The sequence below is a fragment of the Megalobrama amblycephala genome, linkage group LG10 (genome assembly GCF_018812025.1).
Source record: "Megalobrama amblycephala isolate DHTTF-2021 linkage group LG10, ASM1881202v1, whole genome shotgun sequence".
Lineage (NCBI taxonomy): Eukaryota > Metazoa > Chordata > Actinopteri > Cypriniformes > Xenocyprididae > Megalobrama > Megalobrama amblycephala.
This window is the reverse complement of record NC_063053.1, coordinates 14,878,586-15,166,943: the sequence shown is the minus strand read 5'-3', so window position 1 is coordinate 15,166,943 and position 288,358 is coordinate 14,878,586. Positions and strand designations below refer to the sequence as shown.

Below are 288,358 nucleotides of genomic sequence, written 5' to 3'. Positions count from 1 at the left end.
TCATTTCGCTAGATGAGACCCTTATTCCTCGGCTGGGATCTTGTAGAACCCTTTGAAGCTGTGCTAAAATTGCAATTTCCCGGTGAAGTCCACTATATGGAGAAAAATCCTGGGATCCTGGAATGTTTTCCTCAAAAACCTTAATTTCTTTTTGACTGAAGAAAGAAAGACATAAACATATTAGATGACAATGGGGTGGGTAAATTATCAGGAAGTTTTAATTCTGAAGTGAACTAATTCTTTAACATGAAACTAGTGCGGTAAAATCACTTACTTAACCTTTCCTTTGCAAAATTATATGCACCGGTAAACCCTTTTGCATGATATTTCCAATACCCTACAGGCTGCTGGAAGTGCATTACTGTAAATGCAGATTGTACAGACTGAGTTGAAAGCTTCTCACAGTTGCTGTTAAAAAGATCTTAAAGGTGAAGCGTGTAATTTCTTCACAATTACTGTCAGCAAATGGATTTATAAAAAGTTTAAATTATAAACTAGTCAGGATGCTCACAAACAGAGCAATGTTTCAACAGTTTTTCGGAATCTAGCTACTAATGTCTTGCATATAGTTATCTTTGCATGTTATACCGGGATAAGAGAAAATATTTTAACATAAAAAAATTACATTCTTTATGTCAAATTTCAACAGAACCCAGAACTTTCTGTTAAGCAAAGTATTAATCTATTTAGAATACTTAGAGTTTTTAATTGCAAAAAAGATGAAAAGGTGTAGTAGAATGCCTCTCTTAACACAGTTAAGGCTGCTCTATGACTGCTTAAAATTCTGTATAGACATAATGCAGACTAAATTATGCTGCTGTGAATCACCTCAGTTTCTAGTATCAAAGTATACAGCTGTAATTGCTGCGTAAATGCATTTATGCCACCTTTAAGCAGCAGTAATCATGTAAAGACACCTAAATGCCACTTCAAAAGCGCTTCTGTGACACCTTTGTAGTGTAAATTTTGCAGCATCTCAGTGTTCACTTATAAAATATCAACCAGTGCACCCATGTACCCTGTGAGCAGTGCTTCTACAGTTGCTTTGACCAATGCAAAGAAAATGTTTATGTTCATGTGAGTACTCAGCCCACAAGGGTGAGCTTTGAAAACCTACTCTCTTATTTCCCGAACATCTCAAGCAGTGATTCATCCTCTCTGCACTTCAGCCAATTCTCAACGTCAGGTTGCAACATGAAAATAGATTTGGAAGTAATTATTACAGATTCCCACCCACAGGTGTTGCGCCCATCAAGCCCACTTCTGCGAGGCCAAGCCCGGCATTTGACCCCGACACGGCTTACTTTCCTTGGGAATATAGCACATCGCGCGCACCGGCAAGCGCTTCGCTTATGTGCTTCACCATGTATAGCGTGTAAAACAACTTAACGCCGGCGATAAGACTAGAGTCATCTGTTTCAGCTGGACGTGTGTAATTTAATGAAGGCTACAAAGCTGTCTCACGCTACATCAACTCACCCCTCCTCCCCAAACCCATTCCCCGTAGCCAAAGGCGATAGCTGAAAGCCCCAGTGGACTGGGAGGTTCCACTTGATGGGCTCAGACTGGCTCAGTCAGCTCACTTTAATGGAGGTAATGGCTGTTTGTCATCCTCCAGCCTTCGCCGCTCTTCCTGCTGCGCACCACTGCAGAGAAGAAGGCTGCGAGAGCACCACAGGAAGTGAGGAGAGAGAGAGTGAGTGAGTGAGAGAGAGAGAGAGAGCAAGAGAGAGAGGGAGTCAAACAGATAGAGTGAGAAAGGAAACTGAAGACCATCTCACTGGAGCAGTCAGGTTTTTTTTTTTTTTTATAACCTTCCAGTCATGGAACATGCCTGTAAGTCCTCAACTTTTTGACACTTGTACAGCATGTGTGTGAAGTGTGTGTGTGTGTGTGTGTGTGTGCATGTGGATATATACAGTACTCTGCTTAAATGAGATTAGAAAGTTTCTAACATTTTTATTAGGCTTCATTCTTATTAGTTTATTAGGTTAAAATTCTAGATATTTTGGTCTAAAGAAGAGTTTTGTCATGTTGTTGAGAAGTCTCGTGTGATATCGATGATCTGTTGACACATGCACTCTTGTATGCTCTTTAACATGCCTCGCATTGTATTGATGTTTTCATTATCGGTTTATATTCTGGGAATCCAGCTAGCGCGGTGTTTAATCATTGAATAAACACACATAGGCTAAGCTCTGGTGCTGTGTATTACTGCCCTATTTTTGGTTATAGTGTCATATGATGTTCCATTGGATTTGCAATGCTTTTTGTGTGTCATTGCATGAAAATGCGGTCTCTCATTCTGTCATTTATTTTTGACAGTAAAGAGGAAATCTGAAGCAGAAATCATTTGCCTGTGACTCAATGTATAGTAAAGTGAAAACCTGACAGGAACTATGGTGTTACTTATTGTAACATCACAGGTGTCGTGTATCTCAAAACAGAGCAGAAGTTTTTTTCTGTTAATGGCATTGATATCCTGTTTTTCTGCCAAAAATACATTTCAAAGTCTATGTGCATGTGTTTGGCTTGCTGTGATAATGCCTTTGACACAAACTACAGAGGGGAACCTCCCTCTGGATATTTTGCAAAGGAAATTCATATTTGTTTGGGAGTGGTTTGCATAAGCTTTCAAGTTTGGGGTTTTTACGTGGCCACTTACATATTTACATACATCTGGGTTATTATTTCAAAGCAGGAATGGAGAGGAGGTCATTGATGCTTTGAAAAAGTTAGTCACAGAGTTCCTGAATGAATCTGCTGTATCAGTGGAAATGCACAGGAAATGTGGTATAACCTGTTGTTAAAATGAAAGAGGCATGTGACTTACTGTTTATGATCTGTTAGAGGTGAGATTCATGATACGTGTGGTGTATAGATTTTTAACTCCATAAAGCTACTGTATTTTTTGATGTGGAAATTCATATGGTCTCTAAATTATCAACACGACCAAAACTTTGCTGAAAAAGCTGTTTTACACAATCTACTACATTCCTTCTGATTGATAGTTTAATTATTTAGCAAGTAAAAGGCCTTTTAGTATTATTGTAAAACTGTCCACCTTCAGGTTGTTGAACACAAACATGTCTTTTTTTGCTGTGAAATCTTTACTGATTTTTATAAAGTTAACGCAAGGATAAATTATATATTGTTAGTACTAGTAGTATTTCAAGATGAATGCTTACTGGACTGAATCAACTTAGGTTCGCTTGATTATCTATATACATGTATACTTTAAGATGATACATTAGGCTTTTAAAGAAGAACATTTATCTCTCCATCATCACTGTGTTGCATTGCACTATATATTTTGCCCCCACAATAACAACTACAGAGGTTTGATCATAAAACTAAGCATTTAAAGCTTACTAAGACATATTATTGGGCGATATAGAGTGATAATACTATATTTATATGCATTTTATGTCTGCTGTACTGTTATAAAGAAAGATATCAATGATTTACATTATAAGCTATCATATTTTCCTCATACCTTTTGGCCATATAAATATCAGCAACTGCTCCAAATTGCATATTTTTGCTCAGTTTGGGCCTCTGAATAAAACTAAGGTGTTTTTGAACTCCAGAGATGCTGTGAAAATGGCTGTTAAAGTGCAGTTTTAAAATGTGCAGTGTGTATTTTTTATTTTTTTTCCTCATTAAAATGTTTTAAATCAAATTAAATGAATGGGTATTTTTGAAAAATACATTAAAATGATCACACTAAATATTAATAGTATAATAGAAGGTCTCTTATTTTACATGAAGAGGTCTCCTCATGGGGGCAGCCATATTGAGATCACATAAATACTACTCCCATTCCCTCAGTAATGCCTGTTATTGAATACTTTTACTCACATAAATTCATAAATGAGTCATGACTGACTTTATAGAGCCTTCCATGACATTGGTAGTTAAAATTTTTTTTGCATGATGCTACATTTCTTGTTGCTAGTTTTTAGTAAAAGCCCAAGATGACTGCTATATCAGCCTGCGAAAACAAAAATGCATCTTTTTCTCTACATTGTGATGCAGTAGTTAGTAGCTTTGAAAATGAACTTGCTTTCTATTCAAAATGCTAGTTGATAGTTTAAAGTGGGCATGAATCAGTTCACTTACCTCTGTATACCTGTATCCTGACACATAAATCTGAAGTAACTATGTGTTAAACTCAATTATATGGTATTACACCCCTTCATTAAACATAATGAGTGTTTGCTTATGTTTAGTGTCGTGGTAATGCCTCTTATCAATGTGCTTGTGAACAGTGTTGGTCCTCCCAATGTTGTGAGCATCATCAGCGTCTGTTTCCCTGATTAGTGAAACTTAATGCTCTCCACTCCCCCCCCGCGATGTACTATTATTAAATGTCCCAGATTTCCAAATAAGAGCCATCCGTGCTGGGGAAAAACACTTACAGGCAGGATGTCAAGTATTGATCGACAAGGTTTGCCATACCTTGTTGTGCTCCATCATTGGGTAAACGGCCCAACAGGAGCCAGTAGTCTACAGAAACATTTCCAGCAATACATCATCTGTTTATTTGTGCTGTTTGTATCCGAAATGTTTTATGTTTAGGTGACGCTTGGTTAACAAAACTGCTTATGTTTTATGCATCATACTGTAGTTATGAAAACATGCATGAGATAGTTATCTTTAGATCTTGGCAACTCTCTTAAATTTGCAGAGTTGATTCTGTGGTTTATAATATTTGCATACCATGATGAGGTGCAAGTATCTTGTTTTCTAGCACACTAGAACTTTTCTCTGGATTTAGAGTTAATAAATAAATCATCTGAGCAGAGGAAAGAACTAAATGGCATCACTTAAACAATAATTAGCTGCTATTTTGTGCTGAGATTGGCAGTTAATAATTGATGAGCTTTTCCTACATCTTTTCCAGTGATGCTGCATTTAAGTTTTGGTCCTTGCACCCTTTTAGTGGATTGTGGGTGAACTGCAAAGGCATGAAGTGATTAATTCGTTCGTCATTGTCAAAAATATCTTCTATGAGCATGAATTGCATCATACCAATGCCCATATTTAACAATACAAGGGGCAGAGCTAGCAGTAGATCATGAGCTGATGAACAGTGTATTAAAGACTAATGCATAGACATTGTATATACATTTGAGGGTTGTGTTTGTTTTGATGGGATGCAAAGAGATCCGCTTTAGCCTTATTAGCTGTATGCCATTATTGTCTTCCCATATGCACTTAGGCTGCACTTTAGAGCAAATGGACAGATTTTTTTTCTCCACAGTAAGTCCAGACATGTGTCTCTTGGGATATCTGACTACATTGGAAATCAGATTAAGGTGTTCTCAAAAGAGTCCAGAGCATCTGTATGGCATGCATGTGGACCAACAATTCACTTCATTTAATTAATTGAACCGATTTACTTATTACAATTTGTGATGAAAGTTCCTGAAATTCTGAGATATATCAAATAGCAACAAAATACATTCAATTGCAAACATATTCATAAGCCGTATACCAATCCTAAACAGTAAAAAGAAATGTATTTTTCAACCAAATGAGATATTTGCATGCAAAGTGCACGGATTTTGTCAATAGATGGCAGCATTCTCTGGAATACTGTCAGGATATGAGGAGGTGTGTTGTGATTTGGTGACTCACCATACGCCCCTTCTATTTTTAAACCTGGGCCAAGGCCATAATCGATGCATGTCAGGAACCAATTATAGAATACCGTGATTAAGTTCTTTTGTATGCATACTAATGTAGCTGTCTGTAATATTTTTCCTGAGATATTTTTTAGCATGGAGATATTCTTTTCACTATTATTCTTCCATGACTAAAAATAAACCGTTTGTTTGCCATGACCATCTGCAGAACACATGGAAAATCAAAGGTGATTTTAAAATGAATGTGCCCTTATAATATTGTTTTGGTTTAAGTGGATTCTTTGGAGTCTATGTGTGTCTGTCTTATGTGTTTAATGTGTGATGTGCATGAAAGCGGTTATCAGAGTACAGAAGGTTCCCTGTCAGTGTTAACTGAACAGATGCAGACAGACCGTGATATCAGACTGACATGCCACTCTGACCACTTACAAGCAATTCAGGGCATCTGCTAACCCCAGCAAAGGCCCTGCATTTGGTCAAATCGGTCAAATAATTTTTCAGAGGTATTCTTCTTTATTATATTATATTATATTATATATTAGTGCTGTCAAACAATTAATCACAATTAATCGCATCCAAAAAAAGTTTTACATAATATGTGTGTACTGTGTATATTTATGTATAGATAAATACATACAACATACATTTAAGAAATATTTACATGTATACTTATATATATATATATATATATATATATATATATATATATATATATATATAATTTATATTATATATAAATATTTTATATGTAGATATTATATATTTTTGTTAAATACAAATGCGACTTATATATGCATATTTATCGTGATTAATCGTTTGACAGCACAGTATTAATATATTAATAAAAGATATATCAATAAAAGATCACTGTTTGGATTAGAATAGGCAATGTAAGAGGTGAGCACTCTGTAAAGTCTCCTCCAGCACATCCCAAAGACTTTCATTGAATTTAAGGTCTGGACTCAGAGGTGCCAATTCATATGTGAAAATGATTCTTCATGCTCTCTGAACCATTCTTTCACAATTTGAGCCTGATGAATCTTGGCTTTGTCATCTTGGAATTTGGCCATGATACATCTTAATACATGGTTGTTTAAGAAATTAAAAGCTACACACTCTACCAATTAGGGTTAAAAGAACTGTTGCCAAACATAGAACATGATAGAAACATAATAATCACTGCAATAATGATCTAGTCATTGACTCTTAAGCATATGCCTATTTAAACCCAAACAGCAACCTTTTTTTTGGCCAGGCAGTGTACTTTTACATCATCCTGAGGCCCCCTAGTGGGCCCTGGCTCTCTGGTTGACAACCACTGCTTTAGATTAACTAGTTTTATGTGTCTAGCTGTACAGTGGTGACAGGGTTCACTCAAGTAGCTTTGCAGTTATTGGTATCCCCTATTTGTGCCCTTTTATACCAAACCTCTGAACTGCTATTTCACCCCTCTTGAATAAAAAAATTAATTTCAATAACAAAATTAAAATCAAATAATGCAAAGATTACAGCAACAAAGATTACATCAACAAATCACACTATTTACAGCTTCATGTACTCAGGGCCATGGTGTTATGATGGTAAGGAGGACCTTCAGGAAGGAGGGGAAGGGGTGGAGAGCTCATACTTGATGAGAACATTCAACTTAGCTGTGCGCAAAACAATAGCTCAGATCTTTAGAGTTGGCTTGTTTCCGTAAGACTTCCTGCTCTGAATCCCACACACCATTTCTGATTTGGGAGAGGGGGCTGTGGGAGGGAGTGGGGCTTTTGGCCTCTTTTGCAGAAGCAAAGCAATAGCCGCAAGCAAACTTAAAGATTATAGCAGTGTTAGCATTTGGCACAATAAAACCTATTGTTTTGTTATTAAAAAGTGCATATTTATTCTCATGGGACGTAAAAGAGAAATGGAAGTTGTCACAAGGTTGTATCTTAGTAACTATTAAATGGTTTCTCAAGCACTTGTTTTAGATGTTGGTTTCACACTTAAAATGGTCTATTGTGAACAATAAAACCACAATGACATTCACTCAAGAGTCATCTGTATGATGAAGGTACATTTTAGGAAGAAAAGTGTCTCAAGACGAGGGTATTTTTTATTTAAGTCAGGTTGAGGCAAGTTGTTAGTGGCTTTAAATGTTAGGAATGTATATAATTTGCTATTTGAAACACAATTGCCAGTGTTATTTTTGTATGTTACGGTTTACTTTTTGCTGCTTCATAAATGTTGTAATCTTTCTTATTTTTATAGTACAAATTTTGTTGAAAGCATTTGACAGTCTATTTAATGGTCAGTTCCAGTGTGACAACATGCCCTGCTATTTAAATTCAGTGTTAAGGTATGTTTCTGAAACTGAACTTGAAATAAAACATAGCCGGGCTCCTTTTTATATAAAACATTTTATAAACTTGAATTTAAATGATCAGGTCTTGAAACCATCAATAATGGATGATCTTTAGTATAAATATCTTATACAGATTTATAGTTAGATTTTCATTAATAAGTGGATGTAAAACTTTTACAGTCATTTCTTGACCAAAAAAGACAGATAAAACGTCTTTTTGAGTTAGCAAAATACATTATCGACAGAATAAACCATGTTTTTATACAGTAAAGAAGCTGTAGTCAAAAATAGCACGCGCATTACAGTATTTTCTAATGATGTCACTTTTGGCTAACACATGATATTACCAACATACATTTCCATGCTTTAAGCAGGGCTGAAGCAAGGAGGGGCTTGAAACTTCCTCCTTATGACCTCTGACTGCTTACAATCTGCAAAAAAGGAATGACAGGCATTTCAATCCGGAGACTCGGAGTTCGATTGCGTTTCTTGCGAGTTCACAAAGTATGGAAAAGCTCGTTTAAGAAGTGGATCTCAGAGTTGGAGTAGGGAAATGAGTGTCCTGTTATGTCGATCGAGTGGGCTTTGTTGCACAAGTTCTTGGGGCGTCGTATGATCATTGGTTAGCGGCCCATTGAAGATCGACATGGGCCAGACATCTGTGTCCAGCTTGTCTCAGAGAACGAGCGGTAAGTGTCTGAAGGGCTTGTTCAGTGACTCGCTGTTTACTCACCCACACCGCTATCTCAATAAACGCCCAAGGAGGGAAGACGTGACTTTTCAGTGTCCGCGGAAAACCATGTTCATTTTCAAATCAGTTGGCTTTGACCTAATCTGCTATCTACGCGACGCGACGAAACAAAACGCTCCCATTATAATATTCGAAGCAAGCGCGTGGATTTTGGTGTGTCGCGTGGCTCTTGTAGCGTGCAATGTATACGATCAACAAGTGGGACTTTGTCACGCGCATCTTTCGGCGAATTGAGGTGTTTGTGTTGTTGTATTAGTTAACCATAACATCCTCACTTGAAGATGACGAAGAAACATAAATTTACTTGCTCCTGCATTCAGGAAATGCTTTTGTCACTTTCTTCTTTTGCTCTCGTTTGTCGTCAATATGTGCTGTCAAAGCTTTGTGCTGTTGGAAAATGTACTTCCTAATTCGGGTCAAGTCAGGGTGCACTGTAAAAAATGTGGGTACTTTTAACGGGAAAAAAAGGTAAAATTATATTATTTAGCTGAATGTTACCTTACAGTGGAAAAAAACATTTGAAGACAACTATTTTAAGTATGTATTATCTTATAATTTATGATTGAATGATTTATATTAGAATAGGCAAAAAAAAAAAAAAATCTTATAACCACTGTATTTTTATAGTAATGTAAAAAGAAGCACAGTGTAATTTTGTTAGTCATTATCAAAACCCAAGTCTAAATTTTTTTTTTAATACAGGTGCATGTTCAGCTCCTCTGACTGTTGATTTTATATAGCAACATTTTCAAGCAAGTACTTAACAATGCACTGTGATTGTAATCTTAAGCTTCTTTCTGCACCAAATGTTGAATCACGGGATTTGCCACTACCTTCATTTCCCCATAATTTCCATTATTGCCAGAGTGATATAGCTTCTTTTGCTATTAATTTACCAGCTCTCAAAAGAATGGTGATCAGATGTTATTGTGTTTCCATGAACAGCATGCATATGATGCTTTAAATAAGACTGAATCATGCTTTAAATGGTTTTGATGGGGTCTGAAATGTATAGAAACTAATGGATGTGTAAGATCACAGAAATGAAAACGGAATGTAATTTTGATGAAGTGAAGATTTGGTTTTATGGCACTGAATGATCTGTACTTCTCTATTAATTAGATCCAGAAATCATCAGTGCCGTTTTTGTCTTTGGTCTAGTTCTTTTGAATAATTTTATAGGAAAGCCCATTGCAAACGTAGGCATTTCCTTTCTGTCAGTAGGGGAACAAAGTGTTGACTGAAATTGGCCTTTTGTTTTTTCTTTGGTATTATGAGGAACTAGGGCTGTGATGCATATACTGCTATCAAATTTTAATACAAAGCTAGATTTAGCATTCATTGATGCCTTAATGAACTTACATGTTGTCAAAAATAGGCTGTAACTTGAACTCTCTTATAACCGTCCTCTGCTCATTTGTTGACTAACATACCCTCTTCTGCATTATAGAGTTTGAGACTTTTTTAAAAAGCATTGAGACAATGAACTCATTTTCAGGCAGAGTGGCTTTTTTAGCCATCACTTACCCCCAGATCACTCTTTACAGCTGCTTTGTATTTATTTTTAGAAGCATAAGGCAAGTCAAATGTGTGATTGTTCTGTAAGAAATATGCTGTCAGGGATGTTGGTATGAGCTGCACTCAAATTTGACTCCCGTGAACTTTTTAACTGTTAAGTCTCACATGCCTCTTTTGGAAGCCTTAGAAGTTTAAAAGCTGATGTCTTTTGTTTTCAGGTCCTCATGATTATTTGTCAGGTTTGATGCATTTTCAGTGGCCTCACCATATAAAAGAGGAAGTGAGAAATTCAGTCAGCTGTACAAACTAAAATGTGAAACATAAAACAATATTTGCCACAAAATATATCTGAATAATATGGCTAAAATTTTCTCGGTAACACTTTACAATAAGGTTCATATACTTTATAATAAGGTTAACTAACGAACCTTATTGTAAAGTGTTACCAATTTCTCCATATTTTTCAGCATTTTGGTGATATTCAATAATAGGCTGTATCTTATATCATGTATTTGCTATGCAATGATCATTTCATTCAAACTACAAATTTGGCCAATACTCAAAATCAAGGCTTGTTTTAACCCCTTTTTTCAATAAATGAACACAAGAAAGAATATTTTGTCATTTTCAATTATATGCACCAATAAAAAAATACATATTAATGAACAGATATAATATTTTTGCTAAAACAAAATATATGTTGAATTGAAGTTTGAATTGATTCTTTTTTCTTTATTTTTTCCCCTCTTTTTTGGACAACTGATTCACAGACTGAATTAGAACTTAGAAATTTAAGTTTATATCAGAGACTACTAAAACATCTTAAAGGGTTAGTTCACCCAAAAGTGTTGTTCCAACAAAACATTGTTCCAAACCCATAAGACTTTTGTTTATCTTTGAACCACAAATGAAGATATTTTAATGGAATCTGAGAGCTTTTTGTCACTCCATTGATAGTCCACACAACTACCACTTTGACACCTCAAAAAGTTTACAAAGAAATCGTAAAACTAATCCACAGGAATTGACAATTTTGTCCAAATTTTCTGATGAGACTGGATCTCTTTATATGATGAACAGATTGAATTTAGGCTTTTATTTACATATAAACATTGATCAGTGAATAAAAAAAGACGCTTAACCGTGCTTGCTTGATGTGCAAGAACAAACCTCATTGGTTCTTGCAGAAGCTCGAACGTACTGCTAAACACACAAGAATGAACCTCATTGGTTCTCACACATCATGCAAGCAGGCTTGAGCTTCCGTTTACCATATCTGATGTGTGAGTTGATGAACATTTATGTGAATATAAACCTAACTTCAATCTGTTCATCATAGGGATCGTGTCTTTTCAGAAAATTTGGACTAAACCACTCAATTTATACGTATTAGTTTTCAGATCTCTTTAAGAACTTTTTGAGGTATCAAAGTGGTAGTTGTGTAGACTGTCAATGGAGGGACAGAAATCTCTCAAATTTCATTAAAATATCTTAATTTGTATTTCAAAGATGAACGAAAGTCAGGTTTGGAACGACATGAGGGTGAGTAAATTATGAAAGAATTTTGATTTTTGGTTGAACTAACCCATTTATTTAAAACAATCCATGCGACTATGACCTCATGTCAGTGCTATAGTATCAAACTAACATCATAAATGATTTCAACAGTGAACTGTAGCTCTACAATTGTTTACAGCATCCACACCCTTCAGATGAATTCTACTTGCTCAGTTGTGAACCAGTGTCATTGTTTTCAATGTGCTTGATCCTCTGAGGTTTGATCTCAGGGGCTGCGCTCATCACTGGGAGCTCTGGGAATAACACATTCTATTAATAATCCAATCAGAGGCCAACTGGCTGTTGACAGGCCAATGAAGTTTTGGGTCAGTGGCTCCTTAGGGAGAATTGATTAGTGAAGAGGCGCTTTGGCATCTTCATGATGGTGGTGAAAAGACCACAGACATGCTATCTAGCACATTCCTGTCGCATTTGTCTGCTAATGAAATCCCTCCATGCAGTGTGAAAAACAGGCTTCATGTTTGGGGCTCAACCATTTCTGTGTAAAAAAAAATATCCTGGTTGCTGGTCAATTTTTGGACTTTAGGATTGTATTCCTTTTTGTAAGTCTGTTTTTGCTATGGTACCCCTATTATGCTTTTTTTCGAATATTACCTTTGTAATACATCTATTTGTGTAATATAGTTGTTTGTGAATGTAAAACATTGGCAAAGATTCAAAGAGCAAAGTGTTAGGCTTGCTGCATGTTCGGCCACACACCGATTACATTACTTGGCCACCGCGGCACTGCCCCCACAGTCATTTGCTTTTCTATAGAAATATAAAAACCACTTAGTCCAGTTGGACAACAGACACTACAATATAAACTGAAAGCGTGTCTGCTGTCAGCACGATCTGCAGAGTTGTAGCGAAGTGCAGTAGGAATCAGATTTCACTTATTATGTGACGAGAGTAAGGAGAAGTGACTGACAGGACAAATAGATTTGGTGCGCAACAGATCCTGAGCATCATTGACAAATATCTTGTAAAATGTGTGGTCATTACCACCACTCCCTATACAAAGATTACGCGTGATGATTGCGAAAGTGAAAAGCGAGCGAGCATTCCAAAGTGATTTTAATGTTATCGGTAATACAGGTGTGAAAATTCCCTCACAGTGACATCCTTACAAAGTGCACGATAAATGGATTTAAAGGGTTAGTTCACCCAAAAATGAAATTTCATGTCATTAAGTACTCACCCTTGTGAGATTACTTTTTGTGCGCAAAAACAAAACCAAAATAATGACTTTATTTAACAATTCCTTCTCCTCCCTGTCATTCTCCTACGCTGTTTACATTCAGTGCCTCCAGGTTTTACGTCAGAACGCCAACTCGGTATGAGTATTTAATGACAGAAATTTCATTTTTGGGTAATCTAACTCTTTAATGTCTCCTAAAAGAATGAACTGATTCTAGAGAAGTCATCAGTAATTCCAGTCTTACTTCCTGCACCAAGCTACGTAGATTTGCATGATGTCAGCCTATGGTCTTCAGAACAATGTCTACTTTGACCCGTTCTCAAACACTGTAGTTATAGTTGAAGTCTGGAAGAGTTTGGTTTGTGTTGTCGACATGCCGAGAAGACACTGTTTTCTGCACTGCGACAGCAAATCTACTTGAAGAAACGTCAAGTACCAGTAAAACGTCTTGTAGTAAAAGGTCTTGAAAAGTATTGTCTTGTAAATAAAAACAAAGATTATTGGTGTATGTTTTACAACTACGAAAAGGTTATTTATTTATTTGTTTATTTTTACAGTGCTTTATGACTTTCTTCTGTGAAACACAAAAGATTTTGAGAAATATTGGGAGTCCAAACAACATTGGACACCACTGGCTTTCAATGTACAGTTTTTTTGTGAACTGTCCCTTGGAGGGTGACTGACTCCCTTGTCGTTTTATAGATTTCTTTAATACTCCAGGTCTCATAACAATGACACATACACTCATTGACCCAGGTCTCTGCTGTAATTCTGCAGAGAACAATGTAAATGTGTATGCATTTCTTGAAATGATAAATGGTGTCACTGCTTTGGAGCCTGACTCTTTGTTTATTGTTCTCAGTTCTTTGATCTCATTTAGCCATGTGGAAATGCTCTTGTGATCATTTTACACTTCATCTGGTGAGGTGTGCCTATGACTTTAGGTCCGCTGTTCTGTTGGATTTGATGAACGGGTTTAATATCTCTCGCGTTGGCCTTGTGGAAATAGATTCTCTGTCAGAATCTATTCTTTTTGCAAGCTAAGAAGAATTGATGTAGGGGTCAGGGTGGGGTGGAAGAGAGTTCAGTTTCTGGCTGAATCACAATCGCAAACCAAGTTACACTTCAAGTGAGCACCCGACCTAAAATAATCGATCTGTTCTGTGATTTAAGGGTCTTGGTTGACTTATTGGCATATAATTGTAGTAGGCACTTTCTACAAATACTTTTTCATGTTCCATGCCTCTTTTAAAGATTTAGAAGCACAAATCCCAAGTTTCTTAACTATTAAATAAATTTTACATTATGTAACATAAAACTAAGTTATTGTAAGAAAAAAAAGGATCGAAGAAATGTATGGGAAGTTTATGGGAAATAGATCTTTTTCAGTAACTACAAACCACCAAACTACTGAGTGACGGCTTAATTTAGGTCTTATTTACTGTTAATATATATTGCAACCCCTTTACCCATTCATCTAAAATTTTGGTAACAGTGTTGCAATATAAATACAGGATTTTTAAATGCATGTGCAGTACACTACCATTCAGAAGAAGATATTTTTGTCTCTTATGCTCACCAAGGCTGCATTTATTTGACGATAAAAAATGTAAAAGCATTAATATCGCAAAATACAGTTTAAACTATGGCATCTATTTCTAAATGTAATTTATTCCTGTGCTAAATTTTCAGTCACACGATCCTTCAGAAATCATTCTAATATGCTGATTTTGTGATCAGGAAACATTTCTTATAATTAATGTTGAAAACAGTTAGTGCTGCTAAATATATTTTGTGGAACCTGTGATACATTTTACAGGATACTTTAATGAATAGAAAGTTCAAATGAACAGCATTTATTTGAAATGGAAATGGAAACGTCACTTTTGAACAATTTAATGTGTTCTTGCTTGAATAAAAGAATTGATTTCTTTTAAAAAATTACCCCAACCTTTCAGGCTCTTGTATACCCTGCTTTTGTATGCTATTCATGGAAAGAGACAGCTAGTTGTTGCTGCTTAAGGGTGCCTTAATGTCTGTTGTTATGGTCAAAAACATTCATTCACACAAGTATTTCCTGTTGTAAAAACCTGTTGGATATTTTCCATTGTTTAAGGGTCAGCTGAGTTTTTATTATTCATTTCATTCAATGTTCTCATTCCTTCTTTCTTTGATTCACTTTTAGTGGATGGTCTGGAAAAATCTTCTCTGGCCAACTGCGATGTGGTGGTGGGAAGCTCGCAGTCTCCTCAGCTGAAAGGAAAGGGAGGAAAGCTCTCTTCTCTGGGCAAGATCTTTAAACCTTGGAAATGGAGAAAGAAGAGGACCAGTGATAAGTTTCAGGACCTCTCCAAAGGTAAAAATTCCTATTTATTAATTGTTGTGAATGTTTATGCTTGGGACAATACATCCAACTATGTATATTCAGGATGTACATTATCCAGCATGACATTCAAATGGTGATTATGTTGGATGGATACGGTAGACGTGGATCATAAAATTTATTACACACAACATTTTACAGCTGGCAGCTGCTTGAACTTTAACTGAACTCTGTGAACCATAGTAACCATAAAGGTGTCTTGATATAATGATATCTTAATATGTCATTCATCTTTATAGTTCTGGAGAGGAAAATATCCACCAGGCAAACTCGAGAAGAGCTTATAAGAAAAGGTGTCCTTATTCCAGACCAAGGTGAGATTTTAAATAAATGAAGCGAATGTGATGCTACTGAGCTGTTTTCTGTGATATTAAAGGGATGACTCATTAGAATTATTAGATTATTTATTGTCTAAATTGATTTGTAATACACTGTAAAGGCAGTTCCCTGCAGCAACCCATGTGTAAATGAGGTTAAATGGTGAAATGAGCACGTGTGAAGTGGTGCTGGTGGGTTATCGGATAATCTTAAACCACTATTGTACCACCACCTAGAGTAGGACAAAAATTCATTATCAAAGCCACAGTTACCATAAACCAATGAGAAGCACACGGGGCTTTAGCAATTAAAGATGATTAATTTGTTCTACCACCCAGGAATCTTTTCCATTAAATAGCTGTCATTGATATTATCCATCCTTATAATAAAAACTAAGAACTTCCTGGACTTGCTGTTCACACACATCCAAAATAATGAAATTGACTTCCTCTACATGTGAGAACAGCAGAATCCTTCCAAATCTTCAGGCTCAGAGTAAAGTCTTTCACAAATACTTTTATATGTAGTGCTTTTCAGAAAATCACAGTTTGATCTATTGAGCTCTCAGTCTTGCGTGGGGAACCCAAAGCACGTTTTGTAAAAACATCTGCAGAATGACTTGAATGTAAATTGTGTTTTTACTGAATAACAGGCATGACGTCTTGGTTCCGTGATAACTGAGCCATGTTTGCCTATCTTTAGATGATCCTTTGAACACAGAGACCTTGAATGGTCATGCAGTGCCCAGTGGAGTTACTGAAAAGGTCAAAGTGGACATTGAAACACCAGAACTGGTCCCTGAAGAAAAAGCTGACTTGGCTGCAGTGGCAGAGGACCCAGAAGGTACAGTTTTCTGTTTAATCCAGCAAAACTGGGCAAAATAAAGATGGTTGAATCTTCAACATGTCTAACTGTACCAATAATGTTTTTTTTATGTTTTAAGTTCAAGCCACTAAGGAGTAGTCTAACTGGAGGGTCCTTTCGTAGATTTTGCAGCATGCTTATATGTTGTTGTTTTGTGAAATTTCTTCACAGTATTTTGTTGCAGTTTAATTTCTGCACATCACACCATCCATATCATTTCATTTGTCATTGTGGCTGAACATTAGTGAAATCAACGCGTGTACAAAGAGCAACGTATCAAAATGGGTTGATAAAGACTGTCACAGTCTGTCGGTCATAATATAAAATGAACTGTGTTGTTTAGAGGAAGTGTGAGCAGCTTTGGAGCAACAGTTTTATCTTGTTCAGTGAAAATGCGGTCAAGTTATTTGTAGAACAAGGACATTTTCTGAGAAGGTTATTTATGTTTCTGTTGTAGTTTGTTCATCTAATATGTTTTTAATGAACATCTCTTGATTGTCTGAACTTCTTAGGAGGCGAGATGCCCACGAGTGTCTAATGTGCTGTATAGTTCAGCAGATTTGGTTTTGAAGCTATATTTAAAAACTTTTTTAATAATAACATGATGTGCTGTGTATTGAGAACATCCTTTAATGGGTAATATGCCATTTAGACTGACATCATTTTGGATTTTTTTTTTTTTATCATAAGCTGTGGGCAGAAGTTGTGGGTACAGTCATGAGATGTGCAAGAGAAACGTCAGCACTATTATATTTTTATAATTTCTGCCTTCTTTAATGTTCTACAATAATTCTGTAATTGTTTCCAAGACTTTTTCTCCCACCAATAGGTTAATTTTGGAGGGGCTGTGGGGAATAGATGCAGTAAAGCATTAAGCCACTTGAGGCGTTTCTGCTCTGTGGAAGAACACCCATTATAAAATGCTTTTTTAAAACTGCACCAACAGCATTAGACCAATGTTTAATAAATAGTTTAATAAATTAGTTAAATTATTGATTATAACACACACACTCACATACATTCTTATGCTCACCAAGACTGCATTTATTTTTAATTTAAAATAACTCTATTTTAATATATCTAAAATGTAATATATTCCTTTGATGGCAAAGCTGAATATTCAGCATCATTACTCCAGTCCTCAGTGTCACATGATCCTTCAGAAATCATTCTAATATTTTGATTTGGTGCTCAAGAAACATTTCTTATTATCAATGTTGAAAACAGTAGTACTGCTTAATATTTATATCAAAGTTCAAGTTCAAAAGAACAGCATTTATTTGAAAAAGAAAACTTTTGTAACAACGTAAAAGTCTTTACTGTCACTTTTGATCAATTTATTGCATCCTTGCTGAATAAAATTGTCATTATATATGACAGACAATATATATCATTTGTCAGCCAGTTAATATAGTTCATAAGCCTTACAGTAGGCTCTTCACTGTCACTACTTGATGCAATATTATAGAATGTGTGTGATTTAAAAATGGCTTAGAATGTAGCTTATCCTATTAGACCTTAAAGCTAAATGCTCTATTTCTTCTGTTTGACTATGTGCTGACATGATCTCATAGCTGTGTTATGAGGGCCCTCTGATTCAGTAACAGTTTAGGGTGCTCTGCTCCTCTGTGCTCCTGTAGAGGGGAATGACAGCAAGCGCAGCCCAAAGGCCAGTGAGTCAGCCGCTCCAAAAACCCCTACTAAAAAACACCAGACCACACTCCCAAAACCCTCTGGTGAGGCCACAAACTCAGGCGTGAAGAAAGGGGGCCAAGCAGGGGGTAAAAAGGTAACCAAGACCACCAATAAGCAGGTCTCCGCTCCTCCACCCAAACAAACCACCCGAACTGCCACTCGTGGCAATGGTGAGTACACGTGTCAGTGGTGTGAATAGAGCATCGTGATTGCATGTGTGGGGAACAAGCTCTGCATGGAGGGGTCCTGTTTGCATCTCTTTCCCCCTGACCAGTCACGCTGGGAACCAACTTGGTCTTCGCAAAAAAAAAAAAAAGTCAGCAAAATCTATCTGCATTTGTTTGAGAACGGGCAGTTTGCTAGTTACATGTTTTAATAACTAGTTTGGGTTTATGTGTTCCAGTACTGAGCAAAGTGGTATCCTGACTCATTTGTCACCCAGTATGGTTTTCTTGTATTATTCTGCTTGCATTACATGTCTACTGTCTCATCGTTAAACGCATTATAATATTTTATTGATGTTTGCCTTTGTGTCTGAATACAATGGTATAATAAATGTGCTGCATTTTGCATGCAACCTGGACTTTGTGCATGTACACCACACTTACGTAGTTGTGTATAAATATAGGGGCTCATTGTTCCACACTGTGCTGTTCCTTTATCCTTTTACCTGTCCATTGTGTCCCATCATTGACAGCTTCCTCTTTTAACTGAAGCACTTTTTTGATTTATTAGTTATTCATTCATAATATTATACGTGTATTCATTTTGTTTTGTTACTTTTGAAAACACAACTATATGTGAGAACCCCAGAGTATTTGTTTTATAGTTTTAATAGTGTTTTGAACTTCCTGGCTCTTGTGAATGTCAAACTAAACTCCTATATTTGGTCAGCAGTGACCTTTACATGAGAACCTGCATGTGAACTTAAACCATCTGATTTTATCTTTTAGTTCTGTCATTATGTCTTAGTACAAGTAATTAGTTTATGTTCTCAGAAAAAAAAACATTTAAAACACCACCATTGTTGTTGGTATAGCAATTAACTTATCGTTTCGTGATCTCTAATTTTTTAATTTCCCTGAATTTCTTCACAGCAAAAGCTACAAATCCTAAGAAAACTGCGGGCACATCTAAGAGTTCCACTCAGGCCTCAGGTCAATCATCTTCATCGACCTGCTCGAAGACCCCAAAGAACAACAACTCAGAACTAACAACAGCACAAGCCAAGTCTGCCAAGAAAACCGCACCCTCCAGGTCCCCGCGGCCCCCGTCCAAAACCCCGTCCGAGACTGTGGAAAGCTCCTCTAAAAAGGACCAAAGGAAAAAAGAATTAACTTCAAATGTTAACGAGAAGGCAGAGGAGAAATCTCAGGATGGGAAAGGTGCCGATCAACTTTCCGAATCCTCTGCCGAGATGGACAAAAGACAGCCTCATGTTAACCAAGCCACAGAGGAAACGTCTTTCACTGGATCCTCAAATGAACTTTCCTCAGACACTTTAAGTGAACCTGTGAGCACAGAGAGCGAAGAAGAGAAAAAGAGGCCAGACCAGACACAAAGGTCAGTTTTACATGCGTTGTCATTTTTAATGCATATGTTTAGTATCACTTTGTGAAATCTGTATTCTTCTTATGTTGTGCTTTTAATATTGATTCATATAGCACATGTGCATGTCAATATATTTCCCCTAAAGGTAAGTCATGCTGTGTCATCCTCCAATCAGATGTTTAATGAAATCGGGGTTAACTTACTATAATGCACACTACCATTTAAATGTTTTTTTTTTTTAATGCAATATTCCAAAATAGGTGGATGGAAATGTAGCTAATGTCACACGATCCTTTAAAAATCATTCTAATATGCTGATTTGTTGCTCAAGAAACATTTTATCCTATAATCAATATTGAAAACAGCTGTGCTGCTTAATATTTTTGTGGAAAGCATGATTTTTTTTTTTCCAGGATTTTTTGATAAATAGAAAGCATTTATTGGAAACGTGTTTTGTAACAATTTAAAGGCATTTGCAGTCTTTTTTGATCAAATTAATGGGTCTTTGCTGAATGATATTATTCATTTCTTTCAGAAAAAAAAAAAAAAACATACCGACTCCAAACTTTTTACTGGTAGGGCAACTGTTTCTGCAATGTAACTTCAGGCTAAAGCTTTGTTCTTCATTTTCAGTTGTGTTGTATTTTCGTGGTTTGCCAAAATGGATTTGTAACCAATATTTCATAAGACATCAAGTAGACTGATCTTGTAACTTACGTGATAGGAAATGTGGTTAGTGATAAAGTTTTAGTAATATTGTTTGGAACATTACCACATGATTATATGTGGGGCTGTTTCTGATTTTGTTTTTGGATCTCAAAATTTTTTTTTTTTTTTAGCCAGACCTACAGCAATACAGCTGCACTGAAGGTGTTATATCAAAATGAATCAACAGGACAGTTTGTCAACCTTGTGCTATTTAAAATGTATAGTAAAAAAAAAGCGTGATCTCTGAAGTGCAGCAATCAACTCTTGATCCTCTCAGATGTGTTGTGGCCGTTTCTTAAAGGCACAGCAGCCAAAATACACCACTTAGTTCAAACAGTCAGAGAGGGGAGAGAAAATGGTCATGGAAAACATTGACTCTCTTGGAACAAAATCTTTAATAACACTATAAATGGACCTCAGGTAAAATATTAAAAATGAATGATGTATGACCTCGATCTTGAATATGTTGTCCTCTTTCCCTTATTTGATTATGTAAACTGATTTTAATAACGGCTCATCCTAATGAATATTTTAGGTAGGCTAAATGAGTGTTTTGCTTGGCGTTTTTTAGGAGTGTTGGGACTGAAGAGGGAGGGAGACAACAAACAGTCAATGTGGAAAGCCCAGAGGTGACCGTCATTCCTGACTCCATTCGAGAAAACCAGACCAGCGACTCTGATTCAGATGGACCTATACTCTACAAGGACGAAGAAGAGGAGGATGAAGATGATGAGTATACCTCTAGTACGTGTTCAAGTCTAATTGTTTAAACCCCTTGTTTCTCTACACATTTCTCTACATCTGTCCAATATAAAAAATTGAGCCAAATTAGAATTATGTAACTGAAAAGCTTTAAATAATCCACTTTTCTGGATATGCTTGTAGAGTATTCTTATGTGTCATCAGCCTGATGTTTATGTATAACAAACACAGCACGTAGATCAAGTACAGGCAATGCATTTCTTGGAGGTTTCATTCTTGGCATCTGCATTTTAGAAGTTTCTCTTGTAACTTCAAAGAATTTTGGCAAAGCTGTGGTCCAAGCTTTTAGTTTGTCAAACTGGAAAAACATGCTGTCTCTAGTCAGCGTTACTTTCTGACATGCTGGTTACTCTGCAGACTTTGCTGCAAGTGCACAATGCACAGCACATTCCTGCAAAGTCTGACGCCTGTTTCTCATTTTCTGTTCTTTTCACATTGCAATCTGAAGATGCTTCACTGATGTCACAATGCAAATGTCTTAAGTTTGTTCTAGGGTTGCGCTGGTACTAAAGCTCTGTCTGATGCAGATGAGCCGATTAGAATGTTCATATCAGGGCTGATAACTGATAAATGGCCAGTATTGAAATTCTTTACCATTTTGTCTAAATAAATTCAAAATATATATTCAGTACTGTGCAAAAGTCTTAGGCCACCACCAGCTTTGTTTTAGCAATGTTTTAATGACCATCCATGTTTAGTTTTCACTCTCTTTATTAAGATACAAACAGAAAATATAGGAAATATGTACACAAAATAATTTAGAAAAAAATAGCTTCTTCAAGCAGTGACCTCCTGGACTTCATCTCATCAGATTTTGAAAGTTTTCTTGGCCTTCCAGTCCTTTTCCATCCCATTTAGGTTTAAAGGTGCTAAAGAGGATCTTTTCGTCGACTGAGAAACCAAAGACTGTTACTGAGTTTTTGAAATGAGCGCATGCGTAAGAACAACCCCCCTCCTTCGAAGGAACGCCTCCCAAAACACGTAAACACTCGTACTGGAACACGAGTGTTTACCACCGTCTCTCACAAGGAACGTCACGGCAGTGATTGACAAGCCAGAGGGCCAATCGTTTACGCGATTGGCTGATGTTAATATTATTCCTTTAAGTGCACCTAATAAATAGTCTTTTATCAGTTAGTAAAGACAGTTTCAAGTAATATTGCAAAAATGTATAAAACAAAACATCCTCTTTAGCACCTTTAATACTGCATACAAATTTCCTGTGTTTTATGGTTATATTCTAATAAAAAGACATATTCTAATAAAGGGTCATTACATCATTGCTAAAACAACATCTATTAGTGGCCTACGATTTTTGCACAGTACTGTATATTTTTAGTTGAAAAAATATATTTTAATTGAATTAGGATTCTCATTATAATGCACAATATGAAAAATTGTGATTTTGAGATTAGCTAAAGATTACATTGAACATTAATACTAAATTTTGTGTTTTTAAAGAAAAACGTTAAAGTCGGCATGAAATGGAAGTTGTGATAGTCTTTTCTTCCCTACTGTGTATTGCGACAAGATCATTTATAATGCTGCATTTTTCTATAAAAAAAATAAGAATGGTCAATTTTGATTTTATGGTGACTTACTTTTGGTGCGAACCTAGGTTCGATTGACGCCAGAGTTCGGTTTGTTTGGATGATGTGAACACTGTTTTCTGAACTTGGTGCACACTCATGAACCGTACCCGAGTCCACATAAAAAGGGTACGGTTAATGTGAACTCCAGTGTTGTTTGCTGCCAATATGAACACAGTCATACTAAATTGAACCGCTATTGATGATGTATGATTCGATAAAACTGTGTGTTTGTGCGTATTCTCACTCACTTTCCTGACAAGCAATCAAACTCTGGTTCAGACCAGGCAATCAAACCAAGTGTGAAAGCACCCTAAGTGTGTGTGTGTTAGATGACAGCAAAGGTAATCTAATTGTAAAACTTAAATTACAATCAAAGTCACAGTTGAATATCGAAATCAGTGGTTATATACAATATATATCCAATCAACCTATAATAATGCATTTAAAAACAACCTAATATCAGTCAATAAACAATATGCTACCAATATATCATGCCTAGTTAATTGTCAATTTTTCTTTTTATAGGCTCCCTTGCCAGCAAAATTCGACGCAGGGACACACTTGCTATCAAGCTTGGTAACAGGCCCAGCAAGAAGGAGTTAGAAGAGAAGAACATTCTCCCACGGACCTCAGAGACAGAACGACAGGAGCTATGGCAGCAGATCGGCTGTAAACTAGTGAGGTACATTAAACTATCCAGATCTGTACTGCTAATATACTGGATACTAGCATTGCCAGTTTATTATAATTAACGTACTATCAGTCAGAAGTTCGGACTGAATTTTTGTTAGTCATAATCTTGTTTTGTAGACGAGTATAAATTGGGCACCTATTCATTTCTTTACAAAACCCAAGCTAAAGATTCATCAATAGTCTCTGTGGTTCCTCTCAGACTGACTCTTGTTTTCTTCATCCCATAGACGGCTGAGTCAAAGGCCCACCACAGAAGAGCTCGAACAGCGAAATATTCTGAAGCGTATGTCTCCTGTCACTCTCTCATTTACATAGTTTGTAGACAGTTGCTTTGTTTGGGACGCCCTGGGCTCCGCTGTTTGTTCTTCCTTATTGCCGCCTCTGATGTTGGAGACACGTTCATTGAGTCACAGGCGTCCCTGTGTGTCTCTGTCCCTGTGTGATTTAATTGATGAAGACTAGGAATGCGATGGAGCTTAAACAAGCTGTAAGCTATATGCTGACTAACAGGGAGGTGTAAACAATTAATCAAAGAGTTGCCTAAAGCTCACTGCTTACCTGAGATATAATTCATCTTAGCTGCAAATATAAGGGCTTGAATGTATCAAATCTTGTAAGTTTGACTTGTAATGTATAAATGTCATTAGTATTGTTTACTGTAGTAAGCTACATTATTAAAAAAGATATTGATAACTGAAAATGCCATAAGAGTATAAATGTCACTTTGAATTGTTAGGTTAACTTGGTTAAAAATTGAAGAAGGTATTTAATTGTTTTGGAAATCATATGACGTTTGTCATCAACAACAACAGCAAGTTTCCGTACCATTTAAAGCAGTCGGTCAGCGTAGGATAGATAAGGAATCTTCAAGAAATTCTCATGGTCCCGTGGCATATTCAGTATTTGGCCAGTGTTACACAAACATTTTGGTTTCATTCTAGACCATTATTTGCTGTTATGCTAAGCCGGTTTTCACTGCCCTCTGATCACTTACTGACAAGAAGGGCTAAATATCAACATTGTCAGATACATGTCATTTAGTCTTAAATAACCTTGGTTGTGCTAAAATGGAAAGTTATATTCTTCATTTTGCAATAATTGTCAAATATTTAAACTTCAGAGTAAATATTGGATCATTGGATAGGATAAAAACTAACAAAATAATCTTTCTTATATCCCTTTAGAGAAAAATGAGGAAGAAGAACAAGAGGCCAAGCAGGAGATTAAAAGAAGACTGTCCCGAAAGGTACATCCTTCTGCAATCGACTAGTTTTGATTGAGACAGTCAAATTCTCATAATTTGTTCAATCTATCAGAAATATATGGAGAGCCATTTCCGCCACATAAGAAATAAAATCTTGTTTTGGTAAATCATAATTATGGGATAAGTTCTAAATTATGAGAAAAGATGTCATAACTATGACAATTTTCTGTCCTTTTTTCCTAACTAATAATTTCAGCTTTTTTAATAATATAGAATTGTGAATTAGTATGTCATAATTTCAATTGTAATTTACCAAAGCATGATTTTTTTTTTTTCTGATGTGGCTGAAATGAGCTTCCATTGAAATGTCAGATATTTAAATATATTACAGGTATACATTTAATTTATTGCTCTAATTACAAATAACACAACCTGTTACTTCAGCATAATGCTGCTTGAAGTTATGAATCATCATTAAATCATTTCCATGTAGTGGAAAATGGGGGATTGTGGGACATTGCGCCCTCTGATGGCCTTACATGGAAGTAAAATGAAAAAAAAAAATCACTTTTAAGAACAGGATATCAATTTGACTAATGACATTTTGGCAATGTACTTATGCTCGAATTTAATATTTTCAGATGTTCCTCTGCTATTGCGAAATGAGTTAATTTGATCATGTCTGCTAACTCTTAATTGCAATGTGTGAGGTGTTGTAGGGAGTAAGAAAGAGATTTATATTCCTGACGTGTTGTAGAAGTGGAGGCCAGAAGTGGCTGGAAGTCTGGCCATTTTAATTAGGGCCTTCTAATTTAGTATGCTTCTAATGCCCTATGTAATCGAGAGAATCAGGGCAGAGAATTTAAATGGGCTGATAGACCAGATCTATAAATTGGATCAATATTCATTTACAGAGATTTTCTCAAAATGGACCTGTTCTAGCTGAAACTGCAATAATGGACAGTGCTTTTTAGACAGATGACTGCAAGTATAGAAACCACTTCTAAATATTTTCACTTGCATAGTTAGTCACATCCACTGCTTCATTATCAAAGATGACATTTTGTATGATATTCATTGTTTCACGCACTTAAGGTATTCCTTAGGCTAGAAGGAATATGTTTAAATCCTATTGAAGGCGACTGCGCACATATTAAAAGGTGACTTGAGGAATTGTTCTGTCTGTAGCTCAGTGTCCGGCCCACAGTTGCAGAGCTGGTGGCACGTAGAATTTTGCGGTTCAATGAATATGTGGAGGTCACAGATGCAAAAGACTATGATCGGCGTGCTGACAAGCCCTGGACCAGGTTGACCCCTGCAGACAAAGTAAGCCATTCCTCTCTCTTTCTGCTGCTTTAAATTGTGCTGTGCTGCATAGAATTGTAAAGGCACATATGCACATGAACCATGGCAATTGTTGTAGCATAATTTTTCCCATTATATAAAAAAGAATTGTTCAGAGGATAAAAAAAAAAAACCTAGATAATGTTTTTTGTGGTAACAAAAAAAAAATGTAATTGCGCTAAAAAGCAACTAAATTAGTACTTTTTAAATTTAAATTTAACTTATAATCTATTTAATTTAACATATTTTAATGTTTCTTTTCTGAACAAATATTTGTATTCTTAAATTTTAAGACTATGGGAATCTTGAGCTAATACACACATGTATATTTAAAGATCTTTTGGTGATGCTTTATATTAAGGTCTCATTTGTTACTATTATTTAATGTATTAACTAACAATGAGCAATACATTTGTTCCAGTATTTATAAATCTTTGTTAATGTTAGTTAATTAAAATCGTAGTTCACAGTGCATTAACTAATGTTAACAAATACAACTTTTGATTTTAATAATGTATAGTAATGTTTAAATTAACATTAAGACTAATAAATGGCGTAGAAGTATAGTTAATTTTTAGTTCGTTATCTAAAGAAACCTTATTGATTTTTACAAATGCTTTGATAGTTCTCCCAAAATGGAAATAGTTTGATCTAAAAAAAAAAAAAGGAAAAATATGTAATAATTTACTCTCATTCTAAACCTGTTATCTGCTGTAATCGTTGTTGTTGTTGAACAGTTTTATGGATTTTTAGTGCTTTTATAGAACTTATTTTGTCTTTTTTGGAACTTTGACAGCCCCGATCTATGTTAACTGTTGTTTTATGGACAAAATCTACATGAAAATTTTGAAAAAATTATATTTTGTGTGCCAAAGTAAATAATCACACATTTTCATTCTATACAACTATTCCATTATGATTTATGAGCAATAAACATGTTAAACACATTTATTACCTGTCTATAATATTGTTAAATGCATAGTTTAAAATATATTGGAAGATCTATTGCCCTTTGTATGGTCACTGATGCCATCTACTGGCCATGTGACTGGTGCATTAAAATATGGTAATTAACAAATACTTATGTGGTCAATAGTTTATTATAATTAACAGTGCTGTTTTTTCAGTGAACATAAAACATTAAAGTAGCTTATTATATAATTATAATGTGAATATTGCAGTTTTTATGAATATACACAACCTAGCAAAAGTTTGAGGATAGAAGTTTGAAGGTTTTCTTTTTCTTTTTTTTTTTTTTTTTTTTTTTTTTTTAGAAAATATTTTTTAGCAAGGACATATTAAATTGATCAGAAGTCACAGTAAAAAACATTTATAATGTTTCAAAAGATTTCTATTTCAAATAAGAATCCTGAAAAAATGTATCACCGTTTCCACAAAAAATATTAAGGAGCACAACTATTTTAAACACTGATCACATCATCACTAATGGCTTTTTTTCTTGTCACAGGCTGCTATACGTAAAGAACTTAATGAATTTAAAAGCAAAGAAATGGAAGTCCATGAAGAAAGCAAACAGTTTACCAGGTATGTTTGTGTACTAGCAACCTGATCAGGAGGATGAAAGTCAACTGTCATTGATACAGATTTAAATTAAATTATACAAATGTATTTATTTAATGATAAATAATTGACATTAATTAAATAATCAGTAAATATGGGCATTTAAGATGTGGTGGGATGTGAAGCATAGAATAGTCATTACAGAAAGTCTCTTTAGAAGTCAGTATATTGTTTTATTTTCATAATAATTGAACATCAGCCTTTTCATTGACCTTCGGTCCACTGCTCAATCTGAGGTAGAGTGTGGCCATTCCCACAGGAAAAGGGTCATCTTAAACATGCAAAACATGTAAGATTTTTGGATTAAAATATCCAAAAACCACTACAACAGTGTTATATTTTGTTGACTTGTGTACTTATATTATCCCAAATGTTTTCAATAATGTTTAAATCCAGAGACATCAGCTATTTTAACCTAAGCTATTTTGAATTTAAGTGATCAAATGTAACTGTAACAAAGTTCAAGTTCAGGGAAGAAGGAGGTGGACTTTAAAAGTAAATCATAACATTAATCATAAAAAATGCATAAAGAACAAAATGAAAGGAGCAGCGGCAGCCGACTGCGAGATATATTAGCGTAATAAAAACGGCAACGTAAAATGTTCCAGGCTCTCAGCCCAGCCCCGCTTAATACCACAGTAACGTTAATAAAACTTTAATACATTAGCTCATCCATGAACACAAAGAGTCCCATCGGATTGCTTTCCATCGGCTGTGGAGATGAAGACAACTCACATGATTTCACGCTCATTGGCGTCATTAAAGGGTTAGTTCACCCAAAACTGAGATTTCTGTCATTAACTACTCACCCTCAGAACACAAATTAAGATATTTTTGATGAAATCCGAGAGTTTCTGAAGCACACGTAGGCATCAACATCATTGCACCTTTTGAGGTCCAGAAAGGTAGTAAAGGCATTGTTAGAATAGTCCATGTGACTACAGTCGTTAATGTTATGAAGCGACGAGAATACTTTTTGTGTGCAAAAACGAAACAAAAATAACTTTATTTAACAATTTGAACTGCTGTCTTACGCATTTGACGTAATGAACGCAGTGCAGGTTTCCGTGTTTGCGTCCGAACGCCGGTTCAGCATTGGCCGACGCTGTACATGTGAGCAGCACGACGCATACGTATGATGCTGACGCAGGAGCCGGCCAATAATGAGTCAGCGTTCAGACGCATAACCTGATTTTGCTGAGTTCAACATGTTCCTGGGTCAACATTTTTGTTGATCCTGGAACAACATTCAAATCAACCAATCAGATTTGAGGGACAATTTTACAGATTATGTCAAGTTTAGGCTTAAAATCATGAATTGGTGCTTCTACGTCAGTGTTATTCATCTATCATTTCCCTCTGATTTTTGGGATAACTTATGGGTAGGGTTAGGTTTAGGGGTAGGAATAGGGTTAAGACTAAATTTTCAAACTAGAATGTTGTTCCAGGATCAACATCAAACTCAGCAATATCAGGATGTGCCAGACGTAAACACAGAAGCCTGCACTGCATTCACTACGTTAACTGCGTAAGACAGTTCAGATTGTTGAATAAAGTCATTATTTTTCTTTTGTTTTTGCACACAAAAAGTATTCTCTTCGCTTCATGATATTAAAGTTGAACCATTGTAGTCACATGGACTATTTTAACAATGTCTTTACTACCTTTCTGGACCTCAAAATGCGCAATGACGTTGATGCCTATGTGTGGTTCAGAAAATCTCGGATTTCATCAAAAATATCTTAATTTGTGTTCCGAAGATGAACGAAGGTCTTGCAGGTTTGAGATGACATGAGGGTGAGTACTTAATGAGAGAAATGTAATTTTTGTGAGAACTAACCTTTTAAGCTATGCCATTGTAATTGTTTTGAAAAAGCGACCTCTAGTGGCGAAACTTGCATATTGCCTTCAAAGGGATAGTTTACCCCAAAAAATGAAAATTGTCAGCTTTTACTCGCTCTGATGTTGTTCCAAACCTGTATTTTTTTTTTTCTTCTTCTTCTTCTAATGAACACAGAAGAAGATATTTTGAAGAATGTTGATAACAAAACAGTTTCATTTTCCATTGACTTCCATTGTATTTTTTTTGTCCATTCAATAGAAGTCAATGGGAACTGAAACGCATTGATTACCAACATTCTTCAAAATATATTCTTTTGTGTTCAGCAAAAGCAAAAAGAAAGTCATGCAGGTTTTAAACAACATAAGGGTGAATAAATGATGACAGAGTTTCTCTTTAAGGTCCTAAAGTGTGGTGTGAGTATGATGGGGTAACCGTGAAGTTCAGCGAAAAGTCACATGATGGGAGGTGCTGCTTCCATAGCACTATGATTGGCTAATTATCCTGTGTCTATCATCACATTTGTTTTGCAAATCACCCTGAATGGGTTCAGACTTGTGGAAATGGATAGACTAAGCACAATTATCTGATGCATTAGACATCAGTCATGATCTATGTATCTGGCAGGACTCTTTATTCATCAAGTGCCGTGTTAATAGACTTGCTGCTAATAAAATGACCTTATCCGCTGCTCTTTCCACTGTAGATGCCTTGTTTCCTCTAAATATTGCTCAGATCTGTTCTGAGTCCTGTCTGCTGGCATGGCTGCTAAACTAGCGTCTGCTGTCTCTGTTTTGTGGCAGGTTTCATCGGCCCTGAGGCGGTGCCTGGTGGAGGGGGATGCTGGACGGCCGCTGATACGAGGCTCTCTCTTCCTGTCTCTTTGCCATGCTTCCTGCCGAGAGGCTAACAGACTGGCTCCCTGCAGCAGTCGGCTCTTCTCTGGCACTGGCTGCACTTTGGTTATCGCTTTCAGCCACTAGGGGGCTACAGCGCGGCTAAAGATGGGCCTGGAATGCAATTATAAACTGAAACGGAGAGAGAAAGAGAGGGACCTTCAAACAAGATAAAGCAATGCAATGGTTCTGACATGTTTTTTTTTTTTTTTTTTTTTTTTTTTTATATGTTTTTGCACACACTAAGGACAAGACTTGCACTCTTTTAATTTAAAGTGTCCCTGATATTCTCTCAAGGTCCAGCACAACAGTGTAAAACATTGAGCGCGTGCAGTGACTCATCGCATTGTTGCGTGCAGCCCTGAGGATTTTTTTTTTTTTGTTGTTGTTGTATATATTACATATTTCTTGCTGTATTCGTGCAGTAATATCTATGAATATCAATGCATGTGAAAAACATTTGATAAGACTCATGTATCTAGTTCAGTGTACATTACATGGACATTGAGGTCCATTGTGATGTCCAGGTTTATTACTGCCATTATTCGTCTGTATCGAGATTAATACCATCCTCAGTATAATAGAATGTAATCAGATATAATGTTGTGCCTTTACAGTGTTGTTTTGTTTTCCTCCAAAAAGTCTGATTACTTGATATACATGTGGTCATGTTGTAACATATCTTATATATAACTGCTGTTCAGGAATAGACTATCATCATAAGTTTATGACATAATCCATGTTTATTTTCCTTGCATTTTAGTTTCCTCCTAAACATTATCACAGTTTTCCCAAAATTTCAGGTAGTGTCTCATTGATTTGGCTTTTAGGTTGTACGTAAATGTGGTGGGTTTTATTGAGTACAGTGGTGCCGAACGTATATAAGATGTGGCAAGCAATATAATGTAGTGAAACAATAGTTTTAACTTCAAACTTGGAAAGGGCTTCTAGTCCATTATTTTAGTCCATTATAAAAATGTGTCAGTATTGCATTATTGCACATTTTGGTGCTCTATATAATATCTGATTGTATGTCAAATGCAGAATTTGCTGGATGTTCACTTACGTCCAGCTTTTATTTTTTTGTTTGTTTTTTTGTTTGTGTAGTTAGAAATTGGGGAAACTTTTAAATTATTTCAAATCAATTGTACAGTCTGTGTATGATATATGTGAATACATCCAGTATATTGCAGTATATTCGCTTGATTTCTTTCGCAGAGAAAACACATTAACTTGTATTAAAATTCTAAATGTTTTATTTAGTTGTGAATTAGATTTTGATTGAACAGAGAAATCGCCTCAATCACTACCAGACAATTTTAGATCACATTTATTTAGATTTCATCAATATTTAATCATGATAGAACCATTTAAGATATATTACTAAATTGATTAGTGGAGTATAGATTATTGTACACATTTGAAATCCTCACATCTGCATTTCATAGTGAGAAATATTCATATTTCAAGTTTGTCTGTATATCTTGTCTTATTGTGTAATGTTTTAAAGCAGTATCCAAAACAAGCAAAATCTTACAGTAAATCTAATAGGGTCATATTTTCATTTTTTTTAATTAAATGATTCCAACACTGAAGACAATTTTTTCAGAATTATGTGGCGGTTCTTTTACCACATACTACAAAATGTCCATTTAAATGTAATAGAGATAACTGATCTTTGATCTTCGATTTTTTTTTTTTTTTTTTTGGACACTTTATAGCTTTAAACCATGTATATGTTCATATATAACATGTAACAAATGTATTAGCCCATCATTATAAAGAGAAAACGCAAATATTTTAAGAAATGTCAAAAACTTGTTTAAAACTTCAAATTTTATTGTCATTTATTAGGAAAATAACAACCTGAAACAACTAAATAGTCTTTATTCACACATAATAACCCAAAAGAAAAAGGCATTTGGCCTTGATAACAGCTTGCATTATTGCTGGCATTGTTTTTATGTACTTTTTCACAGTCTCTGTTGTTATTGACTTCCAAATAATTTCTAGCTGTTCCCAAAGACTTGCTTTTGTGCGCTCTATCTTTGAATCCATTAAATTCCAACAATAATTATATTTTAGCATTAGAAACACTACTGTGACTAAAGAGCTTATGGTGGATTAACCATTACAGAAACATAAAAATGATTTTGGTAATCACCAATATTATTAGTTTAGGGCAGCTGAGGCACAAACCTTACATTGGTTGGTGGACTAATAAATTTAAGCACTACCTTTGCCAGGTAGGTTTCTTCAAGCTTCTTGGAGTTAGTCTGTCAGTTTTTTTTCTGTTTCTTCATGTAATTACAGACAGACTCAATGATTGTGAGATCAGAGCTCTGCATAGAGCATACCGGCTGTTGTCAGACTCCTTGTGCATACAAAAATCTCACTGGATTATTACAATTAATGGCAAAAGGAATGTTTGGAAATGTAAATGATATTTCCTGATACACTACAGCAAATTTTTTCAGTCTTTTTTCTTGGTCAAAATACTAAAGTGCCTAAGACTTTTGCACAGTATGAAAATGTAATATCTCTATTACATTTAAATGATCTCAGATCCCTATTGCCTTATTTTGTGCTTAATGAAAATAATAAGCTGAGAAACCTTTATGAGTGCATTTGTTTTACAAAATATTTGAGCAGTGAATGAAAGGAAATGGGACATCTGGCTGGTTTTATTTCATGCAGTATTCAACTGTAAAAGTGATTCATTCTAGTAAAACAAAACAAAACTAACAATATAAGCAGCTTGATCATAATCTTTTATTATTTATGTGTAGAGAGCATAAATATAATTTGTAGAGCTTTTGTACAATTTTATATTTATTATTGTATAATTTAGAAACAATTACTTATTACAAAAAAAAAAAAAAAAGTCGCTGTTTGGATTTAAATAGGCAAATAAGAGTGGATCATTATTGCAGTGATTATTATGTTTCTAGCATGTTATATGTTTGGCAACAGTTCTTCTAACCCTAATTGTTGGAGTGTTTAGCTTTTCATTTCTTAAAGGGATACTTCACTCAAAAATGAAAATTTGATGTTTAGTATTTATGTATTTATATCATTTTTTACCGCGATCAGACCTCACGAATCGAGTGATGAATGCCATTGGACATAGTGGTGTATTAGAGGTAAAAAATGATATAAATACTGTTTGGTTTCTCGCACAAACCGATCGTTTCGTGTCTTAAGACATCAATGTGTCGTCACGAGCCACAGGGTTTAATTTGGACTTGTCTGTCGTGTTTTATTTACTCTTATAGTCAAAGTTCCCGCTGACTTGCATTATACCACTGACAGATGGCAGCGGTTGCAGTTAAAAATCATCATTTGTGTTCTACTGAAGAAACAAAGTCACCTACATCCTGGATGCTCTGGGGGTAAGCAGATAAACATCAAATTTTCATTTTTGGGTGAACTATCCCTTTAAACAACCATGTATGAAGACATATCATGGCCCTATTCCAGAAAGACAAAGCCAAGATTCATCAGGCTCAAATTGTGAATGGTTGGGAGCATGAAGAATCATTTTTACACATGATTTCTTTGGGATGTGCTGGAGTAGGCTTTACAGCAGGCCTGGACTGGTAATCTGGCATACCGGGCAAATGCCCGGTGGGCCGACGCACTTGAGGGCGGGGCCGCTATATGATATGATTTTTTTTAATAAACATAAAAATTGGCCAACGACCGGCCCATAAAGCAGGGACAGCGGCCCATTGGTTCATTTTCCATACTGACACTGGGCTGGCCCAATCACATCTCTTAACAGACTCCAGCCCGTCCCCTCTGTTTCGCCAGAACATCTTTGGATTAGGAGGATGGAGAAACAAAAGCGCAAGTGCAAGGGGGGTGCGGAGAAGTTGCGGGCAAAAAAAATCAAAAAATTTAGAGGTTGATGCCTCAACGTGCAAAAATTACTGGCATGTTTAGTGCGGTTACTGTAGCTTCAGTTTCCAAACCTACAGTACCTGACGTGCAAAAACAGGTGAACATAGAAGAACATGGAGGAGACACCTGTAAGGCAGAGGAGCAGCAGGTGTCTGACAGTGAAGCCAATGAGGGACAGAGTAAGCATTAGAGTATAATAAAAGCGGTAAGCAGGGTAGTTACATGATTAACAGCGAGGGACTCATGATGCGACGACGACGACGATGATGCTTAAATGAATGAATATTATAAGACAACATAATCGCCGTCGTTATTATAAAGTCAGACTGTCACCTACTGCACTGGTCACTCAGTCAGCTAAAGTCAAATAGCACAGCAAAAGTTCTTTTGCACTGTTTTTTTGTAGTTAGCAGTGCCCTTGTAGCTATCAGAGTTCACTTATGCAGTAACGGCCTTTCTCATAGAAAAACCTGAAATGATGCAATTTGATTTTTCAAAAAAAAAAAAAAAAAATTCAGGTTATTATTATAATGTAATATTACTGACGATGTGTTTATTTCACAACGAGACTATAGGTGTCTATTTATAGCTGTTAGTCGTGATGATGGTCTACTAGATCTCACTTTTCAGCTATAAAAAGTTATGTTTTGTAGCTCTTGTACCCTATTACTCTGGTATGAACACTTGGTTGTTTATGGCAAGTGAATAACATGAATATCATTTTATTAGGACGTTTTTTGTGAGTAATTTGGTAGTATAGTTTTCTTTTTCATTGTTTTTAATGGGGAGTATCTAAACAATGAGAGGTAAATGTTTGACACTTAAACAGGGGTTTGTGCTCTTTAAAACAAAGTATATTTGTAATTGTAAATTATAGTTTTTCTGCTGTCTGTTTCATTGGAATTTGTTTTTTTTTTTAATTCTTTATAGAATTATCAGTATTCTACATCCACGTTCTAAGGGTTAACTAGCTTTTATATCATGGAGCACATTGTCTATCTAGAAATCCTACTCTTACTAAGTGTACTTTTAATAACTCTACCAATTAATTGTAATACTCTGGTGGGTGGTGTCCGACCGATTGTGGTGGGCCGGTCTGAGCAAAAATGCCAGGGCCATTTTTTTGTCCCAGTCCAGCCCTGCTTTACAGTGTGTTGTGATGTTATTTCCATCAAGAGGTGCATCAATTTTTGGTCAAGATCTTGTATTGACAATGCAAGAGGTGAGCACTCTGTAAAGTCTACTCCACCACATCCCAAACAGAAATAATCCCAAGCTAGAAACATAATAATCACTGCAATAGTGTACTTCTACCAGTTGAAAGGCTAACTAGGTAGAGTATGTGAAAGAATAAAACGTGAAGATGCACTGTAAAATAAGCTAATTTATTGTAGCTGCACTGGCATACAAATAAAGCCATTTTAATGCATCTTTACTGGTTAGATTCCTACAGTAGGAGACATTATCCTGCAGTGGCCAGATTGTCGATATTAAGTCAAAATGATTGTATTAACATGTCATTATTGTAAATGATCAATCAAACGCTTCCTATTATTGTAAATACTGGATGCTGTCCAGGAAATCTTTGTGCGTAAGAGGACTAAAGGAGTCAGCTGTGCTCTTGAACTGTTTTCCCAGTGACGCACTGCACAGTCGTGCATTGTGTATCATTGTACGTGTGTTTGCACACTAACTGTGGATCTGTAATGATCCCCCCCCCCCACAAATCATCCTTCTTTGAAGCATGTTAAAAGTACAGTAAATTACAAATACAATAGATAGTTCATATCTTGTAAGAAGAAATAAAACTGCCATACACATTCAGAGCAAATATTGTATATGTCGGCAAGTCACACCTTTCCCATCAAGCCCTTTTAGCTCTGTCGTCATTGGCGCCAAGTGCACTCCATTTGATTTCATGCTTCTTTTAACTTGTTTTTCTTCTCCAGTTGCTTGTGCCTCTAATCAGATGGTACTGGCATCTGTTCTTACATATTTAATTATAGATATGCTTATGTACTCATAGACACTGATTTAAATGCAAACCTTTATGATCTTATATTGAATTACAGCATGACAGACAGATTTTCAAATTAACTGTCCATAAATGATTCGCTGGAGCAAAATGACCTTTAATGTAAAAGCACATTTAGGCACTGGCGCACATAACAAGCTGACTTAAGACTTAGCTAGCATGTGACATCTCTTCCTCTGCTTATATAAATGGCTTTCAGATGAAAATTATGGCTGTTTGAGATTTTACCATTAGGGATTTAGGTGATGGCTTTATGGTTGTCTAAATGTAACAATAGCCACATCCTTAAACACATACTGTCAAGGTTAGCATCAACCACTGAATGACATTAAATGTTTGCTCAATGGCTTTTTTGTGTTGTCAGCCCAGGTGCTATTTTCTCAGAGCAACGATATGCTTGAAAGAAGAGTTTGTTAGTGTAGGAGGGCAATGTCTGACTGAAAGGGTTGTTTGTTACTGCCCTCAAAAAAAAAACCTGACCATCTGCTCAACTACAGCATTTTTATACATAATTCCTTCTGTGTAGCATCTTTCTAGGACTTTCTGGACTCAGCTTAATTCAGCATTATTCCTCATTTTAAAATAAAAATAGCTGGTCTTTTCTTCAGCACGAGCACAACCGGTGATCCGCTGTGCCGGTATGTTATTCCTGATCCTGACACTGCAGAAATGACTCTTGTAAGAATAACTCAAACTGTGGGGCCAGCTGGTGAGGATTTGCCCTGCTATGCTGGTGGCAACCGCTGACTGTCATGCTCAAAGACTGCAAATCTCTTATCAGTGAAGTCATGGAGATGCCAAATTTCCTCTGCGCTGATTCATCGGACAAACATTGGAAAAATCCACTCCTTATTCGCTTGATTTACTTGTAAATGGGCAATATACCAAAGCGAATCAAAGCAACTTTTCCATACGTTTTAGTCTCATAATTGCACTATGTAAATGGATCCGATTTCCCATTGAGAGTGAATTTAGACCAACCTTACAATGCACTTTCCTGCTATAGTAGGGGCTTTCATCATTTACAGACTTAAACTCCGCCACTCAGTTTTCCAGACCAACACAGAGACCCCAAAAATAAAGATAACTAAATTTTTTTGGCAATATAACTTTCATTAAGAATGTTAGCATTACTATATTATATAATACAGGTTAAAAATTCACACACGCACAAAAAAGAGGTTTAAAAACTTGTGCTCACCCGCATTTATTTGATTAAAAATATAGTAAAAACAGTAATATTGTGAAGTATCGTTATAATTTAAAATAATCTGTTTTAAAATATAATTTATTCCTGTGATGGTAAAGCTGAATTTTCAGCATCATTACCCCAGGCTTCAGTGTCACATGATCCTTCAGAAATCATTCTAATATGCTGATTTGCTGCTCCCGAATAATTTCTTATTGTTAGCAATGTTAAAAACAGTTGTGCTGGTTAATATTTTTTGTGAAAACTATGATACATTTGTTTAGGATTCTTTGAGGAAATTGAAAGTAAAAAAAACAAAACAAAAAAAACAACAGCATTCATTTGAAATAGACATCTTTTGTAAAATCACAATTGTGTTTACTGCCACTTTTGATCAATTTTATACATCCTTGTTAAATAAAAGTATTGATTTCTTAAACCTTTGTAATGATAATAAAAAAAAAATCTAATAATATTAAAAAAATTAAAATCAATGCATGTGTGTTAGGGTATCAACTTTATTTTCTTAAGACACACTTTCAGTTCAACAACCTATACAAAATATCACACACACAAAAAAAATCAGCATAAAAAAAGAAAAGAAAACATTGGCTGGTTCTCAAACAAGATGATTTAAAGAGCACCCACAACCCCCATATGTCCACGCTCTCTCTATATTCTCTCAGCGCATCTCTCAATGAACATATCAAAAGCAGAGCCTTATAAAACACCCAGTAGGGATTCAGTCACAATGGCCCTAAGCATCTTCAGGTTTGTCGGCTGGTGGACCACATGGCTGCAGCATCTTCTCCATCAGGTTAAAGCGGACACGAGCCTTGCTCTCGTTCTCAGCGATGGCGAAGTAATTGAGAAGATCGAAATGGCCCATGTAGGAGCAGTATGAGTCTCTGTGCTGGTTAACCAGCCATTCCCATTTGCTAGTGTCTGCGTGGCCCGTGCCGATGTACTTCGACTGCAGATGCTCCAGCTGACTGTGGATGTTGTAGCGGTCTGTCATCTTTAGAAAAGTCTGTGTTTCTGACACAAAGAAAGAAAATTAATATTAACTTAAACCCCCTCTGAGGTATAAAAACGATTGCTATTCCTCAACACACCAGAACTCAAATAATATATTTCATGGTTTTCTCAGAAATACGTATTTGTTTTCAACACATTGCCAATTTACTAAAGATGTGAGTTGATTTATTTTTCACATTAAAGTCAAGTTACGAAAAACATTCGTAATATTTTCCCTCAGAAATTAGGCTCTCTTATTCACTGTTGTACAAAAACAAGTGTGGTTGGGACTAATAACAACTGCAGATTGTGTGTTCGAGGAAGAGAAATTACATTAAGAAATAGTTTACATTATGAAGAGTTGCTCGGACAGTCGAAAAGCAAAAGTTATTCAGACTTGTCGTAAATCAAAACAGAAAAACAAATGGAACCCATCCGCTTGTACTACTTTGTGGACATTTAGTACATTTGCTGTTTAGTTGAACAGATCGCATTCATTCAAATCAAATGTCTCCTTAAATCACAATACTGTCGTTGGTTATTGTTTACAAATACTGTTATTGTACTTACCTGTGATAAAAAACCGGAGAAAGATGTGAGAAAAGTAAATGAATGGATCCTTTAACTGTACTCGTTTGTTAGCTCAGTTGCTGTGCGAGGAAACAGGCTGTAACAGGAGCGGAAAGAGTTACTCAGATATCTGTCGGTGTGGAAAATACTGCCGTAGACAAAAGTTCCGCTCGGATGAACCGCAGGAGTGGTAGGTCCTGATCACTCTGAAGAAGGGGTTTATTATTGTGATAACGACTGGCTGATTATTCTCCTTATTACACGGCTACATGGACATGAAATATTGATTTAAGTTTAAATTATACTGTATTAGTATCTTACTTGACTATCGTAAAGACTCCACTAGGATAAAATGGTCACTGGGTAGGAACAATCTAGCCTAGCAACAGGGTGAACATTTCAACAATAATAAAAAATTATCTTTCATTACTTTTTCTGTAGTATATTTATTTAGCATAAGTAGGTTACGATGTAACAAATCTTCTATTCTTTCCATCTAGTTTACATTTTCTTTCTTTAAAGTCCCCCTGAAATAAAAATGTACGTTTTTTAGCTTTTAGTATGAATATGTTAGCCTTAAGGTTATTAATAAGCTGGTGTGTTCCAAAACAATGACAAAATTCACATTTAGGAGATAAGCATTCAAATCTCTCACTTCCGCTAAAATGGATCACGGATTTTCATGACATCACATCGCACTTCAGTGTCTCGTCAAATCTTCGGTCCAATCAAATGTTCTCTAGAATCTGAAGTCCCGCCCCCTCGTACACTATCAACAGACGCTGAAGCCTCGGCTGAAAATCGGTCATCTGCTCACACATTTACTCGATTCTACATGGTGAATGGCATATAGTGCACTATATAGAGAATAGGGAACGATTCAGACAGTGTAAATATGCTTTCCTTTGACGCAAATGAAGTCCGTTTTCACGTTAGTGTCACATGAACCGCTGCAAGGCGAGCACAGTCTGCTCTGGCACAGGGACACGAGAGCACAGAGCGGATCGTATGTGCGAGTCGGCACAGACTACAAAAGGTATCTGACCCAATTGAATTCTGCACAGAATGCTGTATATAAGCGATATAAAGGACATTATGAGGAGAAACGGTTAGAGATTAGAAGGAAACAGAGGTTTTACTGAGTCTAACGGCCGAGCTGTATCATAAACAAAACGCTATTGGCTATTTAAAAAAGGGGCGGGGCTGTTCAATATATCGCCCTGTCTTCCTGTTTCAGTTGAAATTACGTCAACACATTTAATAATTTTGCGCGTTCCAACACTCCAGTTCCTGAGCTTCTAGCTATCTGACAAAGGTTGCATGTTCACCATATAGGCTACATTAAAATTAATACTGCCCAGCTGGCAATTTTTTATTATAATCAGTAGTTTTAGTAACCATTTTAAGTCAACTATTTTAACTTACCTTGATATGAAAAGACCTCAGAGTGATACAAGAAACATAAAAGTAGCACAGGTATGTTGCCATGGACAACAGCAAAATATCAATTTTAGGGTTCATCATCCACCTTATTTTTATTGTAAGAGCAGACACGGCCATTTGTAACTTGAATGTGCAAGGCTTCCGTTATTCGCTTCCAGTTATTTTACCGTTATGCTCCTTTATATTGCAAACTGGTATTTGTTATATTATTTCAATTTATTAACATAATCACACTGGTTTGTAGAGCAAATACTTTTACCGTTTACTGCACTTTGTTATTCTTTTAGTTATTTAGCAGTTATCTATAGCAGCTAATGAATCGGAAGTCCCGTAAGTCACATTCACAGAAAATAGCCTACTACGTATTGCAAAGTAAGGTGGTTAGTTACAGTCCAACAGTGTTTTTCAGAGGCCTTGGTTCAAAAAGCTTTTTCATTTCTTCCCACCGGTATTTTTTTTATTTTTATAAAAGGCTTTATTAAAGAGTTATAAGCCATGAACCAAACCAACCATGTACGAGGTGAATCACAGAACAATATTTAATTTGAAGCAAAAAAGTGTTGTTTTGATTGTGTGATGGGGGAGATTTTTTCAGAATTATGGATAATGACGTTTTTCACCAGGAATACCACTGTTAAACATGATGGCTTCAACAAAAGCACATACTAACAACCTTGTAGCACAAAGTACTGTCTTTAGAGTTTTATAAGTTTATAAAAATCGATTCACCTAGGAGAAAAGGAATGGGATTTAACCAAACTGGTGCGCTTTATAGACTATAAAACATTTGAACCTCTCAATGCTGTGACTGACCAGTCAGAATCAAATGTTCCAAACCATAATAAATGGTTATAATTGTTTTTTGAAGAAAATATGCTGATTTTCTTTGTAAAATGATGATAAAGAAACTGCAGATTTTGACTACATTAAAAAACAAAGGCTTTGTTATTTTCAGTGATCAAAAATGGAATCATCCACTTGAATGGGTTCTGTTTGGTCTCATTAATGTAATTTAGAGGAAATGACATAAATGATCTCACTTCTGCAACCAGATTTTTTCTTAACATCTACAATCTGTCACTAATGGAGTCTGCCATCTTCTACAATATCAGTGGTCAAACCCTTATCTTACTAGCAGCAGTGAAAGACAGCATGCAGCAGTTGCAAAATAGAACGTGTCTAGTGCAGTTTTCTGGGTTCATACAGCACATGTACATCTCCAAGATGTCTGTTAAAGAGCACTTCGGCTGGAAAGCATCTGTTGTGTGCAAACATCTGATAAACATCTTTTAAAAAGCCGTTTAAGTTTCTGTTGACCTCTGACAGAAAACATCTTTGGGACATATTGCAGATCAGCAAATGGTCTAAAAATACATTAGATGAAAACATTAACTAGACATCTCTGTGTGCTATCAGGGATATTTGTGTTCTCTCTTATTGTATATATAACGCGTCGTCTACTGTAAAACACTTAGTGATTCTGATATGATTGTCTCTATGAATCACCAAAATATTGTGTGATTTTTTTTTTTTAGAAAGGAGAGATAGGAGTGCAGGCTTGTAAGAGCACTTGTCTTTTAATAGTGCCAGGTGTCAGTGTATCTGTGGATATGTGATAGCTGAGAACTGCACATATAAAAATAGTAGCTGATGGCACAGAGTCAACAGTTTTTCAACATAATGACATATGGTAGAGGATGTGAAAATCACCAGTCTTTAGCTTTCTGACAGCCTCATTAATTTTAGCAGCACAGTACACCACAGAGGAAAAGAGGAAAAATAATTGAGAAAAATAGAAATGATCTGTGCTTTCCAAATGCAGTGCATTGCAAATGACTTACGCCAATGTGACTATCGCCCATTTCGGAGTGTCTATTTACACTAAGTGCAAATAGCGTCCTTTGTTAGCAAACGCTATTTCGGCCAGTCAAGTTTCAAGTCATCTTCAGTGGCGCAGCAGTAGCAAGTAAGGCTCCCACACCTGGCTTTTAAAGGTGATAGAGAGGATTTTTTCGTCGACTGAGAATCCAAAGACTGTTACTGAGTTTTTGAAATGAGCGCATGCGTAAGAACAGCCCCCCTCCTTCACAGCTCATTTCAAGAGAACGCCTCCCAAAACTCATGCACGAGTATTGGAACACGAGTGTTTATTCCATTCGCTGTGTCGTGTTTGTGGATTCATTATGTCGGACTCACCGCAGGTAACTCATAATCTGCAGTTGTTACTCCTGTGTCCTGACAAAAACATTGCATGCGGCGCCTGTGGAGTGTGGAAAGTTACTGGAGTGCGCAGCCGCGCTCGTCTCTCACAAGGAACGTCACAGCAGTGATTGACAAGCCAGAGGGCCAATCGTTTACGCGATTGGCTGATGTTTTTAAGGCCCTACCTCATGCACAGATGATGTATATTAATATTATTACTTTCAGTGCACCTAATAAATAGTATTTTATCAGTTAGTTAAGACAGTTTCAAGTAATATTGCAAAAATGTATAAAACAAAACATCCTCTTTAGCACCTTTAATGCGATCGACGTGGATTTGAATCCGCCTTTTGACGAGCTTGCATTTATTTTTAATAAAAATGAAAGTAATATCCTAAAAGTGGAAATAAACTGAGAACGAGCATTTAATAATATTAAAAGTGTTTATTGGGTAGGGTTAGGGGAAGGTGTAGGGAGGGTTTCAGGGAAGGCAGCATCCATTTAATAATTTTAATAAATATAATCATTTACACTCTATGATATTATTGCATCCTATTAATGTACAAAAATACTGAGGTGCAAATAGTATCTGCCAATATAAAGTATAGATGGCATCTAATTACTGTTTACTCTTATTGCAAAGAACTGATACTTTTACATGGTGTAAATAGAATCTATCACTATTTTCACCTAGTGTAAATAGCATATCACTAAGAAAATGCCGCTATTGTCACTAAGTGTAAATAGAATATATTTTCATTTAGTGTAAACAGCATCTACAGCTATTTGCACTTAGTGCAAATACCCGATGCCCATACATTTTGGCAAATTGGTGGCGAATTTGTATGAATTCATACATACCCCTAAACCTTAACCTCAGTGGGGAATTAGCAAAATGTACAAAACCGTAAGAAAACTGTATATTTGCCACTAATTCGCCAAAACGTCAAATAGTTACAAATTGCAATGAGATGGTTCTTCTGTTCACACACAAATGAAAATTCTGTCATCATTTACTTATCCTGTTGTTCCTGATGTTGTTTTTGACCCCACTGACTTTTAATATATAGGCAAAACAGATCAAATACAATATGAGGGTGATTAATGATGACAGAATTTTCATTTTTGGGTAAACTATCCCTCTTATGGTTGCCACGACTTTGTTATTGATTAAATTTTAAATTTGCAGGGGAAAGCACAATTTTATTGATTTTATTTTTTTCTAAATTAGCAACAAGTAATTAAATTATGCTGAAACCTGACTTGGAGGCAGTAAATCCTTTTGTTTTATATTAGGATTAACTGTATAAATACTCTATTTTTGAGACAATGGTCAGTCGTTTCAAATGTTTCTGAAAAGGCAAGTAAAGTGTGCTTCACATGGAGTCATTAAACAACAACGGGTTTAAGCTCTTTCACACAATGAGCCATTTTAGAATTAATAAGACCAGATTCAATGGAGTCAATTACTATAGCCACAATCTTTATTACCTCTTGGGTGCAATTTGTAGAAGTATTTAAGAGGTTTTCCTCTGCAGTCTACAGAATCCATGTCAAACGTTAATTATTTTATACTCATGAAAGCCAGCGGAAAGGATTAAAAGAGGCAGATGTAAAAAAAAAACTAAAACCATACATGAAGCAATCAACGCAAATGTTCATCCTTGGTTTCACATAATGGACTTCATCTTTTTCATTAGGTTTAATATTTGACATATTTGCCAAGGAAAAGAAACAATCTTGCATTGCTGTAAAAATCCTGGACCCTAAGGTCACAATGATGGCCCGAATGACTGCCACCCCCCTCTTGTCTGCTCTGCTGTTTCTCTCGCCTTAGGTTATGTGCTGAGCTGTCCTGAACATACTAGATCTCTGTTCCTTAATTTCCCCAGGGTGTTGCAGCAAGACTGCATGTGGGGGGAAACTCTGCTACAAAATGACTGAAATGGCAGCTCAAAGGCCATGATTATTTGATTTCAAAGTATTACAGAACCAAATTATTGGCTCCTTACAGCTGGCATGGGTCTCAAACTAGATAAGAGATTCTGGTAATAACTGAAAACAACTGCAGTAGACCTATTTCTTTTTAGGGAGGTCTGTCTTGTACTAAAAAGTGTTCTGTTAAGTGAAATATGTTCATCCAAATACAACTACTGTAATAGTGTAATTGAAAAGTTCAGTACCTTAAAAATGTGAGATGTTATTGTATATTAAGGCACAGTAATTTCGACAAAATTCTGCAGGCAACAAAGGTCCATTCTCAATAGTGTGATAATGTATGAAGCACAGCTCACATAGAAGTCCCTTTCAAACCATGTAGCTTCCTGTTGGTCAATGTGGTGAATACAAATTTTTACCCTTGCATGAAATTCTAGATTGTGTGGATTCCTGTTGAAATGACTGGATTTCACCAACGAAAATTCGCCAAACAACGGTAAATGTGACTGTACCTTTAGAAATATAAACAGTTGTTCACATTCAGTGTTATATGCCAGATCTTAAGGTCTGAATGGACCTTAAGGCATATAACTCGTCCATTATATAATGTTGATTCATTTTTCAGAGCCACAGCAAATAGTGACTGACACAAAACACATGTAGTATCACAAAATAGTCACATAACTTTCAAATGAAATCAAATTATTCAGTGCCATCTAACTAAAAACATTCTGTTGTGAATGATTTATTTATAATGCTGCATTTATAAAAAAGTTACAGAAACACCAGCACACAGATCTTCAAGGTATTTTAGAGCATAAAACATTTTCTTTTTTCAGACAGAATGTCTTAATGTGAGTGACAATCAGACAATTACATTGGACATTTACATTAGTACAAGAGATTTGCATCAGAGTACAAGCACAATACATTTGTCACCACCAAAGCATGAAAATTATCAACTGTTGCAAGAGGCGTTTTTTTTTTATTGTTTTCTGCTTTTATATGAAGTAAATCACAGAAACAGTGTGCACGTCACTTCCAGCAGTCATTTGATGATTCATTTCAGTCACTCCAAAGGAAAATAATTGAATAAGACAGCTTAACCAAATTGCTTTGTTGTCCATGAAAGCGTTTAAAATTGAAATACGATTTAAGGGAAAGACACTGAATGCTGAACATTTTGAAAAAACATCACTTTATGTTACATAATTTACATTTTCTGTGAGCATAAGAGAATACATACTTTTTCTTCTTTCTACAAATAAAGCGATGTTATCACTTATAAAATAATTATTCTTATAGAATTTTAAGTAACATTTAAATGTTAAAGGGGACTTAAGATGCAACTATAAGAGAATATATATATACAGTTCTTGAATGTTGTAACCTAACAGATACACCAGATGTATGACTGTGAACATCACAGATAGTGAAACAAGCTCAGCTTATTGGGATAATTTGGGGTCAATAATATAGTATATATCATATTTCACACTAAAATCAACTTTTAACAGTCTCCATACCAAAATTGTGAAACAGCTCTTTAGGGGAGGCCTAGCAAGATGCTTAAAGAGGTTCAACCTACCGCAACTCCTATAGATGATGGTGTTAGACACCTGTGGTGACCTGCGTGACCTCCGAACTCATGTCAACACTGGGTTGGCAGCGGGACTCCAGTGATGACATCTCCAGGACTAGTCATACCTGCTGATTTGTCCTGTCAACCGTGTTGCCGCTGGACTGGCCTTCACGCTGGAGGTTCCTGGTGCGAGTTGAGTTCTGCAGGTCCAGCACGGAGGGACTGGGAACGCAGAACTCCCGGAAACAGCGCTTGAAGTTCTCATCCAGGAAGGCGTAAAGCACCGGATTGAGGCAGCTGTTGGTGTAGCCGAGGGCGATGCAGAAATGCCAGGTGACGGTCTGCAGGAGTGAGCTGGGAATGGTCACCAGAGCCTTGATGATCACAAAGATGTGGATCGGCGTCCAGCAGACGATGAAAACCGCCACCACCACCAGGACCATACGGGTGATGCGTCGTAGGTTGCGGTCCTTCTCCTTAGAGCCAGACAACATGCGCACGCTCTTCAGGCGGAGGATCATCAAACCGTAACAGACGGTGATGATGAGGACGGGCATGATGAAGGCAAAGATGAAGACACAGATCTTCAGGAGGTTCTCCCAGTACCAGGGAGGGTGGGGAAAGAGCAAAGTGCAGTCAATGACTGCAAACGCTGTGAAAATAAGAATATACCTCAGTACAATAACATAGTGAGACATGTGAAAATCAATTAATTTGCAAAGATGACAGTTAAACCACCAGACATTATTTCCTCAAGGCATTGTTTAGGGAGCCTCGGAGACACAGGCTATTAAACCGTCTTTTGATTTTCTTCCCAAATGATTGGAAGTGACATCAATCCAAATTCACTCATTAAAAATTTTCTGCCTCAACACTTCTCTCGTGTCTGCAAAATCTGTATCACCACAGTAGCAAAACTGAACATTTCCAGTATTGAGAAAAATGTCTTACCCCCGATTTCACAGACGAGGCTTAAGCCAAGTCCCGGACTAAAATGCATGGTTGAGCTGTTTTTATCTGAAAGCAACTTGCAGTGACATATCTTAAAATATGTTAGTACCATTGTTTTGTCTCAAGATGCACACAAGTAATGTTTTTTTTCTAAGGCATGTTTATAAAAAGCTACTTAAATGTCCCAACTGAACTAAGGCCTAATCCTGGTTTAATCTAAGCCCTGTCTGTGAAACCAGGCCTTAAAGGGTTAGTTCAACCAAAAATGAAAATTCTGTCATTAATTACTCACCCTCATGTCGTTCCACACCCGTAAGACCTTCGTTCATCTTCGGAACACAAATTAAGATATTTTTGATAAAATCCGATGGCTCAGTGAGGCCTACACTGACAGCAAGATAATTAACACTTCCAGATGCCCAGAAAGGTACTAAAGACGTATTTAAAACAGTTCATGTGACTACAGTGGTTCAACCTTAATGTTATGAAGCGATGAGAATACTTTTTGTGCACCAAAAAAACAAAACAACTTTATTTAACAATATCTAGTGATGGGCGATTTCAAAACACTGCTTCATGAAGCTTCGAAGCTTTATGTTTTGTTTCAAATCAGTGGTTCAGAGCCTGTATCAAACTACCAAAGTCAACTATTGAAAATTCGAAACAAGTATGATGTAACGAAGCCTCGTACTGAAATCACATGACCTTGGCAGTTTGATACACGCTCCGAACCACTGATTCGAAACAAAAGTTTTGTAAAGTTTTGAAGCTTCATGAAGCAGTGTTTTGAAATCGCCCATCACTAGATATTGTTGAATAAAGTCATTATTTTGTTGTTTTTGGTGCACAAAAAGTATTCTCGTCGCTTAATAACATCAAGGTTGAACCAGTGTAGTCACATGAATTGTTTAAAATATGTCTTTAGTACCTTTCTGGGCATTTGAAAGTGTCAGTTATCTTTCTGGCAATGGAGGCCTCACTGAGCCATCAGATTTTATCAAAAATATCTTAATTTGTGTTCCAAAGATGAACGAAGGTCTTACTTGCAACAGGTCTTTATGGACAACATAGAAAAACCATGGTATTGTACAGTATGTTTTTTTTTTGTTTTTTTGTCCAATATGATTATGATTGTTTTATAAAATACCACTATTAATTCATACAACAAAACTAAACTGTCTAATGACGTTTTTGTGAATAGTCGGTAATGGTTCCTCGTTGATTTAGAAATGTCCATAACCAAATATTTACCCAACTGCCACCAGTGTTGACTAGATTTAAATTATTGACATAGATTCTTAGACAAAGTTTGGATCATTTTTGTTGTAGTCTGGAGCACTTAATTGTTCACATGAAAGTCTCTGTTTCTAATCAGACTATTGAAATTTTGTATTTTGGCACATCAGCATTTGTCACTTTGTGGAATCTCAAAAGTTCATTTTTAAAAACTATTAATTTCATTGAGAAATAAATACATAATAGCATAATTCATCACAAAATTTAAAAAAAAAAAAATGTATTTGTCTTTCTAAACCTGTGGAACACAAAAGAAGATATTTCTTATTTTTTGTGTGTTTCTGTGTTTCATTGACTTCCATTGTGTGGACAAAACAGTTATCTTCTGTGCTCCACAGAAAGAAAGTCATTCAGGTTTGGAACAACATGAGAGTGAGTAAATGATGACACACATTCATTTTCAGGAGAACTATCCCTTTAAATGCAGTAATATCTGAATTGTAAACATACAGCTGCTGTGGTACTCAGTAGTGGTGGAGGCCATGATCATGACAGGGAGGCCGATGGCAGATGAAAGGATCCAGTTACACACGTTGACAATCTTGGCGTTTCTGGGGGTTCTGAAGTCTAGGGCTTTAACCGGGTGGCAAACAGCGATGTAGCGGTCTACACTCATAGTGGTGAGGGTAAAGATACTGGTGAACATGTTGTAGTAATCAATGGACATCACAATCTTGCACAGCACGTCTCCAAAAGGCCAAGTACCCATCAGGTAGTTCACACTCTGGAAGGGAAGAGTGCTTGTTGCCAAGGCATCTGCTAAAGCAAGGTTGAAGATGTAGATGTTGGTCGCAGTTTTCATTTTGGTGTATCTGCAATAGATAAAAATAAATCAAGATCAACTGTGTTTATTAAATAACATGAGATGCAATGGGATAGATGGATGGATGTTTTGTTCCATCTGTAAGACAAACTCTGATTTAGATTTTATCTCAAAAAGAAATGTTAAACACTACTGTTCATAGATGTAATACCAAACCTTAACCTTCACAATACCATTGTTGGAGTAGCATGAAAGAATGGTTTCCACACATCACTAGCACAGCAAGCTAATTGCACAAGGCATTTTGCCTTAACTGAGTGGCACATGGTGTGATGAATTGGAAAGATATCTTTGGTGTGGAAAATGGAAGGTAATTTTTCATTCTATTGTCTGACAGAGAACCCCATGAATAATAGAGCAACGGGGGGATCTTTCAATCGCTGAAAAAATGTGATATTGATTTAAACAATTATTTGGTCTAGAATAATAATAACTGAGTGCAAAGTAGTTGCCTGCATCAATCTAAATACACAAGCTTTTCATGAAAGCTTTTTGTAAATAATGCATAATTCATGGAGACTTGACTCATTTCCATGAAATATACTGATATTTAACACCTCTTATCTGTCCCTTCCTTAATGGAGCATTCTAAGACTGTATATCAAACCACATCCTTCCTTTAGCAAGAAACTGTAGATCTATCTGGTTCATTCCTTAAAGGGGACCTATTATGCCCCATTTTACAAGATGTAAAATAAGTCTCTGATGTCTTCGGAGTGTGTATGTGAAGTTTTAGCTCAAAATACCCAACAGATAATTTTTTCAGTGAGTGTCCTTTAAATGCAAATGAGCTGCTGCGCTCGGCCTAAGAGGGCGGAGCTTTAAGAGCTGATTCTCCGGTGTCAGGAGTCAGTCAGGACGCACTATAATGTCAGAAACTAGAATATATGCTGCGTGGAGGAACAGGTATATTTTAGTTCAATTACAGTTATAACTTATATTGTCGTCTTCCATTATATTAGTACAAGCCTGTTGTACCGGACCCCGTCCGAATGATGGCCAAAACTTTACAGATGAGTTTTATGATGTTTATTGTACTTCACACAAAAGATGAATCATCGGTTTTTACTCTAGAAAATCACTGTAAGAGCTTAATAAAACACAGTGCATGTGTGCATTAAAATATTATCCATAAACTCCCTTGCATTATCATCAACATACACAGTGAAGTACACAGAAACACTCGTTACAATATAAATAAATATACAATATATAAAGACCTTATACCATTTCGGGTGGTGCTTAATTAACTGGTAAACTTTATATCCGTAAATCAACTCTGATGAACTGTAATAAAGTGCTCTCACCTTCATTACTGCCGTATCCAGTATCACTCTGGAGACTGTAAGCTGGATCATGTACAGTTTACTAATCTATCCTTGAGTAACAATTTTTTAGCACAACCTCTGTTTTGTATTGACCCTTTGTATTGACATTCGTTCACAAAGTCCGGTGTGAAATGATTCGTGCAGACATAAAGGAATTTCGGTAGAGTTGAGGAAGCATTTTCTTTGAAAACAAAATGAATCCACCTCGTCTTCAGCGGCTCAGATTTCGGAAGTAAATGGAGAGAGCTATGTGGATTAATCCATTCAGCTACAGAACACCTAAAACGTTTGGGAGACGTTCTTCTCAGTGCAATGATGGCAGACTGTGTACAAAGCACTGTGAACTCGCTCAGGGCGGTTCTATGTTAAAACGGCAGTGTCTGTTAACATTCGTGGGCAGGGCCTGTGGCTAATGTGACGTCACACTGCCAGGGATCTTGTTTTGAGACACTGCTTATGATTTATGGTATTAAAAATAAAGGAGTGGTTGTATGTTTATCATTATAGGGTGGTTGTGTACACACACTGCCAACACACATTTATAGCCAAACACCATGTAAAAGTGAATTTTGCATAATAGGTCCCTTTTAAACTTTGAAACTGCATTTGAGCATAATTTCTTGGGAATGCTGGGGACTTTTATTTAGATATGCCTAGATACAGCTGGTATTCTTTTGTAGTAAACACTACATCCAGATGAAAGAAATACCTACTTTCATTGCCGTTCTTCTAGGCAAGATCATAAACAAGATGACTCATGCGCTGATCTGGACTATGAAGATACACAATTTCTGATGTACTGCAATAGCAGCGGAGATGATAAATTAACAGTATTTACACTGTGTAAACTATCATCCCGGTAAAAACGATTATGGTTTGTCAGAGCTCCACTGTTTGACTTTCACAGAAATATACACAAGTCAGGACACAGTTTAGTCCATCCAAATATATACAGTCAGCTATAGAAATATAGCCAGTGTGTGGACAAAACGACATCTGCAAAAACACAGTACCTGCAGTTCTGCTAAGCTGACTGTCACAGGCCAAACTGAAGAAAACACTGAAAGTCACAAACATGAATATGGAGAGGCTAAGCGTGGTATTTCAAATAAATGCTGTTATTAGGGCCCGTGCACGGATGGTGTGAAGACCCTATTGTAATTGCTGTCTATTCTTCTTCTCCGAAATGAATCGCATTTTGAGGGCCTAAACATCCTCATGAAACTTTGCACACGCGTCAGAAGTGGTGAAAATTTACGTCTGATATGGGTTTCAGAATTAGGTGTGGCAAAATGCCTCCATAGCGCCACCTATGAAATTTCAATTAAGTTCCTTTCACGCTACGTTTCATGTACAGGTATGAAATTCGGTAGACACATGTAACAGCCCAATACCTACAAAAAAGTCTGTGGGTGCAAAATCTGAAAACCCAACATGAAGGGAGATATTTTTAATTTTCTCTGCAAAATGTTTGCAGTTTTTGCCATTTCCAGACATTGTACTTTAACAAACTCCTCAGAGATTTTATCAGATCAACATCATATTTGGTCAGTCTAATCTAAAGGCCTTGGTGACGTTAAACTGCGAAGAGTTTTCACTGAAGGGTATTATCTATTAGCTATTATCGTCATGAAACAGGAAGTTGTTGTAACTCAAGCGTACAATGTCCAATCTGCCTCAAACTTCATGTTTGATAAGTGCCCTGGTCTAAAGACATCTACATGACAAAATTTAGTTATAGTCATATCGCCACCAGCTGGCAGCAGGAACTGTGGCAAATACAAATGACTGACGTAGTCCTCCTATATTTATATACTTAAATGCATAGTGCCCACCGTTTTCCTAAAGCCACCGGGTGGCGGTGCACGGGTGTGAAGGCCCTTTCATCGCTGCTTGCAGCTTTAATTCTGAAATTTCTATTCGTCAAAGAATATTAAAAAAGTGTATCATGGTTAAAAAAAATCAGCACAATCATTGGTAATAATAAGAAATGTTTCTTGAGCAACAAATCTGCATATTCAAGTGATTTATAAAGGATTATGTGACTGAAGTGATAAATGGCTGCTGAAAAAAATACAGCTTTGCCATCACAAGCATAAATTACATTTTAAAATATTATAAATTAGAAGTCATTTATTTTAAATTGTAATAATATTTCACAATATTACTGTTTTAAACTATACTGTATTTGTATCAAATAAATTCAGTCTTGCTGAGCATAAGATACTTCTTTCAAAGACTTTAATTATCTTATAGACCCCAAACTTTTGAACAAGTGTATTTATTTAAAAAATGTTCACATTTTTATTTATCTAATTAATTTAAATGTTTTAACTTATTTCAATTGTTAAATATGGAGACAGGAAATGTTAAAAAAGGCCATCATGACCTGTGTTCGGTAAGTTACTCTAAAAAAGTTAAGTTAGAGGAAAGTTAGTAGCTAGATTACTAGCTACTAATTACTAGCTACTAATTACATCTTCAACAGTGTAATTATATTACTGTACTAATTAATCTCTCTGAAAAGTATTGCATTACTCTTTACTAATTAATTTCTAAACCCCATATCAACCTCAACTAGTTTAACAATATAGACATAAAACTTCTTTTTTAATTCTTTCAAATAAATAATATAAAATTGCATAAATTATTCTTGAACTGACTAAAGTATTTAAAAGGTTACATTAAAAACATACATTTTACCATTAAATGTTAAATTTGATGTTAAATCCACTATTGTTTTATATTAGTGCTGTCAAACTGAATAGTCACATTTAATCGCACCAAACATAAAAGTTTGTACGTGTGTGTGTTTGTGTGTATATATATATATATATATATATAATGTATGTATGTATATGTATACACATACATAAATACACACATATTATATATTTACAAACTTTTATATTAGATGCGATAAATCTGTATTAATTGATTTGACAGCACTATTTTATATAGATAGTAATACACTCTACAACCCAGCATTTTTTAGTGTACAGTAATGCAGTTTACATCAGATGTAACTGTAATTAAATTACAGAAAAATTATGAATAATCCCTCTTTACTTTTTCACAGTAATATTAAAAAAAAAAAAATTAATTACAGTAATGAATTACTTACTAATGCATTACCCAACACTGCTCATGACATTCTCTGTAACAGATAAAATGAAAACGAAATTTTAAAAAGCATCGAAAACATTTTCAAAATGTTTCAACAGCTGTAAAGCATTTGTTAAAATGCTTAGACACAACACTCTTCCCCATGGTGAAGTGGATTGATTCATTCATCACTAACTGGAAGTCTCATACAAGGGTTTAGGCTAGCAGCCATTATTAATGATTATCTTGTCATCCAAGGGCTCTCTGTACCAGAAAAATGGTCACACCGTTTATTTTCCCCAGAAGGCACTGACTAATTATGAGGGCGTCTCAGGGATGCACCGCTCCTGTGTACTCCACATTAAAGACTTCAGAGGTGAAATGCCAGACCTTTGAGTCTTTTTACTGAGTGGAGGAGCTCTTTGGTGTTGTGAACATCACTTACTGGAAACACATTAAAAATGTATTTATCTCCCTTGCTGAATCAACACTGATGGTTAGCAGCAAAACTGATGGTTGTGTTTTGGATGCTGGTAAGCAGTTCTTTGCAGCAAGATTACAGTATCCATGTTATCCCTGAAGCTATGTAAAGAAACCAAAGAAAGTTTACCAAGAGAATAAATAAATGCATTTCGGACAACATGCCTGGCAACCAAGACTTCTGATTAACCTACAGGAAGATGTGCAGTATTGCTTATGGAAAAAATTAGTAGTGTCATCCAACAGCTCAGAGCAGAGTCCATAAGTTCAGGAAGGACATCAACCTGCTAACTCTGAGATGAAGACAGACACGTCTTCACGATAAATGTTTTCTACAAAGAGCTGTGAAAAGTAACAATTATTCAAATGTTAAAACACAGGAATGTAATTCCTGTCATTTAGAAGGTGGTCTTTATTCATGCCAATTTGTTTGAGTGAAGTCGAACTGATTTAAAATTTCTGTCTTATAATTATTATCCCTCTGCCTCTGGCATGTAGAAAGCTAATGCTCATGATGAAACATTACAGGTGACACACTGTGAAAATAGGGTCTTTAAGCTGCTTGTGCACCTTCAGGCAATATTTGTGACAAGATGATACATTTTCTTCTGTTACTGTTGTATTCTCAATATTATTTCCATAAATTACAAATTAAATGCTTAACTTTTAAAGAATACTGTTTTAAAACTCTGAGGGTCATGTCTTTATGTTAAATAAAGAAACTGTTAAAACTGTATAAAGACACACCATAATCGATTAAAAACACAGCGCCATTTCACTTCAGTTCTTTTGAACTTTATATACATCAAATCCTGAAAAAAATGCATCACGGTTTCTAACAACATATTGTTACAATATTAAGCAGCACAACTGTTTTCAACACTGATAATAACAAGAAATGTTTGTTGTGCTGCAAATTAGCTATCAGAATGATTTCTGAAGGATCATGTGACACTCAAGTCTGGAGTAATGATGCTGAAAATTCAGCTTTGAATTACATTTAGAAATATCTTATAATCAAAATCATGTATTTTAAATTGTAATAATATTTCACAGTATTACTGTTTTTTTTTTACTGTATTTTTGATCAAATAAATGCAGCCTTGGTAAGCATAAGATACTTATTTCAAAAACATTAAATCTTACCAACCCCAAACTTTCAAACAGAAGTTTATTTTAATTAATGTTCACATATTTATTTGTTTAAATTGTTTTTCTGCATCTCTTACCTATTTTAATTGTTAAATAGGAGTATTCTCATTATTATTTCCATAAATTACAAATGAAAAGCTTAACTTTTAAAGGATATCATTTAAAACTCTGAGGGTCATGTCTTTAAATAAATAATATTACTGTTAAATTTGTATGACGACAAACCATAATAGATTAACATAGCGCTATTTCATAGACAATGCATTTGTAAATTACTTTTGGTGAAGAAACGGAAGAGTGTCGTAACCAGGCAAATCAGATTTTGATGTGAAAAAACCAAGGACTTGCTTGTTGCTAGGGAACACCAGAACATGTGCAGATTTCTCAAACCATCTACCTATGTGCAAACTGCACATAGATATGGACATATTGCTATGTTAAATTAGACTGTGAAAACACTTGGAACAAATGAACTTTATGGTGTTTGTAAATTAGATGCTGCACTAAAGAATTAACATAATTGCCATGACTAGGCAATGTGCATCAAAAAAAGGATGATGACTCAAAATATTCAAAGCTTTGAAATCACTGGTTATTTGATTTGATAGAATATATAGGATATATATATACATTTTTAAATGCCCAATTATCAGGCTTTATACACAGCTGTCAATTCAATTGACAAGCTTTAAAATGAGCATCAGCAAACTTTTTCATCTTTAATAAAAGCAAGAAAAGAAGAAAATGGGATAGAAACAGATGAATAACTCAAAAGCTTCTTTTCTCTTTTTTTTCATTATGTGCTTCTGATTTCAAAGCCTCCAGAATGGCAGAGGAAAATATGATAATGTAACCAAACTAATCTGGGTGAGTCATGCATGAATTGCCTATGCTGATTCAAAACTAATCAAAGGTGACGTTTACATTTAGAATGTCAGACACAGTCTACCTAAGGCACGGTTGCAAGGCTGGCATCCAGTCCTAGCAGCTGGAATCCCAACAACAACCAGTCAACTTGTCCTTATGTTTCCCTGCCAATCAGGTGGATGTCAAGTGCAGTCTTGTTATCTGTCAGGTTCATGAAAGTCTGTGCTGACAAATAGCACTTTTTAAGTCAGTCTGTGTCTCTGAGAGGCTGAAGTGTCTCAAGGAATCTGTTTATGCTTTCAACAAGATTTATTCTCATTTACTATATTCTCTGTTGCTACGGTCCACCTGCACTTGCTCTTTAGATGGCAAAACCAGTAATGCGAGCATTAAAAAGACAAAACAAAAACCCTGATAAAACATAACAAAAATGTCATCAAATTAGAAGTCGAAATAATAAAACAATATTTCGCTAACCATGCCATTATTATTCATTTCACCATATCAGCCAAAGCAAGCACTGCAGTTTTATCTGACACTGAATAATGTTTTTTCAATAATTCTGCAGAGCAGCTTGGCCTATCTCTTGCATCCCTACAAATATTCTCATTTAGTTCATTCACACAGCACAACAGTTTCATTCCAACGTCACACATGACTGGTCAACAGAGCTCTATATCCTCCTGTGAACATCCGTTCCACAGCTCTAAGTCTCTGTCTTTTGCGCACCCTGCACTTTGTAGATTATTCAACAGTGACACTAATAGAAACAACTAATAGCCAAACATAACACATAGGGCCAGTTTTACTAACAGCTTGCGCCAGTGCAAATCCTCTTTTGGCTTACAAAGCTAATGTCAGGATTTACTAAAAGACATGCAGTGAAAAATTAGCAATGAAAAGGTAGACAGATATTTTTTGTGGCTGACTTTATTGCATATGCATTTGTTGGAGTTTCTCTTTCAGGCACAATATACTGGAGGAAAATATCATACAATGTGATTTACTAGAATCATACATATAAAAGAATCATACAATCTCACACTAATTTGCTCTGTTTAGTAAATTTGGCCCATAGTGTTCAATAAAGGATACCGTTTTTCTTCAAATTTTTTATCTTACAAACTGTAAACATAAATATATTCATCTTTTCAATGTCTTCTGCCACTTTTAGAGGCACATATACAGACAAACCCAGAGAGGTAAAAAAGAAAAGAAAAATACTAATATGTGACCCTGGACCACAAAGTCACATGGGTATATTTGGAGCAATAGCTAACAACACATTATATGGGTCAAAAAAAATGTTATGCCAAAAATCATTAGGATATTAATTAAAGATCATGTTCCATGAAGATATTTTGTAAATTTCCTACTGTAAATATATCAAAAATTTATTTTTGTAAGTGACTATGCATTGCTAAGGACTTCATTTGGACAACTTTAAAGGCGATTTTCTCAATATTTTGATTTTTTTTTTTTTTTTTTTTTTTTTGCACCCTCCTAACAAACCATACATCAATGGAACGCTTATTTATTCAGCTTTCAGGGGCTGGTTGCATAAACTGCTAAGACTTTTCTTTAAGCCTTCATAACTAAGTTTTTTATTTTTTAGATTGGCCTAATTTGATACCAAAAAGTAAGATTAACTGCCCTTTGACTAACTGCTAGTGAGTCATACTAGATCTTAAGACACTGTCTAAACATAATAGCTATGTTTATGCAACTGGCCCCAGATGATGTATAAATCTCAATTTTAAAAAAATTGAACCTTATGACTGGTTTTGTGGTCCAGGGTTACATATATAGTTTTTGTTTTGTATTGCTTTTCTCCTTTGTACATACATACATACATACATACATACATACAGGGGTACACATTAGAGGTACGCAGGTACGCATGCGCGGTAAAAATAAACTATGCGTACCAGAAAACATGGAGGGAAGCGCTTTTAAATACAAACATTTTTGAGGACCGGTTCACAGGGACACGTTTACTTACTGGAGTAGGATTTTTCTCCATCTCTGGTAAGATAGCAATCATGATGATATGTGTGTTCTTTAATTATTAGGTGTGCAACGGATCGCAGTTAATACGTGATCCATATGGATAAGGTCCAACGGTTCGGCACGCAGATGATTCGCGGATTAACTGCTATATTTAACCATCATAGAGTGAAAGTTTGTCATTTGGACGTGTTTTGTCTCGCCAATTAACACATTCAAACGATTTTAAAAGCGGAAGAAGAGGCGAAAATTGGAACTCGCGAGCTGTTATCTGTGCGTACAGCCTCACACCCCCGAAACGCGCGCATGAAGAGAGTCAGACAGCGGTCGAACACCGAATTAATTCCTCTTTCGCGTTTACTTGCGCTTGAACGGAAACATACACACAAAATTATGTCAAAATATCTGTCACGGCAAGTATTCTCTCGGTTATGTCATAAGTGAAGTGTTGAGAAAGAAACCGGATGTGTGTCAGTTATTCGGTCCGTGCTTTCCTTCTTAAAGTGACAGCAGCCTTTACTGTCATTAATGTTATTAAAAAAAAAAAAATCATTATCATCATCTCCCATGTTCGAGAGAAAAGAAGATAGTGAGGAGAGCAGTCAGTAGGAAAATGATAAGGACAGCTTTTAGGATGTGTCACGTAAAGTGTGAGTACCAAGCAACATCTCCAGTTACTCCCTTGAGAACCAGATCAAAAAAGTTATGTGCACCCCTGTATATATATATATGGGGGAAATACAACCTCTCAAACAACATCCTTCCGGACAAGAGCCCTATTTACACATATTTTATAATGGATCATAAGAACCATTAGGCTTGCACAAGGATCAATAAACATTTGTGGCTACCGTACCTTTTGTTAGCTCTGTATACATCATTTAGCCTACCTGCGCATTCGGAAGCTGAGTTCAAAATGCTATAAAGTGAAAAGGGTGCAAAAAGCCAGCGCTGGATTGAGTATAGCTGTCTGAAACCTTAAGACATTAATCAGTCAGTTATCTAGAGCTCAGTATTGAATAACCCCTCTTTTGGTTGTCTCTGTAGTGCCGAATGTGATATGATTTTTACTTTTATCTTAATAATTGAATGTTTGAGGTTCATTTGGCACAAATCAAGAGGAAAATATGCAGAGATAAGGGAGGGATATCCGCAAGCTTTTGATAAATAAAACAAATGAGAGAAACTGTGGGCAGTATTGATTTTTTTTCTTTTTTTGCCTCATCTCTTGTGTACTTTTCTGTGGAAGAGTAGTAAAAACAAGAACAGCTTTTAACCTTTCCACATGATGTATATGAGAAACCAATCCAAAATTAATTGATATGTACAAATGTTTGCTCTAATTCAAGTATCCTTCTGCCTACAGAAATATAATTGACAAATGTTTTCCATTTATTTCTCATTTGCTATTAGCTGCAGGACACATGTAAAGGATTCAGTTATTGCCAGAGCTGAAATGTTGTAAACAATCGCATGAGCTTCTCCATCACTACAAGAAGCATATGTTATTTGAACTCACAGCATACCCTCTCTTAGCACTTAAAACTAATTTTCTGCACAGCTGTGACTGTTTCTCACTTGAAAGAATGCCTGAACAATGGACGCTCAACGGGTTCAAACAACGGGAATCCAAATGCAATGCATTAAAAAAGGATACTGGCCATTTACTTCTACGGTCCAATTTCCACATTGTCAAGAAATGGAGATGTGAGTTAAAATGTTACGCATTTTACAACCGTGGTTTTTATTTCTATCATTTTGACACCAAAAGAAAAACAAACAATGGCTTTGTATCAAGGCAATTCTGTATGAAACTATAAATTATAAATAAGGAAAAAAAGGTTTTCTTAAATGAGTGTTGTAGTATAAGGTGGTTGGTTTTGGTACAAGTGTGACACTAAATTTTCAGAGGCAAGACTTGCAGGAAGTGGCTTTGATCTTGACTTTTGATCTTTTTGTATGTAGTACATTCTGGTGTGTTTTAGACAGTGATCTGAAATAGAGATGTTTGAATTCTGCAATAACCACAGACTTATAAACAAAATAGAGTGCACATATTCACTATTTATTTATTATAGTGAATAGGTACACTAAGTATAAAAAAGTTAGATTCTATTTACATTGATGTTTGCACCAAGTATAAATAGCAAGAAGTAGCATCTTTACACTAAGTGCAAATAGAAGTAACATGCACTTTTTACTAAAGGTAAAACATCTGAGCACTGGTGGTTGGAGTGGGATATTTATATTGCCTCATATTTTTTGTATTTCATTTTGTTTAGAAGAACCACTTTTCATTCCAAATTTTTTTTCCCAATGACGTACCTCACAATAGGGAAGAAAAGACTATTATAACTTCAGTTTCATGCCGACTTTAAAGTCACCATGAAATCAAAATTGACAATTTTTGTTCTTTTATGGAATATTGCAGTATTTATTATACATGAGTAAGGCCTATCTGTGCACATCAATATTTTTTAAAATTCATATGCCCTTGTAATCTGTAATCTAAATATCTTCCCCTCCCTCTTGCAACAAAATCTTCTCTTCTCTTCTCTTCTCTTCTCTTCTCTTCTCTTCTCTTCTCTTCTCTTCTCTTCTCTTCTCTTCTCTTCTCTTCTCTTCTCTGACGATATTTACAAGCGCAAGGGTGGGACAACCTGTCACTCACATGAGATCACTGCAATACCAAACCACAATGATTCAACGATCCAATCAATTCTCAATGGACAAAATCAAGTCCGCCCTACATTTTTTCTTGTACAAGAAGTCATTTCACTAAGATATTAACATATTCTCACTTTCAACATGTCACATATTGATGCTTGGCATCACTTTTTAACTCACTGGGTACCTCTTTAGCATCATTTTTTCAGTACTCCATTGCTTTCAATAAGAAACCTTTGCCATCATACACAGTAAAAAACGTTTTTTTTTTTAACCCAACCGTTTGGTTACACATATTGGGTCACTCTGTTGAGTTATATACCAAAAAATTGGGTCATTTTTAACATCATTGGGTTATTTTTAACCCAACATTATTAAGAGAGTACACAGATGCCATGGACATGGAAATTTTATCGCCATGATGGAATTATATATTGGGGTATAATTTTGCCGTTATAACATTTATGTTGGGGTGTGATTTTCAATTTAATCAGTCAGCATAATTTTATTTACATTTATTTTACTTTTTTTATGTTCACTATTTAGTCATGTTTGAGTACATAACCCAATCCTTACCCCTAAACCTACCCATTTGTGTATTATATAATATGAAACAGGATATAATAGGCAGATACGACTAAGTCACAATTGAATCAAAATGTACAAATATTCCAAGTGTTCCAAACGATTGATTTGCGAGAGAAACGGACTCAAAAACGATCACCATCTCCATCCGCCTTCAAGCTTAGATCCTGTGCACACACATTTAAAAATTGCAGTCAGAAGAAGCATTACGCCAGCTTTGATTGTGAAATGCCATTGGATCTCATGTGTCTCGTGACCGATTGCGCCATGCTAATATTTGAGTGTATTTTCTGAATGAGATATGAGTGTGTGCATTTATTAGTGCTGCCTGTACTATTGGAAATTTCCTACTTCCCACTTCTGACGTTGTGATTATGAGCTCGTCACATTCAAGTGCTTTGTTGTCGAAAATGGAGGACATTTTAAAGTTAATGGCCTGCCCAACTCAGGAACTTGGGTATCAGAATTATCCCGAGCTTCCCAGTTGTAAATACGACTTGAGAGGGCATTCATGTCCAAATTTTTAACTAGGAAACTCGTATACGATAATTCCAATAAGTTCTACTCTGTTCTTCATATAAATATATCATATGGCTTCAGAAGACTTGGAATACAATATGGGTTGTTTGTAATACTTTTATACTTTTTTTTTTTTTTTTTTTTGGTCAGATTTTTAAATAAATACCTGTGATTACTTGTATTTGCCTTTTACATGTTTTATATTGTTGAGAAGTGGGTAGTTTTAGGGTAGGAGTGGAGATGAGTGTTCTAAAAATATGAAAATATAAATATCTATAAAATCATTTCCTGTTTTACAAACGCAAAGAATTAAATGCATCTTGATCTGATGCATAAGGCAAACAACTGAAAGCAATGGAGTACCCTGCATTGAAAATTATGCTAAAGGTGAACGCTGTGCATTAAAAAGTGATGCCAAGGGGTCCTGACCAAGCATCAATATATGACGAGTTTGGAATGACTTCTGTTTCATGCCAACTTAATGGGATAGTTCAGCCCAAAACAAAAAACCAAACCTGTATGACTTACAGGTATATATATGAACTTATATATATGAATTATATATTACTTTTTTTTCTTCCCAGGCAATGAAAGTTAGTTGGATCCTGTGTTGTTTTGGACTTGGGCAAAAACAGTTCTTCAGAATATCTTAAGAGATTTAGAACAGCATGAAAATGAGTACATTTCTTCATTTTTTGGTGAACTATCCCATTAAAGCAAAGTGAATTCCCAGCTAGATCTGTTCCTAAGCTCTTTAGATAACTGCGTGAGAGGAAACCTTGTTATGCACCTTTAAATCGACTTATGTCATTACTCCATATTTTTTATTTCTCCCAAGGCTGATTTTATTACCACATGATGGGGCTCGATAAACCAATCCCAGCCTGCAATCGGCTCATTAATCACAGAAGTAGATTGCACCTACTGGGCTATAGCTTTCTTTTGCTTCCCACTGTAGGAAGCTGCCTCTAAAACTCTGACTGGTTGCTCATAAACTCCCGGAAAGCACTGAGCCTTCACAAAGCAAAGAAAATCAGGTGACCTTACACAGGGGTCAATACTTTAGCAATTAAAAACAAATTGATCGATTCGCTCCATAAGCCTCATATCTGCTAATATCTGTTGACTAAATATTAAGCTGTTTAAGAAGGATATAAAAGTTGTATCCACTGTATTAAACACAGCATCTCTGAAGAGGTTAATGTGTACGTGATCTGAAATACAGTGCCACCTATTTAATCACAATTCTCTAAGACGAACAAGCCCTCACCCCATCATTGAAATTCATTCACTATCTGTTTAATTACTTTATTGATTGCATCCTTCCCTTATGCCCATTACTGTGATCCTAGGTTTATAGGATCAGGTTAGGTGTGTTTGCCATGTGTCTGATGAGGTAAGTCACAGAAACCGGTTCTGAATCATCTTAGCAGTTGACAGGTGTGAATTGTACGTGCATATAGGGGAAAACAGCATGGGCATGTGTACAAACACTCCATTGGTGAAGCCTAAGTCTGTCTGTCTATCTTTTTTCATATCCATCTCTTATGCCATTCACTTTCTGCTGCATTTCGCTATGGTTTATTCATGAAGCATCCGCCCAGTTTTGTTCCATTTGCTTGCTCTTCAGCATTAAAAAACGAACGTCAAAATGTTACTTAATACACGTGATAGAAAAGTATGCGTACTTCACCATATTGAGTGCCAAATCAATGTGAATGACACGTAATGTGTTGTTCTCCAGTACGCTGACAGGAACCTAATAGAAACGCGTATGCACTCATGATCTGTTTCATCAGTGGATATGAAATACATAGGCTAGTGCTGAGCTGAGAAGCATTTATATTTTACAAATGAGAACCACGCATATTTTATATAAAACATACAGGCTTATGAACTAGGCTGCAAGAGATTCTTTAATCATTTTAAGGCCGTTTTGTGACCGAATGATTAATCACAACATCACAACAGGGAGTTTCTGCACTGAACGTGCTGTTTACAACTCTAATGGCCGGAAAACACTATCAGCATCTCTTTCAACAGGTGAAACTAATAAGTAGCCTAGTTTTAAAAGAAACCATTTTTCCCTTAAATGTGCTATTCAGATGAAGCCAGATGTTTTTATGCATCGGCAACAGGTAAAGCAATTTACCTACATGTCATCACTTACCTTATAATAACATACATGACGAGGACGTTGCCCACGAGTCCCAACACACACACTATAGAATATAAGGCAGTGATGATGATCGCCACTATCACAGGAGTTGAGCTTTTGTCCAGCTCAGCAGTCCTGTCACATCTGGAGCTGTTCATGTTCACGAGACTGGAGCTGTTGCTGAAGTTTCGGCAGAATACGCTGCTGTTCGACATCGCTGGGTTAGAAAGCGCATAGAGAAAGTCCGAAATGTTGCCAGTGGTTTCCATGGCAAATGCTGTACGGGTGGGATTCGCCCAAGTTCTTTAAGCGCGTGCGGTTTATCAGTCACGTTCTTTGATATCGATAGCCTACCTGTCCGACTTCAAAACGCTCGGAGTCCCAACCGTTCTTCTGAGACAGTCTGCTGCTGCTGCTGCAAGTAGCCTATACCCAGGTTACAAGTCCCTTTTAATTATGACTCTATGATAAATCTATCCCCGCTGTTCTTACATTACCCTCGTGAAATTGTATCGAGCGTCGCTCATACCGCGTATTCGCATTTTATTCAACAAAATGACGTCACACATATATGCACATGACTAGAGGCTTTTCAGCAGTCGCTGACGGCTTTCCAATGATTCCAGCTCCCCACTTTCTCATCGGTGAAGCTGTATGAATTTGTACTCTTCTGCATCTCCAGCTGAGTTTATATCTTAGTGCAATATTTACAGCATGCGAATTGTAGTTTGAATTAGGCTTTAACTCTACAAAAGGAAGTGAAAACAAAAGGTTGGGGTCTTATAAGTAGGCTATATTGTTTTTGTTTTGTTTTTTTTGGGTCACTCAAATGTTAAACATTTCAGTAACCTCAAAAGTATAAAATAAAAGTTAATCAAACCGCATATTTTCGCCAAAAGATAAACACAAAAATCTGAGGTAACCATGGCAACAGTAGAGATTTTGTGTTTTGTTTGTTATCTTCAGCATGGAACATTGACAATACTTAAATATACCTGTATTGTCATTATTTATAACTTTATAACATTATAGATTTATCACTAATATATAACAACACTTGACTCCTCACATTAGTGTAGCACATAGATAAACCTGAATTAGCTACTGATTTGGCTTTGTCGTTTTTCAGGGGCAAAAATTAGGCAAATGTTTATTAGCTTTTTTTGATGCCAAGATTTGAGGCATTTACTTTCACAAGTAAACTGACCATGATAAATATGAATTTTCTGTAAGTCAAATATGGATTGTAATACCAACATTTGTAATAAATTTCTTTTTTTTTCAGTTAAGGATAAAATGAGTAATTAAGGCAGTTTATTATATTATATTATATTATATTATATTATTTAATATTTCATGGATATCAGTAAATAATCAGCTTTCTGATCATTTACAAGTGCTTTACAATTACAGAAACCGATACATTTTAAACATTGTAATAAATGTCACATTAGCTGTGCCTCTTTTGGTGTAAAATAAGTTGACTGATGTGTTTCTGTCTCTGTAATGAGTGCTGTCAGTAAGCTCTGTCTGTGATTGCTTGTGTCTTTCATCATTTCTTCTCATGTTCAGATGAGCGGAAGGAGTTAGGATTTAGTTCCTGTCCTATACACATCTAACAGTCATTTTTTCATTTCAAGGGTTCTGCTAAATAAATAATAATCGATAGTAAAAGTAATAATAATAATATTTTAATAAGACATAAAAAAACATTAATAGAATCGATATTTCAAGATCAATCCACCCATCCATCCTTACCAAAATATAATAATGCAGGGCCCTTGGATTTTGCATATAAAACAATGGTCTGTAGAACTGCCACTTGACTTTGCTTTGAACTTAACATTATAGCCGATTGATGTATTGAGCCTGAGAGACATACCAATTTTACTGATGGTCTCTAATGATTGTAATGATTTGCCACAGGCCACTGAATCTTTTGAATCCAATGAAAGGTACAAATGACAAATACAAATTAGTTTCCTTCCATCCAAAGAGAAGAAGGACTTCGAGTACTCCTTCATTTTAATGTTTTATGTTATCATGTAATTCTGTTATTAGTATCAGATGTCAGGTGTTAGCTGCAAAGTCACAACTAATCCAATAGTAATTGATTTTAATTATGCTAATGTAAATGTCTGTGACATCACTTTCCTTTGAAAATGTTAAATGCAAGAAATTATATTCTGAGGACATGTTCGGTGAGCATTACCCAGCATTACTTTAACATCATTTCAAGTATGATCCATCATGCAGAAACTAGTGTGCATAAAGGTGCAAAAGAGATGTGACATAATTTAAAGGAATCCAATTATCTTCTGGCTCCCGGGTTGCTGAAACAGCATATGCACAAATGATGTTTAACAGTAGTGCACACTGTTCACATCAAATCATTTTTGCATGCCTTTGAGGTGTGCCTGTCATTTGGTTTTACTGCCAACAGATCTTTTCCGTCATCACATCCCTAAAAGTTCAAAAAGCCCTATATACTTCAGACTTTTGCATATTGCATTTTGCAAATTGCTAAGTCTAAGGAGATTATACAGAACACTATGTTCTTAGAAATTACTCTTAGCTTTTTCAGTAGATCTATTGTCTGTGACCCATTTGACCCAAGCCCACAATGAACGGTCCTATATCTGTAATTAGAGTTGAACACTTTAAAGTAGCTACTGTAGTTTATAGGAGCTGACCCTGATCCTCACGCAAATGCTCATTTCTCACAGCAGGACTGTCTTTTTTACAGAACACAGGATTTAGTGGCACAACAGCTGCAGTGTTTTTTTTGTTTTTTTTCATCCACTCTTTATTGGATGAAAAAAACTCTCAGAAATTAAGGTGTTGGCTTGATCTGTCTCTGCAAGAAAGCTCTAACAAATAAAAGATACTGTAAATGATGATGTTAATGAGTCAAATAATTTACTGTCAATAATTTTTAAGGGTGATGCACTGGCGAAGGTTTATTATTACTTCACTAGAATACGGCTTTTTAAATAATATATTGAACTTGATGATTCCTGATCTTTTAGCCAATAATTCACAAGAAGTGGTGCTCTAAGACATTAAATATGCTCAACTCATTTGAGATCTTTCATGTAGGTTGGATCTGCCAGAGCAATTTGAACCTATTTAAAACTGACTTAGAAGCTTTGTATTGTTACAAATGTTACAGATAGTTACGTGTGTGTGTGTGTGTATATATATATATATATATATATATATATATATATATATGTATATATGTATATAGCAGTTCTGGGGGTGGGGTTTATCGCACCAAACAATTTTCTGAAACTGGGTGCAATGTGCAGTTTTTGCTGTGGCAGTAGTGATGAAAAGAGTCATTTATTGTACCTTGAAGATAAATGTTAAAGTGTGCCCCCTAAAAGCACAAGTGGCCCCTGCCTGGTATATATATATATATATAAGAGTGTTTATACACTCTTAGAATTCAGTTCACATTTATTTGTATAGCACTTTCCACAATACAGATCATTTCAAATCAGATTTACAGAAAATTCCATGTTTCTAAATTTCAAACGAAAGTAATCTGTTCATGTCAGAAATGTATACAATTGTAAGATAATACAAATCATGCAGTTAGCTGATATTATGTATTAATTTTAGGCAGAAACAATGAGCTTATTAAAGCAATTATTACAAGTTGTGATCATAATGATTACAATATTTAGAAAATCAACATGTATGTTGATTCAGAGTTGGCTTTATCTCTTCACAGGTGTTGGGTCATCTGAAATTAGAAGAAAATGATCAATGGGGTACTATATAGACCCCTAAGGTTCTTGACTCAATTTTAAAGAACACTTCATGCTAAAAATGTTCTATACTTTCATATTTAAAGAGTTATTTCAGGTTTTTTTCTAGTGATAAAGTATGTAGCATTTGTAACATTTAATTGAAATTAAAAATGAATGAAAAATCCATAAAATTAAATTATAACACTGGCCGGGAGATTAAATTTATAAAATAAACGTGTATGAACGCGTGAATATATTCCTGCTGATACTTTTGAAACCATTTCAATTTCATTGCTAAATAGACAAATGCTTGATCAGATCTAACAAATCACATGTAACTGGCACCATTTTGCAGATGTGGTGTGCAATGAAGAGTTTCTCTGAACATGAGCAGAAATGTTGTGCTGTCATGAGTGGCAGAGGAGTATCTCTGTTGCCATGGAGATGAGAACATCCAAGGTGCACCCAAGCAAAGCTTAAAATCCTGTCAATTAGAGATAATTTGTTAAAATGTCCATAAAACAAGGAAAAATACATTGCCCAGGCAAGCTTTCAAAGCCATTTCTCTGGCAATGATTTTTTAACTTTGACTATGAAAGACCTTATGAACAACATCATGAGGACCCCCTAAAATGTGTCATTTTTAGCCTTATGTTAATTTCAGCCACATACCAAAAAACAACAAATCACACATTTTCTTTTAAAAGCCACAAATCTCATTCTATAAATAAATGTCAGCTTATTCAAAAGAAGAAAAAAAAAATAGTACTTACAGGTCATTTGTTTTATTATTCTGTTGTTTTCTTGTTATGTTTACCATAATGTGATCAGATTTATTAGTAACTAAATAATGTTCATCCTGTAATCTTATTCATTCAGCTCTCAAATGAAGGATTAGGGTAAAGGAAATGATTCTTATTACTTCCTGAAATCAAATAAATTCAGTGACTGGGTTGTTTTAACCCAGTGGTTGGGTTAAATGTTTGCCCAACGTGCTGGGCGGTTTTATTAGCCCCTACCCAACAATTGTTTAAAAATTACTATATGGCTGGCTTAAAATGAACCCAAAATAGGTTGGAAATTAAAAATCAGACACATAATTACTAGAGGCAACAATAATAATCATAAGATGAACATTTATTAATAAGCAATGTAATGTTTATTGTTGAATTATTATTCATTAAACTTATTAATAAATGTTCATTAATTAAACATATTAATAAATGTTAATTTCCAGCATACTTTGGGTTCATTTTTAGCAAGCAATACAGTAATTTTTAAACAATAGTTGAGTTAAATAAAACTACCCAGTGGATTGGGCAAACATTTAACACAACCGCTAGGTTTGTCCATTTTCAACCCAACTTGGGTTGTTTTTAACCCAGCATTTTTTAGAGTGTACCATGCAGAAAGTTGTTGATCAAGCAAAGCCATGCTAATTCTACATAGGCTGTGTAAGACAAACTAATTCTACATGCCGAACATGCCCACATTAACTCTTTCCTTACCATTGATGAAATTTTTCCATTATTTATGACACAATGCGTCATTTATGACGCCATTGATGGATTTTCTGTCATTTATGACAAAAAGCATCACAAGTGAATGACTCTAAATACAGGTGTAAACGGAGTCTAAAACGTTACAAAAGATATGCATAAACTCCAGACTTAAAGGTGCAATATGTAATATTTTTGCAGTAAAATATCCAAAAACCACTAGGCCCGTGTTATATATTTTGTTCACTTGAGTACTTACGATATCCCAAATGTTTCCAACTATTTGTAAATCGTGAGAAAATTGCAATTTTAACCAAGACTCCGGGACGTGTGAGGAGTCGCCTGTCAATTGCATCATACCCGCATTACCCCTCGGTTTCCGGTTTTATTTTGTAGAAACCATGGAAACACCAAAGACGCTTTAAAATATTACACGTTTTAATAGACAAGGGAACGTCTGTTTTGATATATTTATAGACAGAAAACGAATTGTTGTTATATAGCTCAACACGTTTTGTCTTTTATTCGAATTACCATGCTTTACCATGCCTCAGAGAAAAACACTATTTTGTCAAATAGCTAACACTCCAGCGGCCTCGTTCAGCTCCCACAACACTTGGTCATGCTCTGCTTCATACTACAATAACATTAATAATCTCATCCATTAACATGAGTTCTTCCCGACTCCAATCCCTATTCTTTTGCACCGTCCGTTGAGGTGGAGGCCACATGTCCCAAGATTCCGCTCTAAAACTTGCCGTCATCAAGCTATGCCTTTGTTTTGAATAGGCTTCTAGCGACCTCTAGCGGACAAAATTATTACATATTGTACCTTTAATGTGTAAACATTAGGTGAAGTACCAACGCTATCTCACGACCAATTCGTACGTATTTTACGAGGTGGCTAATGGTACGAATTGGTCGTAAGATAGCGTTGGCACTTCCCATAATGTTTACACATTAAGTCCAGATTTCTCTAAACCACAGTGATGGGTAGGTTTAGGGGCGGGGTTAGGGGTAGGTCATTTGTACGAATTCATACGAATTTGGGAACTCGTATAATAAGTATGATTTAGCAAAAAACGTACGAGTGAGGTCATATGAATTTGTACGAATTAGCCACCTCGTAAAATACGTACGAATTGCCATGAGATCGGGTTGTAAGTGCACTAGCCAGACTTTAATTTAAACTTTGTTGGCTGAAGACCCAAGTTTGGTTTGAAGATGAAAAATGTACCAAGCACAATTTCCTTTCACCATTCCTGATTTCTAACATTCACTCACACAGTTCGACATTGTCTTGAGGCACTCAGAGCAGAAACAAAAGCTGATGCTCTTGTAACGTGTTCAAACCGCCCACTCTAAGCGGAACTCGAACCGGGGTCTGCTAGCATGGGAGTCAGGCACTCTAACAAGGAGGCTAAATACCACAGTCCCTAGCGTCAGTTGCTAGAGAGCCTCTTGAGGTCAGGAGAGTGAGATTTTACACACACAGCTCTTATCGGCCTACTTCCGTTACACTCACCCCCCTAAACCTCGCTCCCATCTGGGTCACTGCACCAATGTAACCCCTTCGGTCCTACTCGCCCCACTCTGAGCAGGATTCGAACCGTAGTCTCTGGCATGGGAGTTGGGCATGCTAACAAGGACACTAAATACTGTAGCTCCTAGCATCAGTCGCTAGAGCACCTCTTAAAATCAGAGGAGAGAGGTTTTACACGCACAGCTCTTACCAGCCTACGTCCATATACACTCTATGTTTTTTCTGCCATCTCCATGCACGTTCATATGTAGATGTAAAACGCATCTTAATACCAGGTGTAAACAGGGCCTGCTGTATGCTTTGATCACCATTCTAAATCCGATCCGGACGTAGTCTTTTGTGAAAATCTTTGCGATTTTGTCAGATTTTTGTTCAAAAAGTTGCTCATTTTCAAGTGTTGATTTTTTTAGAGGCTCTGTTCCTACTTTTGATATGTTGCATGTTAAGATATTCATAGAACAAAATATTCTGGGGGCCATGGAAAAATGATTAAAAATGCTGGTGCTGACTGACAACATTTAAAAAAAAAAAAAAAAAAAAAAAAAAACGCTGGCAGGGAAAAGGTTAATGTGAAACATAAAACTGGACTTTAATTAGTCCCTTCTCCATTATAAGGTAAATTGAGTCTGTTAGTCAATGTAGATTAAAATGAAGTAGGCTATAACACTTTACCTGCATAAATGAATGCCTGTAGCATTTTTGCCTCTGGCTCGGAGGGCAACTTTATAACACTGGCCGGGAGCTAATTTATCTTCTGTGTTATTAGACATTTGGGAATAAATTAAATATTAATGGAATGGATTTTTTAATAGTGAGAAAAACTATTTACCTCATATTTCAACAGTGAGACAATTTGAATGACTTAAATGCAGCACTGATGTGCTTTAATCATTATCCCACGGGTTGTTTCCATGGAGGCCTGTCTTATCAACTCTTCCAGCAAACAAGCTGTTGAACAGGAACAGGACTGTTGAAGAAGACACTGTAATCATCCACAATAAATCAAAACAATATACAGGCTTTCAGATATGTGGTTTTATAACAATTAAGCTGGGGAAAGATGCCCCCTGGGGCAAGACCATACATGGCACAAAATCTCATCTCAACACATATGAGATTTAGTCAGTCGAAACTGTTTTGATGTTAATTAATCTAATTTTGTGTCTCTGGAAAACAATGATCTTTGACTGTGACATATTATGTTGAATATCAAAGACTTCTGTGTAAGACTGAATAATCATTTAGAATTTTTTTACATTTTGTGCTAGACTCAATTACAACTCAATTAACAAATATTTTAATAAATAGAATTATTTTTAATAACACTTGACGCATTATCATCCTATACATGCAAAACTTGTATCCAAATATGTTTAAAAGTAAATGCACATTGGTGGGCATCTTTTCCCTTTGAGCAACTTTGCAATCTTCTGATCCATGATATGTGAAATGAAAGAGAAAACGTATCAAACAGACATGTTAAATAGACCACAAAATTTTCAACATGGCCAATTTGAATAAGCTTAGAATAAGCCTTGAAGCATTTACACTGACAATATAATTTAAGCCTCCCAAAGATCATATAGCGTGAATTTAGCTTGTGATTGAAAACTTAATAATCATCCCCTGCAACATAATTTTTTATGCTCATCTCCTCTATAGCGATTTAATACCTTCAAATGGTTCCTATGAAATTAGAGGGCAAGGGTATTGCATTACCTCCTGAATAATTGAACACATGCTTACAGAACATGGTTTTATCCCCCAACCCTAAACACTCATTTCGGATGCATCCATCTGACTTTTTCACCTTCTCATTTCAGTCTGTTTGAGAAAAGACAGACTTGCATGCCCGAGTTGCATGTTGACTGTGTGTTTACATGTGAGTCACTGCTCATGCTCGTCTTTTTGACATTTTTCTACACAAAAAAATTGTCCAGAATAAATATGTTATGAAAGCACTCAAGCATGGAATTTGAATATTTTTTATAACTAAAGTGCAGGTGTAAATTTAGGATTATTAATGATATGCAGCATGTGCACCATGATGCTTTAGTTTAGTTTAAAAATCCCCAAACAACACAATCACTAAATCCAACAATTACAACTGTGACAAGAGGTATAGCCTAATTATCAAATTTTTATACTGATGGAAACTTAAATGTCATTTTTGTTCTTTCTTGCTTTTTTTTATTTGTAATTTATTTTGAAGAGTGCTAATTTATCAGTTTCACATACTTGGGTGCCTGTGGTATCTTAACCTTGTTTTACTATTGTGCCCTCTTTTCAGAGAAAGATTTGAGATTATGCAACAGTGACCAGACTTGTAAAGGCAGGTCAATGAATAGTAAAAACAATTAAAGCTGCAAGCAACGATGAAAGGGCCCTCGCACCCAGACTCACCGCCACCCGATGGCCTTAGGAAAACAGTGAATAGTGGGCGACATGCATGTAAGCGAGTAAATACAGGAGAATTATGGCCAAGTAATTTCAAAGTGCCATACTTCCTGCTGCCAACAGGTGGTGCTTTGACCGTAACCGAATATTGCGATACAGATGTGTTCAGGCCAGAAATATTATCAAACATGTGAAGTTTGGGCTAGATTGTACATTGTATGCCTGAGTTACAACAACTTCTTGTTTCGTGGCGTTAATCGCATACATTAGCACTTAGCCAAGTGTTGCATGATTTAACGTGTTTCTAGTATGTTTGGTACTTTGTGGCATATTGAAATGTGTTTCTGGTAATTACAGTGTAAAGCATGTCATTTCCCGTTACCCACATGTAGATGTCTTCAGGCCAGGACTCTAATAAAACATATGAAGTTTGGGGCAGATCGGACATTGTATGTCTGAGTTACAACAACTTCGTATTTCATGGCGAAATATCGAACTTTGTCAGGCCGCCAAAAAAACACACTTCACCGAGAAGTCAAGATCTTCGCAATTTAACGTCACAAAGGTCTTTAGATATTAGACTGACCAAATATGACATTGATATGATTAAAGCTCTAGGAGGAGTTCGTTAAAAAGTATAACGTTTGGAAATGGCAAAAAATGGCAAGTTAATTCAAAATATCTGACTTCCTGTTCGGTTTCAGATTTTGCTCCAAGAGACTTTTTTGTAGGTATTGGGCTGTTAAACGTGTATACCAAATTTCAAAATCTACGTGAAATGTAGCTCGAGGGGCACTTCGTTAGGTGGCGCTATCAAACCATTTTGCCACGCCTAATTCTGCAACCCTCCAAAAAGCGATTCACTTTGGAGAAGAAGAAGAATGATAAACGGAGCAATTCCAATAGGGTGTATCCTCACACCATCGGTGCTCGGGCCCTAATAATCTAGACATTTCTATCACAACTTTGAGACCCCTGTGGAGACTCAATCTGAATTCCTTCAAGATTCACATAAACAAGAGGCTAACAGGCTTTCACTGTAAGTGTGATTTATCAAAGTCTGTGAAGAGCAACCACTTCGTCAAAGCCAATATCAGATCTCCTGAGATAGGCTGACATTATAGTAGAGAATGTCAAGGAAAAGTAGGAAGTCTGATGTTTTATTTACACTGCAGGATACTGTCTGCTGCTGCATTTATAAATGACTTTTATGGAGATTGTGAACAAAGGTATTTGTGCTTGTAATTATACATGTCAGTGAAACCTTTTGTGCACATGTTTGAATTAGCAAATGTGACCGTAAAAGGCCCTCCATGACACGCTCTTATCTTCTTCTTAAATGTCCATCAAATGGCACCCATCAGGTGAAAAGGTTCCACTTGATAGTCACAAGCTGGTCCGTGTCAGGATTTAATTGTTGCCAAAGACATTGATTACCATTGCTGTCGGTACTGCTCAGCGTCCTGAGGACAACTAATTACAAGAGACCATTAATTTCTTTTTGTGCAAAAATAGGTTTGATTCAAATGTTTATATGAAAGAAAAAAAAAAAAAAAAAAAAAAAAACAAGATTCTTAATCTTTGCATTGGTGGTTTGACTCCTTCTGTAGGTTCCATTGTTACAACATCATTATGAGTAGGTAATTCGATTTTGAACCGATTTGCTCAATAAGAATGATCTGTTCAGGAACAAAACAAGTGTTTTATCTTTACGAGTGAGTCGTTGAATCATTCACTCAACCGATTTGTTAAAATAAACACTAATTCATTCAGGAACAAAACGAATGTGTCATTGAATCATTCACTAGGGCTGTGACGGTAGGCATGACAACTGCGCCACCGCGGTCGTGGAGTGTCACCGGCAGTAGTGTGACATCATATATAATATATATTTATATATCTCAGAGATCGCGTTAACCGAAAATTTTCCGTCATTGATGGAATTTTTTTAGCAGTGACGGAAAAATCTGCAGCCCGTCCATCATTTTGACAGATTATGTAGTTTGTATGTAAGCTTGTTGTAATTCCCACCCCTGTCCAGTAGGTGGTGAGCGCGCTCCAGTGTGGCAGCAGAGCGCAAGTTCAGTCTCCAGAATAAAATAAAAACGATGTGCTTGATTACATACAGACAAGCACCTAGTTTAAGTAAATTGTATAATAATAAAGTTACTTATGCTTACTTACATAATTAAGTTTTGTTATTTTTCTTGCTGACTATGAGTTTATGGTCAACGAATGGCTTTTCTGAGGTATAACGTTCACGTGACATTGTTTGCAACACTGATGACTGACGTGATACAGATTTCGGTAAGCTACTGTATCTTTCAACATATTTTTTTTATTTTCATTCATGTTTATTTTGTTCTGTACAGTAGTAAAGAGGAAAGGATGATCGCATTCACTCACAATCCGTGACAAGTGTTCAAGATGAAAACTAAAAGTGGCGCAGCTAGTCTTTGATCAACTTTATTTTCATAGTATAAATAAATGCATAGCCTATGCCTATTTGCTTATCCTGTAAGTTCGTGAATAAAAATGAAAATGTGGACGGAATCAGAAGCTATTAAATGTCTTATTAAAATATAAAAGGGTAATTATTGATTATGATGGATTTTTTTTTTACGATCCATCAAAATGTCAGTGAAACGCAAGTCTAACGCAACCTGTAAAATAAATAAATATATAAAACCAACCCCCTTTGGACCCCGCCACCGCAACACCGGCGGTTGTTGGTGATTTACCACTGCGGTAGTAAAAATTTGCCACCATCACAGCCCTATCATTCACCTAACTGATTCGTTCAAAACACAGATCAATTCAGGAACAAAACAAAGAAGTCATTGAATCATTCACTCAACCGTTTTGTTCAAACACTGACTGTGTCCGAATAGGTGCTTATTTTGAATAAGTACTTACTTTGTGAGCACTAAAAAGTATGTTCTATATAGTATGAATATGTGTAGTATGAATGTAATCCGGACGTGCTACATTCGCCATGATGTCATTATCATGTGACCTACCAGCATCAGTGTGAAGTGAGTGAAGTGACATGTGGCCAAGTATGGTGACCCATACTCGGAATTTGTGCTCTGCGTTTAACCCATCCAGGTGCACACACCCAGCATTGAACACACACCCGGAGCAGTGGGCAGCCATTGCTGTGGCGCCTGGAGAGCAGTTGGGGGTACGGTGCCTTGCTCAAGGGTCTCACCTCAGTCGTGGTATTGAGGGTGGGGAGAGCGCTGGACATTCACTCCCCTTACCGACAATCCCTGCCGGACCTGAGACTCAAACCCATGACCTTTGGGTTATAAGTCCGACTCTCTATCCATTAGGCCACAACTGCCCCAACGCATCAGTTGCGTCACTTCATTGCAATTCACAAATCCTCTCCAGTGGTCTCATGGGATAGTAAAGTGTCCATAGTATGCACACTTCAGAATCCTGCCGGAAGTAGTAGGTCATTTAGGTACATTTTTGTCTATTGTCATTTCAGACATACTTCTATATAATGGTTTCAGCACCCTGCCTCCTATATGCAGAGCTGGGTAGTCAGTTATTGATTACAAATTACATGACATAATTTGTAATCAGTAATATAATCTCTTAGATTACACATTTTTGGTAACGACTACTTTTGGATTACATTTAGATTACTTTTGTGCTAACCCTTATTTGATGTCACATAAATTGTAGGATAATCTTGTACTATTTTGACAGATACAAAGAAAAAATATATTCCAAAAAATATATTCTGTTCACCAACAAGAGCCTCAACAGATTCTTTAAAGTGCAATGTATGGAGAGTTAATACTTCAAAATACTAACACTAATGTACCTGTTAATGTTTGCTGATAGTAACACTGAATAAAACAAAATCACATCTTATGATTTTAAAACATTTACTTAAAATTAAGTAAATTTAGAAAACAGCAACATTACAAAAACAAATATTGAAAAACGTGAAATTTACAGCAATATCACGCTACATCAAATATTTCATCTATATTTCATAAATTATTATTATTGTTGTTTCATATATATCATATGTATTTCATGTATATTTCATATATATTCATCTATATTTCATCTATATTCCCCCTCACCGTCGGAAAAACTCAAACACAAACGTATATTATGAACATATGTTTTTTTCCTATTCAAACTAAGCAGATGTTATCTGCACATTGTAAGTTTGCTGAAATAGTGTCAACTGTGCCTTTCAACAGTACCTTGACATTACATTCAGTCATTCAATGAATACTCTTTGACAAAAATCATTTCATTTGTTGAATAAGAAAACCTCTGTGACTCTTGGATGGATTCTTGGTAGATGATTATTTTATGTGTGCGCTCCTCACATTCTATCTGCTTTATAAAACCATGAATATCTATCAGCTGCACAGAGCTCTGGAAGTCATCATGTCATCATGATGTTGTGGATAGTATTGTTCAAGCCAATGCCAAAGCTTTATCCTGTTTGGATAATTACTTTAGCTGTGATTGCAGGCCTGTGTTGTGGATGATAATGGCATATAAAGTGATTTATTGATAATGTGGTTATTAGAGTATCTCCTGCAAAAACATATTTTGTTGGGTGTGCTGATCAAACAGTTCCATTTTATTTTTCTGAGATTGTTTTATTGTAAAATATACAAGTTAGGTTACAGGCGAGTACCAAATATATATATATATATATATATATATATATATATATATTTTTTTTTTTTTTTTTCTTTCTTTTTCCAAGCTTGCAATTAAGCTATACAATATTGCAATTTATTTGAGTTTATTGTTATGTAAGTCTGCAAAGTGCATACAGCGCTGCTCGCATGACACATTAGTACAACCACAAATTTTATTGAAATTGTTGCTCTTAGGGAGATGTCAAGAGGCCCGGAAAGGGGAAGGATGATGATGATTGGGAGGGGTGGTGATGACAGCTGTTTGGAGTGGAGTTCAGGCTTCCTGATTTCTTACAGCATAAATGCTTCTTCATTTTCCATTGGCTTTATCCCAGATGGATTTGTCTGGACTGAAACTTTGCTGCTTTTTCTCACCCTTCTTTCAAATGTTGTGAGCGAGCTCGGCTGTGTTGGAGAATGGAGAGCCAGTGATTTGTTGCAGCAAAGGTTGTTCTCTGCAGTACACCAATCACACGCATCTCAGACAGCTCCGTTTGTTAGTGCCTTGGCTGAGAGGGAATCGGATGATATACTATGTTCAGTGGTCAAGCACGAATTCAGTTTATGGTTGTTGCGTTTCCAGCTGTGGCTGTTCAGTCTCATGGGGTCTTTGAGTTTAATCTAATTATAGGAACAGTAGTACCTGTTCATGTCTATTTGCTTTGAAGGTGAAACTTCTGTTGTAGCAGTGAGTTCAGAAGTGTGAGATCTAGGATTCAGAATCTAATAGAAATAAACCTAGAATGTTTGTGATGTAAAGCAAAAGAAAGCCATACTAAATAAATTCATGTTTATTCAATTTTTCACTCAAATATACCCTAAAATGACCCACATTTCCAAGACTCTTAAGTGAAAGTTGTCATAATTGGGTAAACATTTATAGTGGTGAACAGGAAACTACAGCAAATATACTTTTGTGTTCACATTTTCTCCAGTAGAAAACATTAATAAATCCATGATAGCCTTTCCATGACTTTCCAAAATTGTAAAAATTGATTATAACAGTCAAAAGAGAGAAAGAAGTTACATTTACCATCACTCTCTCAGCCATTGTATTAGAAACACCCGTGCAACAGTGTTAACTTTGTGTTAACAATCTCTGGAATATTTGATTCTGATTGGTCAATTGCAACATTCTGTGGTCAGATATTTTTGTATAATGATGACTGCTAAACTCCAGAGTTGAGTCGGAGTTTCAGACTAAGTAACCAATTGGATAAATGATCAAAAAGACTTCATGATTAATATGTAAATGTAAGCATGTAAATGTGGGTTCTTATAAACTTCATATCCACTGTATATAACGTAATTCTGTGAAATTAGTTTGATATTGGAATTTCCCATCATCCTCCCTGGCACCTAACCTAACACCTGGAACTCTTCTATCTAGCCTTCAGAGCACACAAACTCCCTCAATCATGGTCTGACCTTGTTTGACATGTTCCTGAGTACCTTTCTAGCTACTGCTATTACCTCATCTAAGTCAATCTCCAGTCATCACGTCATTCAAGTCATCCCTCGTCTCAACGCTGTTCATTTGTGTGTTTTCCAACGATTCTGTAAGATGAAGATACTGCAAATAAACCTACCTGTTTGAGTTTTACCTCAGTTCTGATCATTGCGTCCAAGCCTGAGTGTGACATTTGCTGCACTGATAAAAAAGTTGTGAGCACCTGAAATGCCTGTCTTTTTTTAAATTTTCCTAAAAGTGCTGTCAAAGTACATTTCTATAACTAATAATATTCTAATGTATTTAGACATTACTAATAGCTGTTTCTGTCATTGGTCATCACTAAGTGTCAGTATGTTTTGACGACGACCGCTATAGGCCAGCATACATAAACATGAACAAATTACAGCTCTGATCATGCTGTTAGAGTGACTCACTTATTGCAGGTTTGATCACCGTGGTAGACCATAGTAATGGTTTTTAGGTATCCAAGTGAATATCTCAGTTTTGACAGGTATCCAGGCATTAGTAATCTACAGAACTGTTAGTTTGGTGATATTTCCTGGACTGGCATCCTGCAAATATAATATGTGAAGTACAAAATGGAAGACAAAATATGCTTCTGTAAATGAGGCCATTAAAGGTTTAATTTGTATAAAACTTTCTTATTGTAACATGTGCTCTGGGTCTGTGTTCAATTTTATTATATGGACTCCATTTCCCACAATTCCCCATCTAGGAACTAATCACACACTCACACCTGTTTCCCATCAGTGACACTTTATAAGCTGCACTCAAACACACACGGCCGAGTATTGGTTAGTGTTTATTGCGGTTAAGCTGACGGTTTAACTTTACGGAGCCGCCCATAGTGTCCATAGTCAGTCTAGTCTTGCTGTTGCATGTTTGCCCTATGTTTTGATCTTTGCCAGGTTTCCTGTGTTCTGCCTGCCCTGGGCTCTTGCTCGCCTTGGATTACCTCTCTTGTCTTGCCCTGTTTGGATGCTGTTTGCCCCACGCCTGGACTTTAGCCTGGATATTTGGATTACCTTCTAGTCTTGCCCATTGGATTACCTTTTCCATTTGTTGACCTTTGCCTGTCCCTGAAATGCTCTTTGTCTTGCCATATCATACTGGTGCCTTTGTTTATAAATAAAAGACTTTGCAGATGGATCTGCACGCCTCTCGTCTCAGTCCCTCTGTAACACTTATACATTCTAAAATCTCATTGATTATCAAAATTTAGTTATTCCATTTGTTTCACTTTTTTTTTTTTTGTAAAGAGATCAAATAGTTCTTGTACATTTTTACAATATTTTGTTTTCTGATATCCTTGAGCATTGAAGCAGTTGCTGAAGGGATCTTCACAGTCAACATATTTGCTGAGAAAATCAATTATAGTTGCTTCAATTTAAAGAAAAGAAGATTATTGGTTATCAAACAAACCATTCACTTTCCAAAATAACAGCAGTGCCCATGGCAGAGACTGTTATTAATTTGACCTCAGGAAATGTAACAGACCCAGCTCTAAAAAGTACGGAAATGGCCATGCACATTGAACACTCGGCTAAGAAGTCATGTACACAACTAAGAAGCTAATTAGTAATTGCAATGTATTATTTGTTTGGTTCACATTTCAATTAGTAGTTTTATAGTCATCATGCATCCCCTTGTAAGAAACCAGACTCAAAGACAGATATAAACAGTCCAAACAGTTGTTTATTGAACAGATGGATGAATGACACAGTTCAGGTAAGTAAATGGCACATAAGCAGTAACTGACTGAATGTTCGTGGATAATTTGCGTTTCTTTTCATTGCAGGTAGTGAGTGGTGATGATGGTAGAGGAACTAGCGGACACTCTTAAACACGGTGAGTACAGGTGCTAGTCATATAATTAGAATATCGTGAAAAAGTTCTTTTTTTTTATTGTAAATTATTTTAACTTATACTAGATTCCCTACATGTAAAGTAAAACATTTCAAAAGTTTTTTTTTTTTTAATTTGTTGATTAGAGCGTACAGCTAATGAAAGTCCAAAATCCAGTATCTCAAAATATTAGAATATTTACATTTGAGTTTCATTAAATGACCATCCCTACAGTATAAATTCCAGGTATCTCTTGTTCTTTGAAACCACACTAATGGGGAAGACTGCTGACTTGGCAATGGTCCAGGAGACAATCATTGACACCCTCCACAAAGAGAGTAAGTCACAGATGGTCATTACTGAATGTGGTGGCTGTTTACAGAGTGATGTATCAAAGCATATTAAATGCAAAGTTGACTAGAAGGAAGAAATTGGGTAGGCAAAGGTGCACAAGCAACAGGGATGACCACAAGCTTGAGAATACTGTCAAGTAAAGCCGATTCAAACACTTGGGAGAGCTTCACAATGAGTAGTGAAGCTGGAGTCAATGCATCAAGAGTCACCACACTCGGACATCTTCAGGAAAAGGACTACCAAGCCACTTCTGAAACAGAAACAACATCAGAAGCTTCTTACCTGGGCTAAGGAGAAAAAGAACTGGACAGTGAACAGTGTTCGAAAGTCCTCTTTTCAGATAAAAGTAAATTTTGCATTTCATGTTGAAATCATGGTCCCAGAGTCTAAAGGAAGACTGGAGAGGCACAGAATCCAAGCTGCTTGAAGTCTAGTGGGATGTTTCTGAAGTTAGTAATGATTTGGGGGGCCGTGACGTCTGCTGGTGTTGGTTCATTGTGTTTTATCAAGTGCAAAGTCAATGCAGCCACCTTCCAGGAGATTTTGGAGCACGTTAAGCTTCCATCTGCTGACAAGCTTTATGGAGATGCTGATTTCCTTTTCCAGCAGGACTTTAGCACCTGCCCACAGTGCAAAAACCACTTCCAAGTGGTTTGCTGACCATGATATTACTGTGCTTTATTGGCCAGCCAACATGCCTGACCCCTGAATCTATGGGATATTTTCAAGAGAAAGATGAGAAATAGTCGATCCAACAATATATAGATGATCTGAAGGCTCAATAGTGCCTCAGCAGTGCCACAGGCTGATCACTTCCATGCCACACTTCATTGATGCTGTAATTTGTGCTAGGAGCAAGTCATTTGCTGTAATATGTGCTGCCGACCAAGTATTGAGTGTACAAACGAACATACTTTAAAGAACTTGAACTTTTCTGTTTTGAAAATCCATTTTTTGATTCTTAGGAATCTTAGGAAATATTCTTAGGAAATATTCTAATATTTTGAGATACTGGATTTTGGACATTCATGAGCTGTACGCTCTAATCATGAAAATTAAAAAAAAAAAAAAAAAAAAAACTTTTGAAATGTTTTACTTTACATGTAGGGAATCTAGAATATATGAAAGTTTCATTTTTAAAAATAATTTACAATAAAAAAAAAATAACTTTTTCACGATATTCTAATTATATGACCAGCACCTGTATACAGGTAATCTTTACAGGTTTAAGATGAAGGAGATGAAGGAGATCATTGGAGAGATGAAGGAAACACAAGATATATGCATATATAAGGCTTATATGTATATAAGGCTTGAGTTTAATTAAGTGAAAGTATTTAGATGCGTTGATTGGACGGAAACTAACTGGAAAGGCAAGTGGCTTAAAGAGGCAGGATTAAACTAAAAGGCTTGTCGCCTTAATTCTAACTGCTTCCAGCGTAATTGAATTTCAGAATGCGCTGGCAATAGGATCTTGTAGTCCAATGCTTGCAGCATGGCCAATTTAGACAAAGGGGATTATACTGTTAGAAAATGTTCCTGCATGGCCACTGATGGATAACCTCAACCATATGCATTACTCTACTGTCTGCTTACTACAACACTTATATTTACCCCAACACACATGAGAAACAGAAATTTGTAAATAGTACTGTACAAATCAAGGTTTTTTTTTTTTTTTCTTTCTCCAAAGGCATTGTAAACATGTATCAATGTTTCCAGCATCATACAGTGGACAGCACTCCGACTCTCCCACAAGGGGGAGACAGTCTAAATTGTCATAACAGGCCCTAGTCAGCAGAATGCATGCTGGGGGAGCAAATCATTTTGACCCAGAAACAGTTGGAAAGTACAATTACATTTAATCATTTAGCAGATGCTTTTATCCAAAGCGACTTACAAATGAGGAGAACAATATAGAAGCAATCAAACCAACAATAGGGCAACAATATGTAAGTCCCAGTTAGTCTAGCACAATAGAATAGAATAGTAAGTGTTAGTATTAATGGGTGAAGAGTTGATGAAAAAGATATGTCTTTAAATGTTTCTTGAAAATGGCTAAAGACTCAGCAGCTCAGGTTGAGTTAGGCAGGTCTTTCCACCAGCAGGGAACAGTCAAGGTAAAAGTCCATGAAAGTGATTTTGTGCCTCTTTGGGATGGCACTATAAAATGTCATTCACTTGAAGAATGCAAACAACTGGAGGTATTTTGAAAAGTGTTTGCTATGTGGTGATATACTGTAATTATTATGTTGGAGATTGATTCAAACATACATTAAACAGGTTCAGTACAAGTATAATGTCTTAGAAAATACAAATGGCTTATATTGGGCTCCATTAATTATATGTTCCATTTTCTTCAGGATCTGCCAAGTGAGATCCCATGAGCGTGAGATCCTGTAGAGTGACCCTTGCAAAATCCGATGGTGTCTTCAACCGATAAGCTACCATGTTTGTGTAAGTGGTGCAAAATTAGTTTCCACCAAAAGTAAGTTACTCTTAACATGTCTCTTACTTTTTAAAGTTTTTTTGGACCATGTCTTGCAAAAGTCTTGCTGAAAACATTCAATATTCAGGCTACCCTAATGATTAATAACCATCAAAGAAAAAAAGTGTTTCATATCAAACACTTTGTGTGACCTAGCTTCAGCACACATAGTAAGCCATGTGTTTAATTAGTCTTCTCTCAGCTCTTCAATTATTTAAGATTGCCAGGGCTTTGATTGCAGGTTAATTAATGGGTTGGCTCCCAGGAGCACAGAGGTGTGAGATGAATCATGTCGCCAGCTCCATGCAGACAGATAGAAGCTCCCTCAGGGTCTCCTGTCCAGCCACTGGAACCCTGATAATGCTCAGGCTTATCTTACCACCTAGAAAGGATATAGTGCATTTGTTACAAGTTCACCCATGTGCAATACTGAGATTGCGTCTTTTCTTCATGCATATAAGAGTCAGGCTTGTTTTTATTTTCGGAGGAAGATGAGGCAAATGACATTTTCTGAGGAATGCTAGCCCAAGGGAAATCTTTTCAAAGATTTCCAGAAATATTTAATCTTAAATTAGACTTTTTGATGTTGTTGGATGATGGAGGATCTCCAATTGGTTTAAATTTCTAGGGGATGAAAGTCATTTCCTGGAAGAGAAACACTGTGAACTTTGTGAAGTACTATATGATGTAAAAACAGAAACAGCTTGCAAATGAAAACCTAGATCTTTATAATTATTATCATATAAAAAGTGATGTACGCTATTTTTTTTTTTTTTTTTTTTTCAGTTTAAATACGTTTTTTAAAAGGTCCTATTCATAAACACGTACATAATTAGGTTATGTGCTTATTAATGTGAAAAGGTCTGTATGAATGGATTCATGTACGTTACACAGAAATTCATTCTGCTCATGCTTCATAAGGCACCAAGTGAATCATATTTCGCAAAAGGTCTTTCCTGGAAGACGGGTTTGACGGATTATGTTTTATCTGATTTGTTAATGGTTTTAGATGTGAGAATGGCACAAAAAGTCTTCGTTTAAAGCAAAGAGTTGAAGGTAATGACAAAAAAACAAATTACATCACGATACATTAGTTTATCATCAATGAATTCATTTCCTGTTATATTAATCTGGTACATCATTTAATTGAAGTCATCAAGGCAGGCAATTGACTGATGCTGCTTTCCAGTAAAACTGACTTCCAAGAACAAAATTTGACCTTAACATTTAGTACTTGTCTAATAAACTCCAAGAATCTATGTATCGTCTGTGATAAATCATGAAAAACACTGACTCTGTAATAGATGTTGTGTAATTTTGGTTTCATCAGTGTAACAGAACTTCGCAGAACTCTTCAACACCGTTTTATCAACTAATAAGCACTAGAATCAGCTAATTAGTGTGTTCAGTAGAGATATCTGCTCTCTAGTGAATGTCTGCTGTCAGTTCTTTGACGATTCCCAATTCTCCGGTTTTCCTTGACTGCTCATCTATCTGTGTGTTTTGTCGACAGATTTGACTTAACCCCTGTGGACAGATGTGTTTTTTGTGTTTTAATTAGATATTGTCTAATTAATTGCTGTTTTGTTTTTCATGGAATTTCACTCACTGTATGTTAATGGAGAATAAGGCAAATCAAAGCCACTTTCTCTTGCCCAGAAGAACATTGCCATGATGATTTATTAAATAAATTGTTTTAGAAATGGAAAAATATGATAACAATGTTTACACATTACCTTGGGAGTGGGGCACAACACAAAAGTCTTTTTAATAACACATCGTCAACTTAAATTTAAACATATACAGAGACAATAAAGACAAAATGCTAGCTTTTATTTCCATGTATTTTGTTCAAAATTTCCATCAGGTCAAAAAGGCAAAAAAATAAAGTTACTGGATTTTTTGCTGATATTGGTGTTCCTCGTGTGATGGTCAAAAATATTTTAACTATATATATTTTTTTAAATATTTTGTTAGGGGATTTTATGGTACTAAATTATATTTATGCTGTAGTTATAATCCATTTATTTACTTTTTGTGCATAGACCCGAAAATGAAATTTCCAACTAAAACTATAAATCTTGAATGCTTTGAAGCACAGACTTAAGTTTGGTCTCTTTTTAAAGAAGACACTTGACAGACCATTATTGAAGTGAAAAAAGTAAACTCATAGAAGTTGTAGAAGTTTAGGTTTATTGTTGTGAAAAAAGCACAAAAATACTATTTTCAATTTTATCTTAAACACTAAATCAAAGCCATAAACCTAAAGTTGTATTTCAAATTTGAGACTGATATCTCAAAAAATTAGCTTTCAGAAAGATTTTGTTTGGGCGCAATACCAAACGTATCCACTAGATGAGGTTAGTCCCATTCATTTCTAATGCGGTCATCTTTGAGCGTGAGCAGTACGTGTGACTATTTTTTTCAGGACCATTTAACCTTTTTTCATGTCCATGATTTGTGTGTGTGTGTGTGTGTGTGTGTGTGTGTGTGTGTGTGTGTGTGTGTGTGTGTGCGTTTTTGTGATTCATGAGGACACAAATTTGTATAATGACATGGGTATTACACTGGTATTACAACATAAACATGAAAAATAGCTTTAAAAACATACTAAACAATGTTTTATTAAAAATGTAAAAATGCAGAATGTTTTGTGTGATGGGTAGGTTTAGAGGTAGTGTAGGGGGATAGAATGTACAGTTTGTACAGTATAAAAGACATTACGCCTATGGAATGTCCTCACTAAGAGAGCAAATCAAACCTGTGTGTGTGTTCAAATAGCAAGTGCTAAAATCTTTACCAAGTTTCATACCATTCTGATGAAGTAAAAAAAATTCTAAAAACAAAAAATGTACAGGTTTTTTTGGGGTCAAAAATTATAGAAGAACACTATAGGGAAGACCAAAATGTGGCAGTATTTTTCCTCTTAACTTTGAAAAAGAATAATTTCCTTAATTATTACATCTTGTCATTTTGTTCATTTTTCCTTAATATAACTCACACTCTCCACGCCTCCCCCATGACAAATAACAAAGAAAATTAATCAAATCAAGTAAATGGAAAAGCATTCATCCTTTCAAACATAAATTGCATGGCAGAGCACTGTAATGTTCGATCTACAATAACCCACATTTATGGATATTTCAGGGACATTGAATGTCAGCTACAACATTTGGACCACCTTCATTCAGACTTTAATCTTTTTCAATATTTTTAGCAAACAGATGTTTACAGTGACCACACATTTTCTTTTTTTATCCAGCATTTAAGAAATGTCAAATGGATAAAAAAAGAGTTTCAATATTTTTCTGGACTAACCACCAACATACAAATACAGATTTGTCAGATTATGAGGCATATAAGTGAATATTTCTGATAATGCAGAGAAATTTAAAGGAAAGCTTGACCTTTATAGGTCTTAAATCTTATACACATTATATACAATATATACATTATATATATTGTTTGTTTACTTTATAGCTAAAGATACTTCTGTCCACTTTATTTTATTATGACATGTTATTTGATTTGATTTATTTTTACGTTGTTGTAGGTTTAAACATGCTTATTCCTTATTTTCCTAATTGCCATTGGAAGATTACAACCCTTAAAGGGTTAGTTCACCCAAAAATGAAAATTCTGTCATTTATTACTTACCCTCATGCCGTTCCACACCCGTAAGACCTTCGTTAATCTTCGGAACACAAATTAAGATATTTTAGTTGAAATCCGATAGCTCCGTGAGGCCTCCATAGGGAGCAATGACATTTCCTCTCTCAAGATCCATAAAGGTACTAAAAACATATTTAAATCAGTTCATGTGAGTACAGTGGTTCAATATTAATATTATAAAGTGACGAGAATATTTTTGGAGCGCCAAAAAAACAACAACTAAATAACGACTTATTTAGTGATGGCCAATTTCAAAACACTGCTTCAGGAAGCATCGGAGCACAAAATATTGAACCACGGGTAAGTAATAAATGACAGAATTTTCATTTTTGGGTGAACTAACCCTTTAATGCATGGAAATGCACTGTGGACACAATTAAAAAATAAATCTAATGTAAAATCTTTCCTGTGTAATGAAATAATTAATGCATCAGAAGGCTAATTCTTCGAGTACTATACATGGAAACTTATCAAGCCTTTATTCTTTTGAAATGTGCTGTTTTGCTTTTCAAACAGCTTTGAATGCAATATTTAACCTCTTTCTAAACTCATAAACAGTGACAGTAACACTTCTGTCCTGCACCATATGGCAGCCCATATAATCATTATTTTGTGTGTGTATACTGCAATGTCACACTGTGGAATAACACTGACACACACCAGCTCCCATGCTGATGCATTCAGCTTCCTCCATCTCTTAATTCAAACATGAGATGTAGTAGAGACATAATATGTGGAACTGTAGTAAAAGAGAGAATTTAAGATTAATTTTTTCTTTCTAGTGGGGAGGGGAAGGTTGTGTAGCGGATAATTAGAGCCTAGTAATTGTATTGTGCTCTCAAGCTGGGGGAAAGCTGGGTGTCCATGGCAACTGATGGAAAAATGAGTCATCTGAGATTTTTGTGTGCGCATGTGGGTGTGTGTCTGCCCGTGAGTGTCTACTTGGGAGTTTTTGTGACCACTAAAATGGATGTACATCAGTGATTTTCACATTAATTTCAGGTACATGTGGGATATGACTAAGTGTATTTGTTTGCAGCAAGCAAGCTAAGGACTTTTTATTGGAGCACCTTCACATAAAATACCCCATATATCCATTTCTGATGAATTAGGCATATAATTGAAGGGAGCGTATCATGAAAAATCTAATTTCATTGCACTTCTCAAATAAGAGTTTGATGTACTATATATACAGAACATGTACATACTTATATGTACATAACATACTTTCAGAACTCAAACATACTTTCAAGTAAACATTTGAAAGTAGAACTGGAAGGACAGTTGCTATTATTAAGAAGCAGGGCCTGTATTGCAGAAACATCCTAACATAAAATCTTATTCTATTCTAACAATTGTAATTTCACTTAGGAAATAGAACATTTTCAAATCTTAAGTCAAGAATTAAGACAGGAAGTTTCTGTAATACAGATATTGCAGAAGTTAACGGTAAGAGTTAGACGTGGGGAAGTTTGTCAAACATGTCTTTCCTTTGGTAGCATCTACAGATCTTTATAACCTTTTGACTGTACAGCGTTCTAACAAAAGAATGATTTTTTGACCCTGTACTGACAGTCTGACCTTATTAGTTTGTTCAGCACCTTTCAATCTGGATTGTTTTGTCAGCCTGTCACAATGTCATGCAGGTTTTGCAAAAAGGTTGTGTCATTCAAAGCTGTTGCAATTACAACTGGAAAACCGCAACCCATAAGTAATCTATTGCATGTGGATAGAGTGTCTACATGCAAGTTTTAAAGGCAAAAGGGGGACTGTTTAATTTTTAATATATTTTGTATTTTAACCTATTTATTCAGCAAAGACACATTAAACTGATCAACACAGAGAGTAAAGGCTATAAGAGAGTTCGGTAACACTTTAGAATAATGGTCATTAGTTAACATTAGTTAATGTATTAACTAACATGAACTAACCATGAGCAGTTCATTTGTTACTGTATTTGTTCATTTTTGTTAACGTTAGTTAATAAAAGTACAGCTGTTCATGGTTTGTTCATGTTAGTTCACGGTGCATTAACTAATGTTAACAAGATTTTAATAATGTATTAGTAAATGTTGAAATTAACATTAACAAAGATAAATAAATGCTTTATAAGTGCAGTTCATTATTAGTTCATGTTAACTAATGACCATTATTCTAAAGTGTTACCGAGAGTTCTACAGTAGTCAACATTTGAACATGAAAAAGTTAATCAAAGAACTAAGTTGTCCTAAAAAGAAGATTTTAGGACAACTTTGATGAAAGGTTTTGATCCACTTCAAATCTTGACCACTATATTTCAAATAAATGTTCTTTTGAACTTTTTTTCCCCATCAAACTCTGTAAAAAAAAAAAAAAAAAAAAAGTATCATGGTTTCAAAAACTGTTTTCATCACTGATAAGAAAAAAGTTTCCAAATCAGCATATTTGAATGATTTATGAAGGATTATGGGATACTAAAGACTGGAGTAATGATGCTGAAAATTCAGCTTTGCCATGAATAAAGGTATACTACAGTAAGTTCCCATAGTTAAAGGTGCTAAAGAGGATGTTTTGTTTTATACATTTTTGCAATATTACTTGAAACTGTCTTTACTAACTGATAAAAGACTATTTATTAGGTGCACTGAAAGTAATAATATTAATATACATCATCTGTGCACGAGGTAGGGCCTTAAAAACATCAGCCAATCGTTTACGCGATCATCGTGTAAACGATTGGCCCTCTGGCTTGTCAATCACTGCCGTGACGTTCCTTGTGAGAGACGTGCGCGGATTGGCCCTCTGGCTTGTCAAACACTGCCATGACGTTCCTTGTGAGAGACGATCGCGACTGCGAGCTCCAGTAACTTTACACACTCCACAGGCGCCGCATGCGATGTTTTTGTCAGGAGACAGGAAAAACAACTGCAGATTATGAGTTACCTGCGGTGAATCCGACATAATGGATCCACTAACACGACACAGCGAATGCCGGTGGTAAACACTCGTGTTCCAGTACTCGTCACGAGTTTTGGGAGGCATTCTCTTGAAATGAGCTGTGAAGGAGGGGGTTGTTCTTACGCATGCACTCATTTCAAAAACTCAGTAACAGTCTTTGGATTCTCAGTCGACGAAAAAATCCTCTCTATCACCTTTAAATGCACTAACATTAATTTTCTACATTTGTTACATTATTTATTAATGATTGTTAACATCAGTTAAAGCTGCAGCCTATAACTTTTTTTTTCAATTTTTGAGCACGTACATAACCAGCCAGTGTTCAAAAGGTAAAGCTTGTAATAATGTTTCCTAATCCGGATGGTACTGGTAGGTTTCCGTGGGAAATTTGAGCATGCCGCTGTTCGTCTTTGCGTCATGTCACGTCTGTTTACATAGAGAAGGAGTCTCAGCTATAGCAATGTGGAGGATGCTACAGGCGGCGGATCATTTATAACCTTTTCTCACAGCAGCTGCAACAGTTAAACTTATAATTTTGATGGCGGATTGTAATCCAGTAATGTCCAAGTGACAGTCATCAGTGACAACTGGAAATTCACCTGTAGTCAAAAGCAAAAGACTTCGGACTCCATAGTGGTTATAGAAATTGAAATCTAATGCTAATACACACTAAATACACCTAGTCATGCAATGCTGATGTAGTTAACATTAACAATTTGAGAACAAAGTATAACAATAATAATTATTTGCACGGTTTGACGTGATCTGAGCTAAGCGATTGTTAGATTCAATCACCATTGGCAGCACGATTTATTGCTTTTTTTCTCAGTTGGTCAGAACAGAAGTGGCAGACATGTTACTTACTTGTTCAGATAACATTTTCCAGTGAAAATTCTTATTTTGGTCATACTTCCAAGATTTAGAATCTGTGATTCTGAAGTATTTTTTGACAGCAAACAAACTTTAGATTCATCTGCGCTTGCTGATACATAACCCACATAAAGATGATAATTCCGTAAATAACTGCGATTACAGGAATCGAACAGAGATGACGACAATTTACTTCAGCTTTAACATAATAATTAATTTTTAGCACATGTAATTTATAATCATCATAAATTAATAAAAAAAAAAAAAAAAAAAAAAAAATAATATATATATATATATATATATATATAAAATAAGATTACTGTTTTACGGTAAATAAATGCAGCCTTGGTGAGCGTGAAATACTTATTTCAAAACATTATTATTATTATTTTGCCATATTAATTGAACCTCAGACCAGATGGAAAAGTGTTCTCGAACAGCTGAAGGGGTGAGAAGGGAAGCTTGTACATAGCCAGAATGGACTGTTGAGCCACCAGCAATCATAAAGAGATGTGGACACCGTGATTGAGAATGATACTCCCACAGGGGCATATAAATCACAGATGATGATACTTCAGACACAGCGAGACATGGGGCCCACAATCCATAATTGCCATTTGACTCAAAATGCTTCAGCTGGGAATTGAGACCATCAGTCTCTCTCACTCAAGGTTGTTTGTCAAATAACAACATTGATTGAAAAACATCTGTATAGTTTAGATTCAATGTAGGCTCATGAAGCCATCACTGCCATGAGGTGTGTGGCCACCTGACCACTGAATCATATGGAACGAAACATTTTGGGTGAAGTGTGGAAGGCGTCTGAAAAGGTTACCTGCCAAATTCTGAAAAAGAGATGGCCGTGATAATAAAATGACAGCATGAAAAGATGTGTGGTTCATGCATCTCATTCAGATGTGACTAAGCAGCACCTGGCAAATAAGTTCACTCAAGCTTGCCTGCCTGGAATTAACTTTCAGATGTTCATTGTATTGTGACATTTATGCTTTGAACAGCTGATCTCATTGAAGACCAGGTGTACAATCTGAGCTACCCCATTGAGACATAAACACTTTTGAGTTTGGCTGGAGACCCAAATAGCAATTTTTCTCTGGCCCAACTCCGGTCCACACAACCAGCTTTCGCTTGGCCCACATACAGCAATGAATTACGGTCCTCGGGTGGCCCAGATCTGGATTAAAGACAAGGGACACATAAGGGCTTCATGAGCCTGTTTTTTTTTTTTTCTCCATTTTTGTCACCTGTTGGAGTTTGGGTTCCTTGCCGCTGTCGCCTTTAGCTTGCTTAGTTGGGGACACTTGATATTCAACAATGTTTTTGATCTGCCTGTATTGACACCATTGTATGCAAACTGAACCGAGCTGGGTGATGACATCAGTGTTTTCTCCAGAGCTGATATAGATAAATTAACTAAATTAATAACTATTGATATTTACCAAGGAATGAATCGATACTGAATTTACTTAAAGGGATAGTTCACCCAAAAATGAAAATTTGATGTTTATCTGCTTACCCCCAGAGCATCCAAGATGTAGGTGTCTTTGTTTCTTCAGTAGAACACAAATGATGATTTTTAACTGCAACCGCTGCCATCTGTCAGTGGTATAATGCAAGTCAGCGGGAACTTGGACTATAAGAGTAAATAAAACACGACAGACAAATCCAAATTAAACCCTGCGGCTCGTGACGACACATTGATGTCCTAAGACATGAAACGATCGGTTTGTGCGAGAAACCGAACAGTATTTATATAATTTTTTACCTCTAATACACCACTATGTCCATCCGCGTTCAGCATTCGATTCGTTTGGTCTGATCGCGCTCTGACAGCGGCAGTGATGTCTCGCGCATATACTTCAATGAGAGCGAGACATCACTGCCGCTGTCAGAGCGCGATCAGACCTCACGAATCGAGTGTCTGTCGTGTTTTATTTACTCTTATAGTCCAAGTTCCCGCTGACTTGCATTATACCACTGACAGACGGCAACGGTTGGAGTTAAAAATCATCATTTGTGTTCTACTGAAGAAACAAAGACACCTACATCTTGGATGCGCTGGGGGTAAGAAGATAAACATCAAATTTTCATTTTTGGGTGAACTATCCCTTTAAGCTGGATAATGACACCATTTTCTTCTAGAGCTGTTGTGCAGCCAAAATGATTTGCCAGTTATCACTGTAAAGCTGCTTTGACACAATCTGCATTGTAAAAAGTGGTATATAAATAAAGGTGACTTGACTTGATATCTGGCACAAGTCTAAGCCGTTTCATAACTCATATCCGGCCCTTAACTGGGCCTGAACCTGTTTTAATATTGGTACCAATTCACAGCATTACGTAAACCACATCAACACCAGTATTTAACCAAAAACCCCAAAACTGAGTCACACCTGAGCCTTATCTAGCCCAATATGCAATTGACCCTTTGCTGGGAGTTTGATTGACAAGCGATCTAACCAATCATAATGTCTAATCCAACATTTTGTCTGACATTTTTTTCGGTGGACTTGAACCTGAAAAATGGTGTGTCTTTCCGCAATTGAAACAACATTCTTTCTCATGTTCATTCATGTTTACTTGATGCTATAAATGAACTAGTAGGAAGAGATGATCGGTTTACGAGCCTCTTGAGCTGAGGCACTACAGCAATCTGTCACAACACATTGAAGAGCCACAAAACATTTTTTATTGTTCTAATTTATTAAAATATTACAGTTTGAAAGCTGGGACTTTGTTTAATATCATAAATAACCTGCTCTGTCTTGTCTGTCGACGTGTTGTCAGTAGTCATATCACAGAACGTCTGGTAAAGGACTTCTCTTGATGAGATCAGATAGAAGAGGCCATCTGTGTGAACAGAAGCATTGCTGATACAGCTAAATACAACTGTTTCTTAAGGTAACATAAATAAATAGTAAAAGATCCTACCATCATAAACATGATATTTGTCATGAATTTCTTTGCAGCTTCGAGCAACATGTTTAATTCTGTCCAGAAGTTTTTCAAGCTCATGCATGGTGTTGGTATCACTGATATTAATACATGGTGCTTCTGTTTCTTGTATTACATACATGTAGCTTGCACTGTAGAAAGATCATCAGCACATTAACTTACCATTTGAGTAAGTGGTAGTAATAGTAATAGTAGTAATAGTTCTTGGTGTCTAAAGTAACTTGAGGAAATAATATTTAGGCTTTTTATATCCTTTTCTTATCAATGAGTGAGTTATAAGTAACTAAATCAAAATCATCAAGAACAAAGACTTTTTTGTGCACTTTATTGGCAGATATGACGGGAAAGAGATATTCATTGTTTTTCTCAGCAACCTGTTACCAGATATATTCAGATATATTCTTAGGGACAACAGATGCTGCTGAACAATTTACAAAAAATGTAAAATTTGTCATCATTCACTCCCCATCACGTTGTTCCAAACCTATTTGACTTTCTTCTGTGGAACACACACAGACACACAAAATAATAATAATAATTCGTCCACACAATGAAAGTGGGGGTGTTCCAAAAGCAAAGTCAATGTTGTTTTGGACCCCACAGTTTTATTGTATGAACAAAAACAGTTCATACAGTCAAAATATCTTATTTTGTCTTTCACAGAAAGAACAGGTTAGTTGTAAGCTGTAATTATAAGGGATTTTTGAGGCAAAAATCCAGTTGTATAAAGGTTTCATTGATAATCTATATTGCAAAAATAATGGGTTTTGTGTCCTTGATGTCTAAAGTGCATGGCTTAAGTGGCTGATTTATGAGAGCAGCACATCCTTAGATATGCTTCACACCTCAACAAGAAGCCTTTGAGAAAGGGTATGCATCCTTACAGACACATGCCGCAATTTCAAAGTGTCCAGGATTCTGTGACAGAAAGGTAACACGTTATCAATTCATATTCTAGATAACATTTTTATTGGCATTTCAGTGTCTCAATGTTGCTTCCTTTAAACCAGGGTTGTAAAACTGTAAATGTAATAAAATAGTTTAATCCTCACAGATTCTGCTGTTCCAAACCAAACGTGACTCTGTTTGCGATGATCTTTTCTTCCCTATTGTGATGTAGGCCTATCTGTGTGAAACAGCTTCTCGCAAAAATAAAATAAAATTAAATATGCCACAATTTACAACACAAACCATAGGAGGCTGGTATGTTCAGCTTTATTCTGTGCTGTCGTCTCCGCTGGTTTCAAAACAAGTCGTTATATTGTCATTTTTTCTGCTCGTCCAACACTTTGCAACAACACAACCTTGTTTCTGCAGTGACTTTCAGCATGTTTTCTATAACAATGTCTGACGTTTAGGTTTTAAATGACATGAGAAAGTCACGTAAACCATGCAAAATCCGACAATCCAGCAGTCACACTGAAACAGATTTCCAGAAATGCTATTTGAATAGATTTCAAACCACAATTCAGACTACACAAGCTACATTCAGACTGTCTGTCCAAATTCGATTTTTGTGCATATCCGATTGAGATTTAGTTAGTGTGCCAAAAATCACATGAAATGTTTCGAGCTACGGTCTGTGTGAGGTACACAGTATAGAATTTAATTTGTTAATCGCTGAAAGTCATATCTTGATCCACCCCGTGAAGGCGCACATTTCATTCAAACTTGCAACCACCCAAAACACTGCATGTCGCAATTGTTGATCTTCTTCTATTTTTATTGGTGGGAGGCAACTAACAAATTAATATTGCATGACAATTAAGATCTTTGAATGAAATGTTATAATTTCAAATTAAGTAAATCAGTCATCTGTTCTAAACTGCACTTCATTATTCTGTTGTTCAATTATGCATTTAATTAATATTATTGATCAATTCTCAGTGCGTAAAATGTCTCTTTCTAACAAGAAATAATCTTGGAATCCTTTAAAAAAATAATAATTTAAATTTAAAATTTGGGCCACACTTGGCGCAGCTTTGGCTGAGAGGACGCATGCCACTGCCAACAGCACTGTCTGCTATATGGGTAAATTATCATAATTATAATTATTAGCAATGCTAATCAGGACCCACAAACCTTCCACTAAAACAGTGTTTCCCAACCCTGTTCCTGGAGGCACACTAACAGTGCACATTTTCCAAATCTTCCTAATCAAACACACCTGATTCAACTCATCAGCAGTGATGGGAATAAAGGCGTTATAAATAAACGGCGTTAATTTTTTCAGTAACGAGTAATCAAACGAATTACTTTTCCCCCGTTACAACGCCATTACCGTTACTGACAAAAATGCCACGTTACTATAATTGAGCTCACCGAAGCGGTTTTCATTGGAGTAGGCTCTCTCTCAGCCAAATGACCTACAAAGTGTTTTCTCTGGTGTGTGTTGGGGTTAGTCATACACAACTATAATTTTAAACTGATAATAATGTTCGATGCTCTGTGTGTGTCTGTGAGCATGCGAGTGAGCATGCAAGTTTTTTTTAATTATTCGTTTTCGTTAAAGTGGATATTTCAAGCTTTCTATAGATATTTTTCTTATGTTTGTGAGGCAAGCAGCCTATACGCTGAGTTTCGGTTCATTTAGCTTATAAGACGTGCTCCAGTTCACGTGCCAGTGATCGCGCCGGCGCCTCCATGTCATGATTATATTTTCTGCTATATTTGCTTCTTATTTATTAAATCCAGGCAATTGGTTGAAGAAACATTGATTAAAATTAAGATACAATTTTTACAAAACGAAATTCACTTTAAAGAAAGGCTTTCTACAAAACAAAACTTAATGAAGTGATCAAAATCATGTCTGACCCAGTCCATGTCTCCCCATATATTGCGCGTCTTATGATGCATCTTACTCATGCTGTTCACTTTTCATAATCAAATAAATGAATTTAAAACATAACACAGGACTATTTAAACATAAATATGAAACTACGTTTTCTTTAATGGCTACCAACACGTAGTACAGTTTAGAGAAATTTCATGTCGTGAGCAAGAGCGGATCATGAGTCAGATCAAGAATAATTTATTTTTAGACTTATATTTAATATTAGGGGATTCCAAATTATTTGACATATATATATATTTTTTTTAAAGTAACGCAATAGTTACTTTCCCTGGTAATTAGTTACTTTTATAATTATGTAACTCCGTTACTAACTCTGTTACTATTTGTGAGAAGTAACTAGTAACTGTAACTAATTACTTTTTTAAAGTAACGTGCCCAACACTGCTCATCAGTTCGTTAGTAGAAACTCCAAGACCAGAAATATATGGTTCAGATAAGGGAGACATTCAAAATGTGTACTGTTGGTGTGCCTCCAGAAACAGGGTTGGGAAACACTGCACTAAAACATTTTTTATTTATCATTTACCCAAACTTCTTTCCTGAATGCACATTACTGTTTCACTCCCTCTCTCTAAAACTACTCGTTAAAGTCTTTAATTGCTAATATTTCTGTCAAACATGAAATGAAAGAGAAAAAAACTGAGAAAGTTATGTTATGTTGTGATGCCCAGAGGATCATTTTATAGCTCTGGAGGGGGGTGGGGGCAACTCAAGGGCAGACTAAAATTAAAATTATGTATTAAACAGGCACTCTGCCATAACACATGTTGTTTCAGCTACAAGCCATGTGCCAAGGACTAAGGACTTTTTATGTCCTTTTTTGGATTGAACTTAAACCTATTGTAATGAGTCACTCTTAGAGAAATCTAAGAGTGAGAAATCTAAGACTTAGAAATCTCAAAATGATATTTCATCAAAAGCATAGGAAATTAAAAATTTAAATGCTCCGAACTTAATAAGCATCCAGAGACCTTTTTTCATCAAAACGTAATCTCAAAAATGTTTTTCACTGATTGAACTGAAATGCCATCTCTCAACAAGTCTTGTTTAACATTCTTCACCACTGTCTGAATTCTATCTGCTTGAACCATCATACAGTGCACAGCATAAATGAGTACACCCCATCTGAAACTTCTGAAAGTCAGCAATTACTCAATTACTTAGAAGACATTTTACGGTTCTTTAGAGATATAATGTTCCAGCAAGTCTGCTTAATCAATTACCAAAGAAGCATGTCAAAAGTATTCAAGAAAATAAGATTTTCTTATCAAGGTGATAAAATGTTGTGTAGCAAAAGTGAGTACAAACTCCTAAAAGTTACTAAATAAAACAAAATAATTTTTTTTTCTGGTGTAAGTTTAAGGCAATGTTTGATCAACAGGTAAGTATGTTGAACCAAAACATTTAAAGAGAGGTAATGTCTTGAAAATTAAAAGTTTTATATAGCCCACTGATTCATTCTCAGACTTAATGCTGACAACAATGGAACCACCTGGGAAAGAACTGTCAGGAGACTTACTTCTTAACACAAAAGAGGACAAGAGGATTACCAAATCATTGTTTTTAAGTTTGAAAATATAGCAAAAGTAACACAGAAATTCAAAAACAATGGACTTGTGACAAGGCCCTTGAAATAATCAGGCCTTCATTTTAAGCTTTCATTTAGTGATGAGGGATTTTTTTGCTAGACAAAGAGCAGGAGAAATACCAAGCGAGTGTCTCAGAGAAAGCAAAGCTATGAAAAGAGTGACTGTTTATCTCACAGAGTAAGATGCAGCCTGCAGAAATGACATGCATGGCGGTTGTTCTCACTGGAACTACCTACTGTAGCCAAAGCACAATAAAGTCAGTTATCCATTTCCAAAGCCCATATTTACAAAATATAGATTCTGCGAATCAATACTCTGGTTTCATGAGACTAAATCAATCATTTCGGATCTAACAGCATCCAAAATGTTATGGTGTTGCTAGAGGAGGAGTACAGTGAGAAGTGCCTGGTTCCCACAGTAAAGTTCAGTGGTAGTAAAGCTCTTATATAGGGATGTATGAGTGCTGAAGGTGTGAGGGAGTTGTGCTTTATCAATGCTGTCATGAATTCCCACACCACTGTGTAATTTAATACACAAACTTGAAACAGAAGATGTTACCCATTCCTCATTCCCTGCATTTTTGGGCATTTTTTTCAACATGACAATGAGGATATGCATTCTCCCCAGGTGAAAAACCTTCTGTGGACATGTATTGCACTCAATCTTAACGCTCTTGAGCACCTGTGGGGGATTCTGTAGAGACGAGTTGAGCAACATTCCCCATTAAAGATCAGGGCATTTAAGGAGCTCATCATCCAGGAGTTAAACAGGACAGATGTGACAATTTGTCATGAACTTGTACACTCCGTGCCAAGAAGGGTCAGAGCAGTATATTCAAAATTATGGAGGGCATACTAAGTGCTAGAATATTATACATTTGTTCATTTAAATATAGGGTGTACTTATTTCTGCAATCCTTCATTTAAACAAAATTGGCTAATTTACTTATTTTATGGCTATTAATGACATATATTTCTCAGTTTTTATTATGTATATGTTTAATACATTTTAGTTTTGCCATCTTTCCATGAATTGTATTAGTGATCATAAAGAAAATACGTCTTTTGTATTTGTTCAGAGGGGGTGTACTCATTTATGCTGTGCACTGTATATGTCCACAAGGTATTTATATGGATGACTCTATAGGTCCTTTCTAATCATCATACACCTGCTGGTTTTTTGTCAGTAGAGCTGTTAAGATAATGAGGTAAATCCAAAAGGCCTGATCGAACATCCTCAAGGCCCTAGTAAGAATTCCACAATATTACAAGATAAAATCTATTGCATATTGAAAGCTGTCTTTTCTTAAATCAACGCAATATATTAACAACAGCAATAAGATGCGTTCATGATGAGGGACTTTCAGCACAGCAGTGGAAAACTAATATCTGGCAGATTTAACTAAATGAAATAATCTACTGAAAAGCTTACCGTAAATAAATAACTATTTATTCACTTTTCTATTTTTATTTACGGCTTTTAATTTTTGATCTTATTGATATTTATTTGAGATAATTAAAAACATTAAATGTATTTTTTATTGTAGATCAGTCATCGTTTGTACAGAATTTGCAAATAACAGAAAATAATCTTTTTATTTACTATGTGAACAGGTAAAATGTGTTTGTTTTTCTGTTATACTTATTTGGTTAAGTCTGTAAAAGTAGGGCACAATGTGCTGTATAAATATGAAGGAATTTTCCGTATTGTTTCCGTATTGATTTTTTAGCTGTATTTTGAAGTGTTTGAGGGTTAAATGAAATTTCCGTAAAATTACTGGATAATATCCTGGCAGAAAATTACCAGTACATTTTCCTTTTTTATTTTTTAGAGTACATACTGTAAAAAAAAAAAAAAAAAAACGTACTTGTAATTTTCTGCCAGGACATTATCCTGATAATAAATATGATCACCCACGACTGATGTATCTGTGAATATTGTAAGGTGTGGGGGTCAATTTGGAGCTCAAATCGAATCTCATGTAACCCTGATGAATCGCAAAAACCTCTAGAACTCATTACATGAATTCACATTTGTATTCTTGTCACATTTGTGTTCTCACCAAGAGAGTGTTGTACTTGTACCCACCATTTATACAACCAAGGATATGCTACAAGTCAAGTGGTAAGTCAAATACTAAACCTCAAGTGTTAATAAAAATGCTAATGGTAAACATTGGCCCATGCACTTGCACTGCTACCTACTTACAGTAGATGACTCAAGTCAAGTATTAAGATTAACAGAGGGAACATGAGAGATTTTGCTGAAGCTTTCAAGGACAAAACCCTGACAGCAAATAATTCAGTACCTCTAAGTATACACTAATAAATCAAAATTTACAGAAACCAAAACCGAGACAAAAGCTAATCCCAAATAACCTGACGTGGAGAAATCCCAGGACTCAACGTATCCAGGCAGCTGTTTTGCTTTAATGTTTAGAAGAGGTATGATCCAGGAGTATTTCGTTATACTGTAGATCAAATCTTTTATTTAAACAAGATCATGATGATACATGACTCCATGACTGACCACAGAACCAAGCAACATGGAAACATAACTTGCTTGCTTTTATCTTTTGTTTACGTTTTATTGTACATTTTATTATCTGATGTCATTTATTGACATGACATAAAGTTATTTGCTCTACAATAAAAATTACTGAAAGCAAGGACGTTAGAGAGGGAGAGAGAGAGAGAGAGAAAGAGAACAGCTATTAAGACTGGAAATTAACTTCAGCATATTTTCACAGGTGCAAGAAGCAAGTTTTATTAGTTAGGGGACCAGCCAGCTCCAAGGCATAGGTGGGTTTCCTGTAATTTCTTTAAACATAAAGCAGAGGGGTGCTTCAATTATATCAAAAGAAAAAAAAAAGAAAAAAAAAAACAGGTTTATACAATGTGGATATAATAGCCACAAGCTTATTATTTACATGCTGTGGTATTAGAAGTGATGTACCATTATAAATTTCACACATGTTGTTGTTAAACACAGAATATTTAAACAATAAAAAACATCAACGACGACTTTGATGTCAAAACCAGATCTGAAATTATGCTGTTTAAAAGTCTCACACGAGGCACTACAAAAGACTTGTAAGATAAAAGCATGAAAAGGAAGATGCAGAGTAAATGTCAGCTTTGATAAGATTACAAAAATAATATTTGTGAAAACAGCACTATGGATTATCTGTCATTAACAGCAATTCCCAGCAGGTAGTCTAACATAACCACTATCAAGAGTTGTAGTATCTGCACCTCACAGGCATGATAAAGAGGAGCATCCGCTTGATAGAAGTGGTCACTTAAGGCTTATCCTACTATGACCAGAGTGCTGTGGTCTCAGTGCCTCCTAGTGGATATCAAAGTGTTGCAATGATGGTTTGTCTGTTCTTTCTGTCTGTTCTTTGAGAAATGCATTAAAACAGTCATCTTAAATATTCATGTCTATTAATTCAAGGCATTGGCTTGTGTGTGTGTGTGTGTGTGTGTGTGCAGACATAATTTAGAGTGAAGAATTATACAGTCTTCCATAGTTTTCTGATTTGTATGTATCTTGGCAACTCATCTCTATAACTGAATTTGAATAGGCTGAGAGATTTGTCAAGTGTCAGGAAAAAAAACACAATATGATACAAATGCATAAACATTTGTTTCTTTTTATTTGTTGCTTACTTTATTTTGTTAAACCTTGCGGAATTTAAAAATACATTTCACTAGGCAGAAGTATCTTTGTTTTCATTTCAGGTGGTTATTTTCCTCCTTTACATTTTTTTTGTTGTTCATTAATAGCCTTGCATGACAGTCAGGCCTATTCAAATCAAAATATATATAACACATAACATTAATTTAAATATCAAAATGTAAACATTTAAACTGTCTAAAAGAGACAGTTTAGCTGAAAAAGATTGAGTTGTATTGTACCATGTTATTTTCGATATTGTAGGCCTATATTTTTTATTTTAGTTTTATTTATACCCTACTACTAGCAGCTTATTTGTATATGAATGAATGAATGAACGTTTGGTCTCTGAAACCACAAGAAGTCAACATGAAACCATTTGCTCATTTGTAACACATAATTAATTTAATACGATTTTCAAGCGTGACTATTAGGCTACACACCAAATGCTTAAAGTAGTCACAATTGGAGAATTTCTCCTTTTACAAGAAACATTTTTGACAGCGTCTTATAGTGAGGCATATGGCCTTTTTACGTAGACTATGTGTTGTGTATGTATATTTATTAATGCAGGCAGGCAGTTATTGTGAGATAGCAGAATCTCAGCCTGTCATTGCACCTCTGCCTCTGCACCCTGTCCGCAGCTCGCGCTCCGTGAGCTGACAGCTCCGCCGCGCATGCGCAGGGCGTCTCCACTGGCTCGCTCGGTGCTGAAGTTGGGCGGATGGACGGAAAACACCGCTGATGGAGATAAAACGGCAGCATGCAATCTCAACGCGTGATACCCCCGATATCCGCATAAACTCGTGTAACGACACCCTTTTAGAAGACTGACATCTAGAACAAAAGGGGTAAGGCGACATACGCTCTTTAACGGTCTCGGCGGTACCGCTAGCTCGCCAGCTAACGCGCTAGCCGTTGCCTCCGTGCGCTTAGAAAATCAAAGAGCCGCTGCGAAAATGTAATAAAGTGGCAGCTACACTTAATTTGTATGAAAAAGCGCTGCTTTAGCGAACAGTTTGCACATTACTTTCAATTGCACGGCGCGGTTTTGTGATATAAATGGTTTGGGCTTTACCTGCGATGACTTTAGTAAAGATGCTGGCTGTGTCGCAAAACCTAGCGAGATGCCTACCTAGACAGCAATTTTGGACATTATTCGAGCGGTTGGAACGTTCCAAAAGCATTTGTAACTCTTGACAGCGTTTGGGGGCTTTTTATGTGCGTTCAAACGATCGTTGGTGTTTCAACGATAACTATAAATGCTGTCTAGGTAGGATCCTCTGTAGGTTTTGACACACAGCCGCTTTGATTCCACAGACAGCCACTGCAACGGGGAATGAAGGCGAATAGCGGGATGACAGCCGTGTATATCTGTATATCACGGAGCATTGTATTATTTTGTTATCAGACGTTAAACTGTGACTTCTCGTACAAATGTATCTTTTACGTTTATGGTAGCCGACAATTTTCTAACGACTGATCTTAAATAAAACAATACGGAAGGTCTGAGTTTGTTTTTATTTCTCGGACTTGCCAGTAGTTATTTTGCTTGCATTCAGTTATTGATGACAGCCTAAGTGATATTAAGAGAGTTTTCTTCCGGAGGAGGGCTGATTGCTCGACCATTCATCATCATACAAGTTCTGAAGTTCCTCCCATTCACTTGTGCTTCTGGTTTTAAAATGCAGCTGGTTGTGTGAAACAATCTGTTTACTATGGGGAACATTTTGGGTGTCAAAAAAGATGACCTGCAACGAAATGCACAGGTTGTAACTTTTGTACAACCTTGTTTTTTCTTTTAAACACTTAAAATGCACAGAAAATGAGTCAGTAAATGTATACTATATACTTCAGTTTAGGGATTACTTTCTTCTATGGCTGATATAGTCAGGTTTATTGCAATTTGCTGTGGTCGATAATTTAAGATTAATTGGTACTGCATTGCATAAGTGTTTACTTACATTTAATTTTCCATAATGTCTGGTTAAAACATAACCAAAATGGTCATTTTATCTAGGTTGTTTAGGTTGAAAGTTTAGGTTTAAGGGTTATTGTGTCAAATAGTAATGGAGGACGTGTACAGTACATTTTAAGATGCACATAATTAAATTACAGTTAATGTATGGATTTTATGGGAACGATATCCCTGAATAATGCAGAATTGCTTTCCAAATGCAATGTCTTATATTATATTCCCCACTAATTACCCAAAATTACTCAATAACCAGTCAACTTATCTAGTTTAATGATGTTTAATGACTGAAGGTTAATTAGTACTTTAAAACATTTAAATTAGTGATTTGATTTTCATCAGTACATGCAATAATTTAAAGTTGCAATGAAATGAAAGTAGCGACAGATCTTTTCTGTCATATTGTGACATACTTCTGAGAGTCGGTTGTTGATTGGATTTTGAGATGTGGGCATTGCACTCAAAAGTGGAGGTGAATGAACGTGAGCTTGCTGGGGCGGCGTTTAAGAGGACTAAATGATTGGATAAATCCTGCATACCTAACCAGAGACAAATCTGTCATTTTCACCATTTTCACTCAAAAAAAAAAGAAACATACATGGATGAATCATTACAGTAAGATCTGTAACATGCATTTAGAAAGTAGACTTTAAGGTTCTTTGTGTCATTTATAAAAGTGCTTCTTTTGTCAATTAGTATAGTATTATTTTCACATCAAACACTAATTAAATAAGAATTAGATGATGAAAAATCCAGAAGTAATCAGATTAGACTTTGAGTGTAATCTAAAAGATTTACAAATTTGAATAATAGGCTATAATTTGTAATCAGTTTGTGAGAATGTGAGTTATTACCATTAATCTTTTGGTTTGGACTCTGGAGTAAACTTATAGCCCAAGATTAAAGCAGTTCTGATGCTTTCTTTCTGGTTTGATCTATTTCTCAGATGTCTTATCCTGGATCATTTAGCCCTTGACTCAAGGAAAGGGTGTGCCTGCAAATACCAGGTGTTTGAAACCTACCTCCACCCACCTCCTGTGTTCTCCATCAGGCATGATAAGAGAAGATACAAGAGGCCACAATTTGTTTTCCAGCACTCTGCCCGTCTCAACGTTTGACATTACCGTCATGATTTTCTTACCTGATCTTCGGATGGATCGCTGCTAATTTGCATGGTAAGTTAGGAATGGTTCTCTCCTGCATTGATGATCTGGAAAATCACAAAACGTGTTTGCTGAGCAGAGATGTGATGCAGCTCAAGGTGAGAAATGTGGGCGAAATTGGCCCCGGTGTGATTATCACATGTATCGGAAGTGTGGTGTGATGTTTCTCGAGCTAGGCTTTGTGGGTAACGGCTCTAGGAGGCTTCTGTTGTGCAGCCAGCCATGGCCTGTGCTATGCATCACTTGCTGCCCTGGAATGTGTATGGGGAAAGCGCACAAGGGCGCACGAGACATCCAGTGGGTGAACGGGGTTAGAGGCGGGACAACTGCGCCATCTGAGCATGCTCACAAGCAGAGTCATATGCACACATTGTAATGTAATTCCCGAGTGCAGACTGTGATGTATTTTAAGCGAGGAAGTGAGCACTCAAATGCTTGTTGTTAGAAATATGCACAATCAATGAAACATCTTTCATTATTTTAAATGTTAAAAATACGTTTAGATTATAAAAAGCATTTCTAATCCATTCAGCAGTGATTACTTGAATAGAAAAAGATTTTTTCTTTGAAGATATGCAGTCTAAAATTGAACTTTTAGTTATGTATCTGAAGAATAATTATGTCCCATTCAGATTATTGTTGTTTTTTCAGTTGTAGCTGTGTCAAGTGTAAAGTGTAAAGCTTTTTCTTTTTAAAAAAATGTAAATTATTACATGGCTCTCTGGAATTCTTGATTCTGATTTGTCAGTAGTGGCTGTTGTTCAGGGCAATACAGAAGAAATAAAGTGATACGTGTTTAAACGACGTGAGGGTGAGTAAATTATGACAATTTTCACTTTTTTGGGGTGAACTATCCCTTTAAAGCCATTGAGATACACACATATAAACTTACATTAAATGAGCATTTTTGACAGAATATTTACTTGAAATTTACCAAAAATATCTGAAAACAGAATGTGTGAATTATGTAACTGACACAAGGTAGAGCTAATGCATCTGTTGACCATTCAAGACAGTTATTGGTTGATTTACTAGCCAATAATCTAAAAATAGCCAAATATTAGTTACACATTAGTCTGATACTAGTTTTTAGCTAGTTTGTTTTTTCTTTGTAGCTTATCATGTAATAAAATTATATCCTATGTATAATTACCTATGAAATCAGACTTGAGTCTGTGTGTATAATTGCTTTTTCCTCAATACACAACTTCCTGTTTTACATATTGTGCAGAGTTGTTGGTGAGTGCTCTAAATGTGAACAAAGGGACTCCTCAGTGTGTTTTGCATCAGGATGCATGTTTTCCATTGCCTGGCACTGAATAACTGATAGTAGTTATGTTTTGCATATCTTGTTTATATGGCTCCATTATGGTAAACTCTCAAAGGGTGTTCACATTACATCCCAGACACACTGAGCTTTCATCACCAGGTAGAAGGGCTGTTTATCACAACACATTTTTAAGTGAAAGGATGAATTTAGAGGTAAGGTTTAACTATAATTTATCTACAACAATTCTATAATATTATTATAGGTAACTATTAAGAGAGGATTTACAGACAAAATACGTATAGCATATGTAATATCAATAATGTTGAGTTAAGTTTGATGCTATGTAATGAGACAGTACACTACTATTAATACTAATAACAGATTGTAAACAATGTTTACTTTCATATGCAATGTGCTTTATATATTTGTTTGAGAGAGCAAATTATGTGTAATATATTTAAAGCTGTTTTCTTACATCAAAACGGTCTGTTCTGTGGTTTTTGTCCTTTACCACAGCAATGCATTTCAATCGGCAGTAATCTTTAAATTATGCACCACACATTGCGACAAAAAGTCAGCCAACCAAATGCCCCTTGGTTAAGTGGTTATGGGATATTTACCAATACCATACTGGGAAATAATAATTTGATACCATCCCAGACCTCCAGCTTGTCTGTTTAGTGGCCAGACTGTTTTCCCCTAAATATTTGGATCAGATATCTAGGTGATGTGATATGGTGTTTGTGCTGGCAAAAGATCCCTTTCCAATAAGCTTTGTGTTAAAATGAACAAATCTGATGAGGTCATAGTGTTGGGCATCATGTTTAACAGTGTTTCCAGTGTATTGTCACATTTTTTAATTTGTGATTCATGCAAACAACTTGTAGAGATGAGGCAAGTCCCATTCATTTGTGATAAAGGCCACAAAACAACTGAAGTACAATGCTGGGGTTAAAGGGATAGTTTACCCTAAAATGAAATCTCTGCCATCATTTATTCAGCCTTATGTCTGTTGAAACCATTTTGACTTTAACTCTGTCTATTCTTCAGACAAACCTATAATAAAGCCCAAAGTATATTTCGGTTGTCTGTGTTCCGCGATGGTACCTGTGACATGGAGCCCAATTTTTGTGTCCGTGTGGACGGTGTGTGTAGAATGGCGTATGTGCGAGTGATTAGACCACTTGAAAACAAAAGTCCACTCGATAGCGCGCACACACTGAACACATCTTTTTACGGCCAAGGAGTATAGACGATTACTTTTTTCCCAAGGAGCCCATGTGCTCTTAAATTGAAAAATTTAGGAGTGCATTAAAAAAAACTTTAGAAGCGCTCTCAGGTGCAATATTTATCAAATAATGTGTTTTGTCTTAATAAAAGGATACGAAGAGACATTTACAAGCAATTTTTTTTTCATTTATTAGAATACAAATAGTACACAAGGTTTTCAAATATTTCTCCCTCAAACTGTATTTAATTATGTATTTATAGGTCTACTTTAAAGGGTTAGTTCACCCAAAAATTAAAATTCTGTCATTAATTACTCACCTCATGTTGTTCCACACCCGTAAGACCTTCTTTCATCTTCAGAACACAAATCAAGATATTTTTGATGAAATTCGAGAGGTATATGACTCGTCCATAGACAGAAATTTAACCAGCACTTTCAAGTTCCAGAAAGGTACTAAAGACATCGTAAAAACAGTCGACGTGACTGCAGTTGTTCCACCTCAATTTTAGAATACTTTTTGTGCGCAATATAAGCGCCATCTACTGTCAGGTAGTGAATGTGCTTTTTCCATTCAGTGCGTCTCCTTCATTCGTTCCGCCATGCTTCTCATCCACGTTATTTAATTAAATCAACGCAGTTTGAAGTTTAATAGTCACATTAGACTCTATCGCTGTTTTTTCCATCCCCAAATTAAGGACCTCTTAAAATTAGGGGTGTAACGATTTATTGCAGTACGATATTTTGCGATGCAAAAATGTTACGATATGCATCGTAGAGTGATGGCGATGCTTTTACGATATGACGGCAGTCTAATCCAGTCTATGGTCTAATCTTATTGGTTGAGCTGCCGACGTGACCTACTCTGCAAGGTGGCAGTGAGAGAAGCCGGTTGTCACCGCATATAGGCCTAAATGGTGTGTCTCAATCAGCTCTCTAGTTCAGTAAGTGTTTCGGGCACACATTGAATCTTACAAGCAGGTTTAAACGTTTCTCGCGTCAGTCTCTTGCTTGGTCGCGTGAGAAAAGTCGTGGCTTTCCTTTACCGCAGTGCCACAGCAACAGCTGTGCTCACAGAAAAGCAAAAGACGCTTGTGATGCTTTGCTTTAAGAAGTTCCGCGGAGCCGTTCACATATTGCGTCTTTTCCGCGTGCAAGTCAGTTATTTCAAATGTAACCACGCGGCAGGCGCGCTCATAATGGGATCAACGCGGTCGCGACGCGCATGCGGTGCGTTTTCCAGGCGCATCGAGATGAACAATTCTCAAATTTTCAGAATGCCGCAAGCGCACCGCAGGTCGTGTGACAAGAATCAACCGATCAACTATGGCCTTTCCGTAACAAAACATCAAAAGCTCAGCCAAACAGCTGATCATAGCTGTACAGGGTGTTTTTTATATCGTATATCTCGTAGTAAAGCTAATGCAAGGGTTAGAAATCATTTATCCTTTGCAGAAACTTCCTGATCCTCTTGGAGAGCTCAGTTCATGGTTGCATAGCAACGACCGACGCCACGGGAGCGCAAGTGCTTTGGAAAGAAGAAGCGATGCGGCCGCGCCTTCCACGCTTTTTTAGACGCGATATGTGAACAGCCCCTATTCATAAGTTCATGTTAAATTTAACATTCTTTTTCAGTGACAGATAGACCTATTCAGCTGTTAATTTGAATACACAAGGTTTTTATTAAACCTTGAAATGTGGTCTTGTATGTACAAGGAAAATTATTGAAATTTGTTAATGTTTTTTGAATAAATCTTGTTTGAATTTCAGTTTCATTTTGTTCAAAATATCGTGATACGTATCGTATCGTGAACTCCGTATCGAGATACGTACCGGATCGTGACCTGTGCGTATCGTTACACCCCTACTTAAAATGATAATCAAGACTAGAGGTTAATTGCACCGATAACCAATTGCAATTGGTTATCAACAAAAATCCATACCGATAGTTTTTCCGTATTGCGTCTATTGCCAGAGTGGCTGAGTAGGGTCCACTGTCATTTTACAGTACAAGAGTGGCCTCTAGAGGAGAAATAAAAACTATCACTGACACCTTGTGGAGTTTGTTTTGACGTGAGATTGCGCGATGCACAGAGCGGGACACTATAGATGCAGATTCAAAACTTAGACAATGAAACAGTATCGGTATGTATACAGTACACTACACTACATGTTTTCATATCATTATAAGGTAATTAATTTGTTGACTAGATGCTGCATTAGTGGAGAAAGAACAGCAGCAGGTTTGCCATCAAGGCTGAGAGGACGCTAACATTAGTAGTACCTCAAATGGTCAAAATAGTGTGACAAAAATACACGCAAGTCTGACCCAAATGTTGAATGTTATGATTGTTACCATCTGTTTGCATTAGTTTATATCCAGCTGGTCATTTTTATGTATTCGTTTGCAAGCAAAGTTGCATATTTAAAGCTAGTGACATGAGAAAGCAAATTGATATGTTCATGCAGCCAACAGAAACAAATCAGAAATGCATCCGATTTCAGTTTTTTTTTTTTTTTTATCGTCACTGTAACACATATTTTGTTATTTTGATTGGATAATCATCAAGTGTTCTAAAATAGAAGTGAATAATGTGTGAGAGCATTCATACAATATGCATATGTATCTATTAATGCTATGTGTAGATGTTTAAAGATGGCTGTCTTTTTAAGCATGACTTTGGATTTATATGAAATGATAACACTTTACAATAAGAGTCCGTCTGTAACATTAACTAAGGTCAATAATGCTGTAGAAATATTGTTCATTGTTAGATCATTAATTTATGGAGCTTAAGGCTTCTGAAGACTTGTTATATAGTGTGCAAGTAGTGTTGTTTTTGTATTATTTATATACTATTACAGTGTTTATTAATATTTTGAATGAGCTTTTTTTAGATTTTTAATTTAGTTTCATTTTAGTTTAAGATTTAGTAATTTTGTTATGTGCTTTTGTCATTTTTATTAGTTTTTTATATATACTTCTATTTAGCTTTAGTTTTTTGCCAAGGCAACATTTTTCATTTTGTTAGTTTTTTTGTCTAATATTTATTTTTTAGCTTCATTTCAATTAACAAAAACAATTTTTAATAGCTTTAATTAATGATAGTAAGTTCGACATTTTTTATTTTTTTTTAATTTATCAGTGATCAGAATCACATATGACAAAATGTATCTTTTGAATCACAATGTTCATGTGTATGCAGGTAAGGTGCTTCTATAGTACCATATGGTCACTATTAATAAAACTGTCAAACAGAATAATCAGCCATGTGTTTCAATGACATGTTAATGGTATGTTGATGGATCACGATTAGAGTAGAGCTCACAGAAAAACACTTGCTTATTTTCTCTCCCGATAGAGGGCTTCTTGGAAACGCATGCAGTTAAAATGTTTGTGGTTACAATCTGTGCTCTGATGTTGTTTTTTACAAGCCAGTGATATTGGGAACCCAACATGGAAGAATTTATTGAAAACCATTTTATTTCACGTCTGCTCTCTAGTTGCCTATGTATTGGTAAAAATGTTGATTTGTGCAGATTGTATATATTTATTCATATATGGAGCCGAGCTTCCTATGTAAAGAAACTTTGTGGCTTTTAGCCAGTGTACAAGTAATAGTGAGCTCCTAACTGTTGAAAAAAACACATTTAAACTGTACATTTTGTTCTTTTTCCAGGAAAACGGACCAAAAATATTGATGACTCATTTAGACTCATTTTCAAAGACTTTTTTCCTTGACAATGTATCTTACCTATTTACCTAATTAGTTTTCCCTGTAGAATACATCTTTTAGGGAGGATTCATATGTTTATATTTAGTGTAATTTAAGAAACAGGAAGTGACAGCCATTGCGTTTTTATAAACTGTTTACTTCCTAAAAATAAAACTGTTGCATTTGAACTTGTGTTAGAACATATGAGATCCCCACACTACTACTGCCTGTTTGTGTTCAGGGGTGGGGTAGTGAGCACATCTCTCTCTCTCTCTCTCTCTCTCTCTCTCTCTCTCTCTCTCACCCTCCTACATCTCAAACTAATTTAGCATCTTGCCAGAGGAATGAATGTGTAGTCTGAAGAGGGGATTTCTTTACTTTCTGTCTATCTGTCTGCCTCTCTTTTGTTCAATCTCTATAGACACACTCTCACATGGATTTGAGCTGAATAAGCATCCAACAGTAGAGTAGGACAGAGTCCAACATGCTCAGATTCTGAGCATCCTTATGATCGCTTCCATTGTAAAAGCTACCATAACCCTACCGTTAATCTCTCTCCTAGAAACTCCAAATAATTAATCATGCCTTTCAAGCTTACTTTAGATTTAGAAGCATCTGTAGTTAACAAGATACTTCAGCTAACACAGTTCCCAAGCCCCCACTGCTTTGTTTCTAATCATATGTGTCTGTCCACAGCCTCAGAGTGTGAGTGGAGTTGAAATGAGGAAAAGGCAGCAGGGACGTATTGAAGGACCCCCACAGGCGCCTGGTCACCCGAGGCCCAACACCTGCTGTCTGTGCTGGTGTGGATGCTGCAAATGCCTCTGGTACACCACATCTTTCATTATGTTTTTCAGTCAGTGAAATGATGTAATTGCATGAAGCTATTTGCTTAGAAATGAGTTTTACATAGAGCTGCACAATTAATCGCTAAAAGATTGTGATCTTGATTCAGACACCCATGCTTTCTTATTCCTAAATGACAATGATTCGGCTATGTCTATTAAACCTTTGACGAGTACAATCACAGCGAAACATTCAAATCTGTGTTAGCGCTGCCTCTGAGCCAGAGAGAGCAGTTGTCGTGTATAGACCTTATGCGCCAGAGGAACAAATGCACAGCCATCTTTGGAATTTTGTGTTTGAACATTAATTTTTTCCGGTAGCTCTGTATATTTGTATGACATCGCTGTTGAAGAGTAAATAGCTGGTGAAGTGGATTTACTTATTGTAGAGTTAACAAAAGTTATTGTTTGAAGCGGATGTCATAACACGTCAGTAGACCAGGAAGGGTTAAAACTGAGATGTTCATTCATAAATCTGTAAGATCTTACCTTCATGCTGTGGAAATACAAACCGGAAGACAGAACACAACGAGCGCAGCTCTGAAAAGGGGTGGGGCTACATACAGTGGGTACGGAAAGTATTCAGACCCCCTTAATTTTTTCACTCTTTGTTATATTGCAGCCATTTGCTAAAATCATTTAAGTTCTTTTTTTTTTTTGGCCAGATCTGTGCCTTGCCACAATTCTGTCTCTGAGCTCTTCAGGCAGTTCCTTTGACCTCATGATTCTCATTTGCTCTGACATGCACTGTGAGCTGTAAGGTCTTATATAGACAGGTGTGTGGCTTTCCTAATCAAGTCCAATCAGTATAATCAAACACAGCTGGACTCAAATGAAGGTGTAGAACCATCTCAAGGATGATCAGAAGAAATGGACAGCACCTGAGTTAAATATATGAGTGTCACAGCAAAGGGTCTGAATACTTAGGACCATGTGATATTTCAGTTTTTCTTTTTTAATAAATCTGCAAAAATGTCAACAATTCTGTGTTTTTCTGTCAATATGGGGTGCTGTGTGTACATTAATGAGGAAAAAAAATGAACTTAAATGATTTTAGCAAATGGCTGCAATATAACAAAGAGTGAAAAATTTAAGGGGGTCTGAATACTTTCCGTACCCACTGTAAGGTCTAAAGGTATAATGCAGCTTCACAAACAGTCTTTTCAACCACACAGTATCAATATATCACTGTTACAATAATTCAGATTATTACAGAAGCACTTGGATAAATGTTTATAGTTTGGATATAAACACTGATGTCTACGGTAGCAATCAAAATAGAGTAAAAGTTTTGACACTTCAAATAAAAATTGTATCAATTACATTGTTTCACCAATAGATGGTGACAAGTGACTGTTAAAAAATTGATTTGTCGTTGAATCATTCATTCAAGAGATTTGTTCAAAAATGCTGATTCAATCAGTAATGAAACAAGTGAAGCCTTTATGAGTGAGTCATTAAATCATACACTCACCGATTTTTTTTTAATTAAATATTTTTAAATAGACTGCAACAATTAATATTTAGTTTATATGTTATTTTATTTAGTTGTCTGTACAGAACCATGGGAGAATCATGATATCTATTTTAAACAAAATAATTGTGCTTCTCAGTTTATCCAGAATCGTGAAGCTCTAGTTTTAGAGTATTTCTTCACCATCACCTGCCTCGGGTACACTATCGTTCGAAGGTTTGGGGTCAGTAAGGTTTTTGAAAAGTCTCTTATGCTCATCATCAAGTCTGCTTTTACTTGATCAAAAATACAGTAAAAACAGTAATATTGTAAAATATAATCACAATCTATTTGAATATATTTTAAAATGTAATTTATTCCTGTGATGGCAGAGCTGAATTTTCAGCATCATTACTCCAGTCTTCAGTGTCACATGATCTTTCAGAAATCATTCTAATATGCTGATTTGATTCTCAAGAAACATTTCTTATTATTATCAATGTTGAAAAAAGTTGTGCTGCTTAATATTTTTGTAGAAACCATGATTTTTCAGGATTCATCGATGAATGGAAAGTTCAAAAGAACAGCTTTTATTTGAAATAGAAATCTTTTGGAACATTATAATGTCTTTACTGTCACTTGATGCATCCTTAGGCCGTGTGTCCACCAAAGCCTTTTTAGCCAGCTGAAAACGTCAGCGCTTTCTGAAAACACAGCTGCGAGCACTTGAGGGCAACGCAGCATTTTTTTTTTTCTGTTTAAACGCTTTGGTTGCTATAATATGGAATGTCTGTTTGATTCTGAATATAAAACTGTTGATAAAATGTTAAATATTTGCTCTGGCTCTTGTTTTAAATGATTTTGTTCCATTGTTGTTGTTGTCGTCTGTTGCCACTGTACAAGCAAGATGTGACGGTTGGTTGGTGGTTGGGTATTTGTACTGCCCCCATTCACTGTGATTGGACGGCTGGGTAAAAAAGTGACAGTGATGAACGCTGAAGACGCCAAAAAATCTTACTGACCCGGACTTTTAAACAGTAGTGTATTTGCTAAATGTTAGTGGGCTCATTCCTAGAATGCAGTATATTTTATGTCCCCATCATTTAAGTCTTAATTTATTGGATAAAATATTAAACTCGCAATTTTTAAAGATAGAATTCACATTAATTATTTTTTTAATCATCATGATTAAGTGAACACTATTTCTTTCACTACTTTACCCTACTTAAATATATCCTCAGGTTGATGCCATTGTGTAAGCTATCTCTCAATCCTTGACTGAGCAATAGGGAATTTAGCTCTTTATTTCCATCCTGTTAGGCAGCCTGTTAGTTTTTAACATGTCTTGGTATTGTGAAATAATCAAGCTATAATTTATAACTTTTTTAGATTTTAAGAAAAGCATATTTTTGTCTGGTATACCATTTTATTTAATTGCTTCCTTAAATTATAACTTATCTTTTTATTTTCAAACATTACAGATTTCAAGAAGTACTGTGTAACAGGAATGACCCAGTGACATTTATTTATTTGTTTTGTGTATAGGCATTGTTGTAGGTTAGCATAGCCTTTGTGGAAGAGGCTTTTTCTCAGTGTGTTATCTAACATGGCGCATTTATTTGATTATTACTGAGTGCACTTTTAAGCATGCTCATACATTTAGCAACATAAGCAACATTAGCTTTTAAAAAAACAAAGAAAGATTGGAAAGGCCATAGCACAGCTTGCAGGGGAACTAAAAATAACAGGAATGAATACAAATGTTGCATGAAATAAAGCAAACATTGAAGAGGCACCCTATTCTGTAACCTCGGGTTTCCACAGCCATCCCCCCACACACGCTGCCATTATCTGCTCAGTAAACGGCTATTTCTGTCCCACATCACATGCAAAACAGCTGTGTAGTACATGTTATATATTTAGAGTCTTGTCAGCTTGTCGAACCCCATGGCTAACAAACCCAATTATACTTGCTCTACAGAGACTCGGATTGAGAAACACAGTGGATGTTCACCTGTAATTTGTAGCTTAGTTTCAGTAAATGCTGTTGGTGGACTAGAGGAGAATTTGTATTACTTTAGAATATGGTTAGACTTTTTGGTTAGTCTGTTTTTTCTCAAATTGGGGGTCAGAAGGGGGTGCTTGAGTGTCCTCTCTGGAATTTTTTTTTTTTTTTAACAGTATATAGTTATTATGTTATATGACTATTTTTATTAATCTTTTAAATTATAGTTATTTCTATAATGTATTTATTTCTGATTGTTCATTTCAGTATAATTTAACTTTAAATTTATAATTTAAAAAGTATGTTGTCTTTATAGTATCATGCTTGCTGTTTTACAAATAAAAGGCCCAGATACTTTATATTTCATCATATTTGGGCCATTAAAAGTTTAAAATCCCCTTATAATATGTTTACATTTGTACATCAAACTTTTATTTCAAAAGGAAAATTCAGTTTTACACTGTTTACGCTGTAAAAATGTATTGTAATTTTAACAGTAAAGACTGTAAAAAAGCCATTAATTGTTAATTGGTTAGCAATAAGTTATGTTTTGACAGAGTGCAACAGTTGAGTTCCGGAGGCAAAAACTCTCCATAGGGAAATTGATTTTTAAAGGTGCCCTAGAACTTCTTTTTAAAAGATGTAATATAAGTCTAAGGTGTCCCCTGAATGTGTCTGTGAAGTTTCAGCTCAAAATACCCCATAGATTTTTTTTTAATTCATTTTTTTAACTGCCTATTTTGGGGCATCATTAACTATGCACCGATATATAGGTTGCGGCCCCTTTAAATCTCGCGCTTGCCTTGAATAGCATAAACACAGTTTACACAGCTAATATAACCCTCAAAATGGATCTTTACAAGATGTTCGTCATGCATACTGCATGCATACATTGGATCATGTGAGTATAGTATTTATTTAGATGTTTACATTTGATTCTGAATGAGTTTGAGGCTGTGCTCCGTGGCTAAAGCTAACATTACACACTGTTGGAGAGATTTATAAAGAATATGTTTATGCATTACACAGACTGCAAGTGCTTAAAAATGAAAATAGCGACAGCTCTCTTGTCTCCGTGAATACAGTAATAAACGATGGTAACTTTAACCACATTTAACAGTACATTAGCAACATGCTAACGAAACATTTAGAAAGACAATTCACAAATATCACTAAAAATATCATGTAATCATGGATCATGTCAGTTATTATTGCTCCATCTGCCATTTTTCGCTATTGTCCTTGCTTGCTTACCTATTCTGATGATTCAGCTGTGCACATCCAGACGTTCTGCCCTTGTCTAATGCCTTGAACATGGGCTGGCATATGCAAATATTGGGGGCGTACACCCCGACTGTTACCTAACAGTCGGTGTTATGTTGAGATTCGCCTGTTCTTCAGAGGTCTTTTAAACAAATGAGATTTATATAAGAAGGAGGAAACAATGGAGTTTGAAACTCACTGTATGTCTTTTCCATGTACTGAACTCTTGTTATTCAACTATGCCAAGGTAAATTCAATATTTAATTCTAGGGCACCTTTAATGATAACTTCTGAACTTTTAAAGACAGCCTTACTGTGAGCTATGAGGTTGTCAGTCAATACTGTTTGCTTCTGTTGAAGCTGTTAGCCCGCATTAATTCAAAATAATGGTGTCTAACAGCAGAATTCGTGGTGAAAAACTACATTACCCATGACGCTGTACAGAAAATTACACCAATCAGAGAGTCGAAACAAGCAAAATGTGCCAAAAGATCTTGTTAGCTCCGCCCACTCCTATGAAGCACAGCAAATGATATAATAATCAAGTCAGTGTCCCTACCTACGCTCTCAAAATACTTTAACATTTGAGTATATATGCATATTTTGCAATAATCTTAATAAATATATGTATACTCAATGTTTTTTCTATCATTAAAGTCATTAAGTACACAGTACTTTGTGTTTTTGTCTGATTTTCAAATACTTTTTTGCTTCAAATCAATGTTTCTAACCCTGTCACTGAATAAATGGGCAGGCACTGTTGCACTTTATGTACGGGGAAAACAGTAATAGATCTAACCTTACATTTCATGGAATTTTTCATGGAATTTCAGTAAAATACTGTTAAATGTAATGTTTTGGAAGTAAAAAAGAACTAATCATTTTGTAATTTACAGTGAAAGGCCGTAAACTGACATTCCCAGAATTCCTTGTGTCATTTCACATTTGATATTTTTGATATCAGTTATGTACATTAGGATTTTGTGCTATCTTATGTTGTTAAATTAATATTGCGTTATTTTAGTGTCATGATGGTGTTTTGTATTTGTGTGCATGACAGCTAAGTGCATCTTTTACATACATGTATTAATAGTTTATATAAAACTTGGATTCATCGCGTGGTTTTCTCTTTACCACCCGTATTATTATTCTGGATGTCAGTATATGTTAAATGTACAAAACAGATTTTAGTAGCAGCATTGGCATTTTTTTGTAAATTCCAGTTTTTAAATTGTAAAATGTACAGGTTGTTCAAAAACATGTTTACATTTGTAACGTATTTTTACAGAATTATTCTGGCAACCACAGCTGCCAGTTTGTTTTGTTTTTTTTTTTGTATGATATGTGTATGATTCAACCCTTTAAAAGCTTGAATGGCTATGTAGTGTAATAGCAGCTGGTAGGCTCCAAAATCTAGTTGTACCATAACTGTATAACCTTGCATGATGATCAACACAACATGTTTCAAATGCCACAGAGACTTTGCTGTGTCTAACACTTCTCTCCTCACCCTAGGAATGAAGACAGAAGGGAACGTTCAGAGAGGCAAACATGTACAAAGATGGATAGCATAGAAGCAACAGAGGAACAGTGAGTTGTTAGAAACATCTATTATTGTATAGGGACAAGATGATTGCTGCTTTTTTATATAGTGCTTGCATCTGTTCATACCTCTAACGTCCTGTTAAAATGAGCAACATTCCATTAAATGAAACTGCAATCTTGTTAACTGAATTAAAATGAGGAAAATCATTTAAAAAAATCTCACAGTTTCTTTATAGTTTGTGTCCAAGTACTTTTGGCGCCAATTCAATTTCTAATCAATCCTTTAATACCATTTACATGCACTTTTTTTTACTGACACCTGAAATAAAGTTATTTTATATGGGTAGTTCCTGCTCTTTTTTTTCATTGTCTCAAATTTGAAGGCGTCCCACACTGGATGAGGTGATTGCCTGGTCACGGAGCTTTGAGATGATGATGCGCTCTCCAGAGGGAAGGGATGTTTTCCGGGAGTTCTTGCGGTCTGAGTACAGTGAAGAAAACCTGATGTTCTGGATCTCCTGTGAGGAACTGAAGAAAGAAACTAACCCATCAGCTATCGAAGAAAAAGCCAGGATCATTTATGAAGACTACGTCTCCATTCTTTCGCCAAAAGAGGTTAGATTATGGGGTGTATGAAAAATACACAATGCTGTCTGTGGCTGCAATACATTCATAAATAAAATATGATGACATAAAATATAAGATATTCATATTAAATTCATAAATCATCTAAAAATGGCCAAAACAAAAGATATTCTCAAGTATTTTTTGTCATTTTTGTTTAGTGGTATTTAAAGGTTATATATGGGTATGTTTTTTTTCTATGTACAACTTGAGTCTGATGAAGAGCATGTAGCTCGAAAAATGACATCTGTTTTGCTGAGCTTATTAAATGTGTTTTTTAGCAGTCTTTTTGTGCATTTTTTTTCTACATTTAAAAAAAAAATCTAGAATCTGAATAAATATATATAATTTTGCAGTACAATATTTGCTTGCTCAAAATGATTGTTCATTCATAGAAAAATAGCCAAAACACAAAAGTAATTTAAGTTTTTTAATAGATAATAATACATTTTAAATTTAATAAAAATTCTCTGAATAGGTGGTGAGGTCTGAATAGTTTTTGTTTTCTTTGCCATCTGTCAGTTCAATTAAATTGTATTCATGAGTATATATTATTAACGGTCTATTTTTTTCTATGTACAACTTGAGTCTGATGAAGAGCATGTAGCTTGAAACATCATACCGTAATCGTTCACATAAATACCTACCTACCCAAGTTTTCTTTTCAGTATAATATTTTACACAAAGCTTGAAGATAATGATTGTTCTTATAAAAAAGGTTATTTATTTATTTATTTATGCCATATTTAAATTAAACTGACCTAGTCTCTGAATTAAAGGGTTAGTTCACCCAAAAATGAAAATTCTGTCATTAATTACTCACCCTCATGTCGTACCACACCTGTAAGACTTTGTTCATCTTCAGAATCCAAATTAATTTTTTTATGAAATTTGAGAGGTTTTTTTTATCCTTCATTGAAAGCAACGAAATTACCACATTCAATGTCCAGAAATGTAGTAAAAACATTGTTAAAATGGTCAATGTGACTACAGTGGTTCAACCTTAAAGGATTAGTTCACTTCTGAATGAAAATTACCTGATAATTTACTCACCTCCATGTCATCCAAGATGTTCATGTCTTTCTTTCTTCAGTCGAAAAGAAATTAAGGTTTTTGATGAAAACATTCCAGGATTATTCTCCTTATAGTGGACTTCAATGGTCTCCAAACGGTTGAAGGTCAAAATTACAGTTTCAGTGCAGCTTCAAAGAGCTTTAAACGATACCAGACGAGGAATAAGCGACTTATCTAGCAAAACGATCGGTCATTTTCTTAAAAAAATACAACTTTATATGCTTTATAAACACAAATGATCGCCTTCCACCATTCCACTTTCCGTATTCTTCAAAAAGCTTACACTGTATGTCCTACGCCTTCCCTATTCTACTTAATTAAAAAAAAAAAACGGAATTAGTTTGTTCCATAAGTTGAATAGGGAAGGTGTAGGACATAAAGTGTAAGCTTTTTGAAGAATACGGAAAGCAGAAGCACTTGCAAGGTGATCATTTGTGTTTATAAAGCATATACATTTGTATTTTTTAGAAAATAACCGATCGTTTCACGAGATAAGACCCTTATTCCTCGTCTGGTATTGTTTAAAGCCCTTTGAAGCTGCACTGAAACTGTAATTTTGACCTTCAACCGTTTGGAGACCATTGAAGTCCACTATAAGGAGAATAATCCTGGAATGTTTTCATCAAAAACCTTAATTTCTTTTTGACTGAAGAAAGAAAGACATGAACATCTTGGATGACATGAGGGTGAGAAAATTATCAGGAAAATTTTAACTGACTAATCATTAATTATTTAATTTTATGAAGTGACGAGAATACTTTTTGTCTGCAAAAACAAAACAAAATGAACAACTATATTTTTCGTCTTCTTTGTCAGTGTTATGCAGGTGGCACAGTGCTGTGTTTCCGTGTTTAAGCTGAAATGCCGGCTCATTATTGCCCGTACATGTACATACATGCGTGTCTTGTGCTGCTTACGTGAACAGGCGTCGGCCAATATTGAGCTGTCATTCAGACATAGAACCTGGAAGCGCTGCAACGAAAATAGCGTAGCAGATTGACATGGGAGAGACAAATTTGTTGAATAAAGTCGTTATTTTTGTCTGTTTTTGCGCACAAAAAGTATTCTCGTCGATTCATAACATTAAGTTTGAACCACTGTAGTCACGTTGACTATTTCACTGATGTTTTTATTACTTTTCTGGACATTGAATGTGGTATTTTCATTGCTTTCAATGGATAAAAAAACTCTCGGATAATATCAAAATATCTTAATTTGTGTTCCGAAGATGAACGAAGGTCTTACGGGTGTGGAACGACATGAGGGTGAGTAATTAATGACAGAAATTTCATTTTTGGGTGAACTAACCTTTTAAGAATATTATGAATCACAATATGAAATATATATAGAGTATAGTAAAATATAAAGTAAAGTTCAAAGATAAAAACTGTTCTTTGTAAAGTTTTGTTTTGTTTTTGATCTGTCGTACTTTTGTTGTCGGTCGGCAGGTCAGCTTGGATTCACGGGTGAGGGAAGGCATCAACCAAAGCCTGGCGGAACCCAGCAGTACGATGTATGAGGAGGCCCAGCTACAGATCTACACCCTCATGCACAGAGACTCCTTCCCCCGATTTCTCAACTCATCTGTTTACAGGGATCTCCTTAACAGCAAGAGGGCCTGCTTAGACACCTAGGTTTCAGAAAGAACATTTGAGACAAAAAAGCCCCAAGGTGCCACTTTCAAAAGGTGTGATGTTTCTTATTTCAAGAGTGAGTAGTTAAGCAATTCTGAGCATCCACTAGTGACCCTGAAGTTGAGTTCTGTTTAAGTGCCAATACGAGCTGCTCAGGCAACTGTGACACAGAAAAACATGTAGGAAAACAGACAGATCCATACTTCCTACTCTCAACTTACTTGTCTTTTTCATTCACCTGTTTTGTCTCTTTTAAATCTTCTCTCTCTTCCTGTTTACTCTCTCTCTCTCTCTCTCTCTTTCTCTCATGTTCTTTCTACCTGATCCTTTCCATCTTTTATGCCTCACATGTCTGAGGACAGCTGAATAATGTTATTTTTTTTAAAGAAAATCAAAAACAAACGGATAAGCGGTAGATGTTAAGCTAGAAAACCTTTGCATGATACAAGGTTATGGAATTTACTCCAGTTTGACATTTAAGCCCCGGACTACAATGTTTTTTGAATTGAAAAAAAAAAGTTTTTTATGCTGTCATGGGGAGAGAACATTGTAAAGCTTCTCGTAAGCGAAGGGAAAATTAGCTGTGCCAATTGTTTTGTAAAAAAGAAGCTGGGAAGCGTAATCGCCGTCTTGCCGTCCAAACTCTTTCTTTGCGTGTCGACAGTTCTTTAACTGGGAAACATAAGGGCTAGCTAGTGTTGTGATTGGGCAGCTAAATGAATCATGAAGATTTCTTTCTCTCTGCAAAAATCACAATGCCTCGACACTGAGTAAGGGCACAAAAAAGCTGCTGATGCTGGTGACGACACCGTTTTTTTTTTGTGTGTGAGTCCTCCTAGCCCCTCCCAGTCCGTTACTTACAGAGAGAAGCACAGGTACTGTATGTCATGGGCTGTAAGCTTCGCTGGATTGACTGAGAATTGCTTGAAAATCACTCACCAACGTTCTGGAGGTTCTTAAAAGAGCTTCGAATTGTCTTACACATTAAAGAAATGTATTTTATTAAACAAAAGTATAGTGAACACTATGCCTTGTTTTTGAGAGTTACACTAGGTCTATTTAAAATAACTGTGCTCGCCGAGACCCGCTCGATGAGGTGGTGCGACGGAGTCGGATCCATCAGGGAAACTGTTCTCCAAACGTTCGTTTTGCGACTTGAAACGTGGAGCGGTCTCGGTCATTTTCACAGCTCGGAAAACTGCAGGTTATCGAAAAATGAAAACAAGTCAGTCTTTTTATAATACTTTTTTCCAGCATGCGTTCCTTCTGTTGTGTCATGTACACATTGCAATACTCAACCCAGATATGATGTGAACCTCTGTGGGAAGCATCGAGTTGAAGACGATACTATAAAGATGATTTTTTTTTTTTTTTTAGAGGTTTAGACGTGTGTCCCTCAAGAATGACAGCTTTTCAGCTCTGTGTTGTTGGATTCAAACTTGAATGTTGCTGTTCAATTTTCTAGACCTTTATGTGCTATTGCAATCGCAGCAGCCAGTGCATGAGAACACGATATTTAAAATACTGGTGTGTTAAACCACTCTCTCACCTTTTAGCGGAGTAATTCAAGAGTGAATTGCATTTAAACCGACGTTTTTTTGGTCACCATACCCAACCTCAAAGTGTCACTTTCCCTGAACTCTTGTGCCAATGAATGAACGAACGTTTGTTAAGTGATCAAGTGTGTTGTTGTTGGGTTTTCTTATTGGTGCTCTGAGAGTTAAGTGCCATTCACTCTGCAGGTTTACCACATTAAAATGAAGACCTTTGTCACTTTACCGAGTGCATAGATATCCTTCTTTGAAGTATTCGTGTGTTTGAGCATCAGCCAATGTGAGCAGGTCCTTCATTTATGTTGTTTTACGAACCAAATAGGTGTTACCTAATAGTTTACTTACTGAAGCAGCGAACCATCATGGGAAGCTTGGCTTTCCCTCATTTCTAAAATAAAAATGATTGAATTTTCTTGTTTGTTTTAAAAGGAAAAAAAAAAAAATCATGTCATTAAAGAAATGAGCAATAAATCAAAATTGTCTTGCTCTAAAAAAAAAAGAAAAAAGAAAAGAAAGAAAGACCCTGCACGACACATGGACATTTACTGAACTATTTTTTAGGGGGGAGAAATCAGAGGTTGACATATTGAGTCACACTAAAGTGTTACGATAGGTGTCAATGAAAAGTAATGCGTTTGTATGACTATTTCAATCCGTACATGTCAGTAATCTGGGAAGTCCAACGTCATAGAGGTCACTGAAACTACTGAACAGGGAACAGAGTGAATATATGATTATTTAGGATTTTTATGGGTCACTTTAAAGCTGATTTTTAAAATAAATGTTTTCACAATCATGATTTAAATTGAGAAATTTTAATCATACCTCTGAAGCGTATCACTCAAAGGTAACCTACAGTATATGTTCTTTCTCAATAATGACAAAAAATGGAAGCAAATAACGCAAGGAAATTAGTATTGTGTACTATATTTTGCTACAGGCGGAATCCTTAATTAAAATAATTTTTTTTAAATGCTTCAACATCTATTAATCAACTGAAAGTTTCCCAGACATCATCCTGTAAATTAGAATAAATTTGACATTTTCACTCATTACAAGAACATGAAATGTCCCTAATTTTGAGAGTACTTATCTGTTTCATTTCAATGCCTCAACTTCATTTTTGCTGCTAATGTTTTATCAGATTTAGAGAGTTTAGGAGTTTTTCTCTTGACGGCTGTCACAGTGATGGCTAACAGCTGTTGATAATGATTTTATCAGCGTGGTATGACTTGGAAAAATAATCTTTCTTGCCAAAAGGCTCCTTTTCTAAGCAAATGAAGTGGAGCCTGTGCTATGTTATTATAGGAGCGCCGTCCGCACGGACCGTCTCTCGTTTTCATCGGTTTTCCACTACCTCTCGTTATGCTTAGTTTTTCCTCATCTATTTGTTAATGTTAAATGTTTATTTTGATCTACTTGAAGCCTAATACTGTAACTGAGATGTATGCTGGTATACCGAGGGTTTACGAAGAAGAGTAGCATTTTTTTTTTTTTCGTTTGTTGAATTCTTTTCAACATAATTATGATTACACTCACAAAGAATTCAGGAAACGTATTTAAGGGCTAATCCCATATTGCCTATGCAAATATCTCAATTGTCATATTGGAATAATTAGTGACTAAGGAATGTTTTCCTGAACTTGGGTGGAACACTGGTTTACATTTGCCCTTTTCTGATATTCCTTAGTCTCTTCGCTCACTTAATATATAAATATATAAAATCCTTCTTGATGAAAAAGCTACTCATTTTAAGACTGAAATAAATCTGTGTTGTGTCTACTGTGGGTTGACGGTTCACTATTGATGTAAACTGCACACTGAATGTAAGGTACTGTGCATGCTAAAGTTTATTTGTTCAAGTGATGGAAAACTCTGGCCTCTGGAGCCACACAGGGCAGGAGGGAAGTAATTGAATTATTTGTAGATGAAGCAAGTGTCTATTCTTGTTTTTAAGGGTGCTTCAGTCTTTTCTGCAAAGGTTGAAGGGCTACTTTGGGCACTTTAAACAAGCTTTTCAAGAACAAGAATATCTACCTCTTGGTTCTGTTCTCTCCATATGCTTAATATAGAAGACCGGGCCTTGAAAAACAACGTAGCTTGCACACATTTTGATTGTTTTGACTCTGATTAGAGCCACTGGTGAACTGGCAGGCACTGAATTTTAGCTCAAACCCATCGATTGAACTTCTCATCCTTTAGTTCTGTTGCTTTTCTTTCTGTTTAAACAAAAGATGGACACTTTGTGCCCAAGCAAAGATTTATTCATTTATTCCTGTTACCTGCATGTGCTTGCATTATGTGATAAACAGATTGCTGTAATTATAGAAAGAAAAAAAAAAAAAGTGTTAACAGCACTTAGTAACACTTGATCGGTAGCATAACAGCATTACCGGTGAGCTGCGCTGCACACCCTTCACGATTCTTCATTTGCTCTTTACATTCATAAGACATTAATGCCATTGATTTGAAGGGTCATGCAGGGTAATGTGAATTTAAATGACCTTGCGGTGACCCTCAATATATTGTATGAATATTGCAACAAGGAGGAAGGCTTCATGTATATCAGCTTTTTTCTTTCATTAATCATTTTTTGACATCACATGGAATTGGAAAGAGGTCAGGTAACATTTTTATTAAACATTTGATGCCTGACTTGAAAATCATAGTTCATCTATTATTGTGTTTCTATAGCCTCATCATCAGTTGTGTCAGTATGTCATTATACCAGTTCACAATTACATTCCAATTGTTTTCATGATAAAAACAGCCTGACTACGATTGACGTCGCATTGCTGCAAATTTCGTCACTTTACATATTTAAACAAAACATGGTATTATTGGTTATTGCTCCCAATATCACAAACAACCTGCCAGTTACAGTTGTCAGATATTTAAATATATAAAGATACCATGCAATTTCAAAATCGTTAGAAGGGGTAGAGAAGCCCTGTGTGTGCGTTTATGCTATGAAGAAAATGAAGAATTATTAACCGATTAAGGCATCTTTGACAGGCTTTGGAGGGAAACTGACTCACGTCTCACAGTTTATCACAGTCACCCTGAAGTGCCTTGAATGTTTAGGCCATGATCTATGATTTAGTTAATATCCGCAGGGAAGATGTTTGTCTTTTAAAGCCTGTTCTCTTCTCTAGGATCGAATGCATGATGCACGCTGTAAGCAAAAGACATTTGCACATGCGGAAAACTATTAAAGCCAAGATTTGGAAATAAGTGTGAACTGAGTATTTGATCATTTTCAGCCTTTCAGCTTCTGTCATTGTCCTCTGCACAAAAAACAAACAAAAGACCAATCATTTTTTATTTAACCTCCATCATCATCATCATCATCATCAAGTGTTTGGTGCTTATTATACATCACATAATGAAATCTCAAACCTCTCGACTCATTGTCCCAGTATTTTTTTCTTCTTCTCAGATCAGACACAGATCAGACCTTCACTGAAGGCTTTCTTTAGAGCTGTGCCCTGATACGAGACCTCATAAATACTGTCACCCATTTAATATAAAGTGTTTTAAAATGATCTAATATTTAATCATAATTCTGTTGTTTTTAATACCAGAGGACAAACTATAATGCCTTTGTAAATTATAACTGATAGAAGAAGAAGAAAAAAGAATATTTTATATTTGGCATGCTTTTGCTATTCTCAAAATAGTTTAGTTAACACAATACTGTACAAGTATATATCGAAGTACTGCAATCTGCAGACAGTAACACTGAATCTCCTGGAAGAGTTTTAGAAATGGACATATATTGGAAATATTAGCAGTTTCTTTATAATTGATCGCATTTAAATACAGTATTCTGTGCTCAAAACTTGGTGGAATGACTGAAATTTGACTTATAGTAATGAAATTAGTTTATTGTAAAGTGATGCAGTTCAGTTCAAGAACGGCAGTACTTGTTTATTAAGAATTGAGCCCAAGCGAATGGGCATCTTTCAGATCACATGTACTCCTGCATGAACACTATTAAAAGAGAGAACAAATGTATTTGTAGACATCAAATAAAGTGACTTACAATATGGTGCTGCTTCTGTCTGTCTAACACATAATAACATACTGTGCTAAATAGCCGAAGAGCAAAATATCTGTGTAATTTGTGGGAAAATGTATGACGTTAACATGAAATGTGATTTTTTTTATACTCTCTTAGCAGTTTTTCTGTTAATGGCTTGTGCAAAGTTTAAAAGAAAAATATCTCCTGACATTGTAGCATATTGTTGCAATAGTGGTTTTGCAGTTTAACTCGTAGATCACAGTAATGACACATCAAATAATTGACTTTTTCAGCCTCACGCGCATGAGAACTGTACTAAAGTCTTATCACGTTCTCCTCAGAGGATTCACATGAGCTCTGATTGTTTCTTTTGGAAGATCTCCACATCAGGCTCTTCGCTTAAAGTCATTTTTCTGGTTGCAATGTGTTTAACTATTTTTGTCTTTACTCCCCAGGCAACAATATCATAAGCTCTGGAGTGCATTGAAAATACTGGCATTCTCATATTTTCTGTAACGATTGTGCCAAAATTATTAAAATACTTACATTTACGAATACAAACTGTCCAGACACAAATTCCTCAAAAAGTCATGGGTATCATATCTTTTTTTGTGAACTCCATGTTATAATGCTGTTACAGCCTGACACAAATTAGGTTTTTTTTTTTTCGAAAATTGTTGCAGCATGTTTCTGTAAAAAGATATTCAATGACTTCCAATGAAGAGTTCAAAAATCGACACATTTTCATTGTAATGTTGTCTCATAGCTTACTCAGCTCCTCACTGTGTTTTGTTTGGTGTTAATTAATTCTTATAGCTAGTGTTTTGAACATAAAATGACACTGAATGGTTGTTTCAGATGCTCTACATGTTTTAGACAAGTAAATCTTCCCTGTAATTGCACTTCAGCATGTCTGTTTACAGTTGTGTTGCTAGATGAATCAGTCTGGACAACAGAACAATCTTTTTAAATTCTGCTAAATTAGTGATAAAAATAGAAATACAGTGCCAAAAGCTTGGAGATGCCTACTCATTTATTATTAATATTTTCTACATTCTGAATAATTGTAAAGTCATAAAAACTATGAAATAATAAATGGAAGATTGATAATTAATCCTCATCAATTAAAATTGTAATAATAAAATGAAATTTTGCTTTTGTAAAGAAATTCATTCATGCATCAGAGACCATTTATATTTGTTTACAAAATCATTTTCAAAAAGGAATTATGAGAAACACATTTGTGAAATTCATACATAGGCACAATTTTCAAAATCATTATTTAAGCGTAAGATTTTATATCAAAACGGCTGAGAAATATGTCAGGTGTAATGACTTTTGACTGGTACTGTACACATAAAAATGACAAAATTCAGATTCTTTTAAAACTTTTTTATTCAAGTTGTGTTATGGAGTGGATTTTTAGGTTTTTCGTGTCTCCCTATTTATGGGAGCATTATAATATGCAAATATTATTAAAGGGCTAGACTCACCATGAAATATTTGATATTACAACACATCATACAGACCCCCGTGTCACATAATAAATGGAAGCCCCACAATTCCCGTAGTAAAAAACGCAAAACATTTTGCTTTTGGCAACTACTGTATAGCTCCAGATCCATGAACCTCATTTTAGTTCTTGGAGGACTTTATTTATAAAGTACACAGTCTTCATCTCTTAGATTGTGCTTGCCATACATCAATTTACATCAATTTTCCAGGGGCCAAATTAATCATCGTACTAATGGTAAAATATTAGAGGAAAAGGTGCATACACACTATGTGCCAAAGAGTGAATATGGCTACTTTTAGTTGTTGTTGTTGTTTTTAGGCGATTTACAGAAATTACACTTTCTTGTCACTGCTTTTAATGCATCAGTAACCAGTTCAGAATCCTTGTAGTGCTTGTATGTTAATATCTAACAATGACACATCTGGATCACAACACATTTCAAAACAGCAGTGTGCAAGAAAACTACTATGCAACCATACCAGACACTTTCTTTAGTCATGTGATCTTACATTACTTATACTTGAACAACAGTTCTTAATTTGCCAGTCTATAAAAATAATCACCGCTGTGAGTGATGGTGTTCATGAGGTGCATGCACTCAAGGTGCAAACGTAAATTCTTGTAGTCATCAAATTCCATTGTTTAATCTCAGAGATGGAGAGTAACAAGCTTCTGACCCTTTTTTTTTTTTTTTTTTTGGAAGAGCAGTTCTTTTCCCTTAAATAGGATACTTACGGTTCTACACATGGCAGATGTTTTGTTTTACAAAAAGACGTCTGTAATGTACATTACTTGAGCTCAGGAGTTTGATCATGCTGGGCTGAGGCATTTGGTGTTGTGGTCTCATATGGTCATCTGCTCCGGAGCCTCGTGGAAGGCAGAAGTCGAGTCGTCTTGGCTTTTGTCTGTGCTCTGGACCTTGGGTCCTGTGGCTATGGTGGAGGTGGCATCTATGCTCTCGTACGCCTCTGATGTCCACTGCTGAAAAGAAAGGACAAGCTAAAAATGTAGTTGGATTTGTAACAATTTCAGCAATGACTTAATGCTTTTTCCCTCTCGATTCCAAATTTATTAAAATCAAAATCAATGGGCAGCTTATTTATGATACAGAATAAAGATAAAAGGAAAAACAGGAGGAAGAAGAGTGAGGAAAACATTTTTAGGATGATTAAGCACATCCTAGATCCAAAATTAACTCAAAATAGTATACAATACATTACAATACACACAAAAAAAATTGATTACACTTTACAATAACTGTTGTCTATTTTATTCTATTTTAAAATGTAATTTATTCCTGTGATGGCAAAGCTGAATTTTCAGCATCATTACTCCAGTCTTCAGTGTCACATGATCCTAATGATGCTAATTTGCTGATTCTTATTATCAAGTTGCAAACAAAATTTTTGTGGAAAATACATTTTTTTAGGATTCTTTGATGAATACAAAGTTAAAAAAAACAGCATTTATTTGAAATTCAAATCTTTTGTAACATTATACGTCTTTGATGTCACTTTTTATCAATTTAATGCATCCTTGCTGAATAAAGGTATTAAATTCTTTTTAAAAAATCTTACTGACCCAAACTTTTGAATGGTAGTGTATTATAACAAATTAAGCCACCAAAATGAAGAAATGGATATAAATGGGTATATAGATGCATATGAAATATTTAAAGTTCAGTACATTTTCTGAATTTACCAGCCACTGGCACCAGTGTCCAAAAAGTTCATTTTGGTACATGGGTGCATAATATTTTCAGATTTAAATAAGGCAAAGAAATTAAACAACACTGCAAATTAAAATGATCAGAACATAAAATGTATGTATTTTTGCTGAAGCTAAAATATAATAGTGTGAATCATTATATAAATATTCTTTATTCTAAGTTATAAATAATTTCAAAATGTTTAAAGGTTATGAGCCTCTGCTTTGTCAGTGTAGATTGATGATAAAAATGGGGAATTAGCATGTGGTGGAAATGGACAAAATCTGCTTTATATCATCTGAAGGCTAATAGTGGTCTATTCTGGCAAGCTTTTGTTTCTTGAAAACGCTTTAACAACAAAATGTTTCATATATCATTGTAAAAAACGTCATCTGACCTGTGTTGCACGACTGGAGCGACAGGATGGGCCCAAGGCGATGTTGACAGAGCTTGAGGACTGCGTATCGCTGGTGTTTCCCCCCTCAGCTGCAGAGAGGCCCGAGATGACCAAACCGCTGGAGAAGCTGCGTTTGCCAAAGAGCAGGCTCAGCGTGGAGCTGGAGGAAGACACCTGGCTGGAGCGATGGTGACCTCCGGCAGAAGCCAGAGGCCCTGTTGTGGACAAACGAGGCACCTGGGAAAAGACGGAGGCAATGGAGGAAGTGTTGAAGGACAGCTGGCTGTTGGACAGGCGCTGCACTAGCCCAGGGCCTCCAGAGGCTGAGCCGTGCTGGCTGTCCAGGATGGGGCCCGATCGGCTGGTGACGGGGGGCCGCTGGCCCTGAGGTTGCACTGAGCGACTGCGATACTCCCGGTGAGCTGCAAGGAAAAGAGAATGTCAGCATTACATTTTTCTGATTCTCTTATGGGAAACATTCATTTCAAGATGATAACATTCATTTCTTGCCGAGGTCATGGCATCTATTTGTAGGCCAAACTGGAAAGTAATTTACCACAGTTTCCTTTGGGAATATTAAATGCTATAATATATATATATATATATATATATATATATATATATATATATAAATATAAATATAGAATAGTTTAGAATTGTTGTTTAAATCGTTAAGGTAAATGATTGGATATAAACAGTTTTAATTGTCACTGTTTAATATTTCCCATTTTGTAAGGTTTTCAATTTAGGTAAACCATATTTATATCATATTTTATATCATAATATCATATTTTTTAATGTCTATCATTTAATTTTTTATCATTTTAAATGATTTTATCAAATTTTCTTATAGAATCCATGTATCATTCGTTCATTTGTGAGAAAACGAAAATGAGAAAACGGCACCTTTTTCATTTTTAATTTAGTTTGAATCCATACAACAGTAGTGGAGGATTATTATTCTGTTGGGCAGAACTAAGGAACAACTGATGATGGCACAGTTTGATCTTAGCTTGACCAATCAGTGGAAAGAGGCGTTTCATTCCCGCCTACATGTAAAGATTGAATATTCTAGCTGTTTATTCATTTTCTACCCCTGAAGGTAAACAAAACAAGCGCAGTTTTCTCATGTTTCTACTTTTAATATTATTTTAAAAAATGAATGAACGAATGATACATGGATTCTTTAGGACAACAAACTACACATTTATATAGTGTCCATGGTTTGTTCTGACCTCCGTGGTGTCTCGACTGGGAGCTGCGAGGACGGCCGTGATACAAGCTTAGGCTCTGGGATGTGGCGGAGTTATGATTTTGACTTAAGGAGGAACCAGCACAATCCACATCCTCCATGTTCATGCCACTGTTGCAGCTGGTAAGGTTATCTTTCCTCACCCTAGAAAAGGCAAGGAAGGTTTAAAAAACATTTTCAGACTTTAGAAACAGAGAAAGAGCCCGTTAATGCCTTATACATACCGAAACCACCTGGAGAGCAGCCAAGTGCGAATGCTGTCCAAACTGAGAGGACCGCCCCATATGTTCCTGATCTGCTTGTGAGTTCCCATATAGGAGGTGGTGAGTGGGGACACAAACATGGGGTAACCCAGGGGCTGGTCACAGGAGGAGTTCACCATGTTTCGCAACGCCTGCTTTGAGTTCTGGATGCTTCCGCGTTCAGGATTGCGGTTACGGAGGAAGACGAGCTCCTGCTGCTGACCTGCCCACAGCCCTCGCACACACTCTTTATTCATCTGAATGAAAAGACAGAGATAAATTGATAACTATCAGTCTTAGAACATAATAAACATACAAATCTATTTAGCCTAAATATCTGAAGAGCAAATAATGAATAGTGACCTAAAATCATTTCATTCGGTTCCTCACAAAAGCTATTGTCAGGCTTTAGAAGAGTTGAAATATAGCGCATATTCTATTTCATCATATTTTATTTTTATATTTACAGGTCAATAATTGATTTAATTGTATCTATTATATCATGCAATTATTTTATGCTATAAATACTAAGCAATCTATAAATGAGCTCTACACTACAAACTAAAACTAATGAACTACAAAAAGTATATATATATATATATATATATATATAGTATATACAGTATTTAGTGTGACCTCCTGGACTTCTCATCAGATTTTGAAAGTTTTCTCGGACTTCCAGTCCTTTTCCATTCCATTTAGGTTTAAGAGAGCCAGGTTCATGCTATTGTTCAAGTGTAAGGGGTGGTCACTAAATACTTCAGCCTATAGAAGTTTTTTTCTGTTTTTTAATACTGCATACAAATTTCCTGTATTTTCTGGTTATATTCTAATAAAGAAACCGCGAAATAGTTATATACGGTCATTATACCATTGCTAAAACAACATCTGTTGGTGGATTAAGACTTTTGCACAGTACTGTATGTATATTTTTTTCTGGCTTGCCTTTATAACTTTAAAGCTGAGATGTCGTTTGTAGAGCATGATTATCTTGTACTCGTCTGCTCCTTCATCCACCATGTGACGAAGCGTGAGAAGTGTGTCTCGGCTGGACAGTACTGCTTTTCGCCAGGCGGGGTCGCTCTCATGACATATCACTAGACTGGTTCTGTAATTGGTTATGGCTTCGTAAAGCACGGCAGGCTCCTCGGTCTCCTCCAGGCTTGTGAAGTGGTCCTGTGTAATGTGAAATTATTGAGATTATACCAAAAGGCAAATAGACTGTGAACAGTTATGCTATAATTATGTTAATAGTCATGTTGGGTAATATCTAGGGCCCTATGAAATCCGTTTTATTTTTTCCCAAATTCCGTTTTATTTTTTCTGGATTCCGTTTTTTCCGTTTTATTTAACTCCATTTTAATGGTTAAATTAAATTTTAGTAATCAAAAAGCATGTCTAATTAATTGAAATAATGAATCTTGTCCAATTTACCAACAATTTAATAAAAGTTTAACAAAAAAAAATAATAATAATAACATTTTTTAGGGCCCTATGATAATCGTTTTATTCTTTCCCCTCATATTTTATTTTTACCAAATTCTGTTTTCTGGATTCCATTTTAATGGTTTAATTCCATTTTAATAATCAAAAAGCATGTCTAATTAATTGAATTCTTAAAAACAACATTTATTTATTACATTTATTTATTAAATATTTTTATGATTTTTTTTCAGAAGTTCTGTTGTGTGTATTTACATTTTTCTGGCAATCAAATGAACGCATACCATTTAATTAATCTTTTAATCATGAAATTAAACTTTTTTGTCAAATAATGTGCTGCACAACTTTACTGTTAAAATTAAAACATGGAAGAAACATTGAGATTATTGTTTAAAAATATATTTTAATAATTTATCGTTAAATTAATTTATCTAATATGTTTCTGTCAAGTTAAATCGAACTTTTATTTTGACAGTTTGCTCAGAGCTTTGAGTTTCTCTGTGTTTATGACGGTAGTTTTCTCAAACGAAGCGGTTAAATGCTGATGAAGTGCCTTTCAGAGCAGCTCTGGAGATGAATTCGTGCGTTCATATAGTGAGGCGACAGAGGACGAAAACACCGCGAGCGTCGCATGTGCTTCAGCTAGTGATGGGCAGAGCGAGGCTTCGTGAAACACTGAAGCAGTTGAATCAAATGTGCCGTGATGTTTCGAGGCTTCGAAACAATCTGACACCTGACTCCACGGTGACACCTAGTGGTCAGAACAGTGTAAATGCAACAAAACTCACACTAAACATGCAGTAAAAACACCTTTTACAAATCTATTGCAAATGTTTTATTGAGAGTAAAATCAATCAAATGCAAATAACTAATCATCTAATAAGATTAAATATATTGTGTCTGTTAATATGTGTTCTTTTATCAATTTTCAAGGCTTGTTTCTCTGTTCCATGGCTCAAGCTAAACAGGCAAATAAGAGATTAATAACTACCATTATTTATTTTGATTATTCTAATGTCTAATTAAAACATCTACAAATTTATAAAACTGATCAGAGATCAGGTAAAACCATAGACTGTAAAAAAATAAAAATAAAACCCATAGACACTTTTTCAACAGTTCTCAGTGAATCTGCATGATTCATGGGTTAACTTTATCATCACCCTCTACCGGTGAACCACTGAAATTTCAAACTTTTGAAATGTTTCGAAACAGTGATGATATAATGAAGCCTCGTTTACTAAAATCACGTGACTTTGGCAGTTTGATACACGCTCCAAATCACTGATTCGAAACAAATGATTCATGAAGCTTCGGAGCTTCATGAAGCACGTGTTTCGAAATCGGCCATCACTAGCTTCAGCGTGCGTGCGCCTTGCGCGAGGCGGTGTGAGCTAAATGAAACTGCGCTTCCGCATCATTCATTTCAGAGGCACACAGGCATGCAGGATTCATGTTTAAATAGTCTTTTTGCGGTTTAATATTCACAGACACTAGTCTATATCGCGATTTAATTTAAGTGTACTGACCTGCTTTTAATTTATTCATCAAAAACAAATTCGTTATATAGTAAATTCCGTTTTTATTAATGGATTCCGCGATTCCGTGATCGCGGAAATTATAGGGCCCTAAATATCCAAAACACTGTCCAATCATTTCACCTGGTGGAGTTTCAGACTCATTCTCACGGCTGGGGCCACAACCGTCTGCAGCAGGTCCATGTCAGCAAAGACCCATTCATCCTTAGCGGCAATGCGGAAGTCACCTTTGAACAGCGTGTTGAAGCCATAGAGGAATGATTCCAGACTGTAGAGGAAACCATTTAAGTCACCATGAAATTCAAAATTTTGCTATTGTAACTTCTGTTTCATGCCGACTTTAAAACGTAAAATCTCTAAGGGGCTGTTCACACAGAACGCATTTTTCCATACCACTGCGCTACTTTTCCTTTGTTTTTGTATGTAAACGTGCTAGACGGATGCCTTTGACCATTGTGCTCGGGTCTTGTGCAGCTCCTGGCGAATGACGTGCCGTTCTAAAAACGTGACGCTCAAGTTAAAATAAATTCAACTTTTAAAAACACGCCTCAAATTTTTTCCCCATTCCACTGCCCGCATCTTGCATTTTTCAAAGCAAAACAACGTTCTGTGTGAACCAGCCCTTATTATGGCAGTACACATTTTATTTGGTATTCTTGATTCTGACTGACATCCATTAAAGCAACCATTATCTTTTATCAAGTATTTTGTCTGTTGAGTATTCAAGTGCACATTCCAACTAATGTTGGAAGTGTACCTGTTGGATCTGTTATGTGCTGCTGTGCTGAGGGATCTCCGTCCAAGCACAGATAGAGCGAAACACAGAGTAACCAAGGGAGAATCTTCATCGCTGTCCGCTGGCTGAGGACAAAATACAAAACTTTAGGCTTAGATCACCTTAACATCGTGGAAATGCAAAGAAGAGTTCAAATACCAAAGGTACGTCCCAAGTTTATGCACCATTTTAAAATCAGCCAGACACTGTTTTTTATAGCATTCTCAAAGTCGTCCTTTAGTGTATCAGCTTTCACTCACTCTAATGCCATTTGTGTCTCCTCACCTCCTCCAGTTTGTTGGCACAGTATTGAATCCACTCCAGGTAGATGTTACAGTAGCTGGCTCTGGTGACCCCCTGCAGACAGTGGACATAGTCTTCGTCAATCTTCATGCTGAACACAGCCGGATCCTTCTCAATGTGATGCCATTTAGTGTAAGACTGCAGGGCTTCCTGCATGGACTGGTCTTTAATCCATATCTGCAGCTTGGGGTTGATCACCAGGTAGTAGATGATACTCTAAAGATAGAAATCATTGAAAATACAGATGTGAGTGTCGTTGATGTCACTTTATAAAAAAATAAATCTGCCACAGTAAATCAAGAACATTGTAGCTACTTCATATGTAGACAGAAATTATGTGTTTACATTAACTTATGAGATAAGTGGAAACAATAGAGTGTTATTACATTGTATACAGAGGTTTGAAGCAGTTCCATAAAAATAAGTTAATGTTTCTCAAACATTCATGTTCGGTTCTTTTTAGTGAACCAAATACAAATAGCTTAAAACAAACCGTGAGATATAGATACAGTAGTTAACTTAAGGCTGGAATACACTACATGACTTTTGGCCCAATTTATAGTCTGGAGGTGTCGTGGCTAGTTGCTGAATGTCAGAGCCAGTCTGCAGATTTGACAGATTTCACAAAAAATTGTGGAGTGTGTGATGGGCACAGACTTCCCGATTTTCTAGCTTCAGACTATGATTCCATCCAGTCAGAGGATATCAAACAAAAATTAGTGGTGTCCCAAATGACACACTCACTATATACTATGCACTAAAACTATGCACTATGTACTCTCCTGTCTAGTGAATGAGTTTAATAAGGTTATTTTGTCATCCAACATCGAAGTCTGATAGCCCCTCTCCCTCTGCTACGTAAGGAAAACTGTGACATGAAGTGTCCAACATTCCACACTTCATTTTAAATAAGTGCATCATTCAGGTATTTAAAGTGCAATTTTTCTTGTTGGAATTTTCAGTGTGAACACACTAGTCACACTACTCACAATCTTTATACTACAAAATGGAATAGTGCATAAGTATGCAAATTGGGACACACAAAGGGCAAGATTTACTAAACAGGGCAAAATAGTGTGAAAGCGCAATTCCAAAAAAGTGTCAATGGGAGTGGACAGTTCCAACAGTACGCAAATTAAAGGTGCCATAGAACGTCTTTTCAAAATATGTAATAAAAGTCTAAGGTGTCCCCTGAATGTGTATGTGAAGTTTCAGCTCAAAATACCCCATAGATTTTTTTTAATTAATTTTTTTAACTGCCTATTTTGGGGCATCATTAACTATGCACCGATTCAGGCTGCGCGGCCCCTTTAAATCTCTCGCTCCCTGCCCTCCAGAGCTCTCGACTACAAGTGCAGTTATACAGTGCATAAACAAAGTTCACACAGCTAATATAACCCTCAAATGGATCTTTACAAGATGTTCGTCATTCATGCTGCATGCATGCTTCGGATCATGTGAGTAAAGTATTTATTTGGATGTTTACATTTGATTCTGAATGAGTTTGATAGTGCTCTGTGGCTAACGGGCTAATGCTACACTGTTGGAGAGATTTATAAAGAATGAAGTTGTGTTTATGAATTATACAGACTAGAGCCCGACCGATATATCGGCCGATATGAGCTAATTGCATTTAAATCGGCATCGGCGTTTATAACGGCCGATGAAACATGAGAAACAGAGTCTCATGCTTCACTCATGTTATGAGTGTTGCATAGTTTGCCCACCAGAGGGAGCTCTGCAACTCCCCAGTTGACAACAGCGCCAGAAATCCACTACAGAAGAAAGTATTGTTGTACTCTTTTGACGGTGAGTCTGTCGTTCGTCATGTGAAATGATTGTAGATTTAGTTCATACACTGTATATAAAAACAGTGTGGTAGTTCTAGCTAACGGTCCTATCATTATCACTTCTAAATATTCTGTAACATCACTTACAGCCGCTAATGCATTGCTATATTAGATTACCCACAAAGCTAATACCATGTTTATCAGTGGAAGAGCGCGAACGTTAATAAGAGGTCAAACTATAACGTTAGCGTTTAACTTATTCTAAATATATCTGCAGTGTTTCCCATTTAACTTATTTAAATTTTATTTTCAATTCATTGACATGGTTTTGTGGAATATTGAATTTGTTTGGTATAGCTCTTTTACTTTAACTTTAGTATTATAATTTATTTACAGTACACACACAGACTGTTAAAACCAGCTTCAACTGGAAGTAAGTAAAACTGTTAAATGTTTAAAACCAGACTGTTTTTTGATCATTAAAAAAATATATACTTTTGATGTGCAATTGTTTAGTCATTGAGACTGTAATCTAAGGCTTTTTTTTTAACATAATCCCTTCCGGAAAATGGTTTATACAGCCCACATACATAGAACAGGCAGATATTTTGCTATTGAATGTCGTGTAAGTGTAGTTTATAGGAAATGGGTCTAATATCCAGTTTATTTTCAAAATCAAAATATCGGCTTATAAATCGGCTCTTTTCGAGTTAATATCGGCATCGGCCCCCAAAAATCCATATCGGTCGGGCTCTAATACAGACTGCAAGTGTTTAAAAATGAAAATAGCAACGGCTCTTGTCTCCGCGAATACAGTAATAAACGATGGTAACTTTAACCACATTTAACAGTACATTAGCAACATGCTAACGAAACATTTAGAAAGAAAATTTACAAATATCACTAAAAATATCATGTAATCATGGATCATGTCAGTTATTATTGCTCCATCTGCCATTTTTCGCTATTGTTCTTGCTTGCTTACCTAGTCTGATGATTCTGCTGTGCACATCCAGACGTCCTGCCCTTGTGTACCTTGAACATGGGCTGGCATATGCAAATATTGAGGTCATACGTATTAATGATCCCGACTGTTACGTAAGCAATGGAGTTTGAAACTCAATGTATGTCTTTTCCATGTACTGAACTCTTGTTATTTAACTATGCCGAGGTAAATTAAATTTTTTATTCTAGGGCACCTTTAAAGAACACAGACGGAGCCAGATAATTTCCATAATGACCGATGCAATCTACCAAGAGCAGAGCAAATTAGCATCTGGTTTAAGACATGCTTTTTTGTGTGTTAAATAATAGCGCAAATACTAGTAAATTGACTAGCACAAATCTTAGTAAATCACCATGCATGATTTTATGATTCATTTAAATACTCTCCTCCCATAAATTTTGTGTCTGAAAGGGAAACTCCTACAAATGCATATGCAATAAGATCAGCAGCAAAAATAACCCTGTCCAGACCTTTTCAGCGCTGATTTTTCATGGGTTTCTTTAGTAGATACTGATAATTGTTTTTAATGCCAAAAAAGAGTTTGCGCAAGCTATTAGTAAATCTGGCCCAAATTGTTTTCATTTGTCCTAGCAATGAGGCCAGTGTTTCTGTGAGTTTGTTGTGTTCAGAATGTCATCCTCAGTTGTTTAGCATGATGCCGAGTGTTTTAAAATCTGTTCTGATTTTAAAAGTCATGTAGTGTTTGCCAGCCTTTAGTTAGCAACTATAGTTAGTGACTGCCTGGTTGTTTATATGACAACATTTTGTTCAAGATGTGTGTTTTTAGATTTGTCAGTAGTATTTTATATATATATATATATATATATATATATATATATATATATATATATATATATATATATATAAATTATTAGATAGCATTTAATACACCTTTTGCAATAAATATTTTAAATGTTATATAATATCAAATATCTATTCTTTACTAATAGTACTAAAAGAACGGTTAATTAAACCATTAAGGAACCAGACTTGTTAAGAAAAATGTGAACTAGAACTGTATAAAACTATTACAACTTTTTCTCTCTTCTAAAATGTAACAGTCATACAGTAGCGTTGCTGATACCTTAAGGTAGTAAGTGATGAGCAGCTTGCGCAAGTCATAAACTTGCAGCATGGTGGCAGCGTTGTTTTCGCTGATGCTGTAGCCCTCCAGCAGATACTTAGTAGTGGTCACCTCCCAGGCCAGCCACCGTAGATTGAAAGCAGCATTGCAGGACAGCACATGGGGCAAATGACCCGGCTCACAGCAGCAGCAAGAATCATCCTCCTCCACACCTTCAGTGATGGCCTCCACCTCCCGCTGCTGACAGTAAGTACCTGAGGAAATGAGAAACCAGAGTGAGGAGAAGGAACATTGACAACAATATGACAATATAATATTAAAACCATTTACCCCTGAACTCCAGGCCTCGTAGCTGGAAGGTGACCAGACCGTTGCCAACCTCAATGAGGTGAACAAGTGCGTTAAGGTAGTCAGAAGCCAGGATGAAGCAATCTCCAGCGCAGTAATTCCCCCAACGGCCCAACATCAGGTCCCCACATAAAGAATGCTGCAAGGAGCGCGTCAGGTACTCATAGAAAATTGAGTTGAGGTTGTTGTCATCACAGCCTACATGGTGAGCATATAATCTCTCAACATTTTTATTTAAAAATGTAAGAGGAAACCACTGTGTCTTTAGCAACAGTAGAGACGTTACATCCTAAAACAATGTCTGACATACTCAAAGAGTTCAAACTGTGTTTAAAACAGTGAAACTGAACCTTCATTTATTATGAAATCAAATCTTAAAGGGATAGTCAGTTCACCCAAAAATGAAATAGTGGAAATCTATTGCTCTGTATGACTTTGTCTTCGATGATACATTTTTTGAAGAATATGCTGGTAAAAAATGTAAATAAAAACATAAAATAAAATTATAAAATGAATCAAATTAATATGAAATATAAGTGATATATAAATAGCATTGAATATACATATAAAAATAAAATGTTGTATTAAAATCCAAAGTGGGTAAATTAAAGTGTCTTCTAAGCGAGAACCACTTTAGGAATTGCTCAGCAAGTACATACAAGCATTAAAATTCAAATTAATGATACAATATTAATATGCAGCTTAAAATAATGGAAAATTTTGCATATAAAATAAAATAAATAAATAAATAAAAAATAATAATAAATCAGTGTTTCTCAACCAAAGGGCCATTTGTCTTAATCTAAATTAACATCCTAAAAAAAAAACTAAAAGATGTACAACATTAAACTTACATCATATTTTTTTAAAAAGATCAGCTTGACAGGAGGACCTTCAAATGCTGTCTTGGACAAAGGGGGGCCTTGGAGTCAAAAAGGTTGAGAACCACTGCAATAAATTGTTTAGAGGACTTGGAATATTGTGCACACGTCTTGTAGACCACTTTCACAGTGCTTTTTGTGTTCTTTTGGAGCTTGACAATACCAGTTCTCATTTGCTTAAAGGTGCTAAAGAGGATGTTTTGTTTTATACATTTTTGCAATATTACTTGAAACTGTCTTTACTAACTGATAAAAGACTATTTATTAAGTGCACTGAAAGGAATAATATTAATATACATCATCTGTGCACGAGGTAGGGCCTTAAAAACATCAGCCAATCGTTTACGCGATCATCGCGTAAACGATTGGCCCTCTGGCTTGTCAATCACTGCCATGACGTTCCATGTGAGAGACGAGCGCGGCTGCGCGCTCCAGTAACTTTCCACACTCCACAGGCGCTGCATGCAATGTTTTTGTCAGGAGACAGGAGTAACAACTGCAGATTATGAGTTACCTGCGGTGAGTCCGACATAATGAATCCACGGCTTCAAGTCGCGCACACACTTAATGATTGTAAGGCCGATTATGAATGTAAATTGATACTTATGACTGATCGCGCTCAAACGCGTCCAGTCAGAGCCAGTTGCTTTCAGTCTGCGATTACAGTCGGTGTTCAAATTCCATGTGAAAGTATATAAATCTGCTTCAGGAGCAGGAAACAATCGCTGTATGTTGAGCATAGTCAGAATGTTTTAGCTAGTTGTAAAATGTGTGCCCGGCTTAATAACACAGCGAATGCCGGTGGTAGACACTCGTGTTCCGATACTCGTGCACGAGTTTTGGGAGGCGTTCCCTCTAAATGAGCTGTGAAGGAGGGGGGTTGTTCTTACCGATGCGCTCATTTCAAAAACTCAGTCGACAAAAAGAACCTCTTTAGCACCTTTAAAATAAAGTCATTCAAGTTTGGAACAACATGACGGTGAGAAAATGACAGCAATCGACTGTTTATTAAGCGTGTGGTAAGACATGAATAGATAAAGACAATATTTACCAGTCTCTTTGTCAACCTGAGACACCAGTCGGCTGTTGGAGTTGTCAATTCGTTTGGTGCTGAAAATGTCAAATCAAAAGAAATGTTCATGAAATGAAATATTCACAGTCACGCCAAACACTCCATTTATCTGATACCTGTGCCACCATTCAAGTTTAATATCAACAACAGAAACATTCTGTGTCATCACATTTGTGGTTGGAATCTACATCAATAATTCAACATTGTGTGGCTTTCTCTCTGCTACTACAGGCTGTTGGACTTCAGATAAAGCCCATCAACCATGAAGGAACTTTGTCCCAGTGGAAAGAGCATGTCAAACACGTCTTGCATCAACAGCTGTTTTCAAATCAATGATATATGCACTTGTTCTTTTTGAAGTGCCCTTGAAGATGCACACAAGAATGCAGCTGTCTGCATTACGTCACTTTGAAGCTACATGCATATTTCATGTACATGTGGAAATAACAGGCAACTTACTTGTAGTTCCTCTCCCAGAACTTTACAGGCCGTGGATAAGAGGTGATAAAAATAGCGCTTCCGAGGAAGGGGCTGAGTGGCGTGTAGAAGAGCGTTGTGATTAACGTCTGCAGCAGCAGCATGGCAGAATCTGAGCTGCTCCGTCAAGGAAAAAACTAAATATTTGCGCTGCATTTGGAGGTATGATGCTTTAACCATATTACATTAGTCCTTTAAAGGGGCTAAGCAATTTCTTTTCACACAACCTGACACTAATAAGTGTCTTGAGAAATCACACCTGAAAAATAAAGAAATTACATTTAACCATGATTTTATATTATTACCATTTCATTCTGCTTTCTAAGCACTGCCCGGAAATCCTGATTTTAATAACAAATTATTTAATTCTGTTGACAAAAAAGATACAGTGTCAACGTAACAGAAATAATATTAATTATTAAATATTTGCAACATTTTCTTTCATTGCATAAATAGGTTTTTGTAAAATTAGGAGTGAACATAGTACTAGGTCTGTACTACCAATATACACACTCAAGCTGGACAGATTGTAAGGATATGAGGTACAGCAAAGGGTTGTGCAAATGCATGAAACGCACTACCCCATGCTATCTGCCAGGGGGCGATATACACCAGAATGAAGTGCAACTTGTGGAGAAGATCCCAAAGCTGAAGACAAAACAAAGAGCTGTTGTAAGACAGCAAGACAACAAAGGCAGTTATTTTGGGACTAGTTACTAAATGTACTGTCTGCTGAGAGCTATTTCAGACGATAGTCTGGCACAACTGACATGTCATTTTTATCTAAGTTGGAAAATGAATACTAAATTATCACAAAAGGCAGGGAATATTTAGGACTCTGTAAATGAGTGTTTCAATGCACTAATGTCCATCCATCCCATAGCACTGACCTTGTTGAAGATGATGGACATGAGGAAGAAGTTGAGCAGGAATGTTTCAGAGGCACTGCTGCAGTCAAACTCAAAGAAGATGATGGTGAAGATGAGCGTGAGGAACTGGTAGCTGGGATTGCAGAAGGAGGCACGAAGAAGCTTCATCCCAGCAACTGTCATCAACAAGACATCACAGCTGGAGCGAGACACAGACACCTGAGCCACTCAGGTGCAGAGGCAGCACACAGCCAAGCACAGCAAACACTAATCAGGTGGCTCTGACACAGCAGGTTGATGCTAACTTCTGCTAACACCACCACAATGATCAGAAAAATGTGTTGTAGGAAGGTACTCTACCAATACTGCTTCTATATTATATATTATATTCTATATTGTAGAAATTTTTTCTGAAGGATCATGTGACACTAAAAACTTTAGTAATGGCTGCTGAAAATTCAGCTTTGCCATCACAGAAATTTTGCTTAAATTGTAATAATACTACTGTATTTTTGATCAAATATAGACTTGGTGAGCAGAAGAGACTTAAATATAAAAGCAAAAAATTTTGTTTAAAATATAAATTATGGGATTGACTGAAGAGTAAAAAATTAATAATATTTTTACAATATCTGTATTAAAGGGTTAGTTCACCCAAAAATGAAAATTCTGTCATTTATTACTTACCCTCATGTCGTTTCACACCCGTAAGACCTTCGTTAATCTTCGGAACACAAATTAAGATATTTTAGTTGAAATCCGATAGCTCCGTGAGGCCTTCATAGGGAGCAATGACACTTCCTCTCTCAAAATCCATAAAGGTACTAAAAACATATTTAAATTGGTTCATGTGAGTACAGTGGTTCAATATTAATATTATAAAGCGACGAGAATATTTTTGGAGCGCCAAAAATAACAAAATAACGACTTATTTAGTGATGGCCGATTTCAAAACACTGCTTCATGAAGCATCGGAGCACAGATGAATCAGTGTGTCGAATCATGATTCAGATCGCGTGTCAAACTGCCAACGGCTGAAATCACGTGACTTTGGTGACACACTGATTCACTGTGCTCCGAAGCTTCATGAAGCAGTGTTTTGAAATCGGCCATCACTAAATAAGTCGTTATTTTGTTATTTTTGGCGCTCCAAAAATATTCTCGTCGCTTGATAATATTAATATTGAACCACTGTACTCACATGAACTGATTTAAATATGTTTTAAGTACATTTATGGATCTTGAGAGAGGAAATGTCATTGCTCCCTATGGAGGCCTCACGGAGCCATCGAATTTCGACTAAAATATCATAATTTGTGTTCCAAAGATTAACAAAGGTCTTACGGGTGTGGAACGGCATGAGGGTGAGTAATAAATGACACAATTTTCATTTTTGGGTGAACTAACCCTTTAAATTGTCAATATTTATTAGGGGAACGATACTTACTGTATTCCTAGTTTCTTACGATGGCTGAGGGCGAAGCCATCATTGGTAAGTGCACTCAGGACAATGGCTGGATAGACGATATACTTCTCAAAACTCAACAGCCCCACATAGAGACGCTCGAACCACATCAAGTGAGCATCCTCTGAAAAAATAGTATACTAACATTAATATTCATATGAACATCAATGACAGTAGACATGTCACGGACGTGTAGTTAACTGACCTCGGGGTTCAAACTGTGAGTATTCCTTACTCTTCAGCACAGGATGAGAGATCCACAGCCAGGGATGGTGTTTCCGTAACTGAGGGATGATATAGTGGGTGACAAAGCCCACAGTGGCTGCTAATGCATACAGCACTATGGACACAAATGGCTGTATGTGACAAAATCAAAGTGTTAATTGATATGTAGGCTGCAAACTGAATTGAACATATAATCACTGACTCTTTGTCTCTCTATGATAGTTTAGTTTCGGTTAGGATTTTTAAGATGACGTGTATAAGAAGTTTAAAAGTAGGAGAAACTCACCCTTAGAGACAGGAAAACCGTGCTGGCAGTAATTGCAAAGGTCAAAACTGAGGCGAGAATACAGATAACCAGATCTGACAGTAAAATCTCTTTCTGCAACATAAAATTATAAATGTATTTTAAGAAATAAATAAGGATTAATACATGGATCCTTGGATGCAAATACTACATTATACCATTAAAAGTTTGTTAGAGTCAGTAAGATTTTATTCTTTTTTTAAAAGAAATAAATACTTTTATTCAGCAAGGATACATTAAATTGATCAAAAATGTCAGCAAAGACATTTATAATTCTATTTCAAATAAATGCTGTTCTTTCGAACTTTCTATTCTTTAAAAAATCCTGAACAAAAAAAATATATGTTTTCTGCAAAAATATTAAGCGGAAAAATCTTATCAGCCCACAAACTTTTGAATGGTAGTGTACATCCGATTACTCTTGTTGATGCCTGAGTGAAATAAAAGAATTTTTCAAATTTCTCTAAATAAATCAAAGACACCCACCACTGAACCTTTGAGTTTCTCAGGAAGAGGGTCTATGCTCTCCTCCTCCTCCTCCTCCTCTTCACCATGTCCAAGTGATGGCATCAGCTTGGATTTTATCAATGAGCTAAGATTAAAGACAAATAAATATGTTTTTTAGTCTAAACTATTGCAGAAGTTCAAAATGTTCTTAACCAAATGATCTGTGGAAAGTGCACAATGTTCTTACAATAACACAGATGGATCACTGCTTTGTCGACTAAGATGATAGGACAGGACCACTAGCAGGGCACAGAAACCAGAGAAAAGTGCTGGAATGTGCTGTTCATCCCAAGGCTCCTACACAGAAGAACGCCATTGCCATCACAAACGTATAATCTATCTTGCATCGCATTAAAAAATCAAGTATATATTGATCTACTAATTTTTTTAGTGTACTGCACCATTTAATTCCAGTAGATTAAATGCATGTTGACAGATCGTACCTTCAAAGCGCCAAGACAGAATCCGTAGAGTAAAGATAGTGCTATAAGACTTCGTACTATGCAGTACACTGCAGATGGGAGTCCAGTTGCAGCTAAGCAGAAAAGAGAAACAATAGTTTCCTCTGATTAGCTTTTAATAATTTCTAATCATCTACATTTTGACAGGGAAAAAACAGTTAAAAAAAAAATATTTATCATGGATACGGACCTGTACCTCCAAAAAAGTGCATGTCGATTTGTTCTAAAAAGTATATAACAAAGGTGTTGATTTGCGGAAAGAGGCCCAGAAGAAACATTACCGGAAAGCAGTATGTAAACCCTGAAAAGATCAGATCAATAACATGTCCATCAAATTTAAAATGACTGTGCAACAATTTCCATCTATAACGTTTCAACTCACAACACACTTACCGACTAAAATGTCTTGCACGTACTGAAGGGTGTCTGACGTTACTATTGTGATGCCATAGAGGGTGGACACGGGGAGGTCTGGTGTTCTCAACACCATCTCCAAAATCCAAATAAGGCCACAGAACATACAGAAATATGCAGCACGACTGTAGATGACAATTTGATTATGGCCCTGTAAAAAAAGAGAGCTTTTTTCATCCTGTTAATCACAATAATCACATGAAATTTCCTTGAATGCTTCCCTAGTAAACTCACATGAGTAGGTGAAGCTGCATCTGGCTGAACACTCTATAAAACATAAGAGGCTTTAGCAGGCAGCCTAGCAGTAGATTTATTTTCAGCAAAGACAGGCTATAAAATGAGGAATGCAGTACCTTCAATAAGGAATACTGACAGCTAGCAATGACCAGGCAGAACTGGAAGACCCAGATGTCTTTGAAGCAGCCCTCATTCAGAAGCACAAACCCCAGAAAAGCCACCAAGAAAGCTAAGAATACAGCCACCATGTTCTCGGTCATATCCTTGTTCCTGCAAAAACAATTAGCATCTTTCTGTGCTTATGGTATCTGAATAGCACTGTGATGTTTAAAAAGACACTTTCATTCTCACACTCACCTGTCTAATAATGCCAACAAGGTTAGCCGATCATACAATATGTTCACCCATTTCCCAGGAAAAACCTTTAGTTTGTAGTACAGCTTTCTTGAGGGTTTCTCTTGGGTTGATGTCTCAGATGATTCGTCTAAAGAGTCCTCCTCCTGTGCATGAGAAATATGGCGAGTAAATGACTGAATTTTCATTTTTGGGCAAACTATCCTTTAAGGTACAGTATTTTAACCACAAAAAAACATATTTTCTGTGTATTTTGTTCACTGTGTTGTGTGAGAGCCAGCTTAAAGGGTTAGTTCACCCAAAAATGAAAATTCTGTCATTTATTACTTACCCTCATGCAGTTCCACACCCGTAAGACCTTCGTTAATCTTCAGAACACAAATTAAGATATTTTAGTTGAAATCCGATGGCTCAGTGAGGCCTTCATAGGGAGTAATGAACACTTCCTCTCTCAAGATCCATAAAGGTACTAAAAACATATTTAAATCGGTTCATGTGAGTACAGTGGTTCAATATTAATATTATAAAGCGACGAGAATATTTTTGGAGCGCCAAAAAACTAAATAACGACTTATTTAGTGATGGCCGATTTCAAAACAATGCTTCAGGAAGCATAATGAATCAGCGTGTCGAATCTGCTGTTCGGAGTGCCAAAGTCACGTGATTTCAGCCGCTGGCAGTTTCAATAAACCGCCATTTTCAATATATCGCTATTTACACTTATTGGAAATGGAATATATCGTTATTTTCAAAATATCGCTATTTACACTTATTGGAAATGGAATATATCGTTATTTTCAATATATCGCTATTTACCGAATCATGATTCGATACACTGATTCATTATGCTTCGAATCTTCCTGAAGCAGTGTTTTGAAATTGGCCATCACTAAATAAGTTGTTATTTTGTTTGTTTTTTGGCGCTCCAAAAATATTCTCGTCACTTTATAATATTAATATTGAACCACTGTACTCACATGAACCGATTTAAATATGTTTTTAGTACCTTTATGGATCTTGAGAGAGGAAATGTCATTGCTCCCTATAGAGGGCTCACAGAGCCATCGGATTTCAACTAAAATACCTTAATTTGTGTTCTGAAGATAAACGAAGGTCTTACGGGTGTGGAACGGCATGAGGGTAAGTAATAAATGACAGAATTTTCATTTTTGTGTGAACTAACCCTTTAATATGGGAAAAGAGGGATTCTACACCTGGAATATTTCCGGATGGGTTCTCCTGGGTCGGAGTCGGCGAGTTGGAAGGATGCGTCGCTGGAATGGGCATTCAGAGGGTCCTCCCACCAACCCGTCCTGGCACTCAGAGTTAGAGGATGTGGAGAGTAGATCACTAATGAAGAGATAATAAAACTCTATAATTGCTGTTTTTATTTTAAACTTAATTTTATCATTTTAAAAGAAAAATAGGATACAGTACCATATGTTTCCGGTGATGAGCTCGGCACCAAGGGGCAAGTTTAGAGCTCTTTCATTGTACAGTTTCCGAGGTCTCTCTCCTGTATATATTGTACATGTTAAAAGCATCACAAATGCTCCTCTACTAGTCCAGCTATACATGCACAAACACCAGATATATAAGACATTGCATATAATGCACTACAATTTCATTCTGTCAACTATACTCACTGTGAACAGTGTGAAAAGTGTAAACCTCCTCTTTGGATGTAGCCTCTGGTCTGCAAATGACCTGAAGCATGGAGCTCTCTGACTGGGATGTTTGTGAGGGCAGAGAATCATAATCAGGGTCCCTCTCCTTATCTGTCTGTGGACTGTGAAGACAGAGAAAATGTACCCAACTTTTTCCACATGGAGTGGTGTTTTCATCTGACATCCCTGGAATTCAGTTTGGTATTTTTATAGTATAGAGAGTTTGTATTAATAACTTCATAAGATTTTTATGAGGGTACACACACTACCATTCAAAAGTTTGGTGTCTGTAAGATTTGATGTTTTTGAAAGAAGTCTCTTATGCTCTTCAAGGCTGCTTTTATTTGATCATTTAATTCAATATATTTTTAAATGTAATTTATTCCTGTGATGGCAAAGCTGAATTCAGTGTCACATGATCCTTCAGAAATCATTCTAATGTACTTATTTGATTAAACATTTCTTATTATTATCAATGCTAAAATATTTTATTGCTTTTTATATTTCATGCTTATTATATTTAAATGCTTTTGCATTCTCTCACATAAGTGTTACGTTCCCTGAGAAACATTGCATTCGCTCGCAAATCTTTTGTTCTATCTTGCAAATGTATTATGTTTCCCCAAGAAACTTTGCTTTCATTTGCAAAAGCAATTTTTCCTCCCAACTCATATTGTCCATAACAAAAGTTCTGCGAGGGGATCCATAGTTTCTCACACAAGTTTTGCGAGAGAACACAAAAAGCATTGAAATATAATTTTTCCTCCCATCTCAAATTATTTCCCATCATCATGTCCCTTTAGGCCAGGTCTCCATACTTAAATGCATCCTTCCTAAATGACAACTGATATTTATTTAATTTTTAAATATAAAACAGAAGCATGATATTTACATATATATACAACAAATTATATATATATATATATATATATATATATATATATATATATATATATATATATATAAAATCTGTTGTATAAATATCATGCTTCTGTTCAGAATTATATAAAAAAATTAAGTAAATATCAGTGTGTATATATATATATATATATATATATATATATATATATATATATATATATATATAAATTTGTTATATATATATATATATATATATATATATATATGTGTAAATATCATGCTTCTGTTCATAATTATATTTAAAAATTAAGTAAATATCAGTAGTCATTTAGCAGATGATTTTATCCAAAGTGATTTACATAATACCCACCTTTCCGGTGAGACAATAGGAATGAGAGTCCCTGGAATAGTTTTCATTGTATCTGTAGCCAGACTGTTTGGGGGATTTGGACGCTCCTGTTGTTGTCCTGTGGATTCGGACACATCAGAGTTCTTCTCCGCCGTCATGCTTTGCTCTGAAAGGAGTTAGACCATTAATTTAAGTAACGATTTTAAATCCAGTCTCGTGCATTAATCACCACTCACCATTTCTCTCTTCCTTCTCCTCCTCGGCCTCATTTCCTCCCCCAAATCTGGTGTTGTTGATAGACTCCAGCAAAGACACAAACTCAACAAAGTTGGACTCATTGGGTATCTGTCCTTCCTTGGCTTCTAGGTCAGATTTAGAGGAGGTCATTGTACTGAGCTTATCTTTAGCTCTATGGCTAATGAGGACAGCATCTCGTCCACTGTCGATACTGAGTCCCCTAGCATGTGTTCTTCCATTCTGGGTACATCTCATATATGCTGATGGAATTTGCAAGAATCCATCAGCATCCAGTTTAAGCTCAGGGGGGTCGTTTTCATCAGGATGGGAGTTCACATCAATGCCTGAAGAGCTGTTATTGGTCAGTTGGGGGCTCAGGATCAGTATCTCATGCTCATTGCTCTCTATTTCTTTGCATTCTTGAGCAGAGTCAGAACTGATTGGCTCTTTGGCAAGAAGACTGTCTTGATGCTCGGACTTCTCCTGAACCGAGTTGTCTCCTGGAACCGGCGTATCTTCTTTCTCGTCATCGCCAGAGGGTTCCTCCAGTTCGTGAGGTGAATCAAACGTGATGACAGGAATTTTGACAGGACAGTCGGATTCTCCCTGGTGGGACTGAGCTGACTCTAAGATGCTCAGTTTTACGGACTCCTCCAGCTCTGCTGCTGTTTGTGGGTCACAGCTCATTGTGATAATGATCTTCACCGTATCGCTCTCGTCCAGGTGAGTCGAGGGACTCGAGTTGTCAACCAGCACCACAGCAATTTCATCCGAGCAATAGTTCTCCTCAGGTCTTTCTCCATCGTCGGCATCTCGTGTGATTTCTAAAGAGGTATTATTGTTGTTGGGGTCGGTGGGGGGTTTGTCTTTCTCCTCTAAAGTGTCTTCTTCATTCACAGGGGAAGGCGGTAGATCATCGTCAGCTTTGTCCCTGTGGGCTGAAGGAATCTGCTCTCCCTGCAGGAGTGGGGCGGACTGGTCAGTGTTGGGACTGAACACATCCTCGGGGGTGAGCCTCTCCTCCGCGTCTGGCCTAGATGGTTCATTACAGACAGCATCACTCTGACCTGTAAATGCCAGTCAGTGTACAAACAGCATGTTTAAAATGTCAGATGGACATATGGTTTTTGATAGATTTGAAATGAATTAGCTACTAGATGCTGTTGATGTCAGAAACTGCTTTAACCACAGGAAGTTAATCTAAACAATGCAAACCAACATTACATACTGTATAACAAGAACAAAAAAGTAGTACATACTACTGAATACTTTTTATGTATTTTATAAAACTATAAAACTATTCTGAAATGTCTCAATCTAGCTACCAGATGCTAAATCCTGTTGGTTGATGTCAAAAAATGCTTTAAAGGGTTAGTTCACTCCAAAATGAAATTTCTGTCATTAATTACTCACCCTCATGTCGTTCCAAACCCATAAGACCTTTGTTCATCTTCAGAACACAAATTAAGATATTTTGGATGAAATCCGAGAGGTATATGACTTGCCCATAGACAGCAATAAAATCAACACTTTCAAGGTCCAGAAAGGTACTAAAGACATCGTTAAAACCGTCAACGTGACTGCAGTGATTCAGCCTTAAATTTATGAAGTGACAAGAATACTTTTTGTGTGCAAAAACAAAACAAAACAAAAATAACAACTTTATTCAACAATCTCTTTTCTCTTCCCTGTCATTATCCTTATGCAGTAGCTGCACTAAGCACAGTGAAGGCTTGTTTACGTTCGAATGCCGGCTCAGTATTGGCCAAAGCTGCACACGTGAGCAGCATGACGCATGCGTGTGATGCTGACGCAGAAGCCTGTCAATAATGAGTCGCCGTTCTGATGTAGAACCTGGAAGTGCTGGACGTAAACAGCGTATGAGAATGACACAGAAGAGAAGATACTGTTAAATAAAGTCGTTATTTTTGTTTTGTTTTTGCGCACAAAAAGTATTCTCGTTGCTTCATAAAATTAAGTTTGAACCACTGCAGTCATGTCAACTGTTTTAACAATGTCTTTAGTAGCTTTCTGGACCTTGAAAGTGTTGATAATATTGCTGTCTATGGATGAGTCATGTACATCTCAGGTTTCATCAAAAATATCTTAATTTGTGTTCCGAAGATGAACAAAGGTCTTGCGTGTGTGACAAGAGGGTGAGTAATTAATGACAGAATTTTCATTTTTGGGTGAACTAACCCTTTAACCACAGTGCTTACCACCATTATTTATAACAATTTTTATGTATGTATTTTCTATGTATTTTATAAAATTATATTAAATAAATAATTACAAAAATGTATTATTTTTCATTAAATTCAATAAAATATTCTGAAATATCTCTGTTTTTTTAGATGCAGTCAGAGACCCTCACAATGTAAGTGCAAAGCTGTATTTAGGCAAAGCTGACAGCTCTTTTTGAGAGGTCCTGGCAGGATGTCACACTCAGTGTGACATGTAACTGAGGCAAGATAGAGAGTAGTCAAGTTATTCCTCAGTTCATATGCTAGTCTCTGTGACTGAAACTTACAGTGATGTATCTGCACAGCATGTTCCCAGAATTGTGAGGATCTCTTCCACTGCAGTGAAACCAGGCCAATGCTATAATTAAAGTTGGTACATACCCTCTATGTTTTTCAGCTCCTCAGATTTTGGACACTCCTTTACAGTTTTTCAAAAGCAGGTTAAACAAAAAAAAATGATATTAGTATTGAAAACACACAATATTCACTGCAAGATTTGTGTATTTGTGCACGATTTGCATTCAATGTGCTGCTGTTATACTAATTACCATTAACATATTTTGTAAAAAAACATATTTAAAAAAAAAAAAGTAGAAATAATTATATTCCATAAAATCTTGAAAGTAATACTTACTCCAATCAGTCCAGGGTCTGTTTCAGTCTGTTTCACTGTGACCTGTATCACTGGACTTGGTCTGTTTTTGGTCAATACTGATGTGGCAACACTGTCAGGAACTGTGCTGCTCTTCCTGTGGATTAAAACAATTCAGACTTTAGTCTGGTTACAAGAAAAATATTACTCTACTTTTGGCAGTAGAGTTAATGAGCTTTTAGGACAGGAAAAATATGTTTTTGTTTTAGTGGGCAAAATATAGCCTTTAACAAAATAATATTGCAAAACGATATTGCAATCAATAAATGGCACAAATGATTACCTCAGAGATGGAAGACAGGAATCAGATGCGTTGCTTTTCTTGTCTACACCTTTGCTGATGTCAGGCACACTATTCTGGGCTACAATGTCGCCCTGATCAAACATCAGATGGAGGCGGTAATTTACCATCTTAATGACAATGAAGAAAACTGTCACTGAGGTGCAGTAGATACTGAGGGTAGTAGTGGTGGGTGGAAGAGCCTGAGGGAAAAAACATCAGAGCTATGAAATCTCTGGAGCAGATATAGATCAACTGTAAAATACCATTTTAGATTTTGAGATTTGTATTATTATTATTATGTATTTTCTAAATAATAATAACAAAATCATATTTTTATGTTTGTAATTTCCTGACCAAAAACACTTAATATATAGGCCTATCGATATGTTTCTCTACTGTAAATGCTGAACAATGCTTTGACACAGGCTGCCATGCGTTAATCACCTGTACAGGAAGCTATGCAGAAGAAAAATGCGACAGTGCCAGCAGCTACGAGGAGCATAAACACCAAAATTCATATAATATTCAATACATTTTACGCGTAAATCCATTTAATTCGTTTAGAGAAACATTTCGTGTAAGGTTTCTGCAGCTATAACGCATTCAATGCTTCATATCAGCAGAGCACAGTATTATCAGCGGCCTGCGACATTGTATCACTCACCAAATGAAGAGATAATGGAAGCATAAGCAAAAACATCCATAAATACAGGTGACATGAATTGTTGAATTTATTCTGGTCTGGATCATGATACCATCCACCGGTCAGTGAAGCCCAGACTCCTTGGCGTAGCGTTTGCACAACTTGAGAGCCCATATTTTTGCAATAATGGTCGCTACAAATATATCATGCTGCAAGCTGCGAATTCACACCACTGCCGTCCTCGACTCGCTGCCCCAACGCACGATTACATATTTACGGAAGCTGCCTCTACATCCTTCCTAGAAGCCGTTTACTTTTCTTTTTCATCGTCCACGCCTTGGCTCCCTATTTCCCAACATAAAAGCATTGGTTTTGTGCGGTGAAAGGCTCCCAGCAGCATCCTCCTGCGCCTGCTTCACATGAACGGAGAGGAGGGAGGAATGGACTGATTCATAGTGATGCTCTGCTGCTCACTGAGTCATGCGCCCCCACCCTGTGAGGCTATAAGACAAGAGCCATGGAAAATCAACTGTACTGAGACAGAGCCACAGAAGCGGGACAGCATCTCAGACTTTACATAAATAGCATTTCATTTGACTCGCACTACAGAATTTTACAGTAGGAGCCTTGCTCAGCCTTGCTCAAATTTGTGCACAAAATTAAAAAATACACACACACACACACACACCCCACAATATTTTGGCCATGACTGTCTTTTTTGTTAGTGTGTGAAGAACATTTTAATAATCTAAAGAACATTTTTTTTACTATAAAGAACCTTTTGTGCAATGGAAAGCTTCCATGGATTTTGAAGATTCTTCGTGGACCCAGAGAGATTGTACGTTTTCCCTTTCTTCATAGTCATTGAATTAATATAATAAAAACATATAGGCCTAGCCTATTTATCTCATGATGATAACGCCTTCCTATGTGCTTTAAGCTATGGGAATTTTATGTATGTTTGTTTATTTTCCTCAGTTGAAATCATCTGATAAGTGTACAGGTGTAGGCCTATAAACAATACTGAGTTGTATCTTAATTATAAGCTGCATGTTATAAACTGTAAGGTAAAGCAGACTGTTTATCCAAACGGGCATTATAAATCTTGAGAAGTAGGCTACCATAACATCACAGATTGAAAAAAAAGAAAAGTTTTTTTTTAATGCCAAGGTATCAAAAATACAAGTACATATCAAAAATGTAAGTTACATAAAATGAAATGATAATAAAGGCAAAGCATCATTTATACATATACATATAAGGCCTATACATAGCCAATATAAGCATATATATATATATATATATATATATATATATATATATATATATATATATATATATATATATATATATGCAAATATTTTATATATAATATATATATAAATATATATAAAAGAAAGAAAAAAAAAGAAAAAGAAAAATTCGTAGCTCCCACTTGTTTTGCGCTCACGCTTAGTGTCACGTGAACTCCTGTAACCAATCCATTTCCCCCTTTTCCTTCTCTCCTCTAGGGTCAGTCGAGTCGGAGGAGCGGAGAAGTGATGGCGGTGCATACAGAAACTGACCGAGCAAAGTTTTAGTAGCTCTGAAAAAGTCTTTAGATCCGCACGAAAGGGAAAAAGCCGTCAATTTTTTGGAAAGCTGGCGGATGACTGAAGTGCTCGGGAGCTTGACTGTGGGAAACGTTTACTGCTATGCTCGCGCGCGACTTGTACTTGGCGACGGCAGAATTTTTGGGAGCCGTGGTTACTAGTTTGTGAACTTCGGAGAGAGAGCTAACGCGTTAGCACAGCTCTTTAGCCTGCTCGTGTAAAGTGTTTTAACCAGCTAGAGAATGCCTATATTGGGGTTTTGTACTAGTAGACACGTAAGTTAACAAGTAAATTATCTTGGCTAGTGAAATAATCGTGTGTAAATTTAGCTTGATTCATTCGTCTGAGATGAGCAGGTACTTTGCACCTGTAGCCTCACGGCTTGAAAACTCTCTCGACTTTCCTGGTTAGGTATGTTGTTTCACTTGTATTTTTACAAAAAAATTAAATTAGTTTGTGCTTTTGGTGGCGCATGAATCGACGGAATCAGCCTGATAATGTAGTTTTTACTCTCTAAAGTTAAAAGTTCGTATTCCGGCTAAAGCTGATGTCCGAGCTTCAGAGACAATTCGCACTCCCAGATTGGTTAGCTGGCTTATGTGGAAACAAAGCAATGCGTCTCTTAACCTCTATTAAGCCGGACTTGACCTGAGCCACTCTCTATTAATGATATAAAGTGACCTGGCTAGGGTTGTTAGGAACTTTTTGTGCGTGTGTGTGCCATTGGGGAATACGACTACTGGACTAGTTTGCTTTGATTTGACATCACGGCACCCTATGGTGCTCCTGCAGGCACCGAGACATGGATGTTCCCCAGGCCGTTTTCCCAAACGGTGAGGGGCGCCTGAGCCTCCAAGACCATGTCTGGACGGAGTCCTCCAACTCGAGGGCTTGGGCTCACTCTGCCCCCGTGTGTTCCCGCTCGCTCTGGACGGCGGTGTTTGACTACGAGGCCAGCGGGGAGGACGAGCTCAGCCTGCGGCGAGGAGACGTGGTGGAGGTCCTGTCTAAAGACGCTGCCATCTCGGGAGACGAAGGCTGGTGGACTGGTAAAATTAACCATCGCGTGGGCATCTTTCCATCTAATTATGTTACTTACCAACCAGCTATTTACAGAGCGGTAGGGGCTCGCGAGAGTGACCCGCCCGACCCTGTTCGGATACCTTTTTCTGAACTCGTTTTACAAGAAATCATCGGCGTCGGAGGGTTTGGGAAAGTCTACCGGGGGACCTGGAATGACCAGGAGGTCGCGGTGAAGGCAGCTCGACAGGACCCCGACGAGGACATTAAAGCTACTGCAGACAGTGTTAAGCAAGAAGCCAAACTTTTCTCGATGCTTCAACATCCCAACATTATCAAACTGGAGGGGGTGTGTTTGGAGGAGCCCAACCTGTGTCTTGTCATGGAATATGCCCGAGGAGGGACTCTGAACCGCGCCTTGACGGGCAGGAGGATCCCCCCTCATATCCTCGTGAACTGGGCCGTCCAGATCGCCAGAGGCATGCAGTATCTCCACGAGGAAGCCGTGGTTCCCATTATTCATCGAGACCTGAAGTCCAGCAACAGTAAGAGAATTACCACACACTCATAATGCCTCCTTATCTTGACCAAGAATTGCTGGTATTTGTTCTACTGTAGAAACACACGCTCGGCTGTCACTTTGGTATTTCCTTTCGCAATTAGCACGTTAATCATTAATCCCCACTCTCATTTACAAAGCTTTATCATTAGCACATCAACCTTTCCCATATAAGTCTGTGTTTGGACATGAAAGGAGGTGTACAGAACACCACGTGTTCTTACAAGACCTTATAACCTAGGTATCTTGCCAGTCTAACTGTATTTAATGCAGAATACGCAGTCAAAGGGACTATAGGCTCTACCTTCTAGCTAAAAGCAATATGATTCCCAAAGGAGGCCACTAGCTAGTGAAATCTAACCCTAGAAGAAAAGCTATAAAATTGATGGATGCTCTAAGATTGAATAGAGCCTTTGTAGTTAATGTTAAAGACACTGGATCCTTCCAGGTCCTTCTGGCAACTTAAGCGTTTGCTTATCTCAGAGTACAACATTGGCTGCAAAACTTTAAATATTTAATTTTACTATTAAAAAAACTTTCCATATTTATTAAAATTCTCCCCATTCTTGCTTGTAATGTTCTAGAGAGCTTTGCTAGCAATTTTCGTATCCTTAATCCTGTAAAGCCTAAATGATTTTTCTTTTAAATGAAATGGTTTATTGAACCTTTTTTTTTTTTTTTTTTTTTTTTAAAGGTTATTTATATGTCTAACAAGATGAAAGATGCTTATTTCTGATGGTTTGTAATGTAAATCAATGTGATCATTTTAACAGTATAGCAGACTATTTAAAATGCATATAGTTGTCAGTCTTTATCTCCCAATAAAATGTCTTAGTAAGATGATATTTAAATGGTTAGTTTTATGATCAAAGATCAGTATGTATTTTTGCAGGGGCCAAAAACTAAAATGCAATACAATGATGACTGAGAGATGTATAAATGAACATTCCTTAAAAGCCTGATGTATCATATTTGACATTTACATACTAATATAATTAAAAAAAAAAAATCTGGATAATCAAGTAAACCTAAGCTGGTTCAGTTCAGTAAGTGTTCATCTTGACTTATTGCTAACAATATAAAAGCTATTCTTATATTTACAATAAAAATCAAGATTTTACAGCAAAAAAGATGTGTACCAGGACCTGAAGGTGGACATTTTTTTATAATTATACTAAAAGGCCTTTTACTTGCTAAAAAAAAAAAAAATATCAATCAGATCACAGAAACCATGTACAACAGCAAAGTAGGGCTGCAACGATTAATCGAGAATAATCGTTTGTGTTTACGTAATATATATGTGTGTGTTCTGTGTATAATAATTATGTATATATAAATACACACACATTCATGTATATATTTAAGAACAATGTTATATTTATATATAAAATATTTGTTTATATGTAATATAAAATATATAAAAATATATATATTTATAATACATGCATATATTTATAAACTTTATACCTGTATGTGTGTGTATTTATATATACATAATTATTATACACAGAACACACACATATATATTACGTAAACACAGACTTTTATTTTGCAAACGATTAATCGCGATTAATCGTTGCAGCCCTACAGCAAAGTTTTGATCATGTTAATAATTTAAAAATAGAGGCCTTTGTATATCAAATATAATACAGTAGGCTTTATAGGTTTAAGATGAATCCTTTTTATATTGCTCATTTGTAAGTCACTGGATAAAAGTATCTGCTAAATGAATAAATGTACATGTTAAACGTAAATGTTTCCTTAAATGCATATTGAGTATAAAATAATATGTGGTGGTTAATTCATAATGTGTACATATCTGGGTGAAAATGCTTAACTGCTAAACTTTGATAGAATTGCATGTAAATGTTGGCCCTACAGCCACACCCAAATTGTCCCGGACTAAAGAGCAGGCTATTTGAAAACCACCTGCGTTTCAACAGTGGGTTTGAGTCATGTGCTTCAGCAAAGTCTTGAGTCTAGAGTTGCACAGCCAACAAGTAAAAAAAAAATCACTGGCTATCTTCAAGCATTTCAAAAGAGCTGTGGGAATGATGGCTTCTGAATGAGTGTGACCTTAGGCAGGTTGTGAAGTTAAGAGGTTAGAGTTTGAACAGCTGGTGTCCTCCTTGAGAAACCGGCTATCTGCTAACAAGGTTCAGAAAACTCAGGTCTGAAAATATGTCTGCTCTGCATAAAGAAGCACTAAGTATGTACATAAATGTTTTTTGATTATTAAATATTTGGTCTTATAGAGTCTATTTCACATACACTAGTGGTGAGAATTATTTTGTTGTATTATTTTAGTGCTGCCAAGGACACATTTAGGACAAATATTAGACCATTTGATATGGTGTGTTGTGTTTTTTTTTTTTTTTTTTTTTTTTTGGCGTCATGTATTACAGAAGTTTAGGTAAAGGTTTGTTTCATCTAAATGGGGATGTTTCTCTAAAACATTACTATAGCTGCAGGGGACACTGCATGACTATGAGATTGTCCTATCATGTTTCTCAGTCATAGATGGAGTTGGGAAAGACCCTTTTACACTTGAGTAACCAATACCTAAAAGTGGCTTTTCAGATATGGCTTTTAGAAGTAACTTTTTAACAAAATAGTTTAGCTTGTCTGATTAATCCTCACAAAAAATATGTAACTCAGATACAGTCTTAGTGCTGCAGAGATTTGATCAGCCGGTAACATGATAATGTAAATCTATTCAGCAGCTTAATTCAAAGAATTTATAAACAAGCTATTTCTAATATACACTACCATTCAAAAGTTTGAGGTTTTTAATGTTTTTGAATGAAGTCTCTTATGCTCCCTAAAGGCAGGAACACACCAAGCCGACGGTCGGCCGTCGGGCAGTTTTTCTTTGTCGGCCGACTAAGTTTTCTCAGTGTGTTCCGCACCGTCGGCTGAAGTTGGTCCTCGTCGGCTTTTTTTTGGCCGATTCGAAATGTTGAATCGGCGTTGGAGCTCGTCGGTCCGTCGGGCTATCTGATCATTCTGATTGGCTGTTCAGATACTGCCACCTGCTGGTACGGAAAGGCATTTCATCTCACGCAGGCGCAGAACGGACGTGCTACTTGGCCGTCGGCTGTTTGGTGTGTCAGGGCAACTTTGGACAAAGACTCTGCCGACGTGAGCCAATCCCGCAGTCTGCTTTTGTGACCACTAGTTCGTCAGCGTCGGCTTGGTGTGTTCTGGCCTTAAGGCTGCATTTATTTTATAAAAAGTACAGTAAAATAGTATTATTGTGAGATATTATTATATAAATTAACTGTTTGCTAATTTAATGTATTTTAAAAGGTAATTTATTCCTTTGATGGCAAAGCTGAATTTTCAGCAGCCATTACTCCAGTCTTCAGTGTCACATGATCCTTAAGTAATCGTTCAAATATGCTGATTTGCAGCTCAAGAATCATTTCTTATAATCAATGTATAAAACAGTTGTGCCGTTTAATATTTTTGTGGAAGCCATGATGTTAATTTTTTTAGGATTCTTTGAATAGAAAGTTCAAAAGAACTTTTTGTAATGTTGTTAGTGTCTTTACTGATCAATTTAATTCATTAATTGCGGAATAAATTAATTTCTTAAAAAAAAAAAAAAAAAAAATCAACCCCAAACTTTTGAACAGTAGTGTAGATGATTTCTGTCTGCAAATGCATTGTCACATGTTGTTGTTATTATTACTGTCTCTCTCCCTAGCATCCTACATTTGTTAAATTAGCAGAGTATTTCCACCAATAAAAGAGACGGCATTCCACTATCAACAATAGATGCAATGTGGCACCCTGCCCCCGTTCAGCATGGCAGTGCTACTGTTAACGCAACTCAGTTTGTTTATCTCTCCACAGGATTGTGACAAACAACATTGGAAGCTTGCTGACCTTAATTGAAAAAATAACGTGTGTTTGCTCAGTGCTGAACTCAGAACACCCACCCATCATGAGCCAGACCCTTTCTGCTGTGTTTTTAAGGGGGTCTCTTTGCCCATTCAGGTTGCAGCGGTACATTGTTTAGCAGGTTAAAGGTGGAGGGTACATTTTTAGGGAGGCACAAACAGCAAAGTCAAATACTAGTCTCTTAAAAATAAGAAATGAAATAAGATTTGCTTTGTGCCCAGTCTTGCTTATCTGATCAATGATTATCTTTAAGATATAGCAAATAGTGAGTGAAATGATGTTTTTGTGCCCTAATCTTTTAATACCTCACTCAAAGGAATGTCGCTAACGAGGGGGCAAAAGCTTAACATAAGTTTGCACAATGGAATGGTCAAGCACTGGTTGCTAGGTGACTGCCAACCCGAGAATGCCCCGACTCCTGGGCCTGAAAGGCTTATTTTCATTATTTTTAATCTCCTCAATGGCCGCTGTTTTCTCTCCAAGAAGGGGAGCTTCCCCTGATTGGGGGTAAAGAATATTGCAGAACTGTTGCCAGCAGTCCCTGTGAAACTCGGCACTGTGCCACACTTCAAAACTCAGTTTTGCAATTTCAGGCACATGAAGTGTAATGTTAAGGAATCTCAAGCATGTGTGCTCTCCAAAATTTTTTCTCTCTCTCTCACTCACACACACACACACACACACACACACACCCTCACTCAGACACACACACATACTCTGACTGACAGTGCAGGGAACAATAGGTCTCGTTCCCTAATAACTGCATGGATTATTTTTGTATTTGTACGCACAGGAGAACCTCTCACGAAAAATCTCCACCTAATTCACAACACGTGCATGAATTTGTTCTTAATCTTGTTCTAATGTTAGTGAATTTGGAGTACTCTAAATGAGCGGCTACATGCACAAGGTTAGTCATTTGCATAAAACATGCCTAAACATCTCCATATAAGGGCTTTCCGCACAACCTTTCCTTTGCAGCCTTTTGTCACTCTCGTCAAACATGCTGCTCTCTTCAGACGCGCTCTCGCCAGATCAATGCCAAGTGTGTTATTCTCAAAACCAGTTCAAACTTTTTTTTTTTTTATACGAACCTCTCATTAGCCAGCTGTTTATACGTGTATATCTGCATTATTCAAAGAAACCTTGCAGCTGAAGCTATAATGCAGCTTTTTTTTTTACTTTCACTGTATATGATGAAGTATATTTAAGACTAAATTAAATTGTATTTATTAATTTTATATAAAAAGTATGTAATTATAGTCATGTTAAGATAAAATATAACTACTTAACATGATTATAAGGAAGCAAAGAGTATATTTTTTTTGTAGAATAAATTTTAGTATGAAAGTTTTTGGTGAATCAAAATGAAAATGTTGTTTGTACACAGATTTCACACACATCTGTGTGTACGCATGCTTAGTGAATGAGACCCAATGGCTTTGTTGGAGACATAGAGGACCATGGTAAACATAATACAGGCAGCAGTTATTGTCTCATTTTTCTTTTTTTTTTAATTAATTAATTTATTTTATATTATGTTATTTATATTATTTTATATATCACATCAGGTGGATTTTTCTTTAGTAATAAGACCACATTCATATCCAACTTGTCTTTTTTGGTTTGCTAAAATGTATCCAATATTAACTGTTGTTTGGTGTTGTGTTGTTACTTCATGGAAAGGAAACCTTTAAAGCTCTAGAAACCAACAGCTGAGATTAACCTGAAAGCATCAAACAGGCGCAACCTGTTCGAAATGGAATCCCAATTTTCATGTTTGTCCCAAAATGAAAGCGTTGTCAATTTTACCAGAGAACTTGCTAACATGCAAGTCTTTTTTTTTTTTTAAAAAGGGACTTTTAAAAGACAGGTAAAACAGTCTGGTTCTTTTTATTCCAAGTGTCCAGCATGTTTATGGGTTTAAAAGAAATTTAAGACAATTGTAAAGGATCTAAATCCTCATTGTGGAACTGATAGTTTCACCTTTCTCTGGATTGTTGCCTTAAATAAAAATAATGATTTTCAACGATGAGTACACTATTCATTTACTGAACGAGTGAAAATGTTACAGTTATACTAAATGTCTTAAATTGTAACAGGTGCATAAACTGGGAGTGTAGTCAAGGCCAGTACTCTCCAATGTATGCTGGATGAAGCCTGGGAAAGTTAGAAGTGTTTAATGAAATGTGTCCACAAATAACACTACTTAGTTACCTCTTCAGGTCCTCATAATGAGAAGGGAAGGGAGTGAAGGTCAGATTAATCAGACATGTAGTTATCAACAGAGGGCCTCCCTATTTATTACATACTGATGTTGATAAAGGTCTCAAGCTGGATAATTGTCAAGGACATAACCGGTGAGAAATAATACTACTCCTGACCTCAGGATGTTCCTGACTTCAAAGACAGCTGGCCTACATTCTCATGTTATTTGTCATTTGGTACGAGACTGTATTGTAAACTAGAGAGACTTATATGTCGCTCTGAGTTCTTAAAGTAGACCTGTGTCCTTGAAGATTCCACTTCACGATAAAAGCATGGAAAAATGATCACCCTCTTTGCATTCCTGTATTGTTATTCATTGACATAAATGCTCAAAGGCTAAGGCTCACACATTGAAAACATTCCCATCGTACTTTAAAATAGTTGATCTGAACAGCCCAGTCGTTTCTCAATTTGTCTGTTAATTCATCTTGAAAACACTGCACTTTTTACTATTAATTCATAAGTAATATAGTACAAATAACTAAAACATTTATCCTTTCTCTGTTCTTTTTTTTTAGTTTTATTACTTGAAAAAATTGAGAATGATGACATTGGTCGAAAAACCCTGAAGATTACTGACTTTGGCCTTGCTCGTGAGTGGCACAAAACGACAAAAATGAGTGCTGCCGGCACTTATTCCTGGATGGCTCCTGAGGTCATCAAGTCCTCTCTGTTTTCCAAAGGGAGTGATGTCTGGAGGTAAGCTGTTATTTTAAGTTAATTGCAATGTTTGGCTCAAAGCCTGTTATTAAAATGAATTGGTTACCTGAGGTTAGACACGATCACTTAGGCATCATTTTAAGCTTTTCCAAAAGGCATAATTATACTTCTATGACACATCATTTTGGCCAAATTCTAAGTCAGTGTAACGTATTGTTTATGGATACAACATAGTTTAATATAATTACAGACTGAATATATGTGTGTGCCATGAATATGTAGATGCATTAGAATATTGTGTCTGTAGCTTGCTAACTCCAAATAGTTTTGGAAGTGTGCCAAATCAGTCACTTAAGAGAATCGATTTCAGTTTGGATGCTGCTCCATATGTAGGCAACCTCACCAGGGCACAGTTTACACCTGGTATTAAGATCCGTTTCTGTCGATCGGATCACAAGTAGATGAGGGAGACACATTCCTGTTTACACCTGGTGTTCGTGCTTGGTACGTTTTTCATCGTTCAAACCAAACTTGGGTCTTCAGCTGACAAAGTTTAAATCCCATCTGGCTAGCTCACTTCCCATAATGGTTACACATTAGGTCAGTAGACTGAGAGTAGGCGGTCTTTTGTGGCTTTTCGAACACATTTGACCACATGAGCGTTTACACTACGGAAACTACTTCTGGAAGTGGTCGAAAGTGGGCAAGCTCAAAACATTTTAGACCCCGGTTACACCTGTATTTAGCATCGTCCACCTGTGGTCCGATCGACCAAAACGCATCTTAATACCAGATGTAAACAGGGCCTAGGTTTTAGAACAGAGCTTGAATGTAATGTCTAGTGTTTGATTTTGTTTTTATGTTCACAGAAACTTCAGGTCTGTTTCAATCAGTTCAGCATTTGGTGGTGTTCCAACTGCCCTTTTACCTTGTTTGTGAAAGCTAAATGTGAAGACTCATCCTTTTTCAAAATTTCTCATGCCACTTTGCTCAGACATTATTTCCTGCATGTCAAAACATGATTGGTTTCACTTCTCCCTTCTTCTTCTTTCTTTCATACCATTGCTAAAACATTGTCTCTTCCTTATCTGTTTCAGTTATGGAGTCCTCCTTTGGGAATTACTGACTGGAGAGGTTCCTTACCGTGGCATTGACGGTTTGGCAGTTGCCTATGGAGTTGCTGTCAACAAATTAACCCTTCCCATTCCATCTACCTGCCCCGAGCCTTTTGCCAAGCTCATGGAGGGTAGGTCTGCTAGTAGTTTACTGATATCACTCATTTGTTTATCCCATGGTTCACTATATATATTATCAACACTCCATGACATTTTTTGACATTTAGGCACTGATGCCCCATTCACACCGCCAGTGACTTTGTCACTGCATGTGGCTTGTCTTCGTACTTCAAGTTGCTCATGGGCGTTCATAGTGCTGTCTCTATAATGTTATTGGTAGACTGCACATCTGAACATATCTTTAAAAATGTCAATCACAGATTGTGTATTGATGGTTAAACTAAGATATCATTACAATTTGACTAGTAAAGTAATGTTCTGTTGTTGAATTGTTATATAGACTACAGTAGTGCTAGTGCAATAAATCATAAACCAGATGAACAAACTATCATTCAAACTGAACAAATAATCAGTTTTCTTGTAATAATGAACACTATGCAGTGGAACTTTTAATGAACTGCATTAGTGCTAATTCTGCTAAACTAATCATTACATCATATCCACCTTATTTTGCAATGTGGAAGTAAGCAATTTGTTTTTAAAATGTGCAAGAGTTCTGATTCATTAGCTGCTGTAGACGAATAACAAAGTGCAAAGCAGCATAATGGACTGTTTTTGTACAGGTAAAATAACTGGAAGCGAATGACAATAGAAGCCTTGCACATTCAAGTTACAAATGGCTATGTCTGCTATGTTAAAATTAGGTGGATAATCAATAAACACTATATTAATTTCCACGCAGTAACAGTGAATTATCTGACCTTTCTTGACTGCACTTGAGGCGTGTGTGCTGTACTGACACAGACCTCACTTCCGAAAGTCATTTTTCATTTACATAAAGTTAAACATTTCTCAACTTTGTTGCATCGCTGATCATGTCTACGTCCTGTCTTACAGTGGTCACTGGAAATTGTAAACTCATTGAAATGAATGGTATATGAATGAGGTTTGTGTGTAAACCAGTCCCAGTGCAATCAGCATTGAATTAAAATGGCCCTGCATGGTCATTATAATGATACCCTACAAGAGTCCCAACATATTTTTTTGTTCATAGAATGCTGGGAGCAGGATCCCCATATTCGTCCGTCCTTTGCTTCCATTTTGGAGCAGCTGACTGCCATAGAGGAGGCTGTGATGGCCACCATGCCACAGGACTCCTTCCATTCAATGCAGGAGGACTGGAGAGTGGAGATCCAGGAAATGTTTGATGAGCTACGAACTAAAGAAAAGGTCAGTTGATAAAGATTTCATTGACTTGTCTGTTTCATTTCTGAGCCTGTTTTACAAAATTTATAGTTTTGATTTGTTTTGTAATGAGACAGTGGGCCTATTGTTTTCTTATCAGGTTAGCTGTATTTGGTTGAACTGATCCTCTTAACAAAGCAGGCTATTAGCAATGAAATGACCTTAAGTGTTCAATGAAGTTAATATGATAAGCTGCTTCCGATCTTAGCAGCTTGTTATGTTGAAAAGTGTTTGCCATTGGTTGATCAAGAATGCCTTTTCCTGCAAGTCAGCTAAAACTTATTGTAGAAAACCTGACATTGAGTTCCACATGCAAGTCATTCTTGATCAGTGAATTTTTCCACTCCTTTAGGTACATTCCTGACACATAAATATCTTCCTTGTTACGTGATGCACAAAGTGAACTTTTACTTGCTTGTAAATAAAAAAAAAAAAATTTAATTCATAAATTATTTGTCTAAATCATCTGCCCAAGTGTTTCTTGGCAGAGTGCCCCAAAGCTTCTTACAGAAGTTATTCATAAGAGATTAGGCCAAACGGCTTTACTCCATGTGGGCGGAAAACTGTTTTGATTAATGCTTAACAATTCTGTCTGTGAGTTTTATACATGTGGATTATTCTGTTCAAGAGATCTAGAGAATGAGTAAACTAACTCTACCACAAAGATGATTGATTCTTTTAAGCAAAAGGCAGGATATCCATTACTATATTCACAGTATGAAGTTTGAAGTGTAGGTCAGAGCAGAAATAAAAAGTAGAGAAAGAAAATAAGTTATTATTTACTAGTTTATAAATGGCGCTGCTGTTTTGTAGATAACTCACTCACAGGTCTAGCATTATTGTCGTGTTTGTGGTGCTCAAGGGTAAATCCAAGAACAGAAATGAAATGAGTGGTTCAAGGCAGAGAGGAATCTGAGCTCTGTTCTCCAAGGCCAAAGGAAGTGAAACTGCTATTCATACCATTGATGTCTTTTTTGCTCATAGACAGAGTTGTTTCATAAGCATGGGAACTATCTGATTTTGCTTCCTTAGGCAGTGATTCACTATATCAAAATATTTATATTTATTCGTCATTGTTTGGCCATAGTTTGAAGGAATAGTAATTCTATCATCATTCACTCACCATCATGTAGTTTTTAGATAAACTCGTCCAATTATAGACTCCTCGCAAAATGTGCTTGATCACGAATGTTCTTGACACCAACAGGAGCTCCGTTCTCGTGAGGAGGAGCTGACGCGAGCAGCACTTCAACAGAAGTCACATGAAGAGCTGTTGAAGAGGAGGGAACAGCAGCTGGCCGAGCGGGAAATTAATGTGCTTGAGCGTGAGCTCAACATCCTCATATTCCAACTCAACAAGGACAAGCCCAATGTTAAGAAAAGGAAGGGCAAGTTCAAACGCAGCCGCCTCAAGCTCAAAGATGGCAACCGCATCAGCTTACCCTCAGGTTAGAGCCGTACTAGTCAGCTTATTAGTTTACTTATGAATTTGTAGTGTAGCATGTATATCACATTAATCTCAGTAAATTGTTTATCATGACCGTTGACCGATTTTTTTTTTTTTTTTTTTTTTTCTTGTAGTATTAGAGTTGTGAAGAAGGTTGATTTGAAAAATGTTACTGTAAAATGTAGAAATGTTTTTAGTAAATATTACTTGTAGGTAACCTTATTTGTGTTCAACAGATTTTCAGCATAAAATCACAGTTCAGGCCTCTCCAACTATGGACAAGAGAAGAAGCCTCAATAGCACCAACTCCAGCCCTCCCAGCAGCCCTACACTGATCCCTCGCCTCCGAGCCATTCAGTGTAAGTGTCCGCTCTCTTATATAGCCATACAGCATCTGCCACATTCTTATTTTCCAATATTTTTGAGATTTTGGGTAAAAAAAACAAACAAAAACAAAAAAGACCTATCAGACCTATTTGTGTTTGCAAGTAGGTTTAGAAGTTTAAATACTATATTCTTTCATTTAAAGGGAAGTTCCAGCATTTATCTTCCAATTGCAAGACATGATCTTAAAGTAATTAAACAAGGAAATGAAATTCCATCAGACTTCCATTGGAATAAGCTAATATCAGGATTGGCCCATATCATTTCTGTTTAAATGTTTGCTAGTTTCAATACTAAACGAAAAAGTCACACTAATCAATCCATTTATGAGTAGCGCAGTGTGACAAAAAAGTGGCATCCAGGTCATTGCCAATGGTTGCCGAATCCTGTGTCTGTCACACATTTATAACCTGTTTTTTTCCCATCAGTGAGCCCCCCAGGTGAGACTAGTCGAAAGGGAAGTATGTTTGTGTATCACCAGGATGTGGATATCACAAGCGAGTGTAAACCTCCTAGCGGGTTTAAGAAGAAAGGCAAGGACACTGTGGTCCTACTAACTGTGTGTTGGTGTGATTGCTGATCACTATGGCTCTTCACAAAATCTGTTTTGATGCCTTTAGGATAAAAATGGTTGCTGTAACACATTGCTTGATGCTTATGATATATTAATTGTTTGTAATGAATCTGCTTTGACTTACTTTGGGGATCAAGGACATTTTGGTTGATCTTGAGCTGGTGCCGCCAAACTCGATCTGATTGGTTGCATTAATAGTAACACTTTTTAATGTATAAAATATAAAAAGAATTAAACCTGATGTTCTTCCAGAAGCTCCATTAACTGTTTTCGATAACGATTGTAATGATCTAACACTTATCCACCAGTGATAATTGTGTTGCTGGGTGGTGGAGGTTGCCTTAATTGCCTAAAAACTCTGTTTCTGCTCTGTTGTGAAGGACTAATAGATTTAATCTCAGTCTGTGGTGTGGCACATATTGGGACTGTCAGTTGAAGAATGTTTCTTGTAGTATTAGCAGTTCTGTTTCAAATTTTATGTATCTTCATCTCTAGTGACCCTTGACGAGAGCAATAGGACATGGGGTAGAAGCACCAATTACAAACCTGAGGAGTTTGAAGATGTTAAGAAAGGGTTCAAGAAGAAGGGCCGCACATGGGGACCGAGCTCTGTGCAGACGAAGGAAAGAGGAAATTGTGCTGAAAGGTTGGAACAGTGTTTATTTTTTGTATGTTCCTTTTCTTAAAGCAAAAACAAAAATATTACCTTGTAACACCATTTATGTTACATTGGAATCATTCAACAAATGCATGTAGTTGCTTTAGTATGCATGCTTTAGTGTGTTCTCATGAGTTATTCATTGTGGGTGCCGCTGTTATTTTGTCTTCAGAGTTCGACCTCTCTCAGATGGAAGCAGTCCCTGGTCCACTAGTCTTATGAAGTCCCAGAAATCTGTTCCATTGGCTGCATTATTTGCAGAGCAGGGTATGTAAAGAAGGCTCATCTTCCTTTTACTTTTTTCATGTACTCAGTTTTCATTGCTCTTTGTTGTATCTTTAAATAATGTAACAAAGAACAAGTTCCCTGAAACCGCATTCTTGACATGACATTAATCACTGTCTGCACAGTTCACATTCTAAAGTGTTATCTTTTATTTTGTTGTCAATCTCTTGTTCACTGCAGTCTTCTTTTAGCATCTTTTATTGATGTTTTTTATTTTTATTTATTTATTGCTTTATTTGAAGCGTAAAAAGGTTGGGGTCAAAAAGATATTTTTAATATGTTTGAAAGAAGTCTTTTATGCTCACCAAGGCTCCATTTATTTGATAAAAAAAAATACAATTTGTATTATGTATTTTGAAATGTAATTTATTCCTGTGAATAAATGACATTGATTTTCAGCATCATTACTCAGTGTCACATTATCCTTCAGAAATAATTCTAATATGCTGATTTTTCTGCTCAAGAAACATTTCTTATAATTATCAATGTTGAAAACAGTCGTGCTACTTTGTAGAAACCATTATATTTTTAACATATTTTTTTTTAATGCAGTCTCTTTATTGACAGTATATGCATGGCATACATGGCAAACATCATCACAACCTGCTCTTTTAATTTTAACATCCATAATGATGGTATTAATAATATTAAAAACTAGATTAATAAAGTAATATAAAAAAGTAATTATAAAATGCTCAATCCCTGCTCAGAATCCCCAATTGTGTGTGTAATTTTTCCCAAGTATAGAAACGACATTAGGACCTTTAACCAAGAAATATTAGAAAGGGGCGTGAAAACTTCCAATGTAGCAGTATTTGGCTTCTGGCTACCAATGAAGCAAAAGCAATAACATTTCAAAGAAATATTAAGGGCCTTTGACAATGTATAAAAAAAAGGACAACCAAAATGAATACCATTTAGGACGTGTAAAATGTATGAATATGATCTGCTGGGTAAAGTTAGCATCTCTTCCAACTGTCATCTTTTAAATAAAGTTTCTTCAATTTTGCTTTGGTGTAATGAATTCTGAGAACAACGTCGAATTGGCCAAGATTTAAAGGAACACAAATACACATGAATTTATTTTAGCTAGAGCATTATTTCCCAGCTCCCTGTCAAGTTTTAGACTGAGCTGCTTCTCCCAAGTTTCTTTGGGACTAGAAAGAGGAGGAAATTGTGAAGCTATATGACTGTGATTTCAGAAGTGACATTATATATTCAATCAAAGTTTTCTGGTGAGGAAAGGGAGCAAAGTGTGCTTTTGCATAGTTATGTAATTGAAAATAATGGAATAGATTGGATTTAGGAATAGCTATTGAAGCTGCGTAACAGATCATGAAATGACACAAAGTGTCTAACCTAACATCTGTAGTTATACCTGTCTTATGTTTTTTTTTTTTTTTTTTTTTCCCAGGAACCAGTAAAGATGAAGTATGCTCTGCTGATGGATCTGACAACAAACCAAAGCAACTCAAGTTCCCCAACCAGGTGTATATCGATCTACCTCTGTGGAAAGATGAACAGGTGGAGAGCCAGGGGCCGGCTGGTGGAGGTGAGAGCCAGGAGGACCCAACAACATCGACAAGTTCCACCAGCACCACACCTCAGCACACACCCACCAACAGCCTAAAGCGCAGCACCACGTGCCGGCGCACAGACTCTGTTCTCTATGGCTGTGCCTCCATCCTGGCATCTGTCGCATTCGGCTTTGACTTGCGAGAGGTCTGTAAGGGTGCTACCAACGAGGAACCGGAGCCACGTGAGGAGAAGAAAAAACGAGAGGGGCTTTTTCAGCGTGCTACTCGCTTCCGCCGCAGCACCAGCCCCCCTGGTGGCCGTTCACGCAAGGACGAGGTTGCCGCAGGGCCCGTAAACCTGCTCGCCATGTCATCGATTTCTGAGTGCAACTCCACCAAGTGCCTCCTACAGTCTGATTTTGAGGGGTCTGTGTTTAACCTAATGAACGAGACTCCAACTAGCAATTCCCAGACACATCAGAATACAGGCACTAGTGATGTTCTTCCCTCAACCCCTGTACAAGATCTCACTTCTGGATCCAGTTCTCGGCTTAGGAGAAAGAAGTCCAGTCCTGCTGTGTGTCAAACCAGTGAGTCATGTGCTGATATTCTTAAGGGTTGAATGGCAGATTTATCTATACTATTTTGTCTAAATAATTAAGAAATGAAACTTATATAATTGATATAAAATTGATTGTTTTAAATGCAACAAGGGAATTTAGACCTTATTACATCATTTATAGTATGTAAAATGAATATTATATATAATTTACTTTAATAACAGTGTTCTTAAATTATGAGTGTTTTATTAGATGACAGTGAAAGTAATATAAATGTAATAATAGATGGAAATTAGTATGTATAATTACACTGAATATCAGCTCATACAGATACATTTTGTCATCTAATAAAAACACTAATTTATTATGTCCTATTTCAAAGTCTTGATTTTTGTATTTGGGATCTACTAGAATAGGTTTTCATGCTTGAATGTTCAAAACACATTATTTTTCACATATTAAACATTATTGCAGCACCTCTCTTCCCAGTCTGTCAGTAACACTCTGGGGTGTGTTTCCCGAAAGCATCATTAGCCAACTATGGTCGTAACTACGGGACCATTGAACTCTATTGGTAGCGACCATAGTTCGCTTTGGGAAACGCACCCTTGTTCCTGCCTTTAAGAAGCCCCTCCTTTTGAAAGAACAGTGTGTTCTGATTGGACCAGTGTGTTGTGATTGGTCATCCGCTATAAGTGTGTTTTGGAAATGTCACATCCTTTACCATAACTGCAGGTTTCAACACACTACTAACACAACTTAATCAGGCCTCATCCCCTTTTTTTTGCTTATGCTTTGGGCGGCAATTATTTGAATTAGGAATATTGTGATGTATTTCTAGAAGAAAACTGAAGACTACAATCAAGGTGTTTCAGAAACGGTGCTTACTGATATAAATAATAACACCCTTTGGAGTGAACTTTGTGCTTTTTAACTTTTGCAGAACTTTTTCATGCTCAAACTGCAACATTACACACTAAAGACAGCTGAAAATATAAAAAGCATGTTAGGTGCCTTTTAATAACCCCCTTAATGTTATCTGAAATATTTATTTTTCATGCTGTACATTATAATGTTGTGAGGTCTAAATTCACTTGTAGCTTTTAAAATGGTTTTATATTGATTATATATTTTATAAATGTTGCATCTAAATGTAAAAATAGATGGAAAGGAGTTTGCAAAATTAAACACTGGATATCGACCAATACCAATATATTTAATAATATCTAATATCAGCCGATGTTATCTAAAATATAGATTTTTCATGCTGCAGCTGTACATTATAATATTGTGAGGTATTTCACTTGTTCCCTTTAAAATGGTTTTATATCAATTGTGTTTTATCTAAATTTAAAAATAGGTGGAAATTAGTATAAAATTAAACTGAATACCGGACGATACTGATTATTTTTTTTTTACTCATTTGCTCATTACTGCATCAATCCACATCAGTGAAATTTTGTTTTCAAATAAGGCTTATTAATGACATTACTCTCTTTGCTTTAGTTAACGGCAGCAATAACTGCCAGGCCAGTCCAACTGATTCCTCTACCACTACTGCAAAAAAGAAGGCTGACAGAGAGTCTGCTCAAGAGAAGGAACCAGTATCTAGACCCAGACCGCTTTCCCTAAGAGGCAAATCTCACTCCTGGGGTCTTCTGAAGAGTCGCAATAAGAGCTATTCACTCGGGCACTACTCTGGGGAGAAGAGTGCCCAAAACTTGGACGTGGTGCTCCCCTCAGAGGTCAAAATGGGCTGCTCTTTACTGGACATGGACACAGAGGGTCAAAAACGGGACTGCACGGTTCCCCTCTGTCGAATACAGAGCACACCAAGTCGGCCGTCTGTCTTTGAACTGGAGAAAGAGTTTTTATCCTGAAATAAGCTGCATCTGGAACACAATCTTACTTTCATCTCAAATCTCTGTTCCACATGACATTTTAGTTGTTTTGTTTTTCCAAGATTAACATCATGGCCTTTGAATATTTGAGCCATTGCTGCTGGAGATATTCTGTGGTACATTTATTTATATGCTGTTTACTTTGATATGTAATTTAATATGAAGTGACATATATGAAGTGAATGATCAACATTCCACTGAATTTACAGTAGAATTGCTGGTTTTTATGCAGTGATTTGATCAGTACACATGAACAAAATCTCAGATTCTGTTAGAAACTACTGATTTTTAAAAAAAAAAAAAAGTGTTCAGGTGTTTTTGTCATTTGATTCTGTATCATGTAATGTCATGTGAAAGACATAAACAGGGCCCACAGTGTTTATATAGTATAATTATTAATAGATGTACAGATGAAGTTCCATCACTGATGTGATTGACCAGACTAACAGACCTTATGTTGCTAGCTCAAACAGTGCTTTCATGGATCAACTTGAATTTCCCTACCTAGCTCATTATTTTTCCTATACTAATAAATATTTGGAAGGTTTTGTTTTTAATGACCTTTTTTTTTTTTTTGCTTTTTTTTTTTTTCAACATCAATTTTTCCCTTAAAGCTATATTGGATACCACCTCATGGACCCTCACCTTTTTTAGCTTTAATTCCAAGGCATTTTATCTAATTATGTCTTTTATAAATGTCTATAGCTTTTAGGTTGCATAACTAATTTTGGCAGTATTCTTGATCAACCCAAATGGGAAACAAAAATATACAGTATAATATACAGTATATATATTGCGTTATACTGCCAAATGGTGATGAATGAACTATATTGATAGTGTTTATCAATATTGCTACTATTTTATAGATCATTTCTGTCCCTACAAACTCTAAAAAAATTTTGTTGTTTGTTGTTAAATATCAGATTATACTATAAATTCACTAATAAATTAATTGAAGCACCAGGATGCTACTTAAAACTGTTACCATCTGTGTAGCTTGATTTTGAGTTTATGCTGCAGTAGGTTCACAGAATGTTTAGAGTTATAAAATAAATATACTTCAGCTTTATACTATATCTTAGTGATTTACACTGCTGCCACAAAACCCAAATGATCTTCTAGCTGATAGCCTTTATATATATATATATATATATATATATATATAACTCTTTTCTGAATCATTACCCTGTGTAGAGACTGAATTATTAACTTGTTCATTGTCTTTTGTGGACTTAAGTAGTTCAGTATCTTTCTTTTCAGTTCTCTGTGTGACATTTAAAAATACTGTTATGTATCTTCAAGATGTGGAGACTGTGACTAGGAACATGCACTATTGAACAAATTGAAACATTTTGCGGTTATAGCCTGTCACATGGAAGAGTACTATAACACTTAGTTTGTTGGAAAAGATGTGTTTGAGATACAACTCGCATACAGTATTGAAAAGCTTTTCCTTGTAGAGTGGACTAGAATGATTTACTGTATTTATGTATACTGTATTCAGAGTAAATGTGCTGTTTGCTCATAAATGATCACAGGTTTTCACAATGACTTCTGTTTGAAAATACCCATTATGTGGAGATGTTTTAAGGGGAGAACAAAATATGTTGTGTAGCACTGGAATTTTCGAGTCATGTAATGATGATTGTTCATTACATTTATGCTGTTATTATATTAGATGCAATGATTACTACTAGTTTAGATATACAACTTGCACATTAGGATTCATAAGAACAAAGGACTCGAGAGACATTGTGGTGCCTCTTTTTTATGTCTTGCAATGAACATTACTTTTAAGATGAAGTAACAATAATATGATGCCTGTTTTTGAGGAATTCATTTGGTGTTATTGTCTAAGCACAATCACTTCTCCTGTCATCGGAGAATTGCAGAGATCAAACCTTTAAAGGAGTTTTATTTGGACCGATTCCTAAATGTGAAGGATACAGATGTGTAAAAGACAGAAAACCTTTAGTTTGGAATTAAGCAGGAGAATATTCATGTTTTCACCAAAGTTGAAGTCTTGGATTGTGAAATGGTTTTGAAAGATTGTTACATGGTTCACATGCACTGCAAATAGTTTTACTGGTTTTGCTTTTTAGTGTCTGCACAGTATATGTTGTATTGAGCTCTGTTTTTATCTAATGTTTTACCCGTGTGATCAATTTAATGTTAAAAGCTGTTCAGTTCAGATGTGGACTGCTTATTTGCTCCAGGAGGGCTCAAAAAAAAGGGCTGAGCCCAGAATCATCTCATTTATATCAAATTCTACTATTTTACTGTACACAAGTGACCAATAAAACCTTTATACAACATTTAGGCATTGTTTTTCTTTCATCATTTCTTTTTATTTTCTGTCATGTGCTGTAAACATTTATATTTGTTGTGTTCCAACACTGTATCATAATGTGTATCATAACTACTTTTGTCTGGTGTTTGTGTGTCAGCCTTAAACATGACTATTAGTTAATGTATACATTTTCAACAGTCATTAGCATTAAAGCTGAAGTGTGTATGTTTATGTTAAAGGGTTAGTTCACCCAAAAGTGAAAATTCTGTCACTAATTACTCACCCTCATGTCGTTCCAAACCCATAAGACCTTTGTTCATCATCTGAACACAAATTAAGTTATTTTTTTATAAAATAAAATAAAATAAAGGTAGTAAAGAAATTTTCTAGCTACCTTTCTGGGGATTGAAAGTGGTAGTTGTGTAGGCTGTCAATGGAGGGACATAAAGCTCTCAGATTTTATTAAAAATAACTTAATTTGTGTTCCGATGATGAACAAAGGTCTTATGGGTTTGGAATAACATGAGGATGAGTAATTAATGACAGAATTTTCATTTTTTGAGGAACTAACCCTTTAAAATACTATCCAAGTTAATACCATAACTTAATAATAAATAACTTCAAGTAAGTTGATTTCCCTGAGAGAAAAAAAAAAAAAGAAAAAAAAAAAAAAAAAACACCTTTCACACTATACTGTTGGCTCAAACCAGCCAATAAAAGATGAGTGTTCAGGAAACCCATATGTAAACAGTCATTATTTTTCATGTTCCCTTTGATTGTTCTAGTGGCACAGAAATTACACACTTCAGCTTTAATGTAACCAAAAGGCTAGGCCTGGCTTATATTCCATCTTATAGTAAAGGTGGCCTTGGTGAAAATTTGCAGACATTCCACTATGTAGGCTAGTGTGCATGTGTGTAATTTTCATGTTGAACAAAGGTCCAGAAGCAGCCTCACCCTGCAGGCAGAAAAAACAGAAGTGTTATAATCGAAAATTGGAAATAATACAAATACTCTAAAAATACTAGTGCATCTTGTATGTGGCAAAAGAGAACCCTCAAAATTCTCAGAATTGAAACTCTTAGGAAATTGAACAATCACTCTAATTTATCCTAAGGTGGTTGTAACTTGATCTGAGGGTGTCTCAAGGGTGCAATCTTTGTCTCGAATGACAAGTAGCGTGTCTGCGCTCACTTTGTCGTCTTTTTGTCTACCAACCATCAATGCCCAGGAGGCAACTTGGAGAAAGCACAAAGGCGGAAACTTGTCATGGACACCATCTTTTATCTCAGGTGTTCCCCTTACTAAAGAAACCATATCACATGTTACGTAAGGCTTACCTGTGGGAGACACTAAACCCTCACTGAGTGTTGACGCAGGTGCTGGAACTCCGTAAGCTTTTGCGGCCTGAGCGAGGAGTAACGGACAGAGCCTGAAGGCAGTAGGTGGTTTTCGGACGTAGCCTCTCAATCACAAGCTCCTTGGAGCAACTGTCTGTTTCATGAATTTCCTATTTGGAAAAGATGATTTTTGTCAAGGTTTAGCATACTGAATTTGATGAGTTTGGAGTCATTTATAATAATTACAGGGATTATCATTTTTAACAACATTTTTAACATTTGTTAACAACATGCATGCATTCTTTACTTCATTGAGCTCATTGTTTCTACTTTAAATGAATACATTGTTTAAACTAATATATTGTTAGCTAATTGCATGATTTGTATATGTACAGTCAACTCTGAAAACTGTAATGTAGACATACATTTTGTATAAAGCTGCTTTGAAACGATATGAATTATGAAAAGCGCTATACAAATAAATGTGAATTGAATTGAATATAATAACGGCTGTCGGACAGTTATTATTATCTAAAATGTTGAACATTTTGGAAAAAACATAAGCTAAATGAAGTGTAATTTGCTCTGCACATGTTAATCTTCCTATACAGATCTTTTGCTATAGCAAGTTGTAAAAATAAATAAATAAATAAAAGTTTGGTGATCATTCCAGTTCGATTTCCATTGTGTGAAAAAAAAATATATAGGCCTATTACACTGAGACATTTCTTAAAAATAACCTTTTATGTTCCAGAGAAGAAAGAATGTCATAAGTTTTGGAACGAAATGAGGGTGAGTAAGTAATGACATAGTTTTGACAGAATGATGACAGTTTTCTGTGAACTATCCCTTTAATATTCAACAAGTAGTTCCAGTCCTTAAATCTGATTGGGCTAGAGGCGTTCCAAGAGTGCTAATATAACAGCGCTGGACTTTTCACTGGTTGTATCACTCCGCTTGTCAGTGTTTACGTGTTGTCAGTTTGTACATTAGCGGTAAGGATTTCTGCAGGTTATATCTTTAAGTGACTTTCTTTAAGAGTGAGTTATTGAATCGTTTACTTAACTGATTCGTTCATTTACTGTGTGTTGTTCGGAGACGCGCAATGGTTAATTCTTTTGCTTAGTTTGAATTCTTTGTTTCGTTTGTGGAGCAAAACAGACAAAGTAACTGAAAATAGTGTTTAAAATGTTAAGTTAATATTAACCTTTAGATTATTGAACTGAAGTTGTGTATAATCTGAGCAACACCACTCTTGACCATGTCATATTGTTTAAATCTATAATTTCTTACCTCATCTACACCATTGTGCATTAAGTATATTCTGAATGCCAGTTTCTGTAGTTTTGTCACTCGTATTCTAGAGCCCTTCTGTCCTCGCAGTGGTGTCCTCGGAGGTTTGATCTGAACTGTAATGGTCTGTCCTGTCACAGTCACCTTTAACTGGGGTGGGCTGAAACTGGCTGTAATTTAGAGGAAGTTATTAGGTGAGAACTTCCACAGAAAAAAAAAAAAAAAAGTTATGCCATTGCCATCACAAAGTTCATTGTGTAATCTTTCTTCCTCTTTGATTGGCACATCCATAGGGTCATTACATGTCAAATGATTTCGGAAACTTTCTCTGCCTTTTTTTTTTTTCTGTAGAAAGACAAACATAAATAGTGATGAAAGCCAAAATATTAAATGTCACAGATATATATTTAAGTAATCCACTATTTTGTAGAAGGGGTCAAAATGACCATTTTCACCTGAGATTTGGAGCCAATTTACAGGGGTGCAAAAATGACTTTAGAAATATTTACACAGAGATGTGTAGGTCTATTAGTAAAATCTGTTGACTTCAGTGATCTGTTGAGCAATTTTTGTTGCATCATATGCCAACGGTGATTGTTCAAAAATGGCAAAAAGCACTTCTTATGTTTTTTTGCCTCAAGTCTGCAGGCCTGTAATGCAAGAAGTATTAAGGATATCTTAATATATTCTGGTTCTTAACAAACTTTACTTCTGTTATCTTCATCTTAAAGGCCCTCGATGGTTCAGTCCCAGAGATATGGAGATCTCAATGCAGCTCCATGAGTAAATTGGTAAATTGTACACATTTTCAGTGGTCAAAAACCAAATGTAAGTCACTTTGCATACAACTGATACTTTTTTCTTTTAAAGAGGATTATCTGAACAACAAATCATTTTGAAACTAGAAATATGTATCAACATTTGAACTTCCGAAAAATGTTTGTTTTTGGTGTGTTGTATTCAATTGTTTTGATTGAGGGAAACAAGATAGATTTCTAGTTTCAGTGTTATTTGTTCTTCAAACTCAATAACTATCAGCTGTTTAAAAAGTTACCCACTTTTGGTTCTTGACCATTAAAATGGGTAAAATTCAACAATTTGGACATGGAGTCACATTGGGGTTCCAAAATCTATGGGACTGAACTATATAGGGCCTTAACAATAAAGATTTCAAAAGAAAAGTTTATTAAGAATGAAAATCTAGACATTTTCATGTTCTATGCAATTGAGCTGCAAAAATGAGATGCATTTATAGTTTTAACATTATTTGTTCTTTAGATATTCCTCTTACAGAAAAAAGAAAAAAGCTGTATCAGCTGTATGCAAAATGACCAACATTTGGTTCTTGACCACTGAAAATGTGTACAATTTACCAATTTACTCATGGAGCCTCATTAAGATCTCCATATCTCTGGGATTGAACCATCGAAAGGTCTTTAAAATGAAGACACCAAAAGGAAAGTTTGGTAAGAACCAGAATCTAAAAGGATATTAAGATATCTTTAATACTTATTGAGTTACAGGCATGTAAACTTGAGGCAAAAAAACAAACAAACAAAAAAAAAAAGTGCTTTTTGTCATTTTTGTACTGTCACCGTTGGCATATGATGAAACAAAGATTGCTAAAGTCAACAGATTTTACTAATAGATCTTCCATTCTCTGTGTAAAAATAAAATAATGATGCTGCCATCAGTCATTTTTACAGCCCTCTAATTTGGCTCCAAATCTCAGGTGAAAATGTTCATTCACAAAATAGTGGATTACTCAGTAAATATACAGTACTGTGCAAAAGTCTTAGGCACGTCAGTATTTTCACCCCCCAAAAAGGTTTTAAGCCAGTTATTTATATCTTTTGCTGTAGTATGTCAATAGGAAATATCTGTTCACATTACCAAACATTCATTTTGCCATTAATTGTAATAATCCAGTGAGATTTTTGAATACACAATAAGACTGATAACAGCCGGTGCTCCACATGGAGATCAGAGCTCACCATCATCAAATCCGTCTGTGATTACATGAAGAAACAGATGAAACTGAGACAAACCAAATCCAGAAGAACTGTGGCCGTGTCTCCAAGAGATTTTAAGAAACCTGCCTCCAAAGCTACCTGAAAAATGTGTACCTGGACAAGAGCTGTTTTAAATGCAAAGGGTGGTCACACAAAATATTGTTTTGATTTAGTTAATATAAGTTAATTGATGAATAAAATCTATTTATAACAGTATTTTTTTATTACAGCATTTTTACACAAGTGCCTAAAACTCTTCACAGTACTGTATCTTTGGAGGCAGGTTTCTTCAAGAATCTTAGAGACACGGCCACAGTTCTCCTGGATTTGGTTTGTCTCAGTTTCATCTGTTTCTTCATGTAATCACAGACGGATTCGGTGATGGTGAGATCAGATCACTGTGTGGAGCACCGGCTGTTGTCAGACTCCTTGTGTATTCAAAAATCACACTGGATTATTACAATTAATGGCAAAATGAATGTTTGGAAATGTGAACGGATATTTCCTATTGACACACTACAGCAAAAGATATAAATAACTGGCTTAAAACCTTTTTTGGGGGGTGAAAATACTGACGTGCCTAAGACTTTTGCACAGTACTGTACATCTGTAACATTTAATATTTTGGCTCTTATCACTATTTATGTTTGTCTTTCTACAGAAAAATATTAACAAAACCTCTGGTTGAATTGACATGGAATGACCTTATACCAAAATCAACCATATAGAAGATAATTTCATATGTAGACAGTGTGTTTAATTGTAAGAAGAGTAGTAAGTAGAATTAAAGCAATGTAGTATACTTACTTTCCCACTGAGGGTAAAACCTGTGGCTAAGGACCCATGATGAGAAGCCCTCAGGGGAGAAGGAACGGACCCTGGCATAGTACCATTCTCTGGGATCTGCTGTCGCCTCGCTCAGGTCACACTCAAGCTCGTGGATGCCTTGACAGTCTTCAGAATTAGTCCACTCCTTGTCTCCATATCTAAAATCAAGAGAGGTCACCAATATGAAAATATAATATAAAAAAAAAAAATATATGAAAAAGCAATTTCCTTGCTACAAAAATGTGAGGATTCATCATACCATTTATCTTAATTTGGTTGGTGCTGATATTTCCAAGTTACAAACAGAATTACAATTTTTGACAAGAAAGTTGTGCATGCTTACATTTTATATTGAACAAAATATTTCAAGTTTTTGGCAGCTTTGTGTGGATGTTTCCAGCGTAAGACATTTCTGAAGTCCAAAGAATAGAATTTTACTTCGAGGGGAGCCATATCATCCTGCTGAGAAGGGCTACCTGGAGACAGTACAAGTGAAACTTCACATGGATGGTTCATTGTTTACATGCAGGCTGCCAATGACTTTCTAACAATGTAGCCAAAGTAAAAACCTAGATTTGAAGCTAAACATTTGTTTGTTTAAAAATTGTGCAGATAATATAAAAAATGTCATTGAACAAGCTATTGAACTTACAGTCTGTCCAACAGAGAAGGCACATGACAAAAACAAGGTCCAGCCATTGAAGTCCAGTCAGGGCAAACATGATGAAAGGCATTTTGGTGGTTCATCTCTGAGACCTTTAAACCTTATTGGTTTCCTCTTTTTGGCACGTGCTTCAAAGGAATTTCCCATTTTGCGGTAATGAGTGTTTTGTCCTAATGAGTGTCATCCTGTATATTGTTGTATTATTTTACTTGAATCAATAATGTCTAAATACTTCAATATGTAAAATAAATGAATATCTTTTGTAAATTGTATTCAATATTAGATCTTATATCTCATTATGAGAGATGTTCAGTGATCGAGTATGTTTAATGATGATCCATAACCACAACAATCGACTCATAAAACCCTTGAAGAAATGCTTTTTTCCATTTCATTTTAAATAGTTCCTTTGTAATGATGTGGACATCACGCTGATGTCAAATTCAGGGAATACCTCACCTAACCACTAACCACAGAAAACATGAATTGACTGGAAACAAAAAGAGTGGTTTTATCTTATGCTTGAGATGCATGTCTTCTCTTTAAAATATACATCAGAGCACTGCTGCTTTCACGCCTGCTTGTATTGCAGCTCTTAAGAAGAAAGGGAAATACATGTACTATAAATTTTAATTAGCTGTGATACCAAGGCAAGATCAGTTGATACCTACATGAATTTTGGAAATGGTGTAACCACATTTCCTCTTTCATTTATAGTTTGAAACGCATCTGTCTGCTTGTACGATCTAGCTAAGACTCTGACCTTTCACTTGTTCCCTATAGTCTTTGTATTTCACTTCACTTTTATTGTTAAAAGGGCATTTACATGTCTGATAGGATGAACAGTCACGTATTACCAGCTAAATACCACCTGTTGCCATTTTGCAATGGTGAGTTTTTATTTCCGCTGAAGTTTGACAGTGGAAAAATGATATAAATTAGCATGTAATTCCATGTATGTTCATTTCAATTACATGAAAATTGTTATAGTTTAAATTTATATTAAATGCAAATTTGTAATGATAAAGTTGCAATTTAGTACATTTAAAATATATTACCTTTAAACACGTTATATATATAATATTTCATATATAAATCAAGTCAGGAATCTTGGTGTGATTTGTAGCAAATTAGCTCAAAATAGGAAGCAAGAAGTTACAGCATTGTTTGAAATTCAGCAGATCAACAGCCTTGAGCAAACCATCAGTTTAGTTTTAACAGGCCCTTCTAAGGATACTCAATGTATCAAATAATGAGACTAAGTTTGATACTTGCATGTCTCTCCAATTTGAATTAAAACTGTCCTGATGCAATTTGTGGAGGCTCCTGTTGAATCTTTGCTGATATTGTCTTGATGAAAGAGAACCAGTTGGATTCAGAGGTCTAGGCCGAAGCCTGGCACAAGCTTGGGGTTCCTTAGAAGCTTCTAGCTTCTTAGCATCATCTTCACATCAACATTTTCAGTACAGGAAAAAAGAAAAAGAGAGAGTGTGATCTTGTGATCAGTAATTTTAAAGGGTGAAGATGTCACACCCTCTTGAGGTGTCTGAGCCAATAAGGAGTTGTCCCCTCGGAGGGAACTTTGTCCTTTGGCAGGATATTAGCATAAGACACTGGATTGGATGAATGAGAGAAGAACCTTCTAGATTCTTATAATACTAATGTGTCACAGAGTTAGTAACATGTAACATAAATTACCAAATAGGAAACAAAAGTTGGAGTCCAAGATAAATTTGCAACTCTGGAACATTAATACCAAAATAGTTCAAAAGAGAGAATTAATACATAGAATAAAGCCTATAAAAGGAAAGTCATGAGATGGGAAAATTGGATACATATTTATACATATCTCATGTGGTTATACATAGAATATATAAGATTAAGAGAGTTTATTTGTCCTTCTCAGAAAGAATGAAGTCAGAGTCACTAGTCTCTGCAAAATTCTTTCAGATCGTAAAATGTTCTTATCAGTTTTCCTGTGTCCTGTAACAGGACACCTAGTTCTGCCTGTGTGTTAGCTACGTTTGGGATGTTAGTTGCAGTTTTAGGGGGAATGGTTCACAGAACTTTGATAGAGTGAGTTTCTGGATAATTCATTAACTAGTATAATGAATACTTGTGTGTCTGATTGGCTACAGATTTTGGAGCCAGACCTTAGTTTCAGTTGTCATGTAAAAGCAATAACAAAATCAGCACACTATTATCTCAAAAATTTTTGCAAGAATTAGAGAATCTTGTTCATGCATTCATCATCAGCAGGGTGGATTATTGTAATGGACCATAAGACAGCTGCAGCTCATAAAGAACATTGCCGTCAGGATTCTGAGCAGAACCAGAAAATATGAACATATCACACCACTCTGGTGTGAGGTCAGTCAGATCAGTCAGGTCCTTGCACTGGCTTCCAGTTGCATTTTGAAATGATTTTAAAGTACTGTCACTTGTTTATAAATCACTCAATTGCCTAGGACCTCAATACACTGCAGATATGCTCATAGAATATAAACAGATCACTAAGATCATCAGGATCAAGTCACCAAGGATTCACTTAAAGCAACGAGAATCTGCTTTTAGCTGTTATGCCATGCGCAGCTGGAACCAGCTTCCTGAAGAGATCAGATGTGCTCCAACAGTAGTCACATTCAAATCAAGACTCAAAACACATCTGTTTATCTGTGCATTTTCTTTATGAGCATTGTGCCACTGTACGTCCGACTGAGTGCACTTAATTTTGTCAATGTATAATCTTTTTTACTCATTTGATTATTTTTAAAACTGTTTTAATTATCCTTGTTTTTATTTTTTATTTTTTTGTTAGGGCTGTCTGGTTGGAAGAGTTGAGAGAATTGGGAAGTGAGATGGTCAGACGTGAGTATAAGAACCAGGTCACAGGCACTGAAAGCCATCAGAGGCAGACGGCTGAGTTGTTTCTACTAAAAAAGTGTATTGTCAGCTTTACTTAATAAGTGTTTGTTCAGTCAACTTAACAATGGGAAGTGAAACGCAACAATTAATATTGACATAACTAACTGACATAAATCATATTTAACTAAAGGCTGCCTGAATCACTAAGTTCAGGGCACCCCTGTCTGAATGTAAGAGTCAGAGAGCTTCAGTTCATGAGAAACTATTAGCATCCTGGCTTACTAGTGTCTTTCCCACCCCTTCACTCAAAAAAAAAAAAAAAAAAGAAAGCAAAAAAAAAGCTATGTCAGGTGGTTCCATGCAACTATACTGAGTAATTTGTACAAATACCATAAATAAATAAACATAAATCATTTGAATTTTCTATGCTTTTCTATGTAAATCATTTTTAATTACCATTGTGTATGAAATATGCTAAAAATAAACTTGCCTTGCCTTGTCTTCCCTTGCTTTGCCTTATATGGGCTTTAGTATGTTAGTCACAAATCAAAACAAGTGCACTTCTTTAAAGCACAACAAAATATTATTAAAGTGCCCCTACTATGAATTTTTTGAAAATGACCTTTCATGTAGAGTGTAACATAGCTCTAAGTGAATTAAAACATCCTGCAAAGTTTTAAATCTGAAAGTGCACCGTATATAAAGTTATTGGCTGCACCCGAAAACCTAGGCAGCTGACTTGTTGTCTCGATGCCTTATCAGGCCATGATTTGTAAGGCAGTGTTTGTGCATGAAGGCACCTCACGAAACTGATTTCGGACAGACTTCTGAGGCAGAGTAACGGTTTCATGATCTACAGCAAAATAGCGTGAGCTTTGATGATAACTAAGCGAACATTTAATTACTACAATAGTAATTGGTCCCACTTTATATTAAGTGGCCTTAACTACTATGTACTTACATCAAAAAATAAGTAGGCTACAATGTACTTATTGGGTTCATATTGAATTGTAAAACACTTTTGCTGCTATTGAGGTGGGATACGGATAAGGTTAGGGAAAGCTTTGGTGGGTTGGATAGGTTTAAGGGTAGGGGTAAGGTGTAAGGGATAGGTCAACAGTGTAATTATAAATGTAATTACAGAAACTAATTACAGATGTAATTAAATGCAGGTGTTTTTAAAATATAAGTACAATGTAAAAACATGTATGTACACAATAAGTGCATTGTATCAAATGATTAATTTAAATGTAAGTACATAGTAGTTAAGGCCACTTAATATAAAATGGGACCTAGTAATTTCTCGCTAGAAATCACATCAAAAGTGGAAAATAAAAAGTGGTCAAAAACGTACATTTAAACACAAACTGACCAGCAAACGCAACTTTCGGACGCCATCTTTTTTTTTTCTAGCTCAACTGTCATAGTATGGAAAGCACAGGATTGTGGTGGGATATCAAAGGCAGCAAAGGATACATCTAATCGATCAGATGATGGTATCTAAGGAAACAGGAAGTGAAGCTAACATTGGATTCGAATGTGCCTTGATGCCTTCCTACCTTGGAATGTGTTCTCCGAAGGCAGCATTTTCCAGTTTTCGGACGCAGCCATTGTCTCTCAAAAGTAAGTCGACTCTGAGTCAATTAAACAAGTCGTTTGTAAAACGAATCCCAAGCCGTTTCGTTGTGACGTCAAAATGAAATATCATATTGCCCACCCACTTATTGCGCTCGCAGACACCAGGAAAAACTTTGAGGAAACCCCTCAAACTCTGCCAATATGTGAAGAATCAGTGGTTAAAGTTCATCTTTACAAGGATACCACAGCAGTATAGCCCGAACCTTGTGCTGTGTTCTCGTCTTTTTACTGAGGACTACTTCTTCAACCTAAATGAGTTCAATGAGGGATTCACAAGCTGGTTGTTATTGTAGGATGGGTCAGTGCCCAGTTTATTTGGACCAGCTTCTTCCTCCTCTGAATCACAACCTGTAAGTATGATTATGTACGCTCTGTCTCCGGCTAACCAGCTAACAGCAATATGTGTTCGCTCGCAATTGTCTAGAAATGTGTCAAATGATTTTCGTTGTTATTACTTGGAGTTATGATAAAGAAAAGAGCAATAAGTTGGTGTACAACTGCTTTACCAATACGCTTCTGTGTTGGTCTAAGGCATATACCATGACTGTCTGGGTGTTTACCACCGAGCTGTGGGCTAGGTTCGCTAACATAAACACAAAACAACTTATTTCCTCTCGGAGTCTTTATTTTTAGAACAGAGCGGAGCACCATCATTATAATACAATATAAGTGATGCAAGCATTGTATGTGTGTTAACCATGGTGTTAACCAGCAGAAGTTATCTGACCAATCACCACAGATTAGCGTCACGCAAACGAGGGTTTGGAAAAATGAATCGATAAGAGAATCCTTGTCGTCGTTGAGCTAATAAGGTAAAAATAAATGCATATTATAAGACAATGAAAGTGTTTTTTGACCTTTCATGCTTGTAAACCTGTTGTCGGGGACTCAAAAAACAAAAATAGGAACTCAAATGTCATAATAGGGGCACTTTAAAACATAATGATTTAACCTGTTACCTGTCACCACCCTTTTTAAGCATAGATCTGAACTTAAATGGTTGTAATTCATGGACCTCTGGTCCCTTTTTAAAGAAGACACAGCAGATTATTGCAGAAGATTAAAGTGTATAAAAGTTTAGTAGTTTATAGAAAGTTTATAGAAAATATATATTTTACAAAATAATTTGGAACAAAAAATTGCTAGAAAAGTGTCCTGCTACAGGCTACTGTATTTTAAAATAAAACTTTTAATTTGACATGATCACAAAACACCTTTTAAAAATGTATTGAAGTGTATTAGGAAACATTGTCATGAAAGTTCTTATTACACTTAAGTGGTATTTATTTTATTAGTATACAGGTGCTGGTCATATAATTAGAATATCATCAAAAAGTTGATTTATTTCACTAATTCCATTCAAAAAGTAAAACTTGTATATTATATTCATTCATTACACACAGACTGATATATTTAAAATGTTTATTTCTTTTAATTTTGATGATTATAACTGACAACTAAGGAAAATCTCAAATTCAGTATCTCAGAAAATTAGAATATTACTTAAGACCAATACAAAGAAAGGATTTTTAGAAATCTTGGCCAACTGAAAAGTATGAACATGAAAAGTATGAGCATTTACAGCACTCAATACTTAGTTGGGGCTCCTTTTGCCTGAATTACTGCAGCAATGCGGTGTGGCATGGAGTCGATCAGTCTGTGGCACTGCTCAGGTGTTATGAGAGCCCAGTTGCTCTGATAGTGGCCTTCAGCTCTTCTGCATTGTTGGGTCTGGCATATCGCATCTTCCTCTTCACAATACCCCATAGATTTTCTATGGGGTTAAGGTCAGGCGAGTTTGCTGGCCAATTAAGAACAGGGATACCATGGTCCTTAAACCAGGTACTGGTAGCTTTGGCACTGTGTGCAGGTGCCAAGTCCTGTTGGAAAATGAAATCTGCATCTCCATAAAGTTGATCAGCAGCAGGAAGCATGAAGAGCTCTAAAACTTCCTGGTATACGGTTTTCATCAGAGAACATAACTTTGGACCACTCAGCAGCAGTCCAGTCCTTTTTGTCTTTAGCCCAGACGAGACGCTTTTGACGCTGTCTGTTGTTCAAGAGTGGCTTGACACAAGGAATGTGACAGCTGAAACCCATGTCTTGCATACGTCTGTGCGTAGTGGTTCTTGAAGCACTGACTCCAGCTGCAGTCCAGTCTTTGTGAATCTCCCCCACATTTTTGAATGGGTTTTGTTTCACAATCCTCTCCAGGGTGCAGTTATCCCTATTGCTTGTACACTTTTTTCTACCACATCTTTTCCTTCACTTCGCCTCTCTATTAATGTGCTTGGACATAGAGCTTTGTGAACAGCCAGCCTCTTTTGCAATGACCTTTTGTGTCTTGCCCTCCTTGTGCAAGGTGTCAATGGTCGTCTTTTGGACAACTGTCAAGTCAGCAGTCTTCCCCATGATTGTGTAGCCTACAGAACTAGACCATTTAAAGGCATTTGCAGGTGTTTTGAGTTAATTAGCTGATTATAGAGTGTGGCACCAGGTGTCTTCAATATTGAACCTTTTCACAATATGCTAATTTTCTGAGATACTGAATTTGGGATTTTCCTTAGTTGTCAGTTATAATCATCAAAATTAAATGAAATAAACATTTGAAATATATCAGTCTGTGTGTAATGAATGAATATAATATACAAGTTTCACTTTTTGAATGGAATTAGTGAAATAAATCAACTTTTTGATGATATTCTAATTATGTGACCAGCACCTGTATTATCTGCAAGTGCAGTTAAATTTACTTTTAAAATTTGAAAGACACTACAAGCGCACATTCAATATGATTAAACACATTTCTTTCTTTTTTTTTTTTTTACAAAGATGAAGAAATGTTGAAAGTTTCTAATTTAGATTAAGCCAGTAACTGACCATCAGAACACAAATATGATCAAATAATATAAACCTTGCTATATGATGCTATACTTAAATTGAGACTGGTGTAACATTTGCCTTCAAATCTCAGGTGTCTTTCAGCTCCTGTATGGCCACCATGTGCTCATTCACTGGGAGTCTAAGGGCTTCCAGATGGGAAAGGTCAAGACTCTTTTTGTTGGTCTATCAAACTACCTTTGACCCAGTTGCCATGGTTTCATTATCATTCCTACAGCTGTTCAGACGACCCTGCCCCATGCTGTTGTTCTCCCCATTTTCCTCCATCTGATTAACCCCCCACTCTTGTGAGCTCTGTGTACTCACGGTGAGCAGTAGGCTTCACTTGACATCATTTCCCAGGAAGAACAAAGGCTATGTCCCCTCACCTTTAGTGAAAGAAATCTCAAAAGAAAGAACTTTTCCTGGCAAAAAATGATTTGTTCACTGCTTGTGAGTCATTGCATTTTGAGAAAGTACTGCAGAAATGATGACTTAGCTGTTATAAATACTTCGAAATCTTGTGTCACTTTAGTGTTATGTGTTCTGTCACTTCCCTAACCCATTATACAAAAATGCAAGTTCACAAAGTTCAGTGAGACAATGGATTATTATGTGATTGATCATGGGAAATACCATAGTGCAAAGGACTCATCTGCATGGATCAAATTAAAGCAAATTGGTTCTTATTTTATTCATTCACACTTTTATGAGTTACATTAAAAAAATGAACTTTCACTGTTGTTAGTTTCACTCAAACCATCCTTATTCACATTACTTAAAAACTCATGTAACTACATCAACTTAATTTAACTGAGTTGTTCCTACTAAAAATGAGTATTGTCAGCTACTTAATGTTTGTTCAGTCAACTTAACATTGCTGAGTGAAACAAATTAATGTCGACATAGCTAACTAGGCAGAGGATCCGTAGTTCCCAGCATGCTTTGCAAGGGACTGCATTAGGAGAATGAATTTAGGGATTAAAATGTTATTTTATGCATTTTAAATTTTGTGGTTTTCCATTATGCAGAAGAGTGGCTTCTGTGTTTAGGCTGTTTATTCTGTGTTTACGCATATACAATGGAATTCCTCCTCTCAATTCAATTGAGTTTGTTCAATTAGTTGGTTTTTGAGTGCTTTTAGTAGAGCAAATAATTAATTTAATAAGGTAAATTAAGTCATTAAATGTGTTCACTCTACGTAATAAACTTTTATAAATTTAACAACATTATTAAACTGCACATATAAATATGTAACTGACAAATTCAAATGATTTGTATTTATTTAAAGAAATTTTGTCAGCTTTACTTGAATTTCTTTTGTTCATACAACTAAATTATTTATACAAATTACTCAATATAGTTGTGTGGAACCACTTGACACTGCTATCCAATGATTCATTTTTTTTGAGTGCATATGCGGGCAAATAAACCAACAAAAGAAAATAAGAAGAAAATAGTGAACATCTACATGCATTTATCAACCATCATGTGAGGACTAATTTTTGTAGGAACAATTTTAAAATAGTTTTATGTGTGCTATATGTGCATAAACATCCTTTGCATATTTGCACATCCTCCCTTTTTTATAAGGCATGTGTGTTTTTCCCATGAATAATGAATGTGCAGAAAATTAAAAGGCTAGGTGTGCTTGACATTTAGAGAACTTCCTCTTTGCCCTTTCTCACTGATTGACAAACAGAGGTGTAAAAAAGAAATACTGACAAATTGTGCCTAAGTAAAAGAATTAATATACAGTATCAAAAGTGTCTAGCAAAAAATCCTGGCTATTACTATGCAGGGCTTGAGGACAGATATAAAACTGAAACCTGTTACCAGAAATTACATCTGAATTTCAGAAGCAGATGGTTTTAGTTAAGATTTGAGTAGTTAAAGACCTATTCCTGACCATGTTCACATTGAGTCAAGTTTGTTCATCTTCAACAAAGTCTGTAATAAAAACAAAAAGATATAGGTCAGATTGTGTTGTGATGACTGATTAAATTTCTCTGTACAAGGAGGAATGATGAATGACTAGTTGAATTGATGTCATTGGCTGTAGAAGTTCAACTTGCAGTGTAATTTGATCAGCTTATTAGCTTAGTAAAAGAGGAAAGATTTTAGTCACGATGACCTACATAAATCATTTCGAAATGGAAATGTAACTGAGTAAGAGTGTAGTATTCAGTTTCAATAGAACTTCAGTAAAGTACTTAATTCTCTCAAGTAATACTTAAGCATATTATTGAAGTACAATCACTCAAATATTTACACCCCTGCTGTTTTGTCTCATTTGAAAAAACATATGCTTCATTTTATTAAACTTAAACTGCCATTAAAAAGTTTTTTTTTTTTTTTTTTTTTTAAAGAAATTAAGACTTTTAGTCAGCAAGAGTGCATAATATTAATCAAAATCAACGCTGTTCTTTTAAACTCTATTTATCAAATAAATCTGGGGGGAAAAAATCCTTTCAAAACTGATAATGATAAGAAATGTTTCTTGAACACCAAATCAGCATATTAGAATAATTTCATAAGGATCATGTGAAGACTGGAGTAATGGTGCTGAAAATTCACCTTTGCCATTACAGAAAGAAATTTCATAATATATTAAAATAGAAAACATTATATTAAATTGTAATACTATTTCACAATATTTCTGTTTTTTATTGTATTTTTGATCACATAAATGTAGCATTGGTGAGCGTAGCAGACTTTTAAAAACATTAAAAAAAAAAAAAAAAAAAAAAAAAAAAACCTCCACTTTTCCAAGTTTCTCACCAGGTCCATGAAACCTCTGAATATCCTGCAGGAAATCCATGTAATCACTGCTGCCAATAACATATTCGAACAATGCCAGTATTCTCTTTTAGTTCCTATCTGCATTAACATAATGCTACATTTGTAATTATATTTTTCAATGGGAGACCATATAAATAAACACTACTACTCTATAGCCAATGGAGGGCACTCTAAGCCAAAACATCCCACTTAGCAAGTGTTTCTGCATGCTATCAAGCAACTTGGGCAGATGCTGGTATTTTAGGCTGTCATTTATGAACATACATCCATTTGTTTTTAATTTTTCAATAACACTAAAGGTACGTCTAAACAAATAATTTCTGGACATAAAACTGCTGAGGGATCAAATAATGTGGTTTAGAGCATGGCCTGCAGAAGGAAAGCATTGAGCCATTCTGCCTAAGCGGTGAAAGCACAATGAGTTCTCTCTCACAAGAACCATTGAAGATTTATACAATCAGCTGGTTTGGCTAAGTCACATGTTTACAGAATGGTGTGTGTGGGTGGTATAAGGAAGTACAGTAAGTAAACCTTTGATTAGATCTGTTGCTTGTGTATTTTTGTGTAGAATTACGTGCTGAAGCAAGCAGTAGGCACATATTTTCAGTACAATACAATGGTAGCATATACACTATGTGTCATAAAACGTTGAGGAAAACCATGTTAGAGAGCCATGGAGATGAAAAGAGCTAGAAAGAGCTTTGTGACTACAAAAAAATGAGAGAGAAAAAACACGAAAATGTCAAATGCATGTGACAATTGTAGGCTATAAAAATTACTTCGAAAATTATTGTGGGATTAAAATGGAACCACATATTATACGGGACATTTTTTCTTGAAAGCAGTTTTACTCAAGTTCATTCAGAAAAAAATAATCAGATAAACGAATTTCAAGTAAATCCTTTTCATATAGGCTGTATCTATTGGCAAGGTATTTCTTACTATAGTAACATAGCTAAGAAAATTAAAAAGGTATTTTAGAACATTACCATTTTAAGTAAAGGATAAACAGGCCTAGTGTGTGCATAACAGGCAACACTTTATTGTTGGTCAAAGTGAAGCTGTTGCCCACAACAAGATGATAACAGCTAAATTACAGTCACATACAAACTATTACGAATTTAGACTAGATCTCAATCCCAGTTATGCATGTCTCACTAAACCTGTTCAGAAAAACGCGTTCATTTGAAGTCGAATCTTTTCAGTGAATCATTTGAACTTGTTACCAAAAAACGAGTATTAAAGTGAGTGAACAGTATTGGCATTTGGGTTGAACCGTGCATTTGACTGTTGATGCGAAAAGGAAGTTACTGACAGGAATGTTACAAATAAAACGTCCCTAATGACTTTTTAGCAACACAACAAAAGGTTTCAGATTCAGCCAAGATGAATTAATTTTAGTATTGTTTAATATAATAAATAATATATTTAAGTTCTAAATGTCTAATGAAAAACATAAAACGCAGTAAAGGTGCATAAGTATGGCTTTATTGAAACGTCAGTGACTAGCTACGTGGAAAAAGTTATACGTCACGATGTAAAAGAATTATGGAACTTTCTTTTATAGTTTGAGTCGGTTCTTTGAAACGAGCTGTTCGAACGAACCGATTTGCGGAAATGATTCAGATTTTTCTTCAGCAACAGAAAGCACACGGCAAAACAGCCCCCGGAAACAGTCATTCACAGAACACGATTGGTGAATTTTGAGAGTGACGTCATATACCCGCGCTTTGTTTGGAACGTCAGTTCGTTGGCGGGATTCAGGCTCCGGGAACAGACAGGCAGCGATTGTTTTGAGATGTGAGTTTCTTATTTGATAATTACGTGTAGTAAAAATGTGTTTTTCTGTAAAGACACGATATTATTAGCAGACACGTGTTTAACGTTAAATGATGACTTTGACTGCGGAAAGAAAATAAAAGCTATTGTGTGTAGACTATTAACTGTGTTAGCTGGTTAACCTAGCATTATTCTAGTTCATTATTTAAGTAAGTTGTAGCAGTTTATATGAAGTTTATGTCATGCGAGCTGTACTGTAATGTGTCTGTTTGTGTGTGTATATTGATCATTAAGCTCTTTTCTCATTATAATTGCTATGGGTCTAATAATGTTATGTTTTTCAGACCATAATGTTTTTAAAAGATGTCACATTATCCAGTTTTGGTAAACTTATTGATAACACTCTGTCTAGAATTGAAATGCAGTTTTCAGGCAGAAGAAAGAAGCTGATTGGCAGCTCTCAGAATGATCTGTATGATCACTGTCTTCAGTTCTATGGACAGCCTCCCCTGGACAACATCTCTCTCACTGAGTTTGAAAACTTTGCAGTGGAGAGGTTGAAATGTGAGTCATCTGCATGGACCCGGTGTATTTAAGAGTTTTTAAATGAGAATTATTTTAATCTACTAATATATTTGTATATTTAATTGTGTGCTTTTCCAAGTGCTCAAGACTGTGGAAAATCTTGGGGTGAGCTATGTGAGAAATTCAGATCAATATTCGAAGAAATTGGAAGCTGAATTTTTAAGTCTGAACTTCCCATATAGGACAGAACTGGTGAGGACACATTCTTCATATACATTTATTTATTTATTTATTTATTTATTTATGTATGTCTTTACCTACAGGGGATACACTACTGCTGAGATTTTGTGGTGCTGCAAATGTCTAACATTCATTGCATAGATTTTGCAACACAAATATTTTTTCCTCACAACAGACATGACCTTATTTGATGTTAGCTTTTGAATCTGTAATGAAACTTCCCCCTACACAATACAATGTTATACCTACACAAGTCATAGAAAAATGATTAATTTTATGATCACCATTAATTTTATGATCACGCTTTTTAAATGAGTGCACGCCATGTATTTTATATCTTTTTTTTTCTCCTCAACAATATGTCCTAATAACCCAGGATGACCGAAAGGTTCAGGCAGGAATATCTGAATATGAGAAACGAAGAAAAGACCATATCTCCCATTTCATTCTACGCTTGGCTTATTGCCAGACGTAAGTATTCTTATGTGCAATTTAGGAACTACTTAAAATGGTCAATTATCTTATTTTTGTGTCTAATCTGTCTTTGTTAGTGTGCTGAATTTAAATCTATGAATATGCATTTATGTAACATCTTAAGGCAAGCTCACACTACAAGGCTGTAAGATTACGATGTGGTGTTCACACTACCCTACAAGGTTTCTTGTCATCTGTCATCTTGTTGTCATAGCAGACTAGCATCATTTTCATTGCATGATATAGAAACGCCCACCATAATGCTGACAAATTTAGAAAAGCCCACTTTTGTTCTGCAGAGACCTCATGCTAAAATGGCAGCGATGCAGGGGTTTTGTTGCGGGCCTTGAAAATCTGTCTGCGACAGCAAAATCCATCCAAAAGTTGTGTAGTGTGAGATTGCCTTTAGTTGAAGCTAAACATAATTAACACTCAAATGCTGGGTTTTGCTCCCAAGCCCCTATTTTTTTTTTAAATGTATATAATATTTAAGATCATTTATAGGCAAATTTTGAAGTTAACATTGTCAGATTTTTATTTCATTTTAATATTGTGTTGGTCTGAGGTATAAATTGAACCATAGACTTTTATTTCATTTTAGGGAGGACCTCAGGCGATGGTTCATCCAACAAGAAATGGATCTTTTCCGTTACCGGTTCAGTTGCCTTCCTTCAAAGCACAAGACTGACTTTTTGCATAAAAATAATTTGAAGTATGAGACGGTGAGGCTATTTTACATATTCATTTCACTGTTGAAACCTCACCAATTCCCTTGCCTTTGATGTTATCAGAAAAAAATCTGTTCATTTGAAGGGTTGGTTCACCCAAAAATAAAAAAAATTATCATCAATTACATCAATCACCATGTCGTTGTAAACCTATAAGACTTTCGTTCATCTTTGAAATGCAAATGAAGATATTTTAAGTGAAATTAAGAGCTTTCTGTCCCTCTGCTGACAGTCCACGCAGCTACTTTGTCATTTCAAAAAGTTCATAAAGAGATCATAAAACTAATCGGTCCCACTTTATATTAAGTGGCCTTAACTACTATGTACTTACATTTAAATTAATGATTTGATACAATGCACTTATTGTGTACATACATGTTTTTACATTGTACTTATATTTGAAAAACACCTGCATGTAATTCCATCTGTAATTAATTTCTGTTATTACATTTATAATTACACTGTTGACCCATCCCTTACGCCTAACCCCTACCCTTAAACCTACCCATACCACCAAAGCTTTCCCTAACCTTATCTGTATCCCACCTCAATAGCAGCAAAAGTGTTTTACAATTCAATATGAACCCAATAAGTACATTGTACTTATTTTTTGATGTAAGTACATAATAGTTAAGGCCACTTAATATAAAATGAACCTCATTGGCTCTTGCTCGTCAAGCAAGCATGTTTGAGCTTCCATTTACTGTATCTGATGTGTGTGTTGATGAATGTTTATATGTAAATAAAAGCCTACTGTAACTTCAATCTGTTCATCATATAAAGCGATCGTGTCTCAAGACAATTTGGACTAAACTGCTCAATTCATAGATATGGATTGGTTTTAAGATCTCCTTTATGAACTTTTTGAAGCGTCAACATGGTAGTTGCGTGGACTGTCAACGGGGGGGGCAGAAATCTCTCAGATTTTATTAAAAATATCTATTTGTGTTTCAAAGATGAAAGTCTTGCGGGTTTGGTGAGTAAATGATGACAAAATGTTCATTTTTGGGTGAACTAACCCTTTAATTTAGATTATAAAATGATAAAGCTGAAAAATAATTGCTATAACTAACTTGATCCATTTTCTTGATCTGTTGATACATTTTAGAGGTTTTTTTTCTTACCGTTGTTGGAAGTGTGTATTTTTACAGACACAATATAATACAGTGATTCCTCATTGTTATCTGTCCTAATCAAATTCAGAACTCTTGTGATGCTCCAGCTTCCCAACATATTGCTGAAAGATTACTTTATTACTTCATACTTCAGTATATGTCCCTGCTAAAACCTTGATTTCACTTGTTATTTCTAATTTGAAAGATCCCATCATGATCATTGATGTTTTAGACTTGTACAGGGCCCAATGGAATTTAAATGTGTTTTCACATTCAGTCCTCTAGGGGGCAGTTGTTCTACACTTAAAACATGGCTCATCTTTCAGTTCATGTCTTTCAGTTCCACTCTTAACAGTCCTAATGTTTTCAGAGCAGTGCCTGAATGCTTGTGTTTTCTAGCTATAAATAAATGCTAATGTCATTATGTCACTGAATAAATGCTAAATTATATATTTTGTCATAACCTTTTCATATAATTTTATTAGCTGTTTTTCTTTAAAGTTGTTCTCTTAATTGTGATGATAAATGTGTTTTTCTTTGCCGAATGTTGTCCTTGCTTTATCTCTTCTAGTTATTTGAATCTAAATGTCAGCTTGTGCTATTTTTTTCCTTTCACTTAACAGGTAAGTGCAGAGGAAAAGAAAAGCTTAAAAGACAAGCTCATCAACTCCAGTTATGGATTAAGTGGAATCACAGTGGAAGAATATGATTTCTACAAAGTAAGATAATTATAACTATTTCATGCTGAGTCTCTGAAACTTTGTAAAAGTAAAATAAGACATGATGAATGATTCACTTTAAATCATTAAATTCATATACACCTAGTTAGTTTATAATGCATGTTCTATGGGTTTTAAGTGTTTGTCTCAACTAAAATGAGATTTTATCATTCATTGACTTGCCTGTGAATCTTTTTAAGTTAGCATAAGCTGTAACACTTCAATATTATGTATGTGCAGTAGATTTAAAATATCTGTTATTAATAAAGTATTAAAATTGTTTTTTTTTTTTGTCAGGTCCCATTTCAGGATGCCCTGGATTTAGTGCGCACAAGGAAAGTCTACTTGCTTGCTGGCAATGCCTACATTCCCCACCAAGAAATTGTCGCGATTGTCCTGAATGACTTCCGCACAAGACTGTCCAAAGCACTTGCAGTAAGTAACTTGGTTATTTTGAGTTCAATGTTATTGATGCTTCTTAAAAGGTGCAATGACACACTGAGGAAATAAGTGATGTATGTAGTCACAAAATTTAGACCTTTCCCACAACAATCAGTGATCACTAGAGATTCATTTGCATGTGGCAGTTCGTCTAAGCTGACCGAGGATGTTCGTTGTAAACAGGGCCTGTGCTATGTTACTTTAAAGGAAGGCATTATTGGGAGGGGTTCTACTGATTCACTCCGAATTCAATTATATAAACAATCCCACATTTAGCATGTATTCCTTTGCTAAAATTCAAAGGTTTTCTATTTTTGAAGGGTTCATGGGGTGTTATTGTAATCTACAGAAATAGAACTTGTAGCTCACAGTTAGAGTTGATGGGGGAGCTGCGTTAAGGTGGTCTTGGATGACTAGAAAGGTAACGCGATGGAGAGGTTATAGCAGTCATGAGATTGCTTTTTTTTTTAAGGTGTAGAAGAGTGGGCGTCAGAGATGATAGTTTGGAGAGGCTTAGCGTAAAGTGCTTGATGGCACACACTGAGAAGTCATGGGTCATTTCCACCCTCAGACGGAGATTAAAAGGCGGCTAGGAGATGGAGGAGGTCACGGGGAGGGTTGTTGGTCAGGAAATCAAAAGCAGCTTTTCTCTTAGCTCCTGCCAAGATTGCTGTACCCACCGTGGAGGCGTCTCGATTTTATTATTTTTTTTCCCCCGACCCTGCCAAATGGCAGCAAAATGTGCTTCCCTGAGATATGCTATTATCCTTTTGAAAAACAGTGCTTGTTTATATTCCTACCATTGAGTTTCTCCCCTTGCATCATATTTATAACGCATGTAAATGTAATGTGTGTCAGGAGATTCCCAGCAGACGGCACATTGAGGGCTTTTCATGCTTGACGTGGGGCGTGAGCTTTGCTGCTTCCTTCCTTGTTGTCTTTTGTTCAGCAGCACAAGCACAAACATTAAAAAATATACAGGATCATACAGGCTTAATCTTTTGAATAGGAAAATAGTTGCACTGTACTGAAAATGATACATTTGTATGTATTTTATGTATGGAGTCTGTAAGATATTGTATTCAGCAAGGGTGCATTAAATTAAACAAATGTGACAGTGAAGGCATTTGTAATGTTACAAAATATTTCTGCTTCAAATAAATGCTGTTCTTGTGAACTTTGTTTATTCATAAAAAAAATTCTGAAACAAATGTATCATGGTTTACCCAAAAAATCTTAAGCAGCACTACTGTTTTTCAACATTCATGATGATAATAAGAAAAGATTCTTGAGCACCAAAGAAGCATATTCATAGTTTTCATGTAACATCAGAGTCAGACCCTTATTGGAACCCCCACCTGGAGGGCAAAACAAGGCTTTCCTCCTTTGCCCGCCAATCATTTTTTACCAGGTTTGTAAAAAAGCTGTAGTGAGATGGTGATATAAAAAGACCAAATTCAGTATAAGGCACTTTAAGTGTTTTTCACATTTTTAGTGATTTAAAATACTGCAGCAGATGCTCTATATGGATCACAAGTGCCCAAAAACTGAGATGCGCTGCAGTTCTATGGATGTTTTACCCTCCAGGTCTCCGTGCCAGTCACATGACTGAAAACTATGAATTCGAGGGATTTCTAAAGGAACATGTTATAATTAAAGTTCACCCAAAAATGAAAATTCTGACAACTCATTATTGGCCAGCTCCTGCGTCAGCAGCGCACGCATGTGTCGTGGTGCTCACGTGAACAGCGTCGGCCACTACTGAGCTGGCGTTCTGATGTAGAATCCGGAAGCGCTGAACTGTGTGTACAATGTCAACAGCATAGGACACTGACATGGAAGAGAAGAAATTGTTGAATGAAGTCATTATTTTTGTTTGTTTTTTGCACACAAAAAGCATTCTCATCGCTTCATAACATTACGTTTGAACCACTTTAGTCACATGGACAATTTTAACGATGTCTTTACTACCTTTCTGGGCCTTGAAAGTGGTAATACCGTTGCGGTCTATTGGAGGCCAGAAAGCTCACGGATTTCATCAAAAAATCTTAATTTGTGTTCTGAAGATGAACGAAGGTCTTATAGGTTTGGAACGACTTGAGGGTGAGTAATTTTTGGGTGAACTAACCCTTTAAGACTTTGCTATCACAGGAATAAATTATATTTCACCTGTGCTTACATCTAAAATATATTAAAATAGAAAACAGGTATTTTAAGTTCACAATATTACTATTTTATTGTATTTATGATCGAATAAATGTAGCCTTGTTGAGCATAAGAGAAGTAAAATCTTCCTTAGCCCAAATATTTCTCTTCGTTTACTTTGTGGAGGTAATGCAGTTCAAAGATTTACAGTGTTCTGTTTTTCTATCAAGGTTTTGATAAGCATGAGTTCACCCATTATATCATTGAGGTTATGTATAAAATAACACTCTAAATTTGAAGTGCAGTTTAAATATTTCATCCGTTGTGCAGAACGATGCGGTGGCTGTTAAGGTAATAGCTGCCTGTTTGTCATCTTCACTCCATTAATATCTGAGATTCAAATGAGAGTTTCTGTGATGGTAAACAATGCAGCGGCAGGTTTAATTGCTGCTATAACTGGAGAAATTAAAATGTGCACAGGATATTGGGAACAATAATAAATCGGGCAGCTTTGTGAACTTGGATTACTTAACAACATTAGTCTGCCCAGCTTGGGTTTAATTGGGCATTTTAATTGAAACCGGGGAGCGGTTGTGTTCGGTTGATCACTGGTAAGTGGAGAAGAGACAGGCTTTGTGCATTTAGCGCTGGCATGTAGTTTGCATAAATTTTCATTGCGCTTCTGGGATTGAACACTCTTTGTGTTATTTGAAATGTTTTATAGGAACTGTACCGTACTGTTTCTGAGTTTTGTGTCACACCTCAATGTTGGATATTGTGATTGTCATAGATGGATGATGCAAAATTAAGAAAGGCTCTTCTCAGCATGGTAAATTATCTTTTTTTTTTTTTTTTTTTTTTGTCATCTACATGCCGTCTCGTCAAGGCTGGCCATCAGAGTGAGTCTGCCAGGCAGTTGGACAGCTGGTGGGATGGTTTTATTTCGGCAGAACGTTCTCTGAGAAAAGTCATTTGAATTATTATTTGGTAAGCTCTTGTCCAACCGAAGCGGCGAACAGACACAGCTAGTAAACAATCTCCCTCCTGCCAGTATATTGAAGCTCTAGAAGCTTGCGCATTAATCCATCCTGGCTAATGAAAACATATGCTGCCTGCACATTTTCTTTTTGATGGCGTTCGGGATGGCCACGCTGGAAGAAAATGAAATGTGTCAATCTTCATATTCCCGCCGACTCCATAAATCAGGCCTGGAACGAGTCTTTTATGATACTCGGAATCATTTCCAGAGAGACTGTCTGAAATCAATTGCCTGGTTGAAAATCCTTTACCAGGTATCACCTTAGTGTAGCTCTGAAGTACCATTTTAGTAGAGCTGCCATTGACCAGCAATTGTTACAGGTGAATATTTCCAAAAGTGAGAAAATACATTCATTTCCTAAATGGACCAATGAACCAGTTTCCTGCCCATAAATGTTACATTCATTGATCTTATACAATTTTTTTTGTGTGTGTGTGTGTATTATGTGTATTATGTTGTTTTGCACAGGCTAACATACAGTATTTGAGGTTTAGTCAAAATTGCAAAAATGACATAGTCTTGAAACCATCAGTAAGATTGTGTTGAAAACTACAAACCATGAATATATGTAGTTACATTATATCTTAAATTTCCAGCTTGTAGCAGTTTTTTCTTTTGCAGTGGGGTCAGTGAAAATTCAGGAAAAAGATGGAAAAACCCATTATTGTTGAGCTTTGCATTTCTTTTTCTCCTGATTATTATCCTCTCTCTCTATTCTGTATCTAATAAATCTAAAAGCCCTATAAATAGGTCTGCGTCTGGATGGTAGACATTGCAATTTTGTACCTTATGTTTCATTGACTTCCTGACAATGCTGAAACTTAGTTTCGTCTGAAAGTTTCAAAGGTTCCCCTGGCAGGCAAGCTGCAACTTGCCAATTACAATTTAAAAGCCATGCGTCGTGTTCGGTTTTCAAAAGCGCGGTCACCAGCCAGCAAAAAGTGGTGAAATACAAAGGTAGTCATGTAGAGTTAATTGTGTCCATGATGTACAAATAGAACGTCTGACATGGGAATCCGTTCTTAATCAAAGCTGAGCTGCGGCTTATGGTCCGACATTTAAAGCGCTATTTCCATCAAAGTCACTGTAATTCCCTCTCGTTGTTCAAAAGTCATCATGGATGAAGCAGCTCGCTTGGTATATTTTCAACACTTTTTGAAAATAAGACCTCTAATATAATGAGACTGTCCATTGATGGAAATTATTATTAGCCTGAGCCTTATAAAGCATGTTAAAGACTTCCCCATCTCACTAATTCTTTTTCTGTCATATTGGTAATGAGGTTTGGTTTAAAGCTTTTTGACTTTCACACTGTCTATTTGTGCTTTTCAGGGCTCAATAAAGTTTTTTTTTTTTTTTTTTTTTTTGCTGGTCAGTCCAGTAGTTCAGATTTTTACTAACATTTTACCAACAATTAGGGATTTAAAAATGGGTACAATGAAACTCTATATGTAAATTAATGAAAAGTAGTGAACCACACTTTTGCTGGTAAATGATGTCATACTCTGTGGCACTTTACTGATTTGTAACTTTTAACCCGTCTAGCTGACCCTCTTCTTCTTTCAGTTAAACCTCACTGTTAGCCAGTTAACATTATCTTTGGGAATATTTAAATTAGCATTGTTTTCAACAACAATGCATACTTTATCAGAGGAAATCAAATATTTAAGCTTGTATGACATAAAACACAACGTCAACAAACATACAGTGTAGTCACGGTTCCATCAACGTACCTGAATATCTCTTACAGTAACCATTAGGGCTGGGTAAAAAAATATCGATTTCTCAATTTTAATCGATTCTCATTTTTACGAACCGATATCGATTCTTAAATCCCAAGAACCGATTAGTCTAGTCTGTTTTCAGTTGATGAATGAGCAGAATATGTTGCGCCTCCCATCCAATAAATCGCAATAGTCTTTTTGCTTTGTTACTTTTGATATGAAGCAAAGTCTCAGATTTCAAATGACGTCCATCTTATTATGAGATTCAAAAAATAAATACAGTTTTGTCGCCGTTTAATGTGACGTGACAGATCGCTGTAGCGCCTCAGTTAAAGAGAAGCGGCATCACGGGCGCATGTCAACATCCTCTCCTCCGCTTTAATACCAGTTACAGCGTGAAATAAACATGACTAAACATCTGAAGGTATGTTACAATATACAGTACAACTTACCGAAATCTGTATCATGTCTCGTGTAATGGCTCAATCAGTGTTTCAACCTCGGAAAGACGTCAATAAAACAGCTTGTAAACAATGTCACGTAACATCACATTTACCTCAGAAAACATATTCAGTGACCATAGACTCATTAGTCAGCTAGAAAACTGTACTCTAGAAAGCAACATTCTGATAACCATAGATATGCACTGTTACATATTGATTATAATTTTTAATGTTCTTCAATATTTAATGCATGTTTGAATAAATCAGTTATGACAGCCACGATTTAAATGTTTGTTTCAAAAAAATGAATTTGAAACTAATTAAAAAATTTGTGCTTGAAAATTTTGAAATATTTGGTTATTAGTTATGTTCTCTGGATGTTTTCTAGATTTAATTACTTGCAAGTTTGCTGACGTGATCATGTCAGTGTTCTTTTTCTCATTAAACAGAGCTAGTTCTAATTATAAATCTAAAAATATAAGTGCCCTCTCTGGTGTCTGATCTTGTGTGTTTACCTTGATTTGCAGGATTTTGACTTCTAAAACTAAACTTTGACTGAAATAACAGGCTGCCTTTCACTAAAACAGTAGGAAGTTTCACATCTTAAAAATAGATACTGGCAATTTGGGGCATGCATAAATCTTTCATAGTTAGAAGTGTTTGTGAGAGGGAAACAGTTTTAGATATTTGAAAGTTAGATTTTGGGTTCATCTGAGAGTTATTACTTTAATTAATTTGCCACAAAATAATGCATGTTTAATTAACTCTGTTTAAATACTTTGGAAAGGAGTCAAATAAGTTCTAAAACATCTTTTCCCCTTAAGATCTAAATTTTTTGTCTTTATAAAACAAAGAGCACAGTATGCACTGAAGACTATTGGTTGAATTCAATTCTGTTATCTAGAGATGACAGAATGGGATTGATTTATTGATTTATTTATTTTTTCCTCCATTCAGGTGTTTTGCTTGGTCTGGTGTATATACACTACCTTTAAAAAGTTTGGGGTTAGTAAGATTTTTTTTTTTAAATAATTAATGCATTCATTCATAAAATCATTTTTACAGAAAGTCTATTTCAAATAAAGGCTCTTCTTTTGAACTTTTTATACATCAAGGATCCTGAAAATTCAGTTTTGCCACAACAGAAGTGATCTTAGTGTATTACAATATAAAATGGATTTGTTGAATTGTAATAATATGTTTGCAATATTAATGTAATGTTTTTACTTTGAGCATAAGAGACTTCTTTCAAAAACATTTAAAAGTCTTACCAACCCCAAACTTTTGCATGGTTGTGTATAATGAAATAAATAACAGTATAATAGTTAGTGGTATACCAAAATGAAAGTTCTTGCCCAAAACGAAAAATGTTAATTTGAAATTTTACCCGTTACCCGTCTTATTTCATTTTCACTATTTTTATTAAGTACAAATGAAATTAAAATACTTTTTCAGGTGCAGTAGGTCTATTTATCAGAAGAATCTGTAACTACTGTTCATTTTATTACTAACGTTTCAAATTTAACATATACATTTTTTTTTAGATTTTAAATGGGCTATAAAATGGTTCTAAGCACTTTGTTTTCTGATCTGTCCTGACAGTGATTAGTAAATAGGATGTTCATTTTACATAATTTCTTTGCATTTATTTGGGACTTTTTTTTTTTTTTTTTTTTTTTTGTCAGTACTGGGCTTGTAGTTCACATGGGTAGGGTACTTGTACTGTGTGTGTGTGTGTGTGTGTGTGTGTGTGTGTGTGTGTGTGTGTGTGTGTGTGTGTGTGTGTGTGTGTGGATGACCATGTTTGTCCATCACCACCAATAAAGACTATTTTTGACATGGCAAAAACCCTGACTTAGTTCAGTACACAAACATTGTGACCACAATATGCTTCCATAGACTTCAGCTTTGTTGTGTTTCTTTTCTGAGGTGTGTTTGTCATATCAGCCATAAATGTGACAGCCTTTTCTGCTAATATATCAACCATCATGATTTGCATTTACATTAGATCCAATTAAAACAATTTCACATAGTTTGTCAGACAGGTTTTTCAGCCTGCTTTCTCTTTCGACTATCGACCTAAATTGTCCTTGTTATTTCTGTTGGTTGAAATTGCAGTGCAACTCCAGTAATTATATTTACTGTAACATAGTAATGTTATGCATCCACTAACTTTGCTCTTTACAAGTGATACTCTACAAAGATAATCAGTTTTTAGCAGTTTTTCCACACCCAGTGACTCCAGGTTCTTCTGTTGAATTTTGTGAAGTGTTTCTTTTTATCACCAGATTGTGAAATATTACCTTGTCGCTAGGCGTCACACACTCTCACAAACTAAAGCTTGACCTAATTGAGTGTCACCAAGGTAGAGTAGAAAAACACGGGCACTTCCACTCTGCCTACCAACAATTCAATTGAAGCTGTCAATCCAGAGCCTAATTTTAGCCATTTGGCTGTAGCTGGTGTGCCTGGCTAGGGCTGTGGAGGTGCCGATGGATGGATGGATGGACACATGCTGAAAAACATGGCAATGTCGAACTCTCAATCACGCTGGGTCCTTCCGTAACTGAAAGGCCATCTTGAACAGTTGAAGGTTTATTTTTCCCTTGTCCTCTCGGGTGATTAATGAGCAAGCATGGCTGTTGGGTGTCCAGACGAAGGGTTGATGCATTCCTCGCTTCATTATCTGATCAATGCGGAAGGGACTCTGATAACAACTAGAGTCAATAAAGCTTCTGGGATTGGCTCTGATTTACCCGTTTTTTTCTTTTGTTTTTTTTTTAAGTGGTTCGCACCAGTGAGTCTTGAGTATCTGTTTCACTCTGAACAGACCAATATTTAACTGTATCTTAATTAAGTCAAGTGTTTAAATAATTTCCTCATGGAAATTAATCAGTTGGCTGTAAAAGAACTTAAATGAACTATATATGCAGCCATGTGATAATGCTGTCTGCTAGTGCATTAAGCAGTAAATTATAACAAGACTGTTAATAGATGGATTAATGCAATTGAATCATTTTGAACGGAACCTTCAGTGCAAATCGGCATCAATTGTGTAACACTGCGCAAATATGTAACTATGCATACACAAAAGACATTGCCGGAGTGTGTGTAGATCTAAAGTGTGTTTGTGTGTGCGCGATTTGTATGAATGTTACCTATAACATTTGAGAACTATGGTCAAAGCACTGTCAGGGCTTCAGATACGAGAGTGAACACAATGATGCCACCAAGTTCTATAGATGGTGAGGTGTGTTACAGAATGAAAAATCTAAGGACAGAAACTAATAATAATGGTGATATTCTTAGTTATTATTGTAATGTAAGTTCAATTAAAAATAATATTGCATATGTATTCCCAAAGAAATGCATTGATTTACCATGCTTTTGTGGTAATCCTATGGTAACCACAGGTTAAACTGCCACAAGAAATGTTATAATATAGAAATAAGAAATGATTCTTGAGCAACAGATCAGCATATTAGAATGATTTCTGAAGGATCATGTGACACGGAAGACCGAAAATTCAGTTTTGCCAACAGGCATCTTTCAAAAACCTTAATTTTGTGCTGTTTTCTGCTAGTTTGTGCAGCTCTGTTTTGCTTTTTGTGTTGTTGACAATCTATTCCTATTGCAGGTAAAAACTGTACAAATTCTGCGCTGCCCATCTGGAGCAAATATCATTAAAGTCGGTGTAAAGCAAAATTAAATGTCACACCACAGAAAAATATGTTAACCACCAGCCAAATTTGAATGATTAAAAAAACAAAAAACTTCCCAATTCAGTACTACATAGTTCAAAGTCTTTGTAACCTGTTTTCAGCAATACATTTCTAACATTTATAATGCGTTTAGAAACATCTCTGAATTGCCTTTACATGGACTTTAATGGGAAACTCGGAAGAAGGTTTAGCGACGTAATGGCATCAATCTGGCACTTGTACAAATTTAGACTCGGGCTTATTCCACCAAACATCATGAGGCATTGTGAAGGAAATGTGTAATTGAAAACGCATCCAGTTCTATATTTTTAATTCTTTCACGCTCTACCCACAAGTTCAGAGTCCAGTGGTGCTCTGCTGTTGATTTATGATTGTGTAATGCCAGGCTGGTGATCTCTCCCACTCTGTGCTGTGCCAAATGTCCTGATGAATGCTGGAGGAGAGAGATGACCTCCTTGTGGGATCCAGATAACAAGATTGATTTGGGTTTCTTGTCGGCAAGTCTTGTCTTGGATGTAATGATGCGAGCACTCCATGCATTTATCAAAGCTCCACTTGTAGTCTTGTCTTCAGTGTCTCCCCTCTCACTTAAATGCAGAACCGGGAGGGCTTTAAGTAGTTTCCCATTTTGAGGGAAGAATGGATCCTTCAGGCATGTTTTATACAAGCAGGTCCACAGTACAAAAGAAATAATTATTTTATAAATATCTCTGGAGCACAAGCATCAGTCTCATATCACAGATGTTATGGGAATCAGGCATTGACAATTAACAGGATTTATTTGTGATGCATTTTATTAATTGTTAAGCCTGTACGGTAGCTGCAATTTAATTGTGAGACTGAGTAATTGAGAAAGCATGATGCATTGAAACTTGCAAAAGAGTTTAGTAATGAAGTTAAATATTCATGATGTTCCATTGGAAATATCAAATGAGTGAATGCTTGGGAAGATTTTATAATTACCTGCCTGTTTTATGTTTGTGCCAATATACAATATAATGCTCCTTGAATTATGAAAGGGGCTCATCATCATTAGATGATAATGGTCATGTGTGAATTGTTCATTTTATTTTAGACTGGACTGGGCTAACATTTAAGTTTATTGCATGCATTTTAAACAGATAATTTTTCTATTTAAGCCTTGATGTTAATGTGACACATGATGGATGGTTGAAGAATGATGAAGTGGCAGCAAGAGTTGGGTCTTTCTCTTTTTGTAGAAGTGAAATGTTTCCAAGAAGAACGCTTCACACACTCTGTGCGCCTCTCAACACCACCCACTTGTGAAATGCGGTTGTCGCTTCAATTTTCCAATTTTCCTCTCACAAAAAGCCAGGGCATCTGAAAGGCACTTGAATATAAATATTTTAGGGTTGTAATTATTTGAGGGGGAAGCATTGATATTTAAATATTAAAGGCTTCGTCTCTCAGTATGCTGTGACAGTATTTAGATGGGCTCTCAAACTATCTTATTGCACAAAGTCTCAGACGTCTGTTACAGCATCATATTATGGCTCACGTATGGATGGGTGATTGTATTTTTGGCTGTTTTATTAGCGTCTTTATTTCTGATTCAGTGCTGGATCTACATGCTTGACATTATTTACCCTTCAGTGGAAGGATTTTTCAGTTTGTTGATGATAGGATAGTCATGTAATTTAGTTTATTTTTTCACTCATAGTGATGGATTCAGCCAAGAAGATTGCTTTAAGAATTGTATATATCTTTTGTATTATCTTTCTGCTATTTCAGAATAAGTCATAAGAATTTTATTATGATGATGATGATGAAAGATGAAATTACTGTTTACCAAAAATTGATGCTTGTGTGATATAGCAGCACCATTGTACAGACTCTGAATTTTCAAATAACTGGTTTTAATTTCCAAAGAGCAACCACAGTGTGAAATATTGTGTAAATATTTTTATTTATTTATTTATTTAGCATTTATTTTGAATGTATTGTGTAACATGTAAAAATTAGTGTATTTCAGTAGTAAAGGGCATAAGTGTGCTGGTTGTTTTTACTTATTTGTACTGCTTAACCTTTTTTTGGAAATGGCAGTGTTTCCCATACATTGGTTTATTTTTGGTGGCCTGCCACAATATCAACATTGACCACCACAAATAGGTTTCAGTGCTTCCCATTCATTAACTAGACTTTGGTGGCCCAAAAATATACTTCTCATAATAACATAACAGGTCTTTAATGTCGTGTTTTGAACCATTGCTGTCAAACAAAGCTTTGTGACCTTATCAAATTGCAAAAGAGTTTTATTTGCGCTGCGCAATAGAGAACTGCCAAGTGCGCACTTCCCTCACGCAATCAGCACGTGATCAGCTCTGTGTCTCAGTTCGCACAGTGAATGAATGCAGTGAACTCCATCTGCATGTGCTGAGTTTATTATGCATTTGGGAACGTAGTTACGCATTATTCTCACATTTGCATACAGTGCTTCCCACAGGTTTGAAATATACTTGCGGTGGTAGCCGGGCGAAAAATCCTCCTATTACCCACGGCACAAAAATCGTCTACTACATGTGACAAACAAATAATGTGTGATTTTTAACAGTATTTTTATTTATTGAAATTAATTTTAATTACATAGCATATTACATTTAATTACATACTAATATTATGCATTATTATGCATTGTAAATTATGCAAAATTACAGCATTTAAATGGTTCACCTTTTCGTATGTTCTCCTTGCTGTCATATAGTGTCGCTCTCAGTGAATGGGACACAGATTTTACTAGTAAAATTTATAAAATGAATAATATATGTGTCAAATAATGTTCTTAGTCTTTTCTTCCTGTGGGGGAGACTACAATAATTTACTATGAATTAAATGGAAATCAAATTAAATACAGTTTATTGTGTAACCAAAATACCAATAATGCCCAAAAGAAAAAGAATAAACTTAGCGTGTGACTTTTAATTATAAACAAGCCCGAAATACACCGGGACTCTTATTTTGAAATGACTGTACTATTGCAGGCTGATCCTTCAGATTCTTACAATCGTCTAAAACATTTTATATAAAGGCCATGAAGTAGACTTTGTAATAATTCATCAACTTGAGTTCATTAGCAATCGCTTGGCATAAATCTGCGCTTTTCATTGATTGAGAATCACTTTGAAGCAGTCTGAGGCACTGTTGCGTGAGCTTGTAGAACGCGCAACAGCGCCGCCTTGTGACTTTGCAACATGCAGCGCCCGTGGGAATGCTAGCGGGAGTAAACAGTTCTGACGCACACAGGTAGGTTCTGAGCAGGTACGAAACGGCTAGTTATTCGATCGCGGATGGTTTCATTATCTTGCGCAGATATAAAAGTATCAGAGGATAAAAATAATAAAAGCAAAAATGTGTCTCCAAATATACTTGGGTGGCCTGCCCAAGTAAAGTCTATGTGTGGGAAGCACTGGCATAGTTGACGATTACAGCATTTCTCTATATTTGCGTTTGTAAACTTTAAATAAAAGCTTGACTACAGTTTCCGTCAAAATAAAAGCTCACATGTTCATCTCTTTCAATTATAGAAATTAGGACAAAACTAATTGTGAAAGTTTCATTTATTTTTCAGTGCATTTGTTTTAAAATATATGGCTATTACTGTATGAATAATTTTATAACTATTATTATTATTATGTAGTGTAGGGCTGGACAATAATTCAATATTAATATACTGTATATCTGTATTTAGTGTGGTGTTATTATTATTATTATTATTATTATTATTATTATTTTTAGTTTTGTGTTGTTGGAGTCTAGACTTCCTAGACTTAAGCCTGTTTGTTTTTCTATAAGTGAACATGTCAGATCATAGCATCAAGGGAAATGTAAAATTGACCTCCAGTGAGACATAACCTTTGAGTTTGCTCTGTCTGTTCATCCCCCAAGTACCTCATGGCTCTGGTCGCACAATGAGTCAAAGGCCACTGAACTGCGCAGTGTAAGGAGGCTGGAATTGGATCACTGTTTGCTTTTCATATTACACTGAATATGTTTAAGGACTGAAGATCACAATGTTAGATAAACTCACTAACTCGCCTCAGTACAAACTCTAGAGTACAGTACGTGCCAATGTGTACAAAATACAGACCCAGCCCATATCTTTCCTGGGACAGATCGAGTAGAGTGAGTGAATTGAGACCATCTAGGTACAAAATGAATGTACTGTAGAAAACATGAAAATAGCTCTCCTGCAAAGCGATCATGGTATACTGGAGATCTTGCCTTTAAAACAGTGGCAACTGTGCATCGTGTCAGCAGTCATGCACAATTTCTTAGGTTTCGTCATGCCTCCATATAAGAGAAATGACCTCTGATCTGAGTGTTCAGATGGCAGTGCTGGTCTTCTCACAAAATGTGTGAAAGTTTTAAAAACCTTGAAGTGTCGACAAAGTATCTTTTGTGTTGAAATCCAGATCCTTTTTGGAAAGTCAGTCAGTGATCTATGCGGACCAAAGGAAAGTAAATGATCCTGCACCATGCATCAATTCACAGCAGTCAGCCTGCTGTGTGGTCTGCCAAGTTTTAACGCCAACTCTGCAACTCTGCCACTGTCCCTGAGCTCCGGTGAATTTGCATCGAATGACATTTTGCTGTAACGCTAACAAGAGAAGCCGGTGTTTTCAATCAATCAGCTTGTGAAAGGCTCTTGAAGTCAGCACAGGTATTCTGTAGAAAGTGCCTGAGATTATTGTGCTTACACAGCAAGAATGATGCTGGTCACCAAGGTTACCGCAGAATTATATCCGAGTCTGTCTCAAGGACCCTGCAAAGCTTATTAAGATATACAGCTTGTAATTTTGGAGCCTGCCTTTTGGGTTAAAAGTTTCCTAGCTCATTTAAGCCAACTCAATTAATTAACTCATTGTAAAGTAATGCTCAAAAAATAGCCTTTAATGGATCATCTTTGCAGGCATCGTGTGTTTCCAGTGTTCTTGTAGTTTTATTTCCTAAGGCTTGTTTTTAACAGGGTGGGGAAGCAGATGGCTCACCTGTCAGTCCTTAAAGCAAAATTATTCCCATTCAAATGCTGTTAGAGCTCGACAGGTATGAGTGAGCTCTCCAGACCACATATTAAGCTGTATTGCAAGTATTAATATTTTGAGAGCTGAAGCAAGCACACAGTAGCAATCTTTTGGCTTGCTGTTGCAACTTTGGTGCATCTAATGTAATGCTGGAAAAACATTTGGTTTGGTTACAGTGTTCCCGCAGGACATTAAAAAGTCTTAAATATTAGTATTGTTTATGCTAGGCATTCAATTTTAAGATGAGGTGTTACATTTGATCCAAAAAAAAAAAAAAAAATGCTTTTAGGTTGTGTAGCACAAAGTCTTTGGTAGCCTACCCAGTTCGCAACTTGACTGTTACGTACTTTTATTTTATGTAGAACATCACAGTGCACGCTTCACCAGAGATGAGTCAAGGATGGTGAGTCGCTTGAGAGAAGAGAGTGGGCAAATTGGGTGGCATGTCCACCAAAATGGAGTGTTTGAAAAAGAGTGTCAAAAACAGGATAGAAAATAACATCTAAATTAGGATGGTTGTTGATTTGAAATTCTTGATAACATTATAAGTTGACCTCAGAACAATATAATTAAAAAAAAAAGAAAAAAAGGCAGCACATGACCCCTTCAAAAATGTCTTAAAATTTTTTAAATTTGCAGCAACCCTGTTATAAATTTGTAGTGTATTTGCTACAAAAAAAAACTCATGATCATGTTGGGTTTTTTAAGCCATTTTCTGAAGCTCTACCATCTATGCAAATGCAATGTTAATTTGTTCCCCCATTTGGGAAATAAAAAGAAACTTGAAAGAAACTACTGCTGACATACACTTTTAAAACATGTTTTGTGCCAATTCTGTTACATTTAAAATGTTTTGGGATTGAATGTTAGACAGCAAAAATGTCTAACAACATTCTTAGCTAAACAAATCATATTATATTTAGTATTATATACCAATAGCATTATATTTTGCAGGGCTTCAGACTGTGCCTAAAACGGTCGCATTTGTGACTAAAAATATTAATCTGCGAGTGATATTTTTACTGAGGTCGCCATTGGCGACCATACAAAAATCACACATTATGACTGTAAAATTTGCATTTTGTTTGTGTTCTGTGACCAGTAGCCTAGCACATCATTTGTTGTGTTGACGTAATTAAATGAGATGCAGGATGTGAAAGTTTCAAAATATGAACGGGTAGGGAAAATATCACATACCAAACAGACGCCAAAGAACTAGCATTGATAAAAGCCGACTGTGTTGTCACCTCGTGTCGCCTGCGTCGGTGCAAAACGGCTGCATTTGAACACACTGTTCTGCTCCTGTGTAAAGGAGACAACTATCTATTTCTTCATATAAATTTGTCTATATTCGTCATTCAAAAATGGAAACCGGCTCTACAGACTGCAGATAAAACACACAATGCAGCACGTGCTTACCGTTTTGAATATCAAGCATGCTGATCACTTTCATCATTTCACTCCGCTCATGCTCAAAGTCTTCAGTACCTTAAATGGTATAACAAGAGTATTAATGTGATTATTAACTTCAATTTCATTAAATAAATGTGAGCGCTGCATATTTTAAAGTCAAAAGATGGTGCTGTTGTGCATTCTTCAGGCTCTCGCAACAATGCTTCAGAGCAGCTCGCAATCAATGATTAGCGCACATTAGTCTAATGCTGATCAGTTGAGACCAGTGAGATTGGTGCTTTTAATCACGTGTCTGGAGATGCTGAAGTTACAGTAAAACATGACTTGGTGGCGCTCAAGCACAAAACGTATACACAGTATACCGTGTAAATTAATGTGGCCGACTCCCTGATCAGTGCCCTGACTACTGAACTAGGGAGCTGATATGAGATGCACGCTATGGGTGTTCTGCCAGTTATTGGCCACACCAATAGATGTGTATTATTTATGTATATTTGTTTTTTTTCTTTTACATTCAAGAAATATAGTTGAGAATGTCTATTTCCTAAATATGTTTATTTGCACTACCGTTCACTTGCACTACTGTCATTGTGACTTATTTGCACTACCGTTTCTGACTACCATCTCTCATATGTCATATATATGCCATCTTATATCTGCATTTTTATCTTCTTTAACTTTATTAATATCATAAATATGTTTAGTTGCACTACCGTTAAGCACAACCGTTTGCACGTTCACTCTGCACATCGCCAGTGAAAATCGCTTGGGTATGAACACAAAAAACGTCTCGAAAAACGCTGGCGATAAACGCGTGCGATATTCGTCCTGGTGTGTACAGGCCTTAAGAGTGCAGGGACTAAAACAAATTCTGCATTTTCTCAAATGCATTTTAAAGTACTAGACAGTTACATTATATTTCAATATAAGTTAAATGTACGCAGATATATTGTGTAGTGATCGACCGATGTATCTGTTTACCGATATTTTTCCCGATATTTAAGCATTTTTCCATAATCGGGTATCGGTTTTGTAATATCGGATTCGCCGATTTACGGCGCCATCTTGTGGCCGTTTTGAGATTTCCGCCATTGCAGCCAAGGCGTCTGAGGAGATCAGTCAACAACAACTCAGTGCACAGGTAAAGTATATGTTCTACTTGGTTTGCTTTAATTAATCAACTTTATTTAACATAACAGACATGCACAAATGAGATCTGAGACATAAATTCCTGATATAGTTAATTTATGCAGCTTGTTTCTAAACAATTGAGACGAACTCATTGAGTCACGTAGTGTAATTTATCATGTCCTGCCCCAATAAAGACGTAACATTACATGAATTAAATAAAACATGAGTGCATGTTGAAAATAAAAGCGCTGAATTTAATTCTCTATCTGTTGTATTTGCTCACCATTAGTCTAGAAGAAAAAGTTCGTTCATATTGTTTAGCAACTGACGGATGATCAGGAGGCTTAAGCACGGCCACTGAATGAAACTTTTGACAAGATTATCTTGTTTAAACAACCTAGATTATATTATCATTTACTACATAACAATTATTTCGCTAATACACATATAAATATAGCCTACCGCTTTGTGGAAATTAATTATTTATTATCTCCATGCGCGATCGCGGTTGATTAAATTATAGTCAAACAGCACTTTGTCAGTTGGCATTTCATGATTTAACGTTAGATTAAATTTAGATCATAAAATGCCAACTGACAAGTGCTGTTTAACTTTATATAGTCTCGGAAAAAAAAGTTCGTTCATATTGCTCAGCACCTGAATGGGTTGATGATCAGGAAGCCTCAAGCACGGCCACTGCATGAAATTTTTGACAAGATTATCTCGTTTAAACACCCTAGATTATATAATCATTTGATTTACTACATAACCATTATTTAGTTAATAAATATAATAGGGCTGGGCGATATATCGCATGCGATTCTCACGCGCATTTCGTCAGTAAAGCCGGTTCCCTGATTACCGCTAAATCGCCATCACCTGCTTTCAAATGGAGCGCCTTTTAATAGACAGAGCCGTAGTTCACTGACAAGCTACGCAAAATCGCGTTCAGTATCGAAGATGAATCGACTTCGATAATGAACCCGATTTTGCGTGGCTTGTCCGTGAACTACGGCAAACATTTAAATTTTTATTATTTAGCAAAGATTTTTAGGCAAATAAAAACTAAAATTGTTGGAATGCTTTTACTTTTTAGTGTAACAATGCTTGATTTATTTTAATTTTGTTTTGTTTTTTTAATCTTATAAGCTGCACACTATCTGCCTCGTGTTAGACATGCATCCTGCGTCTCTGTATCTATGTTGGGCAGATTCCCCTCAGTGGTTCCAGTTAATCTTGTCAGTTTTGGTATTGCTGATTGCTTATCAAGATGCTGATGTCTCCACCAACAAAGGGGAGAGAACTTTTGCAGCCTCGTTCCAGACTATGCTAATCCAACACTCAATATGGCCTATCTGGGGATTTATGAAAGCAACAGTGGGCTTTCTGATTTACGGCTTTACACGGATCCATCTTCAGGAACATGCGGAAAGGTCTGCTCAATATGTTATCTTCGAATCCAAACATTTAAAGCTTGTAGCGTGGTTGTTCAGGATTTAAGCAGCTTGCAGGTTGCACAGAGTAGCCTGCCCGTTCACATAAATGTTGTTGTTGTTGTTGCGGGTTTATGGGTTTTGAGAGGTTTGTCTTCTCTAAGGTCTTTGACTCTTTCAGCTGTGCCACATAAAGATGTTTAGGACTCGAAAATTAAGCCATTCTCTCATGTGCTGAACCATGTGATTCCTTCATAAGGTTTCTACTCTCAGTAATGTATTTTTGTAAGCTGCTTATAAAATTGTATGAAACGGCAGTCAAATTCTCCCCTTGAAACCCAAAGCAGAGTTTAATATGTTCGTGTAAATTAATGTAAGTTGGGTGTGTATATTTGTAGGGCTGCCCCCGACTAAAGATTTTTCTAGTTGACTATTAGTTGTTCATTTAAGCCATTAATCAACTAATCGCACATTTTATATTAATTTAATTACTCAGATAAATACTGAGGAGAATACTAAACCATAATGAACCACCATAATGAACCACAATACATCATAACAGCGATGGTCAAAATATCTATATTTGATAATGCAATGAAATGCACCAAATTTTTGGCCAGGCTGTCACAGAAAGAAATTAAGAGATTTTGATTTATTTTTTTGCATAGTAAAATAAAACCTTGAAGCTTTTATGTGTTTTTTTTTTTTTCTTTTGCCAAATAATTGTCAAATAAATACCCTAACCAAGTTTAGTATTTTGTTCTTCCCTCATATTTTAAAAATATATAAAATACTTTCCTCGTATTTTAATGGTTTAATCAAACTTGTAGGGTCATTAAAAACAAACATCCCCTCAAACATCCCCATCACTTTTGGCCACTACTGTGTGTGTGTGTGTGTGTATGTATATACTGTATGTATATATAAAACTTTAAAGTTTGAGTTTGAAGTCATACTAAACTGTCCTTTGGTTTAAAGGGGGACATTTGGGATGACAATTTCATATATGCAATACACAAATCTCTCCCCTTTTTCATTTGTGCACTTATTCAGTATGTTTAAGCCTGTGACAATCTCATTAGTGATCTTTACATCGACAAAACCTACCCAAAATATAAGTGTGTGCTGTACACGCTGTTAATCTTATTAAATTGGCCTCTTGCGCTCATAATGCAGTGCGGTGACTGTACCTTCCCTCCACTAAAGATCACCATACTCCTCCTGCATAGAGATAGACTAAGCTGTTGGCGCTTTTGCTAACAAGCAAAATCCAGTGCCTAGCCACTCCTCAGAGAGTCTAACAAGTCTCCGTAGGACCTCAATGATGCCAATTAGCTGCATCGTCTTCTCGCCATTTTGCGTAGCCTCTAGCAGTGTGCACAAGGGCTATCCAGGAGTTAAAGTCCCTGAAAAGCATGCTTCTCAATTATGTCTTGTATGTTTCATCACAGTTGAATCACCATCTGGACCAGTCCGCTCATTAGCTTTTCCTGTCTGGACAATTTCACGTTTTCCTTTGCCAGCTCTTGTGTCAGTATGACATGTCCAGCGAGGAGACTTGTTTTTATTTTTATTGGTGAACATCATTTGATTTTGTGGTTGTACCAATTTTGATTTAACATAATACTTTTTTGAGATTCAAATTGAGATGTTTCATGCAATTTGAGATACCGATTTTGATATTATTTTTTGCTGATATTTCATTGTATCAGCTAACACTAATATTAATTCATTAAACTAATATTGATGTTTATTAAATAAAGTTATACACTGCTGTTCAAAAGTTTGGGGTTAGTTAGGTTTTATTTTTAATGTTTTTGAAAGAATCTGTTATGTTCAATAAGATTACATTTATTTGATCAAAATGAAAACTGTACAGTTGTGAAAATTGTGAAATTAGTTATAAATACGGTTATAAATTCAGTTAAAAATACTGTTCTATTTGAATATATTTTAAAATGGAATTTACTCCTGTGATGATGACAAAGCTGAATATTTAGCATCATTATTCTGGTCTTCAGCATCACATGATCCTTCAGAAATCATTTTAATATGCTGTATTTATGCTCAAACATTTCTTATTATTATCAATATTGAAAACAGTTGTGCTTCTCAAATGTTTTTTTTTTTTTTTGGAAACCGTTAATTTTTTTTTTTTACATAATTCTTTGAATGGTAAGTTCAAAAGAACAGCATTTATTTGACAAATATTTCGTAACATTGTAAATGCCTTGCTCAATAAAAGTATTAAATCATATATTCAAACATTTAATTAACACAATGGCAGGTGTTTAAGTATTTATATATTTAGTACTCAAGTTTAAGAATTATTCAAGAAAAATAGTTATATTATTTATTTATTAATTGTGTTATAAAGTCACAATTGTGAGATATAAACTCGCAATTCTGAGAAAAGGTAATTGCAACTTCTCGCAATTCTGTCTTTTTATTTTTTAATTGCTTGGTGGAAACCAGCTTTCCCTACTGAAGTGACACCAGCTCAAGTAAATTAATTTTGCTTGTCAAGTTGGCATGTTTGATACTTTTTTTTTTTTTTTTGGTCTCACCAGCCTGTCAGATCAGGTCAAGTCACATTTATTTATAATACTTTTTACAGATTGTTTAAAAGCAGCTTTACAGTGATGACAGGAAAATAATGCAACAAAGTTTGTTTCGGCTGTACAACCGCTATAGAACTATAGTTGTAAAAATCATTAGTTATAAATAGTTCATTTACCTATACAGCAGCTCTGGAGAAATCTGTGATGTCATCGTCAGATCAGTTCTCATACTGAGAACAGTGGTGTCAATGCAGTCAATAATATTGTTGAAAATTAAGTGATGTTGTATCCAATCATAAATGGAAAGTAAACAGATATACTCTGTTTCTGTATGAAAGGACACACTGTACTGTATTTGCTCAGCTGGAGTTTGTTGTAAGGATGTCCTTGCATTACTTGCTTTGAACTGATGGGGGAGTTGTCTTTCCAGTTGTCCCTTATTTGTTTCAGCAAGCATATTTTATTGCGACATCTGTTCCCTAGTAATGTGTCTTAAGCAACCAACATGATAATCGGTTAAAAAGGAAGTCTCGCCATACTCTCCACAAAGTGTTTAATTTGTACACATTGTGTTTCTGATATGCTATTTACAAAATATGAAAATTAACAAATTAGGTTCTCGTTTTGAGGGGACTCACATAAATTTTATTCTTTTGAGATGATGTCCTGATTTCCTTATAACGGTTATTACGAATTTCCTTCAAAGAAGATAGAGATGCTGTAGTTATCTCTCTGTGATGGAATGTCTGCGCACTTTTTTTTCTTTTGTCATAGAATAATATCTTTATCCAGTATAGCAACAAATGACATGTTTAATCCAGACAGAATGATGGTAAGCATATATTTAGACTGTTTCCTTTTAGCACCAAGAATATTCATAAACCACATGTTAGTCATCTCGGTTCATTATGGCCACATCATACATGTTATTGTGTATATGGAATTGTTTTGCATATCTATTATTGTTTTTTTCCATCATAAAATAAAGCTAAATTTCATGTTTAATAATTTACACTTAAAGTGGATGAATAATTGTGTTAAATAATCATGATCTCAGTATTAATCAAAGTAATCATGCCATAATCAAGCAGCCCTATATTGATCATACATATTACTGACTGAAATGTGGCTTTCAAACATTCAAACAATTTTTGAGTATGTGGTCTTTCTCTAATGCAGCTGCATGTGTGAATAGTCAAAGGTGCCTTTGGTAAACTATTAATGTAAACAGTGAATGTAAACTGGCAGGACAAAAACATTTGTGTCAAAATATCATATCTGTTCAAACCTTGCATTGTGAATACAACCTAACAGCCTGATAGCTAACAGACCTGTTAATTATTTTTTCGTTTAATTTGTTTTTGTTCTTTATTACTTACTGTTTACTTGAATAATTATTGTAACAAATGAATGCAATAGCATTTAATTGGGAACTGCTTAAAGGCTACATGCCTGTGTTGCTTTAATTTGTTAATATTTATCTAAATATTTCACTTGATATACAGGAATGAGTTCAGTACCATATTTGTTTTTGCTGTGGTGTTCCAATTTTAGTTCCATGATCTTTAAAGTAATTACTATAAACTACTAAATTTTGTGACTGCCGGAACAGTTTGTATTTGTTTGCATTATAATTGCTGATGCAGATTATTTTATGGGATATAGAGCATATTCAATCCCATGAATAATCCCTTTGAGTTTAATTCAGTTGCTATAGAGAAAAGTCTTTATGTTAGTATTCCACAATGCCATATGTTCTCGAACACGATTTGAAGAGAAGATATGTAGTTTATATGAACTTTAGCATACGGTTTTGGTTGCACTGCATGTATTTTACCAGTAAGTAAAAGTTTTAATATACTTTCCTTTCTTTACACATTGCATTGCTTTGCATTGCAGTAGTGAAGTGATGGGTACGACCTTGTGAAAATCACATCAGGCTCCAATCTAGCGTTCTTTCAGGGTCTTATATACCTGACAGGCTCAACTAAAAGTGATTGTCATGCTCAGGAATGGACAGAAGGGATCTGGCTCAGGGCCACCACCACCATGTTTCTCATCTCTCTGTTGGCTCTCTACAGCGCTGCACACTGACCCTCAGCACGACGGCCCTCTACGCCACTTTCCTGCTTCTGACTTCTATTTCCTGCCAATTATCTGGATCACCAACATGGCTGTTGTGGAGTAATGACTGTGCCTCGTTCTCTCTGCCGTTAGTGAGCTGTCGTGGCCGATGTGTGTTGCTGTAATGGCTTCTCATGGCCATGGAGGACAGATAGGAGACATTACTAGGAGTGTCTTATTAAATGAGCATGAAATTGAAAGCTGCTTCCCATCTGACAAAGAATTTGCACTGAGCTTTTATCTCCAGTGACATGTGATTTGGATTTCACTTGAAAATACAAAAGGATAAAATGATTCCTCAGTCTCTTTCATGGAGTTTGTATGTTCAATTGATTTGATTTTCACAAGTGTCAGAATTGCACAGAATTGCAAAAAAGCGATTGTCACGCGCATTTCGTCAGTAAAGCCGGTTCCCTGATTACCGCTAAATCGCCATCACCTGCTTTCAAATGGAGCGCCATTTAATAGACAGAACCATAGATCACTGACAAGATACGCAATATCGCGTTCATTATCCCAGATGAATCGCCTTCGATAATGAACGCGATATTGCGTGGCTTTTCAGTGAACTACGGCTCTGTCTATTAAATGCCGCTCCATGTGAAAGCAGGTGATGGCGATTTAGCGGTAATCAGGGAACCGGCTTTACTGACGAAATGCGCGTGACAATCGCATGCAATATATTGCCCAGCCCTAACTATGCACTTTTTGTTTGCTTAAACATTAAATAATTAACAGTGATGGCTGGATTTTAAACAAACAATTATTGGTTGTGTGACTTACACCATATCATGTTTATCTACTAACATTCAGCCTACTACATGTTCATATTATGTTTTGACAAAAAAAGTTCTATAAAATGATAAACCTCCCATTTCAGCCTTTAAATATTTTTAATGGAACGAACCAGTCAAAATGGTAAATTATAGGTATTTTATCTGCTCCATAAACAATTCTGCGTTGGCTACCATATTATCTGAATTGTTAAGATTTTTAGAATGCACTTTAGCTTATTTTCCATCTACTGGTTAAAATTTACAACACAAATTTGGTCAGATTTTTGCATTGGTCTGAACAAAAATGACAGACAAGCTGATAGTCACCACAAATTATTTTTGCAATAACTTTACCTTTACCATAAAGAGAGGAATTTCAAACCTGAAATGTTCTGCACCGTACCTACCTAGGTACCCCTAGGACTGAGACTCAAAAGCATCCCATTATAAATTGACACATAAGGAACGGGAATGTGCAAAATACATATACCATGTATATTTTTATACATGTACATACAGGTGCTGGTCATATAAATAGAATATCATGAAAAAGTTTTTTTTATTTTTTTTTTATTGTAAATTATTTTCAAAAACGAAACTTTCATATATTCTAGATTCCCTGTAAAGTAAAACATTTCAAAAGTTTTTTTTTTTTTAATTTTGATGATTAGAGCATACAGCTCATGAAAGTCCAAAACCCAGCATCTCAAAATATTAGAATATTTCCTAAGATCAATCAAAAAATGGATTTTCAAAACAGAAAAGTTCAAGTTCTTTAAAGTGTGTTCATTTGTACACTCAATACTTGGTCGGCAGCACATATTACAGCAAATAACTTGCTCCTAACACAAATTACAGCATCAGTGAAGTGTGGCATGGAAGTGATCAGCCTGTGGCACTGCTGAGGCACTATTGAGCCTTCAGATCATCTGTATATTGTTGGATCGACTGTTTCTCATCTTTCTCTTGAAAATATCCCATAGATTCAGGGGTCAGGCATGTTGGCTGGCCAATAAAACACAGTAATATCATGGTCAGCAAACCACTTGGAAGTGGTTTTTGCACTGTGGGCAGGTACTAAAGTCCTGCTGGAAAAGGAAATCGGCATCTCCATAAAGCTTGTCAGCAGATGGAAGCATAAAGTGCTCCAAAATCTCCTGGAAGATGGCTGCATTGGCTTTGCACTTGATAAAACACAATGGACCAACACCAGCAGACGTCACGGCCCCCCAAATCATTACTGACTTCAGAAACTTCACACAAGACTTCAAGCAGCTTGGATTCTGTGCCTCTCCAGTCTTCCTTCAGACTCTGGGACCATGATTTCAACATGAAATGCAAAATTTACTTTTATCTGAAAAGAGGACTTTCGACCACTGTTCACTGTCCAGTTCTTTATCTCCTTAGCCCAGGTAAGATGCTTCTGACGTTGTTTCTGTTTCAGAAGTGTCTTGGTAGTTCTTTTCCTGAAGATGTCTGAGTGTGGTGACTCTTGATGCGCTGACTCCGGCTTCATTTGACTCATTGTGAAGCTCTCCCAAGTGTTTGAATCTGCTTTACTTGACAGTATTCTCAAGCTTGTGGTCATCCCTATTGCTTGTGCACCTTAGCCTACCCAGTTTCTTCCTTCTAGTCAACTTTGCATTTAATATGCTTTGATACATCACTCTGTAAACAGCCACCACATTCAGTAATGACCATCTGTGACTTACGCTCTTTGTGGAGGGTGTCAATGATTGTCTCATGAACCATTGCCATGTCAGCAGTCTTCCCCATTAGTGTGGTTTCAAAGAACAAGAGATACCCGAAATTTATACTGTAGGGATGGTCATTTAATGAAACTCAAATGTAAATGTTCTAATATTTTGAGATACTGGATTTTGGACTTTCATTAGCTGTATGCTATAAATCAACAAATTAAAAAAAAAAAAAAAAAAAAAAACTTTTGAAATGTTTTACTTTACATGTAGGTAATCTAGTATAAATGAAAGTTTAATTTTTTTTAAATAATTTACAATAAAAAAATGAACTTTTTCATGATATTCTAATTATATGACCAGCACCTGTATTCCTTGAAATGTGCTATAGAGAAGCTTTTTTTTTTTCTTTTCCTCCAAGGAGCTGGGACCATCCTAAGCTGAGATATTGAGGTTTATGTAAACATTCGTATAACCAAAATTTGTTGTGGACTGTGACATAAAAATGGCTGTTGTGGTTAAACAAAGTAAAATAAAAATGGGTGGTTTTGCATTACCAATACATATAGGTAATGCAAAAAAAAAGGAAAATAAAAAATTGTAAAGCCACCTCTTTCTTGGCAGTCTTGGCGCTCTTTATTTGAGGTTTGTTTCTTACTTATTTTTCTACACTGCTGAGCTTTTATCTTTTTTTATTTCTCTAAATCCATGAATGTTGTCATTTGACATTTGATACATTTGTTTTAATGAAACAGTGTTGTGGATTTGAGTGGTGGACGATCTAGTTTTAAAGGTTGTGTGTCAGTGGTCATTGGACTGGAAAGTTTGCTGCCTACGCCGCAGTTTCACTGCAGTCTCGATAGCTTGATCATCCTCAGACCTCCACGTCTCTTCATCATTGTCTCCGTTTTGCTTCAGTTAACAGATATCCTGCCACTTTAGCTGCAAAGTTGATTTATGATCTTGTGGTAGACATGTTTAAAAACATCATTTACTGGGAAAAAAAACAGATTTGTTTTGACACAATTTCAACTACTAAAGATCGTTTTTTCTCTTTTTTCATTTGTTCGTTTGGTTTAAGTAATATTTTTATGTATCTTTTGGCAATCTAAGAGACTTTTGGGTCATTGGATACCTTTTTATTACCCTAGGAATATTATCTATTATGATGATTGGATCATTTCCTAGTTCATGCTCCAGTTATTGACCTTTTTGAATTTGTCTTTACTGCACCACTGTAAAAATTACTTTAACCTCTGACCCTTAATTTATTTTTTATTTATTTATTTATTTATTTATTTTTCTTGTAGATGACTGCACGATCCCTGCCAGTGGTACAGTCTGATGAACGACTCCAGCCTCTTTTGAGCCACCTCAGGTAATTGACATCATTAGAAAATGTTCATCTCTTCTGGCATAAAACTATATTGTTTATGGCATTGTGATTATTACAGCTGCTACATGAAAGGCAGTAACTTTATTCAAACATATCCACATGGAGCTTTTCTTTTTTTTTTTCTTTTTTTTTTCTTTTAAAAATAATTTCGTAGAAAACATTCACACAGTAATCCTTACTGGTTGTTTTGCAATTTCCTTGGCCTACTGAGGACAAATCAAACGGTCCACTCAAGGCCATCCGGCACCCAAAGTGACTCCGACTGCTTTCCTTTATCTCTAGCTTACTTCCATTCAGTCTATTTCATTAATGGTCTGGGCACAGTCCCATTATGATGCACCAAGTGTTTTCCACAGTTGAACCTGGGCTTGCATTTTGGCTGCAGCCTAGCGGGGATACCATTGTAGATAAAAGCTGGGCCTCTCAGTCACTGGACACATCGCCTGCATGGATGACCGTGTCCTTCCATTTGCTCACAGTGAAGGGAAACAATGGCAGCATTCCCAGCAGTAAATTCATTTGCTTTTTGATGGACTCTGAATGAGAGCATTTAATTGGATGTGTCTTTAGAGGCGACAGTTGTGGCTGCGGAGGATTGGCTTGTAGACTCTTTTACTTTTTGTCAGCACTGGGCAGGCTAGATAAGAGGGTGTGAAGAGCTGGCGTGGAGCTGAACAGTGAGGGAATGTAGAGGAATGGGAGAGCAGGGCCTGGAAATGCTTAATTATTCATGGCATCACACGTGGCCTCAGTGGATGTGGCACTGTTTAGTAGGACCAGACCTAAAGGAATCCATTTCTTTATATCAGTCCCTTTTTTGAATGAGCTTCTCATATAAATTTCAAATGTTGTGTAGTATTTGCCATCATCGTAATTTCACCATGTCTGTTACTGGATTTCAGTGGATCCAGCAGAACATTCTATGAAATGACAGGGTCGCATAATTATTTACTTTTTTTCTATTCATATTTAAAAAGAGCATCACTGTGAGAATCAATGAGAGTAATTTAATTACTATTTTTGCCCCCCAATATTAAGATAAATACTACTGTTCAAAAGTTTATTTTTTTCCAAATTAAGATTAATTTTTTGTCATCTAACAATTAAAATGGAGTCCAAAAAAAAACGGAATTTGGAAAAAAATAAAATGGATTTCATAGGGCCCTAAAACTTGAATAAACAGTCATGAATGAGCATATAGGAAATAAAAACCTTGAATTGAATTCTCAGGATGATGCTCAGGAATTCTCCAGCATGGCCACCATATACAAGATCCACTCATTTAAAACTCATTAATTATTTTGCGATTTATTTTTTATTTATTTTGTATTTTTCAGTTTAAAGGGTTAGTTCACCCAAAAATGAAAATTATGTCATTAATGACTCACTCTCATGTCGTTACAAACCCGTAAGACCTCCGTTTATTTTCGGAACACAGTTTAAGATATTTTAGATTTAGTCTGAGAGCTTTCTGTCCCTCCATTGAAAATGTATGTACGGTATACTGTCTATGTCCAGAAAGGTAATAAAAACATCATCAAAGTAGTCCATGTGACATCAGTGGGTTAGTTAGAATTTGTTGAAGCATCGAAAATACATTTTGGTCCAAAAATAACAAAAACTATGACTTTATTCAGCATTGTATTCTCTTCCGGGTCTGTTGTCAATCCGCATTCACGATTGACACCGCTGCTTCTTCTTCTTCTTTCCTGTTTTACGGCGGTTGGCATCCAGCTTATTGGTGCATTACCACCCCCTTCTGCTCCGGAGTGTGGTTCACGACTCCGCAGTGACGCTGCTGATGTGAGACGCTGCTGACGGTGCGCCCGAGCTTCGTTTACAGTCTGAGGGAGACGCACGCTGTATTCAAGCTATTCTACGTTTTATTTTGGTATTGTTATATTTTTTAAAATGGTGCATAAGTGTGCATGTCGCGGATGTCCTAATCACCAAAAACAACCATGGCGACGTAAAAGTGCATTACCAACGCCGACAGATGAAAGGATTCAATGGAATCAGTTCAATAGAATCAATTCAATGGAAAGGATTCCGGAAGAGAATACAATGCTGAATAAAGTCGTAGTTTTTGTTATTTTTGGACCAAAATGTTTTTTCGATGCTTCAAAAAATTCTAACTGACCCACTGATGTCACATGGACTACTTTGATGATGTTTTTATTACTTTTCTGGACATGGACAGTATACCGTACATACATTTTCAATGGAGGGACAGAAAGCTCGCGGACTAAATCTAAAATATCTTAAACTGTGTTCCGAAGATTACGGGTTTGGAACGACATGAGGGTGAGTCATTAATGACATAATTTTCATTTTTGGTGAACTAACCCTTTAACATGTTAAATATATTTAACGCAATTAAAGCTGTCATCTTTTGATTGCACTACAGTCTATGATCACGCTAACATTCATTCAAGTGCTATTAAACCAAGCGTGATAAGACTAAAAATAAAGAACTCAATTCAACTGGTGGCGCGGTCTGTGAAGCGGATAAATGTGCGCACAGAATGCTGCTTTGCCTGCCAGTGCCGCATTGAGTTTTCTTTTGCACTTGAGTGGACAAAAACGCACATAATTATGTAAAAATTCCCTTTTTGCTGAGTATCCTTGTTAGCACAGTCTTAAATTAGTTAAAGTGTTAAATGAACATAAAGAATTGTGAGAAAATAGGATGTGTCAGGTCTTAAAGTGACAGCAGCCTAATAAACCTGCTGCTGTCTGTGTCATTATTGTTAATCTAAGAACAAAAGACAAGTGAAGATCACTCACTGCTCTTGACTGAATAACCTTTGTAGCTGTAATAAGGATTAATCTATATTCAATTTATAATTTATGCAGTGAAGACTGTGCAGTGTTTGATTATTCAATTTCTGTTTACCTGTTAGACCTACCTGAAAATCTTAAAGCACTGTTTACATGGGTCAAAAACAACGAAAACAATATTTTTTTGTGCATTTTAGCAGGGCAGGTAAAGCTCTGAATCTGCCTTACTGGGCCAGTAGAAAAAAAACCTTAGTGACTTTTCTTAAAATGGGTTTATGTGAATATTGTATTAAATTGTCTTAAATTAAAAGTTTTTATTTTTTTTAAATATATTTTTAAATCCTATTAAATGTTAAAAATGATAGCTTTCATTTATACTGTAATGTTGAATGGCTCTATTTAATGGCTAAAATTGAGGAAAAAAATCCATTTAATAGAGACATCAGTATCAGTACTGATATCGGTGATACTGGCCTTCATTCATAGTGGTTAGTGAAAATATGCCATTAAACATGTTTTTAAAATATGCAGTCTATGTTGTTTCTACATTATTTTGGAGGTTCAATGTAAAAGTGTTACAAAATAAAAATATATTAAACTTTAATGTTATTTGTGAAGAATCACAATTAATTGCAGAAAAATATATGATAAATTAGTTATTTGTTTAATCGATTGACAGCACTATAATAAACATCTAAATAATTACAGCTATGTGGAAATCAGTTATCTCGCTAGAGAAGTTCTGTGTAAATGCTTAGATAAAAACAGCACTCTGTCAGCAGGTATTTCGTAATATAGACTGAAAAAAACAAAAACATTATTAATAATTCTGATAACATGCCAGATGAAGTCTCTTCACTCTTTAGCTGATAAACAACACATAAACCTTGTATGCTTGTGTTTTTTTACTCAGGTGGTTTAAAAGTTTTATTTGTTTTTTTTTTAAATTGTGAGAATTATTTTTTACATGCTTTATTTGTTACTTGTTTGTTTACCTGATCAAAGCTTTTATTTAAAGAAGTCACCTTAGTGACTGTGCACTTTTTATTTTTTATTTTTTGCACTCTTTCAGACTACTATTTATTTATGTAGAAGTGTTTTTTGTATGCAAGGATGGAGTGAAATTACAGAAATTACAGTATTGAGAAAAGTGTTAAATCAAACCAGTTTGTTCAGTTCAGTGCTGTTATAATTATGAAAAACAAATAAATAAGTATCGGTTATGTAGTATATCAGTTATCGGGCATGTAAACATGCAAACAATCAGTATTGGTTATAAAAAAAAAAAAAATAGGCAGATTTCTAATTTTAAAATGTAATTTATTCCTGTGATGGTTGCTGAAAATTCAGCTTTGCCATTTCTCCAGTCTTTAGTGTCACATGATCCTTCAGAAATCATTCAAATATGCTGATTTGGTGTTCAAAAAACATTCCCTGTTATCATTAGTGTTAAAACAGTTGTGCTGCTTAATATTGTTGTTTTTTTTCAGGATTCTTTGATTAATATAAAGTTCAAAAGAATAGCATTTATTTGAAATGGTAATGACTTTTACAATACTACAACAAAATAAAATCTCTGTTTTGATCAAGTCATTAATTATTAATACTACAAAAATCATCAATACTACATTGGGTCCTAAATAGAGGATCTTAAATGTGTTGGGAATTCAAAAGTCTAGTACTTTTTTCTTCTGTATAATGAAAGTAAGATAAGGGCACAGTCATCTTTGAGGGAAACTTCAAATTTACCAAAATGTACTACAGTGTGTATACATTGTTTTGTTTATAAATATATATATGTGTTTCTTCAACAAAGTTGCCTTCAACTTAGATTCATAGATTTTCTAGCATTGTTAAGCAAGCGCCAGGTCTGTGTCTTGCAGAATCTGTATTGTTTCAAGGTATGCCTTTCGCTTTGCAGTGTTTTATGTTCCTTCACCAAAACAGGAATCCATTTGAATATGTTTGTTAGTCAGTTTTCTACTCTGACCTTGTGATTTCCACTGTGATTGGCTCTCAACATTTGTTCACTTATTCTTTGTTGTAGCCATGCCTATGTGGGTCAGGACTATAGCATTCAGAAGAACATCGGGAAAATTTCTCTGGAGCAGATTGATGCAGTAAGTACTTAAGTAATTGGTAGAGTTGCATTTTAATATAATATAATATAATATAATATAATATAATATAATATAATATATATATATAATATATATGTGTATGTGTGTGTGTATGTACTGTGTGTATATATATATATATATATATATATATATATATATATATATATATATATATATATATATATATATATATATGCTACATAAGATTTATTGAGTCTCAGTAGCCTGTACCACTGCTTGCTTTATATTTGGCACTTGAGATTTGTGATCATGTTGAAGTTTTCCTTTTCCTGAATTCTCAAGTTACTAGGACATGCATGTCCTACTTTGGTGGTTGAAGTGCATGTGCACAGATGTTTCTAGGGAAGAGAGCTGTCTGTGGAACGATCTGCTCTGTGTGTGTGTTTCTGTATTGTGTATGTCATCTCAGGGCCAGTTGCTGTTCCAATTAAGTGGCTCATCAGCACATGCAAATTTTGTCCTTCATTTTTTGCTTTTACTTGAACATTATCGGCTGCATTGAAATCTTGTAATTAAAGCCTTTGCGTTGGCTTTTTTTAATCTATGCCTCTGTTATGAATCCTCATATCAGTACTTCCTAACCAGGTGCGATAAAGCCATTCCATTTAAATGTGAGTTTTTGTCCTAATCATTTGTGACACATAATTGTACATTGACAGTTTCTCTTGATTGACTGCGATTGTGTCACGGTTGTTTCGTGTTCACCTTTGATCCTTGTTTTTGTTGTCTATTAGGTGATTGATAGCTGCACATCCAAATTGGTTAATTTATAAAATGAGCCATTTTTCTTTTCTTCACTTCCACCAGCTCTCGGGCAAGTCCTTTCCTCTGTGTATGAGGCATCTCCACAAGGCACTGAGAGAGAACCACCACCTGCGGCATGGTGGCCGCATGCAGTACGGCCTCTTCCTCAAGGGCATTGGTCTTACTCTGGAACAGGCCCTGCAGTTCTGGAGGTCAGAGTTTGTCAAAGGGAAAGTCGACGCAGACAAGGTAACTCTTCAACTTCAGCTCATACTTCACATTGTCCTGGTTTTCCACAGGCTTACTTTAATTCAATATTTTCGTGTTTGTAGCAGTTCTTTGTTCTTGTGCTTTTGATTCTGCTGATGTCATTCTCTTCTTCATCCCTCAATAACTCTTGAGAGGGTCACCCGAATGAACGAGAGAAGATATTTGAAGGCCAAGTTATTCAGCTCTCTTTCTGATGCTGGAGATAATTTGCCACCCTTCCATCATGTCTTTAATTACAATTCTAGAGGAACGCGCAAGATCTTATTTTTTTGCGCATGGTACATTAAACAAGAAAATTACACTCCCAATCTTAAGCTGATGTTTCCCTCCTCCCTGTGCTCTGCAAATGAATGTTTATTCCCAACTGATGCTCAATCAAGGAGAAACAAATGAATTTCACGTCCTTACCTAAGAATGGCTGCCCTGTTGGGCAAGCGTTTGATGCAATCATCAGTCTCACGAGAGCTCAGTACTAGCTCAGAATCACTTATTACACACTGAAGTTCTCTCTGGCTTCTCCTGCTGTTCTAGAACTTCCAATTCTCTTATTTCTACTGGGATCATAGTCACTTAGATATTGTCTTTTTTTTTTTTTTTTTCAGGAATGCACCAATATGACACACTTGGGCTGATAACAACCGATAATCAGACATAAAAGTAATCCATATGATTCAGGCTGCTTCGGAAGTTCAATCATGCGTGTTTGATGCGCAAGAACCAATGAGGTTTGTTCTTGTGCGGTGCACGTGCGTTTGAGCTTCTGTTGACCATATTTGGTATTCGATATGTAATTTGGTCAATGTTTATATGTGAATAAATGCCTAAATTTAATTCCATCATATAAAGTGGCCGATCGTTTCTCAGTAGAAGACTGGGTTAAACTTGCTCATTCCACGTAACACTTAAGGTGAAGTTTTTCAAGCCTTATGGTAAACAGTCAAGGGGCTTTAAGCAACACTTATTTTTTTAAAGAGATTACTTAAGTCAAAAATAGACATTCTAAGGGGAATAAAATATCTTAAAATATGACAGTGCCATTGTTTTGTCTCAAGATGCACACCAGTGATGTTTTTTTCTAGTGTACGTTTATAAAAGCTACTTAAATATCCTAATTGAACTAAGGCCTAATCCTGGCTTAGGCTAAGCCCTGTCTGTGAAACCAGGCCTTAAGGTGCTTTATGTAACTGAGCAATGGTCCTTGGTCCTTGGTCCTCATGGGTCCTTGTTCTTGTGGTGTTAATTTGTTTAGGTCGTAAAAAAAGGTCTTAAATTTGATTGAGAATTTGAGCATTGAGAATTTGTGCCTAAATGTTTTCTGTCCCCCCATAACAGGATTTATTAGACAGTATTCGTGTCAGCAGCTCAGATATAGAATACAAAATTGATCTACTTTTGTGCACGTGTATGACAGTCCAAGAAATTTAAAATGACGGAGCGTTGCTAAGCACTGACATATTTTTTGCATCAATGGCAGAACTTCAAGGGAAACCTCCTGAAACTCCCTAAATCTTTGCTTGTTTGGATGCTTTGGAAAAATGTAAAGTATCCATGACCGTTACAGGACAGCATTCTGTTATGAATGTAATTCAGTGATGCAGATTATACTATACATCATCTATACTTCAATATTAGCAGTTAATATTCAGTACATTTTTTGGCAAGATGATCCAATTGTACCACCACAATGAGTGCAAACAAATACCCTGAAATGGTTTTTGCCATGTTCTGATGAATGCATTATTCATGGGTAGATACACAGTGAGTGAAATACAGCCCCAGCCTGTGTGTTGAACAATACAGTGCTTGCGACAACCTGATAGTTTTTGATTCGTCTGCAATTTAGGTGAATATCAGCTTCTGAAGAAATCTAAAACTATTAAGCCGCACAATGGATCTGTCCATTTCTGCATTCATTTGGTCGCAGATGAATGGTGGTCAATATTCTGTGACATAATTGTATAGCAAAACGAGAGAATAAATTGGGTAATTTTCAGCAGAATGGTGCTTTTTGCATTTTGGAGGAAATAAGATGTCAGTTTACTTTGAAAAAGCAATGAAAGAAGATCAAGAGGGACAGACGAGATGGGAAATGTATTACCAAGCACCTCTGCCAAACAAAGACCACAAATAATCGTAAAGAATATACCACATATAGCTGGACTTTAGTAATTTAGAGTAAATTGTTAAATGGTAATATTTAGTCAACAAGTCATATTGACTTTTGGCATTTATTGAAAACTGTGAATCTTTTTTCAAGTGTCCATACCATCATCAAAGGAAAACTTTAGAAAATAACTGAAATAAGTTTCTTCAAATGTTAACTCTATTGGCAAGATGTAATTGGGTGCAGCAGTTCCCACTTTTTCAGCAGACTTGGTTATATTTTTCCAGAACCACAGAAGTGTTACAGAGGTATTATAAAAAAGAGGAGGCAAAGTCCTTACTGGTTCACAGATCATGTTACATTTTTGTACTGTGGATTATATTTTGATAAACATTTTTGAGGAGGCACTGCCTCCTTGGAAGAAACATTATTGGTTAAAACTTTATAAGCCATGAGCCAAACCAGCCAGCTACAAGGTGAATCACAACATTACAAACTTTGATTTGACGCAAAGAATATTTGAAAAGAAAACACAAGAAAAGTACAAAACTGTGTACTTAACATCTTTATTGAAAGAAAGAACTACAATCTCATTAAGCCAAATGACATGCAAATGACTTGATCAAATTAGAAACGATGGAGCAATATGAAACTATTCATTTAAGATGTTAATTTTTAGATTTTGAAACAATATATTGCATATAAACAAGGAATTCTGCTGTTGAACAATTTTTTTTTTTTAAAGTAGAAATGATGTAGACTGATGGCTTCAACAAAAGCATATGACATTGATTAACAACCTCAGAGCTCATAGCAGGTTATCTTTGGTATTGTTAAAAATCAATTCCCCTATGGAGAATATGAATGGGATTTTTACTTCCAGAACCCAAATGCTGCATATACCCACTGTATTGCATACATACTGTCTAAATTCATTAGATTTTTAAAATTCATTTTTACTGACCTCTACACACCCTTTTTTGGTCCCATTCCAGTATGTAGATGAAGTCAGTGGACAAATGCCACCCTACATGTAAAGACCAGTGCCCCCATGCAAAGCAATTACATTTTCTTCTGATATAATGCCCTGGAGCTGTGTATTCAAGCGCTATCCCAGTTCTTGCTGCTTCGCTTCCACACTTGCCTCCACAGCAGTAGCTTAAAATAGGACTCGCAGGACAAGAATGGTTAGCAGTCGTCGGCCTTCAGAAAATCAAAATCCAGGCCAATTTTGTTATATTAGAAGTGCTGTGGCACAAGACCATCTGAAATATCTGTGCTCAGTCGAGCGGGAAAATCTAATATTCATATCCTGTGTGCCTTGTTCTTTGTTTTTGTCCTTGCTCTTAACATGTTCCCTGAAGCAAAATTCAAGTACAGATATAGTGAGCATGGAAATGAATGAGTAAATTTGAATGGGCATGCTAAAGTAGTTTACCCCTGCGACGGACTGTCCATCCATTCAGGATGTTTCCCTGCCTGCAGCCTGAGTCGCTCTGATAGGATCCAGCATCCCTGTGTCCCTACATAGAAAAAGAACTTTTATTCAGCAAGGATGCATTAAAAAGACATTTGCATTTCTTTCATTTTTTTCTTTTAAAATAAGTTAAATCATTTTTACAAATAAATGTTATTTTGAACTTTCCAAGAAGCACGAGATAGCACTGTTTCCACAAAAATATTTTTAGATTAGTTCACCCAAAAATGAAATTTCTGTCACTAATTACTCACCCTCATGTCGTTCCAAACCCAAAATCCAAAATTAAGATAAATTTGATTAAATCAGAGAGGTTTTTTCTATCCCCATAGAAAGCAACATAATTGCAAGGTCCTGCTACACGCAGGCTATTTTGAGACAGTATTGGCTATGATGATTCAATGGCAAAACTAAGACACTCTTCTCCGCTCCTCAAATACATAAAAGATTAGCCTTTATTTACAGTATGCGGCACTTCATAAGTGAATCATGAAGCAGGTGTAGTTATGAGGTTTTACCAATAGTTTGAGGATCCAGTAAAGTTGCGAGATTTAGTCACAAGCCATTTTAATACTTTTAATTGGTTAAATATTTGCAAAATCCACAGACAGAAGTAAAGGGTGACCAATAGTAATGATTTATGAAAAAAGGAAAAGAAAAAAAAAGATGGGTTTCTGCCCAACAGTGATGATATTTTAAATGTTACTAATTCATAAAATAATTGTCTAACAGAGTTTTAGCATTAGAGTGAAAAAAAAAAAAAAAAAAATTATAATAATAATAATAATAAAATGTTTTGCCTAGAATGCCTATGCATAAATCCATAACATTGATATTAATAAAAATGTGTCTTGAGCATCAAATCAGAATATTAGAATGATTTCTGAAGTGTGACACTGAAGACTGGAGTAATGACGTACATTTTTTATTTTATTTTAATATATTTAAAAAATAATAATAATTTTTCTCATAAATACTGTTTTTGATCAAATTTAATTTGTTTTAAAATTGAATACACAATATTGGTACCATATTGATTATTAGTTGATATTTTTAATTTTTTTGTTAATATTGGATATTGTGCTATCTCATTTTTTCATTTTTTATTTAGATTATTTTTGCTGTCATTTAACGCTCACTTAAAAAGCGTATAACACCACTGTTAAATGTAATCTTTAGCAAAGTCCAAAATATAAATTTTTGCACTATACATTATTTTGTGATGCCTAAATTCACTCATAGCATTTTAAATGATTTTTAGTGCTTTAGTTTTTTTATGTATTTAGACAAATTGGTGTCGATTGTTTTTTATATATTATTACTTTAATGGTGCAAATTGTTCATCTTTTTGGAAACGGTCTTTGTGTAACAAAGAACCCTTCACAGTGTGCTGCCTCTGCTTAAATTTGAAGCAGCTCTCTTAAGCATTTGCCATGCTGCACTGCCAGCACCAAACATGCTTGAGTTTAAAGAGGTGCTTTTACTTTTACTACTGCTAAGCCACTTTCACAGACTCAAAAGCAGTCAGAGGGTGTCCATTTACAAATATTCCTTCTCTTAGCCGCCAACCATTCCTCTGGAAGAAGTCAGGAGGTGAAAAAATAAATAAATAAAAGAACGCATCCAGACAAACACATTCTCTGGTGGTCACGCACCGCCACTCGCTAAAGTGCCCCATTTCCAGGGTGGCTGCGTCCCCCTCAGTCTGCCCTCTCAGGTGGAACTCAGTCCACCCACTCACAACAAACATAGCCTTCCTTACGAACCAGCGGATGGTGGAGTCGGTGGGATGCAGGTCGCAGCTCTGTGAGTGATGTATTCAAGGTGTCAAGGATATCAGACGACACAAACCCCCTATTAGCATTCCACTTTCACTAGCAAATAAATAAACGTGGCAACATCTCAGTCTGGACCACTTGTTTTGATTTGGTAGTGGGTGTGGGTGGTCGCAGATAACATCCTGAAGACTAATCAATGCGTTTCTTTATGAAGAAGTTGGTTCAGTGTTTTGCCTTTCACAGCTTTCTGTTCCATTCTGCTTTGGCGTGCATAAAGGGATGCTGCCGTTTAGGACCTAATGTTCAGATACTCTTCTTGTTAGCGGTTGCTGTACGCTGTATATGCAGTTCAGCTTTTATGCACCCTGATGAATAAAAAAAAAAAGCACTTTTTTTTTTCTTTCTTTTTTTTTTTTTTGCCCTTTTGGTCCAGGGTTAATAATATGCAGTATGTTGCTTTGCTCTTCAGTTGACAGTAAAGCAATAGTAATCATAATAAATAAAGATGAGGATAATTATTATAGTACAAGCAACTTCGTATTCACCTGACAGCATTCTGCATGCTGCACCAAATGGTTTACATGCAAAATATTGTCACGAGTCATTGATTTTTGGATGAATAAATTACTGTTTACCCTGCGGCTGATCCATCTGATTGCTGCATGGAACCCTGATGGCACCTGCTACATATCTGTGCCATGGAGTTTGTTTGGTGTCTCATTCATGCAGAGGGCCAGGGCTGGCTGAGGGCAGGCAGCTATGGCCTTCCATGCTCCTCTCTGGCTAAATGGTTGCTGTTAACACTCGTTTTGATTGAGTGAGCACAATGTGGTGCACCAGGGTGACGCTCATTAGGCTTGCTCACACATATCCACTCTCCACTGCCGAGGGATATTTCTTGAGCACAAGATATTCTACTATTCAGCCATGAGGAAGAGTCTGGACATATTTATTTGGCTTTACTGGCTTACAATGTGTGTCTCTTCTAAGGTCTCTTCATGCCAACACAGATGTTCAGCATTAAAATTTGGTTCAATTTTGCATGCAATTTGTCTGTTCCTATCAATACATGAAACAGCAGATGACCTGAATGCAATTCAGCAGGCGTTGCTGGCGATGCATAAAAACTATTCTTGTCGCTTCATAACATTAAGGTTGAACCATTCAGCGCTTTCAGTACCTTTCTGGGCGTTTGAAAGTGTAAATTAACTTGCTCTCAATGCAGGCCTCACTGAGCCATCGGATTTTATCAAAAATAACTTAATTTGTGTTCCAAAGATGAGCGAAGATCTTACGGGTTTGGAACGATATGAGGGTGTGTAATTAATTACTGAATTTTCATTTTTGGGTGAACTAACCTATTAACAGCTGTTCATTCAAATTTAAATGTTTTTCTCAATAAACATTTGTATTGGTGTAAACAGGCCTTTACATTTGTTTGCCTTTGCAAAACATCTCTCTGATGCTAACATTGTTGTGAATGGTTACCAGGGTGTTGCTATGCAGTTTCTGGGGTATTCTTGGTGTTTTTAGTGTGTTTCTATGTGGTTTGTAATGTATTCTGGGTGGTTACTCAGTAGCCCAAGTTCCTGTGATATTTCTGGTCTCTAGATATATGTTTGGGTCCAGTTTTTAATGTGATTTCATAATGGGTAGGGCTATCCCATGTGATGCCACAGAAATCGTCTAAACTTGACAAAAAAAGGACAGAAACTTAGATTTACATGCGAAAATCTCGTGGCTTTACTGCATTGAACTTGGTTAGGGTACAGAGTTATTATTATAAGGATGTTGTTTTTGTTTTAATGATCCCCTGTTAAGTATGATTAAAGAACTGTCCTTCATTATATGGATTTATTTAATTAATTAAGTAACCTAATTGAAATATTCATCCCCTCACTAATTAGCAAGTTTTAAGTAGGTTTGTATTTTATTCAACAATCTTCAAAAAGGAAGGACAAAAGTAAGGAACAACTTTAAGATTTAAAATGAGCTTTTGTTTTTCTCTGGACATCTTCTGTCTTCTGATTATAGACTTTAATCAAAAACAAAAAGCTTTTGCTGTGAATAATCCAGCCATGAGTTGCTTTAAGGAGGTGTAACATTTAAAATAATTACATAGCAGGTCATCTCGATTCTCTCTAAAGTACATCGTAGTAATTTTTAGTCTTTACACAGCGCTGAATCATTTAACATTCACATGGGGTGAATAATCTTCTTTAAAAGAACATTAGCATTCAAAATATTCCACGAAAAGACAAAGGTAATTACGATACGTTTGAGCATTTTGCCAGTAACCTTTAATGCACATGAATCACTTTTGGCTTATTCACCCATGCTGAGGGGTGCTTGAAGGATGGATGCTGGGAGCCGGGCATTTCGCACCTCCCTATTTCTCTTTAATTGAACCATGAAGCATTTTTATTATTCTCCACCAGTGTCCTTAGTACTAGAAAGTCCAGCTTGTGGTTTTTGTGAAACATGGGAACAATATCAAAGCCGCAGATTGGCTTTGACACTTGTGGGTAATTTCTATCCTGCAGAAATTTGATTGTATTGTTTTTGAGTTAAACCTGTTTATTGTAATAATAAAACACAAGAAATCCTGTGGCCACAGGTATCATTGACTCTCAGATTGTGGTTTGCATCGAGGTGTTTTTTTTTTAAGGAATAATGAGAATCTTTCTCAAACCTGTCTCTGTGCCTCTTTATGTTCTCACATTCTTTTCCTCACCTCCGTCTCTTAATGTTTCCCTCAGGGAGACTGAGGAGCATAATTTATGGAAAAAATTTGATTCCCCTTCCTAGTGTCAAAAAGGCAACTGCTCTACAAGGAACTGTGATAGTGACAAAAATGGCTGTGTTGTTTACCGGTCTGGTTGTCTGAAACCCCCCACCCCCCCCCCCCCAACAGCTGCCTGTTTAATTAGAGTGCTGGGCCCCCAAGGGACCCGCAACTCCTGCCGCACGCTGTATGGAGAAAACCAGACCCCCTCAATCACTCAGGCCCCTAACTGTTCATGCTGTTTACTCAGCCAACTCTGCACGTGCAACAATAACTTTAACAGCGCTAATTGACACAGAAAAAAGCCATTGAGTAACAGAGGAACATGCAGGACAGGAACTGTGAAGACACATAATTATGCATGCATTAAAGGACAGTTATTGGTTAGGATGTTATTCTTTTCTTTCCCTGCAAGAGATCACAGGCCTTGATACTGTTGAAAAGTTTGGGAGCAGTAAGATTTTTTTATATATATATTTATATATATATTTTAAATGGTAGGGCTACAAAAATGGGTTATTGTTGATTACTGCTTTTGATATTTAATGAATTATTAATGTTGACTCATGTGTTTGTGAAAGCAGCATTTCATATTCTGGCTATACAGATAAAACAAGCCAAGAACCATGTGGCCCAACTGGAGCACGATTGGACACCCATTTTAGTTGCATTTAAAAACAAAATGGTTATTCAAAATGGTAATAAATTATATACATAAACTGAGCACAGAACAGTTCTCATCACTGAAGCATTTATAACTTTAGCGCTAATTATGCACTCATGTAAAAACTACCATTATAATCACTGAAGCTGTCTACACTGCAGAATGAATCTCTTGCTTGTATTGGATCTGGGCTTTGTTTTTTATAATGAGAAAATTTGTGAGTGCAGAATTCACTGTGCACGCACTGAACAAAACCCCAGCTTTTTCAGCAATGACTAATCTAAACGCCTCTGATTGGCCATAACATTCATAAGCTCAACAGAAACACACACACTCACACACGGTATCATACAATAAGACAAACAACAATTGTATGGGACAGCAAAACAATTGCAATTGTGCACTTTAATTGTCAAGTGTATGTTAAGTACAGCAATAGTATATCTATGGCACTTTAGCCATGATTGTCATTGAGATTCAGAGCTAGTCCCAACCTCTCTTTTCATCTGGGTTTGTGCCTAATGCTTCTGCCGAGACATCCATCTTTTGAACTCACATTTTGTCTTCCTGTTCCTTTTATAGAGCAATCTTAAGAAATTGTAGTGGTTTTCACTCCTTTCCACACTCTATTTCTTAAGAATATAAAGCATTGCTTTTTGTCAGAGATATGAAATTCTGATTGTATCACCCTGAGCAGTTATTTTGGACTTCAATAGGTTTATGTACATTTTTCACTGTTGTCATCACTGTGATACATTTTCACGGATTATCTCATATTAGCAAGTCAGTATCTTTTATCATTCTTGCCACTCTTTGGCATCAATGGCATCAATTTAACATGGACTTTTACTACAGTCACAAAGAACCGCCTTGCCTTTGGTCATACTAAAATCCTGTGTCTGTCTGGGGCACATACATCTGTGTGCTTGTGCCAAAAAGAGAGAGATTTCCTGTGATGTTATCTGTAGTCCCACAGGACACAATATGAATTCAGTGAGCAGTGTTTTAGCAGCTTTTCCAGACTGTATTTTTTTAATATAATCACCTACTCGACAATCTCCTGAGCTCTTCAATACAGTGGGTGGACTATCGCAGCTTAAATTGAGTTTTACTAGCCTTTTCTCACAAAGTGCTTAAACTCCTTTTGTTTGGCCAGTTCATTTTTTAGGTGCTGATCGACTGTAGAAAAATGGCAGCAATAACTCAGTGCCTTTATGACCATATCCAGGATTGTGTGGAGGTGTGGGAAAACTGAAAAATAGTGTTAGACAACAAACATACTTCTAGTTTTTTGTTTTGTTTTGTTTTTTTAACTTGACTATTTTACAAAATCAAAATATGTTTACTTACACTATTAATAATATATTTTGTAAATTGTAATTAAAAATTAAAATTTTTTTGGATCAACCAAAATAATAATTATTGATGTACATAGTCAGTAGCTTTACAGTTTTAGATTGACTTAATACATTTCAATGTGAGAGGTACAATGAAATATTTACCTGAACCTTTTGTATTTATAATACGTTTACATTACGTGTTGTGACGGGCTGTTTGTCTGTTTTGTCCTGTTAAAATGTGTTTTTATATCTTACACACTTCACCTGGACTTTAACTGGACAATTCATTTTATGATTCCCGCTGGTGTGCAGAGGTGGTGTGCCCCACTATGCCGCTTGTTGGGTGTTTCATCTGAACCCGCCGGCCTGCCTGCCTGGTGTTGTTTGCAGTGTGGATGCTATGGACAGAATGTCTGCGTCTCTATGTCGAGTTTTCCCGCTTGCCGTTTGCGGTCTGCTGTGCACTCGATCGGGCTCTGTTGTGAACATCAAGTTATCATCGAGTGTTCCCGTTTGCCGCTTGAGGTCCTGGAGTTAGCACTTTTTGGACGTTGTTGCGTTCAAACTTCGAGGTGCAGTTTGACGCGGTTTGCTTGCACGAGGGACTGTTTGCTGCATTTTTACTCTACTGTTTCTGTTGCACAGACAATCTAGCAAAATATAGCAACATATGGACTTGTGACAAGGCCCCTGAAATAATCAGGCCTTCATTTTAAGCTTTCATTTAGTGATGAGGGATCTTTTTGTTAGACAAAGAGCAGGAGAAATACCAAGCGAGTGTCTCAGAGCCAGCAAAAGCTATGAAAAGAGTCACTGTTTATCTCACAGAGTAAGATGCAGCCTGCAAAAATGACATGCATGGTTGTTGTTCTCACTGGAACTACCTACTGTAGCCAAAGCACAATAAAGTCAGTTAGCCATTTCCAAAGCCCATATTTACAAAATATAGATTCTGGGAATCAGTACTCTGGTCTCATGAGACCAAATCAATCATTTCGGATATAACAGCATCCAAAATGTTATGGTGTTGCTAAAGGAGGAGTACAGTGAGAAGTGCCTGGTTCCCACAGTAAAGTTCAGTGGTAGTAAAGCTCTTATATAGGAATGTATGAGTGCTGAAGGTGTGAGGGAGTTGTGCTTTATCAATGCTGTCATGAATTCCCACACCACTGTGTAATTTAATACACAAACTTGAAACCGAAGATGTTACCCTTTCCTCATTCCCTGCATTGTTGGGCATTTTTTTCAACATGACAATGAGGATATGCATTCTCCCAAGGTGAAAAACCTTCTGTGGACATGTATTGCACTCAATCTTAACACTCTTGAGTGTCTGTGGGGGATTCTGTAGAGACGAGTTGAGCAACACTCCCCATTAAAGATCAAGGTATTCAAGGAGCTCATCATCCATGAGTTAAACAGGACAGATGTGACAATTTGTCATGAACTTGTACACTCCGTGCCAAGAAGGGTCAGGGCAGTATATTCAAAATTATGGAGGGCATACTAAGTGCTAGAATATTATATATTTGTTGAATTAAATCTAGGGTGTACTCATTTCTGCAATCCTTCATTTAAACAAAATTGGATCATTTACTTATTTTATGGCTGTTAATGACATATTTTTCTGAGTTTTTATTATGTATATGTTTAATACATATTAGTTTTGCCATCTTTCCATGAATTGTATTAGTGATCATAAAGAAAATACATATTTTGTATTTGTTCAGAGGGGTGTACTCATTTATGCTATGCACTGTATATTTAATTAATATTTTGTTGTTTTCACAGAGGAATCAAATGATAATTAGCAAGAAAATGCAGGACAGAAGCATTTCAAATTCCTCTTCCTGTTGCATTCAGTGAACAGCATTATGAAGCAATGGAGCTTTCAAGTATAAAAATGTAGCAGTCAATTTCAGAAAACATCTGGAATGAGACGAGGCTGAAACCATTGAGGAACAGGTCACTGCAGGAGCCTGTTTTATAATCTGCAGCAAATGATGACTGATTAACTCATTATTTTGGTACAGATTTTTCTCCAGGTTTACTTTGGAACGGATATGAAATGGCTCAGATGTGCATTTGCATACATTAAAGGAGAGGTGGTTGACATAAATACAGTAATTAGTTGCATTCTAATGAGCTGATGGTGCAGCCAACAGCAGTGACTGTCTGCAGTTTACTGCTTGACAGTGTTTACTGTAAGTAGGAGTCATCACCAGAGTTCTGTGAGGCGGGGAACCCTATACGATGATTGTTTTGTCTTCCAGCGTGTGAATGTTTAAAGTCAGCATGAAAACAAATCTGACCCCATTTACTTTCTTAATGCATAGTTCAATACAACCTTTCCACTAACATCACTTAGGACAGTGGTTCTCAATCCTGGTCCCCCCACTCTGCATGTATTGTATGTCTCTATTATTATTAACGCACCTGATCACGAGTTGTCTTTCATAAACAAAGCACTTGCTTCCGTTTGGACATGCATCAATGAAGAAATAAAGTGCGGGACGTTCTTGATGTTAAACGGTTAAGCGCAATAAGCCATGGAATAGATCTCAATGCTTTATCCGCGCTAACTGAAACACACCCGAAGCGCACGCACAGGAAGCCCCATCTCGCAAACAACATGCAATCCCGAATTCGGTTCTCTTTAGTGCTGTATTGCACTTGAATGGTCAGATACACACAGAATTATTTCAAAATATCTGTCTTTGACGAGTATTCACGTAAACATAGTTGGTCATGTCTTAAATGTAAACAGCTAGGGGGATCTGATGTGTAACATTATATTAGATCCGTGCTTTAGGTCTGCGTCATTAATGTTAATCAAACAACAAAAGAAAAGAGGGAATCACTGGTCTTGACTTAATAACTTTTGTATCTTTTATAAAAGACTATGCAGTGACTATTTTTACATTTGATTATTCAATTTCTGTATGTTTTCTTACTTGAAACTTCTGTTAAATAGATGTAAAATGAAAATGTAAAGCACTGTTAAATTTCTTATATTGTATTAGTTCTGTTTGATATTTGCATCTTTGTTCTTATGTAACAACAAAGATAAAATAACAAAAAGATCTATATTGATTATTAATATAATAATTATTTATAAAAGAGTTGGAGGAAAAGATGCATCGTGAGGCATTGAGAATCGCTTTATAATCGTTGCCCTCTGAATCATAATCAAATCGTGAGGCAAGTGAAGATTCACACCTTTAGTTACCAAGTATGTTTTCTTTGATTGTCATGGATACATTTTTATATTGATTATCGCACAACTGCTCCATTAAAGGTGCCCTAGAATTAAATATTGAATTTATATTGGCATAGTTGAATAACAAGAGTTCAGTACATGGAAAAGACATACACTGAGTTTCAAACGCCATTGTTTCCTCCTCCTTATATAAATCTCATTTGTTTAAAAGACCTCAGAAGAACAGGCGAATTGCAACATAACACCGACTGTTACGTAACAGTCGGGGTGTACGCCCCCAATATTTGCATATGCCAGCCCATGATCAAGCCATTAGACAAGGGCAAAACATCTGGATGTGCACAGCTGAATCATCAGACTAGGTAAGCAAGCAAGGACAATAGCGAAAAATGGCAGATGGAGCAATAATAACTGACATGATCCATGATATCGTGATATTTTTAGTGATATTTGTGAATTGTCTTTCTAAATGTTTTGTTAGCATGTTGCTAATGTACTGTTAAATGTGGTTAAAGTTACCATCATTTATTACTGTATTCACGGAGACAAGAGCCGTCGCTATTTTCATTTTTAAACACTTGCAGTCTGTATAATGCATAAACACAACTTCATTCTTTATAAATCTCTCCAACAGTGTGTAATGCTTTAGCCACTGAGCACTATCAAACTCATTCAGAATCAAATGTAATACATCCAAATAAATACTATACTTACATGATCCGATGTATGCAAGCAGCATGCATGACGAACATCTTGTAAAGATCCATTTTGAGTGTTATATTAGCTGTGTGAACTGTGTTTATGCTGTTCAAGGCAAGCGCGAGCTCCGGGGGAGCTCTTTAAGGGTACTGCCCCAGTGACGAGCTATTTTACCCATAAAGGTACAATATATATATATATTTTTTTTCCCCTGACATAACAGCCACTTTTCACCATCTAAATCCATTCCCGACAGATAAGTTTCACTCAAAAATACGTCACATTATATAAGTAAAGCAGGTTTCAAACAGCAATTTACATCGATTTATTTTTTTTATTTATTTATTTTATAAAGTAAAAGATATGTATAGGTAATTTACTGTTTGACTTTAAGTGCAAATGGTGAATATTTTTGTTCTGTAAAAGCAGATTAGATTTAGAGCTCACATTGAGAGCAGAGCAAGCATGGCTCAGACTGTAGTGAGATTGAAAGGTAAACCTGGCTGGGATCTCAGTCAACGAAGACAAAATTCACAGGTTAAAAACAAATTTCATTTGGACAAAATAGATCACAAGAAGAGTTGTGGGATACGGATAAGATATCAAAACGGAAGGGGCTGCCTCAATCTAAAGACCCATCATGTCATTAATTTGTGATATGGTAAGTTGATTTTATGGCCTGTTTAATTGCAGCCTTGTAGATAGTCACCTTGTCAAGTTCACAGGTTTTATGGCATCTGAGTGCTGTGGATAATTATTACTTGCTCTCTCTCTTTGTCTCCCCCTTTGCTCTTTTTCTCTCTATCTCTCCCCCTCTCTAAGCTGAGACATAACCAGCTCGGGAGTCTAGTTTACCCTTTTGGATAGTTACCAGAGTGTACATGATTGGTGTATTGAGTTCAGCCCTGAGATTGAATGCACTGACCCTCATCAAATGCAAACAGTGTAATGGTTTCCTAAGCATACGCCATATTTCTCAAGGTGGACAGTGATGTACACAGCAGCTTTCGCACAGAAAGAGCTGCGCAAAGCACAAATAAGACCCAGTAATGCTCAAAGGAGATTTCATGTCACTTTTAATTTGTATGATAATAGCTGCACTTCCTTGTCCTACCTATGCTCTGTGCAAACAAAAATATTTCCACATTGAAAATCTGTGGCTCAAAATCTGATTTAAACCTGAAAAATAAAGTTTAAGGGTTATGCATTGTTAGGTCACTAATCAAATAAGCAAATTTGTGACATTGATCATGTGACTGCACAGACAGTCAGATTTTCTTCCATTGACATTCGAGATGCTCTTTAGATCATGGAACATTTTCATCAGGTTTGACACTTGTGGAGTTGATGCACCTTGAGTGCTGCTGTCAAAAGAGGAACAAAACAAAGACAATAATTTTTTTTATTATTCATTTTCACTCATTGTTATGTTATAATTGTCATAATGTGTATATATAATATGATACTACTATTTTTATTGTATTAAATAAATTCAGCCAAAAAAAAAAAAAAAATGCTTCCTGACCCAAACATTTGAACGGTAGTGTATTTGTAATAAAAGATGTATATATTGAAAATTGCACATTAGTATGTTGTTATAAATATTATAATTCCATTGCTCTGTAAACATTTTACTGTTATTTTTATTTGTGCTTGATGTTGTAGCTATTCAACAGAATGGCTTTCCTTTGCATGTGTTAATTTTTTTATTTGGTTTGATGGCGATGCCTCAGAGACCTGAGATTTGTGTGTAGAGAGTGAAATAGAGATGGGGGAGGGGAGAGAGAGGGAGCAGCCACATTATCCATAATCCAGTCACAGCTGTCTGCGGTTTGGCGACACTGCTACAGCAGGTCCCTGCTAATAGCTCTATATTTCATAGCGGAAAACGCCCTGCCACAACCCACTTGATGTACGACAATGTCTTAGTTTCACCCACAACCTCCCCACCATTCCTACCCCTCTTCTCGCACGCTTTACTGTCCTCTCCCTCAAACTCACAGTCTCTCTCTTTCTCTCTCGTCTTTGTCTTGCTCTGCAGTTTGATAAAGCATATGCCTACAGCGTCCGCCACATGTTTGGGAAGGAAGGCAAGCGCACTGACTACACCCCCTACAGTTGCATGAAGGTGATTTTGTCAAACCCACCCAGCCAAGGCGACTACCATGGTGAGTCATACTGAGCCAGACTGTTGGTTTTATATGCGATCGGCCCCCCGAGGCCAGTGTTTAGTTCTGTAGCGAAGAGAATTAAAAGACTGTTTAGTACGCAGGTGGTCTTGAATTACTTATAAAAAACATACCAAGTCCACTCTGTCTAATTGATAACACCTGCTTTTCGCAATGCACATGATAGGTGAAATCTATTCGAAATTGAGCATCACTGTTCTGTTGAAGGCCAGAGAGCTTAAAACTGAGTATGCCAAATGGAGGAGGGCATTAATGTCTGATATGTGCGGGGTCAGTACACCGTCACAAAGCTATATTACTGGCACTGTTTAAAAGTGAAATGTTGCATTGATAACATAGCATAAAATTTTTTGTTTGTAACAAAAAAAATGTTTATAGCTGTTAAGACTGCTTGAATTTTGTCCTTTTTTAATGCCAAATATTGTCTTATTTCAACTTGTGAACTTCCATGTCATGTTTAAAAATGACAAAAACGTGACATGTTTAATTATTAGGGGTGTGACGAGATCTCGTGTCACGACAGAGCCATGACAGAGTGTTAGGATGATTAGGAAAAAATATGCCACCGCTACGTTTACATTACGCCTCCACTGTCATTTTGCTTTGTTTTTTAATAAAAAACATTTAATTCAGTTGGATAACGGTCGCCGCCGCTCCATATTTAAAGAGTACATGTGATCGCGGAAGTGAAAGTAAACGCGACGGCACGTTCAAACGCGAATTCAATACCCCGCATTTTGAAAGCGGCTCCCTGATGAATGCAAATGTAAGGCCCGCCCAGTCGGCCCAACAGAGGTTTCCCACAGGACGGGGAAGGTTTCTTGCGTGTTCGGTCTTTTCAGCGTGGCAAAGTAGTTTAATTCCAAATTAAAAAATCTTTTATCTGACTCCATGTTATGGCCTCAAATTTAGTTTAGAATGTCAATTGATTATTGGTCATTTGTATAATAATTTGGCTTTACATTTGAATATTCTATTTAACTCTTTACTCTTATTGTACTCGTTCATTCGGTTCTCAGTGTTGCACAGGGTCCTCGCACTGGCCATTCATTAATTATGCGGGCCCACGATCACAAACTCGCCAGTCTTGGTCACTAGACAGAGGTAATTGACTATACTGTTTAGAAGGCCGCTTTCATGCTTGCTCTATCTAAAAGTATTTGTTTTAGTCCCCCATAGATCTGTATACACTTGAATTAAAGTAACACTAACTCTAGTCAGAGGTCATAACCACTACTACAGATAAGCTGACCAATATTACTTCTCTTACAGTAGCTTTGGTTTGGTTATGCCATGGTTTCCCATGTACACTTAGCTAGAGTAACATTACAATAAACAGAGGTAAGGCTCACTCTATTTAGGTTGGTCGATCAACATTTTGTTGTCCTAAACGGAAATTCCCTTTAGCCTTTACAGTCTAAGTACACTTGAACTAATGCCAAGCGTTAGTCGGAGCTCTACAATCACAGTTGGTGTGCCCCAATGCTCCACTCAAAACTGGACTTTAGTCCGTTACTAACCTGACGCAGATTTGCGGTAACAATGGATACATCGTAATCTTCTGAAGTCAATAATTTCAGAGTAAGTCAGAATAAAATCAAATGTGACAGTTTATTAGTCAGGTAAATGTATTGTGCCAATTACATAATCAATTCAAAGATGATCAATACAAAACATTAAATTCTCAGAAACAGAGTAAGATGCATACCTGACATTATAAAAATACACATTGCTGAGTGTCCTGGACACAGGGTCGCCCCGAGCCTTTTGCAACATTTCCTTAAATACTCAGACCAAGACAAAACGTCCCCCAATGTGGGGCATGAACTTACAATCAGAATTTGCATTGACTAGGGTCACAGACCTCGGCGGTTCGCACCTTGCTGTGGAACAGGAGGTAATTTAGATGAAAGACCCTGGGAAAGAGGCACACCCATGGTTGCAACCAAAGTATCCCTAAACTCTTAAAATCTTTAATACCTTTGGTTTACTTCCATGTAGATGAGACATGGAAGGGAAATGTAGATTAAGGCAATGCTGAGGTGTGATTGCATCTCGGGTGGGGATGCTAATTTTGCAAGAGAGAGTTCAAATGTTAATTTCCTTTTGTTTTCTCAAAGAGTAGCCCTTTCTTGGTCCGGGCACTCCGGAATCAGTCTTACACAAATATCTCTCAATATGAAAGCTATTTTAGGCTGGGCAGTTTAGTTGTAACCATCTCTTAGCTCTGTATCAAAGAAAAATTTGGTCTTATTTACACTTTGAATATTGAGAGAGTGCGATTATGGTTGCACTTATTGTAAAGTGTTACCATAAAAATGAATAACAGTTTCTCTTAATCTTATTATGCACAAACAATAAGGTTTCATTTGTTAACATTAGTTACTGCACTGTGAACTATCATGAACTAACAATGAATGACTATTTTTATTAACTAACATAAACAAAGATTAATAAATACTGTAGCACGTATATTGGTCATTGTTAGTTGATGTTGGTTAATTAATGTTAAAAAATGAGACCTTATTGTAAAGTGTTATCATTTTTATTTATACTGTTTGTATTTCTATGATCAGTTTGTGGAAAGGAGTTCAGTCAGTAGGTCAAAAGTTGTAGAAGCTCATAAATCATGTACAGTAAGGTCTGAAGAAATCATACAGAAGAGAAGTCAGTCAGTTGAGTTAGTAGCAAAACCTTTTACAGTACTTGAGTATTGTTGTCTTTTACTGCATATGATAATTTATACTCAGTAGAACTGAAATGACATTCATTACAAGATGATTAGTTAAAACATATCAAATACACCTGCAGAATATTTTTTCTAGTCATGTATTTCGCCATTGAGGATTTCGGTGTGTGTAAAAATCTTGTCTCGTCTCGTGAACTCAATCTTGAGTCTCGTCTCGTCTCGTCTCGTCTCGTCTCGTGAGATACCTGTCTCGTCACACCCCTATTAATTATGTAACTCAATTAAACTCAAATGTTCCTTCTGTGTATATATTTGTGTATGTATATGTGTATATATAGAGAAAGATGCTAATATTTTTATTCAGCAAGGATGCATTAAATTGATCAAATGTGACAGTGAAAACATTAAACATTTGTCATTTACAAAAGATTTCTATTTCAAATATACTTCTTTTTTTTATATATATATAATATATATATATATATATATATATATATATATATATATATATATATATATATATATATATATATATATAATTTCAAAAATACTTATTTGAACCATCATACAGTATGGACCCTTCACTTATGGCTTTGTGAAAGGGCACTTAGTTAGGTTTAGATCCCTTTTTTTGGAAACAACCCCACAAGTAATACCCCCATCCTGCAGTGGCCTTCAAGGGCACAAAAAAACATATGGGTCGTGTTTCTACTGTCCGGTAGAACATATTGGTTTGGACTGTTTGTGATGCTTGTAAACCCATGTTCTCCTTCTCTTCGCCTTCTTCCTCACAGGTTGTCCATTCCGCCACAGCGACCCTGAGCTACTGAAACAGAAGTTGCAGTCCTATAAAATCTCCCCTAGTGGGATCAATCAGGTTTGTCCGACGACTAAAACACACACTTGAGCAGGCTCAGCACAATGTGCGAAGATAGAGAGGTGTCCACTTGGTTAAGGGGGGGTCTGTTTTAAGCGAAGTGTCATTGAGATTGTAAAGGGCTTTTTAAAACGTAATTTGGCATCCATTAAAATGATTTGCATATATTCACCTCTACACAACCACAGACCAAACAAAATCTACCATATATTGAGTAGAAAGGACATTAGCTTGACAATTAAAATGATACGATTGTGTAATAATCATAGAAAAATGGTGCAATTCATTTTTAACAAGGCATCCCTGAAAGCCCCATCCTGCAGTACTTTTGGAATATTAATGAATCTGCTGTACTTCTGGAATATTAATGACAAAAAGAAATAACGCTCTGGATTCTCCAGTGTAATGACAGCTTCAGCTCTCTGTGTTGATTACTTTGACCTTTGCTGTATCCAGTGATTTGATGCGTTCTTTAAAGTACTCTTAAAAGTCATTTCAGCTGACTTTTTTCCCCACACATTAAAGCAGCTGCAACGGGCCAGGAAATGAGATGGACCAGCCTCGCCGTAATGTTTTCATGGAGTTATAATCCTTTGACGCTAATGTAATTAACAGGCTGGTTTTAATAAGGCCATTAAATTCCATGTTAAAAGGCTCTTTAAAAGAATATATACATGAAGTCAAATGTTGTGTACTGTCTCTGGTTGTACTCTTAAGATTTATAGTGTATATGACTGAAGGTAGCTATGAAAAATTATAGGCTGGGTAGGCATTTGCTTCAGAGCGCTCTTCAAAGCCATGCCTCCTTCAAAACACATGAATGCACACAGAAGTCTGCAAAGCATCATGAGACGAGTTAAATTACCTAAATTACCTAAATATTATTGTCTCAAAGCACAAAACATTACAATAATAATGAACGTAAACAACTGACAGAGGTCTTACCTGACTGCTGCAGATTCATTTTGGAGTTGATAGTGTTGCCAGAGCAACGCATAAATCTGCATCTGAGGTATGGAAATACATATGTTGACAGGCAGGTACGACATCGTATCATTGCATTTGGTCCGAATGCAATGATTGGATAAACATTTTTCTGGTTCTAAGACTTCCACAATGTTCATGTCTTAATATTTAGACCACTTCTATAATTGATTGCTGTCAGGCTATGAAGAGAGTTTCAAACAGTATAACAAAGTGATACCCTAGCTTTAATATATCATATAAATACAATAGAATTATTATATTTTTACATTGTTTCTTTATTTATTTATTCATTTATTTATTTGTGGGGGTGGGGGGGGGGGGATGCGTTTGAAGAACTGAAAACTATTACAATAATAGTTACTGAACACAATGTGGATGTGCTTCTAAAAATAATTATTTTGAAATTCATTATATAAAGTGCATAGTGCATGAAAATCATTCTTAGCTATTTGAGAATCGTTAGCATGTTCCCAGTGTAAGGTGTGCTGGGGTTTTTTTTTTTGTTTCACATGGCTCATCCACTACCACCCATCGTGCAGTTGAGGGAAATGGCTGATGGCTGCCTAATGCAGTCCGACATGCCAGCCCAAGGGTAGCACATTTCCAATCCAATTAAATTCATAATTTCATTGGAGACCCCAAGCAGTGTCCTTATACACTCTCAGTGTTCAGAGTCTTAGACCTGTGGGCGTGTGAAGCAACAGCTTGATGTTCACCCCAGGAGCTCTCGCAGCACGTGGCACTCTCGCTGCAGAGACTCTCACCTCAGAAAATGTGAAAAGCCCGGGCAGTAGGGTGATTAAAATGCAGAACGTCAACCTTCTCAGTCAACCTGTCTATTGACAAAGTGACATTACAGTCAAAAGGGCGAGACTCCAGTCTGGAGGAGAGCTACTGTAGAAAACTCGGCTCACCTCTCTCACTCACAGAGCTCTTCACAGCGTGGCTCCTACCATGGGAAGTGCAGATTAAAGGATTGCATGCTTGGTTCACAGTTCAAACAGTGCAAGAAGCAGCGAGAACATGTAGAGTTCATGTGTAGCATGCATGTTATGGATTTAATCTCAACATTTTTCATGCCACCTCCTAATACTTAAAAATCTTCTGAAATTACAGTCTTATGTTGTGGCTGTTTGATTGTTTGCCATTAAGTTACTAAGTGACGGGTATGATAAAGCAGTCAGAACAAAGTCAATGTGTGTACGATGCAGCTTCAAGTTCCAAGGTTTACATAGAGGAATTGCATTTGTAGCGTGATCATTACTAGGTAGTAGGATGATATATTGGCGATGAATTGAATATTCACATTATATTAACAAATTAAGCAACATCATGAATATGTGCAAATTTAATGTGCTTTTTTGGCCATTGAAAATCCTTTCATGATCTTTCATTGACACCACACAAATGAAGTGTTAAAATGTTACAATATGTTACATACCATTTGTAGAAATAGCCAACAATATATTGTATGAGTCAAAATTATTGTCATGTTCCATGGAGATATTTTGTAAATTTCCTAACGTAAATATATCAAAAAATTAAATATTTAAAAATATATATATTTTTGTGAGTGGATATGTATTGCTAAGGACTTCATTTGGACAACTTTAAAGGCGATTTTCTCAAAATGCAGAACTTGAAGCTGCATTTTTTTTTTTTTTTTTTTTTTCCCATCCTCAGATTCCAGATTTTCAAATTGTTGTATCTGGGACAAATATTGTCCAGTTCAAAACTCTTATTCAGCGACTCATTTGCATCATCACTAAGAAATGTTCTAGAAATTCTCCATATGCCATTTATATTATAATGTTTAAAATGTAAAATGTTGCTGTTAATTATTATGTATTGAATTGAGTTAAATTGATGCCAATTTTAGTGAAAAACCATGTGGAAAACACAATTTCTCCAGAGTTTTACTGTTTTAATTCTTTTCATTAATCATTTTAAATCTAATTAGTAACAAGCTCTATTTTTAAATGATGTTTATTCTGATATTTTAAATTAGTTAAAAGTCTGAAAATGTTGTCATGCAAAGAATATCTTTAGCTACCTAAAAAAAATATTTTAAGACACAAATTGCTACAAGTGTAAAAGTGTGCAGTTGTAAATGTGTAATGCATGTTATTAGCTGTTCTTGGCTATGTTATCCGCAGGCAATATGTAAACCAGTGATTTTATCTTGTTTTTCACAGTATACGTTGAACCCCTTGTTGGTGTCTTACTGTATATTTTACCATTGCTTCCCAGTAGCGTTCGTCTCTCGAGCTTCGAGTTAGGTGTTGGATGGTGTTGTCTCTCACCTTTAAATCCATGTATTATGCATATCTGCTCTTGCTGATGTTAGCCATGATGGAATGCCATACTTTCTATAGGGAATACATGGTGTTAAAAGCATCACCTGAGGGGGAGGTCTGAGCAAAAAAGAAAAGGAAAGAGAAGCATATTGTAACCACTTCTCCATCTCTTTGATGGCATTTTGCCTCTGTCTCTCACCTGAAACCTCATAAATGTGTGCTGTCTCAGCAAAAATAGAACAATGCATTGTTAAGTGTTATTCATCTTTATTGCTCATCAACGACTGCTTAGATATTGATTTGGCATTTTGGCCCCCTTTGTCGCACGGTTGGATGACACATGGCCACATTAAAAGCCTGATGTGAATGCGACTCCAGACTCGTGATTGGATTCAGAAGTGGTTAATGCACAGTTTCTGACCACATTCAGCAAACCATAAATACTAATGTATTTGTGTTATCAAACTACTCAGGCTTTCCTCGACTAAAGATTTTTTAGTTGACTATTAGTTGTTCATTTAAGCCATTAGTCGACTAATCACACGCTTATATTAATTTAATTACTTAAATGTATAACTGAAGAGAATACTAAACCATAATGAATATATATAGGAGTGATATAGCCTATTCTGCGCACGCATAAAGCTTGCCGCACAGCTCGTTTCCTTTGAGGATGTTTCTAAAGTATGGAAGCACATTAGACCAGATATATTTTTTATCTGTCAGAATGGCAAAATGCATTTCGAGTTCTCCATCAATAATTTGGTTTACATAACATCTGCGGTGCAATATGTAAGTGGCGTTTTCCATTTTCTGCTGACCTCTATCTAATCATGCTAGAGACACATTAGAATGAAGGTGTAAATAAAAAAATCTTAGTTAAAAAACATCTAGATACTCTCTGGATATGAAACGCAAGTTAATGGCAAGTTTAAGGTGCTTTTGACATCTGATGCTTTTCACTGTTGTGTGGAACCAATAAGTGTTTATTTCTTAATATTTTCTTTAATAATGTAAGCAGATACCTTTTTGGAGCGTACATGTAAATTAATATTATTATGAATAATTAGGACCCTTTTTTTCATCATCACTCTGGCCTTTGCCAACTTTTTTTCCCCGTATTTGTCTTCCTATTACTTGCGGTCTCCCAACCGCTCACCACTTTCCTCTCTCTCTGGTTTTTTTTTCACAGGTTCTGGAGCTGGTCAAGGGAATGCACTATCAGCTGGCCTGCCAGAAGTACTTTGAGCTGACACACAGTGTAAGGATGCTTTTCATTTTGGCCTGCTGTAATTGGGCCTGCTTTTGTCAGCTCAGGGACAGCCCTGAAAAGTCTTTACAGAACATGACCATTGTAGTCACATCTGCCATTATCTGACCTCCAATAGAATCTTAATTTGTAATGTTTTGCAAAGTGATTTCAAGGTTCATTATCCCTCTGATACGTGGTGTCCACTACAATGGACAGACCTTTTTTTATTATTATTTATTTATGAGCCACATGGGTGATTACATTTGATCCTTAGCCATAATTCTGTATGACTGTCCTTTTTGGCTCTGTCCCAAATGGTGCGCTTGATGTGAATTTGCAGACTTGCGACGACCGCTGTTTGTGTCAGTGAAGTCCATAATCCCGTAGGGTGTCCCATTTGACATTTGAGGGCTTAGAGTGGCATTTGGGACCTTTATGTCATAGTGTTCCTGTATTTATAACATCAATTCAGCATGGCTGATGGAAGTGGTGATGCACCAAGTATCTCTGGAATATCTACAGTTGTATTTTACTGCAATGGACAGATGTGTAATTCTCTCTCTCTCCTTTTTTCCTGATTTTAATAAATCATGCATCAAAGAGTTATGACTTCAATACATGTACAAATTTTATCATCTAAAACATTTTGGTAAAGACTAGATCAACATTGTCCATTCAAGGTCATTAATATTTTCCCTGCATGTTTAAGGCTAATATTATAGTCATATTTTCAAGGTAGTGGAAAATTTAAGTGATAAATGTGCTGAATCTTTGCTTTTTCTATTTGGATTGCCATTTCAGATAGGACTTTGGGCTTTGCAGTTCCAATATGCTTTCTTTTGACAGGGGCGTAATAGCATTGGATTTGTGTGTCAGAGCTGGTTGAGAAAGCAAATGATTACAGCTCTATTTAAATGGTTATCTAATGGATTTCTTCTTATTTCTTCCTATTTTTAAATTGGAGGGGGTGGATATGACTCTGGCGGCAACCTTTCTGTATTTTTATTTATTTTTTTGCCGAGCAGAAAGAAATATTTCAGAGCCATGTCAGTCAAGATTACCTATGTGACACCTGTGCCCTGTCCCTCTGCTAAAAAAGCAGCCCAGCTGTCAGGTTGAGAATGAAAATGTGCACACACCAACGCCACGCAAACAGACGGTATCTGCTAGGTGACAGGTTAATATGAAGAGGGTGAAGAGACAGTCTTGGATATGAGAGAGATTGGTAAACCTTTCAGATGTTTGTCGGCAGTGTGTTTACTAGATGGTTTTTAAACGGGCAAGCTCTGCCCTGATGAAGCCATTTCTCACTTTCTAGCAAAAGCAATTTTATAGGTTTTTATACTAATTTTTACTTTTCACTAATTTAGTTCATAGTTTATTTAATTTGTTTCATTTATTCACTTTAGTTTCATTTTCAGTAGTTTTTAATTGATCATTTATTTATTTATTTTAGTTTTCTAACTCCTAGATATTATAGATAGAATATAGAGTATTATAGATTATTTGGGAGCTGACATCACAGTTATGTCTCTTGCACCTGCGCATTGTGGTGGCAGAAAAAAAGTGTGGGAAAACAGGCAAAATCCACAGAATAAGAGAAAAATGTCTTGTCTTTGAATGTCAGAATTGGAATGCAAAAAAAGATAATCTTCATTCTTATAGAATACCATCATCAAAGACTCTCTTTGAAGCTAAACGCAGAAATTTATGGTTGAAAGCAACAGAATGGACTGATGAAAATTGCATTGATTAGACTACTATTAAAGCATGAATTTAATGTAAATAATAGATCAAGATGATATTCATATATGCAGTTCATTGGGGGCATAATGTATTAGCCCTACAGTTACAGCATTAAATAATATTTAAGCCTATAGCATTTTACATAGATAACATTTAAAAATATAACATTTATATCTCCTAATTTAGACTTTAACTTTCAAATGCGAGTTTATTTCACAATTCTGAGGGGGGAAAAGTCAGAATTGCGAGCTTATATACCGCAATTTTGACTTTTCTTCTCAGAATTGTGAGATATAAACTCTTTTTGCGTAAAAGCTCGAATACCTTTTTATTCTGTGGCTTCCACTACTGCTCCATCCACAAAATGCCATCGCTGTTTGCAAACACCCAAATGGTCTATTATGATTTAAAGTAACTGTTTTCTATTTTAAAGGGATAGTTCACCCAAAAATGAAAATTTGATGTTTATCTGCTTACCCCCAGGGCATCCAAGATGTAGGTGACTTTGTTTCTTCAGTAGAATACAAATGATGATTTTTAACTCCAACCATTGCCGTCTGTCAGTCGTATAATGCATGTCAATGGGAATTCCATCTATAAGAGTCAAAAATACATGCACAGACAAATCCAAATTAAACCCCGCGGCTCTTGACGACACATTGATGTCCTAAGACATGAATCGATCGGTTTGTTCGAGAAACTGAACAGTATTTATATCATTTTTTACCTCTAATACACCACTATCCGGCATCAGAGCGCGATTTTTAGACCTCACCAACTAGTTGGTTGGTTAAAAAAAATTATATAAATACTGTTCAGTTTCTCGCACAAACCGATCGTTTCATGTCTTAGGACATCAATGTGTCGTCACGAGCCGCGGGGTTTAATTTGGATTTGTCTGTGCATGTTTTTTTTTTTGACTCTTATAGATGGAATTCCCATTGACATGCATTATACGACCGACAGACGGCAACGGTTGGAGTTAAAAATCATCATTTGTGTTCTACTGAAGAAAGTCACCTCCATCTTGGATGCCCTGGGGGTAAGCAGATAAACATCAAATTTTCATTTTTGGGTGAACTATCCCTTTAATATATTTTAACATTTTCATTTATTCCTGTAATGGCAAAGCTGAATTTTTGTTTCTGTTTTAGTTTTCATTAATAATAACACTGTGTAGTAAAAGTCTCACACAGATCTCTGCAAGCACTTTGAATCTGCTGATGTTCATGCTTGTTGTTGATGCTTTTGCTCAACGTCGAGATGAGTAAATCAAAGAGCGCGTGTATAAATTTCTAATCTCTTGCACGTCTAGATTTATTCCCTCAATAAGAAAGCTTTATAACAGTGTTTGTGTCTGCGCCACCCCTCTTTTAATGCCGTAATGCACTCAAAGTGTCATTGATAGGATATAATGGCTTTTAATGGCTCCCGGTGAAACGGCAGCGCCTTTGCAGTCCAAGGGCATCATTTAGCTCGTGGCCCCGGGGCGCTCGGGACTGGGGTCATTGCTGATGACTAATAGCCCCGAGCCAAACAGTGCGAACGGCTTATGATGCGGGAAAATGAATAAGATGGCTTCCCTGATGAACAGCCTGCAATAACAGGATCTGAAAGATAAACTGCCCCCCCCCCACCACCCCAATGAAAATCACATCTCTGAAATTCATGACTCATATTTTAGAGTAGGTGAATGAAGAAACCTCTGACGTTAACAGGCACAATAAAACATTCTTGTTGGAGCATCAGTGGGTCCGCACCACCTCACCTTCCCTACATCTGATACGCGACGCCACAACCTTCTTAGCCGCAAAAACACGCTTGTTGTACTCAAGCGTAGGAGACTTTAATCACTGCCATATGTGCCCTCCGCTTTCACATCCGTGACACATAACAAATAGAAGCTTGCATTCCTCCCTCCCTGGCAGCATTTATTTAAAGGTCAAAATGTAATACTTCTCTGATGAAATATTTACACAACCGCAATAAATCAAACAATAGAGAGAATAATGAAAAGGAGGAGGGGAGCTGAGAGAGGCGGACTTTGGAAAGAGGAGAGCTTGTTGCGCATCCACCGGATTGATCCGTCTCTAGGCCTCGGATGGGATTGTTTCATGTTTATGCATATTTCATTTGGCACAGAGTCGCTGGGCAAGAGTAGTCCACTGTAATGTGTTAACTCTGAGATGGATCCGTGTAATGGATCTTTCTGTCCGCAGCTTAACTACCGCAGGGACCCCTGTGCACTCGATTCAGAGAGATGGGTTTGAAACTTTGATTCATGAGGAGTATCAGGGGCGTGCTGTGATTGAAGCATAATTAAACAGCCATATCCTCTGCACTTAGAAACAAATGGATTGTGCAGCGCTCTGAATGCAGTGCAGCTTTCAGGGATCCATCAGTGAGAGGCTTTGCCATAAACAAGGCTGAAACAAAGGAGAGATTAAATAGCCTAAATTTCCCTGTGTACCCTTTAAATGTTCCAGGTTCAATGTGGTTATTTAAACTTGGCTTAAAAACAAATGCACATTATTTCAAAAGCAAGCAACTATAGTCATTTGCTTACTAAACTCTTTTGCTTGTTACAGGTAGAGGATGCTGGGTTTTCTCTTAATCATCCTAACCAGTACTTCACTGAGAGTCAGAAGCTTCTGGGTGGAGGCCGGGACATCAAGAAAGAAGTTGAGATGTCACAAAGAAGCCAAGAAAATCCACCAAACATTTCCCGTCCATCTCAGGCAAACACTAAACAGGCCCATGAGGAGATGGGGGATTTAGATTCCTTCTTCCAGGATGAATGATTTTGCAAAACTTTAAATCTGGGATTAATAGACCATATAGGGCCATTAATTGCATTCACTGTATTTAATACAAATTGTGTTTTCAGTATTCAGAAACTTAAATCTGGTTGTGCTTTCCTTATCTTTTCGGTGATGAGATCTTTTTCAAATTGTGTTTTTATAAAAAATAAATAGAATAAAATTTCATTTTTCATAAAAGCATTTTCTGTTTATTTTAGTTATAACCAGAACTGATAACTCACCTCAGCTTATTTAGTAATTAGTGTAATGATCATCTGATCAGTCTCTTTCTTCCTGCTGGTACAGTTTTGTCTTGACATACATTATCACTCAAAAGTTTGGGATTTAGTAAGAACTTTTTTGTTTTTAATAAATTAATACTTGTATTTATCCAGGACGTATTATATTAATTAAACCTGGTAGTAAAAACATTTATAATAAATAAATGCTGTTCTTTTTAACTCTCAATTAATAAAAAAAAAAAAATCCTGAACAACTGTTTCAACATTGATAATAATAAAAAATGTTTTTTGAGCAGCAAATCACCATATAAAAGATTTCTGAAAGATTATGTGACACTGAAGACCGGAATAATGATGTTGAAATTTCTGCTTTGCCATCACAGGAATAAATTACATTTTAAAAAATATATTGAAATAGAGAATAGTTATTTTAAATTGTAATATTTAACAATATTGCTGTTCTACTGTATGTTTGATCAAATAAATGCAGCCTTGGTGAGCATAATAGACTTCTTTCTAAAACATTAAAAAAAATGCACAGATCCCAAACTTTTGAATTGTATTGTATTTCTCCAAAAGTGAACCTCAGAATTTACATTTACCTTCTATTTATTTTGCAGATGCTTTAATCAGATGTTACTTTGTGTATCTATACATTTTATCAGGATGCATTCCCTGAGAATCAAAGCCATGACCTTGATGTTGTTCGCATTCTGCTGTACCAGTTAAGCTGCAGCGGCAGAAATTGATCTAGAGTGTCAAAAGTATGCAGCCACTCATTTGGCCACAAGGTACTGCTGCATTTGACCGTACATATAGAAAATAAACACAATACATTAGGCGGTCGAAAATTTAGGTGCCAATACTTTGGGATTTTCAGACTGAACCAGCTGCACTTTTTCATTTAAATGACAAATCTGAATGTAAAATAGATTATTTTGGGAATGGAAAAACCTTGAAATCCTCTTTCTTGCTCATCATGCCAGAGGAAGAAGTAAAGCAGAGTTATATTCTATTACAGCAAAATCCTCAAGGACATGAAGGATGTTGATTTTGGCCTCACAGGAGGTGCTTTCCATTCAGCGCTCACATTAAAGCTATCTGTAAACCCTTCATCCTCACTTCTGACTCTTAAACATAATTGCGCTTGAAATGAACATTTATTTTGAATGTCAAGCATCATTAAGTGGAGCAGCATTTGTTCTTTGTATGCCACAAACGATGTTTCTAAATGTCTGTTGTGGTAGTGCCATTGCTATGCAGTGTCACATTTTTTTTTTTTTTTCTAAAAATGTCCTTGAACATTGAAATACGCCCTTCGCATGATCAAAACCCTCCTCCTCATGTTGCCTTACTTCTCCCTCCCTCCGTAATGGTTTAGTTCTTGCCTTCTCTTTCTTACCGTGTACCCTGGACAAGCCAACATGCTAAATTTAGAGGCAATTAGAGGCACCGTGGAGTTAGACCTGCATTGTGAATGCAAATATGTCCCCTTGGTAGGGCAAAGACAAGTAATAGTACCATTAAGGGACAAATTTAATGAATGCTCTTGCCTTTGAGTGTGCATATGGTTTCAGCCCAATTGTTATTCTCCAAATGTGCGCGCACTACTTTTGTTATTCTGAGTTAATATATATATGAATCACTAAAACGTCCCGTGGTTTCTCCATCCTGAAGTAATGGTCTCTTAGGTGAGACTAACGCTCTGATTTCAAAAGAATAACCCCCCTCTAGTTCAATGCATCTCAAAGCATAATGATTAATGTTGTAACATCTTTACCTCTTTCATTTTGAATTGCAGGCAATACAAAAGCTCAAGCATTGAAAACTTTGTATTGCTGCGTTCAGTCTTAGACAACATTAATGATGTTGAATGGAGGAAGCAAAAGAAATTTCATTTCCATGCTTGATGACAAACTGACTGGATATGAGGTTCATTTTCTTCGACCTCAGGCCATAGTGTTGGGCTATGAAGCATGTTTTGACAGTGGAACTGCACTGCCGGCTTTGCTTCAATCCTTCACCACGTCACACTAGCGGAATTAAATTGGCTTTGGAGTTTAAAAATGGAGCTTGGCAGACAAGGGATTAGTGCAAAATAATATGCATCTGGATATAAGCAGTGCACAGCTGGGGTATTGACAGCAAGAGACCTTCATGTTTTATATTTGGTTGAGCTTGACTGCGTTTGACAAAGCTATACCCTCCTTACACCAGTGTACTGGTGTTGCTTTCAGCCGATGAGGTTGCTGTCCTTAGCCATATTACAGCAAGTTTGACCTAAATTCAAAATTTAAATATGCATTTCTTGTTCATTGATGTGTTGGAATTTGCCATAGAATTCAACAGTCACACACCAGAAGTCTAATTAGTTCAACATAAGTTTTGTAAAAAAAATAAAAATAATAATAATAACAATAAAAATTCTGAACAATTATTTTGCTATGAAACTGTCCACCATATTGCGTTTAGATAAATATTGACATCGAAATGTTATCAGTTTATTTCAATCTATTGTATTTCTGTACGTTCACAACATCGATAAGATTTTTTCTTTTAAAGGTGCCCTAGAACCAGTTTTTACAAGATGTAATATAAGTCTAAGGTGTCCCCTGAACATTTCTGTGAAGTTTCAGCTCAAAATACCCCATAGATTTTTTTTAATTAATTTTTTTAACTGCCTATTTTGGGGCATCATTAACTATGCACCGATTCTGGCTGCGGCCCCTTTAAATCGCGCACTCCCTGCCCCAGGAGCTCGCCCTTGCCTTAAACAGCATAAACAAAGTTCACACAGCTAATATAACACTCAAATGGATCTCTACAAGATGTTAGTCATGCATACTGCATGCATGCGTCGGATCATGTGAGTATAGTATTTATTTGGATGTTTACATTTGATTCTGTACAAGTTTGATAGTGCTCTGTGGCTAAAGCTAACATTACACACTGTTGGAGAGATTTATAAAGAATGAAGTTGTGTTTATGCATTATACAGACTGCAAGTGTTTAAAAATGAAAATAGCGACGGCTCTTGTCTCCGTGAATACAGTAATAAACGATGGTAACACATTTAACAGTACATTAGCAACATGCTAACGAAATATTTAGAAAGACAATTGGATCATGTCATTTATTATTGCTCCATCTGCCATTTTTCGCTATTGTTCTTGCTTGCTTACCTAGTCTGTTGATTCATCTGTGCAGATCCAGACGTTAATACTTGTCTAATGCCTTGAACATGAGCTGGCATATGCAAATATTGGGGGTGTACATATTAATGATCCCAACTGTTATGTAACAGTCGGTGTTATGTTGAGATTCGCCTGTTTTTCGGAGGTCTTTTAAACAAATGAGAGTTGCATAAGGAGGAAGCAATGGAGTTTGAAACTCAATGTATGTCTTTTCCATGTACTGTTGTTATTCTCTTGTTATTCAACTATGCCAAGGTAAATTCAATTTTTGATTCTAGGGCACCTTTAAGCTGCATGCTTAATGTTATTGTTGAATCCATGATGCATCTTTTTTTCAGGATTCTTTGAATAGAAAGTTCAAAAGAAGAACAGCATTTATTTGAAAGATGTTGTAACCATATAAATTTATTTACTTTCACTTTTGGGCAATTTTAAGGGATAGTTCACCCAAAACTGAAAATTCTATCATAATTTACTCACCCTTAAAGGATTAGTTCACTTTCAAATGAAAATTAGCCCAAGCTTTACTCACCCTCAAGCCATCCTAGGTGTATATGACTTTCTTCTTTACGATGAACACAATCTGAGATATATCCTGACGCATTCAAGCTTTACAATGGCAGTGAGCGGGATCACTGAGTATGAGCTAAAGAAAGTACCTCCATCCACATCTGTCCATCATAAACGTACTCCGGTACCATCATAGCTCCGGGGGGGTCAATAAAGGCCTTCTGAAGTGAAGCGATGTATTTGTGTAAGAAAAAAATCCATATTTAACAAGTTATGAAGTAAATAGATTCCCCCAGATCACCTTCGGTATTCAAATTATGGAATTAACGGAACTGGCGTCGCGTCACTTAAAATTTTTCCGTAAGTTGAATATTGAAGGCGTAGGATGTAGCGTAAGCTTTTTGAACTGCAAGAGTTTTACACTTTCTTCTTAAGTTGAATACGGATGCTAAATATTTTACTTCATAACTTGCTAAATATGGATTTTTTTTTTTTTTTTTTTTTTTTTTTTTTTACACAAATGCATCGCTTCACTTCAAAAGGCCTTTATTAACCCCCCGGAGCTGTGTGGAGTATGTTTATGATGGATGGATGTGGATGGAGGCGCTTTCTTCAGCTCATACTCGTTGATCCCACTCAGTGCCATTATAAAGCTTGGATGCTTTAGGATATTTATTAATATATCTCAGATTGTGTTCATCAGACAGAACAAAGTCATATACACCTGATGGCTTGAGGGTGAGTAAAGCTTGGGGTAATTTTCATTTGAAAGTGGACACATTTTTTAACATGTTTATAGAAAAAGAAAATAGTTACAGCAGTGTATATGAATTCATTTTTACATCCTGTTTGCAACCTCAACTTAATTCAAATTTAAAAGGCATTCTTAGTTTTATTTCTGAATGGTGAACGTACCCTGAACTCTGTATTATCAAGCATAAATTCTGCACATAATATGCTTCAGCTGCTTTGTGGAAGTGAGGCCAGTTGAGGATAGTGCATTTGGTGGAGGAAGAGAAAACCTAATGTATTCAATGACATGCCTGTCCGTGCTTAGAAGCGATGATGCTTTTTACCTTCCTGTGTGTAAGGATAATTTCTGTCCATTTATCTTGGGTAAGTGAGATTAATGGGTTTCGTTGGTTTACATGTATTTACTATGTAGTGTATAGAATGAAATGTAATTTTTATAGAAGCACAGTCTTTCTGCTATGCTTTCACATTTTTTAGGTATAGGTATTTAAGTCAATTTTCACTAATTTGAATAAATCGGTGCAAATTTTCACTCATTTGAATAAATCGGTGCAACGGACGTGCAGTATTTGATAGGGAACTTTCTATAATGAACCCCACCCAGTGGTTTATATAAAACATGACCTTGATGAGTTGAAGGGTGCAGAGCGTGCGGTCCTCCTCTGTGGACACCAAGAGGTCTCATGCCACAGGATGGTAATTAGTTCCATTTGTCAGTCTTTCATGAGGTTAATATCTGAGAATGGCCAGCCTGAGACTGGGACAGATGCAGTTGGCTGCATGGGGTAACAGAAGTACTTACCCTAGCCTTACACATTTAGAACACAAGTTACCAAATCTGGATCTTTGATATGTTTCTTTAACCTTTATCTCGGTTGCTTTAAAAGGATAATTTACCCCAAAATGAAAATTCTGTCATCATTTACTCACTCTCATGTCATTCCAAACCTATATGACTTTCTTTCTCCAGTAGAAATTGGAAATTAAATTATGTAAATGATGACAGATTTTTGGGGGCACTGTCCCAAAGTATCAAAGTATGTGGCGATACTTACCAAGAATTTTGTTTTGCTTTCTTTTGAATATTTTGAACAGAAATAACTGTGAATAAAAACAAAACATAAAAAAAAAAAAAAGTTTATCTCTGTTCCATCCAAAACTGTCAAAACTTGTGATTAGACAAACTAGTTTAGGTGTCTTATCAAAAGGAAAGGAATGTACTTGGTGAGACACAGTTGTGCTTGTTTTGTTCAAAACCATCAAAATGAATAAAATTAATTGCATGAGATCAGTTAAGAGATTTCTGTTGATGGTGGGGTACTTGAGCTATACTGACAGGACTGTGGTGTTACATGAGACAAAAGGTCGGAAAAAACATCTCTGTTCAAGCCTCAGGGGTTTTGTCAAGTTTGGAAATGTTTAAATATTAATTTAGTACAATCCCATGTTATATCATTTTAAAAGGCTTTTGTTTTTGTTGTTTTTTTAAATACCTTTTTCTTTTCTCCAGCTCAAGAAGGGGTGTGAAACTGTAATGATTAAACCTGCCTGTGCAGTTGTTTACTTTGACCTCGAGCCTCTAACTGTGGCTCAATCATTTGAAATATTATTTTGCATTCTGTTGTATACATGGACAAAGCCCTCTATGGTTTCCTGAGCTCTGCCAGCAGCAACCTCCCTTATCTTGATGTGTAGGACTCTTTGTGTTAGCTTTTATCGACTCGAAGTGTAATTTCTCCACCTCTAATCTTGCCGAAAGTAAGCTTGAATGTCATAGATAAGCACTTTTTGGAAGTTGTTTGTGGCCTAGAGGGAATAATTTGGTATTCTCAGGCATTCCACCTTGGTGTTAGAGATGAAGTATAGACGCCGGCATTTGTACAGAAGTGTTTTGATTCACTTCTTTAGCCGTGCTCAAGTATAGGATATTCGGAAAAGGGTACAGCAGTTTATCATGTAGGTTTTTGTGTTTTTGTCTTTCAAAAGAAACCGTCCTAGATCTATGAATAATAAATATGGGTGTGTAAATATTTCCGAATTGGAATGGGCTGGAAGATATTTGGCCCTGTTTTCCTTATCTACAGTTTCAGGGTATGGAAGGAGAAAAAAAAACAACGAACAAACAAAGGAATTTTCAGATGACAGATTCAGGCCCATTTTTTTCCCCTCATTACATCGGTGTATTTTCACAGCTAAATTGCTTTTACTGGTGCATGAAATTTATAGACGAATCCTGCCTTGTCGGATCTGAGGCCAAATATATCCATATATGCTGTATATAGTGTTAGATTTTGGAGGGGAAAAAATCTATTACGCTGATGTGAAATATCCTGCAGCCACTTCTACACTCCACCTTGTACCTAATCTGTCTGGACATTGACTAATTAGCACAGGCCTCCGGTGCATTTTCCGGTCATGAATGAATTGTACGCATCCCGCTGATGTTCTTTCTCTTCCTGTGGTTGCCCATAAATTTATTCACCTTTTCTCTGCTCAGAATCCATGCATAACAATAAGTGTGCTGTGAGTTGCATCTACTAATCTTTGGTTCTTTGACAGTTTGTCTCAATGTATGTGGGAGCTAGGAAGAGAAGTGTGTGTGCTCGTGCGTGCGTGTGTGTGTTTCAGGCAGCAGAGTGGAAGAGTATTTGATCATGTCTTTGACAATGCCTGTGACAGTGACAGCCTGCACTGCTGGTGGAAAAGCCACTCTGACTAGAGCCTCTGCCAGCAGTTCTCGTTGCTGGCGGTGGGGGTGGTGGGTTAGGCGTGATGCTCTGATCTGCACAGCACATGGATGATGAGTCTAAATCTTTGGAACGAGCTTAAATGTACTGTAGCCCATTTCCTCAGCCGCGCTGAAGTCTTAACCAGCCGTTGAGTAGGCATTAAAGAGCTGAAGGTTACATCTGAACCACTGTAGATGGCCTTGAGCAAGTTATAGCTGCTGGAAGTAATACAATCCAATATGAACAAGAAATTCTTGTGCTGCAGTCCAGTTGTTCATCTTTTCTACTTTTAGAACATCTTATTTACAGTACCACCACTAGAGTATGACCAAATTTCATATTTTTCCACGCTATATAGCAATGAAATGCAAGTCAGCCATTATTAAAGCAATAAGCCCCAAGAAACCGTGGTTTACAGTGAACTCCGCTCTGTGTCGTGCTTAACAACGCCCCTTAGCTGTTATAAATTCACTGTAAACCACAGCTTCACTGGGCTTATTGCTTTTATAATAAAACGGTTACCACACAATACAAATATAAACTCCAAAAAAACATGTATCAATGCAATGTCATGAAAAATAATCATTAAAAGCCTTCCTTCCGCTGGAAAAATAGTCCCTGACTGTTAACAGCAACAGAAGTTACATTATTACGCCATTAGGATGGCGGCAAAGATTGGCTGCATCCAAAATCGCGTACTGTTGAGTAGTTACTACATTTGAATTTAAATTTACTTCACAACCGTTGGAAAAGTACGTTCTATATAGTTCGGAGTACGTTCGGACATACTACTCTGTTCACATACTATTTTTCGCACGCTATATAGTAGAGTAGTATTCGATTTCAGATGCAGCGATTGTCTTTATGAGCGAGGCACACAGTCGCAAAGACTTTTATATTGAGACTTGTGAACACGGAACAACGCAAATGACAAATGCTTTGACTAGCGCTGTCAGTGTCAGCAGGGCACGGGGAAACCCATTGACTGTTAAAAGGACAAGATATCGCAGCGGACATTCAAACGGATTTTTATTATGAACATAGGACTGACCTGAAGGAAAATGCTAAATTTGAATGCAGGTAATACACTATATCTCTTTCACAATACTCTTCTACATAAGTTTCAATGAACTAAATCAAGAGTGGTTGCTAAGACTGACGCAGCAACATACACATTCAGTGGCGCAGCGATACTTATGTAATGCGGTCAGCTGTATGTTTTCAGGAATTTTACAAAGGCTTCGAACGCGGCTCAACCAATCAGAATCAAAGGCCGGAACTATCCAGCCCGTTTTATAATGCAAAATAAATACAGACCCTGAAGCGAATCACACTTAATGTGTCTACTTATCAAAGAAATAAATTCATGGACATGAAATATTGATTTGAGTTTAAATTGTTTTATAGTTTTACCTGTTTGATAATCTCCACAAAAATATAATCCATCATGTACAAAATTGGCTTTGCAACAATATTACAGTAATATTAACTGAAGTTATTTTCACTACAATAGATAACTGAGATGCAAGATGGTGCCAGTTTTGTTTCTATGCAACAAGTCAGAGCGAGGCAGTGATGTGATAGAAGAGACATGAAAGTAGTCACTTTTTTTTTTCTTTTTTTTTTGGGCCCACAAGGATTGTGTTATACAGCATTCCCATAGACAACAGCGAATATTAGATATCTATATTGATATCTGACCAACTCCATCTTATGAGGTATTTTAAATGGCAATTTGTTTGAAGACATGATTTTAAGGGGAAAAAAAATACATACGAATGAGATTGTACAAATTCACCAAAATGTCAAATAGTTATGAACTACCATGAGTGTGAGCATCTGACCATGAATTCCACACTTGGTCAATCAGTATTCCAGAGAGCTGTAGAATAAACAACGGATATCAAAGTCCAGCAATAGAGGAATCCATTCAAAGTCTGAATCCAAACTTTCCAGCTACGTGACTACAATGGAGGAGTTTAAATTACATGCTCTTACTAAGCTGCATATTACACGCTTCTCTCTAATCTGTTTCCTCCTGAAGAGAGATCAGTCCATGGCCTCTTCTTTCTTTCAATAGTAGCAGCATCATCTCACTGCCTCAAAACAAATACATGCCCAAAGAATATCCCATTTACTTTGATTTACTGTATGAAGCGCATTATGAATTTTAATGCAGTGTTGTTTGATGTCATTATCCATGGATGCACACGCATTTCCATTACCAGTTATTGGGAAGAGATGCAGGTATCGTAATAAGCAGCTGTGTACAGTAGCTGAAAAACAGAAACTTGCTCAATGTGTGCTTAAATAAGAACACACATTGAGAGACTGAATCGAACTGAATGAAATGCAAGCATAGAAACAATCATTTTAGGATCTTTTCCATCATTACTCATTCATCTGTGATTCCTGAGTTCTGTCCCATTATTTATATATATATATATATATATATATATATATATATATATATATATATATATATATATAAAGCTGATTGTACATTTAATGTTAAGATAGTGTGAAAACACTTTAAATTAATGTCAAAGAGGAGTAATTGTTTTTTCTACTTACCATATCAGCTTATTCCATCTGAGGTCTTAAAGAAAGTTAGATTGCAAAATCCATGCAAGGAGATTAATGGGTTCCTCCAAGCACAAAATGTATGATCTTTCCATTAGTAAACTGGGGAAGTGATAACATTCTATTTACAAGCATGTTGATTTCAGAAGGTATTGTCCTGCTTAACAAAATCCAAACAGAAGGTGAATCAAAACCCATTTATTCATTTCGAAGTCTCAGTCTTCCATGAAGACAAGCTATTGTAGTGATTTCCTTTGGATTTCTTATGCTGAATAGCAGCCCAGAGGGGGTCATTTTTCATCAAGTCTATAATATGGACAAGGCTTTGCTGCAGCTTCTGAAAATTTCTACTTTCGACCGTAGGTATTGGTTTAATTTTTTTGATGTGCGTTGTTTTAAAATTGCATTATCTGACTGACTAGTCTTACACAAATTGAATGGTCCATAAAGTTTACTTGACGCCTTTGACCCAAAGACGTTGATTAGACCCCCATAACACATGGGAGATGGTCTGCTAAATATAGTGCATTGAGATGCTCTTCATGAATTGAATTTGTCAGACTAGAGCTTGGGGACTTGATTCTCTCGCATGCCAACTAGCTCTCAAACATGCTTTGCAATTATGTCCAAGTCCCTGTCCAAGTATGTCAACAAATGCGTGATTGCGTTCACCCGTATTTAAACATTCCATTTAAAATGAGTGCCAAGATGTTGGTGAGAGGTAGAGGTAGTTTTTCAAAAACCATGTCTCTCAAAACCACAGTGCCGTAGCCATCCATACTCATTAATCACGCTAGCTCGTGCTAATGTGGCGCCATCCCACCGGATGGGCAGTTCAAACTCTCATGAGGGAGAAAAGTGCAAATTTACAGTCGCCCCAATTTATTAATTGTACAATGTCATGACCTTTTCCCCTTAAAGCGCACTTCAGCTCAACGGACAAACGGCAGCCAAAACTTTAGCGCAGCACGGACAGATTACGCATCTCTATTTGGACCCCAACTGTGTCTGAAAATTAGTTTTTGACCTTGTCATGTGTTTCTTTTTTAATCTAGGCCTGGACTGATAGATTATTGCACTGCCTGCCAAGAAAGGGGGTAGTGTGTTTGTTTAGAAGGGCGGAGATGCGTGCCAATAGCAAAGTTCACCATCTCCCATGGCACTCCTTGTCTTTGAAAAATATTGCTGAAATTATAATGAATTATGGAATAAAGGAGGAGTAGATTTCACAAGGCCAGACTTCAAGATATGTGACCTCCATCAAATGAAGCGCAACTGAAGATTTCATACAAAACCAACCATCCTTAGATCTCCTTTTCCTCTTGTGATTTGAAGTGTGTTGTTTACATATACTGTAAAAGAATATTTGGGCGTTTCTTTAACTTTGTGCTCTTTTATATATCAGGAGTTGATTTTTATTAAAGCTAAAAGATTTCAAGATGTTTTATTTTTGTTGTATGATCACATTAAATCTGCCACCTTTCAAATGCCTTTTATGTATAGATTTTGTTTTACCCTAGAAAGCTAGACCCAGAATTTTAATCTTAAAATTAAAGACCCCCTGTGGTAAAAATCAAGTTTTTAATGTTGTTTATAGGCCTATGTGGTGTTTTTAATATGCTTTAAGACAAACCATGTGCAAATTCATGTCAACACCATTGCTGAGTATTTTCTCCTTAAAACTGCAGTGAAATAAATCTCAATCCCACGGTTTGAAATCTCTGACGTCACAAACTACCTTGTAACCAATCACATCAATGTGCCGGCGTGCTTTAGCATATTATTAACAGCGAACTTGCAGGGGAGTCTCGAGAGAAGCCAGGTTATACCGGTATATTTTTCTGTTGATGAGAAAACAAAATTGTGTAGATTTAGCAATATTGTGCATGCATGATGTATATTATGTTATGACGAACTATATGCCTTTCTCCACTGACATACTGAGTTGTTAAAGCATTTGTAAGGGTACTGATTGTTAGAAGCCATCTGACTTTGACATGGCGAACGGGAACATGGTTTGTGTAACATTAGCAACACATTATTAGCTGTTTGATACCATAATCAAGAAAAAGGCTAATCATATTAATTACCGTTATGTGTTCGATGTTGTAAAGACCGATATAGTTGTGCATTTACCTCAGTAAGTTGACTGAGCGGATTTCTGAGCTGGCATGAACGAGTGGAGGCGGGGCTAATTTGCATATTCATTGGTCTTCATGTATATTAAATGAGGCAAGAGTTACATTCAAGCTATTTTAAGGCAATTTTTTTGTCATTTTGGTGATCAAAGATGAGTTTTAAGTAGTGCTGTAGTACTCGGGTCCGGACTCGTTTTTCTGTTGTCTCGGACTTGTCTCGGACTCGTTGGTATTTGCACTCGGACTTGTCTCGGACTTGGTCATTGGTCTCGCCAAAAGTTCTAGTTGGTCTCGACCGAGTCCAGCAGGTCAGTCTCACTTCTTTCCAATTCCAAGCCGATCCGTTGTTACCAGCGGCGACGCACAGGCAATAAAGTCAGCCGCGCGTTCTTGCTCTCTTTTCTCCGACGGTGAAGTGACACACACCCGCGCGGGCGCCTCCTCTCTCACACTCGTCTCATTCGCTCCGGTTCCCACAGGTTTCGCGCTCACACCAAAAGCGCGCGCACCACTGATCTATATTAGTGAAGCGAACAAAATAAGTGACTTACTGCGCTTAAAAGGTCAAAAATGCCCGTCTTGGCGATTATTCAGATAAACACCGTCAGTTTTGGATCGTTAAATAGAAAGAGAACGCATGTTGTGTAATGGTATTGGGTCAGTTCATAAACTCTTAAAGGGACAGCAGTCCAATATTCCTGCTGCTGTTTTTCATGTTATTTAAAGAACAAAAGACAAATAAAATCACTTTCTGCTCTTGACTGAATACGTTTTTAACTTTAATGGTAATAATAAATCTGTATTTAATATTTACAATAAAGAATACAGAAATTAAGGTATGTAAAATAACACTGGATGTGTTATTTTACATTTGATTACTTTAATTTCTGTAGTATTTCTTACCTGAATAAAAACCTACTTAACCTGAAAAACTTAGTTTCATAGCTCTCTATTCTATTGCATTTATTTGTGCTGTTGTTTGCATTTTTTTTATTTTATTTTTTATTTTATTACTGAGTTTTACTTTTTTAATGAAAATAAAACTTTGCGTTGAAGAAAAATAGATTTTTGTTTGTATATGCTGTCAATTATAGTTCTTAGAAAGAAAATTGGAATCGGTAAAAATAGCTATAGGCAGATAACACTATCAAAAAATCGGAAATCGGAATCGGCCAAGAAAATTGCAGTCGGCGCATCTCTAGTTCCAACTAACTCTGTTTTGTGAACGAATCTGTGGCTGTGAAAAAACCATGAGAGTCAATGATTCAATTACCCTTTAAAAAAATAAAAAACACTTGCTTCGTTACTGAATGAATGACTCGATGACTCACTCATTAAGACAGTGACTTACGCCACTGAAAATGTGAAGTTGCATTTCAGCTTTATGTCACTTTAGTGAAATTGCTATACCTAAAGTAAATAAAATAGCCTTATTTGATCACTCTGTTGATACTCTGCACATGCTTTTTGATCATTACAAATAATAATGCAAAATGATTATCTTAGAATAGAAGATATGCTGTCTCTTGCATCACATAAATTATCAATAGTTATGTATGTGGTCTCGAAGAGGATTCTTTTTTTTGTCCTGTCTCTGTCTTGACTGTCTCATTTGGACTCGGACTTGACTTGGACTCGAACCTTTTGGACTTAGACTTGACTTGGACTCGACAAAGGTGGACTTGAGTACAGCCCTAGTTTTAAGAGATAAAATTATTGACTTCAGGAGGACTTCAAGAAAAAAAAAATTACAAATACATTATGGTCATCCAAACTTTAGCAAAATCCTTCTCCAACTACAAACAATTGTACTAAACAAAACTAAATGACTTAACAAGAGACCAGTCAATGTCAACCTGAGCATTTTTTGACTCCCAGCTGCACTTGCTTCTACTTTGTGAAGTGAATGAACAACATGCACTCAAGTAGGAAGTAGGCCATTATGGTGGCTAGCTTTTTTTCCCTGACAAAGAAAAGCCAGTGGGAGTTTGAAGCCTTGGTAATACTTCAGTCCTCTTTGTGTATCACAGCACATGGTTTTTTTTTTTTTTTTTTTCTTTTCTTTTTTTTCGTTCCAAAAATGCAAATGAACTTGGGAGACAGGGGCATTGGGAACTTATTAACGCCCTGGATTTTTTTCCCCCCCTTTTATGTCTCAGAGGATACAAATGAGTGGTTCGGACAGAAGAGGAGAGTGTCAGTAACCTGTACTGCTGTAAATGAGTCACTTATACGTCTAATGGGAGAGCTCTGAGCTACTGCCTCGTTCCTTCCAACTCCCTCCCGGCACCTCCGAGTAACACACTCAATTTTTCATGACATCCGGGACGATGAGTTCATCAGTTTTAAATGGGACATTTCCTCAATATTACCTCTTTTAACTAGGCTGTTTTTGGCACTCTTGCCTTTTGTGAAGAGAATATTTGAAGAAGAAAATAAGTCCACATTTTTTGGCTATCGATGAATATTCATTGTTGTTATAACTTGAGCTAAAATGCTAAGATTCACTGTTTCAGAAATAAGAACGACTGACTAACAACTTCCAAATAAGAAAATACCAATTTGAGAAGGCAATCTCTTACCTGTCCTGTTCAGACCTTTAAGAAATGGTGCCAGTGGACAGGAAGTGATTGTCCTGTTCAGCAGGGGTCATAGGCTTCTGGGCTAGTGTGATCTTTTTTTAGACTAGTTTGATGTCTGGGTTCACAGTGTTCTTTCTATACGTCTATATCATTATTCCTACTTCAAATTATTTTTAACTATTGAGACCTTTGCAATTACCTTTATTGCATGCAGCTTCTGCTGTCAATTTGAAAATGTGTTTATCTGAATAAACTCATTGAGAGTGTCATTACATGCATACACTATATTTGCTTGCATACTAAACAGAATGTCTTGTTACTATGTCTTATTGCTTTCATTTTGGTCAGAATCTAAGGTTAATTAGAAATGCAACGGGTTTTCTGTTAGACTAGTTCAAAGAAAAACAAGATCATTTCACAAAAATGCATGTAAAATGTAATTTTATATAATGCAGCATTTAGGTCTGAAAATGTCTGCAGTGTTATGATGTACAGTGTCAAATTTACTTTCTATAGCTTGTGTTTTGAATTCTTAATTGCATTAATTAGCATTGCATTCCAGGCATAACAGGCATTCCTGACAATGAGCAGCATAAAAATTTGATATTATTTTGCGCAATGAGTGATGAAAAGATATTTAGCAGTTATTTTTCATCACAGATAATGTTCATGTGCAACATTTAATAGGCAGCTAACGCTCAATTATAGGCTCAGATATGCTAATGATGAAATAATTAGTTTCAAAATGACAGGGAAGTCGTAAATTCACAGGACAAGTTGAACGGAACGATCCGGATTCTGGCGGCAGTTTGTTTCTTAATGATAGTGCAGATTTCAGAAACATAAAAGACTCTCATTTCATCCTCAGAGGTACATTTCAAAGTTTTCCAGTGAGATTTATGTCTGAAATTACTCCTGCAATAAAATAATCAAGGGATGTAATTAGATTTCCTCATCCATAAGCATTAATGTTCTGCACATTTTGTGCAGAACTTGTGGCATATTTTGTGCAGAGTGGCATGAGCAGAGGTCAGTAGGGCACAGAGTGTATTCTTAGGAATGAAAACAAACAGCCACGCATCCACCATAACCCCCCGGCACCCACAATGCATCAGGCTGGCAGTGGTCTCCTCTCTCTATCCTCCCACACGTTTCTTTCTCAATTCGTCTTGCAGGCTCAGAGATAGGCACTGGCAATTCATCGCAGACTAGCATCATTATGCCAGTTGTACATGCCTCAAATACCTCTTAATAAGTTGTGTGCCAGTATCACTGCGACGTTAAGTTGAGAGTAGGGGGTTTCTGCGATGGGCCTGAATCCCCAAAGATGTCCTGCTGTGGCTGCAGGAACAAGAAAACAAATGAGCTACTCGGTGTTCCCCCATTCATCAGGAACATGTGCATTTCTGTTCTCTCTGTGTTTGTCTTTCTTTCCCTCATCTTTCTTTCTCATGGGGTTTGGTTTACACATCATCTCAAAACCAGCTCTGCCCAGACACACTTCTCCCATGGGAGACTTAAAACAATTTTTTATTCAGTGGCACAAACAGACTTTTTCCGCACGTTTCCTGCGGTTCTGGTCCAATAAACCAAACAAACATTAGCTTGCTTTAAACTGAAATTACAATCACACAACCTATATGATTTTAAGTGAGCCAATGCTATTTTATTGGCTCCTTATTTTGTTTTGGAGGTCTCCTACAATAGCTTTACATGCATCCGTTTTAATTTTATCAAATACATTGTGGCATCACCTCTTTTCTTGTTTCAGCAGTTCAGAATTGATTCTTTCTTTTAGAAGACAATAACTTTATTTGTTGTGCATTCACAAACAGCTATTTTACACACTGCATGAATTCGAAAAAGCATTTTAGGGGCACTTTAAATTTTCATCTAACTGGTTTTGCTCGCATTAATGTGTCAATGCCTTCATGTATTGTTCTCTGCATCAATTCAAAGGTTGGCCTCAGGTGAAGATGTAATGTCTGATAAAATTGACTTTTAATAGAGTACTAGAGATATACACATTTTGCAACCCACCAAGGTTGTACTTATTCATCACTTTCAAATTACGCCAAGGATATTCCAGGCAAAATCAGACCCAGCTACCAACAATGTCATTTTGGAAACAAAGCAATGAACATCTTCACTTTGAGGCCAGTTTAATTCAGACCTCAAAGAAGCACATTTTTTTTTACACAGTTTTAAATTGAAACAACATCTTAAATAAAACACACTAATTGCGGCACAAGTGCTGAAAAAAATGGCTAAACGTATCATGTCCATGCACGGCCTAAAATGTGAATGCTTTTAATTCTGATTAATTACTGAATTTGAAGCATTCATGTTATAGATGTCATTTAAATTCAAATTCCAATTCAACTTCTTATGGTTTGTGGCCAGTTCAATTCAAATTCCAAATCATGAATTGAGTGGGTATGGAAAGTATTCAGACCCCCTTAAATTTTTCACTCTTTGTTATATTGCAGCCATTTGCTAAAATCATTTAAGTTCATTTTTTCCCTCATTAATGTACACACAGCACCCCATATTGACAGAAAAACACAGAATTTTTGACATTTTTGCAGATTTCTTAAAAAAGAAAAACTGAAATATCACATGGTCCTAAGTATTCAGACCCTTTGCTGTGACACTCATATATTTAACTCAGGTGCTGTCAATTTCTTCTGATCATCCTTGAGATGGTTCTACACCTTCATTTGAGTCCAGCTGTGTTTGATTATACTGATTTGGACTTGATTAGGAAAGCCACACACCTGTCTATATAAGACCTTACAGCTCACAGTGCATGTCAGAGCAAATGAGAATCATGAGGTCAAAGGAACTGCCTGAAGATTCACTTAAGGTTCCTAAGAGCACAGTGGCCTCCATAATCTTTAAATTTGAAGACGTTTGGGATGACCAGAACCCTTCCTAGAGCTGGCCGTCCGGCCAAACTGAGCTATCGGCGGAGAAGAGCCTTGGTGAGAGAGGTAAAGAAGAACCCAAAGATCACTGTGGCTGAGCTCCAGAGATGCAGTCGGGAGATGGGAGAAAGTTGTAGAAAGTCAACCATCACTGCAGCCCTCCACCAGTCGGGGCTTCATGGCAGAGTGGCCCGACGGAAGCCTTTCCTCAGTGCAAGACACATGAAAGCCCGCATGGAGTTTGCCAAGATGGTGAGAAATAAGATTCTCTGGTCTGATGAGACCAAGATAGAACTTTTTGGCCTTAATTCTAAGCGGTATGTGTGGAGAAAACCAGGCACTGCTCATCACCTGTCCAATACAGTCCCAACAGTGAAGCATGGTGGTGGCAGCATCATGCTGTGGGGGTGTTTTTCAGCTGCAGGGACAGGACGATGAGGGAAATCGAGGGAAAGATGAATGCGGCCAAGTACAGGGATATCCTGGACGAAAACCTTCTCCAGAGTGCTCAGGACCTCAGACTGGGCTGAAGGTTTACCTTCCAACAAGACAATGACCCTAAGCACACAGCTAAAATAACGAAGGAGTGGCTTCACAACAACTCTGTGTCTGTTCTTGAATGGCTCAGCCATAGCCCTGAATTAAACCCAATTGAGCATCTCTGGAGAGACCTAAAAATGGCTGTCCACCAACGTTTACCATCCAACCTGACAGAACTGGAGAGGATCTGCAAGGAGGAATGGCAGAGGATCCCCAAATCCAGGTGTTAAAAACTTGTTGCATCTTTCCCAAAAAGACTCATGACTGTATTAGATCAAAAGGGTGCTTCTACTAAATACTGAGCACAGGGTCTGAATACTTAGGACCATGTGACTTTTCAGTTTTTCTTTTTTAATAAATCTGCAAAAATGTCAACAATTCTGTGTTTTTCTGTCAATATGGGGTGTTGTGTATACATTAATGAGGGAAAAAAATGAACTTAAATGATTTTAGCAAATGGCTACAATATAACAAAGAGTGAAAAATTTAAGGGGGTCTGAATACTTTCCGTACCCACTGTATATATTATATATGTAAAAATGATTTCCCAACCCTATTCACAATGCTCAAAAGCATTCAAATCAAACAATTCCAACACAGTCCAACTGAATAAAAGACAACTGAACGGCACTGAACGATTATTTCAGTACCAGATAAGAGCAGAGGTCTGATATGAATCTAATCCACCTAAAAAAAAAAACATTTTTTTGCTGAGCTTCACTTTATTTCATTGTTAAAGGTTAATTATCTCTGCCCTTGATTTGATGTGGTAAAGTACACTTGCTCATGCTGATTTATGTATGATTGTCTGCTAATCGACATCTCTGTATCGTTCATTATAGGAGCTGGTGGTGTTGTTTTAAACACCTCTCATTTGACAGCACAATTTCCAGGGACTGTGGTGTGTTTAACAAAATTTCATGCATGTTTCAAAAATAGATCAAGCTGTCAGTATACTGCAAAGAATATACTACATGTCAGTAGCTGTGAAGCAAAGTAAGAGGAGGTCATGGAGGGAGATAGAAAAGTATTTGAAGAACTAAAGTAGCCTAAAAGCAAAAATTATTCAATTATGTTTTGATCATACTTTTTTTTTTTTTTTTTTTTTTTGCTCATACTAAAAAGCAACTAGCAGAGACTTTTATATCACAAGTAATAAACACACAGCAATATAATGTTTTACTAAAATAGTGTTTTACTAGCATCAGCAATTGTGCATGCATATAACTAAGGCAGTGAAACTCTTCAGTGACGCAGAGTAAACAGTGCCTGTGAGCCGCTCTGAAGATGATCTCTTCAAGCCCAATGGACCAATAACATTTCTCATACATTCTGCTCACCTTTAGACACTGCTCTGGGCTGTAGAGACAGACTGCTGTGATTTAACACAAAGGATAAAGAAATGAATAACTGCTCCAGCCAAAGAGCACAGCCATAATCCTCACTAGCAAAACAGATGTTTGTGCTGCATTCAGATTAATGACCGTTACTGTACGTCCTACTGCAAGATCATCTGCTGTTACCTCAATAAGAGCAGCACAGTTCACCTGAGAAATCTACCTTTCTTTCTTTCTTTCTTTCTTTCTTTCTTTCTTTCTTTCTTTCTTAATATTCATTCATTCCATACTTTAATTCTATAATTTCTTTTCTTTTGTTCTATAGATTATATCTGTTTTCTTTAATTGTCTTTCTAAAATGTAGTTCTTCCTTCTTTTAAATCTCCATTCATTCATCTGATTTATTTATTCCATTCTTAAATTAATTCTATCATTTCTTTTGTTCTATAAATTCTTTGTTTTCTATAATTGTCTTTCTAAAATGTTTCTTTCTTTCTTTCTTTCTTTCTTTCTTTCTTTCTTTCTTTCTTTCAATATTCATTCATTCAATACTTAAATTCTATAATTTCTTTTCTTTTGTTCTATAGATTATATCTGTTTTCTTTAATTGTCTATAATTGTCTATTTTCTAAAATGTATTTCTTCCTTCTTTTAAATCTCCATTCATTCATTCATTCATTCATTTGATTTATTTATTCCTTCTTTTGTTCTATAAATTCTTTGTTTTCTATAATTTTTTAATCTTCAATCATTCATTCCATACTTAAATTAATTCTATCATTTCTTTTGTTCTATAAATTTTTTGTTTTCTATAATTGTCTTTCTAAAATGTATCTTTCTTTCTTTCTTTCTTTCTTTCAATATTCATTCATTCCATACTTTAATTCTATAATTTCTTTTCTTTTGTTCTATAGATTATATCTGTTTTCTTTAATTGTCTATAATTGTCTGTTTTCTAAAATGTATTTCTTCCTTCTTTTAAATCTCCATTCATTCATTCATTCATTTGATTTATTTATTCCTTCTTTTGTTCTATAAATTCTTTTTCTATAATTTTTTAATCGTCATACATTGATTCCATACTTAAATTAATTCTATCATTTCTTTTGTTCTATAAATTCTGTTTTCTATCATTGTTTTTCTAAAATGTCTTTCTTTTTTTGTTTCTTTCTTTTAATCTTCATTCATGTAGCGAATTAACTCAAAGAGGGAATATTAATAATTATCCATAACTCATTATGATTATTAATTATGGTCAATTGTGAATATTTGAATCAGTTAATCAGATTAACTTGACGTAGCTACCTTAAAATTACAATCAATAAATCAGTTCATCCTGTGAACACTCAGTATTGATTATTAATTAATTCTAAGAGAATGATATTTTTCATGGCCACAGAAAAATAATTATTTCTTAGCATTTACAGTGCTTTGTAATACGCATTTACAGAGCAGGTAATAAGATCTGATCATTTGAGGCAATCTATTGCAGACAGAGAGTCAGAACCAAATATGTATTGTGCACAAGTTTTATTAATTAAATCATGAACACATATCTAAACTTACAAACACATAACATACACGCAGGTCACACACATACATAGGTAAAAATGAGCAATGATAGAGTTGAACCGGAAGTGGGACAGGAAATTGAGCTATGGGAAAAAGTCAAAAACAATCTGGAAAAGACCATCAGTTTTCTCAGTAATGAAGCACCTTTGCTAACAAAGGTGGTTCACAAATTAGTACTAAATCGCTGTTTAGTGTTCAAATGTACGATACTTGCAAAATGCCTTTAGGTTGAGGAGCATCGTATTTGCAGGCTGAGGAGAAATCCTTGATGATTCGGTCTGAAGTTGTAATCAATATCTTCTGCATTGGATGAAGAAATATGAAACAACTTAAGCTGTTAATTTGACTCTTAGTGGAGGAAGAGTTCTTTCTCTCTCTCATATATGAGCACATGGCTGGGTTGCAGGCCTCGGGCTACAGGCCGTGACCTGCTGAGGCCACACAACCGGAGATTCCTTGAGTCCATCCAAGAAGCAAGAGAGAGAGGGAGGGGCATTGTGCACTGGCTTTTAACCTCTGGTCAAAGTCACACCTCTTAGGGTTGACCTGATCAATGATAAGGTTGAATTTCCAGGCAACAGCATTCCTCCTGTTGGGGCTTTTACAACGAGCATGATTAAACTGGCTGAGTTGTTGAAGAAGAACTATTAGAATCTACTAAGATTCTTGTAATACTGTTGTGTTGCACAGGTATCGACATGTTGTATACACAAGCATTTAAATCTTCTCGATACGAACCCATAGACACTAAACATGGCATAATTGAAGTTACAGTACATGTATCATAAAACATGTGAATACAATACTGAGTACAATACAACAAACTAATAATGGATACCATTTCCTGTGGATATGCATGTTAATTTATAGAACAGTCTGTCTATAAATTAAGGCAGGAAGGTCTGTTTTCAGGCTTTGTGTGCCTTTTCTATGGGCCTGACTCAAAATGACTTTTGGATGCCTGTAGTTCTGCATAGCTGCATATTTTCGGATCATAAAAGTCTTATCTGATTGTGTCCAAGAGGCCCTTGCCCAGACTGGTCTTCTCAGGGGATGATGACAGAGTGAGTTTAAAGATTATTTGTTCAATATGACAAATAATTGTGTCTGATTTGTCTCAGTTGTTACAATTCATTCGTTCCATACTTAAATTAATTCTATAATTTCTTTCCTTTTGTTCTATAAATACTTTTTCTATAATTGTCTTTCTAAAATGTCTCTTTCATTCAATTCATTCATTCATTCATTCATACTTTAATTCTATCATTTCTTTTCTTTTGTTCTATAAATTTCTCCTGTTTTCTATAATTGTCTTTCTTTCAATCATTTTACACATTCTAAAATGACTCTTTCTTTCTGAATGCATGACAATTCCATTTTTTTTTTTTGCATCTTTTTTGGACTCTCTTTGTTTAGAATATTGCCAAAGGTATTTTGGTGGTGGTTTGGAAAGTGAGAAGCACATTGGTAAGAATTTAGACACTTTAAGTACTTCTGTGTGCTTTATGCAAATGATTTCCACAGGGGAAAGGGTGAGACTGTCACAGATACACCACACCGTTCTGTCTACAGCTTGTGAGGCAGCAACAGATACGACCACATTCTGAGCCTCGTGTCGTGAGCAAAGAGACATTAGCAAACACTATGTTTTCGTCCAGCAAGACAGTAATGACTACAGCAAGTCCTGAGTCTTTGTGTCAGAGAAACAAAAGCGGATTGACCAAGTTCTGAGTGTCTGGCCCAGAAAGGCAGAAGACAAACATACATTTGCAACAAGGTTAAGCTCAGGAGAGCAAATATTCATTTCAAGGTTCCTTCATCTGCATGTTCCACATTGTTAAGGTCCTTCTGCACCTACTTCAGAGCCTCATCTGCATGTTCCAGATTTTAGGACCCTTTGGTGCTTTAGGAGATCAGCATCCCACAGAGCTTCACGTTCAAGGCTGTTGAAATGGATTCTGGCTACTTTCCCCACTGCATTTTCACCCAGCACATCCAGTGGAAGATATCACTGCCATCGGACTGCTCACTTGACCACGTGGAACGTAAATATCACTTAACCAAACCTCTTTCCAGAAACCTTGGCATTGTTGTATATTAACAGTATATTATTTTCTAATTTACATATGAGATGTAATATAGCTGATGCTAGTTAATAATAATCTTTCTTTATTTGTTTGATGCATAATAAGGTTCTTCACCTTATTAGTTTCAGAGAAACAACAGTTTATCTTTCCATAAGATAATGTAACTCTATCACACACCCAGCTTAATCACTTGTATTTTATGCTTCTTATGCACTTTATTCCTTTATCATTCATGGTATTCATTTACTAGTTGTGCTAGTTATTATTGTTTATCTTTTTGTTAATAAAATATATTTTGTTACATCTGTGTCTTCCTTGTGTTGATAACACAGAAGAGGTTCTACAAGTTAACAAAATCTCACCAGTCTTTCTGATAAATCAGCTGACCAACTCCCTCCAGTTTACATTCATTCTAAATGATTGAACAGCCCCCTGTTGGGAGTGTTCTCATACTGCCAGGTTAAAAGTCCTTGACTGGTGCCCCAAACTAAGAGGGGGAGGTGTGGTCCTCTGATGTACTCATAACCATACATTAGGTGACATGTGATCAGCGGTGATGTTCCTTCCTTCTTTCCTTCCTTCCTACTGTACCTACCTACCTATCCACCCACCTACCCAACCTGCCTACCCATCCACCCACCTATGTACCAACCTAACCACCCACCTGCCTACCCAACCTACCTACCCAACCCAACCTACAAACCAACCCACCATACCTACCTACCTACCCACCCTACCCAACCACCCACCCTACCTACCCTACCTACCCAACCTACCTACCCAACCTACCTACCCTACCTACCCAACCTACCCACACACCCACCCACCCAACCTACCTATCCAACCTACCCTCCCACCCACCCTACCTACCCAACCTACCTATCCAATCTACCTACCCAACCTACCCTCCCACCCACCCTACCTACCCAACCTACCCACCCACCCACCCTACCTATCCAACCTACCCTCCCACCCACCCTACCTACCCAACCTACCCACCCACCCACCCACCCTACCTATCCAACCTACCCTCCCACCCACCCTACCTACCCAACCTACCCTCCCACCCACCCTACCTACCCAACCTACCCTCCCACCCACCCTACCTACCCAACCACCCACCCTACCTACCTATCCAACCTACCTACCCAACCTACCCTCCCACCTACCCAACATACCCTCCCACCCACCCTACCTACCTACCCAACCTACCCTCCCACCTACCCACCCACCCTACCTACCTATCCAACCTACCTACCCTCCCACCCACCCTACCTACCCAACCTACCCTCCCACCCACCCACCCTACCTACCCAACCCACCCACCTACCCTACCTACCTACCCAACCTACCCACCCACCCACCCTACCTACCTACCCAACCTACCTACCCAACCTAACTACCCACCCACCTACCCAACCTACCTACCCAACCTACCTACCCACCCACCCATCTACCCAACCTACCTAACCACCAACTCACCCACCTACCCAACCTCCCACCCACCTACCCAACCTACACACCTTCCCACCTACCCAACCTACCTACCCTACCTACCCAACCAACCTACCCACACACCCACCCAACCTACCTATCCAACCTACCCTCCCACCCACCCTACCTACCCAACCTACCCTCCCACCCACCCTACCTACCCAACCTACCCAACCTACCTATCCAACCTACCTACCCTCCCACCCACCCACCCTACCTACCCAACCTACCCACCCACCCTACCTATCCAACCTACCCTCCCTACCTACCCAACCTACCCAACCACCCACCCTACCTACCCAACCACCCACCCTACCTACCTACCCAACCTACCCTCCCACCTACCCAACCTACACTCCCACCCACCCACACTACCTACCCACCCACCCTACCTACCCAACCTACCCTCCCACCCTACCTACCCAACCCACCCACCTACCCTACCTACCTACCCAACCTACCCACCCACCCTACCTACCCACCCACCCACCCACCCAACCGACCTACCTACCTACCCAACCTAACTACCCACCCACCCACCCACCCACCTACCCAACCTACCTACCTACCCAACCTACCTAACCACCGACTCACCCACCTACCCAACCTCCCCAACCTACACACCTTCCCAACCTACACACCTTCCCACCTTCCCAACCTACCCAACCTACCCACCTACCCAACCAACCACCCACCCAACCAACCAACCAACCTACCTACCTACCTACCTAACCTACCTACCCACCTCCCCAACCCCCACCCACCTACCCACCTACCCAACCAACCAACCAACCACCCACCCACCCAACCAACCAACCAACCTACCTACCTAACCTACCTACCCACCTCCCCAACCTACCTCCCCAAACCCCACCCACACACCTACACAACCTACCTAACCTTACCCAACCTCCCACCCACTCACCCACCCAACCTACCTACCCACCTACCCAACCAAACAACTTACCTACCTAACCTACCTACCCACCTCCCCAACCTACCTCCCCAAACCCCACCCACCCACCTACACAACCTATCAACCTGCCCACCCACCTACCCAACCTACCTACTCACCAGCCTACCCGCCCAACCTACCTACCTACCCACCTGCCTAACCCTACCTACCCACCCACCTGCCAAAGCCCACCTTCCTACCCACCCACCTCTACCCGCCTACCCAACCTACCTACCAACCTGCCCACCCACCTGGAATCTGTTTCATAAACAGGACTGCAGGACCATCTTCATGTAGCACAGGTTTTCCCACAGTGCAGTACGGCTGTCTTCCTTCTCTGTCTGCTAAATTGAGCTAAGTAATAATTGATTGATAACAGTCCAAGGACCAAAAATGTCATTGTCACTATCAAATTGCATGAAACGCTCATAGCACTGAAGTCGTCTTGACAAAATTAGAGACAAAAAAAAAAACCTGCTGGTAGTAAAAGTGGGAGTGGACTTCTCGAGGCTGTATGTAAACTGTTCATTATTCCGCTGGGGTTCACTTCATTAACCTCTCAACCATATGACCTCCACAGCACATTTGATTAACTTCACTCCCTAACTCTCTCATTTCAGTAAGCCTCACCTGCAGCGCTGCTGTCAGAACCCATTAAACCTGCAGAAGGAGACGACATCTGGAATAGAGATTTGAGAGGAATCAAACTTAAAGGAAAGGTTTAATTTATTTTCATTATTAGGAAAAACACAACAGTTTATATCCACTATATCCACCTTATTTTTAATGTAAGAACGGACACAGCCGATTGTTTCTTGCTTCTGGTGTCAGTTGGTTTGAAATCCACAATGCCATGGACAAAGAGCGCTATTGTTACAACCTATCAACGTCAGTTGTAACACTATAGAAAACATGGATACCAGTTT

General features: G+C 36.3%; 8 protein-coding genes across 17 annotated transcripts in view; 4 read left to right on the top strand and 4 right to left on the bottom strand.

Moving 5' to 3' along the window:
* The window catches only part of phactr2 (phosphatase and actin regulator 2), a 40,821-nt gene extending 9,110 nt beyond the window's left edge, over positions 1–31,711 (top strand). Inside the window, exons 1-13 of one of the 5 annotated variants that reach the window (XM_048204806.1) lie at positions 1,627–1,836; positions 15,208–15,378; positions 15,645–15,719; positions 16,426–16,566; positions 18,228–18,452; positions 19,380–19,845; positions 21,113–21,285; positions 23,421–23,577; positions 23,816–23,871; positions 24,773–24,834; positions 25,981–26,118; positions 27,605–27,681; positions 30,361–31,711. In XM_048204806.1, the coding sequence (XP_048060763.1) occupies positions 1,824–1,836; positions 15,208–15,378; positions 15,645–15,719; positions 16,426–16,566; positions 18,228–18,452; positions 19,380–19,845; positions 21,113–21,285; positions 23,421–23,577; positions 23,816–23,871; positions 24,773–24,834; positions 25,981–26,118; positions 27,605–27,681; positions 30,361–30,376 (1,770 nt within the window). In that variant the 5' untranslated portion in view covers positions 1,627–1,823 and the 3' untranslated portion in view covers positions 30,377–31,711. Of the gene's footprint in view, positions 1–1,626; positions 1,837–8,378; positions 8,685–15,207; positions 15,379–15,644; positions 15,720–16,425; positions 16,567–18,227; positions 18,453–19,379; positions 19,846–21,112; positions 21,286–23,420; positions 23,578–23,815; positions 23,872–24,772; positions 24,835–25,980; positions 26,119–27,604; positions 27,682–30,360 lie in introns of those variants that run through there. The other 4 variants (XM_048204805.1, XM_048204804.1, XM_048204808.1 and 1 more) reach the window with 4 other exon arrangements.
* Positions 31,712–38,080: 6,369 nt separating this feature from the next.
* sf3b5 (splicing factor 3b, subunit 5) lies at positions 38,081–39,320 on the bottom strand. Of its 2 annotated transcripts, none has more exons than XM_048204802.1 (2): positions 39,168–39,320; positions 38,081–38,618 (listed from the first exon to the last, which is right to left on the bottom strand). In XM_048204802.1, exon 2 carries the CDS (start codon positions 38,596–38,598, stop codon positions 38,338–38,340), a length of 261 nt encoding a protein of 86 aa, XP_048060759.1. In that variant the 5' UTR covers positions 38,599–38,618; positions 39,168–39,320; the 3' UTR covers positions 38,081–38,337. The 2 variants fall into 2 exon arrangements, with proteins under 2 accessions (XP_048060759.1, XP_048060760.1); XM_048204803.1 differs by having other exon boundaries at positions 38,081–38,610; positions 39,168–39,318.
* Positions 39,321–43,413: 4,093 nt separating this feature from the next.
* On the bottom strand, positions 43,414–64,971 carry oprm1 (opioid receptor, mu 1). The gene is made up of 3 exons (XM_048204801.1): positions 64,283–64,971; positions 49,030–49,391; positions 43,414–46,984 (listed from the first exon to the last, which is right to left on the bottom strand). The coding sequence occupies exons 1-3, from the start codon at positions 64,537–64,539 to the stop codon at positions 46,452–46,454; spliced, it is 1,152 nt and encodes a 383-aa protein (XP_048060758.1). The 5' UTR covers positions 64,540–64,971; the 3' UTR covers positions 43,414–46,451.
* Positions 64,972–103,548: 38,577 nt separating this feature from the next.
* rgs17 (regulator of G protein signaling 17) lies at positions 103,549–128,283 on the top strand. 2 transcript variants are annotated; one of them, XM_048204797.1, is made up of 6 exons: positions 103,549–103,737; positions 105,808–106,036; positions 112,935–113,065; positions 119,320–119,394; positions 119,733–119,964; positions 122,496–128,283. In XM_048204797.1, the coding sequence occupies exons 2-6, from the start codon at positions 106,034–106,036 to the stop codon at positions 122,679–122,681; spliced, it is 627 nt and encodes a 208-aa protein (XP_048060754.1). In that variant the 5' UTR covers positions 103,549–103,737; positions 105,808–106,033; the 3' UTR covers positions 122,682–128,283. The 2 variants fall into 2 exon arrangements, with proteins under 2 accessions (XP_048060754.1, XP_048060753.1); XM_048204796.1 differs by lacking the exons at positions 103,549–103,737; positions 105,808–106,036 and adding an exon at positions 107,413–107,506.
* A 1,352-nt stretch (positions 128,284–129,635) lies between these two features.
* On the bottom strand, positions 129,636–156,350 carry pcnx2 (pecanex 2). 2 transcript variants are annotated; one of them, XM_048204792.1, is made up of 34 exons: positions 155,883–156,350; positions 155,219–155,418; positions 154,918–155,032; positions 154,665–154,701; positions 152,040–153,107; positions 151,825–151,969; positions 150,573–150,715; positions 150,364–150,442; positions 150,141–150,276; positions 148,930–149,072; positions 148,689–148,842; positions 148,570–148,602; positions 148,315–148,486; positions 148,112–148,222; positions 147,904–147,995; positions 147,648–147,757; positions 147,440–147,545; positions 146,936–147,028; positions 146,630–146,780; positions 146,407–146,548; positions 144,981–145,158; positions 144,628–144,738; positions 144,073–144,200; positions 143,593–143,651; positions 141,643–141,858; positions 141,313–141,566; positions 137,415–137,648; positions 137,112–137,215; positions 136,478–136,622; positions 134,319–134,549; positions 133,356–133,630; positions 133,115–133,275; positions 131,880–132,301; positions 129,636–130,755 (listed from the first exon to the last, which is right to left on the bottom strand). In XM_048204792.1, the coding sequence occupies exons 1-34, from the start codon at positions 156,033–156,035 to the stop codon at positions 130,618–130,620; spliced, it is 6,039 nt and encodes a 2,012-aa protein (XP_048060749.1). In that variant the 5' UTR covers positions 156,036–156,350; the 3' UTR covers positions 129,636–130,617. The 2 variants fall into 2 exon arrangements, with proteins under 2 accessions (XP_048060749.1, XP_048060750.1); XM_048204793.1 differs by having other exon boundaries at positions 129,636–130,752; positions 144,073–144,202; positions 144,630–144,738.
* A 989-nt stretch (positions 156,351–157,339) lies between these two features.
* map3k21 (mitogen-activated protein kinase kinase kinase 21) lies at positions 157,340–177,987 on the top strand. Of its 2 annotated transcripts, XM_048204794.1 has the most exons (11): positions 157,340–159,018; positions 165,725–165,905; positions 166,964–167,112; positions 168,156–168,331; positions 169,554–169,794; positions 170,030–170,152; positions 170,606–170,710; positions 171,247–171,397; positions 171,582–171,676; positions 173,109–173,801; positions 175,278–177,987. In XM_048204794.1, exons 1-11 carry the CDS (start codon positions 158,256–158,258, stop codon positions 175,649–175,651), a joined length of 3,051 nt encoding a protein of 1,016 aa, XP_048060751.1. In that variant the 5' UTR covers positions 157,340–158,255; the 3' UTR covers positions 175,652–177,987. The 2 variants fall into 2 exon arrangements, with proteins under 2 accessions (XP_048060751.1, XP_048060752.1); XM_048204795.1 differs by lacking the exon at positions 170,606–170,710 and having other exon boundaries at positions 157,341–159,018.
* An 11-nt stretch (positions 177,988–177,998) lies between these two features.
* il22ra2 (interleukin 22 receptor, alpha 2) lies at positions 177,999–188,712 on the bottom strand. 2 transcript variants are annotated; one of them, XM_048204800.1, is made up of 6 exons: positions 188,524–188,712; positions 183,779–183,911; positions 183,415–183,593; positions 180,596–180,765; positions 179,303–179,472; positions 177,999–178,920 (listed from the first exon to the last, which is right to left on the bottom strand). In XM_048204800.1, the coding sequence occupies exons 1-5, from the start codon at positions 188,573–188,575 to the stop codon at positions 179,323–179,325; spliced, it is 684 nt and encodes a 227-aa protein (XP_048060757.1). In that variant the 5' UTR covers positions 188,576–188,712; the 3' UTR covers positions 177,999–178,920; positions 179,303–179,322. The 2 variants fall into 2 exon arrangements, with proteins under 2 accessions (XP_048060757.1, XP_048060756.1); XM_048204799.1 differs by lacking the exon at positions 188,524–188,712 and adding an exon at positions 184,088–185,153.
* Positions 188,713–195,928: 7,216 nt separating this feature from the next.
* prim2 (DNA primase subunit 2) lies at positions 195,929–261,987 on the top strand. The gene is made up of 14 exons (XM_048204791.1): positions 195,929–196,084; positions 196,476–196,627; positions 196,728–196,840; positions 197,205–197,299; positions 197,904–198,024; positions 199,769–199,864; positions 200,162–200,299; positions 226,863–226,930; positions 231,777–231,849; positions 232,678–232,863; positions 248,993–249,119; positions 252,624–252,706; positions 257,183–257,251; positions 261,577–261,987. Exons 2-14 carry the CDS (start codon positions 196,483–196,485, stop codon positions 261,787–261,789), a joined length of 1,527 nt encoding a protein of 508 aa, XP_048060748.1. The 5' UTR covers positions 195,929–196,084; positions 196,476–196,482; the 3' UTR covers positions 261,790–261,987.
* The last annotated feature ends 26,371 nt before the right edge of the window (positions 261,988–288,358 follow it).

Bases quoted from the DNA above. Each gene is read 5' to 3' on its own strand.
- sf3b5 (XM_048204802.1), bottom strand. From the start codon at position 38,598: ATGACAGACCGCTACAACATCCACAGTCAGCTGGAGCATCTGCAGTCG.
- oprm1 (XM_048204801.1), bottom strand. From the start codon at position 64,539: ATGGAAACCACTGGCAACATTTCGGACTTTCTCTATGCGCTTTCTAAC. The intron at 49,392-64,282 runs GTAAGTGATGAC...TATCTATTGCAG, and splicing joins GTCATGTATGTTATTATAAG to ATACACCAAAATGAAAACTG. The intron at 46,985-49,029 runs GTATGTTTACAA...TTATTTTCACAG, and splicing joins TACTGAGTACCACAGCAGCT to CGTTTGCAGTCATTGACTGC.
- rgs17 (XM_048204796.1), top strand. The intron at 113,066-119,319 runs GTACACCACATC...TCCTCACCCTAG, and splicing joins GGATGCTGCAAATGCCTCTG to GAATGAAGACAGAAGGGAAC. The intron at 119,395-119,732 runs GTGAGTTGTTAG...TCAAATTTGAAG, and splicing joins ATAGAAGCAACAGAGGAACA to GCGTCCCACACTGGATGAGG.
- pcnx2 (XM_048204792.1), bottom strand. From the start codon at position 156,035: ATGGGCTCTCAAGTTGTGCAAACGCTACGCCAAGGAGTCTGGGCTTCA. The intron at 143,652-144,072 runs GTAAGTTGCCTG...TGACATTTTCAG, and splicing joins TTCTGGGAGAGGAACTACAA to CACCAAACGAATTGACAACT. The intron at 133,276-133,355 runs GTATGTATAAGG...TGCCTTTTCTAG, and splicing joins CTGCTCTCCAGGTGGTTTCG to GGTGAGGAAAGATAACCTTA.
- map3k21 (XM_048204794.1), top strand. From the start codon at position 158,256: ATGGATGTTCCCCAGGCCGTTTTCCCAAACGGTGAGGGGCGCCTGAGC. The intron at 170,153-170,605 runs GTAAGTGTCCGC...TTTTCCCATCAG, and splicing joins TCGCCTCCGAGCCATTCAGT to TGAGCCCCCCAGGTGAGACT. The intron at 171,677-173,108 runs GTATGTAAAGAA...TTTTTTTCCCAG, and splicing joins TGCATTATTTGCAGAGCAGG to GAACCAGTAAAGATGAAGTA.
- il22ra2 (XM_048204799.1), bottom strand. From the start codon at position 184,169: ATGCCTTTCATCATGTTTGCCCTGACTGGACTTCAATGGCTGGACCTT. The intron at 180,766-183,414 runs GTAAGTATACTA...TCTAAATTACAG, and splicing joins GTTTTACCCTCAGTGGGAAA to CCAGTTTCAGCCCACCCCAG. The intron at 179,473-180,595 runs GTAAGAAATTAT...TTTTCCAAATAG, and splicing joins TGCACAATGGTGTAGATGAG to GAAATTCATGAAACAGACAG.
- prim2 (XM_048204791.1), top strand. From the start codon at position 196,483: ATGCAGTTTTCAGGCAGAAGAAAGAAGCTGATTGGCAGCTCTCAGAAT. The intron at 231,850-232,677 runs GTAAGTACTTAA...CACTTCCACCAG, and splicing joins CTCTGGAGCAGATTGATGCA to CTCTCGGGCAAGTCCTTTCC. The intron at 249,120-252,623 runs GTGAGTCATACT...TCTTCCTCACAG, and splicing joins CAGCCAAGGCGACTACCATG to GTTGTCCATTCCGCCACAGC.